Source organism: Salvelinus namaycush, chromosome 30, assembly GCF_016432855.1.
Source record: "Salvelinus namaycush isolate Seneca chromosome 30, SaNama_1.0, whole genome shotgun sequence".
Lineage (NCBI taxonomy): Eukaryota > Metazoa > Chordata > Actinopteri > Salmoniformes > Salmonidae > Salvelinus > Salvelinus namaycush.
In genome coordinates, this window is record NC_052336.1 from 19,890,206 (window position 1) to 20,178,563 (window position 288,358).

At 44.7% G+C, this 288,358-nt stretch overlaps 5 protein-coding genes and 1 non-coding gene across 13 annotated transcripts; 2 read left to right on the forward strand and 4 right to left on the reverse strand.

Moving 5' to 3' along the window:
- Positions 1-979: 979 nt before the first annotated feature.
- Positions 980-84,980, reverse strand: LOC120024851 (CD276 antigen-like). Of its 3 annotated transcripts, none has more exons than XM_038969173.1 (8): positions 84,736-84,980; positions 75,590-75,686; positions 64,226-64,576; positions 59,618-59,914; positions 29,931-30,065; positions 24,188-24,241; positions 16,714-16,752; positions 980-3,786 (listed from the first exon to the last, which is right to left on the reverse strand). In XM_038969173.1, exons 2-7 carry the CDS (start codon positions 75,633-75,635, stop codon positions 16,730-16,732), a joined length of 906 nt encoding a protein of 301 aa, XP_038825101.1. In that variant the 5' UTR covers positions 75,636-75,686; positions 84,736-84,980; the 3' UTR covers positions 980-3,786; positions 16,714-16,729. The 3 variants fall into 3 exon arrangements, with proteins under 3 accessions (XP_038825101.1, XP_038825099.1, XP_038825100.1); XM_038969171.1 differs by having other exon boundaries at positions 980-3,789; XM_038969172.1 differs by having other exon boundaries at positions 980-3,789; positions 84,937-84,974.
- trnaa-ugc lies at positions 32,406-32,481 on the forward strand. Its single transcript has one exon. It is a non-coding gene; the product is annotated as a tRNA-Ala (tRNA).
- Positions 84,981-85,861: 881 nt separating the features above from the next.
- Positions 85,862-91,487, forward strand: LOC120025220 (ubiquitin-like protein 7). Of its 3 annotated transcripts, none has more exons than XM_038969691.1 (11): positions 85,862-85,893; positions 86,397-86,577; positions 86,665-86,784; positions 86,913-86,995; positions 89,022-89,106; positions 89,206-89,263; positions 89,387-89,520; positions 89,762-89,811; positions 89,894-90,070; positions 90,180-90,302; positions 90,628-91,487. In XM_038969691.1, exons 2-11 carry the CDS (start codon positions 86,406-86,408, stop codon positions 90,766-90,768), a joined length of 1,143 nt encoding a protein of 380 aa, XP_038825619.1. In that variant the 5' UTR covers positions 85,862-85,893; positions 86,397-86,405; the 3' UTR covers positions 90,769-91,487. The 3 variants fall into 3 exon arrangements, with proteins under 3 accessions (XP_038825619.1, XP_038825617.1, XP_038825618.1); XM_038969689.1 differs by lacking the exon at positions 85,862-85,893 and adding an exon at positions 85,960-86,082; XM_038969690.1 differs by lacking the exon at positions 85,862-85,893 and adding an exon at positions 85,960-86,082 and having other exon boundaries at positions 90,183-90,302.
- Positions 91,488-98,528: 7,041 nt separating this feature from the next.
- On the reverse strand, positions 98,529-213,125 carry LOC120024952 (SH2 domain-containing adapter protein F-like). 2 transcript variants are annotated; one of them, XM_038969339.1, is made up of 7 exons: positions 212,482-213,125; positions 190,572-190,713; positions 132,693-132,908; positions 127,517-127,615; positions 107,808-107,988; positions 107,475-107,594; positions 98,529-100,278 (listed from the first exon to the last, which is right to left on the reverse strand). In XM_038969339.1, exons 1-7 carry the CDS (start codon positions 212,884-212,886, stop codon positions 100,092-100,094), a joined length of 1,350 nt encoding a protein of 449 aa, XP_038825267.1. In that variant the 5' UTR covers positions 212,887-213,125; the 3' UTR covers positions 98,529-100,091. The 2 variants fall into 2 exon arrangements, with proteins under 2 accessions (XP_038825267.1, XP_038825268.1); XM_038969340.1 differs by lacking the exon at positions 127,517-127,615 and having other exon boundaries at positions 212,482-213,124.
- Positions 213,126-214,756: 1,631 nt separating this feature from the next.
- LOC120025032 (G2/mitotic-specific cyclin-B1-like) lies at positions 214,757-218,636 on the reverse strand. Of its 2 annotated transcripts, XM_038969464.1 has the most exons (10): positions 218,252-218,635; positions 217,461-217,607; positions 216,935-217,063; positions 216,728-216,835; positions 216,339-216,530; positions 216,012-216,170; positions 215,687-215,923; positions 215,323-215,472; positions 215,029-215,139; positions 214,757-214,937 (listed from the first exon to the last, which is right to left on the reverse strand). In XM_038969464.1, exons 2-10 carry the CDS (start codon positions 217,542-217,544, stop codon positions 214,824-214,826), a joined length of 1,284 nt encoding a protein of 427 aa, XP_038825392.1. In that variant the 5' UTR covers positions 217,545-217,607; positions 218,252-218,635; the 3' UTR covers positions 214,757-214,823. The 2 variants fall into 2 exon arrangements, with proteins under 2 accessions (XP_038825392.1, XP_038825393.1); XM_038969465.1 differs by lacking the exon at positions 215,323-215,472 and having other exon boundaries at positions 218,252-218,636.
- Positions 218,637-252,689: 34,053 nt separating this feature from the next.
- Positions 252,690-268,999, reverse strand: LOC120024854 (ubiquitin-conjugating enzyme E2 Q2-like). 2 transcript variants are annotated; one of them, XM_038969178.1, is made up of 13 exons: positions 268,430-268,999; positions 267,278-267,382; positions 264,815-264,937; positions 263,850-263,906; positions 263,529-263,669; positions 262,657-262,741; positions 262,475-262,535; positions 262,295-262,385; positions 262,147-262,205; positions 261,824-261,872; positions 261,629-261,724; positions 260,529-260,595; positions 252,690-256,055 (listed from the first exon to the last, which is right to left on the reverse strand). In XM_038969178.1, the coding sequence occupies exons 1-13, from the start codon at positions 268,586-268,588 to the stop codon at positions 256,024-256,026; spliced, it is 1,125 nt and encodes a 374-aa protein (XP_038825106.1). In that variant the 5' UTR covers positions 268,589-268,999; the 3' UTR covers positions 252,690-256,023. The 2 variants fall into 2 exon arrangements, with proteins under 2 accessions (XP_038825106.1, XP_038825105.1); XM_038969177.1 differs by having other exon boundaries at positions 263,514-263,669.
- Between the last annotated feature and the right edge of the window lie 19,359 nt (positions 269,000-288,358).

Genomic DNA, 288,358 nt, shown 5'->3' on the forward strand with positions numbered 1-288,358 from the left:
TTCACAGGTGCTTTCAAACTTTTTTTCCTTCCCAGCATGATTACATACTCTTGAGGAATATTTATCTGAGCCTCTATTGAAACGGTTTTGTTCTTCAAGATATCCCGGTCCGGAGGTAAAACACTACGAGGTAAAACACTCCCGTGTGGCTCAGTTGGTAGAGCATGGCGCTTGCAACGCCAGGGTTGTGGGTTCATTCCCCACGGGGGGACCAGGATGAATATGTATGAACTTTCCAATTTGTAAGTCGCTCTGGATAAGAGCGTCTGCTAAATGACTTAAATGTAAAAAAATGTAAATGTACGAAAGAACAAACTTTCCCTTTTGAAAATGGAAACAATAACAGCCTCTCTTCAATGTGAGCGTTCGGTAAACTGTGGAGTACCAATCTATCCCTTGTGTGACCTGATCACCTTTCAAATGACAACAACATTGATCTACTGTGACAGTACAATTCAGGGGGAAACGTTGCAACATAAACATGCTTTCAAACCTTGTTTTCATGTTTTGATTGATGAGCAGCGTTTTCGATTGGGTATTTTTGCCCATCTGTTCCTCAGAGCTGTCAATGTCTTGACAATCCTGACAGTTTTCTCCATGCTGACTTATTTTCTAAAAGATGTAGAGGTCCAAAGGACATTGATGGGTAATGTTTTTCCTTTTAAAGTCCTATTACACTTTTTAATAAATGTACCGCTCTGTCATAAATAATTACCCAGAAAATCAAAAGTATCAAATCAAATTAAATCATAACTATTAAGTCTGTCCAAAAACACAGGATTAAACTATGACTGGATAGTCAACATTGGCTTTTGGAAATGAATCTTCACAAATAGTTGAATGGTGTATTTTTCTCTGTCTAGCAGCGGGTATAACACCCTGGAGCATGGCTGCTACCAGTAGTTCTTCATCTATTATTGACTATATTGCACTTTTTAAGAACCATGTGCTAAAGTTTCAAAGACACTTCTCTCGTCCCTTGGTTACCAACGGCTGTTTATTGATGCTTTCTTTCTCCATACTAAATACACAACTCAACCCCCCTGGCGAGAGGAGAACTATACAGTTTCAAATGTCTGCTGTGAGTTTTTCTCCATTGCTCAACAAACTGTGATATTCAGGTTAACTTTCCACTTATTCCAAACAACATAATAGAACAAACAATCTGGCTACAGACTCCGGACTCTAGAATAGCATTTGACGCAAATGTGTTTACAGAGAGTAATCTTGATTTGAAAGTGTCTCTACAGTACAGGACTCTCTGGGCACAGACATCAGTTCAACATCTAGCTTTGATTTACATTTGGTTGAATGTGAATTCAATGTGAAATCAACAACAAAAAATCACCATTTCATTCTATTTCTGTTAAAAATTGGGTTATGTGAGGACTTTTTGCTAATCGAATTAGTTGTCCACGTTGATACAACGTCATCACTTTGATTATTTCGGTTGAAACAACGTTGGTTCAAGCAGTGTTTGCCCTGTGGGGTAGCTTCTCTGTTGGCACATTCATAGAAACCTACTTCCCAATGAAAAGAGGACATAATCTGACATGATGAGTTATATACTTGAGGACTGGGAATCTGCATCAATATGAAGGGAAGTGGATCATTTATAGGGCTAACAAGCCATTCTGATTGCCAAAAATCACAAAATCTACAGAGTGGAAGTGAAAGTGATTTGAAATTACAGCATTGTGAAATGCGTGACAGTCTTCCAAATGAATGAGGGCTCAGTGTTTGGTCCACTTGTCCCGCTAGAATGATTTTTCAATCTCAAGGTGCAACAACAGTGTCTAAAGAAGCAGTCAGTGACAGGACCAGTCATTGAGTCTGGTGTAGAGTTCATGCTCCATCTCAGCTTGATGGAATTGATGGGAGAAGGCCAAGCTTACAGACATTGAAGTCTGAAGACGTTTGTATGAAATATTTTTAAAAAAATGTATGAGTTTGGATTCAGTTTCCACTGTACGTTACTCATTCTAGCACAGTAATCCCCACATGCCATCTGCCCCCTATTCCTCACCTGTAAGGTTTAGAACTCCTTGCAGACATCCTAAAGTTAGGGAGGCCAGGCAACATAGTATAGACTTTGAAGTAGAAACTGTTTCAAGGCTGGCATTTTCTTTCTTAAATCCCATGACATTTCCTCCCTGCTCCTGAATGAGAGTGACACGGAGAGGGGGCAACCAAATAAACCCTTCCTAGGGGCCGAAGCCACTAATCTATAATTTAATTTCAAGCGGGTGTCTGGGCCATGAGGACACATGGCAAGGTCAAGGGCTACTGTACAGAGAGGGATCGAGAGCGAGAGATGTGGATTTGGAAGCACAGCCTTGGGTTTGATCAACAGCTTCATCCAGCTTAGAGGGAATAGTGATGGGCTTGGGGTGGGGGTTGAGGTGGGGTGGCTTCTCAGAGAAAGCCAGCCTGTCTTTTACACCAACCCAACCGCAGCCACTTATTTCACACACGACAGTAACAAATACTCCTGGAGGAAATTCAATATTCAAAACAACTAAGATTTTTGTGATGAATAAGCATCTGCAAGTCCCTAAGAACATGAGAGCGTAACTGGAAATTTAACACGTCTGGCTAGATCTGCATGTAAATGAAAGATTTGTATTACTTTTCACCATTATTCTTGTTTTCCTCATTATGTAGAGGAGTGTAGTCTGAGATAAATCAGCTCTAATGGAGAAGTGGAGGTATGAATTGTGAGCAGTGTGGCTAATCCCATGAGTAAGGAGATATGTGTAATAATAGAGTGGACCTTGTTCTCCATGAACACACATGCAGTGACCCTGGGAATGGACGCAATAATTACCAGTGACCGCTCGGGAACATTTTCACCATGTCTCTTTAATGCGAATCGGCACTGGGTTATTTTATGGACGGCTTTAGCATTAAACATTTATGGACGGCTTTAGCACATGGACATTTGGCACAAGGACTTGGCACAAGGACTCGAGTACCTGTATACTGTAACAGAACCTATACCCTCACCCACCCACCCTTCCACCCTCCATCTTGAATTCATAAAACATACTACCTTGGCAGTTAAGAGTAGCTGAGAAGAGTCCATGTTCATTAAAAACCTTACATATAAGGCTGCTGTCAGGTCAGTGAGAGAACCAGGGTGTATCCCATGCACCATTTGCAGTTTGCTCGAGCTTAGCTGGCATTCAATTTCAACTCCTCCAAGTTATTGAATATACGAGAGCGGTAGACACTGACAGGTACAAGTTACTCCACGGGCAACCATTAATTAGTGAGTCAAGGAGTAAATGGAGAACTACACAGCTACACTCCATCTCTGGCAGGCAGACAGCTACGGAGACACCGATGGCAGCCTCAGCTGGGTCATCTCTTAAGCTGCTCACTTCCTATTAGAAATGAGATCCTGGGTCTCTCAAACTTCCTACCTCGATACACAGGGAGCCTGTCAAATCCAATGGCGTTCAAGTGGAGTTTCTCTCTAGCATATTGCATAGAAATTAATACGACTCCACATCAGCATTCATATACTGCAGCAGTCTTCGTTAACTGAAAGAGTAGCAGGGGAAGGGAAATGCATAGTGCTGTAATAGGATATGATGGGTTTATGTCTTTTTGAAACCCAGGAGGAAGTGGTCCTGTAGGGATGGGTATGATGGACTCATCATCAGCTCAGTAAGGACTGGACACTGTGTGGGTAGGAGACAGTGGAACCAGTCTCTCCGTCGTTGGATAGGTGTAGTGGGATTAAATACCAGACTCATCGCTGTCTCACCGTCTGCCTCCTCACTTCTGAAAAGAAAAAAAGATTGTGTTAGAGAGAGGGAGGTTTTCAGACCAAAACCTTATGGGGAATTGTGCTATGGAGAAAAAACATTACAGAGACACTTTCTTATTCCAACAGGACAATAGTACGGTTTGTTCCTTTTGATTAGACTGCAACATCTCAGTCTTTATCCAGTGGACCTGTTTTCCATATTACAGCTAACTCTTCTAAACTTTGAAGGAAGTCTGCCCACTCCGGTCCCAATAGACCCCTCCACACAACTGCTAATGCTACCACAGCAAATGAAACTGCTCTCCCTGAATAATTAAACTGGTTGGAAAATTAACTCAGACACACAGGGTTTAATGTCACACAAGAAGCTCTCCTAGTTTAAGATTTTAAAAAGCAATATAGCATGGTATAACCGTAGAGGTTCAGGATAAATATGTAATTATAGTGCATCACCCATAGCTACCTGAAACCTACTGCTCTGGACTTCCAATTGAAAAGAAAATATACAAAAAATATATATAATGTTTAAATTTTTCAGTAAAATAATAATTTAAAGATGTACATGAAAGGAAATATATTAAAACACAAAGTTTGAGGTAGAGGAATACTTTATGCATTATGACATTTTGCAGTAGCCTACATGCTCTGTGTTCCAGAAAGGCTTCATCTCTACTTCCTGTCCAAGCCTGTCATGCTTATAAAGCTCCGTTTGATTCTGATCTGACTCGAAGGACTGAGATTGCAGACCGTCAGCAGATGCAATATTCTCTAGCGTGTGGTGAATACTGTCTTGGTCACTTTGGCTGCTGCCACTGTTTGGAAACCTCTCTATCACTTCTTAATCATTACATCTTGTCCCCTTACTGGATCTGTGGCACGTGAGATACAGTTGAAGTCGGAAGTTTACATACACCTTAGCCAAATACATTTAAACTCCGTTTTTCACAATTCTTGACATTTAATCCTAGTAACAATTCCCTGTCTTAGGTCAATTAGAATCACCACTATATTTTAAGAATGTGAAATGTCGCAGAGAGAATGATTTATTTCAGCTTTTATTTCTTTCATCACATTCCCACTGGGTCAGAAGTTTACATACACTCAATTAGTATTTGGTAGCATTGTCTTTAAATTGTTTAACTTGGGTCAAACGTTTTGAGTAGTCTTCCACAAGCTTCCCACAATAAGTTGGATGAATTTTGGCCGATTCCTCCTGCCAGAGCTGGTGTAACTGAGTCAGGTTTGTAGGCCTCCTTTCTCGCACACGTCTTTTCAGTTCTGCCAACAAATGTTCTATTGGATTTAGGTCAGGGCTTTGTGATGGCCACTCCAATACCTTGACTTTGTTGTCCTTAAGCCATTTTGCCACAACTTTGGAAGTATGCTTGGGGTCATTGTCCATTTGGAAGACCCATTTGATTTAACTTCTTGACTGATGTCTTGAGATGTTGCTTCAATATATCTACATACTTGTCCTTCCTCATGATGCCATCTATTTTGTGAAGTGCACCAGTCCCTCCTGCAGCAAAGCACCCCTACAACATAATGCTGCCACCCCCGTGCTTCACGGTTGGAATGGTGTTCTTTGGCTTGCAAGCCTTCCCCTTTTTCCTCCAAACATAACGATGGTCATTATGGCCAAACAGTTATATTTTTGTTTCATCAGACCAGAGGACATTTCTCCAAAAAGTACAATCTTTGTCCCCATGTGCAGTTGCAAACCGTAGTCTAGCTTTTTTTAATAGTGGTTTTGGAGCAGTGGCTTCTTCCTTGCTGAGCGGCCTTTCAGGTTATGTCGATATAGGACTCGTTTTACTATGGATATAGATAGTTTTGTACCTGTTTCCTCCAGCATCTTCACAAGGTCCTTTGCTGTTGTTCTGGGATTGATTTGCACTTTTCGCGCCAAAGTACGTTCATCTCTAGGAGACAGAATGAGTCTCCTTCCTGAGCGGTAGGACGGCTGCGTGGTCCCATGGTGTTTATACTTGCATACTATTGTTTGTACGGACGAACGTCATACCTTCAGGCGGTTGGAAATTGCTCCCAAGGATGAACCAGACTTGTGGAGGTCTACCATTTTTTTCCCTGAGGTCTTGGCTGATTTCTTTTGATTTTCCCATGGTGTCAAGCAAAGAGGCACTGTGTTTGAAGGTAGGCCTTGAAATACATCCACAGGTACACCTCCAATTGACTCAAATGACGTCAATTCGCCTATCAGAAGCTTCGAAAGCCATGACATCATTTTCTGGAATTTTCCAAGCTGTTTAAAGGCACAGTCGACTTAGTGTATGTAAACTTCTGATCCACTGGAATTGTGATACAGTGAACTATAAGTGAAATAATCTGTCTGTAAACAATTGTTGGAAAAATGACTTGTGTCATGCACAAAGTAGATGTCCTAACCGACTTGCCAAAACTATAGTTTGTTAACAAGAAATTAGTTTCAATGACTAAACCTAAGTGTATGTAAACTTCCGACTTCACAACTGTATCTCTATAAAGTGGAGAAACTGTAAATAAAACAACAGAGACAACTTGATGAATTATATAAGTCAAAAGAAGTCTAACTGAGTCCTGACAGTTTCCTAGAGGTTTCTGTAAACTCGGTGGCTCTGGATATCCATATGTATCAAACAGAAGCAATCCATTTGAAAAGTAACTCCAGTTCCCACTTTCCTAGCCTCCTCTCAGAGGGCAGTGCAGCTTGCCTCCTAATCCATCAAACAAATGAACACAACACAATATTTTCACACCTGCATGCTCTCATCGGATTCAAATCTACTTTTGGATATTCCCAATTTGGAAATGCATGATGTGTGTGTTCAAACAGGGGGTCATTCTAATTGAGTCCAGGATGGCAGCGTTCTGAAATGAATTTCAGAAATGAAAGACCACCCCAGACCTTTACCAAAGAAATGAAACAAATGAAAGACCACCCCAGACCTTTACCAAAGAAATGAAACAAATGAAAGACCACCCCAGACCTTTACCAAAGAAATGAAACAAATGAAAGACCACCCCAGACCTTTACCAAAGAAATGAAACAAATGAAAGACCACCCCAGACCTTTACCAAAGAAATGAAACAACAAATGAAAGACCACCCCAGACCTTTACCAAAGAAATGAAACAAATGAAAGACCACCCCAGACCTTTACCAAAGAAATGAAACAAATGAAAGACCACCCCAGACCTTTACCAAAGAAATGAAACAAATGAAAGACCACCCCAGACCTTTACCAAAGAAATGAAACAAATGAAAGACCACCCCAGACCTTTACCAAAGGCTATAGAGATTGTTTGGCTGTACAGTTGAAGTCGGAAGTTTACATACACCTTAGCCAAATACATTTAAACTCAGTTTTTCACAATTCCTGACATTTAATCCTAGTAAAAATTCCCCGTCTTAGGTCAGTTAGGATCACCACCTTATTTTAAGAATGTGAAATGTCAGAATAATAGTAGAGAGAATGATTTATTACAGATTTTATTTATTTCATCACATTCCCACTGGGTCAGAAGTCTACATACACTCAATTAGTATTTGGTAGCATTGTCATTAAATTGTTTAACTTGGGTCAAACGTTTCGGGTAGCCTTCCACAAGCTTCCCACAATAAGTTGAGTGAATTTTGGCCCATTCCTCCTGCCAGAGCTGGTGTAACTGAGTCAGGTTTGTATGCCTCCTTGCTCGCACAAGCTTTTTCAGTTCTGCCAACAAATTTTCTATAGGATTGAGGTCAGGGCTTTGTGATGCCCACTCCAATACCTTGACTTTGCTGTCCTTAAGCCATTTTGCCACAACTTTGGAAGTATGCTTGTGGTCATTGTCCATTTGGAAGACCCATTTGCGACCAAGCTTTAACCTCTAACACCTCCCAAACCCGGATCCGGGAGCACCCCCATCAGTAGAAAAGCTACTAGCATAGCCTAGCATAGCGTCACAAGTAAATAGTAGCATCTAAATATCATTAAATCACAAGTCCAAGACACCAGATGAAAGATACACATCTTGTGAATCCAGCCATCATTTCTGATTTTTAAAATGTTTTACAGGGAAGACACAATATGTAAATCTATTAGCTAACCACGTTAGCAAAAGACACCACTTTTTTTACTCCACCAGTTTTTTACTCCATCAGTAGCTATCACAAATTCGACCAAATAAAGATATAAATAGCCACTAACCAAGAAACAACTTCATCAGATGACAGTCTGATAACATATTTATTGTATAGCATATGTTTTGTTAGAAAAATGTGCATATTTCAGGTATAAATCATAGTTTACCATTGCAGCCACCATCACAACTCTCACCAAAGCGACTAGAATAACTACAGAGAGCAACGTGTATTACCTAATTACTCATCATAAAACATTTCTTAAAAATACACAGCGTACAGCAATTGAAAGACACAGATCTTGTGAATCCAGACAATATTTCAGATTTTCTATGTGTTTTATAGCGAAAACACAATATAGCGTTATATTAGCATACCACAATAGCAAACATCACAACCGCATTGATTCAAGCCAAACATAGCGATTACGTATAAACCACCAAAAGATATTAATTTTTTCACTAACCTTCTCAGAATTCTTCAGATGACAGTCCTATAACATCATATTACACAATGCATATAGAGTTTGTTCGAAAATGTGCATATTTAGCGGCACAAATCGTGGTTATACAATGAGAAAAGTAGCAAAGCTGCCCAGAAAATGGCAGGAGAAATCTTTGAAGAGGCACCTATTCTAATCAGTAACTATTCCAAAACTTGACTAAAAAATACAGGTTGGACAGCAATTGAAAGACAAATTAGTTCTTAATGCAATCGCTGGTTTACATTTTTAAAATTAACGTTACTTCAAGCATACAGCGTGCGCTAAAGCGAGACCGCACCATAATTCATGGCGGATTTTAAAAAAGTAGATGTCCTAACCGACTTGCCAAAACTATAGTTTGTTAACAAGAAATTAGTTTCAATGACTAAACCTAAGTGTATGTAAACTTCCGACTACAACTGTATATGCGACACACACATACACTAAAAAACCCTCATATCTTCACGTCAGACTCCTGACTGAATAGACTGGGAAGTTAACACAGACGATCCAAACTTCGCTCTATCCATGAGCTCCAGCAGACAGACATCAGGAGGACAGAACCATCCTATCCCACTTCTTCTTAGCAGGTTGAGACGCTGCATGCTGACGGACAGTTTCATTTACAGCCAGTGCAGGGGATTGCACACTAATTTACTCAGGCTATGGGAGACTGTTCCTTTAAAGCAGCAGAGTGCCGGGTTCATTCTAATGAACCACTGTAAATCCACACTGCACTCATTTCAGTACTCATTTGCATTGAAATGGAAGTGCCATATTTCATTCTCTTCCTTGGTAACCTTCCACCACTTATTTATATATTTGGAGAACCCTGTACAGGGAGCCACGGGCACACTGTTTTCAGACATTGACGTAAATGACAACAATCTGAGTCATTATCAGAGAACAACTCCAGGTGGGGGATGCTGACATCAACACAGATGTTTCCAGAAGTCAATATGCAGCCTTTGCAGATTTGGAGAGAACTTAAAACTGACAAGGTAAGACAGGTTTCCCATAAGGCATTATGAAATACACAGAGTCCTTATAAAGATGCTCTACCTAGGTCTTATCTACTTAATTTATTGAACACTTCATTTGTATAATTTGTCTAATTTGTATAAATGCATGTGGTATATGCATTGTAACATTGCTGGTGGCAAGCACACCATGATGAATTATTACAGACATGACAATGATAAATAATACTCGGAGAAAACCATTCCGTCATACCCTCTGAGACGTCACAGTCACAGCTTCAGTGACTGTCACCTCAATGCAGCGTCATACATCACACACACGCCAAATAAATGTCATCTGTACCTTTCCCCATATTTTTATTATGTGGTGTGATTTCCCCTCTCCAATTTCCTCCGAGCCCCCCTGGTGTTAATTATCAGGCTTCTTTCCCCTAGAGCAGCACAGAGCTGTGGAAGTGCATTAATCTTGATTCTCCACTCCAGTACAAAGCCTTGTTTGAAGAGACTCCTGTGGTAAGCCCCAAAGGCAAAGTGATTCAGAGTCAGAAGGAAAGAGGAGAGGGAGAAAAGAGTTGCAGATCGCTCTGTGTTTACACTGGGAAACCTGGCCGCCTGGCAAAGCAGCATGCAAACCATTCATCCCCTTCTTCCTCAGTGTTATAATCATCATCTGTATGATGAATATCAAGCTGTGCGTCTGTGATGACATCAGAAGGGACCATGGGCTATTATGATTTATTGATTTGGTCTGTGGTGGAGTAATGAGGTCACTTTCATGTCATCATCCCATTCCCACTCAGTGGACTGATGGCTGCTGAGTGGACCTGTCGGTGTTCTGGGGACTAACTAGGAGCTCTACAATTAAATGTGACCCCATTCTATGTTCCAAATTTTCTCTCCATCCATGTAATTTAATGGTCTGCTCTCATTGCTGTAGTGTAATTACAAGATTTTCAAAACATGTTCCTTCGTTAAAAATGTAGTATATAGTGAGCCTTGGATCCAGTGCAGCTAGTAAATGGTGGCGAATCAATGTTAGTGAATTCTTTAGACTACTATACTGTTCTGCAGCTGCTGGTCTGCTGCTGGCTGGTCACTCTGCTCCCTCTCATCTAATCTGTCATCCACATCACTGCACAGATACAGACAGAGACAGCAGCACACTCTCAGATAGACACGTCTATCGCCCTCACCAAGGATTTTATCTTTAATTAACACAGGTCAATCCAGATATATCCGCCAACGGAAAGACAGAGATTGTATTATGATTTCCATGACAGGAAGTTGTTTTAAGCCTGTGTCGGGTCGAATAATCATTAATTGCACTGTCATCACTGTGGCTGAGTGACAGAATTCATGAGAGCTCATTCATTTAAACAGTCACAGTGTCTAGGTTGAGGAAGGTGATCCTTTTGAAACCTTCTAGAACTGGAATTCTGAGGGCTTTTAATGGCAAAAAATGTTATGCCCTTGATTTCTTGTAAATCGTTAGTCCTCAGTTCTAGAATAGTTTCTCATTATGAAATCTTGTTCTACAGCATTGAGGCACTAAGCCCAGTTTGTCAACACAGTGATACACATCTTTCAGCTCTGACGCCTTTCATTTGGAGCCATGTATTTTCTCCCTGAGATTTATAACACTGACTCACATAAAAAGACATCTTAGGCTGCGCTTACACAGGCAACCCAATTCTGATCTTTTTTAACTAATTGGTATTTTGACCAATCAGATCAGCTCTGAAAAAGATCTGATGTGAAAAGATCTGATGTGATTGGTCAAAAGACCAATTAGTGAAAAAAAATATAAGAATTGTGCTGACTGTGTAAACGCAGCCTTACCGTCTGCAAATCCAGCATATTTGTGCCTATTCCCATTTGGGTATGCTAACTTCTCTGTATTTACATTTCTGCCTTCTGTAATTCTCTTGATGTTCTCAACACACACCTTTCCTTCTTCTGACAATAGTTTAGCAGTATGTAATTAATTTAGAAGAACAGTGTTCCAACACAATTATACCAGCTCATATTTGAGATTACATTTGTAATAGGTGTAAACAAGTCTGAAGGTGTGTGCTACTGTGTACTGTATGCCAGTGGAGGCCTCTATAAAAGTCCCAACCCCAGTTGGACAACTCATGTGGCCAATGAGAGAAGAGACAAAAGTGCAGGCGCTAGGCTCCCGGCCCTCTGCCCCGGCGGGGTTGATGGAGGACGTGATGAATGCTCTGGAGGAGTGTCTCTCCATCCATGTAATGCAGGGGGATTGGACAGTCATGCCAGGCCAGGGGCGTCAGGACAGCAGCAGTGACCAAAGACCCTGAGCCAGGTATATTAAGTGTTGCTGACAGCCAGGTGACACCAGAGCTCTGTGTTGTGTTGACTGCACACGACTCAGTACCATGTCACCATGATGGAGTGATAAACAGCCTTCAGGATCCATAGACCACCTGAGACGCTCTATACGTAATGTATATATGTGCCGCTGCATGCATACCACAGCCCACCGCACTGAACTGTCAAGGGGCCCCAAGGCAGTGGCTTGTAGGGAGGGAGGAGGGAAGGTGGGTGGGTGGTCTCCATGCTGTGTATTACATACCCAGGCTCTCATCTGCATTATGAGTAATCTATGCTAGTTAATTGAGCCCAGAGGCAGTTGGCTTCAAAGAAGCCTCCTGTATTTTTTTGGTGCAAAATAGAAGAAAAATAGCTCTCAGAGGAGCGGGGCTCTCTGTCGAGAGGCAAACAGAGCAGAACTCCTGCCGTGTTCATTAGCTGTCATTGATCAGTGATTCAGTCCCCACACTCCCGCTGCACACTGATATTACGAGTTTCTTGTCATGAAAATCGTTATTAAGGTAAAAAACAAACAAGTGCAGCCAGCCCAGCAACTTTGGTCCTTATATTTTATTTTTCACTGCACTATTCTGATGCGTATGGCTCCGCGCCAAACCTCTCCAAGCAAAGCTACAAAATACTATGCAGTCAGTGATATTCTGAGCAGCAAAACTATCCATCCTAGACCATCCTCCAATATCAATATGATGCAGTTTTTTCCCCCATCTCTTTATTGGCTTTCCCTCATCATCCAGTAGCTGGTGCTTCTGTACAGTACAGTATTATATGGTTGCAGACTCATTATCCTGATAAATGGCTGAGACAATAAGCTAAATAACGCACATAGCCAACACCTCCCGGGAGAGCTCTAGCCCAGCGTAAGTGTCCTGTCTGACATCATCAACATCAGACGAGCCTCGCCGCGGCGCTGAGACAACAGTAACCTGAGGGGCCGCATCGCCGCCTGGCGCCTGCCCTCTCCCCAGACACACCCAAAGGTCCCACCGACACGCCAGGCGAAGCTTATTCCTCACCTCACGCCAGCTCTCTTGCTCTCGGTGTCTCTCTCTCTCTCTCTCTCTCAACGACGAGCCACGGCACAGCAGCTATACCTTAAATGCTCTAGGAACCATTTCCCATTTTTATATCTCACTTCATTTATTCTCCAAGTTATTTCTTCCTCATTCTTATAGAAAAGAGAAGAGTGGGGCTCCTCAAAGTGATGTGCTGTCTCTGCTCGCTAAAACAGGACAGAGACAGAATAAGCCCTTCGGCCAACACTGTAAAACATAACAATGAGATAGATTCTTAGAATGACAGTCCAGAGTTTAAGGGGATATACAGGGGAAAATTCAAATCAATATTTTAGAGCTCTAGTAGAAAAGAGGGTGGAGAGGGCCATTATCTAGAGCTAATTGTACCTATAGGGCCTGTCCTATTAGACGTATTAATATCTACTCTCTCATTGGAATTCATTTGTGGTACTGGCTGTTGCTGGATGACTAGGCCATATCTGTCTCTCTGCCTCTCCTCTCTCACATTCACACAGGATTTCCTTTATTCTCTTTGTGTCTGGCCTTGACAATGCATCCTCCTTCCATTGGCAGATATAATATCAGGGCATGTGTGCTGCAGCTCCCAGTACAATGGGATTCTGAGGTTCTCTTTGCATGACTCATTTGGAGTAATATGTCCTCCTGATTAACGTGGATCATTAAATTGTGTCAAACGTACACGTTTACACTGCATATCTCACCATGCTATAGCCGATAACAAACGCAATCGAGCTGTCTATTAGCCTTTCAGGTAAAAGCCTACTAGCAGACAAGGTGAGAGTCCTCCACTATGAATGACACTTCCCTCAAGGACACACAGTCCTCTGTGAGGAATTACATGAGATGCTTCACCATTGTTCAATGTTTCAGCGAGCACTCACTACGGCTAATTATTAACCATGGCAACAGCTCTGGATGTGAACACAGTATGGACACGCAAGGTGAGTGAATTGCATACCCAGTGGCCTGCAGTTGTTGTATGAAATATAAGAATAGAAAATAATAATGAATCACATATAAACAAATATTTCAAGAAGGTAAAAGGTTTTATGAAAACAAAATGTCCAATGACACTAAAACAAGATAATCAGATGCACTGAACTTCCGTTATTAAATAAGATATGCTGCACTCTGCATAAATGAGGTAATCGATAAAAAAATGGCCACAGAAATATTAAAATAATTGATCAGTGGTGATTCAGCAGGAGAATATGGTTTACAGGATATTGACCTGCGACAGTGTTAGGACTGAATGTGAAGGTCGGGGCGTAGTAATGTCAGATAACCTCACAGACAGTGGCTCAAATGGCACCCTATTCCCTATATAGTGCACTACTTTTGAGCAGGGCTTATTGGATTCTATAGGAAATAGGGTGCCATTTTGGACTCAGACAGTGACTCTTGGTGCCTCTACTTTATTTGGGGTAGTTAGAGGAAATGAGTTCCTCCACCCTCTATCATCATGGTTGACCATCTCAGCAAATTATATTTTTATGACTTGATCCAATCACTGTACAATAAAAACATACTGTGACCGTATATAGACGCACAATAAAGATATTGATATCACTGTCTTGACACCAAATAACTTTTCTTTGCGTTATTTCAGCAAGAGAAACATCTGTATAATTTGCATAGTAACATAATATGTGTGAGTTGACAAAGTGTGGTGGTGAAATGCAGTGTCAGCTCCTTCACTCCAGCTGGCCCTCGTGATTATTCTCCAAATGTGATGAATATAATTATAGGGAAACTATCCCATCCTCTTATTAACAGATCCATGTCTTGAACCCCTAAACCTGCCCTATGAAATCCAACTATTTTATGGATTGAAGGAAAATAAAGAGGAGGCTCCCACACTGCATTCATTGCTTCCTTTAATGTGACAGGTTCAATCTTAGTCAGGTCACAATTGATGGAAAGCTTCTGAAACGCCTCTAAAAATATCCACGAGCAATATCAAACATGCTCGTCATAATGAAAGAGGAAAATATAGATTTCACAGAAAAAGCTGTGGTGACAAAAATGTGCTTGGCCTTCACGGCTTTAACCTCCCTCTGTCAGCTAGTGAAGCTTCCCTAAAATAGCCACAACACAGTTCCCAACCTGGGCTTCCTGGCCTGGGCAGTCCTTTCCCCCAGGCCTAGGCAGGAAGGGTAGGACCAGGGGAGTGAGGTGGAGCCTGACACAGCCTCCCAATGCTTGGCCTGCCGATGGGCCAGCCCATCCCTCTCTCCAGACAGGCAGCAGACCAGGGGCCACAAAGGCCAGGCTCCAGTCACTGGGTGATGGATGAGGCCTCACAGTCTGCCACTGCATTACTGCTGCTGTCTGTGCATGGTCCATCTGACCCTCACTACAGAGAGACAGACAGACAGATAGATAGATAGACAGAGAGTATACTGCACTGGGCTGTTCTGTTCTGGGAGAGGGAACACACCACACCATCCAGACACTCCATAAGTCTCTCTAGACAGTGTCGTTACACAGCTGCATGGTAGGCAACCATACTGTACATCCTCTTCAGATAGCAAGCTGAATACTAGAGACTGAACGTCAGAGACATTTCTCCAATAGTTAGATAGCTAGCTATTAGTGGCTTGCTTTTTGAGGAGTGTGTATGGCTACATGGCAGGCAGGGTTTGGTAGGTTACTTTCTAAATGTAATCCGTTACAGTTACTATTTACCTGTCCAAAATGATAATCAGTAAAGGACATTTTGGATTACCCAAACTCAGTAGTATAATCTGATTACTTTCAGTTACTTTTGGATTACTTTCCCCTTAAGATACATTACAAGAAGACAAACAGGATCCATCAAATGCATTTGGTGTGTCCTTATAGTGGTCTCTGACTTGTGGTCAGAGAAAAAACTTAAACTTGCGTATTTTCTCAACGCTGAATTGAATGTCATAAAACAGAAAGGTGTCATAATGAAAAAGATAAAATTCTCGCAAACATCCTTTCTGGATTTTAACATAATCCAATAAGTAATCATCTAGTTTTTCAAAAGTATCTGTAATCTGATTACTGTTTAGAGTTTTTTTAATAAAATGTAATCAGATTACATGTAACTGATTACATGTAATCATCAGTTACTCCTCAACCCTGAAGGTAGTGTACTGTACTGTAGGTCGGTGGGCTGAGCCGACAAGCATCATCCCTCTAAATGATTTATGCAGTCAAATTCCTCTCTTTTTTTTTTTACATGTTAAATAAATACCGTGAGCAAAAGATTGGCATAGTCAAATCCACTAAAGGGAGCAAATACACTGTAAGAAACAGATTATAAATAGAGTGACTTGTTGAGGTGACGGAGACTATTATCAACACCTATATGTCTGTCTGGCTGGGAGAGAGAGAGAGAGAGAACGAGCGAGAGAGAGAACGAGAGAGAGAAAGTTGATGCTTCTCACTTTACAACCAGCCTGTCTTTTTTTAACCTCCTCCTGTATTCTTGTGTCACTCCCATCTCCCACAGAGACACACAAACACACCTGGTGCTGGCAGCTTAATGAGTCATCGCTCCAATGATTAAAGGTCTAATGCGGCAGTTTTTTTATCTCAATATCAAATCATAACATGCTGTAATTGAGGAAAATCATGTGTTTGACGGCACCGGGCCTTTAACATTAATTGGGCTTTAAGGGGGGTTAGGAAGGAGCTGGAATATTCAAAACCCACTTCTAATGACATTGCACAGAAATACATTTGTCATAGCAACCAATGACCCAAGACATTCCCAAATTTCTGATTGTCCTTCACAGAATGAATGCAGCCTGAGGCTCATTACAGAAGCAGTTACCCACAGCCTCTGCAGACCTTGGGGCCTCGAGAGCACTTACTGCCTCCTGAAAATGAAATGCGAAGACAACATGACATGACACACAAAAACGCACCCACACGGACACGCACACACACACATGAAGGATGTGTAATGACGTCATCGTATGTGATTCTTACCTGTGTTCTATTGGCTTTAGCTTTTCAGGGGGGTCATGGCTGAAAGACAGAACAACAGAGGAATATGAGCTTCGTAATGCTAGTAAGACAATTAGGATCATAGAACAATACAACATTGTCCAGTAGAACTGTTGGCTATTTGCAGCTGAAAGTGGTTCCCAGTAGCATGAGATGTGAACATGTATGTAGCCAGCCTTCATACCATCTTTGTAATCTGCGTGTAGGGCTGTTGCGATGACTGTATTACCGCCACACACGAGCCATGTGACCGTTGAGTCACAGTAATCTCCTTTTATGCACTCTTGACATGCATTAGTAGTACCCAACTCACTAAAGACCATCAGGTCGCTAATGGCCTGGTACTCAGGGCTGTATTGTCCCTCTAACCACTCTGACATTAATGCAAATGAAATAGAAAATCCCATCAAACACATCATCAAACAGTGTGTTTTTAAAACTCACCTCACTGTGATTGATCAATTTGAAGAAAGAAGTTCAACAACAGGTTGAAACTGAATGAAAAACATGGTCATTGTGGATGTTGTTTCAAAGCCTAACACAATTAAATGGGCAGCGCTTTGTAAGGTGATGATTCATTCAAAACACCCATATGCATATTCAAGTTTATGCATACGCATTGGCCTGTGAGCCCAACACCACCCCCCTAAAAAAAACGAAATTAAAATAATAATTTGCCGTTTCTAGTAATCACCTTTGAGAGTGGACTGCATTATTATGCACACTGGATGGACTGTTTACCTTATGCTACACTCCAAACTTTCTATCCATGAGTCTAGGAGAGAACTTATAGGCCTATGCAATGCGGTTGCTAAATTGATTGTGCAGGGCCGCTAAGCCTTCAATTACAGTGAATTTGTATTTGATTTTGAATAGCCTAGAAATAGGGCCTTTTTTATATTTTCATAATTAAGAGGCTGACACATTACCTTTAGCTACAGCATATCTCACCACCATGCATTCCCCCCCCCCCCCCCCCCCCCTCCTCTCTCTTTCATTACTTACACGCAGAGAGAGGAGCTGTCAACAGTTTAATGAAATAGGTTTCGGTGTGAATACATGTTACTCTCGATGTTCCTGATCAGATTTCACTAGGTATCCCAAATGAAGCACTGGGTAGCTGTAGTAACAGGGTTGGAGAGCCCATGGCATACAGAGTTTGGGTGGAATATCACCTGTCGCGCAGCGAGAGGCTGCATGCTCCTCAAACAGTGATTGATGCATGGAGTGAAATAACCAGAGTAGCCTGAAAAACGAACCAGCAGGAAAGCGGCCTCCATTCACTATTAGAGTGCATATGGATGACCTGTTTTTTTCCCTCTGTCCCTGTTCCTACCCATTTAATAATGGGCCTTTCTAAATCAAAACAAATGTTACATATTAGTAAAGACAAGATTAAATTGAGAATAGTGAACAGCATGTGAAGCCTGAGGAAAGGAACATAGTGCAATATTTCTTTTACTACTTTCACAAACATCAATAGCCTATAGTCAGTCGCATAATGCAGCCCATATTTGTTTTGATTTCTAAGACATTCTAAGGTTTGTATCATTCACAACTAAAGTTGCCAAATAGCTCTAAATCTAGTGTATCTGACCTGTTTCAAATCCCTTTTACGCCCAACATAGCCACTTCATATGCACACTCGCTCTGGAATGGGAAAAATATCCTTTCTATTTTATTCAGCAAAGTGAAATTATATTATTCTTACTATAAAATCATATAATATAAAATAAGGGCACAGGACTTATAAGCATATCTTGTAGCTAAATGAACAAGCCTACAGCCTATGGCATAGATAGGATAACATACAGTAGGCCAACTCATATTCTGTTCTTCTGAAATAAAATGTCTTCATATCATAATGTTTCTTTAGACATGCCTAAAATAAACAACAGATTTATTGTGATGGTATATATTACTTCTCCCCCCCCCCCCCCCCATGTAAAAAAAAAAAAAAAACGTCCTCTCATTGTCAACTGCTTTTATTTTCAGCAAACTTAACATGTGTAAATATTTGTATGAACATAAGATTCATCAACTGAGACATAAACTGAACAAGTTCCACAGACATGTGACTAACAGAAATTGAATAATGTGTCCCTGAACAAAGGGGGGGATCAAAATCAAAAGTAACAGTCAGTATCTGGTGTGGCCACCAGCTGCATTAAGTACTGCAGTGAATCTCTTCCTCATGGACTGCACCAGATTTGCCAGTTCTTGCTGTGAGATGTTATCCCACTCTTCCAACATGGCACCTGCAAGTTCCTGGACATTTCTGGGGGGAATGGCCCTAGCCCTCACATTCCGATCCAACAGGTCCCAGTGTAACGCTCATTTCTTCGACGATAAATGCAAATCCGACCATCACCCCCGACTATCACCCCCTAGCACTTTTTGCCAGTCCTGTCTGGTCCAGAGACGGTGGGTTTGTGCCCATAGGCAACATTGTTGCCGGTGATGTCTGGTAAGGACCTGCCTTACAACAGGCCTACAAGCCCTCAGTCCAGCCTCTCTCAGCCTATTGCGGACAGTCTGAGCACTGATGGAGGAATTGTGCGTTCCTGGTGTAACTCAGTCCCGCAGGTGTGATGTTCGGATGTACCGATCCTGTGCAGGTGTTGTTACACATGGTCTGCCACTGTGAGGACAATCAGCTGTCTGTCCTGTCACCCTGTCGTGCTGTCTTAGGCGTCTCACAGTACGTACAATTTATTGCCCTGGCCACATCTGCAGTCCTCATGCCTCCTTGCAGCATGCCCAAGGCACGTTCACGCAGATGAGCAGGGGCCCTGGGCATCTTTCTTTTTGTGTTTTTCAGAGTCAGTAGAAAGGCCTCTTTAGTGTCCTAAGTTTTCATAACTGTGACTTTAATTGCCTACAGTCTGTAAGCTGTTAGTGTCTTAATGACCGTTCCACAGGTGCATGTTCATTAATTGTTTATGGTTCATTGAACAAGCATGGGAAACAGTGTTTGAACCCTTTACAATGAAGATCTGTGAACTTATTTAGATTTTTACGAATTATCTTTGAAAGACCGAGTCCTGAAAAAGGGACGTTTCTTTTTTTTGCTGAGTTTAGATGTTCCAAAAGCACGCATCAGCGGCTTGGATGCATGGAAGCCTGGAGAAGATAAACGTGTTTATGTTAATTAGCGGTCAAATTACCTTGAGACCAGCATTTTATTGCATGACAATAACCGGCTGACAAAATTTCATGAAGGCCACAGCCCTATTTGTGGGGTTATAGGTCCAAAACATCAGACCACTCTGGAGGCTCTCACATTAGTTTACAGTATTTACCCAACCTTATCATGACTCTCCCTAATGAACGAATGAGGCGGGATAACAATCTAACGGTTGTCTCTCTCTTTAACCCCCAACCCCCTGTCCCTCCCTCTCTCCTCTCATCTCCTGTGTGTGTGTGCACCAACCTTGCTCAGGCTAACAGGAAGCAGAGGGCACAGTGCTTTATTTAATTAGCCACTGCAGCGGAGTGCTCATGTGGAACCGAAGCGTGGCGCGCCCTGGAACACTAAGGGGAGGCAGATCAGGGGAGTGAGATGGATTGACGACACGTCGCCTCCCCCCATGGGGGCTTCACTGGGCTGAAGGGGTACGGGTCACACGACAGGGAAGGGGGGGACAGATGACGTTTGTGTACAGGAATTCATCCTGGGAATGCTTGTTGCTGTCCCCTGAACCCTGCTTGACTAATGGAGAGCCCTGCCCCTGAGTGTACAGTATACCTCTTCTCCCAAAGACACATCCGTCCTGCAAGCTCTTTGCAATTACTTTATCTCAACTTCTGATCAGTGCTACGTGCCGTCAATGGGCCACCATGTTGTTGTGATGCAGAATGCTGCTGTCTGCTTTCATTAGGTCTGACAGCGCTCATTATTCCACATGATTTAGGAGCAGTTATCCCTCCTCTATCTCTCTCATATTGTGACAATGATCTGCTGGCCTTCTCTTCCCGGACCAACAGATAACCCCTGAGAAGAGGCTAAATCCTACTCAGTACGCAAAGCACACGCCATTAACAGTTCAAAGAGGAGAGAGGGAAACCTTCTAGCAACACACTAGCTAACAGTATCTGGCCAAGTAGTACGGTAATATATGAAAAGTCAATGAAATATCCAACATTGTAGGGACAAAATTAGCAGAGTCAGGTGCTGGTCTTCTCATGTGTTTTGATTATAGGAAAGGTCCCACCCACAAATGATGCGTGAAAGTAGAACAGAACATGAACATGCCTGAATATTACAGTCCTCATTCTGATGCAATTGGCTTTTTACACCAAAACCCCATTCTCAGGGTGCAGTTTGATAGTGTTGAAGTAAACTCCCTCTTGAGGAAGGAGTGTACTGTACTATACTAGTGAGGAACACAATCAGAAGCACACGAGTTATGCAGAAGAACACTTAGCCGTAGAGCACAGGGACGTCTGTTAATTAGCTCTCCTGAAGTTCTTCTGTGGCCCACATCCACTAATGAAGGAATCATAACGACTGTATTTACATATCTTTAAGCAGTAATATGTGACACACTGGGACAGCACATGAGAAGAGGAGCACCACAGACTACACTGGCTGCATTGGCTGTGTAAAGAGAGGCCTGTCGGGTTTGACTGTGGCTGGAGAGAGAGGCTGACGCTGGGGAGAGAGGCTGGGGCGAGAGGCTAGGTCTGGGTCGGGGGAGAGAAGTGGGGGTTGGGGATAGAGACTTAGGCTGGGGAGAGAGGGTGGGGCTGGGGAGAGAGGCTGGGACTGGGGATAGAGACTTAGGCTGGGGGGAGAGGCTGGGGCTGGAGAGAGAGGCTGGGGCTAGGGAGAGAGGGTGGGGAGAGAGGCTGGGGCTAGGGAGAGAGGGTGGGGCTGGGGAGAGAGGCTGGGGCTGGGGAGAGAGGCTGGGGAGAGAGGCTGGGGCTGGGGAGAGAGGGTGGGGCTGGGGAGAGAGGCTGGGGCTGGGGAGAGAGGCTGGGGCTGGGGAGAGAGGCTGGGGCTGGGGAGAGAGGCTGGGGCTGGGGAGAGAGGCTGGGGCTGGGGAGAGAGGGTGGGACTGGGGAGAGAGGCTGGGGCTGGGGAGAGATGGTGGGGCTGGGGAGAGAGGCTGGGGCTGGGGAGAGAGGCTGGGACTGGGGAGAGAGGCTGGGGCTGGGGAGAGAGGGTGGGGCTGGGGAGAGAGGCTGGGGCTAGGGAGAGAGGGTGGGGCTGGGGAGAGAGGCTGGAGCTAGGGAGAGAGGGTGGGGTTGGGGAGAGAGGGTGGGTCTGGCTCTCTAGACTCCTCTCACCTTCTCCTCATCAGTAGTACTGAGTAGATAAGTGAGGATTGCAGCTGGACATTTTTCATGACTTTGTGGTTCTCCTAATACCCATGGTCATGGGAATATGACTATTTCATGAAAGGACACAAAACAATGTGCAATGTGTAATCTTGGTTCCCTGAGGAAAGGGAGGGAGATGTAAGCCTAACATGTGAGAGTTTCTCTAGAAATCACGTGGTCATGCCTTTTCCCTTTCGTAATGTGGTTGTTGAACTTTACTTTTCAGGTTTGTCATGGTTGAAGAGATTAAACAGCTATCCCACTGAATTGTGGAGGCTATTATAAACACTGCTATGGGAATACACCAACTCTGATGTGACTGAGTCTGAGGCAGCTGCCCTAGCCGTTTCCTGTGCAGTGTATTAAAATCATCAAGGTATTTAGGTTGATGAGCTATTGCACCTGACGATCTGATGCGATTCAAGCGACTGTCATCCATCTTCCAGCTGTTGCCTTGGAGGATGGGTGACGTGGTCTCACTCCATGGTATCAGCATTATGGAGCATGACACTAGCTTGTCTTCAACCTTGACGGCACCTTGTCTCTGCAAGCCAGGTAGGAGGGTTAATTCACCTCACAAACCGGAGACCATTTTCATTTCTCTCTGCCTCTTTCGGGAGGGTGCTCAAATTGCTCTTTCTGATGTTGTTTCCCTCATGAAAGAACTGGGTCATGACGATGCACACTCTGCCAGTGCCCTGTTTCTAGGGCCTAGGCTAACTCCACAGAGCCCAGGATGCAGAGAGAGCAGAGAGAGCAGAGCAGAGAGACAGACAGACAGGGGCTAGTGGGGCAAAGAGAGAGATTGCAGCCCACTCCAAACAGTGTGCTGCTCTGGGATTACTGCAGCTAACTCTAAACTGCGCATCACGCTCAGATTACAAAACTCATTTCAGAAAAGAGGTGAGGGTTGGGGAGTGGGGAGTATGTGTGTGTGTGTGTGTGTGTACTGTATGTGTATGTGGAAAGAGAGGAGGGGGAATGGGTGATGTTGGCTCTTCCAGCTGCAAGCACATCAAGGATTTCAGGCCAGGCATCTTGTTTGTAAAGCGGTACCCTGCTAGCTAGCTGCTGTAATGCCGGTGAGGGGAACACCTCTCTTTCCAAACGCAGAAGCCCAGGATGAGCCCAGGCTCCTAGTTATCACTGGTTATTGTTCCAATCAGGCTGGCTTTGAAAAGGGAGCCACGCTCTCCTCCGGACAGCTCATTAAGATAACACACTAACGCAGCTCCCCCATCATCCTGCATTTATTAAAGTGGCCTTCATTTCAGCTCCTTTGTCTCACACAGGAACCTCTCCCCTTGTCAGCGCAATTGGAGCCAGATGGCAAAACAAAGCCGCTGTCTGGAGTGTTTTAAAGAGGTACCTCAGACGGCAGAAGAATGAGCCGCTGAGCCCCTCTTCAGCTCACGCCCACCACCGTACGCATGGGCACCACTGCCCGCACAGGTGTGGCTTTCAAGGAAAAGAGAAAGGTGAGGGGGTTGTTGAGGAGTCAGGAGAAAACAGTGGGTTGAGGTGGAGGGTCTTGGAGGTCTTCCTCCTCCTAGCCAGTACTGCACCTGTAGGTATGGGGGCCACTATGAGTTGCTCCTGCCACTGGGCTGCAGAGTTCACTTCGAAACATTCACGAGACATGCATTAGGGAAAGGAGCCATTGTCCACACTGCCCAGAGACCTTCCTTCACCTCTCGGCTTATTAAAATCACATAGCATTAACTGTGGCGTTCACAGGGAGGATAAATAATTCAATCACACTAAAGAAGAAGTCAAATGAATAACTTTAAAGACATTAACGCAGGAGGGAGAGTCGTTCAGACCTGTGCCTGGTATGCACCATGGCCTTGACTCAGAGCACAGAACTTGCTCTGCTAGCTAATTAAACAATTAATTCAGGACACAATATTAAGTAGTATCACACAATTGTGCTGAAAAACGTGCTCACTGCCCAAACATCAGTACTGCATTTATACATTGCACCGGAAGAAGCAGAAATCCATTCCCTGTAAGTTCTTTGCAATTCAATTAAAAATGGAATTAGAATGGGGTATGCATTGAGGAGTAATTAGCCTGTAAGTGCATGGTGTAAAAATGTGGTGATGGTTGTTCCAGATGTGCCTTGGCTGACCTGTCTTAGACTGCTCCTCTTCCTGCAGTTCTTTGGCCTCTTCAAGCTCCTTGGCTGTGGAGAGAGAAGAGAAGCCATCAGACCATTAAACACACAGAAAACACGCAGGCACGCAACAGCACGCACACAATGCACTGTTCCTCTGGATTTCATAAGGCAGCAGCTCATTTAAACCTACGGTGTGCTCATGCTTCACGGCTCAGTCGGAGGCTGAGGCTGCATGTGGCACTGGACCACAGCTGCCCCCCCTGGCCTGGCCCACTCACAAAGACAGTAATCACATTAAGCTATGGCCACTGGCCCTCCTCTCTGGAAACATACTGTCAACTGGGCCAGGCTGACAGAACCCACAGTGATGGGCACACACGTGTGCGTGGGCACACGGAGGCAGTAATAAATGTGCTCACGCACACACACACACACACATACACACAAGCACACCTACACACACGCACGCACACTCCAAAAATAGACCAGGAACAGAGGAACCAGAGGACGGCTGATTTCCTGACACCATCCTCAGCTCCATTGTGTTAGAGAGAATCTGCATTTAGTGTCAGATACTTACTGCATGCCCAGATTCAACTGATCATTGGACCAAATTAAACGTGAATGCAACAATATTGTTTCTGAGTTTTTTTGTATGTCTGCTGCAATTTACAAGACTGACAGAGAGAGAAAATCCTTGCAAAATAACCAAAAAAATTGCAGCAGTAAAAAGATTGGTATGTTTCATTTAAAATATATATGCTGCTTCTATTGTAGTGTCCAGTCCTTCATACATCACACTATTCCATTTCCGTTCCACATTCCTTCAAGTCTATTTTGGATTCGCATTTTGAAAACACCACACTCAGACAGTATGTGTATGCCCACAGGTTATAATTTCTCAGAGTGATTCATTCAAATCTCCAGCTTTTCAAGTGAGTTGTTTTCCCCCTTTCTTCGCATGGCATACCTACCTATTTCTGGATCCCTCCTCAGAATGATTATCTGGGAGGATTTCACAGGAATCCATTTGAGAAGGTCACATATTTGAGCAGCTGTCCTCCTCTAAATTCTGGTGCCAAAAGGACATTTAGTTTAAACAAACATTCACTAGAAACCTTTACGGCATTTGTGTTTTTTATGATGAAGACAGAGGGAATAGATTCACCGACCTCCTCTCTCTCTTTCTCTCTCTGTCTGTCTGTCTCCTTTTACCTCAGCACTATGACATCACTCTATAGCTCTAAAAGTTGGTTAGAAAATATGAATAATGAATGTGGAGTGTAAATGTTCTGTGAGAGACCTTGAGTCGCCTCTCCTCAGTTAACAGCCAACACTTCCTGTCCTGATGCAACAACCTCTGACACTATGGGAAGAACAGCCTCCAGGGACACTTCTACAGTACCAGGATGAACCAGGCATTTTAGAGATGCCTCTATGTCAAAGTCAAAATGGTGGCTGCCATCCACAGAGTTTGAGTGAAATCTGCTCTGGCAAGGGGAAGCGGCCATCATAAAACTCTGAGATGGATTTCAGAGTTTAGGTCCAATATTAGAAGGTTATTTAAGTGATTAGTTACATCCCAAATGCATGCAGGGATAAAAACAAGTGAGTGCAGCAGCTGGATGAAGCACCTGGAAGATCACTCCAGGGGAGTGATCTGAATCATCCATGTCCCCACGATGACCTTCATCTATCACAGAGGGCCATTCGTCCCATGTCACCTCCACATAACACACTCCACATAACACACTCCGAGGGTACGTCTGATTAAATCACACGCTCATTTAAATGTAAAATGAGCTTCAGGAATATGGTACACTGGTTCATTTACAGCATATGTTGGACATGTATGGTATACACATTCATTACGGAAGGAAGGAAGGAAGGAAGGAAGGAAGGAAGGAAGGAAGGAAGGAAGGAAGGAAGGAAGGAAGGAAGGAAGGAAGGAAGGAAGGAAGGAAGGAAGGAAGGAAGGAAGGAAGGAAGGAAGGAAGGAAGGAAGGAAGGAAGGAAGGAAGGAAGGAAAAAGGGAAGCAAGGAAAAAAAGAAGTAAGGAAGAAAGATGTGTACTGCAACAAATACTAGTATAAATTGAGCTTTCATCTCCCAGACTCCAATCCCACTTGCTGCTCTGCCCGGTTAGGATACACATCCACTGCTCCATATACATTATGACAGGGAAGAAAAATGGCTTACTCTGTTTTGGACTAGTTTTGACCCCTCTACCCTCACTACCCAGAGTTTCAGAGGAGAGCGTCAACTTCAATCTGGCTAAACCCAAGAACACCATTAAAAGATAAGACAGCCTCAATTAGGTTGCACTTTCCTGCTTCCTGCAGTTCCAACAGCTGTGAATGTGCACTTCAACACATCTCCACATCTGTATTCATACGGTATCAATTTATCTGGGTGTGCGAGTCTGCGTGCTACGTGAAGAAGTCAATGTATGTTACTCTTCAACTCGGCAAACAGGGATCCTGAAGAACTTGGAAACATCCACAGACAGGGAACAGAATGAGACTTAACCTCTCATTTAGCTGAGTGGTGCACCGCCAGTTAATCAACCCTCTCTCTCTACTACTACTGGAGTAGTAGCCTGCTCCTCCTGGTTACTGGAGAACAGGTCTGCGACCCCACAAGACCTTTTGCTCATGGTATGGAATCAGTTTTTCCCCTAGGATTCTTTTCAGCAGCTCGGTGGGGGGGGGGGGGGCAGAAAAATATATATATTATACTTTTATTTGTATGTTTTATATTTTGCAGTATATATGAAATTAATATAAGGGAAACACTGGGAATGTATTGTAATACTCTCTCTCCCTCTCCCTCTCCCTCTCCCTCTCCCTCTCTCTTTCCGTTTCATTTTGATTTCATATGTTCCATCGAGCTATAATTATTCTTGCCTGTGCGTGTGTGTCAGTTCCAGATATATTTTTAAACCCCAGGGACCAGTGCAGACACTGGCTGACCTTTATTTAAATGTCTCCTCCACTCGGAGTACATCTCATTACAGCCAGGCCACCGGCTCCCCACCATACATCTCGGCTCAAAACTTTAGTTCTCTCAGTCAGTCCCTACTCTGCCTGCAAGCCGTCCCCAGCTATTCAGTAGCGCTAATGATCAGACTCTTCTAAATTAACTTCCTGCAGAAAGACGGGGTCACAGCATCCCTCCACAGCAGCAGATAATCATATATACATACAAACACTGTCTGGGAGTTAAGATTCTGAACCAGCTGTCCAAGACACTGGCACCTCATGTTAACATGTCATCCCTGGTAACCACCACTCTCCTCCCGCTGTCATCCCTGGTAACCACCACTCTCCTCCCTCTGTCATCCCTGGTAACCACCACTCCCCCCCCCCTCTGTCATCACTGGTAACCACCACTCTCCTCCCGCTGTCATCGCTGGTAACCACCACTCTCCTCCCTCTGTCATCCCTGGTAACCACCACTCCCCCCCCCCCTCTGTCATCCCTGGTAACCACCACTCTCCTCCCCCCTCTGTCATCCCTGGTAACCACCACTCTCCTCCCGCTGTCATCCCTGGTAACCACCACTCTCCTCCCTCTGTCATCCCTGGTAACCACCACCCTCCTCCCGCTGTCATCACTGGTAACCACCACTCTCCTCCTGCTGTCATCCCTGGTAACCACCACCCTCCTCCCGCTGTCATCACTGGTAACCACCACTCTCCTCCCGCTGTCATCCCTGGTAACCACCACTCTCCTCCCTCTGTCATCCCTGGTAACCACCACCCTCCTCCCTCTGTCATCACTGGTAACCACCACTCTCTTCCAACTGTCATCCCTGGTAACCACCACTCTCCTCCTGCTGTCATCCCTGGAATCCACCACTCTCCTCCTGCTGTCATCCCTGGTAACCACCACCCTCCTCCCTCTGTCATCCCTGGTAACCACCACTCTCCTCCTGCTGTCATCCCTGGTAACCACCACTCTCCTCCCTCTGTCATCCCTGGTAACCACCACCCTCCTCCCGCTGTCATCACTGGTAACCACCACTCTCTTCCCGCTGCCATCCCTGGTAACCACCACTCTCCTCCTGCTGTCATCCCTGGTAACCACCACCCTCCTCCCGCTGTCATCACTGGTAACCACCACTCTCCTCCCGCTGTCATCCCTGGTAACCACCACTCTCCTCCCTCTGTCATCCCTGGTAACCACCACCCTCCTCCCTCTGTCATCACTGGTAACCACCACTCTCTTCCAACTGTCATCCCTGGTAACCACCACTCTCCTCCTGCTGTCATCCCTGGAATCCACCACTCTCCTCCTGCTGTCATCCCTGGTAAGCACCACTCTCCTCCCTCTGTCATCACTGGTAACCATAACTCTTCTCCCGCTGTCATCCCTGGTAACCACCACCCTCCTCCCTCTGTCATCCCTGGTAACCACCACTCTCCTCCCGCTGTCATCTCTGGTAACCCCCACTCTCCTCCCACTGTCATCCCTGGTAACCACCAGCTTCCTCCCACTGTCATCCCTGGTAACCACCACTCTCCTCCTGCTGTCATCCCTGGTAACCACCACCCTCCTCCCGCTGTCATCCCTGGTAACCACCATTCTCCTCCCGCTGTCATCCCTGGTAACCACCACTCTCCTCCTGCTGTCATCCCTGGTAACCACCACTCTCCTCCCTCTGTCATCCCTGGTGACCACCACTCTCCTCCCTCTGTCATCCCTGGTAACCACCACCCTCTTCCCTCTGTCATCACTGGTAACCACCACTCTCTTCCCGCTGTCATCCCTGGTAACCACCACCCTCCTCCCGCTGTCATCCCTGGTAACCACCACTCTCCTCCTGCTGTCATCCCTGGTAACCACCACTCTCCTCCCTCTGTCATCCCTGGTGACCACCACTCTCCTCCCTCTGTCATCCCTGGTAACCACCACCCTCCTCCCTCTGTCATCCCATGTAACCACCAGCCTCCTCCCGCTGTCATCCCTGGTAACCACCACTCTCCTCCCACTGTCATCCCTGGTAACCACCACCCTCCTCCTGCTGTCATCCCTGGTAACCACCACTCTCCTCCCGCTGTGTCTTCCACATAATCTGGCTCCAGTCATCTGCAGGCCTACTCTGTGAGGGTTTGGGGAAATCATTGGGACAGCCATTTTGCATTTGAACTAGTGTCCTCAGAAGGGTCTGAAAACAGGACGGGTCGTGTACATTATTCACCTCAATCAACTCTACACACAAAAGAACAATAAAAAAACACACCTCTATAATAATCTCTATTTTAATGTCCAGCGGTACTATATCATCAATGTTTCTCTCTCACTTTCATCACTTTCGGCTCTAATAACGTTTTCTCTAATCTTTATACTGTTATGCTTATGCAAAGACGAAAGAAAGCACCCAATCACACCCTTCTTTAACCTTGGAAGATTCATATGGGATTTTGGAAGTTGTTTCTTAAGAGGTGCCCAACGATCAACATTGAAATGGGTGTTCAAGTGTAGTCTCTGCATGTGTTTATGGAACGGCTCAGTGTGTTCTTGTGAAAAGTGTTGTTCAGAAAGACAACAGAGTGGAGCTGTTGAGACAGACTGCAGAGTTGAGTGGGTCTGCTTGATCCTCCTCACAGACAGACAGACAGACAGACAGACAGACAGACAGACAGACAGACAGACAGACAGACAGACAGACAGACAGACAGACAGACAGACAAAGAGAGAGAGAGAGAGAGACAGAGAGAGAGACAGAGAGAGAGAGACAGACAGACAGGTACCTGCTCTGTCCTCCTCACAGCTCTCCTTGATCTTCCTACGGCAGACTGCAGCCAGGGCGATGAGCAGACCCAGCAGACACACAGCCAGGCCCACCGTCACCCACAGAGCCACCGGGGGAAACACCATGTTCTGACCTGGGAGAGGGGGAGCGAGAGAGCGAGAAAGGGGGAGGGAGGAAGATACAGAAAAGGAGACAGATACAGTTAGTAGAGAGCAGGGCACTCAACATGGTCATCACCATGACTACCCCATCATCCCCACCTCTATGGCTGCCTATCACCATTCCCATAACCATCATCTCACCATCATACAGTTGAAGTCAGAAGATTACATGCACAGGTTGGAGTCATTAAAACAAATTTTTCAACCACTCCACAAATGTCTTGTTAACAAACTATAGTTTTGGCAAGTTGGTTAGGACATCTACTTGGTGCATGACACATAATTTTTCCAACAATTGGTTACAGACAGATTATTTCACTTATAATTCACTGTATCACAATTACAGTGGGTCAGAAGTTTACATACACTAAAGTTGACTGTGCCTTTAAACAGCTTGGAAAATTCCAGAAAATGATGTCATGGCTTTAGAAGCTTCTGATAGGCTAATTGACATCATTTGAGTCCATTGGAGGTGTACCTGTGGATGTATTTCAAGGTCTACCTTCAAACTCAGTGCCTCTTCGCTTGACATCATGGGAAAATCAAAAGAAATCAGCCAAGACCACGTTCATCTGTACAAACAATAGTACGCAAGTATAAACATCATGGGACCACGAAGCCGTCATACCGCTCAGGAAGGAGACACATTCTGTCTCCTAGAGATGAACGTACTTTGGTGCGAAAAGTGCAAATCAATCCCAGAACAACAGCAAAGGACCTTGTGAAGATGCTGGAGGAAACAGGCACAAAAGTATCTATATCCATAGTAAAACGAGTCCTATATCGACATAACCTGAAAGGCCGCTCAGCAAGGAAGAAGCCACTGCTCCAAAACCACCATAAAAAAGCCAAACTACGGTTTGCAACTGCACATGGGGACAAAGATTGTACTTTTTGGAGAAATGTCCTCTGGTCTGATGAAGCAAAAAATAGAACTGTTTGGCCATAATGACCATCGTTATGTTTGGAGGAAAAAGGGGGAGGCTTGCAAGCCGAAGAACACCATCCCAACTGTGAAGCATGTAGGTGGCAGCATCATGTTATGGGGGTGCTTTGCTGCAGGAGGGACTGGTGCACTTCACAAAATAGATGGCATGATGAGGCAGGAAAATGATCTGGATATATTGAAGCGGCATCAGTCAAGAAGTTAAAGCTTGGTCGCAAATGGGTCTTCCAAATGGACAATGACCACAAGCATACTTCCAAAGTTGTGGCAAAATGGCTTAAGGACAGCAAAGTCAAGGTATTGGAGTGGCCATCACAAAGCCCTGACTTCAATCCTATAGAACATTTGTGGGTAGAACTGAAAAAGCATGTGCGAGCAAGGAGACCAACAAACCTGACTCAGTTACACCAGCTCTGTCAGGAGGAATGGGCCAAAATTCACCCAACTTATTGTGGGAAGCTTGTGGAAGGCTACTCAAAACGTTTGACCCAAGTTAAACAATTTAAAGACAATGCTACCAAATACTAATTGAGTGTATGTACATTTCTGACCCACTGGGAATGTGATGAAAAAATAAAAGCTGAAATAAATCATTCTCTCTACTATTATTCGGACATTTCACATTCTTAAAATAAAGTGGTGATCCTAACTGACCTAAAAGGGAATTTTTACTAGGATTAAATGTCAGGAATTGTGAAAAACTGAGTTTAAATGTATTTGGCTGAGGTGTATGTAAACTTCCGACTTCAACTGTATGTGCCCTAACCACATCATTATTGTCACCCTATTACAGATTATCATCATCACCCTCCTTATATCATGCTTGTATCATCTGGATGTTAGGGAACATTTACTTTATTTGAAATGAACAAGATGTGGTGATTCATCGAGATCCATTTAACAAACACTTGAGTGTTAAAAACATGGCCAGATGGCAGAGATATCTCAGCAGTTGGAGTACTTTGTGTTGTCTTTTTCTACCCAACAGCCTTGGCACTGCGAAAGAGGATGTGGGCACTAGGTATCCTCACGCCTTCTGCTGCATTCACAATCTGTCATCTGGAGTAATGATGCCCAATGACATCACTCGGTTTTATCCTATTAATCATAAATAGAAATAAAATATGATGTTGTATTTGTATAATTCTGATGCTACACTGCCAGCATTTTTCTGACGGTTGTGAGGATGACTGTCTATCAGACAGCTTAGCACACAATTCACTCTAGAGAGACAATGAAATATCAAAGTGAGAGACAGCTTCTTGACAAGATAAAACCAACAAAAATCTGGCCAGCAAGACAAAGATATTGCAGACATCCGCAAATTTCCCCAGGGCATTCCAATGTAACAGAATAAAGTAGAGAAGGCCCCGTGTGGCTCAGTTGGTAGAGCATGGCGCTTGCAACGCCAGGGTTGTGGGTTCGATTCCCACGGGGGGCCAGTACAAAAAAAAGTATGAATGTATGTACTTGTAAGTCGCTCTGGATAAGAGCGTCTGCTAAATGACTTAAATGTAAATGTTAAATGTAGAGAAGGAAAACAGCTTGAGACACTAAATAGCTTTAAGGCTGGCTATAATACAAACTGGCCTCCTTCAGAGAACCCACTCTGGGAAGATAATTGTAAAAAGTCTCGAAATTGACTAGCGTTGGGATGGAGAAATGACCAAGCATCTGTAAGGACTTGGCACAGGACAGACAGAGAGGACAGAGACACACTATTGCACAGCCAAGATGGAGGTCAATAGGAAGCCTCCTTCCTATTGAGAGAGAGAGAGAGAGGGGACTTCTGCCCATTGCAGTGGATGAGGAGGGCCAGGAATGTGTCATAATGGTAGATGAGACAGGATGCAGAGAAATGGAGAGCTCTAGGGGGGGCAGTTGGGGTGGCATTCTCTGATTAAGACAGAAAAGGTTCATTTCACTGAATTTCACCTCCTATCTGTTTGTTTACCTTTATTTGGCCAAGTAAGTTGAGTGTTTGAATCAAAACATGTTTTGACAGTATGTGGCCATGAGAGCCTTCATACGTATGTGATTATTGGAACACATTATGGGAAGCAAGATTATGCTTAACCACGTAATCATAATTATGATTAACCACTTTACATGGCTATTGTATGATATGCCATGAAGAATCATAGGATATACACAATATATATGTTGGCATATATTTATATATATATGATGCGATCCTGGTGCAATATCCAATCAAAAACAATTGGTTTTCAGAGTGACTGATAATGTTTAATATAAGGGTGTTTGGGCAGACCATAATCATCATTGAAATGTGCTGGATGTGTTACTACAGATTGGCTTCTAATAAACTCTGTTCCAGCCCAAACCGATATCAACAGCAACTTGTCATATAGAGAAAGGAGAAAACCTAGATAGTCCATCTTGTCATTTTGACAAAGCAGTATATAGTTCCTTGGGCCAAACATGAGTGATGGGCTCCACTGTCTCTCTGTAGAGCTCTTTGCTCTGTGCTATTTAAAGAATAACCACTGTAACCGTGTTAATAGCAAATGCAAAGGCCAAATTACAGATGAATACTATGTAGTACCATGCTCTGCTCGCTGTACGCTCTGATTCGTGCATGAAGTGTCCACATAGAGCTATAATAAGACAGAGAAGTAATGAATGTGTGTGGCACTTTGAAGCAGAGCAGAGCTGTGCTCTCAGCTTCTCCCTCTCTCTCACCCCTCCCTCCATTCTCTCAATCCCTAAGGGCAGGCTGATCAAGACAAATGTCGTAGTCGGCTATCATTTCAGCGCTGGGGCCCCAAAGGGCTGCAGGATCATATTTTTCTTTTTCTCTTGTTTGATGATGTGATTTTGTTTTCTTCAGAAAGAGATTTGTCTCTAATGGCTCTGTTTACCTATCGTCTCTTTCCCCTCCACCCATTCCTTCTCTACTGGGGTGAGGATGGAGTGTTTTGGGCTGCCTGTCACATCATTGAACGTCTGGAGACTGCAGAGCTGCAGTAATGGGGCCACAGAGGTGCAACTTCTGGGCTCTGCACTGAACTCAACACATACAGTTTATAGAAGCAAAACACAGGTCTATTTATGTAAACATCACTTTACAGCAATTACAGTGAGATATGACTTGGAGTTTGGACCGGACTACGGCCCTTAAATATTATCAGGCAGGTCGACTTGAGTGTAGGTGTCGAAAGGAAGCCAAACAAAAAGGTAAAAATATATATTTTTATGGGAGTGAATGCAGTATGATTAAACACCACCTAGATATGGACTCTTAATGGAGGGCCTGCATGACCAAAAAATACATTTAACTCCCCATTCATTCTATAAGACACATAGGGGGCCTCACGCAGGCCAAGCTGAAGGTAAAAGCCCAGATTGGCATTCATTTTCCTGGAGCCAGAGTGCTTTAAGTTCAGCCAGTGCCTACGGTGGAATAAAGTGCTCAGTCCTGGCCTGTCGTATCAGATTGTCTCAGTTCTACATCGTCATGACAGACGAAGGATCAAAGCTGCTTTCTCTATCTGCGGGTGTCAGCTGAGTTTTACATTTACACCGGACAAAAAACACCTCCTTAACTGGGACCGAAGGAGAATAATGTCCCCTGACAGACAGACACCCCACCACAGGCTAACAGGAGCCCCAGGGCTCATTCCAGGCAGGCTGGGGAATGAGGAGGAGCATAGAGGGGGTCAATAAGCTGCCTCTTTCATTGTGAGGCTATACCAAAGGCCTGGCAGCCCTGGCCTTCAGAGCTGCTCAGGGCTGGTGTGATGTGAGAGGATCAGGGGACAGACAGTGGTTCAGTGGGGATCACAGGGAGGCAGGGTGGACTGGAGGATAGCCCTAGGGTGGAGGGACACTGAGGCCCAACCCTGCTGGAGGGTCTAGTATCCCCCATGGCCCAGAAGAAGTCAAGGCCACACTGCAGAGAGGAAGAACAGGCATGAGAGAGAGAGAGAGAGAGAGAGAGAGAGAGAGAGAGAGAGAGAGAGAGAGAGAGAGAGAGAGAGAGAGAGAGAGAGAGAGAGAGAGAGAGAGAGAGAGAGAGAGAGAGAGAGAGAGAGAGAGAGAGAGAGAGAGAGAGAGAGAGAGAGAGAGAGAGAGAGAGAGAGAGAGAGAGAGAGAGAGAGAGAGAGAGAGAGAGAGAGAGAGAGAGAGAGAGAGAGAGAGGACCCGTCTGTGCGTTTGGACAGAAAAGAAAGATAGACAGAAAGAGAGTCAGAGAGCGAGCGAGAGCGAGAAACGAGAAAGAGAGAGGTCCACAGGACTGTTAAAAAGGATTCTGCATCTCTACAATGATGAGTGATGAGTCAGTTAAAGGGGCAGGAGAAATTCATTGTGTGATTACACAGTATAACACAAGAGACAATGAAGCCGAGACGAACGCACGTAAAACTCATTGGGACAATAGACGAACGCACGTAAAACTCATTAGGACAATAGCAGCCAGTCAACCTAAATCACATTCACAACCCAGTCTGCTGTGTTCACACCTCTCTGGGAACAACAGCTCTGCAATCACCAATCAACAATCAATCAATCAACAATAAGCTGTCTGGTGATTTAAAGCTTTATTTCCTTCCCTTCGTTTAGCAGTTGTGAGATCTGGGAGGACTGTGATAGGCTGGCATTCATAATAACAACACTGAAGAAAACAAGAGGCCAGAGCAGTGTCAGAGGTCAAGGCTCAGCCAGACTAGAAGACAGACAGAGAGAAGACATGATTTCCTTTTTTCCATTTGGGGGAATAATTTAATTTAATGGCCGACTTTGCGTTTGTTTCAGACTCACACCAATTGTCACACTTCATCACGGTCAGAGAAGGTGATCAAAACATTGCCTCCGCCTACAGCATGAAAGGGCTAGCTGCTAGAGGTAGCGCTGCCTCTCTGCCGCCTGTCCTCTGACTGTCCCCGGGTGCATATCTCACAGAAAGGGAGGACAAGGAGGAGCTCACCTCACCGGGAGAGGAAAAACTTGGCAAACTGAGATGGATGAGCACAGCTTTTTGTCCTGTCAGCATCTTTGCACTGAGCATTCTCCCCCTTTTCTTGCATTTCAATGAATTGCTTTTCGGCTAGATACCACAGAGCTGTCTTATTGGCATGCAGGGAGGGTATAACCGCCTCTCTAGGACAACCCAGCTCACATTTACTTACACAATTTGTCTGACATTATTGCCCTGATTTGATGCGTGGTCTTGAGGAAAACACAAAAATATGATGTGCACGTGGGTGCATTTAAGACAGAATAGTGACTCTGCAGTTATTGGAAGAAAGTTTTCTAACCACATTTTTTTCACAGAGGAACCCATAAAAGCCATCTGGAGGTGGTGGGCGGTGTTTCATGTGTGTCTGTGCACATGTGTATGTGTATGCCTCTGTGCATGTGTGTGTGTTGTTTGTTGTGGGTGTGTGTGACTGGGCTGGGATAGGAATAAGGCCTGCATGCAGTACCATTAGCCCACTCAAAAACTCTAAGCTGTCTTTCATGCACATCAGGAAGTAGCTTGTGACCTTTCTCCTGGGATGGATGCTTGGCTCTAGGTTCCCTGCCTTTACTTCACCATTTAGCACAACGCTGCTGAGAGTTTAGAATAGTGAGTTGCAGTGGGAGGTCACCCGCTCGCCTCAATGAGTTTGACTACTGATGTGATCGATCCAGACGTGAATACCAGTCCAGTAGTTCCTCCGACCCTCCCTGCAGCCTTGCACCTCAATGGTCACGTTCCCTCGAGACAGCCTGGCATCAACATGGAATGGCTGGGTTAGGGGAACAATTGTCTGGTATTGGCTGTACTGAGCTAGACCTAGTCTCCAAGTGTAGGCAAGTCACACATATTGAGACATTGTCCCTATGGTCCTCTAGATTAACTTCTCACTAAGACACTAGTGTCTCACCCTGCATAAAGATTAACCTACAGACAGAGACAGAGCACTCACAATAATGAAAATGTACTTTCATCTCCCATCCGTTTCACTATAATTCAATACAATCTCTTTAAAAAAATCCCCCCAGATACATATCCAAAATGTCTGACTGTGCTATAAAAAATTGCTTACAAATATAAAAAATAGGGCCATAAAGAAATTCCCAATCTTATCTAGTGTCTAGTGAAAACAAACTGTCGGCATCAGAGGTTTTGGTTTAATACTCTCACAGCTAGGAATAGTTTTCAGTGTAACACATCCATATAAATACTGATTTTGGCCGTGCATTTAAACAGTGTGTGGGGAATCTAATCCTCAGGTAAATTCAGTGGGGTGATTTCAAATCTCATTCCAAGCAAGGTTAACACGATTTTCTCATCCTTAGTTTACAGTGTACCAGAATCAGACTGTATACCCAGTATGATGGCTAATTAAGCATGTTAGCATCCTAAGCATGTTTCAGACTGAGGGAGGGAGTGAATGTGTGGCGGGGGAGTTGATAAACACTAACCTAGTATGAGAAGAACTGGGACTGGAACCACAGCGTCTATCCCCCACCTCGACCAGACCTCCATTAAAAACTCCTCTGACGTCTCCTGTAGCCGACAGAGACTCCATCACTTCAGCCCTCCTCTCAGGAGAGACTGGCATTAAGATGTCGGAAGAGGCAGAGTGGACTATCGATTTCTCACCACTTCCATTTCGTTCCTCCTTTGGCCGTAACAGCTGAGACAAACTTTAGGTTGCAATAAACAAGTTTAACAAGTCTTGTTCTCTAAATTTTTAATTAGTTTTTCAAACAAGGGTCTGACTACAAGAGGGCAGAAGATGTGTAGGAGGGAATCACTAGTGACAGCTATCAGCACCTCTGCCGACAATCTGCCGGGCTGATCGTGTCTGATATGAGTGGATAGGCTGAGAGCAAATAGACAAGGCCGCACTGCAGAGAGGAAGAGAAGGCAGGAGAGAGAGAGGGAGTCCATTTGAATGGCTACTGTCAAGTACAGCCCTTATCCTAACTCTATAGCCTCAATGTTTTACGGGAATAAACACTACCAACAGCCCCTCTGATTGGCTCTTTGGGCATGCGAGTTCTTTACCAGGATCTATTTGAAGGTGTGAGAGATAACACGCGATAGAGGTGATACCCCAGAGAATTTCCTCATCATCACAGACTCCACTATCTGAAATAGTATAGCATGAAAGGTTGATGTGTTTACCCCCCGCCACTCAGCAATATAAACATTTGTAGACACCCACAACATTAAAGATGTTCTTGCATCCATCCTAAACCCTCAGTTGAGTGAGTTTGTTCTTTAGTATGCCTTCTCCTCTCTGCAGTATCACTAGGAGAATATATAATGACAGAATTTCTTAAAAAGACATGCCTCTGTATATCTTTGCCTAAGGCTCTCATTATAAAACAAAATTTCTCATTTTGCTCTGCTGCAGTCTTGGTGGTTACTGAAGAGATGAATATTCTCAGAGCACTCAGGAGCAGCTGGCTACGACCCTGCCACTGCCTCTGTATCAGGTCAGCTCTGTCTCCACCAACCACACAGCTGCACATCTCTAGGAAACTGCTACATATTCTCACATTCACTATAAAAATAGTCTTAATAAGAATGATTTAAACGCAACCAAATTTACTTAAATTCAATTTGTATGAGGAGAGAGAGAAAGAGAGAGAGAGAGAGAGAGAGAGAGAGAGAGAGAGAGAGAGAGACAGAGAGAGAGAGAGACAGAGAGAGAGAGAGACAGAGAGACAGAGAGAGAGAGAGACAGAGAGAGAGAGAGAGAGAGAGAGAGAGAGAGAGAGAGAGAGAGAGAGAGAGAGAGAGAGAGAGAGAGAGAGAGAGAGAGACAGAGAGAGACAGAGAGAGAGAGAGAGAGAGAGAGAGAGAGAGAGAGAGAGAGAGAGAGAGAGAGAGAGAGAGAGACAGAGAGAGAGAGAGACAGAGAGAGAGAGAGACAGAGAGAGAGAGAGAGAGAGAGAGAGAGAGAGACAGAGAGAGAGAGAGAGACAGAGAGACAGAGAGACAGAGAGACAGAGAGACAGAGAGAGAGAGAGACAGAGAGACAGAGAGAGAGAGAGAGAGAGAGAGAGAGAGAGAGAGAGAGAGAGAGAGAGAGAGAGAGAGAGAGAGAGAGAGAGAGAGAGAGAGAGAGAGACAGAGAGAGAGAGAGAGAGAGAGAGAGAGAGAGAGAGAGAGAGAGAGAGAGACAGAGAGAGAGAGAGACAGAGAGAGAGAGAGACAGAGAGAGAGAGAGACAGAGACAGAGAGAGAGAGAGACAGAGAGACAGAGAGACAGAGAGACAGAGAGACAGAGAGAGAGAGAGACAGAGAGAGAGAGAGAGAGAGAGAGAGAGAGAGAGAGAGAGAGAGAGAGAGAGAGAGAGAGAGAGAGAGAGAGAGAGAGAGAGAGAGAGAGAGAGAGAGAGACAGAGAGAGAGAGACAGAGAGAGAGAGAGACAGAGAGAGAGAGAGACAGAGAGAGAGAGAGACAGAGAGAGAGAGAGACAGAGAGAGAGAGAGAGAGAGAGACAGAGAGAGAGAGAGACAGAGAGAGAGAGACAGAGAGACAGAGAGAGAGAGAGAGAGAGAGAGAGAGACAGAGAGAGACAGAGAGAGAGACAGAGAGAGAGACAGAGAGAGAGAGAGAGAGTTTGAGTTTGAAATAATCTTTATTGGGTCTGGGAGCCCACCACACAATAAATACTCATACAAAACCACAGTTACACATCAATTAAAAACACAACTCCAACTCCTCCTCCACAGTAACTAAACACAACAGCCTCTGAATACCCCATATACTCAAAAACAGATCAATATTGTTGACAAGTTTATAATAGGCAAACTCAACCCTTAGTCTCGCTGCCACCATTCCCTCCAGCATTCCCACCACATCCACAGACCCTTGTCCCCGAATACTGTTCTTTCGGGTCTTCCATATCGCTAATTTTGCTGCCCCTAACACAAAATTAAGCAACACAACGACACCCTTTTGACTGAACCTGTACTTTGGCCCAAATATATACAGTTGGGAAGAGAAAACCTCTCCCAACGTTGAGAACCAGTCAGTGATCAGGTCAATCATCCCGACCAACCTGGGACACAGTAAAAACAGGTGTGCCAGAGTTTCAGACTCTGCACAGAATGGACACCCCTCCCCAATAGTAGGGTCCAGGTGTACCAGATGCATGTTGGTGGCTATGGCTCCATGTATTATCCTCCATTGGAGGTCAGCTGTCCTCTTATCAATCGGCAGTTTGTATAATGATCGCCAACAGCCTTTTGGGGAAGCACCTGGACCAAGCACACCCGCCCACCTCGTCGATTTTACCCCTTCCAGGGAAGAGGCATGGGACACCTTTACACATATTCTGTACATGGCCTTCTTTCCCACCTTCTTGAAATCCCCCAGCTCCGGGGTATCGAAGGAAAGCAGCATCCCCACGTCCTCCTCAAATGCCCCCACCGCAGCACTAACAATCAGTGCAGGGAACACATAATCCAGACCCTCCTTCCACCGATCAGAATTGGAAATGTCAGTCACATACTGACGATGAAGAACTGGCAAGGAGTCACAGACCTCAGCGACGACCTTCCTCAGTAGGCGAGATGATCGGATCCCCGCTCTTTCTCCCAGCTCCTCCAACGATCTGCTCCTGCTCTGCATCAGATGACCCAGCTTGGTGCACCCGACACCTAACAGGCATGAACGCAGGCTGGCTGAACCCAGAGCACTGGACTGGATGGCAGTGTTATAAAAAAGAGGCTCTTCAAAAAGCCACATCCCTGGTAGCGTGCCGGCCTTACGGGACTTGACCAGAATCCTCCAAGCCTGCATAACAGACTCATAGAATGGAGTCAGGCCATTCAACTCACCCCCCTCCAGCTTTAAGAGGAAAAGGTGCTTGTCTAAGCCCAAACAGCCTGCTCTCCTCATCAGTGCGTAGGCTGTGTCGACCCAGCTAGAACCGTCACTGTACAACAGTCTCTGGGCTGCTTGAAGCCGGAAAGCCATGATCCTAGAGGAAATGTCCACCAGGCCTTGCCCCCCCTCGTGCAGTGGCAGGTACAAAGCTGCAGCTTTGATCCAGTGTTGTCCAGACCAGAAGAAATTGACAAGGGTCCTCTGAAGCTCTTGTATCAGACCCTTTGGTGGCTGCAAAATCATTAGTCTGTGCCACAGGGTAGAGGCAGCAAGATTATTAATTACCAGTACCCTTCCCCTATAAGACAACTGGGGTAGCACCCATTTCCATCTTGACAGTCTGGCACACACTTTCTCCACTACACCCTCCCAGTTCTTTTTCTGAAAGACATCAGAGCCTAGAAAAACACCCAATGTCTTCATCCCATCTCTGCCCCACTGAAGCCCCCCTGGTAACCGTGGAGCGGACCCTATCTGAAGCTGACCTGCCCACAGCGCTTCACTCTTTCCCCAATTGACTCTAGCTGAGGAGGCACCCTCATACACCATTAAAGCGTCTGAGAGAACCTTAACATCCTCAGCCCCTGTAATAAAAACTGTCACATCATCTGCATACGCAGACAGTGCTATCGTGGGACCCTTCATTACACCTGGCACAGAGAAACCAGTAAGCTTCGCTCTTAAAAAACAAAGCATTGGTTCAATCGCCAGACTATATAACTGCCCTGAAATTGGGCATCCCTGCCTGATACCCCTTTGGACAGGGATGGGGCAACTCAAACCACCCCCCACCTTCACCATACACGAGGCCCCAGCATACAGTAAATTCATCCAAGACAAAAAAACATCCCCAAACCCAAAGGCTTTCATCGTTTTGAACAAATACTGGTGGTCCACTCGGTCAAAAGCCTTCTCCTGATCCAAAGAAAGTAAACCCACATTTACATCAGACAGTTTACAAATGTCTAGAACATCTCTTATCAGAAACAAGTTGTCAACAATTGAGCGATCAGGTACACAGTAGGACTGGTCCTTGTGGACCAACAATCCCAGATACTCTTTCAACCTGTTTGAGAGACATTTTGAAACTATTTTATATTCTGCACACAGCAAAGCAACAGGTCTCCAATTTTTTATGAGAGCCAAATCCCCCTTTTTTGGCAACAGTGAAAGCACCGCACGTTGACAGGATACAGGAAGAGAACCCTCATGAAAAGATTCACACACCACTTCATAAAAATCCTCCCCAATAGACCCCCAAAAGTGCTTATAGAACTCAGATGGTGAACCATCAATGCCAGGGGCTCGGCCTGTTGAGAGCTGCATAACTGCTGTGGACAGCTCTTGCAGTGTAATGTCAGAGTCCAATGCGACTCTCTGTTCAGGTCCCAATTTAGGAAGACCATGTAACAACTGTTCAGTACACAGAGAGTCACAATCCTCCGCCTTATAGAGGGCAGAGTAGAAATCCACGGCATGTTGACGCATTTCACTGTCATCCGTGGTAACCTTCCCATCAGGGAGACGAAGGCAGACCATCTGTTTACGTTGTAATTTCGACTGTCCAAGGTTAAAAAAAAAGGCACTAGGAGCATCCATATCCTTGAGGGAAGCGAAACGAGACCTAATCAAGGCACCTTTCACTCTTTCATGCAGAAACGACCTCAGTTCATGTCTCTTGTCCTGTAAGTTCATGACTAGTCCAGGGTCATTCTGAGTGAGCAGCTTCAATTCAATTGATTTGATGTCCTGTTCAAGGGCATTGATAGTCTCTTTAACTTCAATTTGAGACAAAGCAGTATACTGTTGACAAAATACTCGTATTTGGGCCTTCCCAACATCCCACCATTGTCTCAAGGACTCAAAATTCCCTTTTGTAACCCTCCATTTTTCCCAAAACAACAAAAACCTTTCACAAAACTTGACATCATGTAACAATTTAACATTAAAATACCAATAAGGTGATGACCTTCGTGGACAGGACAAGTGAATATCAACAGTTATAATGTGATGATCAGAGAAACCCACAGGAGTAATGGCACACCTTCCAACCCTACTACAGTATTGATCAGATACGTACAACCTATCTAACCTTGCTGCACTGACACGACCTTCATTCACTTTCAACCATGTGTATTGCCTAACTTTTGCATTCCTTACTCTCCACACATCAGAAAGCTCTAACTCAGTTAGTAAGCCAGACAGGAAAGTGGCTGACCGCAGGTGAGGTTCTTCAGCGTTGCGATCAACAGTAAAATCCACAGTACAGTTCCAGTCCCCCCCTACAACCATACACCCCTCTTGGTCACACTGTCTTAAGGTTTCTTTTATTTTATCAAACACAACAAGACGCTCGGTACCCTCATTAGGAGCATAAACATTCAAAAAAACAAACAAAAACCCCATAACATCCACCTTGACCAATAAAACCCGACCCTTGACAATCTCTGTTGTAGATATCACAGTCACCCCTAAACCTGAGGAAAACAAGATGGCCACCCCAGCACTGAAATTAGTACCATGACTGAGTATATGCTGCCCCTCCCACCACATTCCCCAGTCAACCTCATTATCCTCATCACTATGTGTCTCCTGTAGGAAAACTACATTAAGCCTTTTCTGTTTTATTTCTTCTAAAACCCAAGCCCTCTTATTTCTGTCCCTTCCCCCATTAATATTGAGAGAGCCCACCCTTAGTACCTCCATGTAGAAAAGAGAAAGGAAAAGCAGAAGATACCACAGAGAAACCAAAGAGAAAAAAGACACCCTATGAAGCATGATCATCATCATTATTTAAATCTTTTCTTATTAACCTGACCACGTTTCCCACCACCTTTTGCTGCTGTAACAGCAGTAACAAATTTCCTCAAGCGAAACCGCTTCTTCTCACTCAACTGGTCTAACCCCACCGTCTTCTGTAACATCACAGCTGACCTCACAAACTTATCAACATCAAAATATTCTGCCAATTTTACAGATTTCCCAAAAGTCTGATCCAGAAACCCATTTACCTCCTCTAGATCATAAATTGAGTCCTCACCAGCTGCTGTCATATCAGAAGAGATATCCATATCCTTCTCCTGATCCTCCTCAGCTGAGGCCACAGACCACTGACTCCCCTCTACCACATCCCTTTCAACACTCCCCACTTGCACCCCATCACTCGTACCAGGCATCTCCTCCACTACCTGGGAGACTAGCCCCACCTGAACCCCATTACCCGTGGTGGGCATCTCCTCCACTACATGAGAGCCCAGCTCCACATGAACCCCCTCCTGTACCCCATTACTCGTAGTGGGCATTTCCTCTACTACCTGGGAGCCTAACTCCACATGAAACCCCTCCTGTACTCCATTACTCGTAGTGGGCATCTCCTCCACTCCCTTGGAGTCTAGCTCCACATGAACCCCCTCCTGTACTCCATTACTCGTAGTGGGCATCTCCTCCACTACCTGTGAGATTAGCTCCACATGAACCCCCTCCTGTACTCCATTACTCGTAGTGGGCATCTCCTCCACTACCTGTGAGATTAGCTCCACATGAACCCCCTCCTGTACTCCATTACTCGTAGTGGGCATCTCCTCCACTACCTTTGAGATTAACTCCATATGAACCCCCTCCTGTGCCCCAGTACTCGTACTGGGCACCTCCTCACCAGTCTGAGGAACTGGCTCTTCAACACGGATAACTTGTTCCTCGGCAACAGGTGCTTGTGGCTGCTCAACCACTGTCAGCCCACCTCTCCCTACATCAGTGGGCCCAGGCGTTACGATGACCACCTGCGCCCCTCCCTCTGCCTTCTCCCTTTTCGGGCAAGCATGTCGCTTATGGCCAACATCCCCACACTCAAAACACCGTTGACTACCCGTACTAGCATACGCCATATACATTCTATTGTCATACTTGACTTTAAACGATATCTCTAAAGTCTGCTCCGGTGAGTCCAAAAACATAAACACCTGTCGCCGAAACGACATAACCTGTTTCAACGCCGGGTGTTTGCAACCCAACGGAACAACCTTAATTGAGCTTGCAAACTTCCCAAAGCGCAATAACTCGCGCTCCAATAGCTCATTTGGAATAAACGGTGGTACATTTGAAATCGTTACCCTTGTTGACGGAGAAAAAAGCGGGGTAACTTGAATAAACATTCCCTTAAGAAGTACGCCCTGCTCAACCATACGATCAACAAGGCGCTCTTCCTTAAGAAATACCACCACCGCTTTATTCATCCGTGACGCATACGCAACATTATCGTATCCTACCTTCTCTCCTACGGCGACCAGAAACTCCTCCACCGTGACAGTAGCTTCAGTGACACACCTAAAGCCGTGCCGAAGTGACAGGGACGGCATTCCAATTCTGGAAGCCATCCCCGCCAAAATCAAGGTAATTTCGATACGAAAAAACCTAAATACTTAATTCTACCACACAACAAAAAAAATATATATAATAATCTTAATCATGCACAGAAGAAACCAAAGAATGCCACCAAGAAAGAAAAAACCGAAGGAAAGTTCTGAATATCTTACTCTACACAACACACGCACTCACTCAATCAATCATTCAATTCCCAGCATGCACCAAACACTCCCAGCATGCAGAGAGAGAGAGAGAGAGAGAGAGAGAGAGAGAGAGACAGAGAGAGAGAGAGAGACAGAGAGAGACAGAGAGAGAGAGAGAGAGAGACAGACAGACAGACAGACAGACAGACAGACAGACAGACAGACAGACAGACAGAGACAGCCAAACATGCAGTTTGGCTGTGGATGACTTACTGGAGCCTCCTCTCCACTCAGATGGCAGAGTAAGGTGGAGGAGGTCTGTAACCTCCACTTCCACTCAGAACATTACTACACTCACTTCTTCCTTCACCCGACCTTCACTTAAAGAGCATGATGCTCCTGGCTGCTGCATTAGAAGAGACCACAGTATGAATACCAACGTCAAGCTAAATGTATTTTAACACTCTCCAACATTTCAACTTTAAGACTGTATGCCATGAGACTGCCCTGGATTTAAGGGCTCGGACACACCAATAATGTTTGCACTTCTAATTTGCGAACCGAGAGCGCGCCGATTTTACATCATGCAGAATCGTGCAAAAATGTGGTCAGTTAGCCGTCCACCAGCGGGTGGTCTCTAAAACACAGCGTGCCGAACGATTGGCAGATGAACACCAGATCAACATATGGTGCGATGTGTGCAAGCCTTAATGAGGCCTTTTTCTCTGTCATACTGAACAAGAACCAATACTTTAATTCAAGAACAGACATTAGAAGCATACGGCAATATGGCAAATATATGGCAATGTGAAATCTGCTCAACACAAAATCCCATTGACCATTATATTATGACCATGATGGTGAATTATTGATTACTTCATGGTGATAAGTACGCCAATAAAAGAAAGTATTGCAGGGCCATAACAGCCAATCATATTGCTGAGGCTTACAATGTGAGGGCTAATCTTAAATAATGTGCTCCTGCTATTAAAAAATCTATTTTTCAGCACCATTACCACAGTGTCTGATCATTAGGCTACTGTATGGCTTCTGGGAATCAGGGCCCCAGGCCTTTGAAACCACTGGGAGGTGTTTTTGCTCTCTCTCTCTCTCTCTCTCTCTCTCTCTCTCTCTCTCTCTCTCTCTCTCTCTCTCTCTCTCTCTCTCTCTCTCTCTCTCTCTCTCTCTCTCTCTCTCTCTCTCTCTCTCTCTCTCTCTCTCTCTCTCTCTAAATAGAAATTAACTGTGTCTTATGCGATGTTACATCTTAAACACATGCCCTCCAAATCCTTCATTAGCTATATAAATACCACACTGCTCCTTACTGTTTCATTAACTACAAAATATACAAGGATGATCTACTATTACCATACCCAGGGGCGCAACTTTCACTGGGGACGGTGGGGTCATGTCCCCCCCACATTCTGAAATTGCATTTTTGTCCGGCTGGATTTAGGACCGCGGACACCACAGAGTGGGCTAACAGGCTGCATGAAGGCAAAGCTTCTGGAAGGCTGGCTGGCTGGACCAGCACGGGAGAGTTGAGCATAGTTCAGTGTGTATGTGTTGTGCTCTTTCACTGAGTTGTAAAAGCAATCAAAGTAGAAACTGGCTACTCTTTAGTTTGCTGATGTTAGCTGGCAAGGTAACTGCTGTTTAACTTAACAGAAAAAATGTGTGTTTATTCACAGTGCTGAGCTAGTATTTTAACTGACATGTAATATCAGCTAATGTTTCATCCCCTCTCAACTGAGGTGAATGAATTAGCTACGCTAGCTAGTAGTTACCACAGCCAGGTTAGCTTTAGCCTCTAGCTATGTGTCAGATAGCGATATGAGGTGGCTATTATTACTATATAACAGCAGTTGTTTGTATGGAAATGTTTTGTAGCCTTTGTTTCAACAGAAGTAAATTAACTTGGCTAGCTTCGCCAGTTGATGTACCGTTAGAGAGAGCTGGTAAAAAGTTGGCTAACGTTAGCTATTATTTTTGCCTGAATCAGACTAGACCTGAATCACACGATGAAACCATAAGCCAAACGATGTAAGATTGATATACTGAATGTTTTCACTGCAATGTGTGTTTTTATTAGTCAGTATGGCAATGTAACGTCACAGTCTTCACTGTCAAGGTGCACAGTAGAGGTCTGGTGGGACCAATTTTGTCATCCAGCTACCACCCGCATCCGCAGCTTTTCATACCGCACTCCGCCCACACCCGCTGGCTTTCTGTCTGACTCCCACCCGCTACCGCAAGAACTGGTCCCAAACCCAACCGCAGTCCCACAATGTTATTTTAGGCATATGTGACGCAGCTCACATGCCAGCCATGGTCCCAGCAATTTTGCTCCCTATAGGCAATATCAAATGGACAAACATAACTTAGGAAATTGTTTAAATTACCAGAGATTCTCACATGGCCCTTATATTAGGCTATCTGTATTACTGGGCTATATCAACCAATATGATAGATGTAGTTTGTAGAGAGCAGAGTAGGAGAGACTTGCACTTTCTCTTGAGATATTTTTATAGCCTACCTTTTAGGAGTGGGAAGATGGGTGATCAATATCTAGGCCTATTTCTAGGCAATGTAGTAAAGTATTTAGGTAGGACATTTCCTTGGAAAGATAACTGCCCAGTGCTTCTACCTCCCATGCATAGGCTATAGCCTACACTATTTAATTGAGAGCACACGCGCACCTGATCTCGCAGGTATGGCTACAGAACTTGAAGCAGCAAGAATGACGACAGCGACACTTCCTATGTTTTGCATAGGCCTATAGGATATAGCCTACCTTTTAGGAGGACGATTTGCTGGCAGAGACAAATAAATGGGTAATCAATACTTATTGAGAATGAAAAGGCGCAACGCTCGCTCACCGTAGAAGCCTAACCTACGCGCGCGTTGAGCCTTTTCCTTTTCAATGATGATTAACGTTTTTGATTGCACTTCGACTCACGTTAGTTGAGCGCCCTCCACTTCTATCCATTATCAATAGCCTATTTATTTACAGACACTGTAGTAAACTAGTCTAATCATATTTAAATTAATTTCATATTTAAATTGACTGCCACGTGATTCTCCGCCCACGTAGGCAGCCTACTCAATAAGTCCGCACTTGATCTCTCACGCCCAACTAGGAGAGGTAGGCTACTGATGTTGAAGCAGCGAATTGTGTGAGAATAATGCAAAAAACATGTGCTTTTAATACAATAGGTAGGCTAACGCATACAAAGCAATCTGTGGGACAACAAAAATATTTTCATCCCAAAGTCGTCTGTCTGACCGCCCACAGCATGAAAAATGATCTCTGTCGGGACCCGCAGGTCCCGCTGGCATCCTGCAGGAATGCAGCCCTCTAGTGCACAGTCAGTACACAACACTGCTCATCATGTCTTATGGTGACAGGTGTTCCTGCAGGGTCAGACAGCCAGGGAAGACCAGTCTACGGACCTCAGGTGAATTTTGCAGTATATTAACAATATCAGTGAATGATACAACGTTCCATCTTGAGTTGATGGGTAGACCTCCAGTAGCCACAGGACAGCAGCTTAAAGCTACAGTCTGGGACCTGGGAATAATGGTCATTTCAATTATTGAACCATTGATTCTATTCTTGAATAATATAATGTATAAATGTACACCGTGGTAATCATTTGTCGTGCCTCATCTGAGCAGGATCAGACGGTGACAGGGGGCTCAGCAGGGTCAGGCAGCAAGGGAAGACCAGTCTGTGACGGAGCTGAGGTGAATTTTTGCAGATACAGCATTTTATTATCTCTGCGCAGCAAACACTAGACAAGACAGATGCTATTTTAAGGCAGTCTGACAAACCTTCAAAGTTGATGTCCAAACTGTATCAAGGGTTGATAGAGGCTTTTCACGATGACACAAAACATGTAAAACAAAAATGTGAGAAAGACCTGGTAGAAGCTATTGATGATGATGATGACTGGATACATATATGTTAAAATGCCCCGTCATGTTCATATCATCTCAGAATTAAATTACTGCAGTTTAAGACCATCCTGTGAAACTGAATATCATGCACTCAGAAATACATTCCTCTGCTTGAGGTGTAAAACACAAAAGGGGACATATTTGCATATGTTTTGGTCTTGTGAAGGCTGGCTGACTTCTGGCAAAGAGTATGTACTTCTATTTCAGCATGTCTACAGATTCTCCTTTCTCCCTGTTTTTGTTTGCTTGTAAATGTTGATACTGGTGGCTGTTATCTGAAGAAACTGTGTAACGAAGCTGTGTAGCTCAGTTGGTAGAGCATGGTGCTTGCAACACCAGGGTCGTGGGTTTGATTCCCATGGGGAACCAGTATAAAAAATAAAAATGAAGTATGAAAATGTATACACTCACTACTGTAAGTCACTCTGGACAAGAGCATCTGTAAAATGTGAAACATTTATAGTGGCTAAGAAATGTATTGCCATTCATTGGAAGGTTGGTTATCCTCCCACAATGTCAAGTTATCTATCATTTCATTTATTACAAGATTAAGGGTATACTGGGCAACTTTCATAAGGTCTAGATGCCTTATATGGAATACAATCTGACTAAAGGAGTCTGTATTGAAAACATGCCCACGTCTGGGGAGATACCTATTTAGGCAGTCCTGGGGTCTGCCGTCCTGTGGGTTGTCACTCTGGCCTTGGAGTAACACACCAAAACCAATAATGAATGTTTCACTAAGATCCTAAAGCTTAGTGGGGTGTATTAGAATGTGACACTGCAGGGTGGTGGACCCCTAGAGACAGGACGAGGTGACCCAGCTATATTGTTTGCAAGTGGGGTGTATTAGATTGTACTATTGTGCCCATGACATTAATTATATGGAGGATTTGCTGTTTCTGTTTGTTAATGTATATTTGAGGTGTATGTGTATGTGTATTAAAAAAAAAATCAAAAATCCAAACCTTTCTCTTGGGAATTAAAACAAATGAAGGTGGGAACTGGGAAGGAATAAAGACAAATAATAAAGACAATCTAAAGTCTTAGTTTTGCTAGTCTATTGGTTATAGGTGCAACACAATATTTATTATTGAATTACCTTTGATCTAGTTCAGTCTTATTTATCATTTAAACATATTTAATAATGATATCTTACCTAGCTTGATGACTGTGGGCATTTTTGCTTACTTTTTGTTCTAAATAGAGACGGCATATTGGATTGTGTAAAAATTCAGGAAATTAGCTTTAGATGACCAAAAAAATTATGGGGGAGGACCCCCAGACACCCCGCCAGGTTATGTCCCCCCCACTTCTAAAACCAAAGTGGCCCCCCTGACCATACCCCTCAGGTATTTTGAATCAAAAGGAAATGTTTCCATGTCCAAGTTAGTATAGCGTAGCCCTACTATAACTATCACTGCCTCAGTCTCAGGCAATATCATGGTTGCAGACGCATGAAATTATGCATTTGTCTCCTGAAGGTAGAAGTGTATCACCACTGCAGCCAGGACCTTCACCAAGACTACACTGAGTGTACAAAACATGAAGGACACCTGCTCTTTCCATGACAAATACTTACCAGGTGAACACAGGTGAAAGCTATGATCCCTTATTGATGTCACTTGTTAAATCCACTTCAATCAGTGTAGATGAAGGGGAGGAGACAGGTTAAAGAATACTTTTTTAGCCTTCAAACAATTGACATGGATTGTGTATGAGTGCCATTCAGAGGGTGAATGGGCAAGACAAAAGTTTGAAGTGCGTTTGAACGAGGTATGGTAGTAGGTGCCAGGTTTGTGTGAAGAACTACAATACTGCTCTTTTTGTTTTTACACAAAAATGTGTATCAAGAATGGACCACCACCCAAAGCACATTCAGCTAACTTGACACAACTGTGGGAAGCATTGGATATCAACATGGGACAGCATCCCTGTGGAAAGCTTTCGACACCTTGTAGAGTCCATGCCCAAAAGGGGGGGATGCAACTCAATATTAGGAAGGTGTTCCTGATATTTGGTATACTCAGTATATGTGGCCATAATGTTGTATGCGCTTCCATTGGCTGCTGTGATATAATGAACAGAGAGGGCCTCAGTCTTTACCCAGAAGTAGTTTAGCAGGTGTGAACCTGGGGCCCTATAGGGGCCTCTAATCCTCTGACCTTCTTAGTGTGCTCCATTCACTACCAGTCATTTATCTCATCCCCATCTCTATATCCAGCCAGCCAGCCAGGAGTCTAACAGAAGGCACAGCCTTTGGCTAAAGCGCAAAGGACTTGACTTGGTTAGCATTTAGCTCAGTTGGCATAGGGATCAGATATACACTGGTGGCTCTGGAAAGTCTATCAGGAAATTGTGATGCTCTCTGTGTAGGATCATGTAGGATCATGCTGGAGCAGCAGTTTGAAATTCAAATGAAGTTGTATTAGTCCTTAAGCCTTGGGTTTGTTATTTTTTGTTACCATAGATATTAAACTATCTTATTTTGGATTTCAATATCATTTCACTAGAATCGCTTTAATTTTATCTTGCTATTTCTCTCAAAGCCATTTCTGCTACTGATGCCCGTGGTAATGTTTTTAAGGCAAACATAATGTAATTGCATCTTATTTGATAACGAGGGACGTCTACAGTACATGGTTGAGGCCCCAAATAACCACAGACGTAACAGAGCCATTGGAGACGACAGTAACACTAACAACGGCATCAGAAACCTTCACTACAGCAGTAGACTACAGCTTTGCTGCTCATCCCCCAGCAGTACAGTAAGTGGCTGGAAGTAGGCAGACACATACATTATAGATATGACAGGCAGTATAAGTCTGGGTCACTGAGATGTCTTGTGGCGTTGACGGAGAGTTGCACTTACTGCAGACACATCCATGGAGGAGGACCCCCCCCCCCCCCCCCCCCGTCTGATGAAATTAAACACAGTTGATGAAATTAACAATGTGAAAGGATGGATTGAGTTAATTTCCCTGTGGACAGTTTGTCTGTTAATGTGACCTGAAGGAGATCCCGGCCCTCACAGCTTCCCTCTATCCACACCAGTCACATTTGGCTATGTCAAAGATGGCTGCCATGTTCTAATCAATGCTTTCATCACAAATGTAGGAGCATAATATTCGGTTTCGAGAGTTAAAGGGCTGTGATGACTCTGTCCCTGCAGATGAAGGCAGATGACTCAGACTGACTGCAGTACTAAATGTTGAGTCAGGTTGAGTCATTTCAGTCACATTTACAGACAGTAAACAAACTATTTTGAGTGGTTTAAGTCCATGCTGCAGGGAGGTAAGTACAAAGAGTCCTGGGCCAGTAACACACCCCTACAGAGAGACGGCCACACTAGCTCCATGCTTAACTTTCATTAATTTCACACCTTGTAATCAATTACTGGTCTCTAGAGCTATCAGTGAGGCGAGCTACCTTTTCCAGGAACGAGCCCAAGTATCTCAGCGCCTCCTAATTGAAAAGACATATCACCGCTAGACAATACTCTTTGTGTATGGGTGGCCATTGATATTGGGTGGCCATTGATATTTCAAGGTACAAAGCGATTTACGGAGGTTGCAAACATCTTTTGTGGGACAACAATGCATGGTCTTATCTGGTTTAAGAGAGTTTAAGCATAAAATAAATGGATATGAATAATTAAACAACCAAGCCTTTGAAGGTATGCTCAACCGTTTTCTCTGGGCTACTCTCCGCACAATGTCTCTCAAAAGGCTGCACCTAATATGATTTGAAATCGTAAAGCAGAGGCTGACGCCAGGCCTCCAGAAACCAATCCCTCTTACAGGATAAAACAGCAACTGTGTGAAATGTACACTGCAGGCCCCTTGGCTCAACCCCACTGATTTCCAGTCCCCCCTCACTGTGACTCTGGGAGGGAAAATAAAAAATGAGCTTGATCAGTGACAAAATAGGGCTTTTGCACTTTTACTGCAGCCATAAATATAATCTGTCTTGAAGAAGAAAGAAAGCAGGAGAGGAGTGCAGGGCTTAAAGAGACAGGTTCCCTTCAGGCTCTGGGCAGGCATAAAGATGTCACAGTAGTCCACAGTGTGGAAAGGAGAGGAGAGGAGGCCAGGACGTGCCCGATGCCATGCCATGGTGGCCTGGGACTGGGGCCGTGGACACTTATAGAGTCATGTACTGGTGATGGCTCCCCTGTGGTGAGGGGGAGGACAGGACAGGACCACACAGCAGGCCCAAGCCCACACACCCACACAGACTACCAGACAGCCACTCACAGTAGAGGTGTTCAGGCCGCAACGCTCTAACATTGTATTTTCAACTGCAGACATAAAATACATTTTGACATTCAGCCATTGCAAAGACCTTTTATGCCAAAAGGAGACAGTGAAGATGACAACAGTGAACAGGAATAGGAAGGCATAAATCAACACCAACACAATGAGAGGGAGCTCATTTTATCGCAGTGATTGTTGAGATGCTATAAGAGCAATGCAGTGAGCAGGAACTGGCCCGGCCCTAATCCCTCATTCAACCCAACAATCCCTCAGAGCTGCAAACGGCAAGACTGAGAGCATGCCAAATAATACTGTGAAGCCATAATACAGGGATAAAACGTGACAGGAGCAAGTGGCCCCTGTTCATAATCCTGAGAGGAAATAATGTGCTTCCAAAGACTGCCATTGGCCTACCTGAATTTGTTTTAGACTGCTCCCTCCATTACTCCATCTCTCTATTTGGTTGGTGTTGTGCTAGGGTGTTGTCATAAGACAGTGTGTATTCAGGGAGGGATGTAGAGAGAGAGAGAGCGAGAGCGAGAGAGAGAGAGAGAGAGAGAGAGAGAGAGAGAGAGAGAGCGAGAGAGAGAGAGAGAGAGAGAGAGAGAGAGAGAGAGAGAGAGAGAGAGAGAGAGAGAGAGAGAGAGAGAGAGAGAGAGAGAAAAAAAAACCCGTCTGTGCGTTTGGACAATAATTAATACAGTGTTCCATCAGGGGAACTGCCTGCTCGCTTCTCTGCTGACAACGGATTCATTTATACTGCTGTTTTCCTCTTTTTCCAAAGGCTTCGTTAATTGTATTTAAAGTAGCCCTGTAAAAAAGTTGAGTAGAGAGTGTTTTGTTTTTAGCTTGCTTTCGTTTGCTTACTTGTTTTTTTAGGCTTGCGTAAGCTTGGCGAGCAGGGCACTGGCAGGTACCAATTTAGAAGGCAACACATGTCAGGAACAAGCACCCAGAACAGATAATAACACAGTCAGGGAAAAAGGGAAGAGGCTAGCACAAACGTAATGAAGGAAAACACAGCAAAGCTTTATGCTGTCTGCTCCAAATGGAATATATACTGTATATCTATTTTTTTTTACCTTTATTTAACTAGGCAAGTCAGTTAAGAACAAATTCTTGACGGCCTACCCCGGGCCAATTGTGCGCCGCTCTATGGGACTCCCAATCACAGACGCATGTGATACAGCCAGAATTTGAACCAGGGACTGTAGTGACGCCTCTTGCACTGAGAAGCAGTGCATTAGACCGCTGCGCCACTCAGGAGTCCTGAAAGGCTGTGCTAGGACTGCCCATTAGCACCTTTTGTGACACTGTCTCTTCTGCCTATTAAGAGTAATGTTGGAGTGTGCATGGAGCTATTGAGGCGTGGATGTGAGTGGGAAAGGGAGCGAGATGTAAAGTGTGTGTTTGAGAGAGAGGAGGAGAGAGAAACAGGGAGAGAGAGAGATAGAGAGAGAAAGAGAGAAAAACAGGGAGAGACAGTGAGAGAGAGAGATAGAGAGAGAAAGAGAGAGGGGGGGTAGATAGAGGGAGAGACTGAGAGAGAGAGAGAAACATGGAGCGCGCAAGAGAGAGAGAGAGCGAGCGAGAGAGAGAAACAGTGAGGGGGGGGGGGGGGGGGGGGAAACATGGAGAGAGAGCAATGTACTGTAAATCTGGTGGAGTGAGTTGGTCCTTTCGGAGCAGGGGATGAGGCCTCCCATGAAGTTGATGGAGCAAAGCAGATTGGACGAGCTCAGCAGCACAGCTTGGGCGATCTCCCTCTGTCACCCTCTCTGCCTCTGTCTCCCTCACTCCATCCATTTACAATACCTTTACATTTGAGTCATTTAGCAGACTTTCTTATGCAGAGCAACTTAGAGTAAGTGCATTCATCTTAAGATAGCTAGGTGGGACAGCCACATATCTCAGTCATAGTAAGTACATTTTTTTCAGCTAGTAGGGGGAAAAAGTCAAGTTGAGAGTGTTAGTCCCTCCCTCCCTGTCAGTGACTCAATCTCCCTGCCTGCCTGTCAGGCCCTGGTGCCACGGCTCAGAGCTTAGCAAACACTCTCTGCTCTCGTCTCCATCTCATTCTCTGTCATCAGCACAACCCTCACTCCCCCTTTCCCTCTGTCCTCTCTATCTCGATCTTATCCTGCTGCTGGGAGCTGCAAGTGCTGTGCCAGCAGTGGAGTCGGGCGGAGAGACAATGGTGCTCTCATCCGCTGAGCAGAGAGACAGAGGGCCTGGGCAGTGACAGGCTAAAGCCCCCACCGCCACCACAGCCATCTCTCATCTCTCATCTCCCACAGTAGGGATCTAAAGCTCTGCATTCTGCCAGCAGCGGTAAAAATGATATTAGACAGACAGCATGTCCATAAAGCTCAAAGGGCATTATTATTTTTTGAGGATAGCAAAGTGGCCGAGAGGGTGGGCAGGGAGGGGGAGGGGGAGCAGAGGTGGGATTTAGTCTGAGACTGAGCTGCTCAAACTGCCTCTGCTGCTTTCGGCCAGGAGGATGGTAGTATAGCCAAGCAGGCTGGGGAGGCAGAGGAGGAAGAGGAGGGAGAGGAGGCAAAGGAGGGAGAGGAGGCTGAGGAGGGAGAGGAGGCTGAGGTGGCTGAGGAGGGAGAGGAGGCTGAGGAGGGAGAGGAGGCTGAGGAGGGAGAGGAGGCTGAGGTGGCTGAGGAGGGAGAGAGGAGGTTGAGGAGGGAGAGAGGAGGTTGAGGAGGGAGAGGAGGCTGAGGTGGCTGAGGAGGGAGAGGAGGCTGAGGAGGGAGAGAGGAGGCTGAGGAGGGAGAGGAGGCTGAGGAGGGAGAGGAGGCTGAGGAGGGAGAGGAGGCTGAGGAAGGAGATGAGGGAGAGGAGGCTGAGGGGGCAGAGAGGAGGCTGAGGAGGGAGAGGAGGGAGAGGGGGCTGAGGAGGCAGAGAGGAGGGAGAGGAGGCAGAGAGGAGGCTGAGGAGGGAGGCAACCTGCCTGGGTTCATACAAGGGCTGCTGCAGCTGCTGCCTCTTGTCATCGTCCATAGACGCTGGATGCCAGGCATCTCTTTGTGTCTGTTCCAAGTTGGATCCTACAGTATCCTGTTGCTACATCCATCAATATCCTACTACCAACACACATTGTTGTCTCTCTCCCAACAGCTGTTGAACCAACACATGATATGGTCATTTAGGGCTCAAGCCTGACATGACCTCTTCTAACCTGCACTGAGATATTTCAGTTGTAAATGGCAGTATTGTGTATGTAGTATTTAGCCAGGCAGGTGTTGTGTCATGGGGGAGGTACTACTATTGACAGTGGTGCTAATGATGATGGCATGGTTCACAAGCATAACTTCTTAACCCATACCGTCTCAACACATGGCTTCACACGCGCCCCACACACTGTTCCCGTGCAGTTAGGGGTTCATTTTCTCCAAATTAACCTTGTCAAACTATTTCTTTTCCCAGAGGGAGAGTTGTATTACTATTGTAATTTTCAATCAGAGATTGAGGAAAGTGTGACATTTTTATGTGCTTGTTCTCTCTCTCTCTCCCCCTCCCTCCCTCCCTCCCTCCCTCCCTCCCTCCCTCCCTCCCTCCCTCCCTCCCCTATTGGGTGGGGAATAGTCCATTTGGAATCTTAAGCAGATTTCACCCCTCCCTATAATAGGATCCTCAGCCTGCCTCAGTCTGGTGTGCGGTGGGTGCAGTGCTGTGATTATACAGTATATTTACTATATAAACTCTGCTGGGCACACACTCAGAACAGTTCTGCTAGGTCAAAATTAATTACAGAAGTTGTTAAGCATACAGCAGCTGTTGTAAACAAATGCAAATACATTTTCATATCAAACAAGCCCCTTGTATCCCGGCACACCAAAATAAATCTGCCACTTGTTTACTAACAAGTTAGGCCATCATCAAGCTGTGCTGGTTAGAGTAAGATAAATTAATATTCTCCAACTAGCCCCAGAGCGCTCAGATCCTGGCCACTCCATGGCTTTAATCAAAAGCTTTGCAGCTTTGTCTCTGGGTTTGTTCCATCCTTTCTCTCTCTCTCTCTCTCTCTCTCTCTCTCTCTCTCTCTCTCTCTCTCTCTCTCTCTCTCTCTCTCCATCTCTCTCTCTCTCTCTCTCTCTCCATCTCTCTCTCTCTCTCTCTCCATGTCTCAATCTCTCTCTCATCCCTCGGCCTCTCTTTCTTCTTGGCTGGTCTATTCTCTTTCATAGGTTGCCTCTGTTATTCTCCGTAGCCTAGCCTGGTTTTTCTCTAGGATAGCTTCAGAGCGTGGGTAATTCCTTTATTTCCACCGAGCTGAACAGATCACTTTTCGTTATCAGCGGTTTTCTGCGCTCGGCACAAACTGTCTCTCTATGGAGAACAAAGGCTTTCCACTAGTCTAACAGAACAGGTGCTCTGCTGGGTTTCGGGTTGGATGAGGAACAACTGCTCAGTCTGAGAGGAACTCTTCCTTGACACACCGACTGACGAAGATCACAACCATACCTAGTTCTCAGTCCTTTCATACTGCTTCAGATCATCGCTTCTATGTCCATTTCCTCCTCTGCTCTGTCAGGATTCACCTCTATCTTCCCATCACCTCTATAGATCTGGACCACTGAAATAACTCTATGATCTGAACCAGTTCACCGCCTGAGGCAACGTCTAGAATGCCTTAGACAGGCACCTAATCAGCCTTACGTTCTCTATAAAACAGATAGCATATACGCATATCTATGTCCTTTACTAAAACCACAGGATGCAATTGTCTCTAGTAGTTCCACTTTTCTAAAGTCTACTGCAACATGTGAACAGTAATCGTACTGTGAGCTTAACAGCAACACTTGTTTACTCCTTCATGTCATGTCTCTTCCTACTGTGGATTTAGCAACATTGTAATACACCAGAGGCCCTGTCATGACTGTAGAGTGTGGAGCTGTGGAATAGTACATCAGGCTCAGGGCCCTGCCGGCCCCAGCAGCACGGAAACAGCAGTAATTTCCCAGCCCAGCGGAGCAGCACTCACTGACCTGACACACACACACACACACACACACACACACACACACACACACACACACACACACACACACACACACACACACACACACACACACACACACACACACACACACACACACACACACACACTCCCTGACCCGGGCGTAGGGTGACCTCCCCTCCCTAGCTCTGCTCCAGCAGGTCCCGGCCACCTCTTCTTATTTATGAGCCATTTCACACAGCCCTGCTCCCATTTAGAGAGCCAGCCTTGGCCCGTCAGACACACTAAACACTCCACACGCTAAACATCCCGTACACCAGTAAGGCAGCCAGGGGAAATGGGGTCGGGGGCTGGGGATGGGACAAAGAAGACCCCAGTGCCACCACACAAGGCTACCACCCACACAGCCCAGGAAGAGATTACACCACTCACCCAAAAAGAGCAATATAAACATATTGACCCACTTCCTGGTTGGCAGACATTGGCTGTAGCTTCAGTGGAGTGGCAGGCTAGCGCTAGGAGTCTGCTCTGTAGGCTGTACAGCTGCTGCACCACCATCACTTCCACTTAGCTGTAATATTACTGTATATCCTTTATCACCTTCTAGCATTACCAAATATCAGATGAGTAGTTATTTTAGTTTCATAGGAATCATCTGGGAAATAATTACCAACTGATGTGATTTAACGATGTGCGGAAACTGATGGTTAGGCTTATTGGAGCATAATTGAACATTTCATTATTTCCCTTCAGTTCTGTGGAGCTCTGAACAGCTGAATATTCAAGGCATAACATTTGACTGACGGATTGATTTACAAATGCATGCAAGACTTTAATAGGCAGACGTGCTCCTGTGTGACTGAAAACAAGATTATCCTGAACTGGCAACATTAAAACACTGTGGGAAGTCTCTGAATGTTAGCCTGTTTACTTTCCAGAGGCTAGGGCCTTTGTCAGTGAAGACAGACACCAATGGGGAACACAGACACACAGATTCACATAGACACACACATAGACACACACACCTGTGATAGTGACGGAGGCGTGGCCGTCCTCGCCCAATAATGGGTTGGTCAGTCTGCAGCTGTAAGTGCTATTGGGCTCCAGGGTGACAGTCAGGACACTGCGCATGCTGAACAGCCCCTCCTCATTGGCCACCAGGGAGGTGGTGACGTTGTCCGTCAGGTTGTGCCCGCCCCCGTCCTGCCACAGTACGTCAGCCTCAGGGTAGCCACCGTACGCCACGCAGGTCAGCGCCACCTTGTCACCCGGCCGCAGGTTAGAGTCCGGCTCCAGGGTCACCAGAGGCTTGGAATAGGGGGCTGAGGGGGGAGAGAGGGGGAGAGAGGAGGGGACAAGAACAGACACACACAGAATTTTAGCCAAGTCGCCAGAAACGTGGAGTAGGGGGCTGAAGGGGTAGGGGGGAGCAGAGATATACAGAGTTTTAGTCAGATTATCAGCAGTGAGGGACACCCAGGGAACTGTTTGACATGATTCCCATTAAATTGTTAATTACATTTAGGGAGCTTAGCATAACATCAAGCTTAAGATCCCAGAGACATCATCTGCAGCATATCCTGGTGCTCCTCTCTGTCCTCCTTCTTCTCCTCCCTGGATAGAGCCACGGCTCTGAGCCAAGCCGCCTCACAATACAACGCAACCACCACAGCTTGGCCCGGCCCGGATGTGGGGCCTGGGGGAAATAGGCACGGCTCCGAGAATTTGGGACTGCTGTGCTCTGTTCAGGGGTTTGGCAGGAGGGGGCGGGCGGTGAGGAGGTGAGGGGGGTGAATCCTCAGCCTGGAATGAATTCACTGCTCTCCAATCCCCTGAGCTAAAACACAACCAGAGAGGCAGCGGGCAGAGAGAGGAGGCTGTATTCCCTGAGCCAATCATAACACAGCAAACAATGGGGAGGACAGGGAGGGAGAAGAAGGAGATTAAATAACTTCATGCGAGTTGCCTTTTGAAAAGTGGGCTCTCTCGCTCTCTCTCTCAGCACTAAGACGGAATGTCAGCCTGCCACTAACCTCCCTGGCTATCCATTTGACTGACAGGCAGATTTCCACAGAGACCCGTCATTTTCTCAGAGCACTGTGGGAAGGGAGCTCTATGATGTTAACTGTAAATGCCAGCTAAAAATAATACATCTATGAATCGAATGCATGAAAAGGGGCCAATTTGTCACTGTTTGAGCTACTGTGTCATTTTTCCCCCTTTCTCTACCCAGACTAGCCAACCAAGAGGAAAACTGTTGAACGTTAGCACTGCTTAATGCACATACATCCTTAGACAGGAAAGGCCCAATTTAACTGCAAAACATGGAAATTAGTGGTGAGGGAGGGAGGAGTTCACCAACACTGTGTGTGAAGTCATAAAGAATAATTATAAATAAAAGTGCACTCAGTTGTGATGATAGTCCTCTGTTGGAACAACCACCTTCATCACCGAGCTGCTAGTAACAATCAATCTTGTCAAGAACTAATAATCAAAGCCAGTGATTGACCACAACCAGAGGACCACAATCAGGAAGTATCGACCAAACATGTTATTGTGCATCCCTGACGGAACTAAGTGTTTTATGACCAATTTCTGTGTTGTGTTAGGCATCGATCCTAAAGGTCTCGCATGATTATCAAAGAAGGGCCTGTGATGTGTGACCAAATTGCCCTCTAGTGGCCTAATGGGTGGAATTATTTCATAATTGATAAACATGAAAAAAAAAGAAAAAAAAAAGGAAAATCCGGTGTTTCTATGTTAAACGGGTTTGTTATAATTCAGTCTTCTGTGATGGACAGTCGTGGCCAAAAGTTTTGAGAATGACACAAATATTAATTTCCACAAAGTTTGCTGCTTCAGTGTCTTTAGATATTTTTGTCAGATGTTACTATGGAATACTGTAGTATAATTACAAGCATTTCATAAGTGTCAAAGGCTTTAATTGACAATTACATGAAGTTGATGCAAAGAGTCAATATTTGCAGTGTTGACCCTTCTTTTTCAAGACCTCTGCAATCCGCCCTGGCATGCTGTCAATTAACTTCTGGGCCACATCCTGACTGATGGCAGCCCATTCTTGCATAATCAATGCTTGGAGTTTGTCAGAATTTGTGGGGCTTTCTTTGTCCACCCGCCTCTTGAGGATTGACCACAAGTTCTCAATGGGATTAAGAGGTCTGTGGGTTTCCTGGCCATGGACCCAAAATATCTATGTTTTGTTGCCTGGGCCACTTAGTTATCACTTTTGCCTTATGGCAAGGTGCTCCATCATGCTGGAAAAGGCATTGTTCGTCACCAAACTGTTCCTGGATGGTTGGGAGGAGTTGCTCTCGGAGGATGTGTTGGTACCATTCTTTATTCATGGCTGTGTTCTTAGAGCCCACTCCCTTGGCTGAGAAGCAACCCCACACATGAATGGTCTCAGGATGCTTTACTGTTGACATGACACAGGACTGATGGTAGCGTTCACCTTGTCTTCTCCGGAAAAGCTTTTTCCGGATGCCCCAAACAATCAGAAAGGGGATTCATCAGAGAAAATGACTTTACCCCTGTCCTCAGCAGTCCAATCCCTGTACCTTTTGCAGAATATCAGTCTGTCCCTGGTGTTTTTCCTGGAGAGAAGTGGCTTCTTTGCTGCACTTCTTGACACCAGGCCATACTCCAAAAGTCTTCGCCTCACTGTGCGTGCAGATGCACTCACACCTGCCTGCTGCCATTCCTGAGCAAGCTCTGTACTGGTGGTGCCCCGATCCCGCAGCTGAATCAACTTTAGGAGACGGTCCTGGCGCTTGCTGGACTTTCTTGGGCGCCCTGAAGCCTTCTTCACAACAATTGAACCGCTCTCCTTGAAGTTCTTGATGATCCGATAAATTGTTGATTTTGGTGCAATCTTACTGGCAGCAATATCCTTGCCTGTGAAGCCTTTTTTGTGCAAAGCAATGATGCCGGCACGTGTTTCCTTGCAGGTAACCATGGTTGCAGAGGAAGAACAATGATTCCAAGCACCACCCTCATTTTGAAGCTTCCAGTCTGTTATTTGAACTCAATCAGCATGACAGAGTGATCTCCAGCCTAGTCCTCAACAACACTCACACCTGTGTTAACGAGAGAATCACTGACATGATGTCAGCTGGTCCTTTTGTGGCAGGGCTGAAATGCAGTGGAAATGTTTTTGGGGGATTCAGTTAATTTGCATGGCAAAGAGGGACTTTGCAATTAATTGCAATTCATCACTCTTCTTAACATTCTGTAGTATATGCAAATTGCCATCATACAAACTGAGGCAGCAGACTTTGTGAAAATTCATATTTGTGTCATTCTCAAAACTTTTGGCCACGACTGTATATAAAGTGTAATATTGGGATGCAAACTCAAAATGTAATACATTTCAACTCTATATCTGACATGATACAGGTGTCTTCTTTTTTTAAGCCCATAACCATGAGTGAGAGGTGTATACTTTTGTTTCAAAATATATTTGTTTAAGACTGTCAAGAAACACTCTGTGTGACCCTGGTTTATCCCACTGCAGTAAAAGGTTAAAGAGGGGACTCTACTTCCTGTATGTGAAGCCCTTCCGGTGTCTCCTTCTCCTCACCTCCTTCTCAACCGTATTGGAGGAGACAAACCAAGATCCTCATCATCTGACCCTCTTCTCCAATGTGTTTTGAGACAGGATTCGAGGAAAGATGTATCGAGAAAGATGTGGTAGCTGCAGGCCAAGCATAGACTCATATCTCCCTCTCTAACTTTAAGTACCAGTTGTCAGAGCAGGTCACAGATCACTGCACCTGTACATAGCCCATCTGTAAATAGTCCATCCAACTACCTCATCCCCATACTGTTATTTATTTTTTTGCTCCTTTGCAACCCAGTATCTCTACTTGTACATTCATCTTCTGCACATCTATCACTCCAGTGTTTAATTGCTAATGTCACGCCCTGACCATAGTTTGCTTTGTATGTTTATATGTTTTGTTTGGTCAGGGTGTGATCTGAGTGGGCATTCTATGTTGTATGTCTAGTTTGTCTGTTTCTGTGTTTGGCCTGATATGGTTCTCAATCAGAGGCAGGTGTTAGTCGTTGTCTCTGATTGAGAACCATATTTAGGTAGCCTGTTTTGTCTTTTGGTTTGTGGGTGTTTGTCTTCCGTGTCAGTGTTTGTCGCCACACGGTACTGTTTCGTTTGTTCACATCGTTTATTGTTTTGTTTAGTGTTCTGAGTTTAATTAAAAACATCATCATGAACACTTACCACGCTGCGCTTTGGTCCTCCTCTCTTTCTCCCGAAGACGATCGTTACAGCTAAATTGTAATTATTTCGCCACTATAGCCTATTTATTGCCTTATTTGCACACACTGTATATACTTTTATATTGTGTTATTGACTGTATGTTTGTTTATTCCATGTGTAACTCTGTGTTGTTGTTTGTGTTGCACTGCTTTGCTTTATCTTGGCCAGGTCGCAGTTGTAAATGAGAACTTGTTCTCAACTGGCCTACCTGGTTAAATAAAGGTGAAAAAAAAAAATGGAAAAAAAATGGTTCAGCTTTCCCAGTCTGAAGTTGTTATTGTAAAACTTAAAAGAGAATGTGTTCTCAATGACTTACCCGGTTAAATAAAGGACTCACCTGCCACCTGGAGCAGTAGGGCTGCACTACCGTAGGCCTCCACCCTGACGAAGCAGGTGTAGCTACCCTCGTCGGCCACCCGGACCCCCCTCAGGAGGAGCGAGGTGTTGCCCGCGTCCAGTTGGGAGGGGTACAGGCTGGTGCGGTTGGCGTAGCGCTCTCCCTGCTCTGCCAGCTGGTCCTGGCTGGCCCAGTAGCTGTGCACGCTGCGCTTGGTGTCCGTCAGCTGCCAGAAGACACTGAGGTCAGACAGGTTGAAGGGAGAGGCGTGGCTGAAGGAACAGTTGAGGGTGGTGTCCATGCCGTACAGCGCAACCACTGGCAGCTCTGGGACTTGCACTTCTAGGACAGCTAGATAGGAGAGAGAGCAAGTATGTCAATAACAGAAAACATAGACCTGTGTGTTTAGCCGTGTAGTGGAGAGAGATGTCGAAATAAGCTTTAGGGAGATGAATGAACTGCAATAAAGATGTAGCTCCTAAATATCCACTTGGAGACAGTGGTGAGTTAATAATCTAGACAGTGGTCTGTCTGGTGAGAAAGAACGCTCTCCATCTCTCTCCAGAGTGTACTGTCTCCCTCAACACAACACGGGGCTAAGCTGCTCAATGGTGAGTGTGATTTGTTTTGTTTTAAAGCGGAAACCCTCCTTAAGGCATCTGATCTCCACATTGCTTGTCTAGACTGGACTCTTCTCTCCTCTCCTCTCCTCTTCTCTCCTTTCTTTTCCTTTCCTTTCCTTTCCTCTTCTCTTCTCTTCTCTCCTCTCCTCTCCTCCCCTCCCATGTCCTCTCTGCAGCCAAAAGCAGGCTTTGCATAATCATTCTGGCTTAGTAGCCATCTCAGACACCACAGAGAGAGGAGGCTACAGCTAAACCATTCACAATTTATTCCTGTCTCCAGGTCTGATTGTGTGATGAACATCAGGACAGAAAAAGCCATTCCAACCCCTGAAATCCCCCTGAATCTAGTGTGATGTATCCTGTACTCGACTGCTGCTATTCATTATGAGAACCTCTTCTGTACTCATGTCTTTCAGATTTAATAACAATCACACACTTCTGCATGAAATAGTTGTGATTGAGGTGTAACAATTGATTTCCCAATTATCAAACAACAAACAAACAACACTTTCATCCAAGTGCAATCCGTAGATGAGGACGCTCAGTCAAGGCAAAGATATTTTGGTAGACACATAGCCAAACCTCACAGGGGACCACACATTCACCAATATCCCCCTGCTAATCTATAGGCACACTGCCACCTGCTGGATCTTCATGTAACTACAGGCCAGAGGAAAACAGGGCAAAATAGACAATTTGCCAACACCTCAACATCCAAAAATATACCATCCACCACATCCAGAAAACCATGGAAACAGAAGAACAACAAGCCCCAGTAACTAACAAACACAAGAATGTCATTATAGGTGATGCACTACAGTTCCTCCCAACCCCTGTGAAAATCACAAAGCAGCTTTTTAATTTACTGACAACACAGTGGTGGGATGTTTTTCTATAGCCCCATAATGTGACTACACTTCCTCTGCTGTGCCACAGCACAGTCGACAATCCAATCCAGTAATCATGGCATACCATTACAGTAGCAGGGTTTATTGTAAGGCTGTATGGCAGTCTACCAGACTAACGTTCTACTAGTTTGTGTGCGTGTGTGTTTTTGTAGTGCTTTCTGGGTTAATGAATAGGCAACAGGCACTTTGGTAGGACTGGAGCGGAAGTGACGGTCCCCACAGAGGCATGCACACAGAGGAGGGAGGAGACACAGCAATTAGATCACTCCCAGAGCAGACCGGAATGACTCACTCCAATGGGTTCAGAGGAGAGAGAGGAGGGAGAGAGAGGTGAGAGGGAGGTAGGGGGAGAGAATGGGAGAGGGGAGAGATGAGGAGAGAGGGCAGAGAGGGGGAACATGATGGAAGAGAGGGGAGAGGAAGGAGAGTGAGAGGGCAGCTTTGAGCGTGCACTTAAAGATAATATCAGGAAACAAGCCAGGAGGGGAGAGCACTGCAGCCCATAGCTAATCCCCTAACTCAGGACAGGGCCCAAGTCAGGGAAGAGATAAGTACTCAACCCTCTCTCCTTCGATCTCTTTCTCCCACCTTCTCTAACCAGTGACCCTCTTCTTGGTGCCAGTCTGGTGAGTGTCCAGCAGGACATTGGGGCAGCATGTTAACACACTGACAGACATACACAGACAGACCGAGAGCAGCAGGAGAGCACAACGTTTCACATCCACTTCACTGCATCCAAAGGGGAGGGGCTGTTAGCTCTGACGTCATGGAAACTGTGAGTAAGCATCTGATGTCCTATTCCTTCAGAGGTGAAACACGGAGGGGGCAAACTGGTATTGTTTCTGCTTTTTACCTCTAGATATCTCCAACAAACACAACAACATACTGTAGTATTTGTGATAACTCCTTTGGTCTAGGGGGTTGTGGTTGAAAAAGTGTATTGTGAGAGGTGGTGTCTCCCTGTTTGAGGGAGGAGGGCTAAGGGCTCTCCCCGGCCCCTGAGAGGCGATAAAGAGATGCTCAGAGTAGAGAGTGGTGGAGGGAGGGGACAGCAGGGCAGATTTACACCCTGCACTTTGTGTTTATGGGCCCGGCTCTGTTTGAGTGCCTGTGAGAGAGACAGAGCCGTGCACTTTCACAGCCGACATGAAATAAACTCATTAAAGCCCCGTGAGCACTGGCTGGCACTCTTACCTCAGACTCCCTTCCCTCAGAGCGGAGCGCCACGCAGGCAGACACGCAGGCAGGGAGGCAGACAGGGAGGGAGGCAACCACGCAGACAGATACGCAGGCAGAAAGACAGACAGACAGACGGACGGACGGACGGACGGACGGACGGACGGACGGACGGACGGACGGACGGACGGACGGACGGACAGACAGACAGACAGACAGACAGACAGACAGACAGACAGACAGACAGACAGACAGACAGACAGACAGGCAGGCAGGCAGGCAGGCAGGCAGGCAGGCAGGCAGGCAGGCAAGCAGGACGACAGTGGCAGGCAGGGAGAGAGGCAGGCAGGGAGGGAGGCAAGAAGGGAGGAAGAGTCAGGCAGGCAGGGAGGAAGAGGCAGGCAGGGAGAAAGAGGCATGGAGGGAGGCAAACAGGCAGCAGGGAGGGAGGCAGACAGGCAGGCAGACAGGCAGACAGGCAGCAGAGAGGGTGGCAGACAGGCAGGGAGGGAGGCAGACAGGCAGCAGGGAGGGAGGCAGACAGGCAGCAGGGAGGGAGGCAGGCAGGCAGGGAGGCAGACAGGCAGGCAGCAGAGAGGGAGGCAGACAGGCAGGGGAGGCAGTCAGACAGGCATCAGGGAGGGAGGCAGACAGGCAGCAGGGAGGGAGGCAGGCAGGCAGGCAGGCAGGGAGGGAGGGAGGCAGACAGGCAGCAGAGAGGGAGGCAGACAGGCAGCAGAGAGGGAGGCAGACAGGCAGCAGGGAGGGAGGCAGACAGGCAGGCAGGGAGGCAGGCAGGCAGGCAGGGAGGGAGGCAGACAGGGAGGGAGGCAGACAGGCGGGGAGGGAGGCAGACAGGCAGCAGGGAGGGAGAGGCAGGCTGCAGGGAGGGAGGGAGGCAGGCAGGCAGGCAGGCAGGCAGCGAGGGAGGGAGGGAGGGAGGGAGGGAGGGAGGGAGGGAGGGAGGGAGGGCAAGCTAGCAATGGCCCTGTCGAATATTTACATCGCTCACTCCCCTCATCCCCTCCGCTCCCGTAATCCCTGGGCTGTCTCTTCAACCCCTTCCTCAACTCAACAAAACAGTGATGCTGTCACTGGGCCCTGTCTAGCCTAGTGCTAAACTCACCAGTACAGATGCAGACTTAAGAGTAGTGATGGGGGTGGGGGGAATCTATACAGATTCATATCAGGATAGTAGTGTTTTCAGCACTTTTATTTCAAAACTATTTTTCACATGGCTCTCTCTCATCCCTCTGCAGCAGACATATGGTGAGCAAAATGTTTGGACCATGGAATTATAATAAAATCACAGTATTGAATCGCAATACATATAGAATTGTGAGAGTCGCAATACATTTTGTATCGGCAGCTAAGTATCGAGATAATATCGTATCGTGAGGTCCCCGGCAATTCCCAGCCCTACTCGAGAGCCACCCTGAACTTGTGAGCTTAGATGAATGGTTCGCTGCACGGATATCCCTGCTAGTACAGATTAGCCCCAGCTAGTGCTAAGCTAATATATACAGATGAGTGGAGCAGAGGGGCTGAGGGGCCTGCTGAGTGTGAAGCAGCATGGCAGGCAGCAGGCTGACAGGGGCTGGGAGGAGAACCACAGGCTTCATACATAGGCAGCTGACAAGGTGACACAACACGGCTCTTGGTAAACAAATTCCTTAGCCACAGCGGCAGTGACATCTCACCTCCGTCCTCCAGACGCACCCATGCACACACGCACGCACACACACAACCAGGCAAATGCAGGCACACACATACACACGCACCCATGCACACACACACACACACACACACACACACACACACACACACACACACACACACACACACACACACACACACACACACACACACACACACACACACACACACACACACACACACACACACACACACACACACACACACATCCACAAGCAGAGGGCATTGTTATTCAGCTCAGTCCTGGCTCCTGACAGCTCCACAGCACTGTGAGAGCCAGTCTGAGACACAGGGCATTCTGACACTACAATATCCACTGTCATAGTACTGCTACACAACAGACAGGTCCCAATCACCGTGTTCAGTGACACCCACACACACAAACACCTACACGCAGGCACACACAAACACATTAACATCTCACTCTGCTTGCGATCACTAAAGTTGAATTCACTCAGTTCAATAGAATGTACCCCCGTATCCACATCTAGGAGAATGCAACACATAGCCTACACATTCAGTGTTGATGTTCCATTGCCATTCAGCTGACCCTGGTCAGTGGGACACAACCCTAAACAGAAATACCTAAACCTGTAATAACCGGATCCCTTTAATAACCTGGGCTGTTAAACACAAGGACTTCAATAAGACCACAGCTTCCATCTCCCTCCAGCTCCTGAAGCAATAACCCACACTGTTCAATAACCCTGGTTCATAACTGCTTCTCCAATAACAAACACAGAATAGAACTCGGCTTCAAATGAACTGTGCTTAATAACAGTGAGCATCACCCACTAGGCCAATAGGCACCCTACACACAGGTTAAATTACCCCTGCTCGATAACAGACGGCAGAGCTACCAGTAGTACTGTTCATTAGAAGACGTTAGGTACACATGTTCAGAGATATGGTAAAGCCCCTTTGTCGAACACGGCATAAAGGAACAGCCATGATAAGAGTGCACAGACATACATACACTGGAAGGCAAATTGCGGCGGTAATATTGACTTAACTAAGTAAACACACACAGGCAGTGTAGTTAGTGTTCTGACTGGCTAAGTAGTGAGCTGCTTCAAAAGCTGTGGCAATAATGCCCCCATCGGGTGGTCAAAAGTACTGCAGCTCCAGACATGTTGGTCTTTGCACGAATGACCCACCTGAATATCTAACGAACAGGAAGTTCACAGATGCTTAGTGGCCTTTCACAACAGCTATTCTTTCAGTCAATGTCGTTGTTCAAACACGCCAACTAAAGCCTTTCTTCAAAGCGTTTCCAAGCCCAAAACCTTTCGAATACGTCCAGGGGAACACAAAAGCAACATCTGGAATACATTGAGAGATGTAGTGGTAGTTTAGACATGGTCAGCTTAACACTGCTGGGAATTTTCCCTCACGACACATAGAGAATCGATTCTAAATCTGATCCTTTCCTCCCCTCCTGAAAGAGAGACACAAAATGGAGGGGATTATGTAGGTCTCTGAGCCTTGAATAATGGGGTCACTCATGACATTTACCAATTTAACACTGTCTCTCCATATCTGGGCTACAGTCATCATAGAGTGAAAGCCATCTCTGTCTGTGAGAGATATATGAGGTGCAGACAGCTAGTGGAGCAGACAGGAGCTCAGGTTGCTTATTTTCAGCAACGTAATAAATCAAGATGCACCACACTTCCTTTCTCCTGACTCTGTCTGTCTATCTCTCTTTCTCCCTCTCTCTCCCGCTCTCATTTGTTGTTTATGCTCTCTCCATCTTCTTCTCTCCACAAACATGGCGGGCGGGTGCTTTATCAGGGGGAGCTGGTCTCATATCCCGTCAATAAGCTGTTAATGGGCTCTGACAGGCAGATAATGGTGGGCCAGTTGCAGAGGAGCTGCCTGGGAGATAAGGACAAGCCTAACCTTCCTCCACCACCTGCCTGAGAGAGAAGAGAGAGAACACAACCTGGGATGAGTATGAGGAGCGAGCCATAGGAGCAAATCCATCCCAGCAGGAGGGGGGGGTGAGGTGGATTTGAGTTTGTGCAGCTTAATCCAAATGACTGGGGTTAAGGTGAGCCTATACGCTATGCATACGATTACAGAAAAGCCAAGCTAAGTTGATCAAACTGTATTATTGTAGAGGTGGCAAAGGTTTGGGTTCTAATCCCTCAGATAGACAAGTGTTTGACACCTGCTGGCCCTGGTAATAACCAAAGCCATGTCTGGGAGGGTAGAGCCCTTGCTCAAATCTCAGGCTGCAATTCTGTTCTGCCTTATGAAGGGGTCAGGGAGCAGTGGATGTCTGCATTAATGCTGAGGGTTAAGGGGTTATTAAAGGGTCAGGGGCTGGGGCTATGTGTCTGGATGGTACCTTGAGCCCGTCTCCTCCTGAGACACAGTGACCTCACTCAGGACCCTGTAACCATGGCAACACCTGGCCCAGCCTCTCCGGAGACACAGTGACCTCAGTCAGGGCCCCGTAACCGTGGCAACACCCGACCCTGCTTCTCCTGAGACATAGTGACCTCACTCAGGGCCCTGTAACTGTGGAAGCACCCGGTAACCGTGGAAACAACCTGTAGGTAAGTGTCTCCTCTCTCTGTATGTCAGGCAGGGAAGCTTCTTCCTCAGCACCAAGCAATGATGCTGCTTTCCAGGCACAGATCAGAGCGGTGGTGGTGGGTCGTTACCCGCATCAATGTTTAAGCAATCCCACAAGACAGCTTTTTTAGGACTTGTTCAAATAATCATGAGGTGCTTGATGGGTAATGCACTCTGTTTAAATGGCTAGGCTATAGTGCAGAGTGAGCGGGGAGAGAGAGGGAGGGGCCAGAAGCTCAGTGCAGTAGCCAACCTGCTAGTAGACTGACTGGGCATTATGTATGCATCGCAGAGAAAGCAATCTTTGTCGAGCCTGTCCTCGATTGTTTTTAAAAGGATACTTCACTGGCCACAATCAAATTAGTAAGAACATCACTGATACGGGGTAATAACCCTAAATTGAATTTCTGTGCGGGCCAAAACGTCCTCTCTCTACAGAATCAATTGCTGTGAAGAGAAAAGGAGGACAGGGAGAGGGCATTCCTAGTTAGCAGACCTCAAAGGGTACACCAGAGATGCGGGCGTGAGCTATTTACACGCTTCAGGGCCTTGCCATAATGTCTGCCGCTCTCTGACTGCCACACTAGATGTGATCTATTCAATTATGCTAATTAATTAGAACTACCTCCCAGCTCTCGTCATTAAAACTGAATCCAGGTCAGCTTGCCATTTTTGCATTTGCATGAATACAATTTCCCTTTTAACGTGGAGATGCTAAGAGCGGGCAGGTGGGCGCAACCAGCAGCAAATGGCAGAGGCCTGGCAGGCTGGTGGCAGTGCTGACAGAACAGAGAGCATGACAACAAGCAATTAGCCAGACAGCATCCTGTTAATGCTTCTGCTTTACACTACTGGCTCTACTGCCTCTCAGCTGCTAATGCTGCTTATGGAGCCTGGATGCTAAGCCTACTTACTGTGCTGGTGTTGCTGCTGTTGCTTGCCTGTTAACTTAGAGCAACCCCACTGAGAGTACTGCTACTAGTCTAGTGCATTAAAAGTACATGGAGTATACCAAACATTAGGGACACCTTGTTTCCCAATTCGTCGTGGCATGGACTCTACAAGGTGTTGAAAGTGTTCCACAGGGATGCTGGCCTATGTTGACGCCAATGCTTCCCACAGTTGTATCAAGTTGTCTGGATGTCCTTTGAGTGGTGGACTATTATTGATACACACGGGAAACTGTTGAGCGTGAAAAACCCAGCAGCATTGCAGTTCTTGACACAACCCGGTGCGCCTGGTACCTACTACCATACTCCGTTCAAATGCACTTTTGTGTCTTGCCCCTTTACCCTCTGAATGACACACATACACAATCCATGTCTCAAATGTCTCAAGACTTAAAAATCCTTCTTTAACCTGTCTCCTCCCCTTCATCTACACTGATTGAAGTGGATTAAACAAGTGGCATCAGTAAGGGATCATAGCTTTCACCTGGATTCATCTGGTCAGTTTATGTAATGTACAGTTGAAGTCAGAAGTTTACATACACCTTAGCCAAATACATTTAAACTCAGGTTTTCACAATTCCTGACATTTAATCCTAGTAGAAATTCCCAGTCTTAGGTCAGTTAGGATCACCACCTTATTTTAAGAATGTGAAATGTCAGAATAATAGTAGAGAGAATGATTTATTACAGCTTTTATTTCTTTCATCACATTCCCAGTGGGTCAGAAGTCTACATACACTCAATAAGTATTTGGTAGCATTGCCTTTAAATTGTTTAACTTGGGTCAAACGTTTCGAGTAGCCTTCCACAAGCTTCACACAATAAGTTGGGTGCATTTTGGCCCATTCCTCCTGACAGAGCTGGTGTAACTGAGTCGGGTTTGTATGCCTCCTTGCTTGCACAAGCTTTTTCAGTTCTGCCCACAAATTTTCTATTGGATTGAGGTCAGGGCTTTCTGATGGCCACTCCAATACCTTGACTTTGTTGTCCTTAAGCCATTTTGCCACATCTTTGGAAGTATGCTTGGGGTCATTGTCCATTTGGAAGACCCATTTGCGACCAAGCTTTAACTTCCTGACTGATGTCTTGAGATGTTGCTTCAATATATCCACATCAATTCCCCTGCCTCATGATGCCATCTATTTTGTGAAGTGCACCAGTCCCTCCTGCAGCAAAGCACCCCCACAACATGATGCTGCTACCCCTGTGCTTCACGGTTGGGATGGTTTTCTTCGGTTTGCAAGCCTCCCACTTTTTCCTCCAAACATAACGATGGTCACTATGGCCAAACAGTTATATTTTTGTTTCATCAGACCAGAGGACATTTCTCCATAAAGTATGATCTTTGTCCCCATGTGCAGTTGCAAACCGTAGTCTGGCTTTTTTATGCGGTTTTGGAGCAGTGGCTTCTTCCTTGCTGAGCGGCCTTTCAGGTTATGTCGATATAGGACTCGTTTTACTGTGGATATAGATACTTTTGTACCTGTTTCCTCCAGCATCTTCACAAGGTCCTTTGCTGTTGTTCTGGGATTGATTTGCACTTTTCGCACCAAAGTATGTTCATCTCTAGGAGACAGAACGCGTCTCCTTCCTGAGCGGTATGACGGCTGTGTGGTCCCATGGTGTTTATACTTCCGTACTATTGTTTGTACAGATGAACGTGGTACCTTCAGGCATTTGGAAGTTGCTCCCAAGGATGAACCAGACTTTTTTCTGAGGTCTTGACTGATTTCTTTTGATTTTCCCATGATGTCAAGCAAAGAGGCACTGAGTTTGAAGGTAGGCCTTGAAATACATCCACAGATACACCTCCAATTGACTCAAATGATGTCAATTAGCCTATCAGAAGCTTCTGAAGCCATGACATCATTTTCTGGAATTTTCCAAGCTGTTTAAGGGCACAGTCAACTTAGTGTATGTAAACTTCTGACCCACTGGAATTGTGATACAGTGAATTATAAGTGAAATTATCTGTCTGTAAACAATTGCTGGAAAAATGACTTGTGTCATGCACAAAGTAGATGTCCTAACTGACTTGCCAAAACTATAGTTAGTTAACAAGAAATTTGTGGAGTGGTGTATGTAAACTTACGACTTCAACTGTATACTCAGTGTATATGGATACTGAAACAAAGAAACCTGTCACAACCACAGAGTCCCTCTGCAGAAGACCTGACAACAGCTGTGCTAAGCAACATTTTCTTATTTTACAATGTTACACACCAACAGTTTAGACGGGGACTCTACCTCTGTACTCTACTAGAGGTTGTCTTGGGAGAGTGCAGCGGCAATGTGGCAGCCTCAGAGTGTAATCCTGTGTGGAGATAGGGGTATTTAATGGTGCAGCACAGGAGTGACACTGATACGGTTATTTAATGGCGGAGTAGAGGAGAGACACTGTAGAAGACAAGTGGGATTAGCAAGGGCCTATAATCCTAATCAGAGACCTACTGGAGACAACAGGCCCAGAGGACCCCAGGTCTCACACGCACACATACAGACACACACACACCAGCACATACACACGTGCACACCCACTCACTATCTCCACATGACAATTTGTCTCTATCGACAGACTTCAAAGCACATGACTTAGAGTATGAATTAAAACATGCTGTACAGTGTTACCTAATACTGTAAATCCTTAATTCAACAGTAAACTCCAGTAAGTAAATAAAGGATAATCATATATTGTGTGAGGTAAAAACATTATTAACTACAACTTAAAGAGCTACACAGAATCAGTCCGAGACGCCTCCCTCCCTCCGTCCCAGCAGCCGCCAAAGCCAGTAATGAGCAGGCCAGAAAGCCATGAAGACTGGAACAGTACTAGGCCCTAATGAAGCCCTGCTCCTAGCTCTCTCACTCTCAGAGTCTCTGTCTGACTGCTGGCTCCAGCACACTGCCCTGAGCACTACAACAACCCTGCTGCCTAGTGCCCAGGCTACACCAACCACAACTCCCCCTTCTTACTGGAACATGAGAGGCTGACTCCCCCACCACACTCTCTGACTCACTGGAGAAAAACGACACTCTCTGCAAGTCTCTTCTCAGGCAGGACCTCACCCTACTAACTACCCCAGGGCCCCATTTTAGCTCTGGCTAGAGAAGTACAAACCCAACCAATTTTCCTGTCCAAATATAACTTTCTCCTCAGTCATAACTTTCTAAATGTTCCCATTCTGTAAAGTTTTCATTGTCTTTACTTTTTGCACTGTTAAGAATATTAGTTTGGAGAGTAAGCCTCATTTGAGCTGTGGTTCTGTCTTCCTTGTCATTTCTCTGAAGGGAATGACTAAAAACCCTGTTAAAGCGTATTGTTTAGATGGCGATGGAATTACACTTGGTGGTAGCTTTGATCTCTGGGTAATGGTGGGCCGTGGAGGGGGATAGGTGGACACCACCCACCGAGAGCTTGCACAGCAAGCAGCGTGGGCAGCAGGAGGGACAGCATGGTCTTCCTGGGGGTCTCGGTAGCGCGGGTCAGCCTCGGTCAGACACAGCACTGTGGAAACAAACACAGAGACATGATCCGATTCGCTCTGGCCCAATTAATTTAAATACAACATTTCAGACAAGAAATCATCCAAAGAAAGACAGGGGAGTGCAAACAGCTACTGCTCATGTGAACTAAATATAATGTCAACATTAAACCAGCGTGTTTGCTGTGGGAAATCCTGCAAGAGAGGGAGAAAGAGAGAGAGAGAGACTGAGAGAGAGAGATAGAAAGAGAAATAAGAGAGAGAGAGAGAGAGAGAGAGAGGGGGGAGAGTGAGAGAGAGAGAGTGTGAGAGAGAGAGAGAGAGAGAGAGAGAGAGAGAGAGAGAGAGAGAGAGAGAGAGAGAGAGAGAGAGAGAGAGAGAGAGAGAGAGAGAGAGAGAGAGAGAGAGAGAGAGAGAGAGAGAGAGAGAAAGGTGGAGAGAAAGAGAGAGAGAGAGCTAGATTATGACCTGTTGCCACAAGAAAGGTGCAACCAGTGAAGGACAAACACCATTGTAAATACAACCCATATTTATGTTTCTCTTCTGTACTTTAACTATTTGCACATAATCTGACATTTGAAATGTCTTTATTATTTTGGAACTTTTGTGAGTGTAATGTTTACTGTTAATTTGCATTGTTTATTTCACTTTTGTTTATTATCTACTTCACTTGCTTTGGCAATGTTAACACGTTTCCCATGCCAATAAAGCCCTTAAATTGAAATTGAATTACTAGAGAGGGAGTGATAGGCAGAGATATAGAGTGAGGGAAGAGAGTGAGCGAGAGAGAGGTAGAGAGAGAGAGGGAGAGAGAGTAGGGGGAAAAGAGCTAGAGGGCTGTACACAGTACAAGGCATTTCTTTCAGGCCATTAGAACTGAGTGAAGGGAACTTCCATTCTGACAGGAAACAGCCCAGTCAATCGCCTAGTGGCCTCAGGACGCCCACCCGTGGGAAAACTTTAGATGTAGTGAACTCTTTTGACTCCTACCACACAAAACTGTCTCCTGTCTGCCACCACTCTCTCGGTGGGAGACTGCAGAGACACTGTGTGTGTGTGTGTGTGTGTGTGTGTGTGTGTGTGTGTGTGTGTGTGTGTGTGTGTGTGTGTGTGTGTGTGTGTGTGTGTGTGTGTGTGTGTGTGTGTGTGTGTGTGTGTGTGTGTGTGTGTCAGGGTTTCCGTTAGCCGGTAATAGCCGGCTTTTGGCCTCTTTTTTTTTTTAAAGCCCGAAAAATAAAATTGGCACCGGCCAATTCTCCCGGAGAAAACAAAAAATCCCGTTGCGAAATAATGCTTTTTAGCCTATTCATTGATGTAAATACCAGTTGATGTAAATACATTTGACCGGTCATGCTTCTATGGGTTCATTTGCATAATTTTGTGGAATTAAATCGTTATGTATCTTATTTATCACACGCGCACAGCATACCTATACATGTATGAAAAAGGCCACGATTAAAAAGAGCTAGTAATTTTATTTCTCAACTGGTAATTGAAGCGCGATTCCCAATCGCCATTCAAATGCATAGGCAACGGAAGGCAGGCTTCGTCAGCGCGTCACACACCACTTTGCAATGAGTTGGAGGTAGTATGCATTTTGAAAACATATAGTTACTTAATTGTTTGAAACTTTAACGTTTTACTACTTATTATGAGGCCTGTTTTACCTTGCTTCAAAGTAGCCTAGGCAACTATTGTATAAAGACTTCGTTCCATATGCCATTGAAACCAGTAGCCTATTTCCCTCATGTTCTATTGGTTATCAACTTTCTTTCATCGTCCGGTAGCCAAGAACACATTCGCGGGTAGCCTACTGCCTTGTGCGTATTGCTGAGTTAATAATGTCAAGAAATGATGTATTTCTTTCTGGACAAACTGACCAATAGAATAGGTCAACTTTTCTACTATGGGGATAGTAGATTGACATATGCTCATAGGTAAGCGCATCCATAAGGCTGGGGGAAGCTTTCCCTAAGTAAATTTAATTCAATTGCCAAAATGATATATGCTAATTAGCCTACTCCTGTCTACATAAATAAATAAAATCATTCAAAATTGGTAACTAAAGCATGATTTCGCCACAGAAGATCATTAGCTTCCCCTAGCCGTAAATAAGTTGTAGATTACTTTTAAATCACATTGCCTACAGTCGGGAAGGAAAGGCATCACAGTTTGGAATGCAAATGGCTATTGCTGTAAAGAGAACACAATGAAAATACTCTAATTTGTCTTTTCATAATTTCTCTTTTCACTACTTAATAATTATGATAATTAAGGATCGGACCCTTTTTTTCAATTTTTGCCTAAAATGACATGACCCAAATCTAACTGCCTGTAGCTCAGGACCTGAAGCAAGGATATGCATATTCTTGATACCATTTGAAAGGAAACACTTTGAAGTTTGTGGAAATGTAAAATTATTGTTGGAGAATATAACACATTAGATCTAGTAAAAGATAATACAAACAAAAAAACACGTGCTGTCTTTTTTTATGTATCATCTTTGAAATGCAAGAGAAAGGCCATCATAATATTGCAGTTTAGGCGCAATTTACATTTTGTCCACTAGATAGCAGCAGTGTGTGTGCAAAGTTTCAGATTGATCCAATGAAGTGTTGCAATAGTCTGCCCAAATGTGCCGAATTGATACATGTTCAAGTACATAACTATAGAGAACATACAACAATTATATGGTAATACAAAATGTAAGTTTACACACTCCCAGGAATGTCATACATGATGGATCATTAGCTTATACACTAACTTTCACACATTTAGATGGCCAGATGGGCCAGAGACAGCAGGGGTTCAAACTGTAGAACCCAGTTCCTACATTTGAATATAAAACTTAATTTTATCAAACAAAACTATGCTACATTTTATCTCTGGGACCCTCAGGATGACAAATCAGAGCAAGATTACTGAATGTAGGTACATTATTTTCCTTTGAGGTGAATGTATCAAACCATTTGCCGTGATAAAAGTTTTTTGTTGTTGTGCAATACAATAGCATGGTATTTTTTCACTGTAATAGCTACTGCAAATTGGACAGTGCAGTTAGATTAACAATAATTTGAGCTCTCTACCCATATAAGACATGTCTATGTCCTGGGACATGTTCTTGTTACTTACAATGTCATGCTAATCACATTAGCGCATGTTGGTATAGGGACACCGATCCCGTAGTTAACATTTTGTTTTTGGACAGAAGAAGAAGAAGAAACGTATCTGATATAGCCTATAGCCCACGCCTCTACGCTATACGCGCTCAGCCATGAGTGACAGGCCTTTTTTGCAAACAGTGATTGAGTTATATTATTAGCCTAAATTATGACTATCCAATCTACTCATCACATTCCGAACAGTAAGCTATCTTACATAAGTTTGCATGGAATGCTTTATTATAAAGGGGAATTTTTATGGTGAAAATTTGCTTCCCCAAACATGAAACTCATGCGCCGTCTATGCATAGGCTTGTGATTTGGCGGATCGTTGTTGGCTGAGGAAAAGTACATGTGGATAGTAATTCTAACATCTTCAAAGTGTGCGATATAAGGACACACGTCATTGCATCCTCGACTTGTAAGTTCTGTTAAGATAAAATTTCGTAATCTAAATGTGATTTCTGTCATTCTGAGCACCGTGGGTGGACGCCCTAATCAGGTTACGCACCCAATGCATATGGGTCAGGTAAATGTCTCAAATGTCCAGTAAATTAAAATGCTGCAGGTCAAATGTTCGGCGCCACGTTTTCATAATGGAAACCCTGGATTGTGTGTGTGTGTGTGTGTGTGTGTGTGTGTGTACACTACCCATGACCCACATAAAATTGGGTAAGTAAAATGAGAATAAACACTATAAAATGACAGCAGGGGCACAACAATCATGTGAATATAAACGTTTTGGGGATACTATACATAGACAGGAGGGGTAGACACTGTCCAACTAGTGAAATGCTCCTATATAACCCCTGAAAGTACATGCAATATTAAAATAAAATACTAAAACTATCCAGTATAATATAATAGCACAGACCTAAAAGACTGGATGATACTGATTATGATTAAAATAATACTGTCTACAAGAATACTGTCTACAATGTAATTATGTGTATAGTTATTCTATTGCATATTGTGCCAGGAAAACAGAGATCTGTTTCCGCACTGTTACTGTACTCCTCATTTCCCTTTGGCATACAGTATATCCTGTACTGTATTCTCCCTCAACACTCATGTCCTCTCCTGTCCACTATTCTCACTCCCTCCCTTCCTGAATCCTAACACAGCTAGCATACCCTACTGACGACCCCCAGAGAGAGAGAGGCTGTGAGGGGAGGATAAGGACTATAATGGGTAATGCCAACTGGGGTCAACATGACGGCATGGTATCAGGTGGCTTGTGGGTAGGCTAGGCAGGCTACAACATAAGCAGACAGCACAAAAGGGAGTGGTACACTAAGAGGTATGGTTAACGCAGTCTTCAGCTATGGTGACCAGATTGGTCTGTTCACAGAAATGAAAAGTAGAAGCCTCTGACACTCACTTCGGTTTGTACTGCTATTAACAACGTTACTGAGATAGAACAAAACAAATCCCCACCAAATACTCAATCATAACCAACGTAAACATAGCCTACTTCTTACAGTTAGAGAGCTAAATGTGTTTGTAATAAATTAATTACAAACAGTTTCCAACTATCCAGGTTTGTACATTGCCAAATGAGTCACATCAACACTGCAATGGTCATCAGCTTCCTTCCTTGGCTTAGATGAAAACCTATGATGAAAGACTTTCCATGAAGTGTCCAGATGAGCTCAGCAGAAAGAAAGGATGTGGGTAGAAAGGTAACTTCCACACAAAGCTACTTCCATAATAGGACTGTTCCCTGGACCCTGGCTGTCCGTCAGTCTATCTGTCTGTCTCCCTCTGGTCTGGACAGCTGTCCAGCAGGCAGCAGCAGCCAGCCTGCCCATAATTAATTTAGCACGCTAGGACTAGGGACTAGGGAGCTCGCGATCTAGAAATATTTGTCCTGCTCACTGGCTTCAAGTTATTCATGGCAAGGCTGATGCATTGTATGTGTCATAACATACCCGCATGGCATTCATAGAAAACATTACAACATAGACAGATGACATACCTAAGAGTTCTTCATAGTCACAAGTCAGATTTCCTGACACATTGTTAAGTTCCTGTTTAATTCAGTTTCACATAGCTCAGCCAATATGAACTCAGATATTCTTGAGTATGACTGGTACGCAGTGCGAAAGCCACTGTCTGTCGAGGCTGTCTCTGTCCCTTGTGGACAGACAGGACAGCAGGAAGCATTCCCATTTTTTGTATTGAATTACTCAACGTTATTTCCCTTCCCCCTGTCTACTTTCTCCACCAGGACTGGTAAATCCCCTTTTTCCTCTCTCCCTGCGCTACCCAGCTTATTTTGTCCAGCTTAATGTCAGAGGTCAGATCAAACTCATTTGACCACACCTGCAGCCTTAGACAGGCATAAGGCAGGAATTACTTCAGTACACTAACGAGTACAATGATCTGTACTCTGTCTTCACTCAGCAGATCCATTTACATTTGTTGTGGATTTATAGGTTGTGGTATCACATACACAAATGGTATTACCTAAACGTAAGGTGTTTGCTGGAAAAGTCTGATATTGCTAATGCTTTTCCCTCCATTTTAAGTATGAAGTATTTCTCTTGTCTTTCCCCAAAGCCGGTTATAATTTCCTCTCTAGCCAGCTTAGTATCAAAGGCTATTGTATCCCTCCAGGATGCTGTACCTGCCAAGAAAGCCCAGCTGCTCTGCTCTGACAGTCATATGATAGGCATCATCAGACCAGTGGTTCTGAAGCCCAGTCCTCCAATGCAGTATGGAGCTCAGAATAATAACATAACATAAACAGCAGCTGACACCATGAAACTAACTCTACCCTCAAGGAGAAATAAAAAGCAAAGCCTTATATAAAAGTTGAGACATTGAGATATGGGTAAAGAAATTATAATTGCATTGTAACCCTCTGTAAAACAACAATGACATTACATCGGCTTATTGAATTCACTTTTATTTGATAAAACCGAGTCTAAGTGGGAGAAAAGTGACAAAGTAAAAGTACAAATTGTTGCTGCAGGGAAATGAATGATAGGGTAGGTACTGTATGTCATTGTTTGGGAGTCACCGAAAGTCGTAGACAACCAGGCAGATTGTGTCATTCTTGGTGGTGGTTACCTGTCATATTCTAGAACAGGGGTTCCCAAAGCTTTTCACTCAGGGAGGCCTCCCTTCCAGCATTGGGGAACGCCGCTAGTTGTTCTAGACATTTCTAACAAGTTATAAATAGCTCTCTAAGGTCTGCAATGACTGACATGATAAGGAGTAAGTTGAAAGGAGTAAGTTGCTGATTGAGGAGTAAGTTGAAAGCCGGACTAAGTTCATTAAACGCCCCACAGTTTAAGAACCTCTGTTCTAGAAGACCTTATCATACTTTATAATCACCCAGGTTGTTTGCTCTATGTTGCCCTGGGCCTGAACATTCCCCCCTCCCATCTCTGTGATGGGGTAATGCTGCTGTGTGTTCCAAGTTCCAATCACAGCGGTTTCAACAAATAGGAGACCACCCACTGGGCACAGATGTCAATTCAACGTCTATTCCACGTTGGTTCAACACAATTTCATTGAAATGACGTGGAAACAAAGTTGATTCAACCTGTGTCTTCCCAGTGGGCAGTCTATTGTCTAAAAACAAGACAATCATGTTATTATCAAGCTTTACAGACTATAATTAAGTTTAGAGCAGTGGAGGCTCCTCAGAGGAGGAAGGGGAGGTCCATCCTACTCAGTGAATTTCAGATAAATAAAAATAGTGAAACATTTAAAAAATATATATTTTTAGATAAAACTATAGTAAATATATTCAAGTTACCAAATAACTCATTAAAACACACTGTTTTGCAATGAAGGTCTACAATAGCCTCAACAGCACTCCCAGGGGTAGCGCCATGGTGTAGCCGAAGGACAGCTATTTTCGTTCTACTCTGGGTACATTGACTTCATTACAAAACCTAGGAGGCTTAAGGTTCTCAACACCTTCCATAGACTTACACTGTAATTATGGCAACTTGTGGAGGATGCCCTCCAACCTATCAGAGCTCTTGCAGCATAAACTGACATGTTGTCTACTCAATCAAAGGATCAGAGAATAAATCTATTACTGAAAGCATAAGCTACCGCTAGCTAGCACTGCAGTGCAAAAAATGTGGTGAGTAGTTGACTCAAAGAGAGAGATAAAGACAATAGTTGAACAGTTTTGAACAAATTAATTTCTTCAAAAATTAAGGAGAAGCATCAGAGAGAAAGTGAGAGACGGAAGCAAGCAGAACGAAATGGGGATAAACCTACCTGAATTTGTCCAATAAAACTTGTTTGCAACTGTTTGGACTAATGGTTACACCATAGATCAACTAGATGCAGGCAAGATTGTGCAAGGCGGTATTGAAAGTGTCACTGTCACCTTGATTACTCTAATTTGTCTCTCGACCTGTGCACCTACGTTATAAACTTTCATTCATAGGCTAGGTTGTAGCAACCTCACAATGGGTATAGGGAAATGTGAATATAACCTCTCTTGGGTAGGGGGCAGTATTTTGACATCCGGATGAAAAGCCTGCCCAAAGTAAACTGCCTGTTACTGGGATACCCTTATTATTAGGAACCTGGTTGCAGTTCCTATGGCTTCCACTAGATGTCAACAATCTTTAGAAATTGTTTCATGTTTTTCTTTTGAGAAATTAAGAAGTAGTCCTATTCATTGTAAGTGTCACTCCAGGTGGACTCTACTGTTTTGTTGTGCGTGAACAGGAGCGCACTCCACGTTGTTTTTATCTGGTATTAGAAACAGTTCATTCCGTCTTAAATTTTATCGATTATTTACGTTTTAGGGTACCTGAGGTTGGATTAGGAACGTTGTTTGAAATGTTTGGACCAAGTTTACAGGTAAGATACTTTGATACTTTTAGATACTTTGTAGGCATGTTGGGCGAGTTGAAACCGGTGTATTTCAGAATCAAACGCGCCAAATAAATGGACATTTTTGGGACATAAAGAAGGACATTATCGAACAAAAGGACCATTTGTGCTGTTTCTGGGACATTTTGGAGTGCCGACAGAAGAAGATCTTCAAAGGTAAGGCATTAATTATATCGCTATTTCTGACTTTTGTGTCGCACCTGCCTGGTTGAAAAATGATTTTCATGTGTTTGTATGTGGGACGCTGTCCTCAGATAATCACATGGTGTGCTTTCGCCGTAAAGCCTTTTTGAAATCTGACACAGCGGCTGGATTAACAAGAAGTTAAGCTTTATTTTGATGTATAACACATATATTTTCAAGAATGTTAAATATTTGAATTTAGTATTTTTGAATTTCGCGCTCTGTAATTTCACCGGATGTTGGCCAGGTGGGACGCTACCGTCCTGCCCATAAGAAGATAATGTAGTAGCCTAAACTTATCGATGTTACATTGAGCTGATTGAATGGAAGATTAATGACAGTCATCCAGTATTCTGTAATAGAAATAAGGCCATACTCATAAAAAAAGAATTGTCCTCCCTAATCTTAAACAGCAGCGACCGCCACTGGTTTGGAGTACTTATGGACAGCTATAAGTTGACTGAATGGTTGTTCCAATTTATTGTGGGGGGGGGGGGGGGGTGTCTAGCTAAGTTCTTTGGTAAAATGTGATAAACAAAAACCGCCATTGGGACATTAACTTACTGAGACTTACATCGAAGTTACTTAACAGTGTATTTATTGTTAATGAGTTTCTTAAACGAGTCTATTGTCTTTTGTTCGAATAAGATGCAGTAGTAGCCGTATATCCAATCATGCGGCGTTTCTGCTTCATTCACTCCAGCTGTTGCTAACATCTGCAAGCACAACGAAATGTTCGTGTCTCATTCTCAAAATCAACAGAAAATCGAAACGACGCGTTATTACATGGTTACTATACCACGTTTCATGTAATTTTCTTTGACTAATGTAAATAAAAAAATTGGTAAAAACTTACCATGTTTGGGGAACGCAACTTATGAATCACCAACCATCCAGCGTCAGTGATTTGTTACACAAAATCACATATGATCTTATTCTGTTTAGTTTTGTATACCCTCTTTTGGATTTTCTGACAAAATAAGCGCTAATAGTGTTCCCTTGAACCCTTTTGACTTGAGAAAGTAATAGTTCGGCTACAGGAATTGAAAAACCTTACATTCAGGAGGATTCATTCGATTCTAAGAAACCACTCCCATACGGTGCTTTGTCCAGTATGATGTCACGCGTACGAGAAAAGTGTTTGACCCCCGACCCCCGGGTAATGTTAACCCTTTATTTTTTATTTTATGATTGAATCTTTCTTTAACCCTTTATGTTGAAGGCAAGCATACGGTATATTAAACAAATGTGGTGCTCGTCAATTTACATATTCTATCATGTTTTGTACATTTCAAAATCTTCATACACAACTTTATAATTTTGAATATACTAAGACTAATAATAATACGTGTAATACGTTGATTACGCATTTTTGTCTGATGAAGGGTCATATGCTTTGATGAAAATAACAAACTGAATAGGCAGTGGTGTTGTGTGAACTAGATGCCATTGTTAAACTGGACGTTTGCAATAAATGTCATTAAAACAAAGAGAGTTGGTTTTACACTTACACTGCTAACCATGTGTATGTGACCAATACAATTTGATTTGATTTTGATTTGATGGGCTCTGCTGAACTCAGCTGTGTGAGAAATAATCCTGTATCCAAATAATGAACTCTTCTGCACCTAAATGAATAACACAATCTTGCATCTGAATCCTGTCTGACTCCTGATGCTTCGCACCCCCCTGACAAGACCTTGGGGTCCAATACCTTACAAATTGTTATTTTCGTTTTCAATATCACATTTAATTGTTAGTTCCTAACAACAAGGACATTTTTTATTTCAAATTATGTTTTGATAAAAGTCAAAAGTTTTTTATACGTCCAGTTTTTTTTTTTTTTTATCATGGGGGCAAAATGACTCCAGCTGGTAATAATCATATAAAATATGTTGGTAGTTTGAGGGTTAAAATAATTTGATAATGACACAGAAAAGTTGGAAAGTAGGCTGCGGCCCAATAACTGACCAAATGTGCAACAAGGGGTGTCGAGTATCTTGCTGTAGAAAAGGTATAGTAATTTGGTTAGAATTGCTACATCTACGTTGCAGTTGTTACATTTTGCTTCAGCAAGGACCGTGATAGCAAATAAATGATACATTATTACCAGCACGTATATTCCATTACTTCCGCCTTGGTCAACGTGATTGTGGACCACGTGACTAAACACGGACTAAACATCGTTTCAAAAAAGCAAGTCGTGAGTCTGCAGTACAATTTTGCATTGAGTTTCATGTGTCATTGGTGGACTTAATACGTTTTAGTTGCTGCCATACAAACGTTATTTTTGAAAACGTCCTCTTAACGGTCTTTACTTGCTAAAAATGTTAATGCCTAATGTTAGTGGCATTATAGCTAGCCTGCTAGCTTAGTGGCTAATAGCTAACGGTAACGTTAGCTGTGCATATCAGAAGATTAGACATCTAACGTTACTTTTCCAAACTTTAGATAGTTTTAGATTCGTGAATGTGGTGCTGTTACCAATGTAGATTGTCGTAACTTGTTCCTGTCTAGCAACAGCTCATGATGTCGGAGTGGCACCTGTCATTGAAGCTGGTGGATCAGCCCAAATCCACCTTCCACTTCCCTGAGACGATGCCTGGAGACGTGTCTCCCGGCGGGTACAGAGTCTCTACTCTGAAACAGCTCGTTGCAGCACAGCTCCCGGATTCCCTACCGGATCCCGAACTCATAGGTTTGCATAACATAAGTGAACAACTCACATGTTAGCTAACTTATTTACGATTTGTGTCTAAAGTGTTTTATTTATTTAATATGTCAGAGCTGGTACACTGTGGTCGCAAGTTGAAGGATGACCTGACTTTAGACTCCTGTGGGATCCAGCCTGGATCCACCCTGCACATCCTCAAAAGGACCTGGCCTGAACCAGACATCAATCCAGGTGGGTTTTGGAAGACTAACTCTAACCCTCTTAGAAGTGCCATGTCACTAGACATTTCCATTTATAAGGTTACTTCTACAAAGAACCATAGTAATGTATCTCTCCTGTCTTTCTTTCTTTGTCTGTAGAGCCAGTGAACAGGACGACTGCAGCCAGGGAGTTCCGTGTGCTGCAGGCAGCCCTCCACTCCAACTCCACCTACAGAGACTCGGTAATAACATTGTTATAGTGTTGAGAATGAAAATGTAGAAGGATGTCTTTATCAGAAATCCTATTATATCAGTTACAGTGGGGTCCAAAATTATTGACAACCTTTATAAAGATTAGCAATAATGAATGTATAAAATACACTGAACAAAAATATAAACACAACATGTAAAGTGTTGGTCCCGTGTGTCATGAGCTGAAATATTTGAGCCCAGAAATGTTCCATACGCACAAAAAGCTTATTCCTCTCAAATTTTGTGCACACATTTGTTTACATCCCTGTTAGTGAGCATTTCTCCTTTGCCAATATAATCCGTCCTCCTGACAGGTGTGGCATATCAAGAAGCTGATTAAACAGCATGACCATAACACAGGTGCACCTTGTGCGGTGGACAATAAAAGCCCACTCTAAAATGTGCAGTTTTATCACACAACACAATCCCACAGATGTCTCAAGTTTTGAGGGAGCATGCAATTGGCATACTGACTGCAGGTATGTCCACCAGAACTGTTGCTATAGAATTTAATGTTGATTTCTCTACCATCAACCGCCTCAATGTCTTTTTAGAGAATTTGGCAGTATGTCCAACTGGCCTCACAACTGCAGACATGTGTATGGCGTTATGTGGGCAGGCAGTTTGTCAACATTGTGAACAGAGTGCCCCATGGTGGCGTTGGGTTATGCTATGGGTAGGCATTCGCTACGGACAACAAACACAATTGCATTTTATCGATGGCAATTTGAATGCACAGAGATACCGTGATGAGATCCTGAGGCCCATTGTCGTGCCAATAATCCGCCACCATCACGTCATGTTTCAGCATGATAATGCACGGCCCCATGTCGGAAGGATCTGTACAAAATTCCTGAAAGCTGAAAATGTCCCAGTTCTTCCATGGCCTGCATACTCACCAGACATGTCACTCATCGAGCATGTTTGGGATACTCTCGATCGACGTGTACGACAGCATGTTCCAGTTCCCGCCAATATCCAGCAACTTCGCACAGCCATTGAAGAGGAGTGGGACAACATTCCACAGGCCTGATCAACTCTGTGTCACGCTGTATGAGGCAAATGGTGGTCACACCAGATACTGACTGGTTTTCTGAGCCAAGCCCCTACCTTTTTTTAAGGTATCTGAGACCGACATAAACATATCTGTATTCCCAGTCATATGAAATCCATAGATTAGAGCCTAATGCATTTATTTCAATTATCTGATTTCCTTATATGAACTGTAACTCAGTAAAATCTTTGAAATTGTTGGGTTTATATTTTTGTTCAGTATAAATAATTCAAATCCTGAGCTATATTTTATGCTCAAAAGAATGGGAAAGTTATATTATTTTATTCTAATACAATTGGTCAAAGAAAGATACTTTGTTTAATTAGTAGTACTTTTTTTCTCAAAAAGGTAGTGGCGGGAAAAAAATGACACCCCTAAAAATGATTATAAATGAAGTAGTCAAAGGTGTAGTATTTGGTCCCATATTCTTAGCTCACAATGACTATATCAAGCTTGTGACTATACAAATGTGTTGGATGCATTTGCAGTTTGTTTTGGTTGTGTTTCAGATTATTTTGTGCCCAATTGAAATGAATGGTAAATGTATTGTGTCATCGTGGAGTCATTTTTTAGTTGTAAATAAGAATAGAATATGTTTCTAAACACTTGTACATTAATGTGAGTTATACCAGGATTACGGATAATCCTGAATGAATTGTGAATAATTATGACAAAGTTACATAGGGTCAAAGATCCTACCTCCAAAACATGCTAACCTCTCACCATTACCAATAACAGGGGAGGTTAGCATGTCTTGGGGGTAAGATCTTTGACTCTGTAAATCTCACTCATCATTATTCATGACTGTTACTTGTTAAATAAAAATATATTTATCTGGGCAATTAGTATAAAAAATAGAATTTCACAATTTTTATTTAGCATACACTAGCTCAGTATTTTAATTATTTATTTTATACAGTCATTTCGAACCCCACTGTATATAACTTAATTTGCTTCCCCAGGTGTTTAAGATGCTGACTAATAAGGAGTCTCTAGATCAGATCATTGTGGCCACGCCAGGGCTGAGATCTGACCCGGTAGCGCTAGGCAAGTACTGATAAGCCCTGCCCGTTATGACATAACCTCCTTGGTGACATGGTTAGGATGATGTTATGTCTTACAATGCTATTCTTCTGAATCTTGCAGGAGTGCTCCAAGACAAAGATCTATTCGTGCAATTCACAGACCCTAACATGCTGGATGTGTAAGTGTTTTTGTTCCACATACTGTAGAATGACCTTGTCATGCCATGTTGTGAATGAGTAACTATACTGTGGATTTGTGACATTAGGGATAATACAAAAGTATTAAACGTTTTGCCTTGTAGGTTGATCAGTTCTCACCCAGCCCTGGTCAATGCCATCATCCTGGTCCTCCACTCAGTGGCTGGCAGCATACCTGCTCAGTCCAGCGCCGGATCCTCCCGCAACATCTCCTCCAACTCCTACAGTGACATGCCAGGTGAGCATCACACTGGTGGACACTACAGGGTCGTGTTCAATTTTTCAATAGAAAAATGGTTTGCAACGGAAAACAAAATCTCTGTTCTTATTGGACAAGATTCAAGTAGCACCTCCCTGTTTCATTCTTTTTAAAAACGTTTAGTCCCTACTGAACACGACCCAGTGATGGCCACATCGGTCTGTCACTCACCACCACTAAGACTGGAACATGTATGACGTTTGCATTGTCTTGTCTGCAGGAGGGTTTATGTTTGAGGGCATGTCTGATGACGATGAAGATTTCCAATCGGTGAGTCAATCTAGCTGGATTGAGATTTAAAATGTAAATATAGATGGAGTATAGCTAACACCATTGCTATTTGTGTAACTAGGGCAATCAGGCAGGACCATCCAACCGAACCGGGGGCCCAGCAGGAATGCGGCCTATGTCCCTTGGCCATAGTGGAGCTACAGGCCCTCGACCCATAACACAGAGTGAGCTGGCCACTGCCCTGGCCCTGGCCAGTACTCCTGAGAGCAGTGCTGTTACTCCCACTGCAGGGGCTCAGGTAAAGAATGGCCCATCATCCTCCCTCAACACACAAACACACTCCTCTACCAGTGACACAGAGCAGACACTTGCCCTTCTAACTGTGTGCCCTTTGTTCTGTGTTGCAGCAGGACACCTCATCTGGAGTGCCTCCCACGCCAGCAGGGACTCCTGTCAGCAATGACCTTTTCAGCCAGGCACTGCAGCAGGCTCTGCAGGCCTCCAGCATGTCCAGCATGTCCTCTCTGCAGGTCAGTCTCTTCTCCTTTCCTCATCTCCTCTCTACTCTCTCATTCTCTCATTTCCCTCTCCTCCTTTCCTCTCACTCTCTCCTCTCACTGTGCTACATGAGCCGTGAGGACAGACCAGATCCACAGGTCTCGACCTTTAAAGGACAACACTGTGGATAGAAGCTGTGCTCTTAATCATACTGCCTGGAGCAATGGCACTCGCTGCGCTTCTATTTGGTCTCTCTCTAGCTGGAGTAATGACGGCCTAAGCTTCAATGTTTCTGACTGTGTGTTTTGGTCTGTTTGCCAGTAGTTTTAAGGCTAGCTTTGTTCTACTGTCTTATAGGGGCGTTGGCAGTCCCAGCTGCAGCAGCTGAGAGACATGGGGATCCAGGATGAGGAGCTGATGTTACGGGCGCTGCAGGCTACAGACGGGGACATCCAGTCAGCACTGGAGCTCATCTTCGCTGGAGGGCCAGGACTCTGAGCCAAGCCAGGGCCCTGAGAGAGGAGAGTGCAGGGGGAAACGTCTCTACACAGACCCAAGCTGATGGCTCTGGTCATTCTGCCATTGGGCTGTGATATGGACACTTACATGGACACAATGTTTCAGACATGAAGACCTCATTACTACTCCTCTACCCTTTCATACACAGCCTAAATGGAACAACCTTTAAATGAGTAGGTCAGATTCAGGGGTAGATAAGGTACATGTTTATCTTTATTACAAGTCAAAAACAAAAAGAAGAAATGTTTTGCCAGCCATTTAAAGGAGGTTTGGTGCTAGCCCCTGAAGGCTTGAAACTCATCGCTGTGTTAATATATACATAATCAAAGAGGGCTGTGTTCTACCAGAAATCTTCATTTTGTTTCAGACACTAGCATTGACTCAGATCTGCTATAAAATATGCATTGGAAGAAAGCAGTGTTGAGATTACCCCTTGAGTCTAATTGTGATTCATACAGTTGTACACTAGGTGGCAATGTATAACCACTTACCATAGTTCCTTTGCGATTCCATTCAATAGAGAAATCAGGAGTAGAAATTTGACAAATATGGCTAGCTAATGTTTGAACTGATTCTCAAACTGGTTCAGTTGGGCTGCCAGATCAATAAACACATACATAATGTAATAGTTGTTTGAGAGTAAATGTAAATACCAGTATTAGCCTATTTTTGTGGTTTGATAAAAATATACGCTCATCCAACATGTATGAGATTTATTACACTTTTACTCTTTTAACAGCTGACATTATGCACACATTGTACTGCAGAAGGATAACCTTGTATCCATTCTAAGTACCATCCATTCAGATGTTATTGTGTCTGAGCTGAACACGGTCGTTACGAGCAAATGGCTTTTCTCAATATTCAAATGGGCTTGCTCTTTAAACAACCAGACCCATTTTGTGTGCTGCTTTGTCTCATTGTCTCCCATTGGGGTGCTGTGGAAGAAGAGGACAAATTGTGTGCCCCCTCACACTACCATTCTCAATCTTCAGTAATTGCCCTGCTTAGTTTTATAACTGCGTCTTGTTGAATGTGGCTGCTCAATCAGTGAATGGCCCTTTCATGAGCACAGCACCCAAACAGTGCTTTGTGTCTTTCTGTCCCCATTACCATTTTATATGCAGGCTGTGCACACCTGCAGGCAATTTCCCTGTGAATATCTCCTACAGAGTTTCAAAGTGAGTTCTCTCACTGGACTCTTCAGAACTTCTTCAAATTATGTTGAGTCTTCAATTGGTTAATACGACGTTTGATTGCCTTTCAAGCTAATTTAAATAAATAATGATGCACCATAGCAATTGACTTACTGTAGGCTTATTAGACAATATATTGGTCTTCTTTGTTTGATAGATCACGTTAAAAGCATTACAGCAATGGTAGAGGAATTGTGATTATTAAACAGAAACTGTTTATTCTGCTGGTCGTTGTCATGTCAGACCTATCCTCTAAGCTGCAGCATCACATCCTCAAACCTCCAACAATATACTGTCACAACATCCAGGGAAGTTGCCATGGAGACTCATTTATCTGATTCAGATGGGGATATGTAATCACATTGCACATCTTCACATATTGCTGTCATTGCACTACATTTAGGTTACACACATTCTTTCTCTTTATTTTCTCCACTCGGCACGATGAAACGCCTTCCTCGTCTGCCCCCTAACATCAAAATGGAGGTGAAAGAAGGTGCTGTCCAGACAGATCTGTTCAGTCACACTATACACCTGTGGCTGTATAGTGACCTCTCTCCCTTCTGTCCATGCAGACAGGCTTGTGTGGGACCTAGGGGGGATGAGGGTGCAAATAGGGTGTTATTTGTGGATGAAGGCATTGTCTTGGCTGGGTAGGAAACGGCACTTAATCGGGTGAGTCACTAATGTTTGACTAAAACAGTAGAGGGACAGAATAAATGCAGGGAAATAGGGGAGGACAGTCATTCCTCCCATCCTTTCTCTCCCCATTACCTCTGTCCCCCAGAGTCTTAGGTCATTATAGCTCCTCTTCTCTCATGTATTCTGCTGCTCTGTGAATGCCTGACTATATGCAGACTGCAGACACAGCGACTCAACCCAGGTTCATAGCTGGTTCACATGGCCCTGAGAAGAAAATTACCTTTCATGAGTACAGCAGCTCCAAGCTCTGCACCACTCTGCTCCAGCTCTCTTTCATCTAAACCACTGTTACGACAACATAGTTGGTTGGAAGAAGCTGTAATTCAAAAAGGAGGACAATAAATTACATAGAGCCTGGTGGCTGGGTGTTTCTGAGTATAGTGGCTTTGCTCTGCAGCAGACAGAACTATCCACATTATCCAACACAACATTGACCTGTAGATTCAGGGGATGGATTAGGACAGTCCTACTTAACTATACTGTATGACTACACAGTGGAAAACTCTTTGCAGCCATAATAGACCATTTAAAGCAGAGTAAAAGCTAAGTTAATCTAACTGCCAGAGACAGCAGAATAATAACAGGTTTCACTTTGGGTCACCTCCTCACACGTGTCAGAAGGGAATTGGAGGAGAGTTGCTTTATTGTCTCCCCATTTTCTTTTTGTCTTTTTAAATGATGCAGTTTATGTGTTATTAGCATCAAGTCTGTTTACCTGAGATTGCTTTCTGCCAGGCATGACTGGGCTGAATATGAAATTAGTTGGTGATGGACAAGGGCCATTTTTTCTATCCGTCTGTGGAATGGATGCATTCATTGCTGCTTTCAAGCCATGTCTTTCAGGCCTGTGGGTGCTCTTCTGTCCACCAAAGGACGCTTTGATGCATTTCCTCTCAGGTGTTTTAACCCTTGGTGGGTGTCTAATCCCTGGGAGAGGGTGATATCGCAGCAGTGGGAGAATGGTTAGAAATGATACATCTCTCCAGAGCAGCTGAATGGACCGCCATGAAGATGCTGTGAGGTAGAGAACGAGAAGAGTGTCTGAATAAGATTTAAACGTTAATCTAAACAAAACAGCAATACCCTGAGTCACCTTGGGTGGATTCTCAGGAGAGTATACTAACACACTCCTGTTCAGGTATCAACTAACTAGTTCATTGCAAGTTTATGTCAACCTTGTGTGGAAAATATTTCTCCACATTTTCACAAAAGAGGTGGAAGTGGATCACACATTCCCTGCCTTATCCTTATTGCTTTTGGTTGTCCGTGGTAACATCCATCTGTCTGTCCTCTGTCTCTTCATACAAGCTGTATGTAATAGAAAACACTGCAGACTTTATAGGCCAGCTTGGCTCCATTGTGAGGCTCTGAAAGGATGTTTACACATTGATCTAGCCCCACCTAACAACAGGAGGCAACAGGAGAAGAGCTGGGCAGAGGAGCATGCTAACTAACCTTTTCAGGAGCAGAAAGAGCATCAAAGCCACGTGGTCAGAATCCCCAGGCTGTCTGGTCTGCTTGTTAAAGCCTCGCTGTGCGCTTGTGTTTAAATGAAGGATTCTCTAGCACCATCACCATCAAAGCCCAGGGTGTGTTCTCTGTAATCTCAACTGCTGTTCTCTGTCTCTCAGAGCTCTCCTGTAGTTGTTTATTAATTCATGAATTAAGTATGCTCTAGAAAGACACTAGAGACCGACTCAGACCATGTTTGGCTTATACAGCAATTAATACATTTCCTCTGTACAGATCTTGGGTTAGTTAAATAAGTCACTATAATATCATGGCCGGACAGTGTGCAGTGAGAACTGGGTTGAGATTGTGTGGTGGAGCAGTTGACCATTCATTACTAGGTTGACGTCAGTGCCTTTATCCTCTTTTACTATTCTTGCAATACCCCGTCTTTGAATCAACCAACAGAGAGTAGCTCTATGGCACTTACCATTGAATAGACCCTTACCATGGTAACTGGTAATCACAACGGTATGGAGTTATTTACCAAACATCTTTTGGATTATCATTTTTTTGTAACATGTTTGTTGCAGCATCAAGAAAGAGCCAACAGACAGAGGGTTTGGACTCATAAACTCTACTTTATTTAGGTTGAAACTTGATGCCTCTATGTCCCCATACAATACATTCAGTATATAAATTTGGCGATGAGGGACTGTACAGATATGTTATAGTAGTGCATACATACATGGGAAGAAGATGTACACAAAAGCACTAAAACCACTTGACCTCAGAGTGGCTAGAGAGAACAGAGTACGTCAATGGCTGATGGCAATGCGCACACACAACACAACACTTCTCTGAGGGTGAGAGGACTATTTCAGGTTCCCACAGAGACATAACAAAGTGAAGAGTGAGTCTGCTGATTGAGACAAAGCCCCTTCTTTGCCTTCCAGAGTCCCCTCCCTTCCTCCCTCCTTCTAGCCAGGTGAGGGGTCTTCCTCTGGGCAGTGGACAACGTACGTGGGACCTTGCCTACAGTAGCATGCATCTGTCAGCAACACTGAATAAAGATCCTCCTCTTCTTTATGTTTCATCTCTACCACACAGGAACATTCTTAAGACATATAGTGCATTCGGAAAGTATTTAGACCCCTCGACTTTTCCCACATTTTGTTACGTTACAGCCTTATTCTAAACTGGATTACATCCCGCCCATCAATCTACACACCATACCCCATAATGACAAAGCAAAAACAAGTTGACATTTTTGCAAATGTATATATATATAAAACATATCACAGTTACATAAATATTCAGACCCTTTACTCAGTACTTTGTTGAAACACCTTTGGCAGCAATTACAGCCTCGAGTCTTCTTGTGTATGACGCTACAAGCTTGGCACACCGGTATTTTGGGAGTTTCTCCCATTCTTCTCTGCAGATCCTCTCAAGCCCTGTCAAGTTGGATGGGGAGTGTCACTGCACAGCTATTTTCAGGTTTCTCCAGAGATGTTCGAGGACATTCAGAGACTTGTTCTCCCATCTACACAGAGGAACTCTGGAGCTCTGTCAGAGTGACCATCAGGTTCTTGGGGACCTTCAATGCTGCATACATTGTTTGGTACCCTTCCCCAGATCTGTGCCTCAACACAATCCCTTCTTCGGAGCTCTACAGACAATTCTTTAGTCCTCATGGCTTGTTTCTTTCTCTGACATGCACTAACAACTGTTGGACCTTATATAGACAGGTGTGTGCCTTTCCAAATCATGTCCAATCAATTGAATTTACCACAGGTGAAGTTGTAGAAACATCTCAAGAATAATCAATGGAAACAGAATGCACCTGAGCTCAATTTTGAGTCTCATAGCAAAAGGGTCTGAATACTTATGTAAATGAGGTATCATTTTTTAAATTATAAATAAAACTGTTTTCGCTTTGTCATTATGGGGTATTGTGTGTAGATTGATGTGTAAAAAAATATTTAATACATTTTAAAATAAGGCTGAAACAAACAAGGGAAGGGGTCTGAATACTTTCAGAATGCACCGTACATATGTACACACACATATATTTATACACACACACACACACACACACACACACATATATATATATAGTACCAGTCAAAAGTTTGGACACACCTACTCATTCAAGGGTTTTTCTTTATTTTGACTATTTTCTACATTGTAGAATAATAGTGAAAAACATCAAAACTATGAAATAAAACATTTGGAATCATGTACTAACCCAAAAAATACATATATTTTATATTTGAGATTCTTCAAAGTAGCCACCCTTTGCCTTGATGACAGCTTTGCACACTCTTGGCATTCTCTCATCCAGCTTCATGAGGTAGTCACCTGGAATACATCTCAATTAACAGGTGTGCCTTGTTAAAATTGTATTTGTGGAATGTATTTCCTTCTTAATGCATTTGAGCCAATCAGTTGTGTTGTGACAAGGTAGAGGTGGTATACAGAAGATAGCCTTATTTGGTAAAAGCCCAAGTCCATATTATGGCAAGAACAGCTCAAATAAGCAAAGAGAAATGAAAGTCCATCATTACTTCAAGACATGAAGGTCAAGAACTTTACACGTTTCTTCAAGTGCAGTCTCAAAAACCATCAAGCGCTATGATGAAACAGGCTCTCATGAGGACCGCCACAGGAAAGGAAGATCCAGAGTTACCTCTAATGAAGTTATCCTCTGCAGCAGAGGTAACTGCACCTCAGATTGTAGACCAAATAAAAGCTTCACAGAGTTCAAGTAACAGACACATCTCAACATCAACTGTTCAGAAGCGACTTTGTGAATCAGGCCTTCATGGTCGAATTTCTGCAAAGAAACCACTACTAAAGGACACCAATAAGAAGAAGAGACTTGCTTGGGCAAAGAAACACAAGCAATGGATATTAGACCGGTGGAAATCTGTCTAAATTTGAGATTTTTGGTTCCATCCGCCGTGTCTTTGTGAGACGCAGAGTAGGTGAACGGATGATATCTGCATGTGTGGATTCCCACTGTGAAGTATGGAGGATGTGTTTTGGTGTGGGGATGCTTTGCTGGTGACCCTGTCAGTGATTTATTTAGAATTCAAGGCACACAACCAGCATGTCTACCACAGCATTCTGCAGCGATATGCCATTCCATCTGGTTTGTGCTTAGTGGGACGATCATTTGTTTTTCAATAGAACAATGACCCATCTCCAGGCTGTGTAAGGGCTATTTGACCAAGAACAAGAGTGATGGAGTGCCGAATCACCCGACCTCAACCCAATTAAGATGGTTTGGGATGAGTTGGACCGCAGAGTGAAGGAAAAGCAGCCAACAAATGCTCAGCATATGTGGGAACTCCTTCAAGGCTGTTGGAAAAGCATTCCTCATGAAGCTAGTTGAGAGAATGCCAAGAGTGTGCAAAGCTGTCATCAAGGCAAAGGGTGGCTACTTTGAAGAATCTAAAATCTATTTTGATTTGTTTGACACTTTTTTGGTTCCTACATGATTCCATATGTGTTATTTCATAGTTTTGATATCTTCACTATTATTCTACAATAAAGAAAAACACTTGAATGAGTAGGTGTGTCCAAACTTTTGACTGGTAGTATATATATACATAATCATGTAGGATATATATATATATATATATATATATATATATATATATATATATATATATATATATATATGAGCACAATTTCCCTCCATTACATACAATGGCCCTCTCTGGCAACATCAGTTACATCATGAAGGTGTGGGATAGTCTAATCTTGACACTGACAGACAAATTCCTAAACCTGTCATGAAGAGTCATATACTGTATGCCAGTGGTTCCCAACCATGGGTACTAGGATCCCTAGGGGTACTTGGCCTATCCACAGGGGGTACTTTAGAAGACTCATGAGACCATAGGTCTCTGGTAAAATGCACATGGGGGGGTATAGTACTTCAGGGGTACTCCGGGCAGAGCAAAATTCAGTTGCTGGTTCATTATCTGAAAAAGGTTGGGAACCACTGCTGCTGTATGCAACCCTACTTTACTTGTTCCTTTAACTTACCTACAGAATCAATTCACCTCCAGCAAATGCTTGTATAATTCTCTTAATTCTTTGGAAATGCCAATTGGAAAACAGCCTTAGATTTCCACATCTGCAATGAGGCCACCTACTGGCTATGGGATTGCATAGCATGCTTCAGCACTCTCCTTATTAACAATAAGATTAAAGGACACGTCAGTCCCTCTAGTTCAGGGGAGAACTCCAAGAACAAAGAGAGGCTTCAAGCACTGTCTCTAACCTCAAGGTCTGTACCTGAATAAGACAGGGTTGTGTGGGTAGAGAGGATAGAACACAGAGACAATGGAGGAAATCAAGAGTAAACTGAATAAGAAACCAATTTTGAGATGTGTGTATTAAATAATTCGAACAAATAGAGGGGTTATGACAGACTGGAGGTCAGAGTTCATTTAGGAAAATTGAGTCCTCAGATTGGTCCATGTGGCTTCTACAGTCTTTATGTGAGGCTTGACAATCCCATTGGTCACGAGACACCATTACTCATCAGTGTCTCAGTCAGGCCACCAGAGTCAGGCCACAGAGGCAGTTGGACACATGAAGCAGAACTGACTAAAACACAAAGCGAAGCACCACAGTATATGAGACCAGGCCCGGGGTATGCAAGCTCTGGCCAAACACGATCACATGGCAGAGAATAGTGAGGGCCGGATGCCACGAGGCAGGCCTTCACAGAGTAGAAGAGTAACACATCTGTAATAAGAAGAATTACCCCAGAATAAATTACAGTCACAGAACAATCGTTGAAAGAAGCAGAACTCTAGAAATCAGCGGATCTAATCCGACTGATTCAACCCATGCATTATAAGGCATTAACCAAACATTTGTTACTGACATCACACAATTTCATAGTGACAATACATACAAATGCTGATCTGTAAAATGTAGTTTAAAAAAAAAAGAACCAAAAACATGTGACTGGTTTATGCAAAAACATATTCTTAAACCATAGATGCAATTTGTTGGGAATCAGAGTTGCATGGTGGGGGTTGTATCAATATCTACAATCCCATTGTACCTATTGATCTGCAGATTCACGAATGAAATTGATTTTCTGAGGTAGACAATGCAGGCATATTCCATTCTACCCATGCAAAGATATTCTACGATGGGGGATTGGGAAGGTAATTTGGCCCATTTTGAGACTAGTTGCCCATCTCTGGCTCATTTAGCCAATGGTGCTACTGCTGTGTAACATAGTGATCCATCTATCAGTCTGCTGACTGTCAAACCAGAGCTGTACTTACACTGTCCTACCAATGGGACACCCGTGGTGATGGATATCAGAAATACAGTCCCGGGAATAGACAGAGACGTCAGTCTGTAGACCGTACAGCACTTAAACACTAAACTGTTGTTGCACTGATGAGGAAAGTATTCACACAGGGCATGTTTATTGAGTTTGCCAGCCAGTGCCCATATATAACCCAACTCCAATACATGAATGTGCCTTTCCTGCTTCCTTTATAAGGACATTACAATCTTTAGGTTCCCCTCACTAAACATACATTACACTTTCAGCATAACATGGAGCCAAATCCAATATGAACAGGTCTTGTGTGGAGGAGATTGGTACAGAGTGGTACTGTTGAGGAAGCAGCTGTGGGATCAGTGAAACAATGCTTGTCAGCAGATGATGTTTCAGTCAATGACGCAATGATAATGTTGTAGAAAATACAAACAAAAAGTTAATAGCAGGTCTGGGATCAGGTAGGTGATGACCGGTGAGCTGCATTATCCTCATCATCCCTGCCTCCTCCACCAACTTGAACTCTGTCCTTCAGACCAATCAAACAGAAGGAAATAGGCAGAGCGACAGGGTTTCCCAGGGGAGGTGGCAGAAGAGGGCATCTGACCCCTGTGTCACTATAGGACGTGTCACTATAGTGTCCTGATGGCCACGGGGTAGAGCAGGGACATGTGCTCGGCCCCCTTGATGGGCAGCTTGCGGCTGGAGTAGAAGTGGATGATCTCTGGGACACTGTCGAAGGGACAGCTGTTCTGACCCAGGATGTACTTGTTCTCCTTCGTCCTCGACAGCTTCATGTGCATGAAGCCCTGGCTGCTCCTAGAGGGAGAGAGAAAACAATATCAGCTCGAAACATTGAGTGCTTTATCTCCCAGCGGTACAGTGACAGATCATTCCCAGGTGATGCAGTACAATTGGGTTTAGAACCCAAGTCACATACTGTACACACTCCTATATACTGTAAGTAGAGAGTGCTACTAGTCTAATGAGCAGCCAGGAAGAATCACTTAGGCTACACCAGTTAATAAATGCAGAGCAAATGAAAAGCTCCCGAGGCTGTGCTCCCTACAGTATTTCTAGGGCTGAGCCGGAGCCTTGGATCTGTGTGCTTTACAGCTCTTAAGTAATCTCCTGCTCTGGAGCCTTGTCTTAATGAGAAATGTGGCTGTATAAAAAACATTATGCTGCAGTGGACAGAAGCTGCAGGGAGGATGGCAGTGACACGGGCCTTTTATCACATACAAGGAGAGGGAGAGGAAGGAGAGAGAGAGAGAAGAGATAGAGAGGGGGGGAGAGAGAGAGAGAGAGAGAGAGAAGAGATAGAGAGATAGAAGAGAGAGAGAGAGAGAGAGAGAAGAGATAGAGAGATAGAAGAGAGAGAGAGAGAGGAAGGGGGACATGGTGAGGTAGAGGGGGAGAAAGAGAGAGAGAGGAAGAGGGAGATAGTGAGGAAGAGGGGGAGAGGGGTGAAAGAGAGAGAGCGAGGTAGAGGGGGAGAAGGGCTAGAGGAAAAGTCCTCAGTAGACCATTTATCAGAAACCTTTTTTGCGACAAGTAGCCAAACACACAGCATCAGGTTAGTGTCAAGCACTGAGCACACATTGACTCATGGTCCCAGAGAATGTTTTCTCTTCTGTTTGCATTGTGCAATGCCCAAGATACTGCAGAATCAGCTCACCCGGAGGACTTACACAGTTAGAAAAAGTATATATATACACAATATGTAGCAGAGCAGGTGTCACCTCTCCTGTCAACAGAAATAAAACTGGAATAACAGCCAGACAGTGATGGACTGCAATGACTTCCTGTTCCCATAAGCGGGGAATGGCATTCAAAGATGGAAATATGTTTTCTAAGCCATTCTGTCTGTCTGTGTGTGTGTGTGTGTGTGTGTGTGTGTGTGTGTGTGTGTGTGTGTGTGTGTGTGTGTGTGTGTGTGTGTGTGTGTGTGTGTGCGTGTGTGTGTGTGTGTCCATTATCAGCAGAAAGCACAAATTGCTGGGCATCTTATAATTGCATTTGAAAAGCCTGAAGCCATATTATCTCACCAAGACACCAACAGAAGCAAAGCCATGGAGAGAACACCAACATTAGGATCAAGGAGAAACTTAACAGGTTCAATTAAGGGACAATAAACATTAAAAATGACATTTCTCAAAACATCAGAGGAAAATACTTATTGTAAGTGAAATCTTTCATCAGTTCATGAACCAAGAAATAAAACCCTAGTGTGACACGGTGAAACTAGTAAGGACCAATGCAGATGAAGGACAGTCAAAAATAATTCTCTCATGTTGTCTCTAACACACTGCTGCTGTAAGACTGGCAAGTCACAGCCTTGACATGTATAGTTGCTGCACTAAAAGTATGGTTAGAGAGGGGGAGATAGAAGGAGAGAGGAGTCGGAGAGGGGGAGACAGAGACCGTAAAAGAAACGAGGGAGATTGAGAGCATCTAGCGTGAGGAGAGGTGGATGATCGTTTTATAAGAGAGCTGAGGGAGAGGACTGCAGGGTTTCTCTGCTGCTATAATAGTGAAGTAAATACAGCCAGCTTCAGCCTCCTCCATCACTGAGCCTGATCAGCCAGCCAGCTCCTCCAGTTGAATACGTCTCTGTCATTACTAGGATGTTCATCAAATCAAAGTTTATTGGTTGGAGTAGATGAGGACAGATATCTCTAGTCACACAGCCTGTTCACCGCCTACATCCCAATATTACACCCTGTTCCCTATTTAGGGCTTAGGCCAAAAGTAGTGCACTATATAGGGAATTGGGGTGCCTATTTGGGATGTAGTCACTGTGTTGCTGCTTCTTAAGCTGGTCCAGGAGAGGAGAGGCCACTCTGAAGGTAAAGTGTGTTTGATTCATCAACAGCTTGAGGAGACAGGCCTTGGGTTACACGAGCACACCACTTAAAAAGCTAAACACATCAATAGGAACATTTTAGAAATCCCCCTAAGATTTCCTTCCTCGTCAGCGTTTAGCTACGCTTATCGCGTTTCAGCTCCGTGGAGACTCAGAGACAACGGCGCAACAGACCACTACTCACTGCTGTCTGATAACAGAAATGTAGGGCTATTTTTGACAAGACTGGGCCTTTTGTGTTTGTTATCGCATCCTATTTAGTTGTGCACTTTTTTATTGTCTAATCGGGATTCATTTCACTCTGGAGGTCTGGTGTCCTGTTCACCGGGGCCTATGACTTTCACTTGAACCTGCTCATCCTCACAGCAGAGAAATAGGCTGACAGCCGTCATCGTTTATCTCTACTTCTCTACATATATTAGACTGCACCATGAATGATGCTTCAACACAATAAATCCATGGCATTAGAGAAGCTAAACTCACCCAACAGAAGATAATGATCCAGAAAGAAAGCCTTGACCTTAAGAAGCATTGTGGGACAGGAAATGTCCTGAATAGCCATTATTCCGGTTTAATACGTACTGCGGCAGCCACAAACAGAGCGTGTCTGACTGGAAGGATCACTAACATGATCAGGACATGACCACACCTGTTCCTCGTGGTTTAGAGGGACTTTACAAACAAGAATGTGGTTGGTGCTGCTCATTATAGGTCAACTAGACCGTAAGAAACACAAAGCTGTGTTGTTGTTGTGTTTCATTTGGGAACCATTCCAGTTGTGGTAATATCCAAGAAGAAAACATGCATTAATAAAATGCATTGAACTGTGCACTGAACTGAACTGCACCACACACTCCTTAACAAACTAGAAGAGCCCTCACTGGGAGAGCCCTGTGTCTCTCACAAGAAAGACAAAGAGAGGACACTTTTCTGAGACACGTTTGCCTCTCCTGACATGAGTTCAACTGCCAACGCTGAGAGCTTTAGTTGTTCTTTCTACAACTCCAAGGCTTTCTAGTTACCCATGTGTTATAGCATCAACACATTTTGTTGCATAAATCTTTGTTTTCCTCTTTCAACGGTTTATTTTCTACCTCAGTCAGCCCGTAAAAGCGGCTGTGTAAAACCCCTCCCTAGGGGGAGGAGGGAGAGCTACGCCACTCAGAGACCAGTGAAAGGCTAAATGTGTTTTATGCACCTAAAAGAGCACTCATCTTCAGAGAGAGGGAGGAGAGACAAAGACAAGGTACCCTGTATCCCTGTCAAAAGGCTCTGGAGACTCACGGTTAGTGAAAGTCTGGGCCTTCATCAATGATGCAAAGCCCAAACGTGCCGCCGATTTGGCCTCATGAATATTTCAGCAGCTCCAGACATGGAGTATCTAAACACAGGGTCTCTAGCCTCTGCCACAGAGGTTTCAGCATCTGCCAACATATCTGGCCTACACATTGGGTCTCAAGCCTCTGCCACAGAGGTTTCTAGGAAGCAGGAGGCTCCAACATGAGCAGACTGAACTCTGTGTCACCCTCTGTGTCACCCCCTCCCCACTGCCGGCTCCATGAATCAACCCGCTGATTGTTTACTGGGTTGATCTGAATGACCCTACAGCCTCCTCTGCTTCCTACCAGTACTGCACAACAAACACAGTCACGCTGGCAGGACACAGGCACATGATCCACCACACACACCAGAGAGCTGTTTAGAAATATCTGCCTTCCTGCCTTTGCCCTCTGCCCTGGGTGGATGACATCTCCACTGACATGTGCAGGAGGTCCAACAAAGAGAGTGTTGTAAACACCCTTTTACACAACTATGATTTATGGTTCACAAGCACAAAGACCAATTAATTCCATCACTCCTTTCTGGAACTGACACAATTAGTCCCATTATTGGTGGACATTGGTGGTCCAAGACACACTCAGAAGTCCATGTGTTTGAACTTTGAACTCAGAGTCAATATGACTTTCTTCCACTGTGACTGGCCATGGAGGCAGCCGGACTGACAGGGTCAGAGGTTCAGTGCTGCTGGCTGAAAGGTCACAGTGCGTGGGCTCTGACTGAGAAGGACAGCTCCTACTGGAGATCAACACTGCTCTCCTCCACCCCCTCAGACACAGCATGGGACGTGTCATAGTGGCCTCCCAAGTGGCGCAGCAGTCTAAGGCACTGCATCTCAGTGCAAGAGGCATCACTACAGTCCCTGGTTCGAATCTGGACTGTATCATATCCGGCTGTGATTGGGAGTCTCATAGGGCGGTGCACATTTGGCCCAGCATCATCCGGGTTTGGCCGTCATTGTAAATAAGAATTTGTTCTTAACTGACTTGCCTAGTTAAATAAAGTTTCCCCAAACAACCCCAGCCCTGTCTGTCCAATAAGGCCTACCAGCCTACTGCACCAGACAGTCCAGCCAATGGCCCAGCACTGTCTGTCCAATCAAGCCCACCAGTCTAATTCCCTGTGTGTCCCCCCAGGCAGGCCAGAGCAGAGTCCCAGAGCTCTGGTAATGAAATGAGCAGTCAGTCAGTGTGAGGGGCAGTGGAGCAGCTCTGGACAGCATCATCTCCTCCTGCCAGCAGAGATGAGCCTAAAGCCGACTGATGAGGAGCGTCCTCAGAACCAGCAACGGTTTCCCCCCCTGCTGCAATGTATCTAATCTATCATTGACTTTATCAACAGATGTGTGCTTTATTGTGAATAAGCAACAAAAAAAAGCCTACAACAAGAGAGCACAAATGTCAGTTTGTATCTGAAGAAAGGTGACAATAATACTGTAGAACTGTCTTCCATGGCCATAACTCAAGCAGTTATCCTCTCTGCAGCCCATATCAGATGCACTTTCTCTGCCCCTGTGGTGAAATGGTTTTCTCAGCCAGGTATTGCTGTGTCCTGATGAAATGGCAGCCCGCTGACACTCATCAGTTGGCTGGCTCCCTGCGGTGGTGTGAGCCCTCAGAGCCTCTGAGTCGATGGCATGTGACTGTCTTGCGGAGGTGAGTGCCAGCTGTGCAGCGAGACCCTTTAAACTACCCTCCAACCAAATGTTCGACCAGACTAAACCAATCAGGGCCTGTCACCTGGACTCTCCGCTGGCCAGGAGACAGGTCACAGTCAGGGGGCAGAGGTCAGCCATGGGGGCATTATGAATTCAATTCTGGGCAAGTCAGCGAATCAGAGCACCAGAGAGGTAACCTGGTGGAGGTGGGAGGGGAGGAAGGGGAGTGCATCATGTAGGAAGGACAGGGTTCTTAAAGGTGATGTGCATAACCATACTGAAGAGACAGTCAGCAGGTAGGTAGGAAGTGAGGAAGACTCCTGGAGGCAGAATAATGGTGCTGTACTGTGTGTTGAACTGGTACTCTATCTATAGAACTCTACTCTATGATAACCCGTGAACACCCTCAGTGAAGTGTGTGTAAAATTGTATATAGTGCCTTCAGAAAGTATTCATGCCCCTTGACTTATTCCACATTTTGTCGTGTTACCTCCTAAATTCAAAATGGATTAAGTAGATTTTTTTCTCACCCATCTACACACAGTAACCCATAATGACAAAGTCAAAAAAAAAAAAAAAAAATGAAATGTTTGCAAATGTATTGAAAATTAAATAACAAATTTACATAAAGTCAATACTTTGTAGAAGCACCTTCCATCTTTCCACATATTTTCAATGGGATTCAAGTCTGGGCTTTGGCTGGGTCACTCAAGGACTTTTACATTCTTGTTCTGAAGCCATTCCAGCGTTGCTTTGGCTGTATGCTTGGGGTCATTGTCCTGTTGGAACTTCACTCTTTGCCCCAGTCTAAGGTCATTTGCACTCTGAAGCAGGTTCTCATCAAGGATTTTACTGTATTTGGCTCCATTCATTGTTCCCTCTATCATTACCAGTCTCCCAGTCTCTGCCGCTGAATCGCATCCACATAGCATGATGCTGCCACCACCATGCTTCACAGTAGGGATGAGGTTAGACAGGTGATGTGCTGTGCCTGGTTTTCTCCAGACATAGTGCTTTGCATTCAGGCCTAAGCGTCAGCATTTGTGGGTTTGATTACAGGCTCAAAATGGCCAGAAACAAAGAACTTTCTTCTGAAACTCATCAGTCTATTCTTGTTCTGAGAAATGAAGGCTATTCCATGCGAAAAATTGCAAAGAAACTGAAGTACTCGTACAACACTGTGTACTACTTCCTTCACAGAACAGCGCAAACTGACTCTAACCAGAATTGGAAAGAGGAGTGGGAGGCCCCGGTGCACAACTGAGCAAGAGGACAAGTACATTAGTGTGTCTAGTTTGAGAAACAGACGCCTCACAAGTCCTCAACTGGCAGCTTCATTAAATAGTACCCGCAAAACACCAGTCTCAACGTCAACAGTGAAGAGGCGACTCCGGGATGCTGGCCTTCTAGGCAGAGTTGCAAAGAAAAAGCCATATCTCAGACTGGCCAATAAAAATAAAAGATTAAGATGGGCAAAAGAACAGACACTGAACAGAGGAATGCTGCCTAGAAGGCCAGCATCCCGGAGTCGTCTCTTCACTGTTGACGTTGAGACTGGTGTTTTGCGGGTGCTATTTAATGAAGCTGCCAGTTGAGAAAAACAAGGACATTTCTAAGTGACCCCAAACTTTTGAACGGTAGTGTATGCCTCATCACAATTCGATCACGGCGATCTACGGACAGCTCTGACATGCACTGTCAACTGTGGGACCTTATATAGACAGGTGTGTTTCCTTCTAAATTATGTCCAAACCATTGAATTGGCCACAGGTGGACTCCAATCAAGTTGTAGTGACAGCTCAAGGATGATCAAAGGAAATTGGATGCACCTGAGCTCAATTTGCAGTGTCAGCACAGGGGTATGAATACTTCTGTAAATGAGATAGTTCTGTATTTAATTTTCAATAAGTTTGCAAACCTTTTTAAAGCATGTTTTCACTGTTAATATGGGGTATTATGTGGATTAAATCTAAATGGATTAAATCTATACAACAAATGTTGAATTCAGGCTGTAACAACAAAATGTGGAATAAGTCAGAAGGCACTGCAGGTACTGGGTGCTGTATATTCTCCAGTGTGTGAGAGGGTGGTGTGTCATCAACTGTGCACTGCTTATTTGTGTGTAGTGGACAGTATGTATGGGAAGGGTCTTACTTGAGTGAGAGGGAGAAGTCATTCTTGCTGGTCTCACTGTTCCTCACCAGGTAGCTGGCCTCCTTACACAGCCTCAGCAGAGACTCCGCATCCGTCCTGCTGATCGCTCCATGGTACCAGCTACAGGGCGGAGAGAAGAGGGAGGATAAAACAGAGCTTCAAATGGAGAAAGTGTCTGTTATCTAACGTCAATAGATAATCAATTATCTCCACACAGCTCTACCTCAGAAGCACCAACACATAAATACCAAATCCCTAGAAAGAATCACAGGAATAGAATTACTAGTCATTATAATTCTGTGGATAGAAAGACAGTAGGGGAGGGTGACTTACAATTGGCTCTCCAGGGACAAGGAGGGGTCAATGCGTTCCCCCAGAGCAGCACTGCAGTGGTCCAGAGAGCTCATCTTGGTGTTGACCAGACAGCAACTGGAGTGGATGCGGGGTGGCGGACGCCCTCCTCTAGCCTCCTTGGGGGGCGACATTCTGGACTTCTCCGCCCCTTCAAACTGGACTGTAAATGAAGGAGAGACCCACAGCCAGATATGAGTATCACAATACAACAGCATCTCAATAGAGGCCTTCCTTGCGACATGTCAAACATCAGCCTTGGAACATTGAACACCCCGCCTCGTTTTTTGTAAAAAGCTAAGGGACGGGCCTCGAGTAATGTAACCACTCAAATTCATAGAGCTATGGATGCAAGTACAGACCATCCATGACATCAAAATGATAGTTTTAACAATGTTTTGAGGCTATTCAGTGTTTGCCTACATTTATATTGTTTACAAAATTAGTAAAAACAAGCTGATATTTTGGAGTCTGATGAGGTATGACAGTTGAACTCAGCTCATGAGACATTTACAAGTTATATACTTCAAGAATCAATACTTCAAGAATCAATGGAGATATATATATATATATATATCATTACTTTATACGTCCAAAATGCTTTAACACACTGACCATTGAAGTCCATCTTGTGTTTCCTGTACTCATCAATTATAAGCAATTAAACTAAAGTGGCGTTGAGTTCAGAGAAGCAAGTGTTCTAAATTTCAGGCATATCTGTGAAAAACAGAGCTGCTGTGACTTATTATTCATGATTCCTCCTGGTCTTTCCCGGCTTGTATGTGCTGTGCTGTTGTGAAACGTGTTAATGAGAGGAGACAACCATGCCTCAGTGTTTAAAACGCACACACCACCACCCTGTACAACACATCCCTCTCAAGGACCTTCGCAGAGCGAGACAGAAATCAATCCAGCCACACTGTGTACACAATGCCAGACGGGAGGGAAAACACAACATGTACAAACTAGTCCAGGCTAATCACTGAGCCAGGCCTTGAAAAGTGCCAAGGTCACTAACTGTAGAATAGACAGGCTCCCTTGGAGGTGATCCATCGAAATCGTGACACGACCCTGACTAATGCTAGAGGTCAGAGAGTTGCTTTTAGACCAATCAGAAACAAGCTACTCAATCTCCCTATTTACACAGTCTGATGTGAGATCAGAGCGTGGGAGGGGACCAGGAGTAGAAGTTGAAACCTCCGAACTTCCTGGTTGTGGTGAGCGGTTAGAGGTCAGAGACAGTGACACAGGAGAGAGGGGGTGGGGGTGGGGGGGGGGGGGGGGGGTGTTTTACTCCACAGCTCATTCCTGTAGTTGATGTCACACCATCCTTTGGAAAGAGACCCATTTCCAGTTGCCTTGGCCTTGCTACCCCCCAGCAGTAAACTGAGGTCACCCTTCAACATCAAAACACATTACCAGAGTCTGTCACTGCCAGAATGCTGAAGACCGCTTTAGAGCTTCAAGAGGAGTGGAGCAACATCAAACGTTGAGCCTCTGATGGAAGCAGTTCATTTAGCATACTCTTAGTTGTGATTGCATGCCCCCCGCCACCACTCATCTCAAGGGCTAATCTCACTCCAGGCCTGGCTTTAATTTCACTGAGTGGACATAGGCTCCAGACAGACAGACAAGAGCCACTGGAATCACAACATGTCGATGAGGAGGAATGTGCTTGTCTAGTCTAGACCACACCTCCAGTCAAAGGATAGCGTTTCACTTTCTGTAAAGCTATTGTAACATTGAGAGTCCTTATAGTCCTTCCACCATTATACACTGAACAAAAGTATAAAAAGAAACATGTAAAGTGTTGGTCCCATGTTTCATGAGCTGAAATAAAAGATCCCATAAATGTTCTATACACACAAAAAGCTTATATCTCTCAAATTTTGTGCACAAATGTGTTTATGTCACTGTTAGTGAGCATTTATCCTTTGCCAAGATAATCTAACCACCCGACAGGTGTGGCATATCAAGAAGCGGAATGATCAGCATGATCATTACACAGGTGCACCTTGTGCTGGGGACAATAAAAGGCCACTCTAACACAATGCCACAGATGTCTCAAGTTGAGGGAGCATGCAATTTGCATGTTGACTGCAAGAATGTCCACCAGAGCTGTTTCCAGGGAATAGAATGTTAATTTCTCTACTATAAGCAGCTTCCAACGTCGTTTTAGAGAATTTGGCAGTACATCCAACCGGCCTCACAACCGCAGACCACATGTAACCATGCCAGTCTAGGACCTCCACATCTGGCTTCTTCACCTGCGGGATCGTCTGAGACCAGCCACCCGGACAGCTGATGAAACTGTGGGTTTGCACAACCAAAGAATTTCTGCACAAACTGTCAGAAACCGTCGCAGAGAAGCTCATCCCGTCGTCCTCACCAGGGTCTTGACCTGACTGCAGTTCGGAGGCATAACCGACTTCAGTGTACAAATGCTCATTCGATGGCCAATGGCACGCTTCACGGCTGAATCCCGGTTTCAACTGTACCAGGCAGATGGCAGACATTTTGCTGATGTCAACGTTGTGAACAGAGTGCCCCATGGAAGCAGGTATGATATGGGCAGGTATAAGCTACTAACAACAAACACAATTGCATTTTATTGATGGCAATTTGAATGCACAGAGATACCGTGACGAGATCCTGAGGCATATCTGTATTCCCATTCATGTGAAATCCATAGATTAGTGCCTAAGGAATTTATTTCAATTGACTGATTTCCTCATATGAACTGTAACGCAGTAAAATCTTTGAAATTGTTGCATGATGCATTTATATTTTTGTTCAATGTATAATTACTCTTAAGTGTATTAATACACGTAAATGTCTTCCAGAAAACAACTTAATGTAAATGCCTGACATGCACAACTAGAAGCATTTAACTGTCTTCCTGATGCTAAGCTACATACTGAACAGCAGAAACCTATTCTGAGCATCCCTGAAGCATGCACAGCATGTGCTTACCACTGGCAAAGCTCAAGCATATATGATCATGTTGTTCCACCACTGACCACCAGGGGCTCCCCTTAACCTAATTTCTATTGTTCATGTGAATGACATATCGGTACTTCTAATAAACTAAGGCTGCGTATACACAGGCAGCCCAATTCTGATGTTTTTCCGAATTAATTGCCAAAAAATCTGACTGGTCAAAATACCAATTAGTAGCAACAAAACTAAAAAATCTGAATTGGACTGCCTGTGTAAACACAGCCTTAGTGAAACATTGCTCTAAAACTCAAACCAGTTCAATGGCTTGGTTATACAGAATGATAAGTGTTTTTGCACTCTACACTTTTTTTGCACTGATACATAATTGAGTCTGAAGATGACACACATTGTATAGTATAAATGAGGCCAAATTATTTGTTTTACTACTCTCCGTTGTTCCATGAAAGTCAAATATGGAGGATATATTCTCACACAAATGTCATCCGTTTCTGTAAACGGTACAAGTAGCTATCTTTGTATATGTTTAAGGTATATGTGTATGTGTGTGAGATAGTGTTTCCATGGAGACTGACCGGGTGGGAAAAGATGCGTGTTTGCAGCGTCCCACACCATGTCAGCCAAGACACAGCCAATCTGCAGCTCTGCAGCAAACCTTCCCCTGAGTATGTGTTTGCGTGTGTTTCTGTGCAATAATGTCAGAGAAATAGCAGGAGAGGGACTGCTGTAGTCTATATATTTTGTTTCCTCTTTAATTAATAAAACCCTATCTCTATAAAACAATGTCCCCTGTATCTCTGAACCAGTGGAGACTACTGAGGGGAGGATGGCTCATAATAAATGGCCGGAACAGAGCAAATGGAACGGCATCAAATACCTGGAAACAAGGTATTTGTTTGGTATATCAGCCTTTACCACGAGCCGGTCTTTCCAATTAAGGTGCCACCAACCTCCTGTGCTCTGAACGTATATGTGTATGTTGGTGTTGGCTATGTGAGTGTGTCAGTGTGTGTTGTGAATGTGAGAGTATTATGAGTTGATCAGAACACGAGGAGTTCCCATGTGAGGAAACCTCTGTGACTTTCGGTGAGCTATCTGTCATCACCGTGGCAGACAGAACATGTTCTGATGCTATCAGCTATCACATACCAGTACATGACATTGGCAAATGTCTGTCTACATTCCAGGTCTACGCCTATGAAGGAATATGAACCAACACTAAACTCTGTTATTAATGGTTTGATCGTGATAGTTTGGACTGACGTTCACCTGAGCCCTAGTCAGAGCTCTCAAATCCCACTTTAATTATGCATTATACTTTAATTCCTAGACACTCAAAACCCCTCAATTAAACTCTGATTGACATCTACAGTAACATCAGATCCACAAGGAACCATCTCAATGTGATTACATAATTGTTATTCTCTTGCTTTCGACTCCTCCACCTAGGCAGAGTGAATGGCTATCCTCAGCGGTGTTCACCACTTTACTGTCAGAACAGGCCCTTTTCAGAGGCAATGCACATAGCTTCAAAGAAGCATTACTAAGGAGTGAACCACTAACAACAAAAAAAGCAACCATTTTATTTGTTTGAGTGTGAAGAGCCCGTGTCTTCTATGATTGCCAACCATCTCCCCCACAATAGCTGGAGCTGCAGTGGTATTATAGTTTGGCTGATTCCTGGTGATACTCGGCCCAAACTCATTCCCTTTCATTCTCCACCGCTCACACTCAAGACGGACAAGAGGAGATTGAAGAGAGGATTGGCACACAGATAATGAGCCCTGTGGGGCAGTTAGAGTGACTTACAAACACGCCATTCTGTGTGTGCGTCTGTCTGCCAGCCTGTCTAAACTACCTGTATTGTGGCGTGTAAAGCAGAGCAAATGGAATCTCGGTATCAGATTGAACTGTCAGTCAGACGGTGATGGATGGTTGAAGGGCCCACCCTCTCCAGCCTTCCACCTATCTCTACAGCCTCCCAACAAAACAACAGGCTGCAGGGATGGAGGGAGGGGGATGGAGGTAGAGAGGAAGGGAGATGGAGAGAGGGAGCTGATTGGCTGGGACTTAGATAAACGCAGGCCACAAAGGTCAAAGGGACATCTGGAGGACCAGAACATGCCCAGAGCAGAGCAGAGCAGAGGAGGGGGGGGGGGGGACAAAGGAATTCAGCAAGCTGAAAAACACTCACTACTACCACCCACCTTCCACACAGCACATTTACTTATTAAGCCAGCAAATTAATTCTCATTTACTAATGGTACTTCCGTCAAAAGAGTGAGTTCACTGGTCAGTGGGGAAAGCTTGAGAGCTACTACTGTATTACAGGCTTACAATTAAGAATTCCAGCTTGACGTGTGAAATGATTAACAGGTCTGAAGGCTCATTGAAATGCATGACACATTGTGAGCATCAAACCATGAAACCATACACTGCCATGGGAGAGAACGAGCAGCTTGTAAAACCACTGCTTTCTGTTGACATCCAGAGAATATTGTGCTTGGGGAAGTCGAATAGGATCGGTTGAAAGGATTATATAGAAACACATTTGCTGAGCCCAATGGTCTTATTCTCTGATGAGTTCAACATCAAGGCACGTTATTTTTCTATCAAATTCCAAAACGTGTTCTGACGAGTTTTCCAAAGACAAAGGAACAATCCTCCAAAGGCTTAAATGCCTGCAGATTCCTTGAACAAAAATGAAATATTTTAATTACATTGTTTGTATTCTAGTGAGACAGAGGGAAGAGAAGGTAAGAGAATGGCCTGAACGCCCAGACAATCAATTCACATCAGAAAACAAAGGCAAAAGCTCTTCATTACATCCAGACAAAGGAATCGGTCTTCTATTTATATGCAGATGTAATATCTGTACTGTCACGGTTGTCAGGCAATATTTAAATATGATAATGATGTTGAACTGGTGAGACAGGTTCTGTTCGGCTGTACCGGGCGCTGTTCCATCCAGGTCCATATCACACAGCTAATCATAATGGCCCTGGTAACACTTGTAGCCTGGAGACCTGGCTAGGGCCAGGAGGAGCAATGGCTTTTGCCCCTAACAGTTCAAGGATCAGATTAATCACCCTACCCCCAACTTTAACCATTAGGAGGAACGTCAAAACATCTGACCCTGTAGCAGAGGTTAGAAACAACTTCTACCTACTCTTACTATCTCCTCCTGTTTGAGTGGAGACTTGACTGTAGCCAGAGGCGACAGGAGGTGAGCGGCATGCACCTGTACTCACAGGAAGGTCAGAGAGCCCCCCACCCCTAGTCTCTATATCCAACATCTGACCCCTGTGATGTAGTGGGAGTTCAGACAGAGAGAGGATCCTCTTTCAGCCAGACGCCACACTAAAACCCACTCATATCCCATGCATGGGGGAAGTGCAGCCATTCCCAAGGCATTATAGGGCATAAATCATCCATCCGCCTGTCCTCACCCTCAGAACACAGCCAGCTCATCTTACTGGCTCGCTGTCTGGTGATGGAGGGAGGATGGCTCATTGTAATGGCTGGAATGGAATGGATAGAACAGTTTGAAGGACATTAAACACATTTCCAATTTAAACCCCAGCCTCCACTGGTCTCTCTACAGTAGTACACCCCCTCTACACTACCAGGGGAGTACAGAGCCTCAACCTGGGTATTAGTTCTGCTACACATGGCCCCTCTCCTCTCTCTCCCTGGATAATTAGTTACTGATTGTAGAGCTGTGGAAAAGCTGCAAACATCGGCAAACACACGGAGGCTTCTTAATTTGAAATGGACCAAGTCTCTATTATTCGAATCACAAGCAAGTCTCAAGTCACAAGGTCCAAGTCTCAAGTCACAAGGTCCAAGTCTCAAGTCACAAGTCTCAAGGTCCAAGTCTCAAGGTCCAAGTCTCAAGGTCCAAGTCTCAAGGTCCAAGTCTCAAGGTCCAAGTCTCAAGGTCCAAGTCTCAAGGTCCAAGTCTCAAGTCTCGAATCAAGTCCAAGTTGTGCATTCTAAGAGGAAGTCAAGTTGAGACACGTTTTTTTAAAGTCAAGTTAAAAATGTATCTATAAATGCAATGATTGCAAATCTTTGTCTATTTATTGACCAGACAGCCCTTTTTATAATTTTGTCTACAACACAATTAGATGATGTAATTGTAAAATAGGGATCTTGTAGCAGTCGTCAGGGCGTGACATCGGCAGAAGGCAAGGCAGGTTGATGTGCTCAGTGTAGATTTATTTACAGGTCTCAGTGATCCAATGGTGAAAGCACCATATCATACAACATGTACAAGTAGATTTACCAAATATACACAGCCCAAAAGAAATAGCTTCTGTATGAGGCATAAACTGTCCTATCTGAACGGACATAGGTAGCGGGCAAGACTGTACAGCCTCCCCTTGAGAAACCACATTGAATCCATCTAACAGGAGCTGAAACAGGTACACTACCATTCAAAAGTTTGGGGTCACTGAGAAATGTCCTTGTTTTTGAAAGAAAAGCAAATTTTTTTGTCCATTAAAATAACATCAAATTGGTCAGAAATACAGTGTAGATATTGTTAATGTGGTAAATTACTATTGTAGCTGGAAGTGGCTTATTTTTTTCTTTGCAACTCTACCTAGAAGGCCAGCATCCCAGAGTCGCCTCTTCACTGTTGACGTTGAGACTGGTGTTTTGCTGGTACTATTTAATGAAGCTGCCAATTGAGGACTTGTGAGGCGTCTGTTTCTCAAACTAGACACTCTAATGTACTTGTCCTTTTGCTCAGTTGTGTACCAGTGCCTCCCACTTCTCTTTCTATTCTGGTTAGAGCCAGTTTCCACTGTTCTGTAAAGGGAGTAGTACACAGCATTGTACGAGATCTTCAGTTTCTTGGCAATTTCTCGCATGGAATAGCCTTCATTTCTCAGAACAAGAATAGACTGACGAGTTTCAGATGAAAGTACTTTTTTTTCTAGCCATTTTGAGCCTGTAATCAAACCCACAAATGCTGATGCTCCAGATACTCAACTGGTCTAAAGAAGGCCAGTTTTATTGCTTCTTTGATCAGAACAACAGTTTTCAGCTGTGCTAACATAATTGCAAAAGGGTTTTCAATTAGCCTTTTAAAATGATAAACTTGGATTAGCTAACACAACGTGCCAGTGGAACACAGGAGTGATGGTTGCTGATAATGGGCCTCTGTACGCCTATGTAGATATTTCATTAGAAATCAGCCGTTTCCAGCTACAATAGTCATTTACAACATTAACAATGTCTACACTGTATTTCTGATCAATTTGATGTTATTTTAATGGACCAAAAAAAAATGTTTTTCTTTCAAAAACAAGGACATTTCTAGTGTACATACTGTACAAGCACTTGACCACTCCCAGGACCATACAATTACCCAATTGGCAATTACAGCCAATAAACTAGCTCTCCAATGTAAAAGGCAATTTCCACATCCATTGTTACATTTGTTTTAATCAGACTTAATGACTATTAATTTCAAAACCATTCATACATGGAACAATCGTTTATCTTATTCAACGTACTGACTACATAGCATGGCGAGCAGGCCAAGTAGCCTTTTCTATGCGCACTGGGACTCGCTCCTATTACGCACAACCAGAATGACAGAGACATAGGACACAGACACACGGAACTCGGGCGTAACCCGGGAAATATGAACAAAGGAAGACATACATTAAACAGAACTTCTACCTCAGGAGTCTTGCGAACGTTCCTGTGCACAATAAAGGTAAGAGGGTAAGAAGTGGTAGGCTAAATTAAAATGGATTGTATCAAACATAAAACAGAAATGCCTAAGTGTAGCAATAAACGGTATGGGACGGAATGATGAAACGCTAGCAAACATTGTAGGATTATATACGGAAAATAGATTTAGCGCATTTAAACGTGTGAAAGCAAGAAAACAAAGACTCTCTGGCAGGCGTATGGAGAGCTCAAGTGGTGTGTCCTCGCCACAGTAATAATTCCTTTTAACAAATTACAAATGCAAGCTTCATAAGTAAATTATCAATTTCAAGCAATTTTGACATACTAAATGGCTAGTAGGCCTATACTAGTAGGTCTAATTGTTGCCTGATGCTGGCGAGCTAACAAAGTAAACAGTCCATATTCTTGATCACCAAACTATTTTTGGAGCTGCATATTTATTTATTATGGCAATCCTCTCCCAACAATTTGCTGTTTGCGCTGTACCCGATCCTATAGCTGTACAGCAAATCAACAATCTGTTCAATAGTGCACCCGACTTGTGTTGATTGATAGTTTGCTGGTCCAATCAGAGGGTCAAGTGTGCGTTTCACTAGCCAATCTGTTGCATTTTTTTTTGTTTGTTGCAAGGGTGATGCTGCGGCTACTGTCTCTTGCTGCATGGAGCATAATCCGTGGAGACTCTGACACAAAATGAGTAACAAAACGTTACAAAACCTGGCCAGATCATTTCAAGTCATCAGTCTCAAGTCAAAGACGAGTCCCGAGTCCAAGTCATGTGACTCAAGTCCAGAACTTTGAAATAGGGTTATTATTTGGTCACAGAGCATTATAAGAACAAGGTCAGACACTTTGTGCTACATGGATGTTCTCACCAAAATAAACAGTAGTAAACTTTGTGATTTGAATGGGTTCTTAATCAAGGGTTTGAGAATATGATCTATAAAGAGCAGCGGGCAGGGGGAAGCTTGCCTTGGAACAGTTATGACTATGTTGACAGTAGCATTAGTGGTCACCTACACTTCCAATTACCCATTCAGAAGGCAATTCTGCGCCATTAAAAGCAATGAGTCTTTGTCCACACAATCTGGACTAGTGCTAGTGATTTTCTGCCATATGTAATCCAGATGGAAAAGGGCAGTTATTACAGAGATAATGTGAGCCGTCAAACTGATTTAAAGATACTGTAGAGCTGATCAATCACTTCCTCCTCACTCGATGAGATCACACTCTTTTCATAGGTTGTCATAGTGAATGGAATGTTGTCTTACAACTGTATGGTATGTTGTCGCCCGCGCAATTTGTCATTTCTCAACTTTAACAGACAATGACAGTTCACCAGTACAGTAGCCTATCAGGGAACAGGATGAAGAGGACGAGCAATGGAAATTAGATATGGTTATGGATATGGCGAGAGAGAGAGGCAAGGGGACATTGTTGATGAGGGGCGCTGGATGAGGCTCTCTGATGGTGGTGGGATGAACAGACAGGACAGGGACAACAAAACCCACCATGGTGGTGCTGGTCACAGGCAGTGTGCCCAGGGGAGTGCTGGGCTGGCTGGGGGGGCAGAGCGGGGGGTGACTCCACCCCCTCCAGCAGGGCCAGGGGAGGACTGTGGTTGAGCTGGCCGACAGGCGGGGGCCACGGCAGATCCTTGATCACTTTAATCTCTACTGCAGGCAGCCCAGGTCACCAGGACGGGAGCAAGAGGGAAGGAGTGGAAGAGAGAGAGGTAGAGGCAGAGAGATAGAGAAGAGAGAAAACGCGAGAGAGAGGCAGAGAAAGATAAAGAGAGACAGATGAGGGGAAAAGAGGAAAACAGAAGAGGGCAGAGTAAGAGAAATGCAGGACAGTAGCATCCCATGCAGGTACAGGTCAGGTTAGTATAGCACAGCAAAGTCAATGGAACAGCAGGGAAAACCAGGAGACAGCAGGACTGAAAAGGAAGGAATATTACTTTACCTGAGAGAGACAGACTTCTCCACTTTGCCTCTACGTGTTTCTTTGACGTTTACAAGGAGTCAACCAGGGGAATTTTCAACTGCAGGTCAGAGTCATTAATTACGCTCTGGGTTTCGCAGGGAAAGTGGCTGAAGAGAGCTACTAATGAGGGTTTTAAAACAGAATCAAAGACCTGAGTGGACCTGAGCATGACTTGGCTAGTGTGAAAAGCCTCACGGACAACACAAGCTCTGGTATAGCTCATAACGGAGTTACAAAATCTGAAACTGCCTCCACAATAAGATAAAGGGCAATATACAAGATTCTCTCCTTGAGCCAGACACAGTGGAATGCATTGTAATGGTGGGGGGCACCCGGCAGACCTAGCCCGTCAGTAATGTATCGTTCATGTCCAGATGGGAGTATTAGCAGAGTAAATCGAGTGCTGGTGCGCCGGCCCATCTTTCACTAGGAATTGTCCACTTGTTTAATAGCACAGGAGGTTCCCTATCCACCAGGGAGCTGCTGGGCTGTTTGCTGCAGTGGCTAATAAAGAAACATGGTGCACCGGAAAACAGGACTGGCTTTGCAGGAGGGAGATCTACAGCCATGAATGACATGTTGCCTGTCAAGTCTCATCGTTCTCTGGATAAACGAATAGAGTCCTGATGTTATGTTTCATCATTGAATTGCCCTCATAAAATAGTAGTAGCAGTAAGATGCATTGTTGAAAGTAGAAAAGAACACACCACAGAATGGCTAGCTCAAATACATTCCGGTCTAACCATTGTCTGAAAAACAATGACATTCTACCCCTATTCCAAGGAATTCTTTACTATCCTCATGCCAAGTAAGCCATTCATTTAGAATCACCCACCTCAGGCGATGGAGTGACTGCTACTTCCACTACTGATGAAAAAAGAAAAGCTGGGAGTTTGTTGACTGTCGCCTGGATGTCGCCAGGTTTTATAGGCTGCGAAACTAGCTTTTCTTCTGTGAGTTGAACAGACACATTATGGGCTTGTCCATGTTCTGGCCTGCAGGAAATAGCTGGGGTGCAGAACACGCTAATGAGGAGGGGGGAATCAGCTCAGCAGATGAAGAGGGAAAACAGAGAATATTTAGTTGGACAAGCAATTAAAGACCTCAGCCTTAGTGCCGTGATAGCAGGCTGAGAGTAATGTGGCTGCAGGACTATTGATATGATAAGGGCTCATATGAGGATGGAGTCCTCGCTATGAATGGCGTTCTCGGAATGAAGTGTCCTCACTTTAATGGTGTCCTCACGAAGGATGGTGTCCTTTCCTCATTATGACAGCCAATAGCGGAGAGAGTTATCCCTGGTTCTCAGACAAAGGCAAATGAGACAGAGGTATAGGGTTTGGACAGAGGTCAGAGCTCTAGCAGCTAATATAATAACTTCCTGCCTTGGGATGCCTCACCACTGAGCGATTAAAAGTCTAATTCTCATTTCATATTCCAGGTTAGCATGTAATTGTTTTGGGAGTAGCAGGCGTTGCAGTGTTACACAGCCTTGCTCTGAGGATGAAAAGCCAATTCTTACAGGTCGGTCTCAGCTCAGCTCTGCTCAGATGCACAGTGCAATAACGAGGTGAACGGTCACACAGCCACTTCTAAAAGAAAGGTAAACTGATTCAAGTGGCAGAAGTACAGTGGCAGTCTTCAAACCTCCGGGTGTCTGATTTTTCCCCTATAACCTGTTTCAATTTGCTGTCAGCCCAAGGGCCTTTTCTGAATACATTTTGGCTTGGATGTTATGTTGCGGCACAGATGAGTGCATCTTAAGGCCTCGACGCGCTGCTCTGAGACACAGTGTGAAGTGACCTGCCTGGGACTGGGGAGCAATGGGGGCCAATTCTTCATCCTAATTTTTCAGGCTGAGGTGATAAGAGCGGCTGAAACACAGAGGAGACATTTTTTAGTTTGATCTCTGGAGCCTCTGTCCCCAGCCTATCCAAGTCACACATACTGTGCAGTACTGTGTGCCAGATAGAACGGTCTGTGTGTGTGTATGACTGGGCTAGCACATACAGGCGTCAGGTCCTTTAGTTGGCACTGCCTCACCAGTGACATGTCCCAACAGTGATCCATGTGTTTTGCTTTGGGAAGAGGTGAATCATGGGTAGAAGGTTGTTCTCTTACTCAGTATGACATCCCGTGGGACTCAGTGACAGTGGAGGTGCCTTGAGCATTAGGAGGAAGACACAGAGCCCAGCTCACCCCATTCTACCAAACCCCCTGGGGTTTACTCTGCCCTACACGGTCTCTCAGAGTCTCGTCAGAGTCTCTCTCTACAACTATCCAGTCCATTCTACCAAACCCCCTGGGGTTTACTCTGCCCTACACGGTCTCTCAGAGTCTCGTCAGAGTCTCTCTCTACAACTATACAGTCCATTCTACCAAACCCCCCTGGGGTTTACTCTGCCCTACACGGTCTCGCAGAGTCTCGTCAGAGTCTCTCTCTACAACTATACAGTCCATTCTGCCAAACCCCCTGGGGTTTACTCTGCCCTACACGGTCTCTCAGAGTCTCGTCAGAGTCTCTCTCTACAACTATCCAGTCCATTCTACCAAACCCCCTGGGGTTTACTCTGCCCTACACGGTCTCTCAGAGTCTCTCTCTACAACTATCCAGTCCATTCTACCAAACCCCCTGGGGTTTACTCTGCCCTACACGGTCTCTCAGAGTCTCTCTCTACAACTATCCAGTCCATTCTACCAAACCCCCCTGGGGTTTACTCTGCCCTACACGGTCTCTCAGAGTCTCGTCAGAGTCTCTCTCTACAACTATACAGTCCATTCTGCCAAACCCCCTGGGGTTTACATTTTACATTTACATTTAAGTCATTTAGCAGACGCTCGTATCCAGAGCGACTTACAAGTACATACATTCATACTTTTTTTGTACTGGTCCCCCATGGGAATCGAACCCACAACCCTGGCGTTGCAAGCGCCATGCTCTACCAACTGAGCCACACGGGACCACAACCCCCTGGGGTTTACTCTGCCCTACACGGTCTCTCAGAGTCTCGTCAGAGTCTCTCTCTACAACTATACAGTCCATTCTGCCAAACCCCCTGGGGTTTACTCTGCTCTACACGGTCTCTCAGAGTCTCTCTCTACAACTATCCAGTCCATTCTACCAAACCCCCTGGGGTTTACTCTGCCCTACACGGTCTCTCAGAGTCTCTCTCTACAACTATCCAGTCCATTCTACCAACGTTCAGGACCTTATCTCTCAGTCAGGATGAATGTTGATGTCTCCAGGGCATATTGGATGGAAGTACTCACTGTAGTGTTTTTGCTGACTTTAATGTAGTATTCACTTTATTTAACTCTAAATACTACAGTATACAGTTCACTATAGTATAAATACTGTAGTAAAATAACTGTGGTATATACTAAAGCAATTAATGTAGTGTTTTTGCATATTGTTGTAAACTGTAGTATTTACTGTGGTGTTTTTGTTTTATTATCTTTGACTTAGAAGTGGAAGCTTTCTGCTTGAGGGAACCTACTGAGCAAATGTTCCATAACCTGTAGGTAGGTAGTACTGAGGTCTGAATGAATAGTTCAAGCGTCTGCTCTTTTCTGTAACCTGTAGGGAACACAATATACGGTCTATACTTGGCATGTACGTTTCTCACTTATTAGAGGCACAAATTGGGATATGGGGAGGGGAATGAGCAAGGTACATGCAAATTAAACACTGTAGTATGTAGTAAGTATCCTTGCGGGATGGCTCATAGGAGCAGGAGCGTGAGGCAACTTGATGTACAAGTACACCCCCTGGACGGGACACTAGTCTATATCGCAGGGCCTTACCCCCAATCTATCTCCTTAATGCTGAGTGTCAAGCAGAGACGCATCGGGTCCCATTTTTAAAGTCTTTGGTATCACTCGGCCAGGGATCAAAATCCCAACCTTCCAATCTCAGGGCAGACACTAACCACAAGGCCACTGAATTGCAGTATATACTATAGTTTAAAAAAACGGTAGTGTTTTGCAGACTGTAGTGTTTTTGTGAACATTACTATAGTATTGGCTACAGTGTTTTTTTTGCAGAGAATGCTATAGTACTACAGTTTACTACAACATTCTATGTTAAGTACCACAGATGATTGAGGGATACTACAGTATACTACAGTTTGTTATAGAATGCTATAGTAAGTACTGTAGTATCTTATAGCCTAGTAAACTAGTATTTTTTCATGTGGGTGTGCACAGGTGTTAAATTGTGCCGGGTCCTGCCGGGCCCGAGACCAGGCACTATGATCCAAATGAGAGCTGAGAACCGGTACCTTTCGCTAGCCTATTTGAATTATCAAACGAAAAACTGTTGTCTACGTTTAATTTTCCACAGCCAACAACACGAGTAGGCTAAGCAACAGCAAACTCAGACAACCCCATAGTAGAATAGTTTACCTATTCAATTGTTCAGCCTGTCGCATTCAATGCGAGAAAATAATATTCCTCTCAAGGCGCATTCAAATTGCGAGTATATGCCCAGTCACTGTAGCCTACAACGTTCTAAATGAAGTCGCGGGGAAAAAACACTTATTTGAAAGCAGTCGATGGCCACTGTTAAAAGAGGAGGATCGCTGAGCTTTCTAGTGTTACTACTCTTTATTTCTCAAATCCAATAAATGAATGAAATACACACATTTTGAACCAGAGTTTTGAGCAGATAGATGGTTTATGCGCGTTAGCGGGCACCTATGGCATTGAATGCATAGAGAAGGGTGGGGCTAAATGTAACACGGGTCATGTGTAATAGGTAGGCCTACACTATATTCATAGTACGTCAACCTTGTTTGGCTGAGTGACAGTAGAATGTTTTTTTGGGTGGACATTCAAGTCATAATGTTGCTATAACTAGCAACAAGATAGCCTAATGTTTAGACTTTAGAGTTTGATCTAGCTAATGATTAGCCGAATGGGGTAAATGAGCAACCCCCAGCCTATTTATTTATAGCCGGTGGGCTGCATCAGGTGATCATTATTTCTAAATAACATACCTGCCTGTTCATATGGACTAATAAAGTTATATTGGGCTCATTTCTGGAGGGGAAATGATAGTCAGCATCATTTTATTTTCATTCATTTTGGAGTAGGATGTCCTTTTATGTCTCACAGTCATTTCCCCCCAAATATTGATCCATCCGCGACCTGTAATATGTGCTTTTGTCAGTATATATTGAGGCTAGTATATTATACTCAACAAAAATAAACAACATGCAACAATTTCAATTTTTTTGCTGAGTTACGGTTCATTTAGGGAAATCAGTCAATTGAAATAAATTCATTAGGCCACACAATTGGTCCAGCGCCGTCCGGGCTTGGCCGGGGTAGGCAGTCATTGGAAATAATATTTTTTTCCTAAACTGACTTGTCTAGTTAAATGAAACATAAATAAAATGAAACATAAATAAAATAAAAAGTATATATTATATCCCCCCCACCCTCTGAACTAGGGACCCTTCACCACCCAAATACCAATTTAACCACGGGGTATGCCATACACACAGGTCATCATGACTACTGCATGAACAGGACTTGTCGACAGAAGGATATCTCGACATGACTGGTGTTTAAGAAGTATTTCACCAATACCTCATCCGTCTATTACATAAGCTTTGCCCATGCCGGTACACAAAACATTCTGTTGACACAGAGAAAGAGAGAGAGCTTTTTAGGAGGGAAGTTATCTTGTTGGGCCCAATCCCATTCTAAATCCACAAAGCTTCAAACATCCAATTGACTGAACATTGGCCAGAGCCAGGACTTGTTGGATTCTCAGAATATAACGGTGATGACAGGAACAGGAAGACACAATGACATAGCTTCCTGTGACATCCTGCCCTGACAGCTCTGTGGAGTGTGGATTTCCGGCAATTCTGGTACTGTGTCAAGTGGAGTGTTCGGTCTTGTGCCAGTTTTGACTGGTGATAAAGAGAGTGAGAGAGAGAGAGCCCGAGAAATACATTCCATAAAAGCTCTAGACTATTATTATTAATATATATTTTTTTTTAACATCTCTACAAGAGGTATTTGTTTACCTTGTCCTTTTAATTAGGCAGCACTACTTCATCATCAGCCACATAAATCACTGGCCCACTTGTGCCATTTCATTTAGTTCTGCTTAATTAGCCCTGCTAAATGCTTGCATATTCAAAATAAGTTGGTAGATTACAATATTTATGGCGTTTATTAGGAGTTGGAGGATAGCTCAGAAGAACAAAAATTGCTTTTGCAGATGCTCTCATATCACCATCACCAGAAGCTAGTAGTTCATGGCTCATTGTGGAAGAAACCAACAAATATACGCTGTATCCATCAAATCAGCATCTCTGTATACCTCTCTCCCAACACTTGTCTGTTGTGAAGAAGAGAATCTGTTCCTATTAAATATGAAAGTGGAGGTACGCGAGCGAGTGATGGAGGGGAGATGACAGCGTGCCTGTTCTGCTTAGACTCAGCTGGACATCCAGCGGGGCTCCCAGGGGAGAGCAGAGCTACGGTCAGGTTGGAAGAGCGCCCGCTCTGTGCAGGAGGAGAGGAGGTGGGGGTTAGGGGTGGGTGGCCAATGTGTGTGTGAGTGAAAGATAACAGGCAGCGGGCTGCGCGTTCAAAGGCAGCGAAGCCATTTGAGGCTCATGAAAGAGGCCTGTCAGGGAAGTTATCAGCCGTGGAGCAGCGGAGGGGAAGCCAGACCGGGGGGGGGTGAAGCACTGTGGGGTGACAAGCCATCATAGGGGACAAATCTTTCACAGAGAGAGAGACAGAACCATGGGGCCAGGGCATGGACCAGGCTCACCAACCACTCCGTTAACTCCTCTTTAAACAAACTGCAGCAATACTACTGGAACGAAACTGATTCAATGATTTACTTAAGAATAGAAGAGCTTTCTCTGGGTCATTAAGTCCTTGAAGAGTCATTAAAAACCCATAAAGCGGTGTGTGTTGCTCCTCAGAACCTGACTTAGGGCTCTGACAGCATCTCCTGTTATCTCGCCTGCAGTAAGTGCAGTGGGTTAGGCTGGCTAGCAGCCAACCTCATGGTGTTTAACAGGCAGCAACTGGGCCTACGGATTAAGTAACACTGGCTCTCTAGCCAGACACAATGAGGCACTACTCAGATTTCCAATGGCTGCCTGTTCAATGTCTGGGTGTATTAGTGTGTGTGGTGTGGATATTGAACATGGACACACACACACACACACACACCCACCCGCGCACACACACACACTCAACGCACAAAATACACCACCACACATACCAACCCCTATCACACAGAGGCTCTCTTCATATGGTCAAATTTTAATGGATCTTCCTCACTCCTCAGGTCTCATCCATCACAAAGTCCATGCCTGAGTGGGAAGGGGGGGGCAGCGAGGATGAGTGATTAACCGAACGGCATGTACACAACGTCCCAACAAGGGAGGGAATTTACATTCCATTGCATATCTGCCAAGAGATAACCCAACAGAGAATAATAAGCGAGGACCTGTAAAACCAACAACATGTACTGTATGTGTATATGCACTAGGCAGGGAGGCAGGGAGGCAGGCAGCCCCACACGGCAGGGACAGCTAAGGAGAGGAGGTGGTTTACATGCAGGCGGTATTACAGTTCTGTCCCTTATACAGCTCTAATGAAGACAAACAGCGCTTTATTCAAATGGCATTACAGCGTTCAGCTAGGGAGAGATAAGGGTAGCTACATTATGGTGCTTGTTTAATACCTCTTATACACCCACTCTGCACTATTTATGGGGGTGCATTTTTCTTCATTAACCGTTACTATTTTGCGTGCCGACACTTTAATTCCGCAAACAAACGTCTAAATATAAACAGAATCTATGTGGCATCTTCAAGCGGCTGAAAACCACAGAGGAAATCTGAAGAGTGAACAATATCATTATTCATCTATTGAAATGGGGGTTTAAAATGCAAACAATTTAACTTCACCAACAGAATATGAAACACATCATATACACAATATCTGAAGCTAGGTGGAAAGTACCTTCCTAACACACCCAATGGTGACAGACAAGTCATTAAGGTGACAGCCAGAAGAAAGGGACTGTCCATCATCCTGACCCTTGGCCTGGGTCGATGATCTGTCCTGAGTGATCTGAGACTTCTGGCTGAGGTACCGGCTCATTCAAACCCCCCATCTCTATCTGCAGTCGCCAGGGTCGCACAACGATGACACACTTCTTACAGTGCTCTGACAATGATGATCTAATCTTCAAACAGCCAGGATATAGAAGATAACGCGGAAGACCTAGGTCTACCAGAGCTGTCACCTTTAAGACCTAGGTCTACCAGAGCTGTCACCTTTAAGACCTAGGTCTACCAGAGCTGTCACCTTTAATACCTAGGTCTACCAGAGCTGTCACCTTTAAGACCTAGGTCTACCAGAGCTGTCACCTTTAAGACCTAGGTCTATAGACAGTGTTAGAGCTGAGGCCCTTTTTATATGAAGTTCTTGAAATGTCTGAGCTTTTTGATGATGAAGATGTCTAGAACAGAGCCAGTTCACAGCCAGGTCTTCACACAAGCTGAGAGAAAGGGAGCGGGTTCTTCTTTCAGAAAGCATTGTTTTATGACAGATCGTGAGAGAAGTCTCTCTCCACCAAACACTGGGATGTCATTATGGGCTGAATGGAACAGAAAAAGGTTGAAGACAGGCAATAAATCAAAGCACTTCTCCAACCCCAGTCTTCCTCTTTGAAGGATAACTTCAGCGCTCTAACCTCTGTTCTCCCACAGCAGACATCACTTTGACATCCCGAGCAAATGAAATGAATCACCATCAAATGAAATAATGTGAGAGGAGTGTTTGTAAATAGCATCCTAAACAAACTCGTCTTAGTGCTGGATGAAAGACAAAATAATGAGGGGAAAATAAATGAATGAAAGAAACCAACATCCGTTTTTCCTGACAGCTGAAAGACACCAGCAGTATGAAACAGAGAAACGTAGAAAAAGTAAATATGGACAGATAGAAACAGAGGGACAGAGACCAGCCCGGGTGTTGTGTGTTAGTGGTACCTGTGAGTGATTTAGAGGTGTTGTCCTTCCTTGACTCTGGTTCTGATCCACTGCCACTTACAGAGCCCTTGTAGCTAATGCAGTCAGAACAGAGCAGAGCTGTTCAAAGAATACACAAAAGGAGGAAGAGGTAAAGAAAAAAACCTTTAAAGGATTTTTTTTATATTTGGTATAGTATAGTTTCAAATCGAGGAAAGGTGTTGGTTTTTCCTCTGCTCTTTTTGTTTGTTTGTGTTTGTCTTCCAAAACCAGAGTTTGTCCTGGAACGGCCCTGTTCAGTTATGGCTGTGTTTGCTATGCTGGAGCTCTCTAAACCACAGTTGACATTCAGTAACATTGAGACAGACAGACAGACAGATGCAGACATACAGTTGAAGTCGTAAGTTGACATAAACCTTAGCCAAATACATTTAAACTTAGTTTTTCACAATTCCTGACATTTAATGTAAAAAAATTCAAAATTCCCTGTTTTAGGTCAGTTAGGATCACCACTTTATTTGAAGAATGTGAAATGTCAGAATAATAGTAGAGAATGATTTATTTCAGCTTTTATTTCTTTCATCACATTCCCAGGTGGTCAGAAGTTTACATACACTAAATTAGTATTTGGTAGCATTGCCTTTAAATTGTTTGACATGGGTCAAACGTTTTGAGTAGCCTTCCACAAGCTTCCCACAATAAGTTTGTTGAATTTTGGCCCATTCCTCCTGACAGAGCTGGTGTAACTGAGTCAGGTTTGTAGGCCTCCTTGCTCACACGTTTTTTTAGTTCTGCCCACAAATTTTCTATAGGATTGTGGTCAGGGCTTTCTGATGGCCACTCCAATACCTTGACTTTGTTTTCCTTAAGCCATTTTGCCACAACTTTGGAAGTATGCTTGGGGTCATTGTTCATTTGGAAGACCCATTTGCAACCAAGCTTTAACTTCTTGACTGATATATTAAGATGTTGCTTCAATATATTGGGGCGGCAGATAGCCTAGTGGTTAGAGCATTGGACTAGTAACCGGAAGGTTGCAAGATCGAATCCCCGAGCTGACAAGGTCGTTCTGCCCCTGAACAAGGCACCCACTGTTCCAAGGCCGTCATTCAAAATAAGAATTTGTTCTAAACTGACTTGCTAGTTAAATAAAGGTCAAATGTAAAATAAATAAATAAAATAAATATCCACATAACTTTCCTACCTTATAATGCCATCTATTTTGTGAAGAGCACCAGTCCCTCCTGCAGCAAAGCACCCCCACAACATGATGCTGCCACCCCTTCACAGTTGGGATGGTGTTCTTCGGTTTGCAAGCCTCCCCATTTTTCCTCCAAACATAATGATGGCCATTATGGCCAAACAGTTCTATTTTCATTTCATCAGACCAGAGGACATTTCTTCAAAAAGTACGATCTTTGTCCCCATGTGCAGTTGCAAACCGTAGTCTGGCTTTTTTATGGCGGTTTTGGAGCGGTGGTTTCTTCCTTGCTGAGCGGTCTTTCAGGTTATGTCAATATAGGACTCGTTTTACTGTGGATATAGATACTTTTGTACCTGTTTCCTCCAGCATCTTCACAAGGTCCTTTGCTGTTGTTCTGGGATTGATTTGCACTTTTCACACCAAAGTACGTTCATCTCTAGGAGACAGAACGCATCTCCTTCCTGAGCGGTATGATGGCTGCGTGGTCCCATGGTGTTTATACTTGAGTACTATTGTTTGTACAGATGAACATGGTACCTTCAGGCGTTTGAAAATTGCTCCCAAGGATGAACCAGACTTGTTGAGGTCTACAATGTTTTTTATGAGGTCTTGGCTGATTTCTTTTGATTTTCCCATGATGTCAAGCAAAGAGTCACTAAGTTTGAAGGTAGGCCTTGAAATACATCCACAGGTACACGTCCAATTGACTCAAATGATGTCAATTAGCCTATCAGAAGCTTCGGAAGCCATTACATAATTTTCTGTGATTTTCCAAGCTGTTTAAGGGCACAGTCAACTTAGTGTATGTAAACTTCTGACCCACTGGAATTGTGATACAGTGAATTATAAGTGAAATAATCTGTCTGTAAACAATTGTTGGAAAAACTACTTGTGTCATGCACAAAGTAGATGTCCTAACTGACTTGCCAAAACGATTGTTCGTTAACAAGAAAATTGTGGAGTGGTGTATGTAAACTTCTGACTTGAACTGTACATGCACACATACACTACATGACCAAAGGTATGTGGACACCAGCTCGTCGAACATCACATTCCAAAATCATGGGCATTAATATGGAGTTGGTCCCCCCTTTGCTGCTGTAACAGCCTCAACTCTTCTGGGAAGGCTATCCACTAGATGTTGGAACATTGCTGCGGGGACTTGCTTCCATTCAGCCACAAGAGCATTCGTGAGGTCGGGTACTGATGTTGGGCGGTTAGGCCTGGCTCACAGTCGGCATTCCAATTCATCCCAAAGGTGTTCGATGGGATTGAGGTCAGGGCTCTGTGCAGGCCAGTCAAGTTCTTCCACACCGATCTCGACAAACCACTTCTGTATGGACCTTGCTTTGTGTGCGGGAGCATTGCCATGCTGAATCAGGAAAGTGCCTTCCCCAAAACCACAGAATTGTCTAGAATGTCATTATATGCTGTAGCGTTAAGATTGCTCTTCACTGGAACCTTACCGTTGGCAAAATGCATTCGGGCAGGAAGCCTTATCATAGCATCCACCAAACGCAGATTCCTCCGTCGGACTGCCAGATGGTGAAGCGTGATTCATCACTCCAGAGAGCGCATTTCCACTGCGCCGACGCTTGGCACTGCACATGGTGATCTTAGGTGATCTTCAAGAAGGCCATTATATTGCCAATGTTTGGCTATGGAGATTGCATAGCTGTGTGCTCAATTTTATACACCTGTCAGCAATGGGTGTGGATGAAATAGCCAAATCCACTGATTTGAAGGAGTGTCCACATACCTTTGTATACAGTGGGGCAAAAAAGTATTTAGTCAGCCACCAATTGTGCAAGTTTTCCCACTTAAAAAGATGAGAGAGGCCTGTAATTTTCATCATAGGTACACTTCAACTATGACAGACGAAATGAGAAGAAAAAAAATCTAGAAAATCACATTGTAGGATTTTTTATGAATTTATTTGCAAATTATGGTGGAAAATAAGTATTTGGTCACCTACAAACAAGCAAGATTTCTGGCTCTCACAGACCTGTAACTTCTTTAAGAGGCTCCTCTGTCCTCCACTCGTTACCTGTATTAACGGCACCTGTTTGAACTTGTTATCAGTATAAAAGACACCTGTCCACAACCTCAAACAGTCACACTCCAAACTCCACTATGGCCAAGACCAAAGAGATGTCAAAGGACACCAGAAACCAAATTGTAGACCTGCACCAGGCTGGGAAGACTGAATCTGCAATAGGTAAGCAGCTTGGTTTGAAGAAATCAACTGTGGGAGCAATTATTAGGAAATGGAAGACATACAAGACCACTGATAATCTCCCTCGATCTGGGGCTCCACGCAAGATCTCACCCCGTGGGGTCAAAATGATCACAAGAACGGTAAGCAAAAATCCCAGAACCACACGGGGGGACCGAGTGAATGACCTGCAGAGAGCTGGGACCAAAGTAACAAAGCCTACCATCAGTAACACACTATGCCGCCAGGGACTCAAATCCTGCAGTGCCAGACGTGTCCCCCTGCTTAAGCCGGTACATGTCCAGGCCCGTCTGAAGTTTGCTAGAGAGCATTTGGGTGATCCAGAAGAAGATTGGGAGAATGTCATATGGTCAGATGAAACCAAAATATGACTTTTTGGTAAAAACTCAACTCGTCGTGTTTGGAGGACAAAGAATGCTGAGTTGCATCCAAAGAACACCATACCTACTGTGAAGCATGCGGGTGGAAACATCATGCTTTGGGTCTGTTTTTCTGCAAAGGGACCAGGACGACTGATCCGTGTAAAGGACAGGGGCCATGTATCGTGAGATTTTGAGTGAAAACCTCCCTCCATCAGCAAGGGCATTGAAGATGAAACGTGGCTGGGTCTTTCAGCATGACAATGATCCCAAACACACCGCCCGGGCAACGAAGGAGTGGCTTCGTAAGACGCATTTCAAGGTCCTGGAGTGGCCTAGCCAGTCTCCAGATCTCAACCCCATAGAAAATCTTTGGAGGGAGTTGAAAGTCCGTGTTGCCCAGCAACAGCCCCAAAACATCACTGCTCTAGAGGAGATCTGCATGGAGGAATGGGCCAAAAAAACAGCAACAGTGTGTGAAAACCTTGTGAAGACTTACAGAAAACGTTTGACCTCTGTCATTGCCAACAAAGGGTATATAACAAAGTATTGAGAAACTTTTGTTATTGACCAAATACTTATTTTCCACCATAATTTGCAAATAAATTCATTAAAAATCATACATTGTGATTTTCTGGATTTTTTTTGTCTGTCATAGTTGAAGTGTACCTATGATGAAAATTACAGGCCTCTCTCATATTTTTAAGTGGGAGAACTTGCACAATTGGTGGCTGACTAAATACTTTTTTGCCCCACTGTATGTAGTGTATACTATATATGAATGCATGAGAACACACAAACACAGTCATGCTCCCTTAACTACCATACACCATAGGTCTCTCCCACAGGTTGACGTTTATTGTTATGAATCTTCCCCTGGAACTGACTGATTTCCGCTAGATGGGACAGCTGCAAAGTCAAAATTGGATATATCGTAAAAATGTCTGAAAACTAAAATTTGCTTTTTGGTCTTAATCAAAATGTCCAGTTGGCAGTGTGGTTAAGGTTAGGGTTATGTTTAAAATCAGATGGTATGACTTTGGTCACTAGCTGGTACAGCCACACTCTGCAGAGCTGCCTCCAGGGCAAGATTCATGACAATAAATGCCCAAGGCTAGACAGACAACCAGAAAAAGGCCCCACTCAGCAGACCAGACACCTGCAAATTAACTTACTGTTATGCTTCACGAGAGGGAAGGAAATGAAAATGAATAATGCCTTTCTGAAGATTATAAGATACCGGAAACCACGAAAGAAGCAGTAATCACATTGGTTAGTGCTGGAAAAGGGTACCAGGGCAATTAGTGGGATGGAGAGGGACAGCAGAACAGACAGAGTGACAGTAATGTAGGGGATGTAGAGCAGGAGGAGAGGAGTGTTACATACGTGCTCTCGTACCTGCGAAAGCCTTGGAGATGCGCTCTTTCTTCCACTCCCAGGGCTGGTCGTACTCCTCCGGGGGCCTCTCGTCATCCTGCGGCAGCCGACTCTCTCTGGGGCAGCGGGGACGCTCGCCGTCCGAGTCCCCTCCGTTCTCCGCTGGCTCGTAGGGCGTGTCGTACAGGGGCAGAGACCTCAGTGACCCCTCCTTAGGCCCCCTGCCACCGCGGATCTCTGGCAAAGGAGAAGAGGGAGAGGAGGGGTAAGATATAACAGACTGTCAATGTGGGTAAAACGATACGAAGGGACTGTATGTGAATATTTATGTGAACAATCCAAACAACATAGAAAGAAGACCAGCTATTATCAGCAGGTTCACTTCCAAAATATAATTTTCTCTACAAACAACACTAAGACAGCCATGATCCAACGTAGGCTAAAGGCAGTGAGATCCAGCTGTCTCTTTACGTACAATTGAAGTCGGAAGTTTACATACACTTAGGTTGGAGTCATTAAAACTCATTTTTCAACCACTCAACAGATTTCTTGTTAACAAACTATAGTTTCGGCAAGTTGGTTAGGACATCTACTTTGTGCATGACACAAGTAATTTGTCCAACAATTGTTTACAGACAGATTATTTCACTTATAATTCACTGTATCACAATTCCAGTGGGTCAGAAGTTTACATACACTAAGTTGACTGCGCCTTTAAACAGCTTGGAAAATTCCAGAAAATTATGTCATGGCTTTCGAAGCTTCTGATAGGCTAATTGACATCATTTGAGTCAATTCGAGGTGTACCTGTGGATGTATTTCAAGGCCTACCTTCAAAGTCAGTGCTTCTTTGCTTGACATCATGGGAAAATCAAAAGAAATCAGCCAAGACTTCATAAAAAACATTGTAGACCTCCACAATTCTGGTTCATCCTTGGGAGCAATTTCCAAACGCCTGAAGGTATCACGTTCATCTGTACAAACAATAGAACGCAAGTATAAAAACCATGGGACCACGTAGCCATCATACCGCTCAGGAAGGAGATGCGTTCTGTCTCCTAGAGATGAACGTACTTTGGTGCAAAAAGTGCGAATCAATCCCAGAACAACAGCAAAGGACCTTGTGAAGATGCTGGAGGAAACAGGGACAAAAGTATCTCTATCCACAGTAAAACGAGTCCTATATTGACATAACCTGAAAGACCGCTCAGCAAGGAAGAAGCCACTGCTCCAAAACCGGCATAAAAAAAGCCAGACTACGGTTTGCAACTGCACATGGGGACAAAGATCGTACTTTTTGGAGAAATGTCCTCTGGTCTGATGAAACAAAAACTGTTTGGACATAATGACCATCGTTATGTTTGGAAGAAAAAGGGGGAGGCTTGCAAACCAAAGAAAACCATCCCAACCGTGAAGAACGGGGGTGGCAGCATCATGTTTTGGGGATGCTTTGCTGCAGGAGGGACTGGTGCTCTTCACAAAATAGATGGCATCATGAGGCAGGAAAATTATGTGGATATATTGAAGCAACATCAGTCAGGAAGTTAAAGCTTGGTCGCAAATGGGTCTTCCAAATGGACAATGATCCCAAGCATACTTCCAAAGTTGTGGCAAAATGGCTTAAGGACCGCAAAGTCAAGGTATTGGAGTGGCCATCAGAAAGCCCTGACCTCAATCCTATAGAACATTTATGGGCAGAACTGAAAAAGCGTGTGCGAGCAAGGAAGCCTACAAACCTGACACAGTTAAACCAGCTCTGTCAGGAGGAATGGGCCAAAATTCACCCAATTTATTGTGGGAAGCTTGTGGAAGGCTACCCGAAACATGTGACCCAAGTTAAACAATTTAAAGGCAATGCTACCAAATACTAATTGAGTGTATGTTAACTTCTGACCACCTGGGAATGAAATAGAATCTGAAATAAATCATTCTCTATTATTCTGACATTTCACATTCTTAAAATAAAGTGGTGATCCTAACTGACCTAAGACAGGGATTTTTTACTAGGATTAAATGTCAGGAATTGTGCAAAACTGAGTTTAAATGTATTTGGCTAAGGTGTATGTAAACTTCCGACTTCAACTGTACCTAACCCCTGAGACTCAGGAGAGAGAGAGGAACCAAACATGGGACACCAACAGGCATGTTAATTATTGCTGTGTGGATCCTAATCAAACTCTATACCTGCTAATAGTGATTAGCGTAGCCAAGCAGCACACACACACACGTTATCAGGAAACACAGCTACAGATACCTGTGTGTGATGGAGTCAGGTCTATAGGCTTCTGTGATTAACAGTCTGTGTATGTTGATCCCCCTCTGGCTTCATAATGTTAAAGCTCCAGTCTCAGACTATGACCCATAGTGACTAGCAGTAGCTCCAGGTTTAGAGCTATAGGAGGGTTAGCAGGGCATCCTGGGTGCATGTTGGGAGCTGGGTGTAATGAAAGCCTGCTCTAGCTGATGATGAGCTGACGAGGAGAGAAAGAGAGAGGAGAGGAGCCTGGGGGGCCTGAGCACCTGTGTGTGTGTAAGGCATAGCCTGCCTGCCTGCCTGGCTGGCTGTCTGCATGCAGAACAGCGTCATCATCACTACAGCTAAACAGCCTCGCCTGGGGTCCCACACACCACGGAACAGAACGACAGGAGAATGCCCTTCCCCATCTCCACCTATATCTCCCTCACCCTCTTAGTTCCACTCCATTTCCTCTCTGTATCTCTCCCTCGCTCTCTGAGACATATATGAATGACATAAGGCAGGGTATAAATGCAAATTATATGCAGTGCTGTATAGTGTTCCCACCTATCCAGTGAGTGAAGAGAGCAACCCATCATGAGAGAATTCTCCCTCCTCTCTCTTACCCCCCCCCCCCTCATCCAATCTCCATGTCTTTCCACTAGTATGACGCCGTTAGCAACCAGCTCCCTTCCTCCTGGGCCGTATGAAGCTGTTAGCAGCAAACTCCACCATAGAGTAACGCAATGTGAGGAGAATGAAATATTATGCCACACCACTGCATAATTGCCTTGCAGCCCAGGGGAGCTCTTGCGGAAAAATGAGAGAAGCATGGAGCCTAATGGGGCTACCCGGTGAGGGTTGCCAGAAATCTCCAATGTAATCATGCGCTAGGCAAACTCTCACCCTCTTTGATCTCAGTTAAAAGTCTTGGCATTGTGAGATCCTAGAGCGATGAGTGCCCACCTCCTGCCAGAAGAATCAACAGTGGTAGGGAGGAAAGTGGGAAGGAGAAGTGGCTGCCGGAGGACTGAGGGAGGATGGGGGGGTGTAATGTTTAGGGGTTTGGTGGGGAGTAAATCTTGCTTGAAGGACCCTTTAATTGGGAGCGTGCTGCCTTGGATAAACTGCCAAAGGGGTATTACGACTCCCCACCAGGCCAATGAACAAGGCTTACGACTACTCTGTGTGGGGTTGGGGGGGGGGGGGGGGGGCTGCGGCGGCAACCGGCGGGAGCCTTCTGACACGTTGCCTCAGTGCTTTCCCAGCAGGACTGCATCCCTCCCTCCCACCTCCCTCTCGCCTTCCTTCTTTTCCTCTCCCCCCTCCCTTCATCCCTCCCTCCATCCTTGTTGAGGCATGCTTTGTGAGCTGGGTGGGGTAACATCTGTCTGTGTAGATTACCGTGATTAGCTTGATGGTGGAGCGGAGCTACAAGTTGTTACGCAGCTGGAGCATAGCTTCCTCTGCCCTCTGACATCACTTCCTCTGCTCAGGGTCAGGGGTCACCCACCACACCCCCACTCCCCTTCTCCTCCGCGGATGTGAGAGTTCCTTTCCAGATGGCACCTCCTCCTGACCTCCTGTCGGTTCGAGACCACTCTCACTACTAGGTAGTCCAGAATTGACCGTTGACACCCTACATTCACCCAGTAGTAGACTGACTAAACTAGAGGACAAGCTGCTGTGTAGCAGACTCACTAAGGAGAACAGAGGACACATCTAACTCAGGGAGATTAATAACCATGCACTGCTGACTGCACAGACAACTAAACACTAAGGTCAAAAGGTTGGCTAAATGCCTCAACTCAGGTTCAGAGCTAGTGACAGAGATGGAGCGAGAGAGGGGAGAGAGGGAGGGGGTGAGAATGCAGAATCTTCCTTCCTTTCTCTATCGTCTCTGGTTCGTGAAATAAAGGGATTCATTCTATTGGAAAGAGATCAAGATATTGCTTGCCATAAATCCAGCGAGGCTCCTGTTCAACTTACTGAAGGAGGAGCCCTCTGGGCATATTAGCATGGCTGTACGTGGGGAACGGGTGGGAGCTGGTGGGAGTGGGGACGCTGCTCTGGATTAAATCAAAGCTATTATCTTAAACCAGCCTGGCAGCCAGGAAACCTGACCCATCACCTCCCCCTTCCCTCCACTCTCTCTCCAACCTGAGACCGTGAATACATTAGACAGGAGAGGATCTTAGAAGTTAGCTAGCTACAACAGCATCTCTCTGTCTCTCTCTTGATCAAAGAACCAGGGCATCATGTCATCACATAAAAAAGGAAAGAGCAAACAGCCAATAGTCAGTCTCTGGCTGACTACTGCCTGGACCGCCCACTCCTATAGCTCCAGAGAGGATTTGCTGTTATGAAGCGCTTGGAAGGGCACAATCTATAACAGTCTATCTGGACTTGATTGAGGGGATCTTCTCTGCACTAGTGAGGGATTACATGTGATTGACTTTACACCCCTGGAAAACAATGGAGTGGAAGTACCCAGGCTTCTCTCAGGATTTAGTCTTTCGGCTCCTCCGAAGAATCATTCATAAAGAAGTCTGATAGTACATTGCCTAGATTAGGTTGTATGGTGTACTACACACTAGTTACATAGCACAGTGTATTCATCGCTGTATTTGTCTGATATTCCAGAGCAAGCCGATACTATTCAGTATGCACGGTGATACTAGTATTGTTAGGTCAGCAGACAGTCTTCACTAAGCAAGATTCTGCTGTCCCCCATTGAAGAGCCTAGTCAAGATGATGGTCCCGTGTGGCTCAGTTGGTAGAGCATGGCGCTTGCAACGCCAGGGTTGTGGGTTCAATTCCCACGGGGGGACCAGGGTTCAATTCCCACGGGGGGACCAGGATGAATATGTATGAACTTTCCAATTTGTAAGTCGCTCTGGATAAGAGCGTCTGCTAAATGACTTAAATGTAAATGAAAGTGGTACCAGAGTAACAGACATATTGCATCCAACTCGGGTTGTTTTAAAGCAAGATGTACGGAGCCGGGAGGAAACTGCTTTCTCTTCCCAACAAGCCATTGTTTCAGTCAAGTCTTGGCGTTCAGCTGCTTATGAATGTGAAGGAAGGATATTGAAGACTGGCCACCTGTAACACAGCATGCAGTCGAGCTTGTTTAGTGACAAGGAGACAGCGAGCGAGAGGTTGATGGAAAAAAAGCTCCCGTGCCAAGCCGTGTATCCATCCAACCGTAGCTAGCGGATTTTCTACAGCGTTTCATTTCACTTTTTCATATCGACGTGGCCTAGCTGTGAATGCTGAGCAGTTTTTCATATCGACGTGGCCTAGCTGTGAATGCTGAGCAGTTTTTCATATCGACGTGGCCTAGCTGTGAATGCTGAGCAGTTTTTCATATCGACGTGGCCTAGCTGTGAATGCTGAGCAGTTTTTCATATCGACGTGGCCTAGCTGTGAATGCTGAGCAGTTTTTCATATCGACGTGGCCTAGCTGTGAATGCTGAGCAGTTTTTCATATCGACGTGGCCTAGCTGTGAATGCTGAGCAGTTTTTCATATCGACGTGGCCTAGCTGTGAATGCTGAGCAGTTTTTCATATCGACGTGGCCTAGCTGTGAATGCTGAGCAGTTTTTCATATCGACGTGGCCTAGCTGTGAATGCTGAGCAGTTTTTCATATCGACGTGGCCTAGCTGTGAATGCTGAGCAGTTTTTCATATCGACGTGGCCTAGCTGTGAATGCTGAGCAGTTTTTCATATCGACGTGGCCTAGCTGTGAATGCTGAGCAGTTTTTCATATCGACGTGGCCTAGCTGTGAATGCTGAGCAGTTTTTCATATCGACGTGGCCTAGCTGTGAATGCTGAGCAGTTTTTCATATCGACGTGGCCTAGCTGTGAATGCTGAGCAGTTTTTCATATCGACGTGGCCTAGCTGTGAATGCTGAGCAGTTTTTCATATCGACGTGGCCTAGCTGTGAATGCTGAGCAGTTTTTCATATCGACGTGGCCTAGCTGTGAATGCTGAGCAGTTTTTCATATCGACGTGGCCTAGCTGTGAATGCTGAGCAGTTTTTCATATCGACGTGGCCTAGCTGTGAATGCTGAGCAGTTTTTCATATCGACGTGGCCTAGCTGTGAATGCTGAGCAGTTTTTCATATCGACGTGGCCTAGCTGTGAATGCTGAGCAGTTTTTCATATCGACGTGGCCTAGCTGTGAATGCTGAGCAGTTTTTCATATCGACGTGGCCTAGCTGTGAATGCTGAGCAGTTTTTCATATCGACGTGGCCTAGCTGTGAATGCTGAGCAGTTTTTCATATCGACGTGGCCTAGCTGTGAATGCTGAGCAGTTTTTCATATCGACGTGGCCTAGCTGTGAATGCTGAGCAGTTTTTCATATCGACGTGGCCTAGCTGTGAATGCTGAGCAGTTTTTCATATCGACGTGGCCTAGCTGTGAATGCTGAGCAGAGTAGCAGACTATCAAGTGCTGGCATTGGCACCGAGGGCTTTGAGTTATCTGCGGTCACCCAGAGGTATTGCGTGTCAGGCTGAGAGCTGGCTGACAATTGGAGGTGTATGCTCCCTGACCCATGTCGGCACACTGCAGCGATGCGCCTGGCTTAGTCTGCTGTGAGCAGGGCTGTGAGAGCTACGAGGTCTCACTGCCTTTTGTTCCCCAGACCCCATAGAGAATAGACACATAATGGAGTCAGTCTGGATGGAATGGAACCTGAGACTGGAATGATATGGAGGGAACACGGGCAGGGTGGTACAAGGGTTCAGTTGAAGAGGCAATGCATTATAACGCTTATAGGTTACACCAATTTGACTACAATTTCATATCTCTCATGATGTAGAATTACTGCAAATGATACATTGTCTTCGTCATACCGTGGTATACGGTCTGATATACCGGTCAGCCAAATCAATAGGGCTCGACCACCCAGTTTATAATGTCTACTATCACATTCCAGAGGTGGAGTTGGAGGGGTGGAGGTAATGACAGGAGAAGCAGCTGGACCAGCTCATATCTCCATGAGTCTCTCCACAAGGCTAGTTTTTAATGTGCTCAGCGAAATCAGACATGTCACAAATGAGCACGACTTGAACTTCAATCAACTTGCAACAGCCAACTACATAATATTCCATATCATATTGTGTGAGTTAGTGCATTACCTCTGTAGCCAGCCCCTCTCTGTTTTAAAGGATCTCTATAGGTAGGTGGTCCCCTTCTCTACACTCCACTGCCCTTGGGATACAATAGGAACACTTGCTAGACGTGTAATCAGTACAAAAGAAAGGGAGTGGAATTGGAGTCGAAATGTGTGTGTGTGTGTGTGTGTCTCTGTCAGTCAATGTGTGTGTGTGTCTCTCTGTCAGTCTCTCAGTCAATGTGTGTGTGTGTGTGTGTGTGTGTGTGTGTGTGTGTGTGTGTGTGTGTGTGTGTGTGTGTGTGTCTCCGTCGGTCTCTAAGTCAATGTGTGTGTGTCTCTGTCGGTCTCTTAGTCTGTGTGTGTGTGTGTGTCTGTCGGTCTCTCAGTCAATGTGTGTGTGTGTGTGTGTGTGTGTGTCCGTCGGTCTCTCAGTCATTGTGTGTGTGTGTCTCTGTCGGTCTCTCAGTCAGTGTGTGTGTGTCTCTGTCGGTCTCTCAGTCAATGTGTGTGTGTCTCTGTCGGTCTCTCAGTCAGTGTGTGTGTGTGTCTGTCGGTCTCTCAGTCAATGTGTGTGTGTGTGAGTCTCCGTCGGTCTCTCAGTCAATGTGTGTGTGTCTCTGTCGGTCTCTCAGTCAATGTGTGTGTGTCTCTGTCGGTCTCTCAGTCAATGTGTGTGTGTGTGTGTGTGTGTGTCTCTGTCGGTCTCTCAGTCAGTGTGTGTGTGTGTGTGTCTTCGTCGGTCTCTCAGTCAATGTGTTTGTGTCTCTGTCGGTCTCTTAGTGTGTGTGTGTGTGTGTGTGTGTGTGTCTGTCGGTCTCTCAGTCAATGTGTGTGTGTGTGTGTGTGTGTGTGTGTGTCTCCGTCGGTCTCTCAGTCAATGTGTGTGTGTGTCTCTCTGTCAGTCAATGTGTGTGTGTGTGTGTCGGTCTCTCAGTCAATGTGTGTGTGTGTGTGTGTGTGTGTGTCTCTGCCGGTCTCTCAGTCAATGTGTGTGTGTGTGTGTGTGTGTGTGTCTCCATCGGTCTCTCAGTCAATGTGTGTGTGTCTCTCTCTGTCAGTCAATGTGTGTGTGTGTGTGTCGGTCTCTCAGTCAATGTGTGTGTGTGTGTGTGTGTGTGTGTGTGTGTCTCTGTCGGTCTCTCAGTCAATGTGTGTGTGTGTCTCTCTGTCGGTCTCTCAGTCAGTGCGTGTGTGTGTGTGTCTCTCTGTCAGTCAATGTGTGTGTGTGTGTGTGTGTGTGTCTCTGTCGGTCTCTCAGTCAGTGTGTGTGTGTGTGTGTGTGTGTGTGTGTGTGTGTGTGTGTGTGTGTGTCTGTTGGTCTCTCAGTCTCCGTCGGTCTCTCAGTCAGTGTGTGTGTGTGTGTGTGTGTGTGTCTCTCTGTCAATGTGTGTGTGTGTGTGTGTGTGTGTGTGTGTGTGTGTGTGTGTGTGTGTGTGTGTGTGTGTGTCGGTCTCTCAGTCAATGTGTGTGTCTCTCCTGCCACACAGCTAGTGCGTCTCCTTTATCTGCCTCCTGCAGAAGGAACAAAAGCAGCCATGCTGTCTGTCCTCCCTCTGCTCCTCACTCACATCGTGCCAAGCTTGTGGTGGGTAGCCTACTCACAGAGCCCCTGCCAGCGCCTCAGACATACTTTTGGGAAGGCTGGAGTCAGAATGAACCAAGTGTCCTATTCATTGGCGGCCTGGAGAGGAGTGAGTATTTTGGGTCTTGCTGCTCTTTCGTTGTACTGTGTGCTTCCTTGTAAACATACCTTGCTGCAACTGGAAGCCGTGGCCACTCGTGTTTCAGCAGAAATATTATGGAATCTTCACTTGGCAATGACAGTTGTGGACAGAGAACTGCTTAGCTAGAGAGTCATCTGCTTACTCACAGATAGGATATAGGCATTCAGAATGATGACACATTATGTCTATAATGGAACATATGGCTTAACCACAGCTGGTACCATACCATGATCCTAATAGGGTGCTGGTGAGGAAAGAGAAATCATACCATGATCCTAATAGGGTGCTGGTAAGAAAGAGAAATCATACCATGATCCTAACAGGGTGCTGGTGAGAAAGAGAAATCATACCATGATCCTAATAGGGTGCTGGTGGGGTAAGTGAAATCATACCATGATCCTAATAGGGTGCTGGTGTGAAAATCATACCATGATCCTAATAGGGTGCTTGTGAGAAAATCATACCATGATCCTAATAGGGTGCTTGTGAGAAAGAGAAATCATACCATGATCCTAATAGGGTGCTGGTGGGGTAAGTGAAATCATACCATGATCCTAATAGGGTGCTGGTGAGAAAATCATACCATGATCCTAATAGGGTGCTGGTGAGAAAATCATACCATGATCCTAATAGGGTGCTTGTGAGAAAGAGAAATCATACCATGATCCTAATAGGGTGCTGGTGGGGTAAGTGAAATCATACCATGATCCTAATAGGGTGCTGGTGAGAAAGAGAAATCATACCATGATCCTAATAGGGTGCTGGTGAGAAAATCATACCATGATCCTAATAGGGTGCTGGTGAGAAAATCATACCATGATCCTAATAGGGTGCTGGTGAGAAAATCATACCATGATCCTAATAGGGTGCTGGTGAGAAAATCATACCATGATCCTAATAGGGTGCTGGTGAGAAAATCATAGGGTGCTTGTGAGAAAGAGAAATCATACCATGATCCTAATAGGGTGCTGGTGGGGTAAGTGAAATCATACCATGATCCTAATAGGGTGCTGGTGAGAAAATCATACCATGATCCTAATAGGGTGCTTGTGAGAAAGAGAAATCATACCATGATCCTAATAGGGTGCTTGTGAGAAATCATACCATGATCCTAACAGGGTGCTGGTCAGAAAGAGAAATCATACCATGATCCTAACAGGGTGCTGGTGAGAAAGTAAAATCATACCATGATCCTAATAGGGTGCTGGTGAGAAAATCATACCATGATCCTAATAGGGTGCTGGTGAAGAAAGAGAAATCATACCATGATCATAACAGGGTGCTGGTGAGAAGGAGAAATCATACCATGATCCTAACAGGGTGCTGATGGAGAAAAATAAATCATACCATGATCCTAACAGGGTGCTGGTGAGAAAGAGAAATCATACCATGATCCTAATAGGGTGCTGGTGAGAAAGAGAAATCATACCATGATCCTAACAGGGTGCTGATGGAGAAAAATAAATCATACCATGATCCTAACAGGGTGCTGGTGAGAAAGAGAAATCATACCATGATCCTAACAGGGTGCTGGTGAGAAAGAGAAATCATACCATGATCCTAATAGGGTGCTGGTGAGAAAGAGAAATCATACCATGACCCTAATAGGGTGCTTGTGAGAAAGAGAAATCATACCATGATCCTAACCAGGGTGCTGTTGCGAAAGAGAAATCATACCATAATCCTAATAGGGTGCTGGTGGGGAAAGTGAAATCATACCATGGTCATTTGAGTGTGGGTTAAATTAAGAATAGCACCGGCAATCACAAATAATATCCTCTCTTTTTTTGCGAGTGTGTGTTTATTTTCTTCTTCCCAGGCGGCCAGAGGGAAGGTAAGAGATGCTGAGGAGGAGATGTCTTCTCCCTGAACACACTGACATGTACATGGATTCACTACCTCAGACAGCCACTGACAGAGATGGGAAAGCTGGCCTGGAGACACAGAGAGCAAGAGAGAGCAAGAGAGAGCAAGAGAGAGCGAGAGAGAGCGAGAGAGAGCGAGAGAGAGCGAGAGAGAGCGAGAGAGAGCGAGAGAGAGCGAGAGAGAGCGAGAGAGAGCGAGAGAGAGCGAGAGAGAGCGAGAGAGAGCGAGAGAGAGCGAGAGCGAGCGCGAGCGCGAGAGAGAGCGAGCGAGAGCGAGCGCGAGAGAGAGCGAGCGAGAGCGAGCGCGAGCGAGAGCGAGCGCGAGAGAGAGCGAGCGCGAGAGAGAGCGAGCGCGAGAGAGAGCGAGCGCGAGAGAGAGCGAGCGCGAGAGAGAGCGAGCGCGAGAGAGAGCGAGCGCGAGAGAGAGCGAGCGCGAGAGAGAGCGAGCGCGAGCGAGAGCGAGCGCGAGAGAGAGCGAGCGCGAGAGAGAGCGAGCGCGAGAGAGAGCGAGCGCGAGAGAGAGCGAGCGCGAGAGAGAGCGAGCGCGAGAGAGAGCGAGCGCGAGAGAGAGCGAGCGCGAGCGAGAGCGAGCGCGAGAGAGAGCGAGCGCGAGCGAGAGCGAGCGCGAGAGAGAGCGAGCGCGAGAGAGAGCGAGCGCGAGCGAGAGCGAGCGCGAGAGAGAGCGAGCGCGAGAGAGAGCGAGCGCGAGAGAGAGCGAGCGCGAGAGAGAGCGAGCGCGAGAGAGAGCGAGCGCGAGAGAGAGCGAGCGCGAGCGCGAGAGCGAGCGCGAGAGAGAGCGAGCGCGAGAGAGAGCGAGCGCGAGAGAGAGCGAGCGCGAGAGCGAGCGCGAGCGCGAGAGCGAGCGCGAGAGAGAGCGAGCGCGAGAGAGAGCGAGCGCGAGAGAGAGAGCGAGCGCGAGAGAGAGAGCGAGCGCGAGAGAGAGAGCGAGCGCGAGAGCGAGAGCGCGAGAGCGAGCGAGAGCGAGCGAGAGCGCGAGAGCGAGCGAGAGCGCGAGAGCGAGCGAGAGCGCGAGAGCGAGCGAGAGCGAGCGAGAGCGCGAGAGCGAGCGAGAGCGAGAGAGCGAGAGAGCGAGAGAGCGCGAGAGAGCGCGAGAGAGCGCGAGAGAATAACAGTGAAAACAGTAAAGGACTCAATGTTCCAGCAGTACATGAGCAGCCGTCACCTGAAGGCTCAACACAATGAAACACACACTGATGAAACACACACTGATGAAAACAAAGGCAGAATGACTTTAGTTTTTAAAGCAATATCAGGCTACTTACTGTCTCTTCTACTAAGTTGGCCCAAAGACAAACATCTCTCCCAGCGCATACAACGGAGTGTTTATTGAGGTAAAAGTGAAGTTCCTTTCATCTCCTAAAGTACAAGCCATACTATATCATCCTACAAAGACATGAAAACAGCAACTCTAAATCCCTAAAGAAACGTTATTTGTTTTCCTCCACAGGAATAGAAAACACATTGTATTTATATACTTTACCCCCAAACTGTTAATTCACCAAATACATCAGAGGACAAATATAACCCAGGAGGGTTCACACAGCACTGACTGTCCAACGTAACACACTACTGCAATCTGCTGCACTGTTTCTCATCTAAAATCCTAACATCACAATCCATCCAGCAGCACCAGAAACCACAGTCAGGTCAAATCCCCAACACAATACAGATAAGCCCAAATGAAGCATCCAATTACAATAAAATTATTGTTAGGCTTATTACAAAGCAACGGCACCAATCAGTAATTAGCTCGATCTGGGGTTAAGCATGGGATGATGTAGTGAATGTCAGAAGTACAGCGCTGCATTGTGGGGAAGACAAAACAGAACAGCACTACTGATGCTTCCCTGGCCTGTTTAACAGTCCGTCCCTAGCCTCCTTTATACAAATGACTGTCCAGTCTCCGGCCACAGCACGGACAGCAACATTGATTCCTACACGGGGCACAGCAGCGATTACAGCTCGTTAGGACTGCGGTGAAGGCTCATTAACATGAGATGGATGGGATCCTGGGCTTGGAAAGGTGCCCTGTTTAGTCAACCTACATCAGGGTTCCCCAACTGGTGTCCCGCAGGCCATGGTTTTATTTGTCCCCCAACATGTTTTCTGAGCAATAATATATATTTTTACATTGCTGGACATAAAGGTCTAAAAACAGCAGGAATTCAGCTCCAAGTGATTTTCATTTTGGAAATCTGTTCCTAAGTATTCCCACGGATAATAGAGAGACACATACGATCGTATACAAATGTAAGCAGTTTGAAATTATTATGTTTTAGTCAAATATTATATCTGTTTGGGATTATTATGGTCAATTTCCAGTCTACAAATTATTTTGTAATTATTTTCGGGCCCCCCGACCAGCCGCTCAACAAAAAAAATTGCCTTCCGGCTACCTGACATTCACACCCACAGGCATACAACCGCCAGATAGACTGTACTGTACATCACGATATGGACAAAACAGCAGCAGGAACAGTGGTACCCTGACTTGTATTTTTCATCGGGTTCATTTGCTTGCCTCCTCCACATCAAAAGGGATTACATTTTGATGTCAGTGAAATGTTAAGAAGCATTGAGGCGGGTTTACAGGGATGGAGAAACCAGGACTTATAGAGTCAGTGTCAACCAGTCTGAGCTGAGCTCTGAGGCAGCCTGCCTGCCACCACACTTTGTGGGCTCTATGATTGCTGGAGTCATTTTGTAAAATTCTCCATTCTGAGTAGCTGCAGGGGCTGCCTGCCACTCTCTCTGTGTCTATTGTTCCTGAGCTGAGATAAGACTGGCTCAGGATTAGAGGAGAGTGCACCCAGAGTTCAGCTCCTGTGAGAAGGCTGGGGTGGGACCAAGGAGCAGAGTGGAAGAGAGTAGAGGAGGAGAGGAGCAGAGGAGTAGCCGTGACTAAGAGCAGTGTGAAGGCCAGATGTTTTGCTTGCTAATCTTGCCCTGTGATCGGCCAGTGGAGGACGGGCCGGATGATGACACGTGGACGTTGCGGTGATGAATAGCCACTCGCCGCCCCCCCCCCCCTGCTGGGGGTCAACAGCCCATTAGTGGTGACGGCTGGGTTTCAAGCAACAGACAGTCAGCCCCCCCCCCCCACAAAATAGAGAAACAGTGTGAGTGGGTAGGTGAGGGGGGGGCCTCTTCTAGCCCCAATCTCTAATGACTTCCTTTGACAATCATCTGCATCGTTCATAGCCAAATTAACCCAAAACCCAGCTGGACTCTAAATAGGAGTCTCTCTCTCTCCTCGTCTCTGGCTGTGGCCAGGAAATGGCTATTCTTTAGCAATTGGCAAATGAAATATCTTTCTCCTTATTGTGCGTTAATCCGATAATCTCTGCCTCCAGCACAACAAAGCAGGCAGCAGCGGAGAAATCTGTTGGAGATTAAGCTTCATCACCTCGGTACTGTGGCGAGCAGACAGACAGAGAGACAGACAGAGTATTGTCCTCCTCAGGCTGCCCGTCTCTCATTAGTGTAGAACCGTAAACGCTGCCACTCTTTACACTCTCACAATCACACACCTGCTGCTAGTACCCGTGGCAACAGGAGGAACGGAACCATGCCACCACCTTTCTCGTGACAACAGAATAACACTGACCTCCAGTCAGCTCTAATAATAGGTACCTCAGATATAATGGCCCATACACATCACATGAGGAACTGAAAACAGACCACTGCCACGCCGCCATTCATGCCATTTCTGAATGCTATTTCTCGGGCTATCACACTCATTATCCACAATAACACGAGGACCGAATTGTAACAAATCAGAAAAGTAACACCAGTGTCTTGCTCATTAGGCCACACCGTTGCAAAAAGTTTTCATGTTCGTAACAGAAAACGAAAGAGAGCATTTCTGTTCGTTTCACAGCTTTTTCTTCCGTTTTACCTACTGAACACAGCCCACTCCAACATTTAGGTCCACAATGAACCATCAGTGAAGTAGAAAACAGGAGCAGCAGAACCCTGGAGCCAGATATAAACACAATGCATGGTATTGATCCCTCCCATTTATTGGAAAAGGCTTTTAGTAAACAACCAGTCAACAGTGAGACCTGTTTACCAATACATCCCCTGTAGATAGATATAGGACATTGACGCCCTCAGGGGAACATGCATTAACAGAGCTCTCTGACAATACAAATAGTTACACAGCCAGCCATTCAGCCAATGACCTCACTCTAGGCTGAGTGGACCTTCAGCAGGTCATTTACATACTGTGGAGGTGGATTAACACGGTAAGCTTCTTGCTGTGTTTCCATCATGATGTGATCTCCTTTGCTCTTCCCTTCGGCGGTATCAAACAAAACATGACCGCCAACAACAGATGAAACAGTAGGATACAACTGTGACAGTCTTTCTGGAGGTAGAGAAAGTGAAACATTCTCTGTGTGTTCAGCAAGTCCTGTTCGACTCACACATAACCCCTGATACTCTTCTTATGGTTCTGTATCGGTCTGTTCTAGATTATAGCTTTGGCACCTCTCCATCAACAGTGGACGATACCGCCTTCATCTTTATAACTGATGCATAACACGCTGCCAGTCAAATGCCTCTCCTTCCATGTTGTTATTTTGGCTGCTGACAAGGGGCCTGTCTTTTAACTGGACCCAGTGGTGGTGGTGGTGTTGTCCCCTTCTGCTCCCATTAGATCAGGCCTGCCCTGGGGAGAGGATAGGGGAGGTTGGGGAGCCAGGGCCCAGCTACTCATCTCACCCCAGCCTGATTGCACCTGACAGAGGAGAAATTCTCAACCAGAACTACAGTACACAGGTGATTCACTGGTCTGGTACATTTGTACCACCAAACACTCAGACAATCAGAGAAGGCACATAAGCGTGGTCCCAGAATAAACCAAGTAAGATAAAACAAGTAAGATAAAGACATTGTAATCACAGAGGATAAGAAGCTACAAGAAAATAACTGATGTTGATAATAATCAGAGAGCTTTAGGGCTTTTAGATTGCGTGGGGGAAATACATTCATCAGTTACTGTTGTGCAACTCCCTCCTGAGGAGCAAACCAAACAATTAAAAAGGAGGAATGGGTTTTTCTTTTGAAAAGTAGTGAAAGCAATTCAGGACTCCTGACAGTCACTAATGAATTAATAAGATTTTATTGTTGTTCTCCGTGGTGAGAGACTAGAACACAGTGACTCAGTTTGTTTGTAAATCAGCTTGGGAATGGAGATTGAGAAGTGACGGTAGACTACACTCTGAATCCAAAAAAGAGCCGACAACATTGAGTAGACAACATGTCAGTCAAGTTCATAAAGGATGTCTACCCTCAGATGAACCTCCTCCCACTTACATATTCACGCTATTTGCATATTGTTGGAATGAGAACATAAAAGAGAGCTCATTTTCCCTAATGAGGAGACCACAAAGCAATAGTCAAGAAGAGTAAACAAAATGCTAATCGCTCCCGAGGGTTCTCTTTGCACAGAATGGGCTCTTCTTGTAAACAAAAGTCATCAACCAACAAATACAAGGCAAGTCCTGTAAATATGAACATTTGACATATACCCAATGAGATAGTATAGGCTAGACCTAACCCTTCACTATACTGTTTAAGTTGGTGTGACATAATGCATGTTTGTATAGTTCAATATACATTATAAGTGCAGGAGCAGTCCAGAGGTAGTTGATTGATTGGCTTGAGTACTGTACAGTCCAAATGACAGGGATTATAGCTAAAGATCTGTCTTATTCCTCTGTGACCAGGATTCAAATCACTTCTTGTCACTGCTGCCGTGCCAATCTGAGCCCCAAATGGAAAATTTGTTAGCATTAGCATATTTAATTCAGCAGCCCATTACGTCATAGCTCTGCTTGGAAATGGGATAAAGCAGAGCAGGTTTAAAATCACGAAGGCACTGTTAATCCTTAGCATATTTGTTTTTTATCCATTTTGTGATAGGATCTAATGTCAAAAAGCACAACATTAACATGATTCTAGTATCATAGAAATCCTACCAAGCTAACAGAGTGTAGAAGCCATTGTATTGTAACAGTCTGCCTGCCAGACTATGTTAAACCCCATGTGTTTTACGATGCCTCTCTGCCTAGCTGGCTGGGCACCATGGCTGCGGCTGCAGCCTGCCACGTGGGCTTTGTCCTCCACACTACAGCAGGAGGCTTGAGCTCTGCATGGAGGAGAGCTCTGCCATTCATCAGCCACCACACCATTGACTTTTATAGCCTAGCTCCCCAAAAAACACCTTAGTTGAAAGTATGGGCCATTTGGGTCGGGTCGACTCTGTTCTGTTCTGCTGGCACGTTGTTTTGGACAGGCCGTGTCACTCGCCACACTAATTAACATCAGCCACATCCATTACCATCAGGCCTCTGAGTCACAGGGTGTTGAAACATCTTCCCCCTTAGAGGACCAATGAATCACAAACCAATAAAACAGAAACCCTATCAATAAACATGAACGATGCTGAGTGAATAACCTCCGTGTCATCCATTACTTACAATGCGGAAAAACACTGACGGAGACGGGACGCAATCGATGTGGAGACGTAACGTCAACGATATCATGGAGGTTGTTAGTGATGCCATTCACGTGTAGGATCAGGTAACTAACGGGTCAGGACCCGTTCGTGAACAGTATTTCCATTCACCTCATTGGAAGTCATCCTACTTCTGTATGCCGTCAGTAACACACACTTCCCTAACCGGTCTCTCTCAGCCACTGCAGCTGTCACTGGGGTAAATATATGAATCTGTTAGAAAACTAACTCTCTGGAGAACGCTGACCTTACAAACTGAATCAGAATCGATCGTCTCATTGCGGTGTAAACCTGTCATTGAGACTGAACATGCAGAGTAGTCAGGGAGGAGAGCAGTAGTTGGAGCTGATCAGGAATGGACTGGAACTGCAGTCAACAATGACGCAGAGACAATTCACAAGACTTTGGGAAAAGAGATGGTAAACTGACAGGAGTTATGTACCCAACCAGGTCTCTCTCTCTCCCACTGTATAGACTGCTTGTAGCAGCAGTACAATCATCCTGCATGTGGTTTGGCCCACTCCTTCACTTCAACAGGAATGTCTCCATCTGTGCCAAACTGCTTTTCACAAAATGTAGATACAAGCAGAACCAAAAGAAAGACAGGATGAATAGAGTTTAGGTTGAGAGAGTACGGTGGTTGAGTAAGGGAATGCACATTTTGATTGAAGCCGTCTGCTGCCTACGTCATGATACGAACAGCATACCACATGCCATGATACTACACACCCATCATATTATTTCATAATAAAGTAACCCTAAATACACACACACACACACACACACACACACACACACATACACACACACACCTCAAATGATAAACCCTTCCATTAGAGAGTTCTAAAATACCATGCCATTGCCCTGTTGTCCTGACCTCAGAGGCAGGCTGTATCTGCTACTCGCCTGGTATTCAGTGAATGAGAGGAGTGGCAGATGGAGGGGGTGTTTTGGATTCCTCACCAGTAGGTCTGGGCATCTATTCTCAGCTGGCCAAGGTCCCGGTCAAGCAACCCCAGTACAACCACACACACAGTTGGAAAGGCAAACGCACATGCAATCACACACACTTGCACAATCTTGGTGCAGACACACACACGCCCTCCTCATTTCTCCACCCACAGTGTGCCAGGGGTGGGCTGACAAGACCCATCCCGCTCAGAGCTGCTTACTAACACATTCTTCTACCTGACGTCTCCCTCCCTCACTCATACTCTCTCGTTCATCTATTTTCTTCGGGGGATGCAATGAATTCCATACTGGTGAGGTGCCAAAATATCTAACATTCCTAAATCAGAGCAGAGTGGTATGTACAGTTGTGTTTCTAACTATTGACCCGTGTAATCCTAACTATGTTCTCTCATTCATAAATGTATAAACCACATTTCAGTGCGAGAAGGCCTCAAGTAGCTGAGAGGAAATTATTTTTGATAGAAATACAAGTAGTAACAGAACACAGTACTAAGGAAGCTCTGTGTGCCTGGAAGCATGTGCTTTTGAATCATGGCGAGTATGTATGACAGTGAATGTGCTTACTAGAGTGCAGTTTTCACATGAAGGCTGTGGTGTGTGTGTGTGTGTGTGTGTGTGTGTGTGTGTGTGTGTGTGTGTGTGTGTGTGTGTGTGTGTGTGTGTGGTGTGTGTGAGAGAGAGTGTAGAGTTGGCTGGGCCTCCAGTCCTGTGGGTGTGTAGATGAAAGACTCCACTGACTTATTGCACTTCCTGCTGAGACACAGATTCCTGTCAGGAAGGGGAGGAGCTAAACTCTCATGAATCCCAACTCAGATTCTCTCTCTCTGTATTCCAACAAAACCCCTGTCAAAGAAAATGGTGTCTTGCACCTGAGTGCACAGAGGAACTTTTTGTGAAACAGGTTAAACCTTTTACATAGTGTACCACCGGCGTTAAATCTTAGAGGAGGTGCAGAGTGCCCTTGCCATCTGATTATCACGCTCCTTGTGTAATGACATTTTCCTCTCCTGTTGTCTGAATTCCTGTGGACACACGGCAAAGGATGTGGCCCCACCAAACACAGTCGTAGCTGCTGAATGATGGCTGACCTTTCTCCAGGCAATATGTGAGACATGAAGCCTCAGGATAGATGAAAGGGAAGGGCTAGAGTGGCAAATATCCCTGGAAGTATTGATGATTAGGCCAGCCAGGGCTTCTCCTGAACAATAGCATGGATCAAAAGATGTGTGGTTCAGGTCGGGGTCTATTCTTCTCTCTACATAAAGCGTGTTTTGTTCTTTTAAAAGAGTCTGGTCGGAATGGCTGTCTCGTTGGATTCCCGCTGCACATTAATAACCTTCAATAGCTATTCAGGGTCCATTTGAACAGAGCGAAGACTGAATTTCTGCCGTCCCCTCTGGGTGAAGCACTGATACACTCACATGGGCCATGTAATACTGATACACTCACATGGGCCATGTAATGCAAACAGGGCAATTCAATTATGGCAAAGGCATTTTATCACTCTGAACGAAGAGGGTGGCTCGGTTTAAAAGGCAAATTTATCACCATCAAGGACTGTCCTGTGACAATGGGGGAATTAGGTATCCTGACTGTTTCCAAGAGGTGACACATCACAGCTTCCTAGAAACATGAGTCATGAAGCTGATTAGAAACTCCCTCAAGGAGTCATGCATCATAAAATAACAGGGATTACTTCTACTTTTTACTTTCCTCATTGAGCAGGACCAAGAGGGTTAGCAATGACCTCCACATCATCGTAGATCATGTGGTCTCATGACTGAAAGACGGAGAAGTCTATCTACATTTCCTTTTCAATCCAGCTCTAAGAATCGTTTCAGATTCATCACAACCGTTCGGTCAACGTACAAAGACACAAAAAAGGAACAATCGGTGTTTTGTCTACACTCCAGATTCAATTTGTACTGTTGGAGACAGTACCAGTAGACAGAAGCACGGGAGAAGAGAGAAAGAGAGTCACAGAGAGAAAGGGGAGGGAGGGAGGGTTAGAGAAAGAGTCACAGAGAGAAAGGGAGGGCGGGAGAGAGAGGGAGAAGGAGAGACAGCAGCCTTCCATATTGAGCAGTCCTCTGCCAATTGACCCACTGGCTCCCATTCTGGACTGTGACCCTCCGCTGCTCTCAACAGTACACAGGCACACAGGGTGATCTTGGGTAATTTGGTTGCTTGTTTGGATAATCCATCATCTGCCACACTGTGGGCTCTCAAACCAAACACCAAACCAAACCATATGAGGACAGATTACAATGAAGCTGATTCAAAACAGACAGAAATAACAGAAGAACATTCATCTGCGAGAAAACAATTAGATGAACACAGAAGGTTTAGAGTCTTAGCTACAAGACACTTAATGATAACTAGGCCTCATACATTCTGTAATAGCTGTAATGTTTAATAAAGTCATAAGTGAGCTGCTGTTATGAGACTGGGCTGTCTGCTTAATAGGCTTCTTTAACCATGTCATTACATCAGTATAGGACATGTGTATCGGTGTGATCCAACAGCTCTCTCTCTCTTTATGCTGTATGTGGAGGCCAATAACACTCCGTCTCTTTTACAAGAAGCATGTCACATAGTTAAAGAAGGGAAGTCTATATGAAGATCTCTCTCTCTCTCTGGTACAACTCTTTACAACCTGCCGTCACTCAGTGAGTCAGTCAGCCGCTGCTAATTTCACACCCTGCTAAAGTGCCAATTAAATGTGTATAACATTATCGCTAAATATAGAAGGTGCACTCACTGGAGCTGCTCTTCTTCCATCTGATAAAAATGACAATTACGCTTGTGGGTTTCCTGTGACAAGAAGACATGGCTGCCTGCCAGGATGGAATCACCAGTGAAGGGAGTGATACCCTGGTATTGTTAGCTGCTTTCACTGATGTCCCTATCCTTCACTTCAATTCCCAGTTATTAACTGGGACATGTCCTCTCCCACAGGGTTTATGGAGCAGTATGGAACGCGCACGCACACGTCCAATGCAACCTCACTAAAATAATATTTGGGAACACGCTGCAGAATTGCAGGAAGTCAAACATTGGCAGGGGAGTTCAAAATGTGACACGGTAGTGTGAGAGTGAAGTGGTACGCTGCAGTATCACTTCTGAAACAGAGAGCGCTTTGATCCCATCATTTCCACTGGGCCTAGCTATACATATCCTGTTTGCCCACCCATCCATTACGGACCGTAGACAATTAACACAGCCTGTCCCTTCAAATCATCAAACACTACCTTCATCCTTTGACAACATAGCAACGGCTTCAAACTTCTACTGATGATCAGGAGAAAAACCAGAGGAATTAGTCAGAGCAGTTTAATGGAACTAAGTATGTACAATGAGTTTAGAATAGATATGTTTGCTCAATAAAAAGGGTAGCTAAGCCACCTGGCCAAACCCAGTCCTTTGTATCTTCTATTGCAAAGGTCAACTCAGCGAGCTCACCACAGAAGAGCATCGATGATTATCATAACATGTGAAAATCCATCTCAAACTTCCCCCTCTGCAATTCAGTGGTCATAGATCATGAATCATACATTTGATTTGTTGCTTGTTTATGCCCGGGGTCAGTTATACCAGTCACATGGGAAGCGTCACCTTTTGAGTTATTGGATTTTTTAAGTGACCTTTAGGAATTCAGGAAATAACGTTCGGATTCAGAATAACCTTGTGGGAGTGCAAATGAAAGCAAGGACTGAATGATCAAGGATAGGAGGGGGTCTGTGTGAGAGGGAGAGAGGCTAAAGGTAAGAGCAAACGTACACCAGACAGCTAGCCTTTCATCTTCCATCCTCCCAAGACTACGTGATGGGACCCATTTCACACACAGACAGAGGGCCAAAGAGGTGAAGCACACACTTCCAGTTCATAACGCTATACATGAGGTCCTCCCTACTTCTCCTCTATTGTGTTCCACTCTATACACTCTGTGGCTGAGAGCACTCTTTTCCTGGAAAGTGTGCTTTCAAAGAAGGCTTTGAAGTGTTCTTGAAAGTCGCCATGAGAGGGCAGGGGAGGTACAGTATTGTCTAAAAGAAGGAAGTGATCTGTCCCAGTCACAGGTCAGTGCTGTGAATAAGCCTGGAGATGATGACAGCACAGGGGCTGAGGGGTGAGTAATTGGGAAGGAGAGTGGAGGGAGGACGGTGTTGCCGGGCCGCCTGGCTGAGTACCACAGTACAGCCATCAAGACCAGTCATGGAGAAAACCATGTAGCCACAACCTCAGTCTAATGACAACGACGTCTTAATATGTCTAGAGAAATTGTGGTAATTTTTTATAACAGCTGCATCTAAAAACTTATTAAATTTACATTTTTCAGAAAGTTTGATGTGTTTGAGTGATGATTGAGTTGAGGACTTGGCTAGCGCTGTAGGCTACTTCAGGGACTAATTTAACACCGCTTGGACCAGCGCAGAACGAGCATCTGCAGAATAATGCTAACGCAATCCCCTGAATGCTGCAGTGCAAATTGCTGTAATGAAGCTATTTGATTACCGAGACAAGCATTGCTGAATAAACAGGAAAAACAACTCGTAGTGCTTCATGAGCCATCTGTGGAGGTGCTTTGGCAAAGAGTGCCGCAGTGTTTACAACACTGATGGCAGGAGGGACACAGAGGATGTCTACTGGAGTGGAATAACGTGCTGCTCCAACATCCCCCTATCTTACAACGTCATTAACTTCATGTAAATGCACAGTAGGGGTGGGAGTTTGACAATATTTTAAAAAAGCAGATACTGGATTAAGGCTAGATACTGGATTCATATACATTCCAAGACAGAGATTTGCTTTAACCTGTTGCTCCTAATCCCTTGCTTGTCCATAAACACTGTAAAAAGAGCTACACCTATTTTTTTTTATTTAACCTTTATTTAACTAGGCAAGTCAGTTAAGAGACAAATTCTTATTTACAATGACGGCCTTCCCCGGCCAAACCCGAACCCGAACGACACTGGGCTAATTGTGCGCTGCCCTTTGGGACTCCCAATCACGTTCGATTGTGATACAGCCTGGAATCGAACCAGGGTCTGTAGTGACGCCTCTAGCACTGAGATGCAGTGCCTTAGGTCTTTATGGGCTCCCGAGTGGCACAGCGGTCTAACACAACGGACTTCAGGTACGAGACGCCAATCACGTCATCTAGTTAGGGAACAAATCAAATTGTATTTGTCACATGCGCCGAGTACAACAGGTGTAGACCTTACAGTGAAATGCTTATTTACAAGCCTTTCACCAACACTATAGTTGTGAGAGAGTTCACCTACACCTCTGTAGAGAAAAGGAGCCTGTCCAGACACATTAGTTAGGTATAATATATCTGCTGCAGTGTGCTGGATCATGTCCTCTGTGTGTAGATAGATACTTCCCAGCAGGCAGCTGAAACGCTGCTAATGCTTGTAAAAATAAACAGACTTCCTCAGCATGAAACAAAGCCAAGGTTTCTTCTTAAGACAGGAAGCAAAAAGAAGCAAAAATCCCCAAACTTCTGACATGTCTGAAATACACACTCACACAGCACACACGACAGAGGTAGATTCGTGACTCCAGAACTCCAACAGATAATTTGATAATTCAACAGAGAAAGCAGCCTTCATCTAGCCAATCAAGTTGAAAACCTTGGGATGACAAGATACAAGAAAAGCTGAAGTACACATTGAAAAAAGCCCATGTCCTGCTGGGTTTGGGGAATTTGCAGAGCGAGAAGAAAATAGGACTGAAAAGCTGGCCCACTTACAGCCCGTCTTCCAATAAGCTATGTTTGAACAGAGGCCAAGGGAGCCTTAAAAGTGTATTATAATTTCCTTTACGGTGGGTGAATGCAGTTCATACACTAAGTTCAGATTGATGTAAAGGACATAGGTGTGAGACGTGTGTAACTTGTAATATTGGGAAATCGAGGCAGCCCCTTTTCCTTGAGCTCTGACAATGACACAGGATATGCCAGGCATTCACAGGAGTTATGGCGTTGAGTTTGACATCTGAGGGAGAAAAATTGTCAGCCAATTTAGCCCGCTAGCAGGAAGCAATCCACATTGTTGCGCTGAAAGGAGAAAGGGCCCTGTCTGACTGACATTTCGTGCAGAAAGAATGACAGCCTTGGGACCAAACATGAACAGCTAAAACTACGCGAGTATTTTTCCATCTGTATAAGTAGCATGAGTACGAGTCATAGAGCGATACACGTGATCAAAATGATGAATGCAATAAATTCCCTCTATTATATTAGCTACTATTGTTCTCGGTAATACTACAGATATGCTAATTTTCATGCAGTGAATTACTTGAATGACGAAATCAGCACCAGAGTCATGCTCTCCAGACATGTCATAATGACTTGTCTCCTGACATTCATTAAGTGACAGGCTAATTTTCCTCCTCCTCAATTGGGCCTAATTGACCGCTTTCAAAAGCCAAGCTAGTTCCTCTATTAGAACAAAGCAGATGGCTAATTGCATCAGAAATGAAAAATGTGTGTGTGTGTGTGTGTGTGGGGGGGGGGGGGGCTCTGTTGATTGCGGTAATGGACTTGGGCAGCTTGTCTCACCCAAGCTGCCATCCCAGTCAGACTGATGGAAACCAGACTGCTGGTCACTCAAGCCCTCTTATCTCCCTATCTCACTCCTAATGATCCTACTGCACACATTACACCATTCTGTCCAACACTGAAGAATTCTGTTCATTCACTAAGAAATCGGAGGACCGATGCGGTTCTGTGTGATGCTAAGAGAGGAAATGAGTGACAATCAAAACGCAATGCAAAATCAAAGGCACCCTTCGGTTAAGTTTATTGCAGTTGCATTTTTCTGTGTTAGAATTCTGAGGGGAATATCACTTATTTGGCTGTCATCGCTTAGTCTATCTGCAGTTTCAGTAGACTGATTGTTCCCATGGGTCTGTAGAAGAGGCTGACTAGGAGACCAGCAGGAGGGCTAGTGTCCACACTCCACAGGGCAGGTCTCTGCTAGGTTAAACATCTGACTGGTGCCTGTAGGCTTCTTATTCACATGCCAGGCCAGGGACTGAGGGTGAGCTCCTGCTCCCCATGCCACCTGCAGTTCTCTGGGAGCAGACAAGCTGCTCTCCCCTCCCAGCACGTCCTAATCAGAGTAGATGAGCATCATAGAGAGGAGAGGACTGGCACTGACTACACACACACACACACACACACCATTCATTGTCCTTTAAACTAGAATAGAACACCATGAGAGCCATGAGAAATTAGAACCCACTGACAAAGTCCCTCTCAAGCCATTTTGGGCAGAGGACTTTACTTCAATGGGCACAGTGCTGGTAGTATGCTTTGAGTAGTCCAACATGAACACATCCATAGACTCTGTTGATCTCCTGTTTTAAATAGCCATAAATAAATGTTATTGGTGTGAATTCAACAATCAAAATGCACTGGTAGAGTTTGTGGGTTAGGTGAATTATATTGCATCCTGGTTGGAGACCTAGACTTTCCCTTCAAAATAGTTAATAGTTCTGCTTTACAAGCCAACAAAAGAGAATGTGAATATTCCCGTTGTGAGAAAGATTGAGCAAAACCAGTGAGGCTGACTGAGGCCAGCATAGCCTACCATTTCCCCAAATGAGTCTGCTTTTATCTGTCAGCTTCATGGTGTTTAAATAGTGATTACGTCCAGAGACCCAACTCTGTGACATCTTAGACAATCCTCACCCAGATGATGTTAAAACCCACTAATTCTTTGTTTTGCTAGCAGGGGCCAAGGGCCATTTCTTCTCTCCCCTCCACACGAGTGCAAGCTCCAAGACAGCAGAAACTCAGTCTCTTTCATTTCAACTCATCTCGACTCTCCGTTTTGTTGTGAATCCTATTGTTCATTCAGAGCACCTGGCCACACTCATAAAGCGTATTAAAATGTAATTTTCACTGTAATAAAATACGAAACATTTTAATTAAATGTCAATTCACTAGATAGGTGCGTGTCATTAGAATGTTAAGTAGCTGGGGTTCCGTTGCTTCTCTCAGACACGACAATTGGAGTTTAATTTAATTGACCTGGGGTTGATGCTGCGGAAGGATGGAGGGATGACCAGGGCAATGACAGTACCTTCCTTCCACTGCACACTTCTCTCTGTCCATGGCCTCTTAACATCCCACTTCAATTACCCCTCTGAGGCTGGGCCTACAGAGTATTAATCTCCAGCAGAAATACGTTTCTGCTCTATACATTTCTAAATACAGCCACGTGTCGTGCAAAGTTTAGAGGGGATTCAGAAGACGAGTGTAGATTGGTGTTATATGGAGGCCCTAGACTGCGATTTGTAGCATTACACTGTCAGTTCCATGTTGCATTTTGTGGCAAAGCCAGTGAAAATATGAATTATCAGTCAGTTGAGGGTTGTGCTGTTTTCTTTGCTTCATGACCGATATGTTTTCCCTGACATATGTCCCGGGAAGCAGAGCTGATGACATGCTATGGTTATCCCTCTAGTGGTGTGGGGGCTGTGCTTTGGCAAAGGGGGTATCGTCGGACGGGGCCACAGTGTCTCCCGACCCCTCCTGTCTCAGCCTCCAGTATTTATGCTGCAATAGTTTGTGTCGGGGTGCTAGGGCCAGTCTGTTATATCTGGAGTATTTCTCCTGTCTTATCCGGTGTCCTGTGTGAATTTAAGTATTCTCTCTCTAATTCTCTCTCTCTTTCGAAGGACCTGAGCCCTAGGACCATGCCTCAGGACTACCTGGCCTGATGACTCCTTGCTGTCCCCAGTCCACCTGGTCGTGCTGCTGCTCCAGTTTCAACTGTTCTGCCTGCGGCTATGGAACCCTGACCTGTTCACCGGACGTGCTACCTGTCCCAGACCTGCTGTTTTCAACTCTCTAGAAACAGCAGAAGCGGTAGAGATACTCTCTGAATGATCGGCTATGAAAAGCCAACTGACATTTTGCTGAGTTGCTGACCTGTTGCACCCTCTACAACCACTGTGATTATTATTATTTGACCCTGCTGGTCATCTATGAACATTTGAACATCTTGGCCATGTTCTGTTATAATCTCCACCCGGTACAGCCAGAAGAGGACTGGCCACCCCTCATAGCCTGGTTCCTCTCTAAGTTACTTCCTAGGTTCTGGCCTTTTTAGGGAGTTTTTACTAGCCACCGTGCTTCTACACCTGCATTGCTTGCTGTTTGGGGTTTTAGGCTGGGTTTCTGTACAGCACTTTGTAACATGTAAGAAGGGCTTTATAAATACATTTGATTGATTGATTAAGTTGACCTTACAAGCAATTTACCAGAGCTGGCAAGGTCAGACGTTCCCCTGATATGAAGCTATTGTTCCTATAGGCCTCACTCTGGAGCAGATCTCCTGTGTTGGTTTGCGGTCATTGCCAGCTGCTGCATTGGAGAGTTTGATCAATATTTTGTTTGTGTTGACACGTGATAGACAGCGTACCTCTCACAGTTGGAGAGTGCTGTGAGCTCAGGTTAGATACGTTTCAGAGAAAACAGGAAGACATCAACACCAAAGACTCTGCAATGTAGCTCCCTAAGAGTCTGTCACAGTAGGGATGGTTTCAGGCAGGAAAAACTAGTTTCACTCTCCCTCTCTGCGTGTAAATGTACCTAGCAGTACACACAGAGATATGTGAGAAAAAGTAGGTAATCATTAACAAGAGAGACCAAAAAGAATTTTGTAACCCTTTTTCAACGGTTACAATGCTTCCTTGTTCACGCAATGACCATGACATGTAAAGCTACAAAAGGACTACTATCTAAATTGTGTTTATCAATCTCAAGCAAAGCAATCACATACAGCTTCCCTTCAAGACAAACACACAGAAATAAAACATGAACATGTAAGGTCAGGTGACTGCAGTTCAACAGAGAAGACTATGTATATACAGTTGAAGTGAGGGGAGCTGCTGCCTGGCCAAGCAGCTGACATAAGGATACCATACGTTTGGCCAGGTAAGGTAGGGAAGTGCAGACCATGTGCTCTCTCTCACACAAAGCAGCAGGAATGAGTGTGTGTGTGTGTGTGTGTGTGTGTGTGTGTGTGTGTGTGTGTGTGTGTGTGTGTGTGTGTGTGGTAAATAGCTTCGTAATCGCACACTATCTTCTGCTTGTGGGACATACCTTGAGTCTCAACCCTTGTGCTTTATCTGCTTTTGGACATTATCATAGGGAAGCTAGTCCCCATTTTCCCCCAACTTCCTTCAATGTTGATATTTTCGTGAGACAGTGAAACTCAAGGCCAACGGTATTCGGTATAGTCTTACAAGACTGCAATTCAGCCCCATCAGCACACTGTCTGAATCACAATATCTGAGCCTGTTGATCTGAGAGAGACAGACAGCCCTGTCAGGTACTGAGCCCTGTATACTGAGGCAAAGACGGAGAGACAGACAGACAGCCCTGTTAGGCACTGAGCCCTGTATACTGAGGCAAAGACGGAGAGACGGAGAGACAGACAGCCCTGTTAGGCACTGAGCCCTGTGTACTGAGACTGAGGCAAAGAGGGAGAGACAGGGAAAAAAGCTGGGTATCTGCCCACTTGCCCCCATTTCACATCTGAACTACCTTTCTCCACCTCCCTTTCTTTAGGGTACTGCCAACATTTCAGTAAGGCAAGCATTTTCCTCAGAGCTCCATGCAACTCTGATCCAACACTTTGCAGGAGCCGCCTTTAGATGTTAATTATGCATTAACTAGGGATCAAAGACAACTAATAGGCAGATCAGCCTTTTGACTTTGCCAAGGCTCTTATAACCTCGTAGGCCCCCGTTTTCTCCTGAATAAATAATGTCTCTGTTGAATCTCGTGTGCCGTGCTGCTGCCCAGTGTCGTGTGTAGAGACTGATAGGACTGCTGATTGGATTACTGTCTACACTAAAAAGGCACCTGCCCCTCCGGTCTCTGTGGACCTCTCTCAGTCTGCAGCCCTGCAGCCATGCACTAGCTGCAGTACCCACATCCCAGAAGACCTGCCATCAGCTGCTCCCTATTAGTGCACATCAGACAGTGTGTTGGCAGAGATATAGAGCATTGCCTTGGACTCTAAAAGCCAACGTGGATGAAAGGTTATTCTGAGGAGGCTGGATGGATACATCCAATATTGTGGAACAAATGCTTGGTTGTATATCAGTATCAATTAGGTCCATACTTAAAGTGTGTTACAGCATTATGCGTCAAACAGCCAAAACGTTCAGAGTACATGATGTATTGTACAGTGTCCTGAAATGTACTTTAATTGCAACACATGTTGTCTCCACTCACACTAGCTACTTCCATTGATAAATACACAGTATACATACACATCATTAGGGAACCTGGGAAGATGATGTGCACACAAACACATTACAAGAACACATAATGCAGCTCTGACATTTCTATATATACCCAATATTTCACAGGACCACGGTTCAGTGCTCCTGTTGTTTAGGTTTCTACACAAAGGGAGCAATTTATTGCACATTATGTCAGCAGCTACTGTTCACATACAAGAAGTAAAGAAAAGAGTACCTCGCCAAAATCATTGTTTTAAGAACCTGACCTATTTCCTCCACTGGCTTCCCTGTACATTTCGTTTTCTTTCCGCTGGTACATTTCCTTGCTTTCACAGAATGGGGACCTGAATAGAAAATGGGAGTTTTCACCCCGGATCTCCTTTTCAATTAAACTACCGCTTGCCAGAAGAGGTCTAGCGCTTATGTAATCACAAGAACAGGGAAGGTACGTGGCACAGAGAGACAGAGACCGAGAGAGAGACAGACAGACAGCGAGAGGGCGCGAGAGATAAATGGAGAGAGGAATGAAAAGAGAGCGAGTGGGAGGGAGGGAGGGCCGGTCCTTAGATGTGTCTGGCTCTGTCTGACCCTGTGAGTGTGCTTCCTTTATCAGGAAGCCGAGCGGGGCGGGGGCCTCTGCCTCTACCCGCCTGGCCCTTCAGTCTCTATTGACAGGCTCACTGACACAGGGACTCAGCCGCCTCGCCTCACTCACGCCTCCACACAGCCCAGTAATGGTGCCATTCAGCTGGTTAATAAACGCTCTGCCCACCTGACTTCACAGCCTCATGCATTTCAATGGCCACACAGATGGATCCCTTGCAACAGTCACAGTTTCCATCTCCTCACGGCTACGGAGGCCTATGGGGGCCAGGCGGGGAGATGTGAGTGAGATAAATCGGCCACGGCTGGAAAACTCGGACAACACTTTGATAAATATAGGACAATATTGATCTCTCCAGGGAGGCTAGAGTGAAAATACAGAACAAAGGAGAGCCAATAGGCCTGCAAATATACTGCAGTGGCTGAATGTAGACAAACCCTCCTCTTCTTCTACCCCCTCCCATCCCCATCCTCAAAATACACAGCCTCTGCTTAAAATAGTAGGTCATCCAGCCTTATACAGGCTTGAGGCTGAAAGCTGGAGACAAGAGTGGTGGTTTGTTACAGTGTGGAGCATCAGCATTCACGTCCCAGAGAGTCCAATTACAGTACTCTGCAATGTTTTTGCATGTTCCTTAGATTGGTAAGGGACTATAACCTAGACATGTCTGCACTAACAAATACGGGCAACCGTCTTTGTTGAACGCCAAAATAGATGTACATATATCGATATGAAAAACAAGTTCCAGTTACCGCAATGATAAACTGAAAAAAGTAACTGCCCCAACCTAAAATGTCTAAGAAGGGAGTCACGCCTGAACCTTCCAAGAACAGTAGTGCCATAGAACTGAGACATAGACATGTCACTGTGGGTTGGCTGCAGTACAGTGGCTGTCTAATCCCTCCACACATACACACAGACACACAACACATTGTCTCTGCATAATCCCTACCTCCATGAAGAAATATTCTCCCCTGAACGACCACACTGACTGGATCTCTAGTCTAGCGGGAGAGAGAGCAGGAGTGGCTGTTGCCGGAGAGAACAAACTTCTAAGTATTCTGTGTGTTTCAACTAATAGGGAGGTGGTCCAGTACTGCAGATGGGGTGGTGGTGGAGGGAGTGTAACGTTCTGTAAAGGACCTCTCCATTTCCTAGACATGCAGTAATGATAAAATACTTGCTGTATTCTCCTGCAACTCCAAGCTACAGGATTTTGAGACGTGCATAAGTCATTTTCTGCTAATCCTTAGTATACAAGTCCTATCTTTGAAATGGCTTTAAGTGAAGTTATGGAGTAGAAGTTGGGCAGAACTATGAATGACAATTTCACACCGTATCACTACTCATCAAATCCCCTTCCCACCCAAACCCTCCCAAAGTCCTCCCCCACAGAGCTGCTACCAGCCCTATCCTGACGTGGCTGTAACCTCCTAGCCAATCTCCCAGCGTGCTTACTCACACTGAACAGCACAATGGTGTTAATGTCCTGGCCAATGGTGTTTATGTTCTTTATTATTTTAATAATTTACAGGCTCTCTGAGGAGCACTGCTAACATGGGCTGAGAGCTCAGTGTCATGCTAATGACTCTGCAGTAGTAGACTAGCACACACTCTGATCACACACACACACTACTCAGACCAGGAAATAACCCACTTGGGGCAATCAGACAGCTTACTGTGTTTGGGCCTGGCTGTAGTCTATAGAATGGGTTATTTATGAGGAGGAGCTGTGAGCCTCGAGTGGATCAGACCCGGGGCCCTTCAGCGGACCCCTCGGGGTTCTGCAGCCTGACTGACATCCTCTCTCCAGACCCCATCTCAACATGGATCAATGCACCACCGTGGCTCTGTGAGCTGCTGAATGTACTCTGGTATGTTAGGGACAGGACTGGAGATGAGGTAGGACAATGTACATTAAAGGAGTCTACACAGAATAAGCAAACAGGGCCAATGAAGCGAAGCGCTGTGTTGCAATGTCGTTTTTCGTCACAATAGGGACGGCTCCTTGTAAAACACTGTTATTCGAAGCAGTTTTTTTCTACCTGGAAATTGAGACCCGACGCATCATTCCTTGCGAAGACTGAGGGGCAGTATTGAGTGAGTTTTGAAACAGAAGTCCCGCCCCTTTGTCTACATGACATATTTTCTGGTATCCCTTGTGGTATAAACACAGAAGAGATGGATGTTCTGCTACACTGGTGAGACACAGGAGACCCTTAGAGGAGGTTGTATTCGGACAAACACGCAAAAGACAACATCTGGAGGGAGACATCACAACATTTGAACACCGAAACTAATATCAGAGAAACATGGAGAAAAGGGTGAAGGAGACGACGAGTGGGGCAGCTGCTGGTGTGTGTGTTCCACCGACACCAATAATATGCCAGATACGGTATGTACTCGTCATGCAGCCGAGTACTTTTGTACAGTGTGTGTGTGTGTGATCCTATGTTTACAGGTGTAGTTAGAACATGTGAAATTTGCTCTTTTCTGGATGGGAGAAGTTGTGAGTGGGACATATTCAGTTCATGTGTTGTTATCATGATTAGCAGGGTTAGTTCAAACATCTGAAAACAGACATTGTGGTGTGTGTTTAAAATAAATATAGAGATTTAACCCAGATTTTACCAGGTAAGTTGACTGAGAACACATTTTCATTTACAGCAACGACCTGGGGAACAGTTACAGGGGAGAGGAGGGGGGATGAATGAGCCAATTGTAAATTGGGGATAATTAGGTGGCCATGTTATGAGGGCCAGATTGGGAATTTAGCCAGGAGACCGGGGTTAACACCCCTACTCTTACGATAAGTGCCATGGGATCCTTAGTGACCACAGAGAGTCAGGACACCCGTTTAACGTCCCATCTGAAAGACGGCACCCTACACAGGGCAGTCCCCAATCACTGCCCCGGGGAATTGGGATATTTTGGGGGGCCAGAGGAAAGGGTGCCTCCTACTGGCCCTCCAACACCACTTCCAGCAGCATCTGGTCTCCCATCCAGGGACTGACCAGGACCAACTCTGCTTAACTTCAGAAGCAAGCCAGCAGTCGGATGCTGTATGTGCTAATTAGATGGAGATGTTTATGAAATCAGTTATTTTGAGTAAGCACTTTAACTCAAAAGGAGCCCATGGAGATATTTCAAAATGTATTGCAATGTATTCGCCATCTGCTTGTAGGTGTTGGGTGGGGTTTGGACAGCCCAGAGACAGATCTGAGCCCTGAAGGCTCATCTACAGGTGGCTCAATGCCTGGCCCGTCTTACCAAAACCCAACACACCGTCCAGGCTCACCCATGCTCTCTGCCCTGCAACTCCATCCACCACCATCTCCCAAACCCAGGTCCAATGGCTGGAAGAGGAAGATTGCTGAGGATTCTCTGGACACTGACATTATGCAGCGGGTGGATGACTTACATGCTGACCAGACCGGACACGTCACGTGCGCGAGCGTTGCAAAATAAATTTAGAAATCCATGTTATTCAATTATTGCACCCACACTGCCCGAGCACGCCAACGAGCGTCAACGATGCCAAGGGCTAAAATAGAAGTCATTCCTATTTTTGACGCAGATCGCGCTGCAAGTCCTGCCTCTCCCATCTCCTCATTGGTTTATAGAAGCAGGTACCCACGTGCCATCTCCTCATTGGTTATACCCACGTGGGTGATTGAAAGACAAACTGTTTTGTCGGTTGTCGTGGTAATACTATGAAAGTGTAGATGCCAATCACCATATAAGTTCAAAGATGAAAAAGCCTGGAAGGAGGAGAGATGACTAGAAACCATGAGATTCTCATTTCAAAATTGTCCAAGTTCAACTTTTCCCCCGATGCCTTGAGATGGATGAAATCATACCTTGAAGGCAGAACTCAGTGTGTCAGAGTGAGCAATGAGCTGTTGCCCACTCTTAGCTATGATGTGGGCGTGCCCCAAGGGTCAATACTGGGGCCCCTCCTGTTCAGCCTGTACATTAATGATCTGCCTTCTGTCTGTACTGGGTCTGAAGTTCAAATGTATGCAGATGATACAGTGATATATGTGCATGCAAAGAGCAAACAACAAGCTGCACAAGAACTCACTACTGTAATGGTCCAGGTTACAAAGTGGCTCAGTGACTCGTGTTTGCATCTCAATGTGAAAAAAAACAGTTTGCATGTTCTTCACAAAGAGGGCAACATATGCTACTGAGCCAGATGTCTATGTGTCAGGGGAGAAGCTCCAGGTGGTATCTGATTTTAAGTACCTTGGCATAATACTTGATTCCAACCTCTCTTTTAAAAAGCATGTGAAAAAGGTAATTCAGATAACCAAATTCAACCTAGCTAATTTCCGATTTATACGAAATTGTTTGACTACAGAGATAGCAAAACTGTACTTCAAATCTATGATACTCCCCCACTTAACATACTGCTTGACTAGCTGGGCCCAAGCTTGCTGTACAACATTAAAACCTATTCCGTCTGACTACAAACAGGCTCTCAAAGTGCTTGATAGGAAGCCCAATAGCCATCATCACTGTTACATCCTCAGAAAGCATGAGCTCCTGAGTTGGGGAAATCTTGTGCAATACACCGACGCATGTCTTGTATTCAAGATCCTAAATGGCCTGGCTTCCCCTCCACTCAGTATTTTTGTTAAACAGAAAACCCAAACATATGACAGCAGATCCACAAGGTCTGCCATGAGAGGTGACTGTATAGTTCCCTTAAGGAAAAGCACCTTTAGTAAATCCGCTTTCTCTGTGAGAGCTTCCCATGTCTGGAATACACTGCCATCAGACACACATAACTGCACCACATATCACACTTTCACAAAATGCATGAAGACATGGCTAAAGGTCAATCAGATTTGTGAACATAATCCCTAGCTGTGTATTGCCGCTTTCCATGTTGTCTGTTGTCTGTAGCTTGTGAGGTGTGGAAACACTTTGTTGCTTTTATGAATTCTGTCTTACTGCTTTTTGTTCTATGTTGCTCTGTCTGTATGCTAAGTCTTGCTTGTCCTATGTTGCTCTGTCTGTATGCTAAGTCTTGCTTGTCCTATGTTGCTCTGTCTGTATGCGATGTCTTGCTTGTCCTATGTTGCTCTGCGTGTGCTCACTGCTCAATGATTGTTTATATTGTAATTGTTTTTAATAACCTGCCCATGGACTGCGGTTGAAAATTAGCCGGCTGGCTAAAACCGGTACTTTTACTGAAACGTTGATTAAATGTGCACTGTCCCTGTAAAAATAAAATAAACTCAACGATTCGGGTTGACCGTTTTATGTGTGGATTAATTGTCGAAGTAGAGGACCTTGTGCATTTCAAGTAAAATAACAACTCAATGTTTATATCCCAGGACAAATTAGCTAGCAACAGCAAGCTAGCTAAATAGAACAAATTATCTAGCAAGTGCAAGCTAACTAGCTAAATGCTTTTCGACCTGTCCCCAAATTAATGTCATTGGTTCAGAGTTTGTTTTGATATTTTAACCTGCGTGTCGTGACCGCGTTTGGTGGAGGGGGACAAAATAAATGTGCGCATGATGGCGCACGCGCGCAGCCGGTTTGGGTTCCGTGTTAGAGAAACAGCAGGAGTTAAAAACAGCAGCTGTATCCAGCAAAGGCTGTCTATGACATCATGGTACCATGGACAGTGTCTAGTCCTGCTGATCAATGTCTCCTGTTTGTCAGTGACATGATGATGTACTTTCACAGGACCATCGATCAGTGCTCTGTCCACTCTCCAGTGAGTCCTCTCCACAGAGCCCTGTCTCACCCCAAATTGGGTTCCCCAGCAAGCACTCTGGCCTTGGTAGCAGCAGCTGGACTACAATGAGTTGGGAGCCAAACTTGCTCACGACTATGAACCCATGTCGATCATGGTGAAGCCAATTTTGCCACGGAAGAATAAGCAACAAAATCCTCCTTCATGACATAACAGATAGCGTGGCATACTTCCGTAACGATGGCACAAACTGTCAAGATTCCTAGCTTCTAACTTACAGCGATACTTTGCGGTGTCTGCCACTCGCCAAAAACCGAAGGGTCACAGACAGCCTTCCTGCAGCAGTTAGAGGCGAGCTGTGAGTTCTCTCGAGCGAGATGTGAGGGGCAAGCCATTGAAGCAAGTCGTCAAATCTGGCAACAGACATCCGAAAGTATTGAAAATGTCTGTTCTCGTCAATGCTTCACATACGTTGGACAAGACACGTGTATTCTCCATTGTCCCACTCTTGTAGTGTTCAGTGGATGAACTTGCCATTTTCTCAGCTTTTTAAAATTCTCCTTCTGAGTGGTAAGAGCAGGTCAAGCATTGCTGTTCAAACTCTAGCAATTGCAATTCATAAAGAGACATGTTTGCTTCTGCTTCTGTTGCATAAAAGTAGCGTCTTAAAGAATAGAACACCAGACTGACATGTAGCCAGCTAGCTAGCTAGCTAGTATTTGTAAACAGGAATTGAACACTGGATACAGAAGTTCAAATGTCGTTGCTAGCTAGAGTCAAAAAGAGAGCCTCGGCCCCTCTTGCTTGGTAAGCTATTCTGGCTCCCCAAGAGGATATACACTACACAAGACGGACTTCCTCTCTGGGTGTAATGAAATTAAAAGAGTCTGCTGGCCGGAAAAACAAACTCCACCCACGAACATGCACTCGCATAGATCTACGCACGTAAACCATGTACCCACCCACCCGCCCAACTGCCGAAAGTGAGCCGGTTCTTGGCCAGATGCTGTAATCGTACTTGCAAAAGCATATGAAAGAGGAGCGGAGGCCCAGCCAAACTTCAATCTCTTCCCCAGTCTGAACACACTAATCACATTAGCTCTCCCTCCTGTTTCACTAGCGCTTTAAAAGGGAGCTTTAACTACCACCCTCCCTCCTCTATAAACCACAACAGATGCTGACAGATTGTCCTCAGCCTCTCAGTTGCCCCCCTGATTATGTCACCCCCTTCAAGTTTCCTCTGATAAGTGTCCACAACTTCTGAGAAGTGCAATACGCAATAACAGACACATTCATAAACTCAGATAAACTTGAAGGAATGTTCTGTCATCTTATCCAGTGTGAGGACTTGGTTGACTGTGTCTGTGTCTTCCCTCTCCCACTCCTCCTGTCTCTCTTCCCAAGCTGGGGAGCAACCTGGGGACAAGCAGGCGGAGAGAAGGGAAGGGGACTCTAGGCCAAGTCTCCATGTCTCTGTGTGAGGGGCGGTGGTGGATGATGGGAGAAGAGGGCTTCATGCAGGCGGACAGTCTGTTCTGAACAGGCCAGCTGTTGGCTCCAGCTCCCCTCCACGCTGCCTCTACTCTGCCCACTGAGTGACCAGGCCTGGGGTACCAGAGGAGGGCTACTGCTCCATCCTTACAGCACACATGACCAACAAAGGCTTCTTTATGGGGGCTCCATTCAGGAGGTAACTCATTCACTTCAGATCACCACAGTGACCATACGCTCCAGCCAGGCTGGGGCTCTGGCAGTGGCCATCCTGAATTCTAACTCCCGATCGGACCACACAGTCCGGCTCCCTGGGGTGACCCCAGCGAGGGAATGTTCCTAGTGAGGGAATACCTGAACATTTTTATTTTCCATTGCAAAATGGTTTTCTACAGTTCTAATGAACACGACCCTGGTTGCAGCCCTGGCAGCCTGCAGGTGAGCTGCGAGCCCCTGGGAGGTGTTGATGAAGTTGGTGGTGTTGCAAAGCCAGGTGACAGTAGTGACATGTGGGCCTGCTGATGGAGTACTGGGGGACCTGGGAGGCTGGGTGCACACTGACTGCTGCAGCCCAGACATCTGTGGCCCTACGTGGGGTAGCTAAGGGGGGGGGTGCCTCTCGGCACAGAGTGCAGGTGCAGCCGACAGGCAGACATGGCTTAAGAATGTGTGGACCTCTGGACATTAGCATTCACTTTTATAATTGTCTATTTAACTAAATGTTTTACTCTCTAGTGACTCAAACCACTTTGAATCCCCCCCCCCCCCCAAAAAAAAATAATTATGTTTAGAATAGAATCGTTGAATAGAAAAGGTTTTTTAAATTAACCTTCACTTCAAACTGTAATAAAAAGACTAGTCAAGCAGAGTCAGTGTATGAGCTGCTATCACTACCAGTGATATACAGAAGACTGGATCATTAAAGGATAAAGTGGCACTGCATTGAGTAAACAAGTGAGTCAATCATTAATGACTTAATGATTACCTATTTATTACACTTCTTATGAACAGAAAGTTCTTTATCTTTACCAGGCACCCATACTATAGGAGAACCAGATAGTACTCTGTACTGTAGCAATGGCCAACATCTCACAGAGCCAAGGGAAAGGCTGGCAACACATACATGCGTGGCAGCATACCGCAACACACTGCCAGCACAATGCCTACATATCATTTGAATATGAAAACAAAAACAGACTGCCAACACATGCAGAAACACATACAGTATATTAATGCACACAAGCGTAAAGTCCTACTGCACCCCCTTACCAGTCAGTAGTCTATCCACTGCCTGCCTGTCTGTCCATCGTAAAGCAGTCAGTCATAGGCGTGAGACTTCTCTGCCATCACTGAGAGCACATAGTGGAGATGTCCCCAGTTCAGCTGCTGTGATATTTAACGTCCAGCCTTCACTTGTGTTCCTATCTATTCCCCAGAGTTTTGTGTGCTTGCCAAGACGGCTACTGTCTGCTCCCCTTCGCACACGGCCACATATAATCCAGTCTGACAGTGCTGCTCAACGCAACTACCCTCCGACGTTAATGCAGAGCAGAATGGCCTCATGTTCGTCCGACTATTCATTGTGTGTGTGTGTGTGTGTGTGTGTGTGTGTGTGTGTGTGTGTGTGTGTGTGTGTGTGTGTGTGTGTGTGTGTGTGGTGCGCGCAGTCCTGCTCGCTCAGCTGCCAGTTTAAGTGGCGAGGTCCCATGTCCCTTCACTCGATGACTCACCCAATAGATACTGTGCCTCTCTGATTTCACACGGCCAAACACACACGATGACATCAAACTGAACCATGTTCTCAACCAATGTGGAGTTCTCACATCTACAGGAGGGTGGTAGACAGTATTGTTTGTTTATCATGTCTGTGTTCTCTCTCTCTCAAAAATCAATACAGTCTCTGTTTTTAGAAGGCCTGTCAGAAGGTATTATCTACCTGAGTCTGGAAGGCTCCCCAGCACCACGGTGGTCTGGGTCTGACGCCAGCCCCCTGGGGTGGGGGTACAGGGAGAGCAGAGGATCCAAAAGACAGAGAGCTGATTTCCCCCTAGGAGCCTTCACTCAGTCACTAACCCCCAGACTCTCTCCATCCACCCCACTCAGGGAGGGAGACAGCCATCCCCGTCTACCATGACAGTCCAGTCACCAGCCATCCCCGTCACTATCAGATGAGAACAGCAGGAGATGGACACAGACCGACAGACACCTACTCATGACCTGCTCCCTCCCAACAGAAACAATATGGCCAGTGACATTTCCCTTGTTTGACCGATGTGTGGCCAGTGTTGGCTGTGGCCTAGAACAGGTTCATCCAGGGCAGGTCGCTCTGTGAGGTCCACAGCCCACCTCCAGGAGGCTGACACTGGGCTCCAGTCTGGGCCAGGCATCCTTAATCACTTTAACCAGAAAGTCAATACTGTGCATGAGTCAATTACCCAGAGAGGGGCCTGGAACCACGTGACCTGGGAGTCTCTCCTCCCTCCCTTATCCAGACAACCAATCTCTTGGACAGTCAAATCATATGCAGTTTATTAGATTCCAACCAGCAGGAGATCCTTACATTAATAGAGGCATTCATAACTTATGCTGCTCCCCATGGCTGTGTCTCACTCTCCAACCTTCATGTGTCTCTTTCTCTCAATACTAGCAATGTAAAAGAAACACACACCGGCGCACAGTACGGGCAAATACAATGTTTGCATGGCTTGATAAAAACAGAGGAGAGTGGTTGCAGTTTTTCCCCCTCCCTCCTCCCTGTTCTGGTCTAGTGGTGACAGAGTGTTGGTCCCCTCTCTCCCTCCCTCTGCTCCTGTCCCCTAATGACCTGCTCCGTCACACCACATACAATTAACAGTCGCTATGCAGAAAGCAATTACAGATCAGCCCCACCAGCCAGGCCCGGGCAGCCTGCGCCTCACCACGCCGCATCGCCCGGCATGCAGGCTAACTCCACAGCTATTGATTGATAAGATGTTCGGCAAACACGGCAGAATGACTACTTCCTGGTCTCATTCTTGCTGGCATCAAAAGTTTAAAAAGTATTAATAGGAGACAGAATGTGATCAGACCACCATCTCATTTTCCTCCAAATAACTTATATAGAATTTTCACGTGGACGGGGATATTGGAAATTTAATCAAAGCTTACTGGATGACAATTTGTTCTTAACTAAGATAAAATAATTCATAGGTACAGCAGATCCCCTTGTTGTATGGGACAGGTTTAAATGTACGTTTAGAGGCCATTCAATACAATACCCACCATTTAAAACAAAAGCAATTTAGGTCAAAAAAGATAAGACTAATAAACCTCAATTACCTCGACTAAACGGTGCCCCCGCACATTGACTCTGTACTGATACCCCCTGTATATAGCCTCCACATTGACTCTGTACCGGTACCCCCTGTATATAGCCTCCACATGGACTCTGTACCGGTACCCCCTGTATATAGCCTCCACATTGACTCTGTACCGGTACCCCCTGTATATAGCCTCCACATTGACTCTGTACCGGTACCCCCTGTATATAGCCTCCACATGGACTCTGTACCGGTACCCCCTGTATATAGCCTCCACATTGACTCTGTACCGGTACCCCCTGTATATAGCCTCCACATGGACTCTGTACCGGTACCCTCTGTATATAGCCTCCACATTGACTCTGTACCGGTACCCCCTGTATATAGCCTCCACATTGACTCTGTACCGGTACCCCCTGTATATAGCCTCCACATTGACTCTGTACCAGTACCCCCTGTATATAGCCTCCACATTGACTCTGTACCGGTACCCCCTGTATATAGCCTCCACATTGACTCTGTACCGGTACCCCCTGTATATAGCCTCCACATTGACTCTGTACCGGTACCCCCTGTATATAGCCTCCACCTCGACTCTGTACCGGTACCCTCTGTATATAGCCTCCACATTGACTCTGTACCGGTACCCCCTGTATATAGCCTCCACATTGACTCTGTACCGGTACCCCCTGTATATAGCCTCCACATTGACTCTGTACCGGTACCCCCTGTATATAGCCTCCACATTGACTCTGTACCGGTACCCCCTGTATATAGCCTCCACATTGACTCTGTACCGGTACACCCTGTATATAGCCCCCGCACATTGACTCTGTACCGGTACCCCCTGTATATAGCCTCCACATTGACTCTGTACCGGTACCCCCTGTATATAGCCTCCACATTGACTCTGTACCGGTACCCCCTGTATATAGCCTCCACATTGACTCTGTACCGGTACCCCCTGTATATAGCCTCCACATTGACTCTGTACCGGTACCCCCTGTATATAGCCTCCACATTGACTCTGTACCGGTACCCCCTGTATATAGCCTCCACATTGACTCTGTACCGGTACCCCCTGTATATAGCCTCCACATTGACTCTGTACCGGTACACCCTGTATATAGCCTCGCTTGTTATTTTACTGCTGCTGTTTAATTATTTGTTACTTTTATTTGCAATTTTTTACTTATCTATTTTTTACTTAAAACTTATTTTTATTGTTGGTTAATGGCTTGTAAGTCAGCATTTCACTCTTTAGGTCCTGTTGTATTTGGCGCATGTGACAAATACAATTAGATTTGATATGAATGAGGAAATAACAGTGCAGGTAGGTGGTAATGGAAACTGTACTAGAGGTCGACCGATTATGATTTCTCAATGCTGATACCGATTATTGGAGGACCAAAAAACCCTGATACCGATTAATCGGCCGATTTTTATATATATATTTGTAATAATGACAATTACAACAATACTGAATGAACAATGAACACTTTTATTTTAACTTAATATAATACATCAATAAAATCAATATAGTCTCAAATAAATAATGAAACATGTTCAATTTGGTTTAAATAATGCAAAAACAAAGTGTTGGAGAAGAAAGTAAAAGTGCAATATGTGCCATGTAAGAAAGCTAACGTTTAAGTTCCTTGCTCAGAACATGAGAACATATGAAAGCTGGTGGTTCCTTTTAAAATGAGTCTTCAATATTCCCAGGTAAGAAGTTTTAGGTTGTAGTTATTATAGGACTATTTCTCTCTATACCATTTGTATTTCATATACCTTTGACTATTGGATGTTTTAATAGGTACTTTAGTATTGCCAGCCTAATCTCAGGAGTTGATAGGCTTGAAGTCATAAACAGCGCAATGCTTGAAGCATTGTAAAGAGCTGCTGGCAAATGCAGTAAAGGGCTGTTTGAATGAATGCTTACGAGCCTGCTGCTGCCTACCACCGCTCAGTCAGACTGCTCTATCATATCATAGACTTAATTATAATATAATAACACACAGAAATACGAGCCTTAGGTGATTAATATGGTCAAATCCGGAAACTATCATTTCGAAAACAAAACATTTATTCTTTCAGTGAAATACGGAACCGTTCTGTATTTTATCTAACGGGTGGCAAGTCTAAATATTGCTGTTACATTGCACAACATTCAATGGTATGTCATAATTACGTAAAATTCTGGCAAATTAGTTCGCAACGAGCCAGGCGGCCCAAACCGTTGCATATACCCTGACTCTGCGTGCAATGAACGCAAGAGAAGTGACAATTTCCCTAGTTTAATATTGCCTGCTAACATGAATTTCTTGTAACTAAATATGCAGGTTTAAAAATATATACTTTTGTGTACTGATTTTAAGAAAGGCATTGCTGTTTATGGTTAGGTACATTCGTACAACGATTGTACTTTTTTCGCAAATGCGCTTTTGTTATATTATCCCCCCGTTTGGCAAAGTTGACTGTCTTTGTTAAGAAGAAATTGTCTTCACACAGTTCGCAACGAGTCAGGCGGCCCAAACTGCTGCATATACCCTGACTCTGTTGCACAGAACGCAAGAGAAGTGACACAATTTCTCTAGTTAAAAGAAATTCATGTTAGCAGGCAATATTAACCAAATATGCAGGTTTAAAAATATATACTTGTGTATTGATTTTAAGAAAGGCGTTGATGTTTATGGTTAGGTACACATTGGTGCAACGACAGTGCTTTATTCGCGAATGCGCTTGTTAAATCACCCGTTTGGCGAAGTAGGCTGTGATTCAATGATAAATTAACAGGCATCACATCGATTATATGCAACGCAGGACAAGCTAGATAAACTAGTAATATCATCAACCATGTGTAGTTAACTAGTGATTATGTTAAGATTGATTGTTTTTTTATAAGATAAGTTTAATGCTAGCTAGCACCTTACCTTGGCTCCTTGCTGCCCTCGCATAACAGGTAGTCAGCCTGCCACGCAGTCTCCTTGTGGAGTGCAATGTAATCGGCCATGGTCGGTGTCCAAAAATGCCGATTACCGATTTATGAAAACTTGAAATCGTCCCTAATTATTCGGCCATTTTGATTAATCGGTCAACCTCTACTAGAGGCACAAAATAGGTTAGAGGAAAAATAAAAAGGATTGGAGGAACTTATTCAAGAACGATCAAGTGTAATTATTACAAAAATAAAGCGAATTGGATGGAAAATTTTGGAAAATGCACTACAATTTCCTGTGTGAAGGCCAACTTACGGAGGAGGAACATCTTGAGGCAATTAAATGTTTTCAGTCTGGAAAAACACCAGTGGTTGAAGGTATACCAGTAGAGGTATATCAGACCTTTTTAGATGTACTCAAAGATCAATTTTTAGCATGTTTTAATTACTCCTATAAAAAATTATAGACTTTCAGGTCATCAACAAGGTCTGATTTCATTACTACTGAAGCAGGACCCATGTCATAAGTATAAAGATCCAGTCCATTTAAAAAACTAGAGGCCTCTTACACTTCAATGTTGTGATGCGAAATGCATAGCATAAATAAAAAAGATTTTACCAGATATTGTTTATTCTGATCAGACAGGTTTTTTACATGGACGATATACAGTTGAAGTCGGAAGTTTACATACACTTAGTTTGGAGTCATTAAAACTCATTTTTCAACCACTCCACAAATTTCTTGTTAACAAACTATAGTTTTGGGAAGTCGGTTATTACATCTACAAATTTTTCCACAATTGTTTACAGACAGATTATTTCACTTAATCACAATTCCAGTGGGTCAGAAGTTTACATACACTAAATTGACTGTGCCTTTAAACAGCTTGGAAAATTCCAGAAAATTATGTCATGGCTTTCGAAGCTTCTGATAGGCTAATTGACATAATTTGAGTCAATTCGAGGTGTACCTGTGGATGTATTTCAAGGCCTACCTTCAAACTCAGTGCCTCTTTACTTGACCTCATTGGTAAATCAAAAGAAATCAGCCAAGACCTCAGGAAAAGAATTGTAGACCTCCACAAGTCGGGTTCATCCTTGGGAGCAATTTCCAAACCCCTGAAGGTACAACGTTCAGCCATACAAAAAATAGTACGTACTTTTTGGAGAAATGTCCTCTGGTTTGATTAAACAAAAATAGAACTGTTGGCCATAATGACCATAGTTATGTTTGGAGGAAAAAGGGGGAGGCTTGCAAGCCGAAGAACACCATCCCAACCGTGAAGCACAGTGGTGGCAGCATCATGTTGTGGGGGTGCTTTGCTGCAGGAGGGACTGGTGCACTTCACAAAATAGTGAACATCATGAGGAAGGAAAATTATGTGGATATATTGAAGCTACATCTCAATATATCAGTCAGGAAGTTAAAGCTTGGTTGCAAATGGGTCTTCCAAAATAACAATGACCCCAAGCATACTTCCAAAGTTGTGGCAAAATGGCTTAAGGACAACAAAGTCAAGATATTGGAGTGGCCATCAGAAAGCCAAGACCTCAATCCTATAGAAAATTTGTGGGCAGAACTGAAAAACCATGTTCGAGCAAGGAGGCCTACAAACCTGACCCAGTTACACCAGCTATGTCAGGAGGAATGGGCCAAAAATTCACCCAACTAATTGTGGGAAGCTTGTGTGGGAAGCTTAAACAATTTAAAGGCAATGCTACCAAATACTAATTGAGTGTATGTAAACTTCTGACCCACTGGGAATGTGATGAAATAAATAAAAGCTGAAATAAATCACTCTATTATTCTGACATTTCACATTCTTAAAATAAAGTGGTGATCCTAACTGACCTAAGACAGGGAATTTTTACTAGGATTAAATGTCAGGAATTGTGAAAAACTGAGTTTAAATGTATTTGGCTGAGGCGTATGTAAACGTCCGACTTCAACTGTATATGTAACATGTGTGTATATGTAGCAGAAAAGCTGGAAAAACTAAAAAGAATGTGTCCTCCGAAGATAAAAACACAGCGGGATCAGGACACAGAGAGATGGAGAAGACTGGTAGAGAGAGAGAGACTGAACCAAACCCCACGGCATCCACACACTAACAGTGGGGATACACTCAACTGAGTTTTCATTAAGCCTTCAGAAGTCAGTCAAACTTTCCACCGTTTAATTATTTCTGATGGAAAACGCAACGAGGGGACAAAGGCCATGAATTACTAATACACACACTGTGTATGATGCTATGAGTCACTGCCTATTGCCCATCATCTCCTAGTCATTGAAATATACACCTCCAGTAGAGTTGTGATCTCCTCTGTACTCATACAGTAGGCAGTAGTACAGTAGTAGTGAGCTGATTCATTAGCTAGCAGAATGCTAAGCATAGTCGCTTCAGGAGAACAGAGATATGAGACCAATGAGACACGCACATATTCATATAATGTGTGCGTGTCATTTATGTTCAATGAGTGGTACTGTCAGCAATAGACTGTTACATATTTGTGTGTGTATGTTGTGACGGCCCTGAATTTGTCTGAACCGTCTCAGTGCTTCTCCTTCCAATAGGGCGCTTCCCCTTTAATTCCCTATTAAATAGCCAGCATCAGCTGCACAAAAGTGGGGTTGTGATGGAGACGTGAATGAGGATGTGTTCAACCCTCAGTTCCGAAGCTTCTTTACTCCGTTTCTTTTGTTGTATTTAAAAGTGTGCTTTGTAGCCTTGTCGCAAATTTAACCAGGATCGGATCCACTCATTGCTTCCTTTGGACTACACAGATCTGTTGGCAGATTGGATTGTCTGACTGACTGATTGACTACAACTATTTTGCATATGGTAATTCATTTGTTTTAGTGTGATGTATACCGTGATTATTTATGTGGTCAGTTGTAGTTGAAGACTACTGAGATTTGATACTCTTTCTGGTTGTGTGGTAAAAGAGTTTGATATTTTGATTGTATGATTGAAACTGGGTTTACGCTACACTTTTATGAACCGACAAACATTGCATGACCAAGGTCAGTTCCCTGAACTCCTTTACCGGGCTGGACTCTTTTAGGCCCAAGGTATGGGACTTTTCTTGCGGAACCAGAGCTTATTGTTTGTTATATTATGTGTGTGATCATTTATGTTGGCAATACAACCCACGCAAAATAACACATTTGTTTTGAAGTTATTTCCAATGTTTTAAGGGTTTATGAAAAGTGGAATGTCCATCCTGACTTTTACATGAGTCCTTTGTATTGGTGTAGACTTGACGGACCAGACGGGACTCATTCCCTTCCAAACAAAAAGGAGAAATCAATATTTTCTCTAGGCACAACCTACCTGGCACCCCTGCAAACAATAACCTCAAGTCAAAACCGTTAATGTGTGTGTGTGTGTGTGTGTGTGTGTGTGTGTGTGTGTGTGTGTGTGTGTGTGTGTGTGTGTGTGTGTGTGTGTGTATGTGTTATTGCTCATTGTAGAGATGCCTATAGAGAACAGAGAAGGGTAAATGTTTAAATCTAGTTGTGTTTTCCTTGAGAGAGAAGGTCAGAGAGGAAAACAGAGAGAAGGTCAATAAATGTCATAGATACATTTGCTCTGGGAGGGAGAAGAGGCCTCTAGGGTTATTTTACAAGACAACAAGACTTGTATAAAGAAGTCATTCTATCACAGCAAGCCTATCACTCTCTGGCTCCTGTACAGAGTGAGTGTGTTTGTGAGAGGAGAGAGAGCGAGATGGGGTGGGGGTGGAAAGATATAGAGAGAGAGAAAAGGAAGAGAGTGAGCAAGAGAGAACAGGAGAAAAGGAGATAGAGAGAAAGAGGGATTGGGGGAGAGAGATGGAGAGTGAAGAATAGAGAGAAAAGGGAATTTGGGGGAGAGAGAAGGAGAGGAGAAGGATAGAGAGAAAGAGAGGGATTGAGAGAGCGAGGGAGAGGAGAAGGAGTTAGAGAGGTGATTCAGGGTTATGATGACAACTTCATCAGTGTGTTTGGCCCTCAGACCCACCTCATCCAGCCCTGCTGTTAGACTGCTGTCTCTGCTGCATTACGCACAGACAGGCAGGCACGCACGCAGGCAAGCACGCAGGCAGGCCAACTCCTTTAGGACCACTCTTCTCCTCTCCACTACAGTTCACTCAGGATACTCTCCACCACTCCAGCCCTGAGGCCCATCACACACACTGGGGGTCCCCAGAGCACAAAGGAACAACGGGCATTCTGGGTGAAGTGAGGGGATCAAATTTGGGTTATGATAGTCAAAAGCAGCGTCTTGGGCTTAAATGGATCCAGGGATGATATTGATCCTATGTCTTGCTTTTAGAGTGCCTATTGCAGACTGAGCTGCAGTAAACGTTACAGTAATGGTATAGTTCTGCCATAACGCTGGCAGAGAGCCCAGCACACTCTCAGATGTCTGGGAGAGAGCACGGTTCTGCATTACCTCCGTCTGTCTGTCGCTCTCATGGTGCTCAACAGCTGTAGCTCTCTCTAGCCCTCTCCAACACAGTCACACCTAATAGAGTTTGCTCTCACACCAGAATGCCAACAGCCCTGATTTCCTGTGTGCATATGCAGCTCGACCACCACCACCGCAGAAACACAGCTCTCCATTCAAACCAACCAGCTCCTTCACTCAGCAGCTCAGCCTGCCAGATCTGATCAAACCACCCCATCAAGTTAAACTATCAGACTGCGATGACTGTGGGCCCGTCAGTATGACAGAATGGGGAAATTGATACTTGACACATCAAATGACCTGCAGCTTCTCTTTCAGACTGTTTGGTCTTTTAAAGCATGACTGAATAAAGTCACATTGTCTGTGAGGCAGACAGGCAGGCAGGGCAGACAGACAGGCAGATCAGTTGAGCTAACAGAGAGGAGAGGAGACAGTAAATAGCGGGTGTAAATCCTGCCGGTGGCCGTCCTCTCCTCTGCAGTGGCCCTGACAGGGATGAATGGAGCCATTCATTTTAGAGAAGAAATTAATGCCTTAAAATACCATCACCCTGCACTGGAGTTGCAACCCGTCCCACCTAGCACTGTCTCTGCCCACCCAGGCATGACGGATGGTCGCCCAGCCTGCCAACCCAACCATCCATCCCTGGCACCTGACACAGTCTGCCTGCCTCACCAACACAGCGGGGCCTTTTTTATATTTTTTGTTAATTATTTTATGTAACCTTTATTTAACTGTGGCAATTGGTTACCCACCACTTCCTCTACTCGCATCCTGGTATTACAGCTCAGCCAGCCCCAGTGTGTGAGTGTGTGTGTGTCCTAACAGGCCAGTGTAAATTCACAGTGTCACCAGCACCTAGTCAGGGAGAGATGCTGCTTTTACGCCCGATGGACAGGGATTGAAGGGGAGGAGAGGATGGATGGGGAAGGTAGGGCCTGTAACCAGCCCTCTGTGGTTTGGGGCTGTGGTAGAGAGAGGCCACATGGTGCTAGGCTGGTGAGGGGGCATGGCTCTGGTAGGAGTGGCAAAGCATGGCTTGCAGAAGTCATATGTGGCTTAACTCTCCCCAGCAGTAAGTGAATCCAGACACAGTACTCCAAACTAATACGGCGACCGTATTACCACCACACTAGCGGTCACGAGCCATGACCACAGTCAAATCCAGGTGGCCATTTAGTCACGGTAACTAGGTTTCTTCAAGCTCAGATGCTGCTGGTCATTAGTAGCCTACCAAACTTGCTCACTGCCTGGTACTCAGCACTCTATTGTCCCTCTAACATCAATGCAAATGTTGCTTTTAAAATAGCTTTTAAAAGGTTTTTTGATGCGAGTGGTTGTATTAATTTGGGCTCTATCGCTTCCCACAACTGTCCCAGACTATGTTTGGAATAATTAATCTCACACAGAAGGACAAGTTGACCAATAGAATAGATACATTTTTATATTATGATGGGGGATAGTAGATTGACATAGGCTTGTACTTTGCTGTTCGTTAGACCTAGTTCTCCTAACATCATCAATATGAATTCAATAACAAGGACGCGCGCAGTTGGTCCCCGATGTGTCTGTCTTCACTTGTAGCCTACTTCAGAGCTGAGACGCTGGTGAGAAGGACCCGATCACGTGACAGGCATTGGTGAATAAGAATGGATATCTGAGAGAGCCATGTGAGTAAGAGGTGCTTCGGAGCAAGGCTATTAGCAGCCGGAATAAGGGAATTATAATTATTATATTCAGCCCAAGGGCACAATGGCCACTGGCCGCAGAAGGCATGGATTCTTTTAGGGGGCATTACAGCCACACAAGGGGGATGCCGCCGGGAAATTCAAGGCATTATCAATTGTTGGTCAAATTATGAATGAGAGACTGATGAAGGGTGTGCAGCCTGCACATTAAACAAAGCAGAGCTCATGCCTTACTTTTTTCAAATCATTATTAAAGTCTCATCATGCAGCCTTAGAAAGTATTAAAAATCAAAATATATAGCCCAACGTTTGTATCACAACTGTTTCCTTGTTAACCGCTCAACATAGAATAGCCGCACGTGCGCACTCCCTCATAAATCGTTTGGAGAAAATATCCTTTCTATTTTGATTCAGCTTTGTCCAATTGTATTCTTCATACTATAAAATAATGCCACGGAATTCTAAGCAAAATCGTATCTGCTAAATGAACTAGTGTAGCCCACAGCCATATGGCATAGCCAGATCAGGGCCTAAAATAAGGACAACTCAGAGTATACTATTCTGTTCTTCTCAAATAGACTACATTTTCTTCATATCATGTTTCTTTAGACCTGTCTAAAATAAATGATGGATTTATTGTGATGGTGTAGGCTATATTACATGGCTTTATTAGACTTCTTAAACTAAACATGTTCCAAAGGTCTGCATTAGTGGCTTGGACGCTATGCGTGGAAGCCAGAAGATGCTAAACGTGTTTATGTTAATTAACAATCAATTACCATGAGACCAGCAGTTATTTTCTTGACAATCACCGGCTGACAAAATTTAATGACAGTCACAGCCCTAGTCCAAACCAACAGATCCACTCTAGGAAACGTGGAGCTTGTGGTAATCCAAGATGTCGCTGTTGAAGGATTGATCATTGGCTCAAGTTGCTTATGTATAAAAATGAATCAGGATCTAATCCACAGAACCTGACGGAAACCTACACCCTTCATTACCAAGAGACTACCACTATAATTTCATCTCTCCAACTATGGTATCAGGATTCAACGTAAATGCCATGGTGGATATTAAATGAGTGGACGGCCGTGTATAAAATCATAGAACAGCACATTGAGCCAGCGACAGTAAGTAAGTGGGTGGGGCTGGGGGGTTAACGGCTTGCCTGCCAGCGCGAGACCTCTCATCTCATCAATAAGTCGTCAGTCCTTCTGCCTGGACGCCGCTCTGCCCCCCACCTCCCGCCTCCCACGCTTCCTGTTCCCTGGCCTTACTAAATTACCCCTCAGCACCAAGGCCATAGAACGGTGGACTACACAGACACAGCAGCATTAACCCTTTCTACACTACAGGTCTAGTCTGAAACCAGGAAGAAAGAAAGCCTTTTATTGGTGACAGCTGTGTACTTTGTACCAGGGCCTCTGTACCGGCAAGACAATTATCCTGACAAGCTCTCAACATTTTGCATGAAACCCATAAAAAGACAGCAATGTCAAACTCTGGAGGAGAGGATCATGTCAAAATAAACACCATGAAATCAGAAAACAAGGATAAGCTCAAATCCCCATTTCCATACAATCAGAACACATCATAGTGCAAAGCTGAGAAAATCCCCCTTTCAAGAGTTCAGCACTGTCTGTACATGTCCAGGATATACCTCAAGTTTCAGCTCGGAGCAAAACCAGCTTACCGGCAAAGAAATGTGCCGACACATGTACTAGCCTGGCTCTCATAACCCTGAGTCAGTTTCCCCCCATATGAAAAAGTTATTGGAAACCACTCTACATAGCGCTCTTCCTTTCTCTCCCCTGTAAGAGGCCCAATAAATAAAGCCACAGGTAGGGATGTACTGTGGGGAAACACCCAGCAATGTGCAGGTATCCCAATCTGACATATAGCCATGCCAGCAATATCTCTGGCTGTAAAACAACCTCCTCCATAGAGCTGAGTGGGTAGTAGTGAGCCACGCCATAGTGTGTGTGTGTGGTGAGTAATTGGATTAATATCCCACAGTAGGAACCACAACACATCTGGTTGTCATGGGATGCTCTAGTGCCAGCATTAGGAAACTTTTCCCAGCAGCACTGAGTGAGTGATTTGAGCATGTTCCAGTTGGAGCTTTATGAGCAGTAGGTGAAAGCAGGTACTGCAGATCCTCTCCCATGAGTCAGCTAGGATGGTGGAAAAAGCCAAGGTTTCTGCTGTACTCATGGGTTAATGTCCACTAGATAACTAGGTGGGTATGACTGGGAAGTGAGGATGAAATGATCCGGAAAGACACACTGTACAGTGAGGCTGCTTTGGTTGTCACAGTGTGTTGTAAATTCACCACAGAGACTCAAACTATTCCACACCTGCGGGAACAGTTCTGTCATGGTCCTTAGGCCCAGGGGCTTGTTTTCCCCTCACCTGAGGTGATGTGGCTTGGCCCTGTAGCAGCCCAGGGTTCAGGGTGGTGGTGGGTACTGGACACGGCTGCCTGTGTTTGCTCATCACAGCCCAGTCATGCCGGTTGTTTGCACAACGCCTCCCACACACTGTGGGAAAAATCTCATATGGCTGCCGGATTGGGCTGGGAAGGATGGGCCCCTGTGTGTGAGAGTGTGTGTGTGAGTGTGTGTGTCCACACACTCAGGGAGTGTCACGTCTATTACTGGAGTCGTTGAGAAATGGCCTGAAGAGTACAGCCCTGCAGTATACACACAGCCCTCTCTGTCTGCATGGCCCTGACTGCAAGTCTCAACAAATACAACAATATAACAGAGAGGAAAGGAGAGAGGAAAGGAGAGAGGAAAGGAGAGGAAAAGAGAATCCGCAAAATTTGATTATTCCGTCTTCCGGCAGCCCCATCTGTAATTAGCTGGTGGTGGTGCACGTGAAGAATGGCCCAGCTGATAGCTTAGAACGTGTGTGTGTGTGTGTGTGTGTGTGTGTGTGTGTGTGTGTGTGTGTGTGTGTGTGTGTGTGTGTGTGTGTGCACATGCGTGGGACTGTGGGGTCTGCTGCACGGCTTGCCCATACACTCACACACGAGCACACACGAGCACACGCACAAGCACACACATGTGATACACAGTATCTCTGCAGACTTCCGCAGGCCCTGCTGTAAGCCAAGCCAGTAAAAACAGAGAGGATTATGGATCAGACTTTACAGGTTAGTAAGTCATGACAAGCACCTCCAGCAGGTTCATAAATCAGATGGGGAGACTCCAGGGAAAGGGCTGGATTACACCTTACACAAACACACACACCTCTGTCAGCGTAACCGTTAGGAAAATGCCTGTGTAATAACCTACGCTTTATCCTAGGCCACACATCATACATTTCACACTGTGTATGTGTCGCACAAGTCAAACAAAAGGATTATGGCATTACAAATCCAGCAAACAGCTATTTCTTATTAGCCCACTTCAGAATTAGTCATCACCATTTAACCCAAAACCCATGAAATCACAAACTAAAGACAATCTACGAAAACAAGGACTGTAATAATGTACACTCCCTCCTACAGGGGTTATAACAAACAATCACTTGAGGCAAACAACAAATGTCTTTGCTCAGTGTTTAGTGCTACGCAATTATCAATCTGATTCCTAAATGCTAAACAATCAACAACTCACGAGGCCATTAAATGAACAAAACATTTTGTCCCGCCGTCTGTTGAAGACAATAGAGGTTAAAACTACTTATCCTGCAGCAGAAGTATAGCCATTTAAAATATAGAAGACAAAGTTGAAATGAAAGCAGAGTTAAGTTAGCAATACAATGTAAAGGGCTTAGAGTTATCGAAGTATGTTTCTGCAGACACACTGAGCACAGAAACCAGGGCACAAGCTAGCATCAGAGGTGGCATGGAAACATTCAAACCACTACACGCTCATGGCCGCAATGGTCTTCCTGGTGCGACAGTTTCCTGTCCTCGTGGTTATAAGAAGGAATCGAAAAAGAACATTCAGAACGGTCTAGTGTTGGGCAAACACACCATAACATACACACACTAGTATCTCAAAGCGAAGAAGACTAACAGGCATAGTTGGAGATGGCAGAGTTTGTCCGTGCAGGAAATGATGAATCTGATGGTGAACTCAATGAGGCATACAAAAGCCGTTCTGAATGGATGAGAATGGATGTACACATGAAGACCAGAACTGCAGAAAACAACCAAGTGGTATCTACAACCCCAGGGAGAAGACGACTATACAGACTGGCTGCTTTGTGTCTTGGGTTGATGTGTATCCTACAAGCTACTCTCAATATCACCCTGCGTCTCCTCTACACAGACTCTTCAGAGACTAGCTACATCAACATGACCAACGTAAAAGACCAGTTACAGGTTGAGAGAGATGGTCTTCAGACAGAGCTCCCTGTACTGGAGTTGAACAAGCCTGGGATGGAGGCGTTTTAAATGTAGTTTGTACTACATCTCTACTGAGAAGAGAAACTGGGAGGAGAGCAGACAGGACTTTCTGAGGAGAGGAGCAGACCTAGTGATCATAAACGGCAAAGAGGAACAGGTATTTGTAAACGGATTCTGGGAAGTCTGGATTGGTCTGACAGACAGAGATGAAGAAGGGGTCTGGAATTGGGTGGATGGCACAGCGCTTACCACTGGGCAAGTCGACAGCCTAATAGTCATCTAGGACGGGACGAGGACTGCGCTGAGCAATGGTCACGTCCTTCTTCTGTAGAAAAAAGCTAGCATGATGCACCATGCAGCGGAGTGCATTTCTGGTCCTGTGAGAAATCGGCCTAGACCTAACTAAAACTTCAAACCCAACTAAAGTTAAACTCAAGTCAACTACTCTCGAACAGGATGTCATTAACAAAGACATCAGTGCTAGTGCTTAGTTACGCAAATGAATATTGCTAATTAATTGTGCTTAAACATGCTCTGTGGATTTCAGTTACGGTATTGTTTATGTTCTCTTTCTCCATTTGTAGTAATTGTGTGTCAAAACTGTCATTTTCAAGTTGAATTAATAAACTATATAACTCTGAGATGTATCTCAGCTAAACTTTTCTTCAAAAGTTTGTTCCTGTGAGTCTGTGTGGCTGTGAGTCTGGTGCGTGAAGAGACTCCGGGTTTGAGTGGTACAAACAAATTCAATCTATGGAGAAACCAAAGACTGCATTGAGGCTGGAGTCGACAAGCAGAGAGAGGGGAGGGGGGGGGGGGGCAATAAACCAATATTAATAGAAATCAGTCTGATTTATCAATGATCCAGTGCCTCTAATTAATTAGATACACATTTTATATGAAACTACGATTCACACGCCTCTGAAGGTTTAAACATTACAGTCGCTTTTCTGTAGCGGTAAGCCCAATGCTCTTCAACAGTCTATATACATGTGGTCGGTGTGAATTAAAAACGGGCTCTGTCGGAAAACCATAAATAGGAGAGCTAGGAGAGTTGTTGATTTGAGTATTACAGCCAGTCGATGCACATCAGTGAGGTCCAGTAGCAGTGGACTGAGACGACAGAGAGAAAGTCAGGCTCTGATGTTAACAATGCAGAGGGTAACACTGCCGGGGAAAACCTATTTCAGCCTGGACCAGGAGAGAGAGAGAGAGAGAGAGAGAGGGAGGGGAGAATTTCTGACCAGGCCTCACTCCAGTAAATCCCTCCACTGCCATACTGCAGAGATCTGGGCAGTGGCTCGTCTCCCTCTCCTTCTTTCTCTCCCGCCACAGAATTGTAGGACGCTAGCCTGACAAATACGCTCAACACTGCCAGTGCCAGAGCCTTGGCAGGACATTGGTCAATCAGGGGGAATATAGTAATTACACTGTCCATAGACAGAATACAAAGAATGGGGCCAATACAGCCATTTCAACCATCCAGTGTAATCCTGTGTGTGTGTGTAAATCAAAGTGTACTATTTGACACTTGCTTGATGAAACAATCAGAGTGAATCCGTCCTTCAGTGCTCTGCTAGTTTACTGTAGTTATCAACAGGATGGCAGAAGTGGGCTGAATAAATCCAGAACACAGAACCATTTCAAATGCTCCCTGACAGCTCAGTCAAAACAACAGCAAAACTAGAACTGGCAAACAACCGAATAAACCACAAGGAATATGAGTCTCTGAACACAGCAGAAATAGACATGGCCATCAGTAAAACTGTATGACCCTTACAGACAGGGAGCTTTATTAATCGTGGAGGATATTTTCTGATGAGTGAGAAAATGTAAATGTTGGACTAGTAAATGCATGTCAAAAGGATCTCCAATCTGATGCAGATCTGACGACGTACACAGACATGAGTTACACACCGAGGACATTCATACAGATATCTACAGATGTAAAGTTCATTCGTGCTGTGTTGTTATGTCTTACAATGTGATTGCTTGATTACTGATTGCTCGCAATCCACATTCCTATCAACATTGTTGATTGGAAATAAAAGGTTTCCAATTCAAATGCAACAAAAATAAGGGCTTTATAGAAGAAGCCTGGCAGGGTTATGACCCGGTTTCATTACGGCCCTCTAAGCTTCATCCACATGGGTAGGAAAGACCATAAACCAGAAGTCTCTGGTCACATTAAACCTTACTATTCAGCAGTGAGAAAAGGTCAGGGTTGAAGGTCAAACCAGTGAAACTGATGAAGATGAGAGGTTGTCAGGAGGGCCATTAAGTCCTAGCTTGTCGTCAAGGTATGGAGCAGAAGAGAGGAGGGATGGCCACAGTAAAGTGGTTCTGCCATTACACTGGGGAGAGAGGGCGGGTGAGGGGACGGGGAGGAAGATGGAACGCAACATGAGAGGTCAGGACCTTCTAATCTCTTATAAAAACGCCTTGTCTTCTGAGCCTTGACATCCCTAATGGAACAGACCACTTGGTGACTGGTCCAAAGCTCCAGAATGTTCAGTGAGGGAATATGCTAACCGCAAGATTCTCCTTTAAATATCTTGGAATTCTGTGCTTGTTTTCTTCATTCTTTGTTGATGTTGCTCTGTCTTTGCACACTGCATAATCATGTTCATTTTGACAAAGTTGTGGTGAGTAGGGTTTTTGCTGAATCCTAGCGTTAGCAGAGCTATTGTTGTCTCAAATCCATGTCTTCTTTCAGAGCAGTACGGTTGTCACCGAACATGACTAGCTCAAAGAAAAAATACCTCTAAAATACATCTAAAGGCCTGTCTTTCCTGAACATGTATTTACTGTGGAGGTTGTTTTCACATTACCTACCTGCTAGTAGAATGTATTCTGTCTATTTAAGAGCAAAACAACTGCTTTCAATTGTATTTCTGATACCCAGCTCTCCACAAAATAATGTTGTGGTCTACCGCATCTGTCATGTAGCATGCCATCTTGGCCATCTGACCAAGTTAATTAGTGGCAAGCCAACAAACATAAGGTCAAGTGACATATGGTCAAGTGACATGCTAATTAATTGTCAACAAAGAAGCAGCTTCCATATGCAGACATGATGAAGGCTAAGATGCATTACTAGACATGTAACATGTAATTCCACAGAGAGGCTGAGGTTGAATGGAAGTCTAATCCAAGATACCAGACAGTTGACCAACAAATACGGTCTGGTAGCAGTCATATTAAACGCCACACTAAACCCAAACAGAGATGTCAGTTAGCGTGAGTTAGTAAGAGGTAGCGGGTAGCATTGCTTTGCACTGCTTAGATTTTTTTTTAACTTTGCTCTGCTCTGCCTAGCATGTTACCTCAGAGTGTGACGCCTCTGCCCTCGGGCTCAGCTGGCTCTGGCTGACGGCACCCGGTCAGGGTGCTCCAATTACAAAGCCACAAGTCCTCAACGGCTGATCGGGGGATACACGAGTCCCATCTCCCAAACGTCTGGAAAGACGAATGAAGGTGGCAACTGATAACTGACGAAATTGTATGCACTCACTACTCACTCTGGACAAGAGCGTCTGCTAAATGACTAAAATGTCAAATGTAATGTGCCGAGGTTTGAAGAGCCCAGGGGAGAACAGAGTACTGATCTACCTGCCATCATCTTCTGGGCCTCATAGGGCTCCATGTAGCCATCGTTCTCTGTGCTGGCCTGGGTCACCTTCTCTGTGGTGGCCTGGGTCCCCCCTTCCTGCTCCGCATCAAACGGGTCTGCATAGTCATCCAGGATAATGAGCTGGAGAGAAAGAGAGGGAGGGAGTGTGGAAGGGTGGGGATGAGAGTAGGTGAGAAAAGATTAGAATACATTTAACTGCTCTGTTTAAAACCACAACACATTCCGGAGCCCAGGGAGTTACATTTTCTCCTCGTCTCCTGCCTCTGCAATGTAACTGGAACCTTAGGAGAGGAGTGGAGGTGACCGTATTAGTGATAGTACCCGTCTGGGCTCTGCAGGAACATGTGATCTCCACACGTCACAACACCCAGACAAGAGATTGAGAGAGAGAGAGACATAAATAACAGTCTCTTCCGCCGTGTGTCTCAGTTCCACCATCTCCTCTTTAGACTTAGTGCTCCCATCTACATCCAATTATACCGTGGCACTCTGACAGTGCCGGCTTTTCAAAGAGCGGGGAGAAAAAGAGGACAGCCCACAATTGGTAAACTGTCTTAAAGAGAAACAATTCTGCAGATGTACAGGGATTTGGCAGCGAGCCATGGCTAATTGCAGTCCTGCTCTCTTTACTAAGAATTTCTTGCAGAAGCTGGCAATTAAGTGGACATCCTGTCCTGAGCCCCAGAAATACAGCCAACTCTTAGGGTATCAAAATGACTGTCCACACACAGTTTCAGCATCTCTTGCCAGGGCAATTTCCTGAGGCCCAAGAAAAAACTTCACATACAGAATTCTCTCCCAGATAACAAAGTAAATATTTCAAGTTCTCTTCCTTCTGCCATGTTGGACAGGGACTCCAAAGAGAGAGGCAGACCAAAGGGGGTTTGGACCAGAGAGGTGTTGGACTGACTACTACCAGTACCAGGAGGTGAACATACATTGGCTATCTTCAGTTGGGACTCTTCAGAATCAATAGTGGTGCCAATCCGTTCACCCAGCGGGCAGACAGACGGACTGGAGGAGTGGGGGGGGCTGGGTCCAAAAACTGAGAAACAACTAAATTGAGACCTACCCTGACTAAGTCAACACACACACACACACACACACAAAATGTGCAGACAAGCATACTGTACATTTGCAAGCACACACAGGACACATTTGCACAGACAATCACACACATGCAGTCAAGCACACACACACGCAGTCAAGCACACACACGCACTAACAGGAAAGGAGTCGATTGGCACTACACCCCATGAGTCATACATTAGCAGGAAGGGGTTGGTTTTCATTCTAAATAAGCTCTTCAGTCATCTAGTGGACAGAGCTGGGCAATCCTAGGGTGAACTAGACTAATGCATGCCATGGCTGTACCGCCAAAAAACCAACTGTCCTTAAACACAACCACAGCCCTTCCTCCACACCCTTCTCAGAAATACAGCCTGCAGGGGAAGACACCTGCCAAGCCTCCCAGGTGGGGACTTTAAGGGGAATTGAGGAATCCAGTACAGTACGATCCATATCTAAAGCATTTCCCCAACTCCAGGTTTTGACAACACCTGGGAAAGCACCGTCCTTCCCCTTCTGATCCAGTTTTGATTTTACTGAACAAGATACGATATACAAAACTGAAACCTTTCAAAGTGCAACGCATTAAAGAGTGAAAAGTTCACCTTGGATGATGCAACGCTGCGTAGGGTAAGAGGAGCGGATGATTTATAGGAGGAAGGCGGCATATGCTCCAACAGATCACCTACACAAATCAGTAGATTAGTCACTAGACAGGTTTAAAAAAGACCCTTAAATGTGTGTCATACTGGCTAAAGTGTGGTATACACCAATGGCCTGCCTCCTGCTTTTCCATCCGTTTTCGGGACATAACATAAGTAGGACTAGTTTGCCACAGCGTAATTATGGGTTCCTCCTCTGTTTTTCTTCTGTGATATTAAGAGGAAATGCATCCAATGTTTTTCTACCACAAATATAATACATCTCCCGCACAACTTCAATTCAGCCAGTCAGGTTACAGATGTTCCTGTCCCTGACACTGAAGTATTCAACGGTTACAAATGGCATGTTTCCGTCACATGGAGTATCTTTATCCACTTCACACTATATACCACCTTCGGTCTGTGTCCATATGAATACAGTAGCACAGCCCAAACCAGATACTAAGTAATCCTGACCAAAACAGGGGAGAGTGTACTTACAGCCAGCCCAGTCTGAATGAACACATTCCATGTGGGAGAGAGCAAGAGAGAGAACCTCAGTGCATTAAGCTGCCTCTGTAGGGCAGGCAGCAGTGTATGCCAGGAGCCGTCTGTTTGTCCACGTGTAAAACCAAGCAGAGAAAGCCTGGTTTAGTAATTAAAGTAAACTATGCCTTATGACTGGCATGCCTTCAACCCCATACTTACTATACCTCAGTGTATATGGAAGTAGATATTCAACGACTCATGTCAGTGCCCTCCTCAGAGGGCACGATACCTGTCAGTAGGACAGTTCTACTCTACGTCCTCATTCTACACCTTTCCCTTGTTAGTGTACTGCCACAAAGCTGTAGCTAGCTTAACGACGGATGGCCGCCGTGCCCACAAACATTATATTGGATTGTGTGGTCCTGTCATCAAACAGCAGGGACCAAAAAAGATTTATGTATTAAACGAAGTGGAAAAGAACATTGCAATCAAGCCAGACATACTGTATATTTAGCCCTGTGACTGGTCTTATTCGCTCAAATCATTTTTCAGTGAGCCGATGAAAGCTCTTTTTAGCACGTGGTAATGTTGCTGCTGCTGAGGGAGAGAGGAGAGCCATTCTGCTTGTCCTCTGGAGCCTGAAGCTGAGGTTGATACTGAGGCTGGTTCTGGATGGCAGCGTCCTGCCTCCCACCACCTCTCCTTATCCCTTAGTACTAGCTACCCCACCAGATTTTCATATTTTAGAACTATTTTTTCCCCAGAGATTTTAATTTGTGTCGACAGCGATTTCTCTGCCTAAGATGCCAAGAAACAGCCTTAAAAAAAACATAGAAAAGAAGCAATGGAATGGGCACACTACATTCCATTTGATATTTCTCCACATCAATCTTACAGTTCCATATCCATTATTCAGTAAAAATGTATTTAGGGGAAACAAGCAAACAACTCAGTGCAAATGAAAGTAAAAGTTGGCAGTTACCACACTACTTGGGTGTTGACTTTGCCTGCCTTGGGCCACATCTAAAAAGTATTTGGGAGGAGGGGTTCAATTAGTCTGAGTGTTTTTGGGAGTTACCCCTTCTCTGTAATGGTCCCGCCACACTGCACTAATGCTACCCAGCTGGAGGAGTAAGGGAACATGGAGAGAGGGGACCATCAGAGACGAGGCTCTGCCTGCCTGCCTGCTTCCCGGGGCCTCCCTGCCTACCAGTTTCCCTGCCTGCCTCTCTGCCAGCCCGCCCGCCTCCAACCCTCCCTGGCGGCCTGCTTGCCTGGGGACCCACCATCTGTCTGCTGGCATGTCAGGGTATGTCAGGACCACAGTCAAGCCACCACATGAAAGTCAAATTCACCCACAGTGAGTGCAATACTGCAGTGCTTCTATATAGAGTTCTATACTGTATGTGAGCTTTTCTAAGCAGAGATGTAAGCTGTGAGTAACCTAACAAAGCAACCTTGTAGACTTATGACATCTCGCCCCCCCTGGAAGCAGTCAGGGCATATCACTACACTGCAGCAGCACAGACAGAACATACTTAATGACTCCCAGCCTGGTGTCGTGCTGAGCTACCAGGTTCACCAGGTCTTACACCTGCAGCTGCTTAGATAGCCAGTCAGTCATAGTAGGAGAAATAGCCCCACACTGCTTAAAATACATTGCAGCTCTCAAGGAATGAAATCTATTTCGAATCAGTGTGAGCCTAGTGAGAGCATTATCTTAGGAGAGAGAGTGTAACAGGCACCTGCCACTTGGCATTCCACACAGTTAGCAGAGAGAGAGCTTCTAGGATTACAATTCAATTGGGCTGCAGTCCTCCATTATTTATTTATTTAACCAGGTAGGCCAGTTGAGAACAAGTTCTCATTTACAACTGCGACCTGGCCAAGATAAAGCAAAGCAGTGCGACAAAAACAACACAGAGTTGCACATGGGAAGAAGAAAAAAAAGTACAGTCAATAACACAATAGAACAATCTGTATACAGTGTGTGCAAATGAAGTAAGGAGGTAAGGCAATAAATATGCCAATAGTGGCGAAGTAATTACAATTTAGCAATTTACACTGGAGTGAGATATGCGCAGATGAGGATGTGCAAGTAGAAATACTGGTGTGCAAAAGAGCAGAAAAACAAAAACAAATATAGGGATGAGGTAGGTAGTTGGATGGGCTATTTACAGATGGGCTGTGTACAGCTGCAGCGATCGGTAAGCTGCTCTGACAGCTGACGCTTAAGTTAGTGAGGGAGAAGTCTCCAACTTCAGGGATTTTTGAAATTCGTTCCAGTCATTGGCAGCAGAGAACTGGAAGGACAGGCGGCCAAAGTAGGTGTTGACTTTGGGGATGATCAGTGAAATATACCTGCTGAAGCGCGTGCTACGGGTGGGTGTTGCTATGGTGACCATTGAGCTGAGATAAGGTGGAGCTTTACCTAGCAAAGACTTATAGATGACATTGAGCCAGTGGATTTGGCGACTATTATGTAGCGAGGACCATCCAACGAGAGCATACAGGTCGCAGTGGTGGGTAGTATATGGGGCTTTGGTGACAAAATGGATGGCACTGTGATAGACTGCATCCAATTTGCTGAGTAGAGTGTTGGAGGCTATTTTGTAAATGACATCGCCGAAGTCAAGGATCGGTAGGATAGTCAGTTTTACGAGGGTATGTTTGGCAGCATGAGTGAAGGAGGCTTTCTTGCGAAATAGGAAGCCGATTCTAGATTTAACTTTGGATTGGAGATGCTTAATGTGAGTCTAGAAGGAGAGTTTACAGTCTAGCCAGACACCCAGGTATTTAAAGTTGTACACATATTCTAAGTCAGAAGCATCCAGAGTAGTGATGCTAGTCGGGTGGGCGGGTGCGGTCAGCAATCGGTTGAAGAGCATGCATTTCGTTTTACTTGCATTTAAGAGCAGTTGGAGGCCACGGAAGGAGTGTTGTATGGCGTTGAAGCTCGTTTGGAGGTTTGTTAACACAGTGTCCAAAGAAGGGCCAGATGTATACAGAATGGTGTCGTCTGCGTAGAGGTGGATCAAAGAATCTCCCGCAGCAAGAGCAACATCATTGATATATACAGAGAAAAGAGTCGGCCCGAGAATTGAACCCTGTGGCACCCCCATAGAGATTGCCAGAGGTCCGGACAACAGGCCCTCCGATTTGACACACTGAACTCTATCTGAGAAGTAGTTAGTGAACCAGGCGAGGCAGTCATTAGAGAAACCAAAGCTGTTGAGTCTGCTGATAAGAATACGGTGATTGACAGAGTCGAAAGTCTTGGCCAGGTTGATGAAGACGGCTGCACAGTACGGTCTTTTATCGATGGCGGTTATGATATCATTTAGGACCTTGAGCGTGGCTGAGGTGCACCCATGACCAGCACGAGAACCAGATTTTATAGCGGAGAAGGTACGGTGGGATTTGAAACGGTCGGTGATCTGTTTGTTCACTTGGCTTTCGAAGACTTTAGAAAGGCAGGGCAGGATGGATATAGGTCTGTAACAGTTTGGGTCTAGAGTGTCTCCCCCTTTGAAGAGGGGGATGACCGCGGCCGCTTTCCAATCTTTAGGAATCTCAGACGATACGAAAGAGAGGTTGAACAAACTAGTAATAGGGGTTGCAACAATGGCGGCCGATAATTTTATGAAGAGTGGGTACAGATTATCTAGCCCAGCTGATTTGTAGTGATCCAGATTTTGCAGCTCTTTCAAAACATCAGCTGTCTGGATTTGGGTGAAGGAGAAGCCTGGGCCAGTTGCTGTGGGGATAGAGAGCTGTTGGCCGGGGTTGGGGTAACCAGGTGCAAAGCATGGCCAGCCGTAGAGAAATGCTTATTGAAATTCTCGATTATCGTGGATTTATCAGTGGTGACAGTGTTTCCTAGTTTCAGTGCAGTAGGCAGCTGGTAGGAGGTAATCTTATTCTCCATGGACTTTACAATGTCCCAAAACTTTTGGGAATTAGTGCTGCAGGATGCACATTTCTGTTTGAAAAAGCTAGCGTTTGCTTTCCTAACTGACTGTGCGTATTGGTTCCTGACTTCCCTGAAAAGTTGCATATCGCGGGGACTATTCAAAGCTAGTGCAGTACGCCACAGGGTGTTTTTGTGCTGGTCAAGGGCTGTCAAGTCTGAAGTGAACCAAGGGCTATATCTGTTCTTAGTTCTACATTTTTTAAAAGGGGCATGCTTATTTAAGATGGTGAGGAAAGCACTTTAAAGAACAACCAGGCATCCTCTACTGACAGGATGAGGTCAATATCCTTCCAGGATAACCGGACCAGGTCGATTAGAAAGGCCTGCTCGCAGAAGTGTTTGACAGTGATGAGGGGTGGTCGTTTGACCGCGGACCCATAACGGACGCAGGCAATGAGGCAGCGATCGCTGAGATCCTGGTTGAAAACAGCAGAGGTGTATTTGGAGGGCAGGTTGGTTAGGATGATATCTATGAGGGTGCCCATGTTTATGGATTTGGGGTTGCACCTGGTAGGTTCCTTGATCATTTGTGTGAGATTGAGGGCATCTAGCTTAGATTGTAGGACGTCAGAACTAGGAAAATAGACCAATATTCTTTCTCCCACACCATCACATGCAGACCAAGTGGATCTAACAGGCAATTATCATATAGAGCATCTGGGGCCATAAAAGGGAGAACATTAAAGTCTTAGTTTGTGGTCATCGTATAGGATGATAGGGTTTTGGCAGTATGCTGCACCAATGTATAGCTTCCCCCCCACATCCAAACTCTATTGAGTTAACTATGCCATTCCGTCATTGACATTTCATAAGCAAAATCCAACTCCTCGCTATAAACACTAAAAAACAAATAATAACAAAAGTAAACTACCTTTGGATGCATCAGATAGTCATGTGTGTGCGTGCGTGTCTAATATGACAGCCAGCGCCGCTGCCAGCCATCTGAGTAGCCACCTGAAGGACCGGTGACAGTCATGTAATGTGGCGACGTTACACGGAAATGTGACAAATGTCACAGCTGGTCGAGAAAGGATGAGGGATGTCAGAGCTACTGGGGGCTGAAGCCTCCCCCACCTCCCCCCCTACCAGACCACCACAAGAGTCGACATTCTAGAGAAGGAGGGGGGAGGAGGAGGGGGAGAAAAGGGACTGGCATTTGTGATTTATGTCTCCACGCCACAGAGGATTTGAGCCACTGATAACCTAATACAACTCAGGGCTTAGCTGCTTGATTGAATTAGGGCGTTTCAAAGGGCTCTTTTTTGCTGCCATAACTCTTTTGTTCTTAAGTTTGAAAACATGATATCAGAACTGCAGAACTGTTTACGCTCCAGCATATGTTTACACTCCTGTTTAGACAAATATTAATTTAAAAAGGGAAATTTAACAACAGATAACATCACACTGCCTATTGCTGAATGCTGACTGCTCCAACTTATCTTCAACTAGAAATACAGGATACATGCACTCAGCTCAGTTCCAGTCATCTGAAGCTAACAGCTTGGCATCAAACATTGCCACAAGGCAATTTACTAAAGCAGAACCAATTGCAACCTCTGTTGTTGACACAATACAGCCACTATCAATAAGATACTTGTATGATTCACAGATGGGAGAGGAAATCTGGTTAGGACTCAATGGAACCTGATTGAGAAGCATGATTCCACCTGGGGGCTATATTCCTCTCAAACGAGTGAAAAGACTGTATAGATGGAGCTTTCCCACAATCTAGACGTTAATGAAACTTTATTACGACATCTCCTAATAGACCAGGGTTGTTGACCTGAGAATCAGCATGTGGCTCTATGGGCCTCAACAAGGACGTGGCAACGCCAGCCCTGAATGCCTACTTAAGAGCCAGGGAAGATAGCTGCTAGCTAATCAAATGGATGTTTTCCATGAGCGCCCATTGTTTTCAATCAGTCACAAGCAATAGAAGCTAGAGCAACGCTAAGTGGAGGAGAGTACTTCTCATAAGTAAAGCGAAATCATGTTTGTCTTCTTGCAGCTGAATTAATTTGTCAGCTTTGCTTTTAGCCTTATTAAAGCACTCTCAAACTGAATGTTCCGAGGTTAAAGCATGTTGCTCGATTAGGAAAGACTGAAAAAAAGAGACAAATATTAATGGCTAGAGAAGACCTGTAGAGAAACAATTTAGAGAAAAGCACACAAAGCGTTCAAGAACCTATTCTGCTGTTCAGATTATAGATAATTAGTACATGTGGTGACACTGGGTACAAAAGAAAACATATTTAGACCTCAATTCTCCGCAACATCGCCCAAACATGCATTTCCCCAGTCATAGATGACTTGCTTTAAAGGGAGAGGAGGATTTAGGAAAGAGTGCAGCACATGCTACTTCAACCAGCATGCTCCCTGTGGCGAGGGGATCCGTTCCAGCATCTCCCTTCTTTGCACTCCAATGTGTTCAGCCATCATTCTCGCGTGTCTCTCCGTCTTTCCCCCAGTCAGACATCTGTGTTGTTCAAAGCACAGCTCACACTTTTTCATGTTAACCTATTTATTAGGTCTCGTTAAAGATTCAGACCACATAAAGCAGGCTTCTGTAGATCTCTGGGCTGCTGCACATGTGGGGTGGCTTTTCACACGCCAGCCGGGAAAAGCCCGCTCTTTTGGCACATGGAGAAGTGGTTTAGTGCGTCATTGATCATATACTTTGCATGGGAACACTTCCAGACGCACGGACAGTGACACTGATACCCTGCAACACGGGTCAGTGTCACAGCGAGAAAAACATCAGAGCTGCATTATAAAAATGGGAGAAAAGAGAACAGCACTTGATACTTCTCCTTGAGATAAAAGAGGTACATCGCACCGCTGTAGGTTATGCAGCAGGCAGGGCTATTCAGACCTCACAGGAGTCATGTTTTCCCACACACAGGAAGGACAGCCACACTACAGTCACACTGTAAATCATATTGATCATCAGCGGAGGGATGATGCGCTCATGATAATATAATTATACTGAAGATTTGTACTTTCATGGCATGTCACGCTGATGATCCCTTCAGAAAAAACAGGATTTTCCTGCTATGAACAATGCATTCTACATTTGTGAGGATGTTTTACCAATGCAGTTGAAAGTTAGTGACAAAAGAATGTTACACTGACAGTCTGCCACAGTATCAGCTTTATGTTTTTTCTCTTTATCCCTGAAGTGAGAGTCAAGGTCGCAAGTCGTTTCTCTGACAAATGGCATGTGGGTCCTCAAAATGTTACCAGGGAGCTGCTGCACAAACTTCTTCTGTATTCGTTTTTTTTTAAAGCACTTTCTATTCTCATTCCAAGGTTCTAGAAACCCGAGTGACACAAAGCCAAGAGGCACGCGGCATGAACAGGAAAGCACTTTGGACAGCAGAGCAGCAGGCTACTCACTTGAGGCTGAGCCTTAAAAATAATAATAAATAAATGACCCATTTTCATTTCATTTGAGCTTACTGGGCCTGAACAGGTGCTTCTCTACTTTGAATGTAATATCACCTAACGTCAGGCCAGAAACCCAAGCACAATGCTTCACCATCCTCCTAGTCTCACAGGAATACCTGCTGTACTCTACCTTTTCTGTACGATCCCCTATTTTATTCCCTTTTTTAGCCGATCATCCCTTTCTATGAAAGAATGTCTCTTTTCAACTCTTTCAGTTCTCTGTGCATTCAAGTGTGACTAAGTCTCACCTTCTCCCCAGAGAGCCCTTATAGCACACGGAGGACATCGGCTGGAGGGTGGCTGGCCCACATTCAGGCACTCTTCATATTCAACAGATATTCAAGATTAACACTTGAGGATACGCTTGACAAAATCCAATTTCCTTTCTCTGCTCTCTTTCCCTCTGAAATAGATTTATGACTCTTTGAATTTAAGGAAGAGGGAGTAGTGGTTAAGTTGTGTGGAGGAATGGGCCCGTTGTTGGTCCACTAGAGGCATAAAAGGCTGAGGCACACACACACACTTACAGTAGTTTTGTTTGCAAGAAACAGCCTTTGGTAAATTGTGGTTTGCTATGCTAGGGAAGGACAGGAGAAAAATGACATAACTACAAAAAGTAACGCTTGACATAAAAACAACAATGTGAATCCAGTGGGCATGACCTTTTGATTTGGGTGTGTGATTTATATAGAGTAGGGAAAACAAAACGAGGCAGGCCCAGGAGCCAGCTGTACATAAACAAAGCAGGGAAGTTTGATGTGACGAGGATGACTTGATTGCGGTCGGAAGCGACGTGGCCTCAGATAGCCTTTGTGTGGTGAGCGTGTACAGAGAACGCGGCACGTCAAACCCAACAGCTCGGAGACGGTCAATAGAACTTGCAGGCAGGCAGGGTGGAGTCTGTCACCCTGCCATCGCTACGGGGCTTTCCACCTCCCATAGCAGGAGAGGGGAGAGAGGGAAGGAGTCTTTACACGGACTTCACTGCAGCCTGACCTGACTAGGAGGTCCCTAACAGAACACGACACCACAGCTTTGTATTGACAGTACAATGTCACAATCACAAACCCCTTGCCAGTACAGTTTTCTCAAGCTGCAACATGAGGAAATATTAACCCTGCCTGGTTATATTGTAGCACAGATGCGAGAGCAGAGTCAACATTCCCAGACTGTTTGAGAGTGGCGAGCTAGCGGAGACTTGCCCAGCCCCAGTCAAAAGGGAATGTCACCAAGTTGTAAACACTTCCCGTCAGGAAGGGAGCACTTCCTTAATCCTGGAGCAACCCTCTTGTTCCTTATTTTCCACCAAACAAAAGCAGACAGTCAGTGGACTGGTTGCTTTACCTTTGGTCCAATCACTGCACCAAGCAATTTATATGGTGGCTGAACTAGATTAGGCCTACACCTAGAGACAGAGTAATAAAACAATGTTACATGTCAAACAGTAGTAACTATAGGATATTACGGATGGGAAAACAGCAGGGCAAACTCTCTAACCTTACCCCTAACAAGATCTGTGTCCTACGAAGCCCAGGAGAGACATCAGTGCCCATCCAGTCTATAATGAGAGGTTTGGCTAGACCCCACTGGCAGATACACACACACACACACACACACTCCAGCCTCAGCACCTGTCTGTGAGCACAGGTCATAGGTCAGCTCCACTGTGAAGGGCACAGACCTTAAAGAGCTCCACTCTACCTCCCGGATAGTAAATAGAGAAACAGTGCAGCTTAACTTCCCTCTACACTACATCTAAAACACCATGGGATAATGTCTATGCTCTACACACAGAAAACCCAGCATAGGTCAAATATGGCCAACTACATGGGAAGATCAGCAGTGTTTGGTGTACTCGGAGTTAAGGTTAAGGGCCGCCCTACTGTTAGCCACCAGTGGGGCAGTTAAAGATACCAGTGCTTCACACAGGCTTTCTGTACGTGCCCTAGATGGAATGAAACCGCAGGGCTCAATTTGGTTCCTTTAAAATCAGTGTCTGACGTTGTGCTCACCAACCAGGGCTTCCCTTACAGGCTCTACTACACTGCGTCATTAAACAAAACAGTGCCATGTGTCCACAGACAACTCTCCTGACTACAGTGGCCAATAACTGCCTGCATACAGGGCCAGGCATTATGTGACCTGTTGGGTTCACATGAACCATGCAGGTTATACAGCTGAAAACCTAGAGAAATACACAGTGGAACAGCTACAGTTACCCTCTTTAGGAAAACAAGAGAAGGGGAATGTCTTAATGCAGGGAGCCTAGTGGTTAGAGCGTTGGGCCAGTAACCAAAATGTTGTTAAATATTTTGCTCTGCCCCTGAACAAGGCAGTTAACCCACTATTCCCCGGCAGGCCGTCATTGTAAATAAGAATTTGTTCTTAACTGACTTTCCTAGTTAAATTTAAAAAAAAATTTGTGGGGGGGGGGTGTAATTCATTAAAACTTTGCCATTGTATTAAATTGGTTAACATGTCATCCCGTCTCAACAAGATGTTTTATTGTGACTTACAACAGATAGGTGCAGTGAAATGTGTTGTTTTACAGGGTTAGCCATAGAAGTACTGGAACAAATTAGGGTTAAGTTCCTGGCTCAAGGGAACGTCGACAGATTTTTCACCTTGTGAGCTTGGCTATTCGAACCAGCGACTTCTTGGTTACTGGCCCAACGCTCTAACCGCTAAAAGCAGGTGAAGACTGCTAAAAGCAGGTGAAGATTGTAAACCTCTAGTCATACACCATATGCTACTCAGTATTTTGAGAATTAGGTATGCTATGCATCATTCAGCTTTCAAAAACAGTCAATTCATGTCGTTATAAAGTTGTATAAACCTCTACAAACAGTCCACATCAGTATCAATGCATAATCTCTTTCCTAACCAGATCAACATTTCACAACTGAGTTTGTCCTCATGTGATTCCTCCATGTGATCCTGTCGTGTAGTCATCTTCCCATGCGGAATGACATCATCCTGGTGGGTTGAGGTGGGGTGTAATTAAAGTTAGCTGTGTTGGCCCAGCACCAGCAGAGCTCTAGGTTCCTTCCTCTTAAAGAACTCTTCCAGGATTCCTGCCTGGGTCATAAGAATTTAGAAAGCATATCCTAACTAACTGATTCCCTGTGCAACTGTTAAGGACAGAATATGATACACCCATAAAACACCACAGAAGGGTATTGTTGTTCGGAGAGAAAAAAAACATGGCTGCCTAGTCCACCTGGAAATGCATGATCTGTTGCTGGAATACAATAGTGGCAGTTGCCAAGGCAGCTGGGATACCTTGAAGAGTTCAACAAATGGATGGCCCTTTTGGACACTTCAGAAAACAATAACATGATGGATAACTACCCAACAGTCCTCTAACTGGACTACAAGGAGATGCTGCGCCAAAGCAATCATCTTAGACCAGGCTCAGCTGTAATTGTGGGGCAGCGTATCCATAGCAACCAACAACTCGTTTAAAAAAAAATCAATTATCATAATGTGGAAAGTATTCATTTTCTTGTGAAACATACCCAGTAAACATAACAATAAATGTTTTATTGATAATCTTTTTTTTCCTTCTTTTTTTTACCCCCTTTTCTCCCCAATTTTCGTGGTATCCAATCGCTAGTAATTACTATCTTGTCTCATCACTACAACTCCCGTACGGGCTCGGGAGAGACGAAGGTCGAAAGCCATGCGTCCTCCGAAGCACAACCCAACCAAGCCGCACTGCTTCTTAACACAGCGCGCCTCCAACCCGGAAGCCAGCCGCACCAATGTGTCGGAGGAAACACCGTGCACCTGGCCCCCTTGGTTAGCGCGCACTGCGCCCGGCCCGCCACAGGAGTCGCTGGAGCGCGATGAGACAAGGATATCCCTACCGGCCAAACCCTCCCTAACCCGGACGACGCTAGGCCAATTGTGCGTCGCCCCATGGACGACGTGAATTATTGATCATCTTTAATGAAAAATCGAAATGTTGTCCCCCACTACGGACCTAACTAGCTTTCAAGTCCACATAGTATCGCTATCTAGGCTCTCTGGTCATCATGAACTCATACTTTTTTTTAAATGGTATAGTTATTTGTGTTCTTAAAACTCTGTCGAGCGTTAAAAGTAAAGGGTCGGCATGTTTTAACTTCTACTGTACTATGTGCCCTCTAGTCTGTTTGACTGGACCATAGTCCATGTGTACCAGAAATATCCCTTTAAGAATAAAAGAGAACATTTAACCTCACATGGGTATTACATCTGGAAATTACTTTCACAGAGAAGACAATTAAGCAGCAATACAACCCCTTTCAGGTTTGACACTTAGAAAGCAATTCCTTTCAGACTTCTTCCTTGGCGATACAGTGTAAGTAAACAGGCGTGTGTTTGTGTGGAGGTGGGAGTGGGAGGAGAAGTGCACTTCCTGTAATGCTCTGACATTCAGCTAAAGCCAGCTATCAGAACCTGTCAGCTTCCATCTGATAGTAAAACAGGTATGAGACTGCTCATACGTCTAGAGACACCCACGCATCACATGATGGATTCTGGTACCCATCCAGGAGGTCAGATGCCCAGATAGTGTTTACGTCTGACATTTCTCCTATCACTACAAGGACAGAGAGGAGCAGAGTATAAAACAGAACAAAGAGCTAACAGCATTCCCTGAAGAGAGGAATGCCAGAGTCAAGGCTTTAAAGCAAGGCTTTGAGATAGTGAGGGAATGAAGATGAGGAAAGTTCAGAACACCAAGCACTGCTAATCTACAGGCCAGTCAAACAGCCTTGATTTACCCACATACACACACAGCTGCTGGAGGGAACACACACAAATTCAATCAGACCATCAAACATCAAAGCAGATTAGCACAGATAGCGAAAGACAAAGGGATGCGCGGTAAAGCCGCAGCATGTTTATTCCATGGGAAATTAAAGAGCGTTGGTTCAAACCCCCACGCGCTGTTGAGACGCTACTCGTAAGCTAATTACACACAACTGTCCCTTCAAGAACTCGGCTAAAGAACACCTGATTGGCTCACAGCGCCTGCTCCGATTCCATTATCTGAGATGTGATCTGGGCTGGGGAGAGTTGGGGAGGTTCAGGCAGCTGAGATGTGATCTGGGCTGGGGAGCGTTGGGGAGGTTCAGGAAGCTGAGATGTGATCTGGGCTGGGGAGAGTTGGGGAGGTTCAGGAAGCTGAGATGTGATCTGGGCTGGGGAGAGTTGGGGAGGCTCAGGCAGCTGAGATGTGATCTGGGCTGGGGAGAGTTGGGGAGGCTCACGCAGCTGAGATGTGATCTGGGCTGGGGAGAGTTGGGGAGGTTCAGGAAGCTGAGATGTGATCTGGGCTGGGGAGCGTTGGGGAGGTTCAGGCAGCTGAGATGTGATCTGGGCTGGGGAGAGTTGGGGAGGTTCAGGAAGCTGAGATGTGATCTGGGCTGGGGAGAGTTGGGGAGGCTCAGGCAGCTGAGATGTGATCTGGGCTGGGGAGAGTTGGGGAGGCTCAGGCAGCTGAGATGTGATCTGGGCTGGGGAGAGTTGGGGAGGCTCAGGCAGCTGAGATGTGATCTGGGCTGGGGAAGAGTTGGGGAGGCTCAGGCAGCTGAGATGTGATCTGGGGAAGAGTTGGGGAGGTTCAGGAAGCTGAGATGTGATCTGGGCTGGGGAGCGTTGGGGAGGTTCAGGCAGCTGAGATGTGATCTGGGCTGGGGAGAGTTGGGGAGCCTCAGGAAGCTGAGATGTGATCTGGGCTGGGGAGAGTTGGGGAGCCTCAGGAAGCTGAGATGTGATCTGGGCTGGGGAGAGTTGGGGAGCCTCAGGAAGCTGAGATGTGATCTGGGCTGGGGAGCGTTGGGGAGGGTCAGGCAGCTGAGATGTGATCTGGGCTGGGGAGCATTGGGGAGGTTCAGGCAGCTGAGATGTGATCTGGGCTGGGGAGCGTTGGGGAGGTTCAGGCAGCTGAGATGTGATCTGGGCTGGGGAGAGTTGGGGAGGTTCAGGCAGCTGAGATGTGATCTGGGCTGGGGAGTGTTGGGGAGGTTCAGGAAGCTGAGATGTGATCTGGGCTGGGGAGTGTTGGGGAGGTTCAGGAAGCTGAGATGTGATCTGGGCTGGGGAGAGTTGGGGAGCCTCAGGAAGCTGAAATGTGATCTGGGCTGGGGAGAGTTGGGGAGGTTCAGGAAGCTGAGATGTGATCTGGGCTGGGGAGAGTTGGGGAGGTTCAGGCAGCTGAGATGTGATCTGGGCTGGGGAGCGTTGGGGAGGCTCAGGCAGCTGAGATGTGATCTGGGCTGGGGAGCGTTGGGGAGGTTCAGGCAGCTGAGATGTGATCTGGGCTGGGGAGCGTTGGGAAGGTTCAGGCAGCTGAGATGTGATCTGGGCTGGGGAGGTTCAGGCAGCTGATGCCCACTTGTAGCAGTCATCATTCCAACACGCTCAAATATACATGTAGAGAAACGCCATGCGTATGCAGGGCAAGACAAAGCATAGAAATGAAAGAATGAGTAAAAATGGGATTTTGAGATGAACAACCGAGATTGGCAATTGAATAGGAATAGGTCTCAAGGACAGGAATAAAAAATGTAAACGACAAAACAAATAAGCCATGGTCTCCCTGGCCACTAATGCATCACTTGACTTTATGAACCGCTGAGTCAAAGGCTGTTGAAAAGTACATGGAAGTAAAAGGAAATAACCACGCAATAAATCTGTCAAATCTAATGTATCAGCTGGCTGTGGGACAGCTGCCTTTATTGTGTTTATGATCCTATACTGCATGAATCTACACATAGTGTACGGAAACTGGCTTATGGACTCAGAGGCCCCATTCACTCAACAGCTTCCGTGGGCCATGGTGGGAACTATAACGTGGCTAAAACACTGCTGCATAGGGTCTCAAGGCCAGAGCAACCCTGGTGTCTAGGACAGTTTATGAATTCATAAAGCCACACAGCAATATATTTAGCAACATGATTTTACAAGGGAGACTGTTATGCACTATTATTTTTGTTTACACATTTCATAAGCTGTGCCTGGCATCACTTTCATGTGTCCTTGAGAAGTAAGTTAGTGCCGAGTCGAGTAGGCGAGACCATGCCAGGGGGAAGAGCGATGATGAGAGCATTTAATTAGCTGGATAATAACAGATCATCTCCCTCTACCATGAAGGTCTTGTCGTTATAAAACAGGAAAACACGTAAAAAAATAAACAATCACACTGGTGCTCTTACCTGTGGCTGGCTCCTACGTGCTCGTCGTCATAAAAGAAAGTCCATAGTAGAGCGCATCGGAATGGACATAATGGGGCAGGCCTAAGTCTCATGTAATCACCATACATTGATGAACTAAGGCTTTCACCCCCCCACACATACACACAATTTGAACTGAATGAAAAAACTTTGGAGGGTTGAGATTAGACAAAACACTAGACGGTATAGACTCTGCTATTGGCAGCACAAGCATTAGATAAGCAGTTATATAATTAGCATCCACTAGTCAAGTAATTAAAACATCAATGGTGCTGGGTCTGTAACAAGATAGTGGTGTGGTCCTCTCTTCCTAGCTCTCGCTCCTCCTATAGTCAGCATTCAACACTTCACTCCAGCCAGTACAATTGAATAGCCTTTTAAGTTCCTGTATAGTGTCCATAAAGTGATTGTGAGGTCTACTATAGATCATGTTCAGTGGAAGAAATGTAATTAAGATCAGAATCCTAGCATTCTGTGATATGTTGTAGGCCTAAACTAAGAATAATACATGCCTTGATATGCCACTATGTTACAAACTGTGAAATATCTTAATAAATAACAGCTCATGTCAGAACAAGGCTGTTTGGAAATGCAGCATTATCATAAGATGAACTGCCTGACACTCAAGGCCTGTCTACACCACCCCTCTGTATCTGAACAGAGAACACATACCGTTTACCATTTTACCAGCTGAAAATCATATGTTCTCACAGTAAGGGTGCAGCAAGGATTTTACACATCTGGGTTGTTTGTAGGGGGCAATTCCACGGTAACAGAGTGATGCTGAGACTCCAATTTTTCACTTTGAAATGTATATCAAACAAAAACCTTTGGTTGCAAAGTTACACAAAACATACAACTCTATGCACAAGGACTACTTTGAACAATTAACAGAACATTTTACAAAAACACATTTACTTGAAGAACAGTGCAGTTAAAGTCTGGTAACAGTGACGCTTTGTTTTGTTACCAAGAGATGAAGAACAGTCATATCATCAGCTGCAATTTGACAAGGGCAGAGGTTGGTGCTATTATAATAGAAAATACTCACCATCAAAACTGACGCAAAATTATGTTGACCGTCTTCAAAAAACTTGTGTAGTACATACAGCGTAATACCTGATAAGCCTAGTTGCTTCTACAGGTAGTTCTACTGGAAAAGGAATAGGCTATTCCACATGTCGTTTCATAACCATCACACTTGGGGTCTCCCACTCTCACTACACCAACGTCAGGGTCTAGACAATAGATCCTTCTGGAACAGTACATGACAACATTACCTTGGCCTGTCTGTCGGAAAAGCCAGCATGTGTAAGGTTGAAAGCCTGTGTTGCCTAGTGAATAAACTCTCATGGGGACTGTCTGCTCTCTTTATTACTTAGCCCCCCCCCCCCCCCCTCACATTTCACCACAGTACTAAACAAAAATCCAGTCTTCTGAATCAGAATACCTCTAACTCACATGGATGTGATACAATTTCAGCATATCATCATGTTCATGTTTGACAGTGCAACATTTTTAAACCATGTTACAGAACAATCTGCCTGGCTGCCAGCTCCTCCAACATGTGCCCAGTACAAAAAGGGGGGAGACAGAAGCAACAGTATTTTCCTGCTTGAGAATGCCTCCCCTAATTTACAACCAAGATCAAAATAAACTCCAATTAACAGGAGACAGCAGTAATCCGTTTAATTAGCCAACAGCAGTCAGTTGCTGTGAGGAAACAGTCTTCAGTTTCCTGTTATTTTAATTTGGTCAGCTCTGGAACATTATTTATCATAAAATACAAAAAACCCTGCATTGTTGAATGTGATGACAACTGCATACGAGAAACTACTTTCAGAAATTAAAAGACCATTTGTGAGTACACAAATCACTGTACAATTATTATATGGAGGTTTTTCAAGCTTGCCAATTGCCATGTTCCTTTGCTGTACGGCACTGCTTACTGGGAAATTTTATGACCACTAGTTGAACTGAAACAAAAAAGCTCCTATGGAACAGCAGGCAGGCACCATAAACACTGAACAGACCACACCTTACAACAGGAAGTGTGGAGAGAGGAAGTAACCTGTTTAAGGGACTAAGGAATTTCATAACAGAATTGTAAATGTGCAGCACTACTTTGCATACTTGCATAAGGTTTTGGCTGTGCTCTAACTAAACTACTATGATATTGTCTGACGTAGTAAGCTTGAGTAAACAAACACCTGGCAACAGGTGATTAGTTAGTGCTTCAGAACAGTGAGTAGCAGACTGAGTTATGCAGCATGGGTGTTGGCAATGTTGAGAAATACTTCTGCACTTTTTCTCTCACACACAAACTTGTGCTTTTCCTGGGTCCTCCTCCCCTGCTTGCGCTGGAGGGAGAGGCATGTACATTCATAAACAGAATCACACTCTTACTTAACCTCACTGGCATTGAATGTCTCAGGTTTCTTCCAATTAACCAGTGTGTTCCTAAAAAGCAGTAGGCTTCAAGGCACGTGGTGTACACTGACTGACTGCATAAGAATTCTTCCCATCCGTCTCTGGTCCACACATTATTTCTGTTGATGACAGGGACAAGAGTAGACTAGGGTAGAGATGACAGAGTTGTAAAAGTGTAGATTTTGCTTGGTGAGCAGAGTTGAATGAACCTGGTCTGGATTATTTGAAAACGTGCACTTGGGCACCTTCACACAGGCCCAGTTCAAAGGTGAAAGAGAACAGTGAAATATACACTGTGTACTTCTGGCGGTTTCAACGATCCATTCCCTGTTTGAATAAGTCCCCACATGATGGAACATGTACATCTGATCTGTACACACTTCCTGGAAGCTGAAAATGCCCCAGTTCTTCTATGGCCTGCATATTCTCCAGACATGTCACCGATTCAGTGTATTTGGGATGCTCTGGATGGACAGCATGTTCCAGTTCCCGTAACTTCGCACTGCTATTGAAGAGTAGGGCAACATTCCACAATCAACAGCCTGATCATCTCCATACGTTGGAGATAAATTGTACTGCATGAGGTAAAAATGGTTGTCACACCGGACACTGACAGGTTATGATCCACACCCCTACCTTTTTTTGTGACCAACAGATGCATACTCCCAGTCCAGTGAAATCCATAGATTAGGGCCCAATTTATTTATTTCAATTTACGGATTTCCTTACACGAACTGTAACTCAGTAAAATCTTTGAAATTGTTGAATGTTTCGTTCATATTTTTGTTCAGTGTACTTGATGTAGGCTCTTTTGTTTAGGGTAAATAAAATAAATGGTTATAGCCAATTTGTACACCCATTTTAATGGCACTGGAATGTTTAGTTAAAGGGATTTTATGCCATTGGAATGTTTTTTCATACTGGAAGCAGAGACATTGTAAATAAGAATGTGTTCTTAATTGACTTGCCTAGTAAAATAAAAATGGGATCCACGTGTTCATCTGACTGGGGAAGATGATGATTAAGGGCTTCTTTGCCAACATCCAGAACGATCCCTTCACAGAAAGGTTAGAGTTTAAAATATTGTAATAAACTTCATACTTGAAGACAGCATGCATCTTCCTTTCACCTACGTACATGCAGGCTACTACACTTCTTCATCCAATGTAATCAAATGCTCAGTAAAGATGTTCATGTATTGTGCAGCTGCTGTCTGTCAAACTGACCCAGCCATTGATAAACACCTGAAAGAACTACACAGAACAAAAATACATCTAAAAGTGTTGGTCCCATGTTTCATGAGCTGAAATAAAGGATCCCAAAAATTCTGAATACGAACAAAACAGATTTTGTACACAAATGTACTTTATATCCCTTAGTGAGTACTTCTCCTTTGCCAAGACAATCCATCCACCTGACAGGTGTGACTTGTCAAGAACCTGATTAAACGGCATGATCATTACACAGGTGCGACTTGTGCTGTGGACAATAGAAGGGCACTCTAAAATGTGTAGTTTTTTTGTCACACAACCCAATGCCACAGATGTCTCAAGTTGAGGGAGCGTGTAATTGGCATTCTGACTGCAGCAATGTCCACCAGAGCGGTTGCCAGAGAATTTAAATGTTCCTTTCTTTACCATAAGCCGCATCCAACGTTATTTTAGAGAATCTGGTATGTCCAACCAGTCTCACAACTGAACACCGCATCGTGTGGGTGAGCGGTTTGCTAATGTCAACGTTGTGAACAGAATGCCCTATGGTGGTCGCTGGGGTTATGGTATGGGCAGGCATAAGCGACTGACAACGAACACAATTGCATTTTATCAATGGCAATTTGAATGCACCGAGATACCATGAGGAGATCCTGAGGCCCATTGTTGTGCCATTCATCCACCCACCATCACCTCATGTTTCAGCATGATGATGCACAACCCCATGTCACAAAGAGCTGTACACATTTCCTGGAAGCGTAAAATACTCATACATGTCACCCATTGAGCACGTTTGGGATGCTCTGGATTGACGTGTATGACAGTGTTTGTGTTCCAGTTCCCGCCAATATCCAGCAACTTCACACAGCCATTGAAGAGGAGTGGGACAACAATCAACAGCCTGATCAACTGGAAGGAAATGTGTTGCGCTGCAAATGGTGGTCACACCAGATACTTACTGGTTTTCTGATCCATGCCCCTGTTTTTAAAAATATATCTGTATTCCCAGTCATGTGAAATCCATAGATTAGGGACAAATTAATGTAATTCAATTGACCGATGAACTCAGTAAAATCTTTCATTGTTGCATGTCGCACTTATATTTTTGTTCAGTGTAGTCCTGCCGGTTTCAATTACCCATTCCCTGTTTGAGTAAGTCCTCACATGACGGAACATGATCTGATCCACCACTTTCAATGGTAACCAATGCGTTTGAATAGTGAAAATGTAAATGCCCACATCACATAACTATTGAACCATCTCTTTAAATTAAACCTAGGTGGATAGATTGTCATTTAGACTTGTTCAAAGTTGTGTAGGCTATGATGGAACATAGGCTACAATTTTACTGGTGTTGGATATTGGAGAGGTAGGCTAAAGGCAAAAATACATGTTAAAAAACGTACCTTTTCTTTATTCTCATTTTCAGGAGGCGGTGACGTGGGAGATTTAACGTTCCCAACAGCAACAGCTTGGGCAACGATACCGCTGCCCGGAGCAGAGTTGCATTTCTCGATTGTTTCCACCTTTATAAGCCGGTGCTTTGGTGACACATACTTTATGTCCGGCGACCCCCCACAGCCCAGACCCGTTCCAAACGAAATATTTCCTCCCGTGTACGGATCTTCGAAGTCCAGTTCCTTTTGTAGTTTGTAAGCAGCAAGAATGTCCGGCTGTGCGGGGCTTGGATGTTGGTAGCCAGGCGTACCAGTCACAGCGGCGTGACAATGTCTGTAGTCCGGTTTCGGGGGCGCCGGAGGTGGTGCTTTGGTAGTTTTGAATCCTAGGTGTTCCCTGAACCATCTGGCCATGCTGCCAGTGCATTGCTCACAAGTCTATTTAAATATTTCGTTGCACCTTCCCTAACAATAACCTCCTACTCTTTTCCTGAGCGTTGTATTTCTATAGGTCACCTCGACTGGCTTCTGAAATACTTCTACAGCTCCTACTCTGTCGGTGGATACTGCGCTGACCAAGAGAACAGACACATGCACTTTCTGAGCTCCCGCAACTCTGACACTTTCGCTCTGACAGCAGAGCGCTCTTGGCTGTGGCGAGTCCTCTCCGCGACGCAACATGGGAGAGCGCTTTTGCAAGCGCGGGATACGTTTCCCTGTCCTCGTACATGAGAACATTCACTGCCACCTACCGGACTGATGTTAATTTAGCCTACTAAATGCTTGGTTTTACTTGTAACATCCGTGAGGTCGTGACATTGTCCTTGTTTGTTTCTTAATATGCTGCAGCTGTTGTAGTGGATAACTTAGTCAAAAGCCCGAGCCACTAACATGTGGGATTACAAATGTTTAAAAACGCGTGCAAAACTGCTATTTAGTGGTAGATCTTGGTTGGGTGTTTTGCCCATTTAAAAGCAGAGAAGAAAAATCCATACAGGCAGACCTGATTACTGTAGCATATAATTGTTCCAAGGTGCAAACAGTGAGCATACCAAGAACTCCATACCAGTGCATTCCTACTTCCTGGTCACCTGTGTGCCTAGACGTGTGAAAAGTGACAGTGACCCATCATACAGTGCCAACTAGTGTACAAATGAAGTGCAACACAATGACAAACTGTAGACTACAACCACAAGGCCAAACATTTTCCTTCAATGATTAATGTGGATGAGAATCATGTGAAGTACAGGGAGGCTGCCTTCAGTACCATGGGAATTCCTTGTCCCTCTTCATCCCCATTGGATCAAGTGCCCAGGTGCATGCAAGACCAAGGATTGTTCAATTACAGTACAGTTGGACTGAAGGGTAAAATGCCCTACTCATGCAAACTGCTTTCATCTAGACTGCCTTCATCTCCAGATGGCCATTGAAGCCTGATCTGATTGCATTGCAAATTACCAGTGAGGAGAAAGAGGTTAGTGCAAGCACTACAGTCTCGCCACAAATCCATCCCCTACAGCAAAGTTCATCTAGACTAGAGCATTGCGCTATGCTCCCAAACAGAGGGGAAATTCTGTAATTAATATAGTCTGTAAGAACCAGTATTTAATGAAAACTGAAACTCTTAAACTATCACACTGTTTGGAAATTGCATTGTGTGTACTCGTCTGAAACTGCATCGCTAAAGGATCACTGCCACTACCTCACTTTCCAACCAAGGTGGAGGAATTGAGGAGCAGACTGAAGTATAGGGGCAATTCAGCATTACTTGGAGGACAATGGAATGAATGGAATTGCATCACCACAAAACAGGCAGAGAGATCGCTTTCTAAGTCTAAGGTCCCCATCAGAGGGACCTTGAGATCATGTGGTAAACTAATTGACTTTACAATCAGAGAGCAGACAAGTCTCATTTCCTTTAGATGGCGACGCATCACAGCAACAGCCCACATTAGCAGAAGGAGTGTTTTTTTTATGAAGCAATATTTAATAACTCCACACCCCCAGGCAAGGACCACAATGTGCAGCTAGGAGTTTAACCCTGAAAAGGCCCCTGGGAGAGGCATGCACTGAAGATAGATTTTCATATTTTCCCATTTGCTGAAATCTTTCCATACACTTTGAAGGCGGGTGGAGTAATTTCTTTTATCCCATCCGTTTCACTTTGATCACTCATTTTTAGTTAAACACCCCCCATGCATGGGTCTGGTGTGGATGCCAATGTGGTGGTTACCATGACAACATCACATACATTAATCTTGCTTTTTAAAATCAAGACAAGCCATTGAAAACTAAAGATTTATTTAAAACTGGTTTATAAAGTGCTAAAAACATGAGGTAAATCATTTGTGTCAACAGTGAGAGTTGGCCAGTTTGTTAATGTAGGCGTAAGCCCTGGTAGATGTCAGCTCTGGGAGACAGCTGACCCTGAGTAGCTTGACGTTGTCATACTTCTGCTTGATTGACTGGAGGAGAAAAAAAGGGTTTCAGTTAAACATTGCCGTGTGGCCCTTCAGTACATCGCTGGGCTAGAAGTCATCTAAAGGCTGGGCTCACCAACTGTTTCATGCTGCCATCACTCAAGCGCGCCAGCATCTTGGCAATGCATTGCATCACAGGTAGCAGAGAGACCTCTGTGTAGCCTGTGTAGTGCTGTAGGGCTGGGGTCTACGGAGCAAACGTTAAGTATCAATTCAGTGACAACAGAACAGTGTTGAAGTTGACACATATCACTCCGTAACTGTACCTTTATCAGGAATCCTAACCCAAAGAAATCTAATGATTATGGGTTAGAAGTGTGTAGTTTCATACACTTCACATAAGTCAAAATATTCATTGCTCATAACGGACCCATTCATATCCAGCAGAATCATGAAGGATCCTGGATGATAAAGCAAGAGCTGCTGCAGCGGTCAGGGATGGTGGATAGTGAACTGAGGCATAGTCCAGAAGGGTCAGCTCCAGCAGGTAATTAGCCAGCCCATGACCAACAGGCTGAAGCTGGAAGATAAATGTACTGGCATGAAATATCATTTGTTTCCATGTGGCTCTGAACCAATGGTCACTTATATAGCTGGTCAGCAAGTACAATTAAGGAATAAACAAAAAGATTGTCAGCACAGGAAGTAGGAATGCACAGCATGAAGCAAATTGGGTGAGTTCGCTTCAGGAGAGCTAAACAATGTGTATTAGATTTTCAAATTCAAAAACTCACCTTCCCAACCTTGGCGGCTCTCCTTAGAAAGTGAACTGGTGGTGGTCGTCCCAGTTCATAGTTCAAGGCTTTCAGAATGGTAATTTCCATCAAGCGTATCTCAGCACAGGAGTAGGTGAAGTCTGCTGTATGGGCAAAGTCCTTCACCACAGGAGGAGCGATTTCCTCATACTTGGAAGCGATGAGCATCGCAGTGACACCAACCAGTTGCAGAGACTTCTTTGGCACAGGATAGTCCTGAGCAAAAGAGAAAACGATGGATAAAAAAATGAATACGTAAAGTCAAACAAATGTATCCGACCATCAGAGGAAAAACAAGCCATACCTGGAGAAAGCGGTCGATGATCCCAACAGTCATGTAGAGGGTCTCCTGGTGCAGTCTGAACTGCTTCTGGACCTGTACCAGCCAGTCAACTAGAATACTCCGCATGCTCCCAGTCACATCACAACCCTCCAGATAACATGGTTTTATAGCCATGGCAACCTGCCACACATTAAGAGAGGGGTCTGTGGTAAGACACAGGCACTTGACTAATAATGGTTAATGTAGTGAAAAAGGGAAACCGGTGTTGCCTCTGACAACCCAAATAAAATCACATGAAATTGATTTAGGCTCAGAACAAACGAGAGATGGTTGAAATTAGTCCAAAACCTCCAGGTTCCTTAGATGAGCGTAAATGTCCTTCACATAGTCACTGCACAGCGAGGAGTCGCCAAAGTCTGCAGAGTCCACATCTGGGATGTTGAGCAGGTCATGCGAGAAGGCCTGTGGCACATTGAGCCCCTCGTCCCGAGTGGCCTCTTGGCTCGGAGGCTCCTCAGGGGCAGCTGGAATGGGCTTGGCCTAATGAACAACAAGATAGAGAAGTGGATGGAATTCTCTGTGAAGCTGAACTACAGACAACAAGTGCACAACATCCATGAAGAGATGACAACTCAGATTTTAGCATATTGGATTAACATGAGACATTTACATAGAGTAGTGATGCATATCTGACTACACCCAAGCCCGGCTTCAACCTTCTCTCCTTAAAATCTCACCTGTCTGACCAGATCACAGTTGCCAGCCCCAGTGTTCTCCTTTGAAATAACATGGACTCTTTCAGTGGCGCTCTGCTTATGTTGAGCTGGTTTGATGTGAACAGCCGCCTGTTTCTCAGGAAAATAAACCGCAGATAATTATTCAAACATTGCACCAAAAACTGAACCACAACGTAATTAAAATGTATTAATTGAATAAATATTTACATTTGTTTTAATCCCTTTGGCATTGTTCAGTTTGCTTGCTACATTTCCCAAAGGCACCCTGGACCTCAGGCCATATGAGGTGGCAGGTTTTCCTGGTAAGGAAACATTCTCCTCTGACTTGGTCTGGACCTCAATTCAACATTTAAAAGCACATTTGTGAGTTTCAGTCCAACAGTAGCCCATCACGTGGTTTGTTATTAAGTATATTTACAAATATTAAAATAGCAATGTATATTTTGGGTTAAGATGTGGAAGACGAGGCATTCATAATATCCTTCAATACCCAATGGGCATAAATTAAGTGAAATGTCTACTGAACAGAAGGAAATATCCTAGCTCTTGAGAATCTAAGGCCATACACAAGGGATAGAAATATCCCAGTGTGCCTTCACAGTAGCCAAATAAGAATGGTTGATTGACTCAAGATGAGACTGCCACATGACAAATTACAACATTCTTGTACCCCAGTAAAACCAATGACAGTTCACTATTAGCCTAACCATAAATATCAAAGCATCAGTCATACCTTTACATTTGGAATTGCACATTTCTCCTGATTGGTAGGATTGGTCACTTTCACAGGCAATTTGGACCTCAAGTTGTAAGGCATTGAGACAACAGGTTTTGCAGTAATAATGGTCTCTTCTGGCCTTGCTTTTCAGGTTAGGGCCACCTAAAACAGATCTATAGGATATTTATCCTTCTTCAGAACATAAAATACGCTGTACCCGCCCATCAACAAAGTTGATGGAAACCCATAGGCTAATCACTGACCTGGACTCAGGGGTAAACATAACGATATATAGTAAATCTGTCTCCATCCATTTAGTATGATATATTTCATTTGGTATGTATTAAAAATGTGGATGTCCATCTATTTCGTACAATGTAATGTATTTGCAACATGTGTGATGTCACAAATTCCAATTTGTAGGGCTTAACATTAGCTAGGTGGCTAACTAATGTTAGCTAGGCTGAGTTAGATTTAAGGTTAGTTAACATGCTAAGTAGTTGCAAAGTATCTAAATAGCAGTTGCAAAGTTGCCAATTAGCTAAAATGTTAACGTTGTCTGATGAGATTCGAACACGCAACCTTTGGGTTGCTAGACATTCCCACACACCCTCCTTACAATTGCATTAAGTAAGCTTGTTTTATGGAGCCATAACAAAATGTAACATAATAATTTGAGTGTCCCGGATTTACGTTTACTATGGTACGTCAAGTCTATGGCAGCAAACACTAGTAGCAAACTTTGCACTGGCAGTAGCCTACTACAGCCAAATATGTGTATATATAAATCATTGACAGTAGCTTACCTGCGTTATTCTAGAAGCCACAAGGAACAATAACCCGCAAAAGAACAGAGAGCGCTGTGTTTCAACTTCACTGATATTCAATGACATTTACAGCTGCCATGTAGTGAGTTCACAGCAACAGCTGTGTTCAATGACATTGATTAGAAATGGTAGACTCATGCTGCGTTCGTGTACCCATGTGGGAATTTACCACATACGACTGGGAAAGATCCACTTGAACGGCCCTTCAACTGGTAATTACTAGTTGGAAACTCCTCTATAATCCTGATGCCGCGTTTAAGTACTAGTCGGAATGTTCAACTTGCTTACTGGTTGTAGTTATACACGTGCCGTGTTCAACCAGTCAGCAAGTCATAAACTGAGTTTTTCTAGTTCGGACTAGCACATGAACGTGGCATGAGCTCCCACTTCTCCCATATACTGACCTCTGACATTACCTATTAAGGAAATTACCGCGATAATATAATTTTTGGCAGTTAAATGCAAAAACAAAACATTATTTATAAAAGGCAATCTATTAAAAAATATATGTTAACACTCATTTATTTACAAGCATGATAGCTGTACTTTTAGTTTTCTGGTTTATGCAGCTGGTTGGCGTTTCTCAATGAGTTCAAAGCACGCGAAGCACTTATGACTTCACAACTGGTAAATTCCCACCTCCCACTTCTTTCCGAATGCAGCATAAATCTATAATGAAAAAACAATTATCTAGGGCTAGGCTACTTCAACTGCGCTTAGACAAGCAGCCCAATTCTGATCTTTATTCTACTAATTTGTCTTTTGACGTCAGATATTTTTCAGAGCTGATCTGATTGGTCAAATTTGGCAAATTAGTGAAAAAAAGATCAGCCTGTCTAAATGCAGCCTTCTAGCTTTACACACAGGACCAGATGACTGAACGGCATGTAGGACAACTTCCCGTTGCCCCTGACCTCTGGGCCCCCGGGCGCCGACCCATCATAATATAGTGGGCTAGTTTATGAAAATTAGATCATTAATATGATTCACAGTTTCATAGAGTATATTTGAGTATTTCAGAGATATTTTCAGAGACCCCCTATAAATCTTTAAAAACATGTTTTTGATTGCCCTATAATTTCTACCACTGTACTTTTGAATTAGTCATAGGTTCCCTGTAACACTTGAAATGTGTTATGAATGGGTTTGCATTTAGATGGTTTAAAAATGGATCAAAATTCAAATCAATGGTCTTGCAGTATTGATTCATTCTGACACACAGTTTATGCTTTTGTTCTTAAGCTCCTCTGTGAAGCCCCAGTGTTCACACAGATGTGAAGGTAAGTGGTTGGAGAAGTCAGAGGGAGAGGGAGATTACAGTACAGAGCCTGCTTTATGTTGATAGGCTTTATATCTCCTGCTACGAGAACACACAGGCATGCAGGCACACACCCGCACACACACACACACACTGAATATCAGACTGTTTTCCTACCTACAGTACCTTGGGTATTGTCGCTGGCATTTCAGTTTCAAGTCATGCAACAACATACTCTCATTTAGCAAACTGAGCTCTTTGAGAAACATCAATAATTCAAACAGTTATATATCAGGTAAACACTGCAGCCTGCAAATCTCACTCTACCCTCCACTGGTCTGACTGCATTCATACAAACAAGAAATGAGTACTGGGTCAAGTATGGCACTGGCCACCAATATCTACAACTGCTAAGCCTACCCAGAGGCCATGAGGTCTTGACCAGTCTCAGTCAGCTGAGATCTGTAACCAGCTTTAATTATGTAATACAGTAATGTAAGCTGCTTAGCAGATGCTTTTATCCAAAGTAACTTACTGTGCAGTGAGTACTTACATGTGTACTATGTGTTTGTGGCCCCAGTGGGATTTGAACCCATGACGTTTGCATAGCTAGCGCCCCACTCTAAACATCAGTCATGGAGAAGAAGGCAGCGTATGGACAGTCTATATTCTCCAGCTGTCAATATTCTCCATATTCTCCATATTCTCTGTACAAAGTCTGCCTCATCAGTCAAGTCAGGCGACTGAGGCTATGAATATAAACATGATATAAACCTGTGGTTCCAACTTCCAACCTAGCACAGCATACATAGAGAGGTAAGAGTGTCATACGGGTGGCAAGTAGCCTAGTGGTTAAAGCTGTTGGAACAGTAACCGAAAGGTTGCTAGATTGAATCCCCAAGCTGACAAGGTAAAGATCTGTTGTTCTGCCCCTGAACAAGATAGTTAACCCACTGTTCCTAGGCCATCATTGAAAATAAGAATTTGTTCTTAACTGACTTGCCTAATTAAATAAAGGTAAAATAAATTTTAAAATTCTCTTGTCCACTGTTTCCCCAGTAAAGCATCAATATTGCAATGCAGCTCTGCTCTAGTGCAGTTCATGTCTCTTATTTGATCCCGCTGCAGGCGGATAGGTCCCCCACGTCCACTTTCGCTGTTTGATTGCATTGCTTTGTTTGCTATCCCATTCCTGTCAATCACCGTGGAGACCAGAGAAACACAGACCATCACAAGCCAAGGGCAGAGGCAGGTGGCTTCAGCAGTTCATTCAACATCACAGTGGCTGTCACCTGTGGTCACTAGTTCCATAGAGCCACCTAGCAGGTGAGATGAAATGCAGTATTAATGTTTCCTGTTCCGTGAGGGCGGACAGGGATAGATTACTACTCTGATTCATGTGTTGTTCTCTGCCTGGGCCCAGCTGTACATAGGTATGAGGAATGAGATAAGAGTATATTCATATATAGTTTATTATGGAGTCATCTCAGATGTGTTCTATATACAATGAAAACAGGTGGTGCTTGGCTTGACCTCCTTTTTGTGAAAGTCCTTATGTTCCTAATGTGAAATAATGGTATCAAATTGAATTGTCTGTAGCTTGAGTGTTATTCCGCTAGTTAGTCAGTCTTTCTTTGTTCTCAATGTGTACTCTGTTTTCATGGGGCCACATCACAGTGCCAATGCATTATTTTAGGTGGACCGTCTGAGATGCAGACCGTTCTGACCCAATGACTCATGGCAGAGCCCGCGATGTCCGTCTCTCAGTTCTCCTCTCAGCCCTGTTAGTCTTTTATCCCATTTGACCTGATGGCTTATTCACATTTATGAAGGCCAGCTGGTTAATGGGGGACTATATTTAGATACTGCTCTGATTATGGTTATTCATCATGTTTTCACCACTATCTGTGAGGTTCAATATGATCCAGAGGCAACAATGTTCTAATGACAAAATCGTCTCCCATCTTCAATACGGCTCCTCTCTTGAAGATTTGCGTGAGAAATCTCCCCCACAGTCAAATATTATTCCTGAGCCTCTCTGCAATCTAAAATGCTTCAGATGTTTGCTTTTTGAAGTGATAATCCCATATGATAGACCTAAGTAGAACACTAGGACTACCTGCTGGGATGGCCTACTTTTTCTTAGGGGAATTAGGGTGCTTCTCAAACACCCTCTAAAATCATATAGGCCTATCATATGAAAGGAGTACAGATCATAAAACAGTGTTATTTTAAGGTAGAATCCGCAGGGTGACTCACTTAGGGGGGTGGCTCTCCATTTGCTTGTGTGACGTTGTACAGGTTTGACTCTCCCTCTGCGGCAGCTCATCCTCAATAGCATCACTCTAAGTTCTGGTTTTGTCTTATGATCAAAATTGCATCTCATTGGTAGTTGGTGCTGGATAAACAAACAAACAAGCAAACAGGCTCTCTCTCTCTCTCTCTCTCTCTCTCTCTCTCTCTCTCTCTCTCTCTCTCTCTCTCTCTCTCTCTCTCTCTCTCTCTCTCGCTCTCTCGCTCTCTCTCTCGCTCACTCACTCACTCACTCACTCACTCACTCACTCACTCACTCACTCACTCACTCACTTACTCACTCACTCACTCACTCACTCACTCACTCACTCACTCACTCACTCACTCACTCACTCACTCACTCTCAATTCAATTCTAGGGGCTTTATTGGCATGGGAAACACATGTTTACATTGCCAATGCCATTGAAATGGATAAACAAAAGTTCAATAAACAAAACAAAGTGAACAGTAAATATTACACTCACACAAGTACCAAAAGAATAAAGACATTTCAAATGTCATATTATGTTTATATACAGTGTTGTAGCAATGTGCAAATAGTTAAAGTACAGATGGGTTGTATTTAGAATGGTGTTTGTTCTTCACTGGTTGCCCTTTTCTTGTGTCAACAGGTCACAAATCTTGCTGCTGTGATTGCATACTGTGGTATTTCACCCAATAGATATGGGAGTTTATCAAAATTGGATTTGTTTTGAAATTCTTTGTGGGTCTGTGTAATCTGAGGGAAATATGTGTATCTAAAATGGTCATACATTTGGCAGGAGGTTAGGAAGTGCAGCTCAGTTTCCATCTCATTTTGTGGGCAGTGTGCACATAGCCTGTCTTCTCTTGAGAGCCACGTCTGCCTACGGCAACCTTTCTCAATAGCAAGGCTATGCTCACTGGGTCTGCACATCATCAAAGCTTTCCTTCATTTTGTGTCAGTCACAGTGGTCAGGTATTCTGCCACCGTGTATTCTCTGTCTAAAAGCATTGTAGTTTGCTCAGTTCTTTTAAAATTATTTCCAATGTATCATGTAATTATATATTTTTCTCATGATTTGGTTGGGTCTATTTGTGTTGCTGTCCTGGGGCTCTGTGGGGTCTGTTTGTGTTTGTGAACAGAGCCCCAGGACCAGCTTGCTTAGGGGACTCTTCTCCATGTTTATTTCTCTGTAGGTCATGGCTTTGTTATGGAAGGTTTGGGAATGCTTCCTTTTAGGTGGTTGTAGAATTTAACATCTATTTTCTGGATTTTGATAATTAGCGGGTATCGGCCTAATTTTGCTCTGCATGCATTATTTGGTGTTTTACGTCGTACACTGAGAATATTTTTGTGAATTCTTGGTTGGTGAGCGGACCCCGGACCTCACAACCGTAAAGGGCAATGGGTTCTATAACTGATTCAAGTTTTTTTTTTGCCAGATCATAATTGTCATGTCAAATGTTATGTTCCTTTTGATGGCATCCTTCTTGCCTTGTCACTCAGATCATTCACAGCTTTGTGGAAGTTACCTGTGGCGCTGATGTTCAGGCCGAGCTTTCCGGACGACTGCTTCATCTGACCACTTTTTTATAGACCGAGTCACTGGTGCTTCCTGCTTTAAAATTTGCTTGTAAGCAGGAATCAGGAGGATAGAGTTGTGGTCGGATTTACCAAATGGAGGGCGAGGGAGAGTTTTGTACGCGTCTCTGTGTGTGGAGTACAGGTGATCTAGAATTATTTTCCCTCCGGTTGCACATTTAACATGTTGATGGAAATTTGGTGGAACTAATTTAAGTTTCCCTGCATTAAAGTCTCCGGCCACTAGGAGCGCCGCCTCTGGGTGAGTGGTTTCCTGTTTGCTTATTTCCTTATACAGCTGACTGAATGCGGTCTTAGTGCCAGCATCTGTCTGTGGTGGTAAATAAACAGCCACGAAAAGTATAGCTGAAAACTCTCTAGGCAAGTAGTGGCCTGCAATTTATCACAATATACTCTACTTCAGGCGAGCAAAATCTAGAGACTTCCTTAGATTTCGTGCACCAGCTGTTGTTTACAAATATGCACAGACCGCCCCGCTTCATCTTACCGGAGTGTGCTGTTCTATCTTGCCGGTGCAGCGTGTATCCCGCTAGCTGAATATGCATGTCGTCATTCAGCCACGATTCCGTGAAGCATAGGATATTACAGTTTTTGATGTCCCGTTGGTAGGATATTCGTGATCGTACCTCATCTAGTTTATTGTCCAATGATTGCACGTTGGCGCGTTGTATTGACAGTGATGGCAGCTTTCCCAGCTTTCCCACCATGTTCCGGGATTCTTCCGATGGCATTGAGGAGTACACCACATCAGTCACTGGCTTTATCAATAAGTGCATTGAGGACGTCGTCCCCAAAGTGACTGTATGTACATACCCCTGTACATACATACCCCAACCAGAAGCCATGGATTACAGGCAACATTCGCACTGAGCTAAAGGGTAGAGCTTTCAAGGTGCGGGACTCTAACCCGGAAGCTTACAAGAAATCCTGCTATGCCCTGTGACGAACCATCAAACAGGCAAAGCGTCAATACAGGGCTAAGATTTAATCATACTACACCGGCTCCGACGCTCGTCTTATGTGGCAGGGCTTGCAAACTATTACAGACTACAAAGGGAAGCACAGCCGCGAGCTGCCCAGTGACACGAGCCTACCAGATGAGCTAAATCACTTCTACGCTCGCTTCGAGGCAAGCAACACTGAGGCATGCATGAGAGCATCAGCTGTTCCGGACGACTGTGTGATCACGCTCTCCGTAGCCGACGTGAGTAAGACCTTTAAACAGGTCAACATACACAAGGCTGCGGGGCCAGACGGATTACCAGGACGTGTGCTCCGGGCATGTAGTGACCAACTGACAGGTGTATTCACTGACATTTTCAACATGTCCCTTATTGAGCCTGTAATACCAACATGTTTCAAGCAGACCACAATAGTCCCTGTGCCCAAGAACACTAAGGCAACCTGCCTAAATGACTACAGACCCGTAGCACTCACGTCCGTAGCCATGAAGTGCTTTGAAAGGTTGGTAATGGCTCACATCAATACCATTATCCCAGAAACCCTAGACCCTAAACACAACTCCAACACCATCATTAAGTTTGCAGACGACAGTGGTAGGCCTGATCACCGACAACGACGAGACAGCCTATAGGGAGGAAGTCAGAGACCTGGCCGGGTGGTGCCAGAATAACAACCTATCCCTCAACGTAACCAAGACTAAGGACATTATTGTGGACTACAGGAAAAGGAGGACCGAGCACGCCCCCATTCTCATCGATGGGGCTGTAGTGGAGCAGGTTGAGAGCTTCAAGTTCCTTGGTGTCCACATCACCAACAAACTAGAATGGTCCAAACACACCAAGACAGTCATGAAGAGGGCACGACAAAGCCTATTCCCCCTCAGGAAACTAAAAAGATTTGGCATGGGTCATGAGATCCTCAAAGTTTCTACAGCTGCAACATCGAGAGCATCCTGACTGGTCTCTGACTGCAAGACACTACAGAGGGTAGTCCATACGGCCCAGTACATCACTGGGGCTAAGCTGCCTGCCATCCATGACCTCTACACCAGGTGGTGGAAGGCCCTAAAAATTGAGGAAGGCCCTAAAAATTGTCAAAGACCCCAGCCACCCCAGTCATAGACTGTTCTCTCTACTACCGCATGGCAAGCGGTACCGGAGTGCCAAGTCTAGGACACAAAGGCTTCTCAACAGTTTTTACCCCCAAGCCATAAGACTCCTGAACAGGTAATCAAATGGCAACCCGGACTATTTGCATTGTGTGCCCCCCCTCCCAACCCCTCTTTTTACGCTGCTGCTACTCTCTGTTTATCATATATGCATAGTCACTTTAACTATACATTCATGTACATACTACCTCAATTGGGCCGACCAACCAGTGCTCCCGCACATTGGCTAACCGGGCTATCTGCTTTGTGTCCCACCCACCAACCTCTCTTTTTACACTACTGCTACTCTCGTTCATCATATATGCATAGTCACTTTAACGATACCTACATGTACATACTACCTCAATCAGCGTGTCACCCACTGTATGTAGCCTCGCTATTTTTATAGCCTCGCTACTGTATAAAGCCTGTCTTTTTACTGTTGTTTTATTTCTTTACCTACCTATTGTTCACCTAATACCTTTTTTGCACTATTGGTTAGATCCTGTAAGTAAGCATTTCACTGTATTCAGTGCACGTGACAAATAAACTTTGATTTGATTTGAGGTATGTATCGTTTTTTTGTGTGCTCTAGGGCAACGGTATCTAGATGGAATTTGTATTTGTGGTCCTGGCAACTGGACCTTTTTTGGAACACTATTATTTTTGTCTTGCTGAGATTTACTGTCAGGGCCCAGGTCTGACAGAATCTGTGCAGAAGATCTAGGTGCTGCTGTAGGCCCTCTTTGTTTGGGGACAGAAGCACCAGATCATCAGCAAACAGTAAACATTTGACTTCAGATTCTAGTAGGGTGAGGCCAGGTGCTGCAGACTTTTCTAGTGCTCTTTTCTAATGCCCTTGTGGTTTATCCACACATCTCCGTTTTGGATAGATAACTCTTCGTATGGTTGTTTGTTTAGTGTGTTCCAATTTTTCCAGAATTTATTAGATTCTATGGATTCTTCAATTACATTGAGCTGATTTCTGATGTGCTGTTCCATCTTTTTCCGTAGTGTATTTCTGTATTGTTTTAGTGATTCACCATAGTGAAGGCGAAACTCAGGTTTTCTGGGTCTCTATGTTTTTAGTTGAATAGGTTTCTCAATTTCTTTCTTAGGTTTTTGCATTCTTCATCAAACCGTTTGTCATTGTTATACATTTTCTCAGATTTGATTGGGAAGCTGAAAGGTCAAATATTCTGTTTAGGCTTTCTACTGCCAAGTTTACACATTCACTATTACAGTGAAATGTTTTGTCCAGGACGTTGTCTAAAAGGGATTGAATTTGTTGTTGCCTAATTGTTTTTTGGTAGGTTTCTACACTACTTTCCTTCCATCTATAGCATTTCTTAATATTGTGCAGTTCCTTTGACTTTGATGCCTCATGATTGAATATTGATCTGTACAGGTAGACTGTGATTTTGCTGTGATCTGATAGGGGTGTTAGTGGGCTGACTGAACGCGCTCTCTCTCTTACCCTCTTTACATATCAGATGACAGCAGCAGTGTCACAGTAAAACTTCAGTCTAGTCAATTATTTAGAAGATGTCTCCCTATTGACTGATCATCGTGCCACTAGATGTGTGCCAGGCCTCTATTCTCCCAGGCACATGGAACACAGAGGATGACGTGTTACCTATTGAACCCTCCTAAATATGTCACCCATTTCCACAGGATTCAGACAGCAGACATATCTCCCTGTCAGTAGTTTCTCAGCTGTGTGGTTTACAGGCTGGCAAAAAAAATGAAGCATTGGGAAATGTGGTATCTGTATTTCTGAAGAGCTGAGATGAAAAGAACAGGGGTCCATTTGAATATAACCTGCTCCATGAAGACCACGGCTCTTAGATGTACACATAGCATCTATCTTTGGAGAGAGAACATTGACCTGGCTTGAGTGACCTGAGTGTAACTCCTGGTCGATGCTACCATGTGTCTGTGTATTTCTGTGGGAGCTCCTGATGCAGCTGTTATCGTGATGGTTCAAAGCCCTGCCTCCCCACTCAGCCTGACAGAGTCAATAGCCACTGACAAATGAAAGTTTACAGGCAGCTCAGATCTCTCTCTTTCTTCTGTTTTGTTCCGCCTCCTTGCCCGTCCTCTAATGTACAGCTGGTATGCATCACCATATTTACACACCATACGGGGGTCACAGCTCTGCTCATCTCTTTGAACCTGCTAATGGACTAGCTAGCTCTGCATAATCTCCATCACTTGTTTTTTACTCTCTCTCTCCCGTGATCATATCAACAAAATTATCATTATGTCGGTCATGCCCCACCTTGAGCACAATTTAATATATTCAGAAACGTAATTATCAAAGTCAAAATTGCCGTTGGGTTGGTTAGATTCATATTGATTGTCTTGCAAGACAGACACTGTGATGAAGTGAATCACCCTCTTCCCCTCTTCCCCTCTTCCTCTTCATTCTCTTTCAGCTTCATTTGCTGTAATGCATGTTTATGATTGCAACAGTCCCTGACAGACAGTCCAGGTAAACTGAACTGTGTTTTTTGAACGATCAGGTCAAATCGTCAGTCTTTACCGCCAGTCTGTGCAGACTCACAGCAGAGTTACAGCACTACTAGCCTATCTGAGATGTTAGCTATGTTCTGAGGGATGCAGGAAAAGGATTTAGTGTAGTGGATGCTCTTATGGAAAGCCGTAGAGGGCCACTATGGAGTGTCTCAGGGGGCCTTTCTAGGAAATGGGCTCCAGCTTTTGCAGTTTTGGGGCAATAGAAAATGAGAAATGTGACCCTGTTGTTTTGTCTCAGTTGTATCGCTGTTATTGTCATGCTAATGCATCTGCAGTGTCTCTGCACGTGCCACGGCGGACTGGGCTGATTGGGGTCTTCAAACGGTGTGGATATCAAAAGCCATTAAAAGAGAGAGTGCAGTACTTTCCATTCCCTTGAGACTGAGATCTTTTCACCCTAATGTCAACCTATTTCCTTCCCTGAGTATGCTTCTGTTGGAATGGAGGCTGGATTGAGGAATGGAGTATTCATGACTGCTGAGACATAGCGACAATCCCCATCCAGCCCCTCCAATCTGTCCCCACGTGGGTGTGAAACTGACAGGATGATGGCAGAGCCAGTGATAAGCAGACATGGAGAAAGGAGCATCAGAACTGACACAAGTTTGGAAGGCTTTCAAGCCCCTTTAGAATTAAGTTAGCTTTTGGGTTGAGACCAAATCCTCTACCTAACCAATATCTGACAAATGATGTTAACATTATGTGGGGGGAAAAACATTTGTTTTTTGAAATGTTTGTGACTGTTGGGTGGCCACTGGGGGTTAGGGATCGCTTACTCTGGTCTGTGATCTTATTAATTATATATCGACTTCTTACTTGTGTTTTAATGTCCTGGTTGACCAATTCTCAGCAATCTTTAGTATACTATCAATACCTTGTCTTTTAATTGCATATTGATTCAGTGCATTTAATGAGGCTGTTAGTCTTGATTATTTTAGGCAAAACCCCCAGTTAGACTGAAAGTAGCCGATTGCAATCTTCATTTTCCTTCCAAAGTAAATTATAAAATTGATAACCCTCCTGGTAGAGAAATATTATTGGAGTCTATCTGGGATCTATCCCTCTGTCCAAAGTTCTAGAGAATTATGTGTTGAAATTTCATGTGATACCGAGGCTTCTTGGGTACCTCTACCACATATCCAGACAGCCCAGTAGTATTCAACAGGCCTCACCTCTGGGAAATTATCAAGGCAACATGCTTCTCATCCCAGTTTTGTGTTCCAAGGAAGAAACAAATAAAATAAAAAAGAGAATTCTGAGACCCCATCTAAAGACTAAGAGAGACAGCGAGTGCTCACTAATCACCCAGCCGTGAATGATAAATAAGTCATTTCCTTGCGGGTTTGTCAACGCACGGGAGCGGATCCCTGAGACTCCATAGAAGTGTTGTTTTTGGAGAGAAGATTAGTTGCTGAGGATGATGGATGTGTGAAGTGTGATCCGGGAGATGGGGGGGATGTCGGGGATGTCCGGGCCGCTCCGTGGCTGATGCCTCGCCACTAGCGACCATAACGACAGGCTCATTACACACACAGCACAGGCTAAACTTTTTATCTTATGACTTGCACAGCAGATAGGTGATTTCACTAGTCCTGCTCAATTTACCACCAACTATCACAGGCCACCCATTAGATAGAAACATCCAGGTTTGAAAATGCATTAAAAATTAAAGTGGAAAAATCATGTAGCTTCCTGAACCTGTATATCTGATGGCATGTCATGTGTAGAATGCCAAGTAGGATGTTTGCCAAGTGTGCAGTAGATAAGTGTTTTAAACCATACAATTTTATGCTTCACTGAACGCACTCAGTGAAATGGGCTCCAATGATGTTGCGTTGCAAAAGCCAGCATTTACAGCAGTTTATACAGATGCGCAAAAGAAGAGTAGCCACTGGTATGGTAACACTGAGAATGAACGTGTCTTGCTGTAAAACAGTGTACTGCTTATGCAGTGAGGAAACCTACCCTGTCAATTAATCTCTGGCAACTTCGGAACCTCTCAGAGGATTTTTTTTTTTAGGACTATCGACTTTACTTCCCAGAATTGCTAGAGAGTCTTTGGAACAGAGAGTGGAAACCTGTTATGTGGTGGAGTAAAGGCATTATTTCTGTGAAACTTTGAGATGAACCAGGCACCTTTTCTTGATGACTGAAATCCAGAGGCAGTGACCTGTGTCTAACTGCTGACCCTCACCGACCGGAGAGTATTTCCTCAGCAGGCTATTAGATCTCAGGTTCAGACAGACAGACAGACAGACAGACAGACAGACAGACAGACAGACAGACAGACAGACAGACAGACAGACAGACAGACAGACAGACAGACAGACAGACAGACAGACAGACAGACAGACAGACAGACAGACAGACAGACAGACAGACAGACAGACAGACAGACAGACAGACAGACAGACAGACAGACAGACAGACAGACAGACAGACAGACAGACAGACAGACAGACAGACAGACAGACAGACAGACAGACAGACAGACAGACAGACAGACAGACAGACAGACAGACAGACAGACAAACAAAGCTTTGAGGCAGTGAGCTTCAGTGCTGGATGGAACCAAAACAATCCCAACAACACCTAAAAGCAATCACAATACACTCCTAGAAGAAAAGGTTCAAAAGAAGTTCTTTGGCTGTCCCCAAATGAGAACCCTTTTTGGGTTCCAGGTAGAACCCTCTGAGTAAAGGGTTCTACCTGGAACCAAAAAGGGTTCTGCCTGGAAACAAAAATGATTATTCAAAGGGTTCTCCAATGAGGACAGCCGAATAACCCTTTTAATTTCAAGATAGCACCTTTTTATCTAAGAGTGTACATGACAAAGGGTAACGAGGATATGGCAAAGAGCATAGCCGACTACACCAGTTGATTGGTAAAAAGTTGTTGACAATCTGCGTAAAACCTTTTTCAATACTGTTTATGTGTGGGTGCCCATTGCCTGAAAACACATGAACACACATTTTTTCCTCTTTCCTCACTGCAAACTAGGTCTAGTTTTACTGGGGAATAGCCACCTCAGCCATAACTTGCAGCATTTATTAGACGTGAGCAGTAAAGACCACAGAGCTCCAGGCAGTTCCCCCCTATTGACTGAGCTTTGCCTCAGACTCACATTTCTCTCTGAATACTTACTAGGAGCTGCTGTAATTCTAGGCCTGTTACACCCACCTGAATATTTTCTATGTCAGCACTCTGAGTTCCATAGTTAAGGTTTACAATTGTACCCATTTTTCTCTTACAAGTCCTTTTGCATAGAGGAGACCAAGCATAGAACGTGTCAGAAGCCGTGTATAAAATGAACCTGTAGAGAATCCTTTCATGTAACTACATCACGTATTCCACCTATTATAGCTAATTACAGCAGCAGACATTCTGGATTTTACTAAAGGTAATACTCAGCTTCAGTTCAAGGACTGTGTGCGACTTTACATACATAGTATATGAGGAAAAGAGCAAGATGAAGACCACAAATGTGTGTTGACTGGCTTGACCTTCACACAGGACAGTTAGACAGACCGTTACACAGAGAGAAGGACAAAAACATGTCCTCTTCCCCCAGGAACGAATCTATGTGACAGACAGTTCCCCATACTGTAGTTCAGTGAGACCACTGTCTGACACTCCACTATTAAACACTAAAACAGTCCGAGAGAGAGAGAGACACAGACATACAGACAATCCAGCCCCAACTAACCCCATGATTATGTCCATGTAGTATGCCCTCTATAGGGAGCATAGACCCTTTACTTTACTCACTCAATAGAATCCTCCACTGCCTTTGAGAACAGAGCCAACCTGCTGTCCTGAGGACACAGCCCCCGTCCTCTCTGAGTGAGCACAATTAGCACTCAGTGAAAAGAATTATCCCCAAGGGAGCTATCCATGCACAATATATTTAATTGAACTAGATGATATAAGGGGATAAATTAAACGTTAGTAATACTGAGCTTCCCGGAAAAAGAGTTCAATCATACACTATTATAAAGGCACAGTCGTTTGCTTTTGAACATTCATCAGATAATGGGTCCAGGCATCGGGGACAGAGTGGGGAATTATACGGCCACTCTCTCTGACAATGGCCTGTGTGTCTGTCTGCATGTTAATGAACTCTCTTTCTCTATGTGTCAGACTGTACCTGGTCCGCTGCGCTTCCTTCAGCCCAGCCTGCTCTCTCTACTCTACTGACAGACCATCACAAAGGTCATGACCTTTCCAGACAGGGCAATGGCATGTTGTTTCACTGCTACACTGTGAGTTCACCGCACTGCACCTGCTAGGAGCGCACAGACCCACATGAACAGACACACACACACACACACACACACACACACACACACACAGACACACATACACACACACAGATTTGCTCACAGGTGCACGCATGGAAACACGTCCACACATTTTCACACTTGAATACACTCGGCATTGAATACACTCGGCCTGCTGCCATGGCCACCACCCTGCTTCAACCTCTCTCTCCCTGTGAGCTCCTCATGCTTTCTTAGTCTCACACCACTAGCCCTCACCACTCCAGCTACACAGCTGTCTGATGGACCCACTGTACCCATATTAACACCTACACTCCTCTCAACGCAGTATCACATTTCTGTGTGTGTGTGTGTGTGTGTGTGTCTATATATATGTGTGTGTGTGTGTGTGTGTGTGTGTGTGTGTGTGTGTGTGTGTGTGTGTGTGTGTGTGTGTGTGTGTGTGTGTGTGTGTGTGTGTGTGTGTGTGTGTGAAAGAGAGAGAGAGACCCAGTCCACTGCAGTTAGAGGTGCTGAAGCAGGGAGAGTGTACGTGCCCTAACAATAATAAGATATAGATATTTTTAAGCCACTTAAGGTTTATTTTTAGAGCTCTGCTACTAGATCAATAGTCTCGCTTTGGTATTATTTACAGTACCAGTCAAAAGTTTGGACACACCATTCAAGGGTTTTTCTTTATTTTGACTATTTTCTACATTGTAGAATAATAGTGAAGACATCAAAACTATGAAATAACACATATCGAATCATGTAGTAACCAAAAAAGTGTTAAACAGTAGCTAGATTTTAGATTCTTCAAAGTAGCCAACCTTTGCCTTGATGACAGCTTTGCACTCTTGGCATTCTCTCAACCAGCTTCATGAGGTAGTCACCTGGAATGCTTGAAGAAGTTCCCACATATGCTGAGCACTTGTTGGCTGCTTTTCCTTCACTCTTTGGTTCAACTCATCCCAAACCATCTCAACTGGGTTGAGGTCATGTGATTGTGGAGGCCAGGTCATCTGATGCAAGACTCCATCACTCTCCTTCTTGGTCAAATAGCCATTACACAGCCTGGAGGTGTGTTTTGGGTCATTGTGCTGTTGAAAAACAAATGATAGTCCCACTAAGCGCAAACCAGATGGGATGGCGTATTGCCGTAGAATGCTGTGGTAGCCATACTGGTTAAGTGTGCCTTGAATTCTAAATAAATCACAGACAGTGTCACCAGCAAAGCACCCCCACACCATCACACCTCCTCCATGCTTCACGGTGGGAACCACACATGCAGATATCATCCGTTCACCTACTCTGTGTCTCACAAAGACACGGTGGTTGGAACCACATTTAAAAAAATCAAAATGTAAATAATGAAACATTAAAAAAGTTATCCTTTTTAGATAAAACTATACTAAATATAATCACGTCACCAAATAATTGATTAAAACACACTGTTTTACAATGAAGGTCTACAGTAGTCTCAACAGCACTCTGTAGGGTAGCACCATGGCATAGCCGGAGGACAAATAGTTTCCATCCTCCTCTGGGTACATGACTTCAATACAAACCTAGGAGGCTCATGGTTCTCAATACCGTCCATAGACTTACACAGTAATTATGACAACTTCTGGAGGACAACCTTCAACCTATTAGAGCTCTTGTAGTATGAACTGACATGTTGTCGACCCAATCAAAGGATCAGAGAATGAATCTAGTACTGAAAGCATAAGCTACATATGGCTAGCACAGCAGTGCATAACATGTGGTAAATAGTTGACTCAAGAGAGAGAAAGACAATAGCTGAACAGTTTTGAACAAATTCATTTCTTCAAAAATTAAGGAGAAACAATAGAGAACCAGAGAAAACTAGCTATATTTTGTGCTATGTTAGAGGAGGAGGAGGAGATTGCATAGATGTGAGAAGGAATCATACAATGAGAAAAGTGATCATGCTGTTTGTATGTGGCTGCTATGAAAGTGAACTTGCATGTGATCAGGGGTGTATTGATTTAGCTATGGTATATTAATTCCACTGATTCTGTTGAAAAACTTTTCTTAAAATGGAAGCAAATTGAAAGAAACTCGGATAAACATACCTGAATTTGTCCAATAGAAACTTGTTTGCAGAGCCTCCCGAGTGGCGCAGTGGTCTAAGGCACTGCAACGCAGTTGCTAGCTGTGCCACTAGAGATCCTGGTTCAAGCTGGCTGCGACCGAGAGACCCATGGGGCGGTGCACAATTGGCCAAGCATTGTCCGGGTTAGGGGAGGGTTTGGCCAGCAAGGATGTCCTTGTCCCATCGTGCTCTAGCGACTCCTTTGGCGGGCCGGGCGCATGCTCGCTGACACGGTCACGAGGTGTACAGTGTTTCCTATGACACATTGGTGTGGCTGGCTTCTGGGTTAAGCGGGCAGTGTGGCTTGGTTGGGTTGTTTTTCAGGGGACACATGGCTCTTGACCTTCGGGCTCTCCCGAGTCCGTACAGGAGTTGCAGCAATGAGACAAGACTGTAACTACCAATTGGATACCACGAAATTGGGGAGAAAAAAAAAGATTATATATATTTTTTAATAAACTTGTTTTCAACTGTTGGACTAATGATTACACCTTAGACCAGCTAGATGTGTGCAAGGTGTTATTGAATGTTTCACTGTCACCTTGATTACTCACATTTTTCTCTCGACCTGTGCACCTACGTTGTAAACTGTTATTCATAGGCTAGGTTGTAGCAACCTCATGATGGGTATAGGGTTTAGTAGCCTAAACCTATCGATTTTACATTGAGCTGGGTGAATGGAATATGAATGACAGTCATCCATTGTGCTGTAACAGAAATAAGGCCATGCTCATTAAAAGAATCCCGCCCTCCCTCATCTTAAACGACACCAACCGCCACTGGCTCAAATACAGGAAATAGATGGCTGAAAAAGACAGATCCTCAGGTGGGCGGGGCATGCGCATTGCTACGCAAGCACAAACACGCACAATTAGCGCACGCACACACACAGACCAAAAGATGTGGAGTGAGATACCACAGTAGCATTGTGTCTTTGATTTCATCACCTCCAGAGCCCTGCCAAAGCCCCGCTGCGTCTCACACTGCTGTCCCCCCACCTTTCCCCACCCTGTCACAGGCGAGAGGAATACAAATGCCCCCGTCCCTGAAGCACAGCCCAGACCCCCTCCCACAGCCCACACCGCCTCCTGCTTCCCGACCTCCACCCGCCTCCCTCCATCCCTGACTGCTCACTGCTCTCTTCCAAGGACAGGCAAAGACATCCCCTTTGGTGAGAGGAGAGTGATTTCCACCAACACAGACTTGACGGAGCACTTCAGCTCAGAGGGCGGATGGTGGTGGTGGAGGGGTTGTGTGATTGAGACTTAAATGCATATGTTTGACTCCCCCCATTGCACCACAGAGACACTTCATACTGAAAGCTATCCATATTGGCCATTCTGCGTTAGTGACTTCTGTCAGACACTCTAAGGTCTAAAGAACACATAAGCCAATGGGGATGGGAGACAGTTGTCACAACAGCCATGTTGTCCAGGCTAAAGAGTGGAGAACAGATGGGCCTAGTGTCAGCTTGTAAACAGTATGGATGGATCATGGAGACAATGGGAATCACTGTCAATGTGTGTGCATGTGTTGAGATTTTAATCAACATTTATGAATTTCGTTTGGTTGTAAGATGTTAAAGTGTGTGTGTGTGTGTATCTATGCATGCTTGCCTCTGTCTGGGTGCGTCAGACAGCCAGGTATTCCTGGACAGGGGCACGTATGGGCTTTATGACCCTTGTCTATGAAGTGATTTGGCTGCAGAAGGACAAAGCTGAGAGAGGTGATTAAAAAGCTGAATGGAATGTCACACCTAATGGATACAGAGAGGGAGTCACAGGAAATAGAAAAAGAGGGAGAGGGAAAAAAGAGAGAGGAAAATGAGAAAACGGGAACAGAACAGAGCTAGTATAAAGAGGTGATGGAGTGTGTGTGTGTGCTCGTGCGTGTGGTGAAATTGGTGTATGAGTGAGTAAATACCTTGGTTCCCCCAATTCCAGGTGTAATTACCAGACCTGGTGATGGGAGGTAAGTGAAGCTGACACAAGCCTCCTGCTCTGTAACACCCTGCCTCATACCTCACAGACCACCACACTACAATAGACAGCCAAGGACACAGGGCTTTATATGCCTCCTCATTTCAACAGACAATACAACAGAAAATAGATATTTGAGGAGGATGTCTTTAAGCAAAGCGAGTGACAATGTTAACAGTTTCATAAGCTCGAAAGGAGACACTGACATTAGATTCACACTGCGTTTGAGTGGTATGTATTGTAAGTATGAGACATCACAGGGAGGGCATTAGAGACATGTCTAGTTTGGTATCTCTCTCACCCAAGACCACGTGGGCTAGCTGGTCCCTCTGTGTGACTCCTCATTGTCTTGCCTGCTCATGATAGTTCCGGTCTGTGGCATTTGAAATGTGGTGTGCAGAGTGGTGTCTAAATGCAGGCAGACATGTTTTATTGCATGACCTTCCCCACAGACATTCCCATCTTCCCTCCTATATCACTGTTTCCTCACCCCCTCTCTCCCTCACCCCCTCCCCTCCCTCTGCTTAGACAACTCTGAGGCGCTGCTGGTTGGAGGTTTGCAGAAACGCGCACGAGCGCGCGCACACACACACACACACACACACACACAGAGTCAGAAGAGCAGTCTGGACCTCTCTGTGTCCTGGGGGAAGGGGGGTATGAAAGAGAGCCGAGGTGGGAGGCACAGCCAGTGGAGCCAGGAGGAAAATAAACATACTATATTCCCTTACTATGAAAAATACACGGAATAAATACTGAAATACATGACTGCAGACTGTTTGAACCTGACAGGTGTGTCAATGGAGAAAGATTAGATTCTGGCTAAACCCTTCATATGAGGCATATCCCTCTGTTTGAACTGGTCTCTCATTGGTCTCTGTAACCAGAGAGGGAAGAATCACAGGGGGTCTGGCACCAGGGCTGAGCTAGACACACAGCTTGTATGTCTCAGATCTGGTGTTGGCAACTGCACCCTTAGAAAAAAGGGTTCCAAAAGGGTTCTGCGGCTGTCTCCATAGCAGAACCCTTTTTGGTTCCAGGTAGAACTATTTTGGGAACCCAAAAGGGTTCTACCTGGAACCAAAAGGGGTCTTCAAAGGGTTATCCTAAAGGGACAGCAGAAGAACCCTTATTTTATCAGGTAAGTTGACTGAGAACACACTCATTTACAGCAACAACTTGGGGAATAATTACAGGGGAGAGAAGGGGGGATGAATTAGCTAATTATAAGGTGGGGATGATTAGGTGTTCATGATGGTAGGAGGGCCTGACTGGGAATTACTTAACTTTACTGACTTTATTGTCCCCATGGGGACATTTTGTTGCAGTGTCATGTACACCTTTAAAGTGGCATTTAAATAACAACACAAATTGACAATACAACTTTCATAACAGTTACATACCAATAAAAAGAGACTAGCCTGCTGGCCTTACTGGGTCGATAGGAACATTAGCCCGAGCTATTTAGGAGGGATATCACACCTGGCACAAATTATTGTCGATTAGCCAGGACAGCAGTGTTAACACCCCTACTCTTACAATAAGTGCCATGGGAGCTTTAGTGACCACAGAGTCAGGACACCCGTCTAACATCCCATCCGAAAGACGGCACCCTACACAGGGCAATGTCCCACTGGGGCATTTTCATTTTTTTTTTAGACCAGAGGAAAGAGTGCCTCCTTCTGGCCCTCCAACACCACTTACGGCAGCATTTGGTTTTCCATCCAGGGACCGACCAGAACCAACGCTGCTTAGCTTCAGAGGCCAGCCAGCAGTGGGATGCCGGGTGGTATGCTGCTGGGTAGCACATTTTTTCTAAGAGTGTGGCTCTGTGTCCTTGTTTCTTCTCTGTGAAGGAGACAAGTCTTACAGAATGTATTAGGCAGGTGGAGGAACAGCAACTGCACCTGCATGTACAGCATGTCAATGCAGACACCACCTACCTGGTGTTTCACTGTGGGCTGTTACATATAGGTGGATGTTCTGCATGTTGAGTAGACCCATTCAATGCACCTAACCTATTCCAACCTCCATCCTCCAACATCTTCCATTCTTTCAAGCAAACACCGGAACAATGCAAATAATATATTTTGTGTTGATCTGGTTAACATGCTAATAGTACCTGTATGAAATATAACCAGTGTAACAGCATATCAGCTAAAAAAAAGGGGTCAAGAGTTGATTTAGTTGAAAGAATTGAAGGTTTTCGTCATTCAGTGTCCACTTATCCTAATAGTTTTAACCATCTTATTCTCCAGAACGTCAGCATTTCTACCCAGGCAGGCACACCCATCCATTCCCAACAGGTCAGCAGATTGCCATTTTATAATCAATTTAGACTTTGGACCATGGAGAGTTGGATGTTCTGTAGCAAAGTGATTCCCAAAGTGACTGTTACCATTATACTGCAAGGAGGGCAATCAATTTTATCATCCTCCTGGCTACTGGGAGATGGTGGCTCTGAAAGTTACGACTGAGAGGTAGCTTCCTGCTTTTTCCCCTGTGTGCCGTGCAACTACCTCCCCTTGTCCCCACACGGATCTCCATTACGGATCCACGCCCTTGACTGCTTCAGTCTCATTACGAGCCACTCCAGACAGCCATCAAATCTTCAGGTCCGTGGCCCATACTAACCCCAATATGCCTTATCTGACTCCTGCTCTTCTGGTGAGGAAATGGAAATGTCATTATCCTCACAGGCTGCTCTGAGAGATTGTTATTGCGTCATGTCACACAACAACGCGGGGCAAGGGGGAGATATGAACAGAACAGAGGCTCAGCTTCCACTTAAAACCTTTCTCAACACAGAGGCCAAGTGGATCAGTGGAAATAAAGCAGGGATAATGGATGCAGAGAAGGACATACAGTATGAATTAAACACAAAACGCTACATTTCCCCATTACAACAAGACAAGTGATGCAGTCATTTCTGAAGACTGACCAACATCAAATGGAAGCAGGGCATACAAAGGACTTTCATTGCATTGATTCAGTCCAGTGGAATAATGGCCAAGCCATTGGACAACGAGTGATGTAATGCATGCTTTGGCAGGGCCTATCAATAATGATATAAATTCATCACAGCCTTCTGTACCCTTCTGTAGCCTTCCTTTTTTATTAGCAATCTCATAAATGTGACTCTTTGAAATTGGCAATTGACTAAACAGTCAGGGCATCAGGTTTTTAATCTGGCGTAAAAGCCCATTCAGAACATATAAATCAGCTTGCATGCATGATGTCATAAGCAACATCAGAGGACAGCGTCACTCTTCTTCAAGTGCAGTGTAATTAGCTCTGCCTACGTATTCTCAGATTAATAAGGTAGCAATTATCTGGGGTTCGATAATCTGACACCCTTGTTAAATGACATATACAGGTATGCTACCTTCTGTCTCCTTTAATCACTGGGCCCCAAAGTCATCTCACCATCCCAAAGACAGAGGTCCCCCCTCTCTATAGGCCTGTCTCCCTCTCCCTCTCTACCTGAGGGAGGACGCATAGCAGTGGTCACTCCTCTGCACCAGGAGATGGAGAGCTTGCTGTTAATCATCAATCTTTACCTACCACACATTCCCACACACACATACATTATATATATATATATATATATATATATATATATATATATATATATATATACACTGCTCAAAAAAATAAAGGGAACACTTAAACAACACAATGTAACTCCAAGTCAATCACACTTCTGTGAAATCAAACTGTCCACTTAGGAAGCAACACTGATTGACAATAAATTTCACATGCTGTTGTGCAAATGGAATAGACAAAAGGTGTAAATTATAGGCAATTAGCAAGACACCCCCAATAAAGGAGTGGTTCTGCAGGTGGTGACCACAGACCACTTCTCAGTTCCTATGCTTCCTGGCTGATGTTTTGGTCACTTTTGAATGCTGGCGGTGCTTTCACTCTAGTGGTAGCATGAGACGGAGTCTACAACCCACACAAGTGGCTCAGGTGGTGCAGCTCATCCAGGATGGCACATCAATGCGAGCTGTGGCAAGAAGGTTTGCTGTGTCTGTCAGCGTAGTGTCCAGAGCATGGAGGCGCTACCAGGAGACAGGCCAGTACATCAGGAGACGTGGAGGAGGCCGTAGGAGGGCAACAACCCAGCAGCAGGACCGCTACCTCCGCCTTTGTGCAAGGAGGAGCAGGTGGAGCACTGCCAGAGCCCTGCAAAATGACCTCCAGCAGGCCACAAATGTGCATGTGTCTGCTCAAACGGTCAGAAACAGACTCCATGAGGGTGGTATGAGGGCCCGATGTCCACAGGTGGGGGTTGTGCTTACAGCCCAACACCGCGCAGGACGTTTGGCATTTGCCAGAGAACACCAAGATTGGCAAATTCGCCACTGGCGCCCTGTGCTCTTCACAGATGAAAGCAGGTTCACACTGAGCACATGAGCACATGTGACAGACGTGACAGAGTCTGGAGACGCCGTGGAGAACGTTCTGCTGCCTGCAACATCCTCCAGCATGACCGGTTTGGCGGTGGGTCAGTCATGGTGTGGGGTGGCATTTCTTTGGGGGGCCGCACAGCCCTCCATGTGCTCGCCAGAGGTAGCCTGACTGCCATTAGGTACCGAGATGAGATCCTCAGACCCCTTGTGAGACCATATGCTGGTGCGGTTGGCCCTGGGTTCCTCCTAATGCAAGACAATGCTAGCCCTCATGTGGCTGGAGTGTGTCAGCAGTTCCTGCAAGAGGAAGGCATTGATGCTATGGACTGGCCCGCCCGTTCCCCAGACCTGAATCCAATTGGGCACATCTGGGACATCATGTCTCGCTCCATCCACCAACGCCACGTTGCACCACAGACTGTCCAGGAGTTGGCGGATGCTTTAGTCCAGGTCTGGGAGGAGATCCCTCAGGAGACCATCCGCCACCTCATCAGGAGCATGCCCAGGCGTTGTATGGAGGTCATACAGGCACGTGGAGGCCACACACACTACTGAGCCTCATTTTGACTTGTTTTAAGGACATTACATCAAAGTTGGATCAGCCTGTAGTGTGGTTTTCCACTTTAATTTTGAGTGTGACTCCAAATCCAGTGTAACGGCTGTCGAAGTCGTTCTCCTCCTCAGACGAGGAGGAGCATGGATCGGACCAACACGCAGAGTGGAAAGTGGTCATATTTTAATGAACATAAACTGAACACTTAACGTACAAAAACAACAAACGTGACAAAACCGAAAACAGTCCTGTGTGGTACGAACACTGACACGAGATACAAACACCCACAAAACCACGTGAATCCCAGGCTGCCTAAGTATGATTCTCAATCAGGGACAACGATTGACAGCTGTCTCTGATTGAGAATCATACCCGGCCGAACACAAACATCCCAACATAGAAAATAACACATCGACAACCCACCCCAACTCACGCCCTGACCAACTAAATAAATACAAGAAAAAGGAAAAACAGGTCAGGAACGTGACATCCAGACCTCCATGGGTTGATAAATTTGATTTCCATTGATCATTTTTGTGTGATTTTGTTGTCAGCACATTCAACTATGTAAAGAAAAAAGTATTTAATAAGAATATTTCATTCATTCAGATCTAGGATGTGTTATTTTAGTGTTCCCTTTATTTTTTTGAGCAGTGTATATAAAATGCAACACTGGGAGATTGGTCTACACAACACAAACAGTTTCCTTTTCTCACTCTCTCACAAAAGCATACATGATACACTCCATGTAACTTGCTTGCACAGGCACATACACTCACTTCTCACATGAAGAACCCATGTTAGTTGTTAGCGTGTGAGGCCAGGCCACACAAACAACCACTAATAGATCTTTTCACACACACTCCCACCCGTTTTCCTGTGCGTGCAACCGTCGCTGGTGGGACTATGTCCAGTCATCACTCTTTCTCAGACATGCTCCCTGTGTTTGGCCAATCAGAGCTGCCCATCGTCTCGTCAGGAGGTCTGAGCCAGTGTGTGTGTGTGGGCGTGAGTCCCGTGGCCCTAATTTATTCAAAAACCTTTCTCTCCACTGAACACACACACATGCAAACACTGAAACCTGAAATATAGCTAATTGAAAGTCCTTATGCTTTGTTCTATCTGACCACAAATCCATGTTTAATTTTTTCTCCCATACTCCACAATGTAAATTCTGAAACAAAATGTCTCTCTGAAAGAGACCTGCTCGAGGTATTTAAAGATCAATCATAAAACGCCCTCCAGCTTCCCATTACAGAGAAGGTCATTTATGACTGACAGGATAGTGCGTATCGCTAGTTTGTCTGTTTGATGCTCAGTGAATTGAACATGACAAACCTGAGTGATGCCCAGAATGAGTCTGTTTTCAGTTTGTAGATTTTTTATTTTTATTAGTATTACTTTAGTGCCTTCTTGCAAACAGGATGCATGTTTTAGAATATTTTAGTTCCGTACAGACTTCCTTCTTTTCACTCTGTCAGTTAGGTTGGTATTGTGGAGTAACTACAATGTTGTTGATCCATCCTCCGTTTTCCCCTCTCACAGCCATTAAACTCTGTAACTTCTTTTAAAATCACCATTGACCTCATTGTGAAATCCCTGAGCAGTTTCCTTCCTTTCCGGCAACATGGTTACAACGGACACCTGTATCTTTGTAGTGACTGGGTGCATTGATACACCATCCAAAGTGTAATTATTAACTTCACCATGTGCAAAGGGATATTCAGTGTCTGATTTTTGTCATTTTTACCCATCTACCAATAGGTGCCCGTCTTTGCGAGGCATTGGCTACATTGGCTCTCTGTCAGTGGTGACACTGTCATGCTAGGTGGTGTAATCCTCCTATCTCTACAGGCCAGATCACTGAATTAATAGTACTCTCTGAGCATTACACTGGAACCTCTTCCACAAATGAGGTTTAACAAAGTCCCCTCTGTAATTGTGTACGCATTCCCCACTTCACCACTCTTCCCAGTCACCATCAGCATAACTGCTGCGCACCGGAGGTGCCCTCTTGCCCCCATCACTGCCACAGCGCATCCCAGGCCCACCCTGTCCCCCACCCACTTGAAATCAAATACACTTAATGGGGAGATTAAATAATATGGCTGTAATCGAACCTGGAGCAGGATACATTTATCTCCGTTCACCGCGTATCCTCACATATCAGGTCTGCAGGATTGTGTAAGCATGGTTAATAATCAGTATCATCTAGATAGAGCTATAGAGCTGCTTTCACTGTCTGTGCCTCCCACTACCATTCATTCCTGTGTGTGTGTCTGTCCCCCAGTCCAGACACGCACGCACGCACGCACACACACACATCCATCCACTGATGGCCCGAACGGGTCATGACAGGAAATGGAGTGCATGGCCGGTGGATCAGGTTCTCTATGTGATGGAGGAGAGAGAGGGAGAGCTGCAGAGTAGAAGCTCAGAGGTGCTCCACTCACCACAACCCAGCTCTACTTTCAGGGGGACATATGCTGCGTCCAGAGGGCAACCTCAAGGTGAAAGAGCTGACAGCTAACTGCAATTACGACACTATGTATACAGTAAAGTCATGGCTGAAAACAGCATCAGAGAGAACTCCATATCCGGATGGGATTACAGCACGTTTTAAAGAGAGTTACTACAGTGCTTTACTATGTCTGCTAACTGGTTTTCTATACCTCTGTTATACATGTTCAGCCAGTCACCTCTGTACCTCTCTGTCTACACCAGTCATTCAGCATGGTGGTGTCAGTGGCCCTCTCTCTTCATCTTCGCAGCACATTAATACATTATCAATTAATAACGTGGAAATCCATTAGAACAGACTTTGCATATAGATAGCCTACTTAACAAGGAACTGGTCATTAACACAACTTGCAGGGGGGAGTGGCGAGTCATTCGACTGGCTTTCATCCTGCCCTTCCTTCTTCCCGCCACGCCAAGAGGGAGGCCATGGTGGCAGCGGGATGGTGGGCACACACAAGTCTGAGGGATGCTGTCCACACACCCCTCACGTCGCCCGCTTTGAGCACCAGATACCCAGCAGGCCTGGGTATCCAGCAGGCCATCCAGATAAATCATTGATCATGGAGTAGTCAGAGTGGGCACGGCCCAGGATGTGAGACATCAACAATCAAGCCATAGTGGGCAACAAGCTGGATCTGTCAGGTGGTCATTTAAAAAATATATAATGATAATGTTTTATTGTTACACATCGCTCAAGGGCACATCGACAGGTTTTTCACCTTGTCGGCTCAGGTACTCGAAACAGTGACCTTTTGGTTACTGGCCCAACGCTCTAACCACTAGACGCCCTGCCGCCTTGTCTGGTTCTGTCTGTATGGATGTCAAAGATCAAACCACAGACTGACACAGACTGACATAGACCCAGTGGGTCCAGTGAACCACTGCATTCTGAGGTATAGATGAGGCTACATGCTGTATCCACCAATAAGAGCACTTTGCTTTGTGTCCAAACAGGCAGGCAGGCGAGAGAGAGGAGAGGCCAGCTCTGACACTAAATCACCTCAGCACCCACAGGGCTCTGTCGGAAGACAGATGAACTGCCAATCCCTGGCCGGCAGAGGCAGGAATTAGCCCGCACTCAGCTAATTATATGAATCACTATGAGCGGGTCATTAAATATGGGATAAATCAAACATCATGTGCGTTACTGTGTCATCCATCAGGCCCCTGCCATCCCCTCTCCCTTCAGCAGGGTGGAACTCAGGCAGATCCATCAGCCCAATCCATGGGAAACCATAGATCTTCCCATCTCACAACAATGGGGGAGGACGGGTTTTATAAGATGGCAGGGATGCCCTTAGTTCGTAGAGTTTGATACATTGTGAGTTAATCAGTAAATAATGGCCAGTGGCAGGCATTGAATGGATGTAGCTGGCTCACTCACTCATACACTTTCCAAACTGCTGTAGCAGCCTACTTAAAATCTCCAGCTGTCGAGTGCATCTCTTTGACATTAGCTAACTGGGTTGTCATGGAAACAGTGGCTTGTTAGGGATGTTAATGCTCAGAAACCTGCTGGTTTTAACACCAAGGGGTGTTCTATATGGCTCTATCTATTCATCCCATTACATCCACCACCTACTGAAAGTAGAATCCTGAAAATAGAGTAACCGGGGACAGCAATTATGAAGATAAGATGGGATATAACTGTATAATAGATGACACATTGCAAAATAAGCCATGCAATGTGTCTCACCACAAATCTCTTCAGCATCTGTGATACATTCACCACAGGACACAAAGAACCTTAAATAAAGGTCACTGTGGCGTAAAGCTAACGCGTCTACTCCATCGCACATGTTACCGGACTGCCTTGGATGATTTCGCCATCTCTTTGATAGCATGACTTGTAGGCGGATTCTACAGCCCAGTGACTTGAAAATGTGTCATGACTGACAGATGGATTCGTGAGGATCAGGCACACATGCATCAGAGTCATATATCATGCATCTATGGCTCTGACATGCATGACTTCTGTCCTGTCGCTTTTCCCCTGAAGGCCATGCAAGGCTGCTGGTGAAGATGCATTTTCAGTCAGTGAGATGTGAAGGTGTGAAAATAGCACATTCGTGTAACAGCAGGCTAATTCAAGGTGCTCTAACAGTGAAACACGTTCTCACTCGTCATCCAGTACAATGTGCGTTTAGAATGCCTCCACCATTACAACTTCAATCAACAAGACATTCCAAAAGCCACTTCCAAAATATCACTCAACAAGTAACAACTCCAACAGCTGTCTTTGGGAGAGGGTGGAGCAAAGGTTATGGTAGATGTGAGGATGTGCAGTGCAGATTATCTTTCTGAGAAGGAAGGAGAGAGGATGGAGAGATTGCCTGCAGTGTTTCTACCCCTCCTCCCTGACTGTTTTTAGGATGGATGGCTGCCTAGCTCCCCTCCCTGGATGGCCCCCATCGTGAAAGGCGAGGTGGAGGGCCTTCTTAATGGGATTGCTCTTGTTCGGGGAGCGACACTCTATCGACTGCTTTCACCAGCGAAGGAGGACCCCCTTTGTGAACCGAATGAACTCTGAGATTGATGACTCCTGGCTCTAGGAAGTTGGCCCAACCTCATCTCCTTCTATCTCGCCCAAGGCTTCAAAGCACAAGTCTATTTAGGGGCATAATTCATATGTATTTGAAAATGAAGTGTCTCTGCTGGGTTGTCGGAAAAACAATATAATGCGAACATATTTCATGCTCAACTAACACAGCCTGGAGAATCTCTATCTTGTGGTGCAGGAGGAAACACAAGGTAATGTATGTCTTCTCTCTGTGTTGTGGGCATATTGCATTACCAGGCACTGAAACCACGATAATATTGGATATGGAAAATACTAAGAATGCCTTATGTGTCTACAGTCTGTACAATAACAAATGGTACAGCAGAAACGTTCAGCATATCTGTCTCTCGCTGTAGCATTCTGGCTGTGAGAAATGATAACAGGCTTAATTGAAAGACTGTCAAACTGCTTTTTCTGCCGGCCAGTGTGACGGAATGGGAGGAATAGAATGGGGCCTTTATCTGCAGGTAACAGAGGTTGTCCGACATTCTGTAATACAACATGTATCCTCCTCAGGAAGTTCCTGCAGACAATGTCAAGATGCTTATCACAGGCAACCTGCTGATGGCACACAGGCTTATCTCTCCAGAGTGCTGTTACCCTCTGGCTTCAGCCAGACAGACAATGATCCTTTAAAAAGTAATCTCACTGCGGAGAGGAGAGAGAGTAAGAAAGATAACTCTGCTTTGTTTTACTTTGTCCTTTCCTTTACAGTGCTGTGATGTATCGCTCGGTGTCCAATACACGTGTGACATTCATCCCCGGTCAACAGTTATGTGACATAGCCTTATGTCCATACTGTAACACTTTGTATTTTGTTATATTACTTCCTAGATATAAAACAACTGTATCTGAATATAAATGGTGGTTTCTATATAATATGATCCAGGAAATCCAGGCTGTCCAGTAGTTAGTATTCATTGCAAAGAACACCTTTGTGCCAATAACACCTGCCTCATGTGTCACAATACTCATTAATTCCTGTCAAAATGTCCATCTTCTTTTCACTGTAATCCACTCATTTAAAGATCATTCATCTTTGTAAGTGATGGAGAATACTGCACTCCTATTTTTTTATACCTTCTTCCCTCTGGTGGTGTTACAGAGGCAATTTAACCAATATAGCCACCCCATTCATCAGCCCTGGAAGTGCACCTCACTGCAGGCAATCTGTCAGGAGACCTGAACATCTCTCCTGCTCCTCATCTCTCTCCTGCTGATCCTCAAAATAGAGGAAGGGAGAAGAAAATGACCCCATGGGCTCCATCTACCTCTACTCTCCCTCCAACCTCCTATGTTACCTCCACCTGGTAGAACCATCAAGCAGCCCAGGGTCCAGATGCTGTGCTTCATTAGGGAAGTACAGGGAGGGTGCTACCTTAGGACCAGGCTGGTCCCTCAATTTACTTCTTCAAAAACCGTATCATCATCACTAAACATGGATAGAAAAGTTTATAAAAAAAAGACAAAAACAACATGAAATAACTGTTCCTTAGAAAAAATGGCACACAATTCTAGTGTTAATCTGGAAGGAAAGGGTTTCGTTACTGCTTGTCTCTTACAAATTATCACGACAAGGCGCTTTGTGTGAGAGAATAGGAGACCGTATCTCCAGTTAAAATCAATGTCAGGACGATAAGTCAGTTCCATCGCCCTGCTCTGTAGTTTAGGCACATTAAGAAGCACAATACGATAGATGGTCTGTTTCTGTGAGATCATTGCTTTCCTCATTGATCTGCTAGTGCAATTGTAGCCTGAGTCCAGGCAGGGCACTGATTCATCATAGCCAACGTAAATAAACTTCACTCACCACTAGTTGAATTCTGATCTCTCATACATACAATGGTGCGGCCAGTAACTTACAGTGCTCAGGGATAATAATAATATATATTTTTTAAATCATTTAGCAGACACTCTTATTTCCAGAGCATCTTACAGTAATGAATTCATATATTTTCATACTAATCCCCCACGGGAATCGAAACCACAACCCTGGCATTGCAAGCAACATGCGCTACCAACTGAGCCACACAGGATACATTAGATTTATATTGTGCTTCCTCTAAATCCCAAAGATATGTTGGACCCAAACCTAAAGGGATGTACGTTATTACTGTCCATTAGTTTGTTCTGTCTGATGGGGACTTTCTGCTACAATGTCCACCCCACAATATTGAGTAAGCTTCTAGAATGAATCATAACCCCCTATAATGGATATCCATTTAGTTTAGGGTCCATGTAAGCCTGTGCAGGGAGGCACATCATCACTGTGACAAACTGCTTTCTATCTCTGATCTGACATGCAAGACCACCTCAGAGAAACCAAATATCACCCAAGATGATGGTGCGGTCATCTGGGTAACTACAGCAGTGTTAACAATCTTTGATATTTTGGTTAATTGTATTTCAGATCTTTCTGGAAATGTTGCATGGTCTTGAGGTGAAACATGTGCATTGCTAGACAGTTAAAACAAGCAAGTAGTTCATCATTAGTAAGATACTTTGCATTCTGTTCTGTGGAAGGGAAGTGGAAAGAGAATGGACCAATATGTCTCTGGCTGGATACATTCCCTGAAAGGGTTAACTGGTCGGTGATGATAACTTTGAAACTTCCAGAAGACAGAGTGAAATGCAGGCGGATGCACCGTTAACATTTACCAAAGACTTCAAGCCGGAAAGAATTGGATTTCCAGGCTGGCCTTTTACTGTAAAATATGCATCCTATCTCCTGATTGTGACTCTGTGGCCGTCTGAAAGGCAGACCGTGAATACATTTGAAGTAAATTTATGAAAAGCAACATGGAAAACGCTTGTGAAGGTCATTCTCACCGTGGCGCTGCCTGCAATTACATGCCCCTAAAATGCTGATTTGGATACTTGTAATGAAATAAAATGAGCTCTCTTCCTTTGTAGTGTGAAAGCATGTAATATGAATATACATCTCATACATTGTGTAGCATTGCCTCTCATCACTGAAAATAAGCAGCCCGCTGTGTTCTCCAGTCCAAATCATCACCATTATAGAGAATATAAACAGCCTACACTGTTTGAGAGAGAGAGAAAGGACATGCTTTACAATTCAATTGAAATTCAACATTGTGTCCCAGGCATCTGTCCAATATTCTCCTGGGATTTATTTGCAAGCCCTTGAGGGGGTCTGTCATCAGTGGTGCATTGAGACATTCAGGCGCTAGGACAGTGCTCCTGGTGACAGAAAGAAGCAGAGACCACCCCCCCGGTTAGGTCAGGCTGACCTGACTTTAAATGTATTTAAACATAATCTGATCTGTTTTCTCATGACAAATGTACCAGACTAAACATGAGTTTATGCCATCCAATGCGACGATTCAAGAGCTTGTCCCTAGAAATACAATATGCATTCTGCACATAGATATACATAGGAATGCATCATCTTTGTCTATCAACTAGCAGTATTACAAGACACTAATATACAGTATACATCTCTAGGCTGTGAATGATTATAGATGTCCACCTTGCAGGGACTTTGGTATTCAGAGAATAAAGACAAATGACCAAATAATCTCTGATAAAGTTTACTTCAATTCAGGGTACAATTAAATTCCACGTTCATTGCCATTGGCCATCTTAAACTCAACACTTGTCTCGTTTTCTCCTCCATCCCCATTTTATGTGACAGAGATGGTTAAGTCAAGAAATGTTACATTTGTTTTATAGATACCTCAGGCTTTTGCACTAGAACATGTTTCCAGTTAACTGGGGCAGTATGATCTGTGGGGATGATCGTGACACCTGTCTGTGTCTGGTTGATGCTCAGCTCTTCCACTGCAGCAGCAGGTCACTCAGGGCCACCGTGATTGGCTCCTTGACCCTGTTGCTTCACCTCAGAGGTTATTACAACTGGCCTTTGTCTGCTTTTCTCCCCAATTTACTCTAACAGGGAGACATTCTTGCATACCACAAGACCACTGCAAATTAGTGCACAATATTCTGTAGCAGGTTCATAGTTCATCAAACCAGACACATCACACTTGATTGTGTTGCTACCATGCTGTGTTGTCTTATGTATCTCTTTATGTATTGTTGTGGTGTCTCTCTTGTCATGCTGTGTGTTTTGTCCTATATTTCTATTTTTAATCCCAGCCCCCATCCCCGCAGGAGGCCTTTTGCCAGACCGTCATTGTAAATAAGAATTTGTTCTTAATGTTCTTAACTGACTTGCCTAGTTAAAGGCTCAATACAAATAAAATATTAGCATGGGCATGATACTAGGAGAAGAATGTGTTATGATTAATGCTCAACACAGGCAGCTTCTGAAGTCAAAGAACCTGTGAAGGCATCTCTTTCCAGACTCTATTTAGAGGAACATGTTGACAGCACAATCTGTAAAGTTAGGATGCTGAACAGCGAGTAGACTAGAGTTATCAGAGAACATGTAAAAGTATGTCAGATTAAATCCTCACTATGGCTTTGATGTAGTCCCTGACTCTGGGTGATGCTTGTGTATTTGGCTGATGGAAGGCTGCTGGTGCATGTCGAGTTCTGATAGCCAGAAGCTTAACAGTCGTTGTCCATCAATCAAGTTCAGCTGATTCTGTGTGCAAAGCAAACTGCAGCTTGTACTAGGATCTGGCCTTGGGTTGAAGGAAAAGCCAGCATGATCCCAGTCTCAGTATGGCCTCCGTAGAGGTAATCACTGTGACACACTCTCCTTCCACCCCCCCGAAGCCATCCTCGCTGTCACTCTCCAGACTGGCATGTCAGACCTGGAGCCGGGCGGGCAGTCAGGAGACAGGCTGAGGAGCCACAGATTATGGCCAGCGCCAGGTAATGAGGTTTGCTCCCCTGCAGCCAGAGGTCAGTCAGCCAAGACTTCAGATCAACAAAAAAATGACTGAAATAAAAATACATTTCAATAATAGGCAATTAGCCTTGCTAGGGGAACCGTGGAGCTCCACTTCCCGCCGGTCTCGCTCTCTTTCCTCCCTCATCCTTTCAGTCAGAGAACTGCTTGCCCTGCATACAAATTATCCAGAAATATGATTAAAGCGATGAATGTTTTACAATGGAAAATGTAGTTTCATTGTCTTTGGCGTGCTCCGAGATCGTTTAGGGTAGACGTTTAAAGTGAGCGGTGCCTCTGTTTGACTGGGTCCACTCTACCTTGTGATTGGCCAGTGGACTTCAAAAGGCTTTCCAAATGCACAATGTCTGTACTTGGTTTGAGTGGTTTATAACCATAACTGTTCATGCAGGGATGAGAACAGCGACCAGTTTAGAGGGATTTGAAGGAGGACATGTTGTTTGACTGTCTGATGAGAAAAGGAACTGTGTTTTTACTATGACTACAGCAATGCTCCCTGTAATAACCCAGGGATTAATTTGGCTTTTACATCAGACTTAATAGGATTGGGATTGCTCAAACCCTGCCAACTCACTCCACCACTGTGGCTCCAAAGTATTGATGAGGGAATATGAGGCGACCAGACTTGACTTGTGATAGTCATGGCAAAATATCAATTGCTCCAAATGTATCATATGGATAAAATACAGAGCCAAAACATTTCTGCAGCATTAAAGTTCCAAGAACAGTGGCCTCCATTCTTAAATGGAAAAAAAGTTTGGAACCACAGAGACTCTTCCTAGAGCTGGCCGCCCGGCTAAACTGAGCATTTGGCGGAGAAGGGCCTTGGTCAGGGAGGTGACCAAGAACCCGTTGGTCACGAACAGAGCTCGAGAGTTCCTCTATTTTCCAAATGCACTGTTTCAATACATTTGTAACAATGTTCCAGCACCATCTAGTGGCAATCTGCTGCACCGAGAGAAAAAAAAACTATTTGTATGGATTTTCTGCACAAAATATTCCTGGTATGTTTTGAAGAAGTCAAACCAACATCTATTGAAGTGGTATCACCATACTAGCCATTCAAGCCCAACTCAGTGTTCCAGATCCAGTGTGATTGCATTGCTCTTCCATTAGCAAAAACATTGCTTTTAGAACTTAAAACACTCAGGAAGCCATTCCCCTCTGCCCTTTTGGTTCGCACTAGAGAACAGCCAAATCTGAATCTCATGCCAAAGGCAAAAGCTGCATCTTTATGTATAGGACACTTGTCACCATCTGCTGGTCAAAATGACAACTGTCCACTACAAGGGCATATTTATCACCATTCATGTTTTCAGTCTTAAGCAGAGGGTCCTATATAAAATACTTATACAGCTCTGTATCACATCTCAAATAGTACACAGGAGTATTTAATAAAATTCTTTATTCATAAACTTGATGCAAGTTTACAAATTACTGTACATGGTCAAAATAACCCTTGCAGTGAAAAAAATGAAATAAAACCAAAGCATGCGAACAGTGCATAACTTTATAACCCGCTCAATCGCCAATCACAAAATGAAGCCAGAAAAGGAGCCAATAATTAGTTTCAGGTCTAAAAACCAAAATCTCCCAAAGCACTGGGTTGTTAGACAACTGGTCTGGATCTGTAATTCACCGCACAACTGACATTAGAACAGACATGGGGCCTTCCACGGAGTTAACAGCCCATTTGACGTCTGCTCTGATGACACAGGGACTTCAACAGTAAGAGTTGGAGTCCTGCTCTGGACAGAATAGTAGGTCATTTCTTTCCGATCTCATACTTTAACACACGGGTGGGACGCCCATAAGTGTTGGAGACAGCCTTTTTGCAATTGTTATCCTTTAGAACTAACCTGATCTGGTGAGTGTCAGTCCTACATGAATCGATAAAAAAGGAATCCGTTCCCAGAGATGGGGTTTACAGAGACCACATCTACCGACCTGTGAAAACTAATATAGATGATCCAACCTGATAAACCAAAACTGTCCAGTACACACACACACACCTTAGTCCCTAGAGGGAAAGTACTTGAGATATCTACATGCAAAAGACTACAAAACCAGGAGGTACAGGATCACAATGAAGATGTCCTAGACTAGAAAAACAAAGACCCAAGACAATGAGGTTAAATGAGCTTAAATGGGTGAGGTAAAGCATTGGTTCACCTTTCAGTGTCACAAAATTGATGAGGGATTGAATGAGAGATATAGGCCATATATCAAGAAAGTGCAAACATGCCCCTCCCACATCACTCCACCAGTCACTACTTTAAAGATATTCAGACAAGCCAAATGGAGAGTGCGCAGGCCAATGGTTACTGTAATTATAGGAGGGGAAAACAATTTGGAAGTAAACAATAGTAACAAAAAAATAAATAATTGCATCGTGACATTTGTGAAGCAATCCCTTGCTAAGTCAAGTGTGCAGTAGCCATGTATTCCTGAGTTCGCTTCTTCAGAGAACACAGGGAGGGAGTTTCTAGACAGGGCATGTTCACGATGGGTCAGCCATGTGGGAAAGCTGTGGCACACTTGGTACCAATACCTAACGGCTATGACAACGATCAACGGTTATCCATGGGTAGTAGACATATTTGGTAATGAAGTCAGTCACCATAGTCGGGTGAATAGTAATAAACCTCTAAATGAGTCTTCAGTGCCACCATTTTGAGAGAACGTGATGCATTGTGTTATACAGGTGGGGTGGCTTACATTACAAAAAATACTAATAATGGGCATCTAATGTATAATTAAGCTCCCATTATTAGTATTTTTCACAAGGGTGACATAGTTCTGGATGAGGTTAGTGTGTTGGGCTGACCAACAGCATTGAACAAAAAAAAATAGGAATATTTACTAGGAACAAGTTGGTTCCTATGCTGGTTTTTGTGACAGATTTCTAACAAAGTGGATAACACCCACACACAAAAAATACCCATTAATGTGTGTAATAACATTAAATTAAATGCGTCACACAATATTCTGCATATTATTCATATAGCTAAGACTTGGCATGCTCCAGGTTTGACAGTGCTGAGGATGGTCATGAGTTAGGGGTTCATGACCCCACTGAAAAGGTTCCTTACATCACTGACATCCAAGATCATGAGGTGGTCAGGTCATAAGTGAATAATCAGATACAAAATAAGGTACTAGAGAGGGGAGGCAAAGGATGGAAATCACTGGTGCTCAGTCTTTTGTTGAAGGCATTACTACACACACCTTATAGTCAGACCTGAAAATATTTCTTTCAAATCAACAAATATTTTATTATTGAGCATGTGGTATGAAGTGAAGTCCACTGCAGCAATGAGATGCATGGATGGGCGATCTGAGTGTGTGAACAAGCTAGTTAGACCATGGATTCAAATGAAGCAGGGGACTGCGCTGAGCCGTTTTCAAATTATTGCGTGTACATATAACTTCCTAACGATTGTATGCATAGCCTCACTGAAAGGTGCATCAAGTCTGTGTCACCGGGGAAATTAGCCAGCATATCTGGAATGCCCAAAAAGCACCACTGTCGCATTGCGTAAAAGGAATGGTGTCACTTTTGAACATATCAAACCACTAACAAAAAAATGCAAGTATTTCAATTTATACAGGAAAACAAAAAACAATAGTAGTCATTATGCTTACATAAAAACATGGTTTAAACGTGTTCCTTTTAACTTCTGCAAGAGTATCCATGAAGCAAATGGTTTGTTATCCTACGTCTGAAAATACACCTTGATTGATGCCCCTGCTATAGCCACGGGTATACTAACGCAGTCTCGGCCCGCTCGAACCCCAAGACCCACACAAGGTTACGTTAAAAACAATGAAATCAATTCTCAGAAATACAACTTTACAAGTTTTACATGTGGAGTTAAATTCAACTACATTATAGTGATTAAATCCAACCTGCCTTTGCTAAGCCTGGTCATATTTCCGAAAGCAGCCTGAGAGGGCTGGGTGGTGGAGGAGGCGGCCTACACCTCTTGTGCTCAACAGGATATCCTCCATTAAGCTGTCTCAGTCCCACTTTGGTAAGGGGTCTATAGCTCTCCTCTCCATTCAGGGCCTTTGGCTTTTGTAGACCAGGCATTTTTAAGGAAATAAGCCTCAGGAGGACATGTTATTCCAGAAGGAGGAATCTTAGCAATATACAGATACACAAGCAGACATGAGAGGCCATCAATGGGGAGTGAGGTGGTGCTCATTCCCACTACCAGTGTTTTATTGTCCATCCCAGCCTCCAATGTCACCGGTCATTCTCTGTTCCAGTCTGTGGCCGGAGAATCTCAGCCCCAGTCACGTAACAGACAGCTTCAGTCACTAGCAAAAGCCATGCCTCAACCTTGACCAGAAATCACAGGCTCTTCTTTGCTTGCCCAGAGTAGGATTTAAGGGAGTTGCACAAGATATGGAGTTCATTCAATGCTCAAGGGATCAGGGGTGAGATTGTAACAAAGGAAGCGATTGCACAAATGAGAGAAAGATAAATAGCGAGAGGGTGGATCCCCTATTGAGAAGTGGATAAGGTCAGTGAGGTGGTTGGTCAGTGAGGGGGTTTTAACCATTGGTTGGTTCTCATGATAACAGAATGGGTGGAACTGGCTGGGGAACAAACTCCCAATGAAAACAACTCCAGTTAGAGGGAAAAGAAAAGTATGGGGAGGGAAAGGGGTTGACCCTAAGACATGTGGTCCCAGTGGAGGCATGGCAACAGTCCTCTTACCCATCCTCCTTAGGGGGAGTGTACCAGCCTATAAGGATCAGACAAGAGACAGTGCACTCAGTTATACTGGACAAAACAGTCAGTTCATCCTAGACAGTAGGAATGAGCAAAGAGTTAGCTGTATTTTATCTTGACCTAAGAACAATCACTATAGCTGCCATATGAAACCCTCTTGGCGCTTGTAATACACTACCAAAAGTATGTGGACACCTGCTCGTTGAACGTATCATTCCAAAATATTGAGCATTAATATGAAGTTGGTCCCCTCTTTGCTACGATAACAGCCTTCACTCTTCTGGGAAGGCTTTCCACTAGATGTTGGAACATTACTGTGGGGACTTGCTTCCATTCAGCCACAAAAGCATTAGTGAGATCGGGCACTGATGTTGGCCGATTAGGCCTGGCTCGCAGTCGGCGTTCCAATTCATCCCAAAGGTGTTCGATGGGGTTGAGGTCAGTGCTCGGTGAAGGCCAGTCAAGTTCTTTCACACCAATCTCGACCAACCATTTCTGTATGGACCTCACTTTATACACAGGGGCATTGTCATGCTGAAACAGTAAAGGGCTTTACCCAAACTGTTGACACAAATTTGAAAGCACAGAATTGTCTAGAATGTCATTGTATGCTATATCGTTAAGATTTCCCTTCACTGCAACTAAAGGGGCCTAGCCCAAAACATGAAAAACAGACAGACCATTATTCCTCCACCAAACTTAAGTTGGCACTATGCATTCCTGCAGGCAAGAGTTCTTCTGGCATCCGCCAAACCCAGATTCGTCCGTTGGACTGCCAGATGGTGAAGTGTGATTTATCACTCCAGAGAACGCATTTCCACTGCTCCAGAGTCCAATTGTGGTGAGCTTTACACCATGCCAGTCGACGCTTGGCACTGCACATGGTGACCTTAGGATTGTGTGTGGGTGCTCGGCTATGGTAATCCATTTCATGAAGCTCCCGACGAACAGTTCTTATGCCAACGTTGCTTCCAAAGACAGTTTGGAACTCGATAGTGTGTTGCAACCGAGGAAAGACGTTACGCGCTTCAGCACTCGGTGGTCCCGTTCTGTGAGCTTGTGTAGCATACCACTTGGCAGCTGAGCCGTTGTTGCTGCTAGATGTTTCCACTTCAAAATAACAGCACATACAGTTGACTATGGCAGCTATAACAGGGGAGAAATTTCACAAACTGGCATCCTGTAACGGTGCAATGTTGAAAGTCACAAATCTCTCCATTAACAATGTTTGTCTATTGTGATTGCATGGCTGTGTGCTTGATTTTACACACCTGTCAGCAACGGGTGTGGCTGAACTAGCCGAATCAACTAATTTGAAGGGGTGTCAACATACTTTGGTGTGTGATATATATATATATATATACACACTGCTCAAAAAAATAAAGGGAACACTTAAACAACACAATGTAACTCCAAGTCAATCACACTTCTGTGAAATCACTGTCCACTTAGGAAACAACACTGATTGACAATAAATTTCACATGCTGTTATGCAAATGGAATAGACAACAGGTGGAAATTATAGGCAATTAGCAAGACACCCCCAATAAAGGAGTGGCTCTGCAGGTGGTGACCACAGACCACTTCTCAATACCTATGCTTCCTGGCTGATGTTTTGGTCACTTCTGAATGCTGGCGGTGCTTTCACTCTAGTGGTAGCAAGAGACGGAGTCTACAACCCACACAAGTGGCTCAGGTAGTGCAGCTCATCCAGGATGGCACATCAATGCGAGCTGTGGCAAGAAGGTTTGCTGTGTCTGTCAGCGTAGTGTCCAGAGCATGGAGGCGCTACCAGGAGACAGGCCAGTACATCAGGAGACGTGGAGGAGGCCGTAGGAGGGCAACAACCCAGCAGCAGGACCGCTACCTCCGCCTTTGTGCAAGGAGGAGCACTGCCAGAGCCCTGCAAAATGACCTCCAGCAGGCCACAAATGTGCATGTGTCTGCTCAAACGGTCAGAAACAGACTCCATGAGGGTGGTATGAGGGCCCGGCGTCCACAGGTGGGGGTTGTGCTTACAGCCCAACACCGTGCAGGACGTTTGGCATTTGCCAGAGAACACCAAGATTGTCAAATTCGCCACTGGCGCCCTGTGCTCTTCACAGATGAAAGCAGGTTCACACTTAGCACGTGACAGTCTGGAGACGCCGTGGAGAACGTTCTGCTGCCTGCAACATCCTCCAGCATGACCGGTTTGGCGGTGGGTCAGTCATGGTGTGGGGTGGCATTTCTTTGGGGGGCCGCACAGCCCTCCATGTGCTCGCCAGAGGTAGCCTGACTGCCATTAGGTACCGAGATGAGATCCTCAGACCCCTTGTGAGACCATATGCTGGTGCGGTTGGCCCTGGGTTCCTCCTAATGCAAGACAATGCTAGCCCTCATGTGGCTGGAGTGTGTCAGCAGTTCCTGCAAGAGGAAGGCATTGATGCTATGGACTGGCCCGCCCGTTCCCCAGACCTGAATCCAATTGAGCACATCTGGGACATCATGTCCCGCTCCATCCACCAACGCCACGTTGCACCACAGACTGTCCAAGAGTTGGCGGATGCTTTAGTCCAGGTCTGGAAGGAGATCCCTCAGGAGACCATCCGCCACCTCATCAGGAGCATGCCCAGGCGTTGTAGGGAGGTCATACAGGCACGTGGAGGCCACACACACTACTGAGCCTCATTTTGACTTGTTTTAAGGACACTACATCAAAGTTGGATCAGCCTGTAGTGTGATTTTCCACTTTAATTTTGAGTGTGACTCCAAATCCAGACCTCCATGGGTTGATAAATTTGATTTCCATTGATAATGTGCGATTTTGTTGTCAGCACATTCAACTATGTAAAGAAAAAGGTATTTAATAAGAATATTTCATTCATTCAGATCTAGGATGTGTTATTTTAGTGTTCCCTTTATTTTTTTGAGCAGTGTATATACACATACAGTTGAAGTCGGAAGTTTACATACACCTTGGCCAAGTACATTTAAACTCAGTTTCACAATTCCTGACATTTAATCTTAGTAAAAATTCCGTTTTAGGTCAGTTAGGATCACCACTTTATTTTAAGAATGTAAAATGTCAGAATAATAGTAGAAAATGATTTATTTCAGCTTTCATTTCTTTCATCACATTCCCAGTGGGTCAGAAGTTTACATACTCAATTAGTATTCGGTAGCATTGCTTTTAAATTATTTAACTAGGATCAAATGTTTTGGGTAGCCTTCCACAAGCTTCCCACAATAAATTGGGTGAGGTCAGGGCTTTGTGATGGCCACTCCAATACCTTGACTTTGTCCTTAAGCCATAACTTTGGAAGTATGCTTGGGGTCATTGTCCATTTGGAAGACCCATTTGCGACCAAGCTTTAACTTCCTGACTGATGTCTTGAGATGTTGCTTCAATATATCCACATAATTTTCCTACCTCATGATGCCATCTATTTTGTTAAGGGCACCAGTCCCTCCTGCAGCAAAGCACACAGACAACATGATGCTGCCACCCCCGTGCTTCACGGTTGGGATGGTTTTCTTCAGCTTGCAAGCCTCACCCTTTTTCCTCCAAACATAACGATGCTCACTATGGCCAAACAGTTTTTTTTTGTTTCATCAGACCAGAGGACATTTCTCCATAAAATATGATCTTTGTTTGCAGTTGCAAACCGTAGTCTGGCTTTTTTATGGCGGTTTTGTAGCAGCGGCTTCTTCCTTTCTGAGCGGCATTTCAGGTTATGTCGAAATAGGTCTCATTTTACTGTGGATATAGATACTTTTGTACCCGTTTCCTCCATCATCTTCACAAGGTCCATTGCTGTTGTTCTGGGATTGATTTGCACTTTTCGCACCAAAGTACAGTCATCTCTAGGAGACAGAACGCGTCTCCTTTCTGAGCAGTATGACGGCTGTGTGGTCCCATGGTGTTTACACTTGCGTACTATTGTTTGTACAGATGAAAGTGGTACCTTCAGGCGTTTGGAAATTGCTCCCAAGGATAAACCAGACTTGTGGAGGTCTACAATGTTTTTTCTGAGGTCTTGGGTGATTTCTTTTGATTTTCCCATGATGTCAAGCAAAGAGGCACTGAGTTTGAAGGTAGGCCTTGAAATACATCCACAGGTACACCTCCAATTGACTCCAATTATGTCAATTAGCCTATCAGAAGCTTCTAAAGCCATTACATAAGCTTCTGGAATTTTCAAAGCTGTTTACAGGCACAGTCAACTTAGTGTATGTAAACTTCTGACCCACTGGAATTGTGATATAAGTGAAATAATCTGTCTGTAAACAATTGCTGGAAAAATGACTTGTGTCATGCACAAAGTAGATGTCCTAACCGACTTGCCAAAACTATAGTTTGTTAACAAGAAATTTGTGGAGTGGTGTATGTAAACTTCCGACTTCAACTGCACATAATTTCACAACCACTGACTGATGTATGGTGGGATGTAATCTCAAGGTCAAATATGATACAAGATGTGTAAGTGGAGATGGTAACACTCACCGTTCTTTTCATGGATCTGGACCAGGGATTTGTATGACTGCTGTGCTCTGGCAAGATTGTATTGGTTCTGAAACAAAAACAGCGCATATATTGAACTTGTGCTTATGAATGCCCCAAGAAGTGTAAAGGTTAATTAATTAATATATATATATATATATATATATATATATATATATATATATATATATATATATATATATATATATAGGGGAGACACTGGACTAAGCACCATCACGTACAAGTTAATTAGTTTGGTGAAGTCTGACCGCACGGTGGAGACCTTTCTATCAGCTTCCCCCAAAGAATTTTGCCGCTTGTACTGACATCATGCTGCGTTTGCGCCCACCGCAGTTAACCATTAATTGCAAGGTAATAAATAGCGTGTCGAACTGTGGGGAAAATCTGAGGTGCCGGAAGCTGGGTCTATTTTGTCCGATGCGGGTTTATTAAAATTCAGCATCAGAGGAACTGGCTCTTAAGGCCAGAGTCCTATCAACCCAGTGACAGAAACATTGATATTCTTATGTTTTTGATTAATAGGTACATTTCTGGCATTCTATTAACCATTTCACCTACCCAACTTACGTAACCTCAGGACAAATATGATAAACACTTTCATTAGACAGGATTTGACAATATAGCTAAGTATCAAGACTTTCTTTGGTGTACATAGTTAGATCCTAACTTTTAAAGAACTCAGAGATTATCAAGCAAGAGGGCCCAAGATTCCTTGAAACTACAGCTTGTCTATAAATATCCCTGTCATTTGGTTTGATCCAAAGTCTGCTGGGATCCCAGAGCCAGATTAGTGTGACTGTGCTGATAGAAGAGGGAGAGAAATGACAGTATGAAGTGGACTCGTGTGAAGCGTCAGCATTAAGAGATCAGCAGCATCGCACTGTCCCAGCGACGCTAAATAACAATGTCCTTTTTAAATGAAGTGCTGATACGTCATTTCCATAGAGCAGCTTGGACCAGCTGGCCACAAACACCAGGGAGCTCACCCCTTTATCCATGTCAGAACACAGTGTCAATACACCCTGTAGTATGCATCATGTTAACACATTTCAAAGCTCTCTGGCCCCTTAAACAATGCTTACCTTATTGGCTCCAAACTGCACTCTGGCTTTTCCCTTGACTAAAGTGGCGTTGATCTGCATGATTACGGACTCTATGGAATAGGCACTGCTCCAGCCCTGAAATCAAGTGGCGATACATCGTCAATGCACTAGCATTTACCTCCACTGTGAAATAACAGTGAACAAGTTAACTGACATTGAGGCATAAAAACATACCTGTTTTGTGAGAAGCTCCATGCACAGGGCACCCCCTCCAAGAACATAACTTAGAAGACAGCAGGTGAAAGGAAAACATTAGAATATGTAGACATTAAGTGATCAAAAGACCACAATACATCTCTTATCCACAAGCACAGACGATCTCCTTTTAGATAAACTGTCACTTCTGACATTCAGCTTTTCATTGGCTGTTGACAATTAGTCTAGACCACAAGATCCTGCCCTTCCTTCACGGTTAAGTGAGGGGAGCAACTCAGTCACAGCGGAAACGCTGCAGAAAAACAAAACCATTCCACTCATACGCAGTGAACTGAACTCACCCTCCAGACAGCACAGGAGAAGCCACCCGTACAAACGGTGGATCAAAGGGGAAATTATCCTGCAGGTAGAGCACAAAATAGCATTAAAATGAGAACACCCAAAACTACCAAACTGTCTCTGCTTTCTAGTATCAGCATTGGTACTTACTTTATATGAGAAGTTGAGCAGAATGTAATCCATTCCCTCCTTTTCCTTTAAAACCTGCAGGTCACTGTGCAGGGGACTATCTGGATCTACACTGTTGAGCAAATAGAGCGCATCATAATACGTCAGTCACATGCTAGAATTATACAGTACTGTCAACTCCTATGGTAAAGAGTTACTTACGTCCTCAGCTTGATGTGCCATTCATACAGGCTGTCATTGACCAGCTCCACTGAATAGATACCTGGAAGAGAATGCATAAGTAAGCATAGGTAAGTGACATCCTGAATCAAACTGTCATGTTTGTATTATTTTTTGCACCATATCCGAAGAGCTTTCTAGTGCTGCTGCAGTGAAGTACGTACCCATCTTGTAACTCTGGGACCGGTATATCTCCCGGAGCTCCTTCATGAGGCGGTCTGAGGCCTGCACTGAACCAGACACTGCACCCTGCAACACACACAGGGTAATACACCGATACCCAAACATGCAGCACATTCAATGATAATAATGCACATAGACTCCGCGACAATTAAATCAAATGTTTACAGGCTCAGTTCAAATATGCTAATAGCTCTGCATTTAGATAAAACGTCTACAAACTCCTATAAATGAACAGTTATTGATCAGCATAGAGACAAAATGCTTCAGAACTAACTGGCAGTATACAGTTCGCTACAATATATGGGGAGAAGATCACAGGTTCCATAGCAATGCTCTCATCTGTGATAATGATAGATTTGAAGAGCTGAGCCATTGAATGCAGTAGGGACTGTGGAGGATGAGAGCAGAGTATCTAATGTATAAGTCTCTCAGAGCTGCTCACACCTTAGGGGAAACGGCTGTATTCCAAAGCAACAATTAAGAAAGCTATGTGTAAATGTTAGATAATATGATTACTATCAGAATGACTAATTACTGTAATTCAGCCTACGCAATCCATGTTGATTATGTCATTGTTACAAATTGGAGTCCTAAACAGCATAATCTGGGTGTACTGCATTGGTAAGAAATTCCATCAGTAAAACACTGATCAAAAAACAAATGGAAAAAACATGCATTCAGAACCACCTGAAACTGGTTAGATGCATGCATATTGGCTATATCATAAAGGGTCACTCTAGACATCCCAGTGTAACAGTGCTGGGTCCAGTAAACTGTTCTAGACTGACGACAGACATTCCCCATGCATCCCCCAAAAGCGTATAAAATGTCACCTTACCGAATGAGCACTTACGTTCAAGTGGTCCTGCCTCTGGTTCTTGCGGATCTTCTCCAGGATGGCCAGGTTCTCCTTCTCGATGCCGTCATCCTCAGACTTTTTCCCATCCACTGGCTCCTCCTCTTTCATCTCATAGTGGTCCAGGTCTTCAATGTCCTGCTGGCACCACACACAACGACAAGAGCACTAGAAGACATGTTTTCCTTCAAGTTAACACTTGCAAATATGTGTGATTGGTATTGACTATCTAGTCGAGCTTGACATCCAGCATAGCTCAGCTCATATCAGCATGGTAATGTGCAGTGCTATATGGAATAACATTTATTTGAAAAGGACCTCTCCCATTTCCTCTTCTTCCTCCTCTTCGGACGTGACCTCGTCTGTGACCCCATGCTAAAGAAAAAACAACAGAGAAAGATGAGTTCATAGTTCAATCTCATTCCTAACATGCCACGTCTGTAGTCTGGTAACAAAAAACTCAAGAGATATTTGTAGGAATGTTCTGAAATGTGCAAAACCAGTAAGCGAGTTTCTGGGTAGACAGAAACAACATTCCTCGTCTTGCATAGCACAACAGTGCCCCCCGTCCTTTCTTTCAGCCCAAGAATCAATGTTTTTGTTTAAAGCACAGCTGTACAGGCTGCTACTGCTTAACATTCATCCTCTGCTTCAGTCATTCTAATTCCTCAAGTAGACTATATGAGGCTAAGGTTGTGTCTTCATTGGTTGAGGTAAAATATGCTAGCACCTCCCACTGACCCCGAGCACAGGAAGAGTCTATTGATTCCATCTACTGGACTTTGCACTAATCATGAATGTCTGTGCTGATGGACGGTTTCAGAACAGTATTAGGGTCTTCATGCAGGTTTTTAAACCCTTTCATTAGCTAAGTGTCTTCAATCTCCTTGGTAAAACTAAACAAAGGGATTAGGCACAGGACTCACTTTAGGTGTGTGAAAGGAGATGAAAAAGCCTCTAGATGCTTATTTTTTATTTTAAAATATTTTTATTTAAATAGGAAAGTCAGATTCAAATTCTTAATTACAATGACGGCCTGCTCCGGTCAAATCCGGACGACTCTGGGCCAATTGTGCGCCGCCCTATGGGACTCCCAATCACGGCCGGATGTGATACAGCCTGGATTCGAACCAGGTACTATAGTGACGCCTCTTGCACTGAGCCTTAGACCGCTGCGCCACTCAGGAGACCCCTACTTCAATGCCATCCAATGGAAAATATATAGGCCTAGTAGTACTTGAAAACCAGAAAACATATTTTGAGCGGTCATTAGCCGTCCTTACCTTTCGGTCTTGTCCTACAGGGCCGGCAGGGAGGGGCTGGTCCAGCATCTCTACATCTGGGTGCTGGGGCAGGTTGTACAGCCGACAGAGGTCACAGATGAGCCGCTTTAGCTGCTGCAGGAGCTGGGGGACCGAGGGACAGTACCAGCAGGGCCAGTTAGAGGTAGGGAGGACAGGCAGCACTAGATAACACAGCACAGACATGTCTCAGATACACTGCTGTGAAAAAGGATATTTTTTACAACAAATGCTATCAGATCTTCAACCAAAACCTAATATTAGATAAAGGGAACCTGAGCAAACAAATAAGAAACTAATTTCATTTATTTAACAAACAAAGTTATGCAACACCCAATGCCTCTGCGTGAAAGAGTCATTTCCCCCTTATGCTTAACTGGTTGTGCCACCTTTAGCTGCAACCAAACGCTTCCTGTAGTCGTTGTTGATCAGTCTCTCACATCGCTGTGGAGGAATTTTCACCCACTCCTCCATGCAAAACTGATTTAACTTAGCGACATGTGGGTTTTCGAGCATGAACTGCTCGTTTCAGGACATGCCATAACATCTCAAAATCGGGTTCAGATTTGGACTTTGACTAGGCCGTTCCAAAACGTAGTGCTTTTCAGCCATTCTGATGTAGACTTGATTGTGTTTTTTTGATCATTGTCTTGCTGCATGAACCAGCAGCACTTCAGCTTAAGCTCAGACAGCCTGATATTCTCCTGTAGAATTTGCTGATACAGAGCAAAATTCATGGTTCCTTCAATGATTACAAGTCATCCAGGTCCTGATGCAGCAAAGTATCCCCAAACCAACACACTACCACCACACTTGACCATTGGTATGAGGTTCTTACTGTGGAATGCAGTGTCTGGTTTTCACCATAAAAATAAAGTCTACATCAGAATGGCTGAATAGCAACAAATTGTCCATTTTGGAATGGCCTAGTCAAAGTCCAGACCTAAACCCACAAAGGTCACTGAGTTAAAGCAGTTCTACATGAAAGAGTGGGTCAAAATTTGATGTGAGAGACTGATCAACTGCTTCCTGTAGTTGTTGGTTGCAGTCATTGCAGGTGGAACAACCAGGTACTTTTGGTAAGGGGAAAATGAAATGTTCCATTGGATGTGGAATAACTTTATTAAATAATTATAACATGTTTTTTTATTTGTACACTCAACTTCCCTTGATCTTATTTTAGGTTTTGGTTGAAGATCTGATAACATTCAGTGTAAGAAAATATGCAAAAACAGAACATTAGAAAGGGGGCAAATACTTTTTCACTGCATTGTACCTCCACCACGGCACACCCTCAGAGACAACATGAAAGGTAAGATTGTGTCAGGGAATGTCAGACACCTTAGCAACAGTAACAGTGCAGAAATGTGTACCTCTGCAAGCTTCTCAGTATTGCTATAGAAGAAGCGTATTCTACTGAATGTAGGCCTGGTCCATACATGGTGAAAATGTTGTATAATGCATGGTGCAACAGAGAAAATCTAATCACCACAGATAACTTTAATAAGAGTACAATAAAATGCAGATCTGGTGGGCTACAAACAGAGCATGCAGTGTTAGTAAGTAGGCTAAGTCAAAGAATGTAGCTACATAAGCAAGATATAGCCTACAGAGAGCTCAGTGTTTCCCCTTGGATTTCTTTCAGCAGCAGCAAAAGATAGGGGGGGAGGGTGAGGGCTTGCTCTGTGCTGGGGGAGCCTGGGGGCTTGCGCCCAGACTGGTAAATATTTTCTTAACTCTTTCTTGAACTGCACTGTTGGTTAAGGGCTTCTAAGTAAGCATTTCACAGTAAGGTCAACAGGTGTTGTATTCAGTGCAGGTAACAAATTATTTGCTCTCAAATATTCACATGACAAGGCCTTTTGGCCTGCTGAAACTGTCACTGTGGCAGTGTGCCTGTCAAAAAGACCCATCCCTCTGATTCTCCATCAGAGGCACTCTCACCAAACATGACAGAGGGCTGTCCTATGATGTTTGAGTGACATGAGGGTGACTTCAAAAACCTCCGCTGTCTAACAGCTAGAACTAAGACAAGAGGAAACAGGCAGAGAACAGCCCTGAATTGGTCTGACATTCATCTCCCTTTAACCTCCAATACCGGTTGGAACAGCAGTATGAAATAGGGGAGTTGAGTGACAGCTAGGCTATCAGAAATGCTTTACCCAACAACACCAAAACAGGTATGGTTAATTAGTCATTTGAAGAGATGTGATAGTTTGAAAAACAACCTGTTTTTAATTGCTCCGCATAACACTTAGTTGAAGTTGATTTGATTAATATTCATGTCGTATAATATGGTTGTTTTAGTTTGGATATGAGCATCTGGTAAACAACAAAATTGTAAACAAATACTTCAAATATATTTATCATTATTTGAACACTGGGAAATCTCCTTCCTAAGCATCCACATACTAGATCAAAGGCTGGAATTGAAATGGATCTTACCAGGGTGCTGCCCTTTCTGACATCCTCCAGGCGTTCCAACACTTGTGTCAGGCTCGGGTCATCAGAGTCCACAAACCAGATTGGAGGTGTGATGGGGTACGACTCCTGTAAGACATGGGTTTCAATGAGGATGAGAGAAGCAAACAAATAAATCAGCATTATATGGCTGAGAAATATGATAATTATTTGGATCAATAACATTGACGTGTCAATCATAAATCTGGGAAATCTCAAGTCATTTTAAACAGAAAAAATAAATATCTGATTACTACTTTACATTACCTGAAACTAAATTAATGTGTTGTGTGATGGTGGCCATTTCACATTCCTTGTAGAATGTTAACTAGCCAAATAACGTTAAGAGCACTGAATTCAATCAGTATGCTGGTCAAACGAATGTAGCAAATTGGAAAATACAAACCAATAGCATACAGCTAGCAGATCACGGTCTGTTGACAAGACCAGAAGCTGTTTATTTGACAAGTGATGCTTTTGAATCATGATACCTAGCAATTATTTACTGACGTCATTGGTATAGCTAACTTAGTACTTACTGTGTTGATCATGACCATGAAGCATGCAAATATAACAACCACTACGTTAGCTAGCTTGTTTGACAATCAACTAACGTCAGAAAATGCGGAAGTGTAGCTAGCTAACATTAAAAATGTTCATCAGTGACGCAGAAAGCGTGCCTAGTCTAGGCCCTACCATAATGTCATGCCAGTTTTTAGAATAACAATTTGGCTAAAATCAGACTTGCTTGTATCTCAGTATTTTGGCTAGCGACGTTGGCTACGTAACCTACAATAGTATTATGCAAGTATTTTTACTCATACTAAGTCACTATAATAGAAACAAAAGTCAGCTACCGTTAGCTAGCTTGCTAACATGCAAATATTTAGACTCCTACTAGAAGTAGAAACAAAAGTCACAGACATTGCATGGCTAAAGAAGCTAAATGATAGCTGACTAACGTTCGACTGGCCACAATTTGCTGAGTGTTTCTTTAACTATCTGTCCGTTCGCCTGTCCCGCACCGCCAGGCAAAATAACTGCGTGTTCTAAGCTAACCTACTGTAACTAGTTACCGCGGTTACTTGGCTAGCCAACTAACGTCAAATAGACATGTCGCCTCGTTTCCCTACTTACCGTAATGTTGCAATGTATAATCAACAGTTTTTCTCCAGTCACATTAAACTGACAGTTTAACTCATCCGGCTTCCAGTCAATAATTCGGAAGCGTTCGTGGTTTGGATCAAAAATGGACTCCAGAAACTTCAGTTCGGCCTTCAGCCCCGAAACCGACATCTTCCACGCATCTCCGGCTGGGCCGCTGGGGATGGGTGAAGTCGGGACTAAAACTGCAGTCGAGTCCCAAATCAAGCCTTTTAAAACAACGTAATGTCAAAGCGCCTTCAACACAGGTTAGCTAGCTGAATAACAACGCCTTGATTATTCGTCCGTTGTCTTTCCGTTTAGCTAGTATTGTTGTTGATGTTAGCCTTCTGATAGTACAATTTTAAGACCATACAATGTGACTTGGTTGAGTATTTACAGTTCTTTCAATTAGTTGCGTATTTGTTTCGCCGGTCAACAAACTGATCATGACGATGCCCGCAAAATGTAAAAACCAAGGCAGGCACTGTGTGTGTCGTTGATCCCCGGCGCTCAATTGTGATTTCTTCTGGGGTTTAAAGATGGCGTTTTCCCGAGCCTGCAGAATCCCAGCATCCAGTGCGTGCTCAGTTGAGGGGCGGAGGTTAGAACACCAACATATAGAAATATATAAATCACTTAGACAACTTTGAAACATTTTGTCACAGCAGTCTTTCTGTGTGGTGACTGAGTGAAGTAAACCGTCCTTACCTGGAGCATATTGTTACTAAAATTGTAAACGTGTAGCTGGCCAAAGGTAGTCCTTTTCCAGGTGGAAGTTTAGGCCAATAAAACCATATTTATAATTTAATTGATGACAAGGCAAACCCATGGAAAACTAATCTAATTGGATTGGCTTGCTGATGAGAGAGCTGTCTGACTTTTTAGGGGGTCTTTAATTCACCTTTAGCCATCATTTTAGTTGAAGACTGACTTGTTGAGAACACACCCCAGCTGTCTGTCCTACATTATTGTAGCTATGCCCTTGCACCAGAAGATGTCAGTGTACTACTCTTTTTTTAGTTAAATGTTTTTTAACAAAAAAACTGAACTCAAACAGTAGCTTCTCAACTTAACAAAGCATCATGATGTGATGATGATCATTACACAGCACTCTCTGCATTGTAATTCTCCATTTAGTCACACCAACTCCTCATGACACCAACTCCTCACTTAAATGGACAGTGAAAGAATGATGAACCAGGACTTAATTATTGGGTGGTAGTCTGATCATCAGCTAATTATGTCTTACAGTCAATATAATAGTAAATGTGCTTGTGACAGGCGCAAGTTCACAAGCTATATGATATGTGAATTGTCTACTGAAGATTTGGATGGGGCGGCAGGTAGCCTAGCGGTTAATGAGCATTTGGCCAGTAACTGAAAGGTCGCTGGTTGGATTCCCCAAGCCAACTAGGTGAAAAATCATTCAATGTGCCCTTGAGCAAGGCACTTAACCCTAATTGATGCTGTAAGTTGCTCTGGATAAGAGTGTCTGCTAAATTACTACATTTATTTTTCTTCTAATGGATGGAATCTTTGGAACTATCACGATGCAGCGAGCCCCTCTCAGTTCATCTAAGAATGGCAGCTGTGTGGGGAGATGAGGCTGAACAGAGGGGGGTCCAGTCAGAGGAGAGGAAGATGAAAAAGGCCTCAAATTCAACTGGACAACCAGAATGGGATTCATTGAGCATGCCAACCGTTAAAAGTAAACAATCAAGGCAATCCCTGAGGAGTAAGCCTGTTACCGAGAGATGAGTGAGTGCAGCTGACTGAACGAGGAGAATGCAGTGCTGTCAGCTCCAATCACACCGTCACAAGGCCTGCCCTGCAGCTCAAGAGAAAGAAACTTCCCTGTGGCCCTTCTTCAAACCCCAAACAACTACCCAGGCAGAAATTGTGAGTACATGAGCACTGCAGTGCAGGACACAAGCAACAGTCATGAGCAGACTAAACCTCTGAGATCTGTTACATTTAGACCAAGGTGATTTCCACATAACCCAACTCTGTTTTTGGTTTATTTCATTTAATAAAATTTTAATTTAAATTCAGAAAATCATTGAAAGTTGTTGAAATTATATAGGCTAGATGGGCGGTTCACTTTTCAGCAGCAAATTACATTGAGTGTACAAAACATTAGGAACACCTTCCTAATATTGAGTTGCTCCTGGCAACCATTACCATACCCCGTTCAAAGACACTTAAATCTTTTGTCTTGCCCATTCACGCTCTGAATGGCACACATACGCAATCCATGTCTCAATTGTCTCAAGGCTTAAAAATCCTTCTTTAACCTGTCTCCTCCCCTTCATCTACAATGATTGAAGTGGATTTAATAAGTGAAATCAATAAGGAATCATAGCTGGATTCAAGTGTTCTTAATGTTTTGTACACTCAGTGTACGTCAGCATTCATTTTGCCACTACCAAACTAGAGTATATTGGCCACCAGATGGTAGTAGACACCAACATTATATTCCATAAACCTCAAATTTACCAATTGTATTTTTCAAGATGCTGTAATAGGAAAGGCAAATGGCCATCACTAGAGAAGGAGCAGGCTCTCTGACAAATACCTGCCAAATCACATGCACAGGAAGCCTACAAAACTAAGACATTCCACACTGCTTTAGTCATTAGCAGCTTAAGGGGACGATGACAAGTCCTCTTTTTCTCTCCAGAGGGGCAGGAGTGGATGGAGGTGACCCTGAGAAGAGGCTGTCTGAATTGTTGTTCTCCACATGCCACTATCCCCAGCCTGGTGTGGCTCCTCTTCTGTCTGGAGTCAGTGCTCATTGACACCATGATCCATCTTTATCCTCAGATGCAGATTGGGATTTAGGGAGATTGCATTTTTAGAAATAGCTACAACCTCGTGTCTGCCGGTGAGGGATGACTGTGTGATTGGGGTTATGGCAACACTGCAGTTGCATCATTCACATAAATAGTGGCTTCAATGCATGCAAGCATTATTAAATACATCTGTCACTGTAGCACCTCCCATGTGTGCTCTGAACTGGTGCTGCATCACTTGTCACCCATGGTCATTGAGAATCATAGGCTTCGGTTGTGTGCGAGTGTGCTGACATACTGGCTTGTGCTGACATACTGTTAGTGGTCCAAACACTTAAAAGACACCCTAGCCCCTCATCCCTCAAATTAAGTGGACACTTCTGATGACGTATCATGACGTCTGACGAGTATACACTTGCAGGGCAAGTTTTTAAATGGACCGCCCTTGCCCGGAAATTCATCACTCGTTCATCCCGCGATGATTGTGTTTTCAGCCACTGCTAGCTTGTGGGTGCTTTATATGCACTACAGTCAATTATGATTGCATAATATTAACTATATAATTATTAATATACGCCTACTGTATGATAGCTAGCGAATTAATTAGCTAACTAACGTTAGCCTGCCTAGCTGGATTTTCTGAAGAAGGAAAATGTTTTATTTCTACAATTTCCAAAAGATAACCAAACAAAAACATCATTACTTTTACGGGACGTGTTTGTGCCGTCATGTGCATTAGTAGCACAATTAAACTATACATTCGTTTTAACTTAACCTGTATGTTGACTTCTCCGTTGATATTGTTTTAAAGTTTTGGCGGACTTTTCTTAGCGGATGAACAATTGTCACAAATTGAATTATGGGGAGTTTCAGGCCCCGGAGTGAACATAATTGTACACTTGCAAAGTCGACTAAAAACAAGGGCTTACGTTGCAAACTTCCCTTGCTTGGCTAATCATTTGGACCGCCCTCCAAGATGGCGACGGGGATTCCCACAAGGGCATAAGGCGAGGATAAGTGGACGAGGGTGTGTCTCTTAAGTGTTTGAACCGCTGCCACTGTATGTCCATTAGTGACTTTGTGTGTAATGTATTTACAAAGTTGCTTCCATCCATAGAGAACCATCAACCCTATCGTAAATATGTTACAGCTTAGCCATATCGTGTCCAAAATCACACTCCCTGAATCACTGGGCAGATTGAATTGCTCTTGATTAATTTGGAGAGGGACTGAATGGGTTTGGAGTGGATGTGGCTGGCAGGGGATGAATAATTAGCATGAATACACTTGGTCCCATTCTTACATTTCATTACCTACTACTCCCATGGTGCTGTCCTATTGATTGGAATAGCAATTTTTGAATTGACCATTACACTTTTGTGATTAACATCTCTCAGCTGTTAACCTTTCTAACACTTCGTACCTGTGCATTTACCCAATCATGGTAAGACTTTTGATTGTGTTGACATTAGGTAACCAGTGGGTAAGTCTGGATCCAAAAGCCACATAAGGCCACAATTCTTATACCACAGAACACCAAGTAGGGACAACAGAAGGTATGTAAAGGTTGCCTGAACTCCACGACCCATCTGGCAGGTCAATCAGGAGGCTCTGCAAAGGCCACGGTTCCAGCTCTGTGCACAGGGTCATTTCTTTTTGTGGCTTTGGGCAGGGAATGGAGCTGGTAGTGGTCCTTGGCGTGTGTGTACATGTTTTCCTACATTATCAGGACCAGAATGTCCTGACAAGTCACCAGAATGTCCTGAAAAGGTAGAAAAACAAGAATTTGTTAAAATTATATTTTAGACTTAAAGGTTAAGGTTAGGTTTAGGGGTTAGGGGAAAATAGGATTTTGAATGGGAATTCATTTTTATTCCCCAAAAAGTCCAGATAATTCACATAAGAAAGCTGTGTGTTTGTGTTTGTGTGTGTGTGTGTGTGTGTGTGTGTGTGTGTGTGTGTGTGTGTGTGGTGTGTGTGGTGTGTGTGTGTGTGTGTGTGTGTGTGTGTGTGTGTGTGTGTGTGTGTGTGTGTGTGTGAGCGAGAGATGAATGGGCTGAAGAGGTGAGGATATTGGTCAGATAATAATTCATTTTGAGCAGGTCTCAGAATTATACATGGGTTTATCGGTCAGTTGAAGAAAGGGTTTGTACAGTATTTTCCTTTAGTTTCATCTATATTCACAAAAATAGTATTGATGCATTTCAAGAGAATCTCAGATTTAATATTGCAGGTAGATTTGGGGTTTTATCAATTTTATAGTTTGCATAATTTCTAACCCCCCTTATTTTTTTGTATTTGCCCAACCCTACCACCCTTCCCTGATTGGAGTAAACTAATGAACAGGAATTTGCTATTTTCTCAATACATCCCTCCGTTTTACTGTAATTTCTTACGAGGGTCTTGAACCTCCCTATTTGTAACATTACTGATATTGCCCTAAAAATAAATACATTACCCAAGAGTATAAGGATATTTCCCATTGACTGATAGTGGTTTTTCAGATCCCCTAACAATACAGTTTTTAGGTCCATCTGAACCCTGATATTATGACACAATATACAGTAAGTACTGCAAGGCATCATTGATGTCGGAAAAGGTTACACAAATATGTATTCTTTTGGTGGTATTTAAGGTCGTCACATTTATCACTTTATATGAGTGAGAACGGAGCTAAAGTCACTCCTCGTGACATTTTAAGGATTGGCCCAGACCCCAATAACAGTACCATCGACCGAGAGAATAATACCAAGTATTATTAACCACAAAAACTAAATGATGATCCTGACCTTATCCTCTTTTAGAGAAACGGCAATTGTTATACACTGAGTATAACACCACCCAGCCTATACTAAAATACAGCTTTTATGATAGCAATATATATCCCTCTCTTGAGCACACCGTAATTGCATTTGACCACCATGAAACCACTGAACCATTCATTGTTACAATAAACTCAGCAAAAAAAGAAACGTCCCTTTTTCAGGACCCTGTCTTTCAAAGATAATTCGTAAAAATACAAATGACTTCACAGATCTTCATTGTAAAGGGTTTAAACACTGTTTCCCAAGCTTGTTCAATGAACCATAAACAATGCATGAACATGCACCTGTGGAACAGTCGTTAAGACACTAACAGCTTACAGACGGTAGGCAATTAAGGTCACAGTTATGAAAACTTAGGACACTAAAGAGGCCTTTCTACTGACTCTGAAAAACACCAAAAGAAAGATGCCCAGGGTCCCTGCTCATCTGCGTGAACGTGCCTTAGGCATGCTGCAAGAAGGCATGAGGACTGCAGGGCAATAAATTGCAATGTTCGTACTGTGAGACGCCTAAGACGGCGCTACAGGAAGACAGGACAGCTGATTGTCCTCGCAGTGGCAGACCACATGTAACAACACCTGCACAGGATCGGTACATCCGAACATCACACCTGCGGGACAGGTACAGGATGGCAACAACCACTGCCCGAGTAACACCAGGAATGCACAATCCCTCCATTAGTGCTCAGACTGTCCGCAATAGGCTGAGAGAGGCTGGACTGAGGGCTTGTAGGCCTGTTGTAAGGCAGGTCCTCACCAGACATCACCGGCAACAACGTCGCCTATGGGCACAAACCCACCGTTGCTGGACCAGACAGGACTGGCAAAAAGTGCTCTTCACTGACGAGTCACGGTTTTGTCTCACCAGGGGTGATGGTCGGATTCGCGTTTATCGTCGAAGGAATGAGAGTTACACCGAGGCCTGTACTATGGAGCGGGATCGATTTGGAGGTGGAGGGTCCGTCATGGTCTGGGGCGGTGTGTCACAACATCATCGGACTGAGCTTGTTGTCATTGCAGGCAATCTCAACGCTGTGCGTTACAGGGAAGACATCCTCCTTCCTCATGTGGTACCCTTCCTGCAGGCTCATCTTGACATGACCCTCCAGCATGACAATGCCACCAGCCATATTGCTCGTTCTGTGCGTGATTCCCTGCAAGACAGGAATGTCAGTGTTCTGCCATGGCCAGCGAAGAGCCCGGATCTCACGTCCGGGACCTGTTGGATAGGAAGGTGAGGGCTAGGGCCATTCCCCCAGAAATGTCCGGGAACTTGCAGGTGCCTTGGTGGAAGAGTGGGGTAACATCTCACAGCAAGAACTGGCAAATCTGGTGCAGTCCATGAGGAGGAGATGCACTGCAGTACTTAATGCAGCTGGTGGCCACACCAGATACTGACTGTTACTTTTGATTTTGACCCCCCCCCCACCCCCCTTTGTTCAGGGACATATTAAATTTCTGTTAGTCACATGTCTGTGGAACTTGTTCAGTTTATGTCTGTTGTTGAATCTTATGTTCATACAAATATTTACACATGTTAAGTTTGTGAAAATAAACGCAGTTGACAGTGAGAGGACATTTCTTTTTTTGCTGAGTTTATATGTATGACTGTGTTGGTTTATATGCTGTTCATGTATTATTTTCCCTGTGGTGTTTAACATAAAGCTCTCATCTCTTTCCCAACAAGAGCAGATCTCCAGATCAGCACATACTTTTTAGGCAATTCGAGCCAGCAGAAAATATAAAAATATCTTGTGACATCGTCAAAGTGCAGATTAAAAAAAAAAAGATTTCTTTCTTTATGATTGAGGAGCTGACGTGTAGTTTGTCAAAGGGTGTGCGTGGTGTGCTCTTATAAAGTGGCAGATTGGTGTTGTCTCTGGTGATTTATACTGGACTTCTGTCCTCTGTGTGTACCGGAGGAGAGAGAAGTTAATTAAAACACAGACTCTCGTCTCCTCATTTCAGCCTGGACAGGCCGAGCAAATCACAACCCCAGCATTTACCGTCTTTATTTTTTTTTTACGACAAAGCCCAGCACTGCTTGCTTTAAAAAAAAAATGGTTATTGAGGGTCTGCGATTCCTGCTTAGGTCTTTTCCTCACCACCAGCCTATAAGAGACGGATGAAAACACAGTTAGTGCTGGCCTACTCTTTTTGGTACCACAAAATCCCTTCATTTGTGTGTAGTAATTAAAATGATGTTTTTGAAGTAGGTGCCAGCATCGTTCTTGATAAACAGCTAATGACCTGGCTCAGTCTCAGTAAGTGGAATTAATAACATGGAAAAACTTCCCTGTTCATCCATTTGGCACATTGAGTCTACAGTGCAACCCTCAGGGTACTGTATTGATTGCCATTTGTCTACCATGGCCCACTTTCATCAACAGGATCTGCCACATCTAAAGGATTAAAGATCATCATTCAGACAAAAAATCTGTTCTATCACACAAAGTTAAACTCCTGTGGGGAAAGATATGATTTCTCATCACCGGAGGTGTTTCGAGGTCTGACTGTGGATCACAAAGGCTATTCCTCAAACTTCAGTCTTAATTACTGTGGCCTGTCCTGATGACTGCATATTCTAGAGCAGTTTGTCACAGGAGGCAGCCCATTTCCCAACAACAAGGAAGCGCAATATCCCCTTTTCTTTGGGGGAACAGTGAGAATACATCTCCCAGGGAGAGACCAAGAGAGAGCAAGCAGCGGCATCCAGGACACACGGCACAAGGAGCCCACGCCCCTGCTGTATCCCAGGCTTGGCGTGGTGCTGCTGCCTGCACTGTGCATCAGCCTGGTGATAGAGATGGCAGCTCATTTACAGAGAGGCTCTCAATCTCTCACTCTCAGTACGGGAGGACCACCAGGCATCGCTGTCTGGCTTCATTAGGGCTATACATCACCATTCAATAAGATTGATAGAAATGAACTAGCAAGATGTAGAGAGAAGGCATGCAGCCTCTCATATTGGCAGAATGGACACAGCCTGTCTTGCTGTCATGTTACTCTGCAAGAAACCTGACCTTGAACGAGTTTTTTTCTCAGTAAATGCGATTATATGTGAGTACAGCAATGCAGGCTGTAAGAGAAAGGGAAAGGGGGATACCTAGTCAGTTGTACAACTGAATGCCTTCAACTGAAATGTGTCTTCCACATTTAACCCATCTCCTCTGACATGTACGTCTTCGGTGCCCGGGGAACAGTGGGTTAACTGCCTTAGCCTCTGTTGTATATCTTGTGCCAGGGACTTCAAATTATTTTGAAATATAGTTTAACACGACCCAGAACTGTCAGGATTTCAGACACCTTTTTTACAATGAGAATGTCTTTCACCTACCCCTGTAAATACAGAACCAGTCTTTGTTCCTGAGATCTGACATGCCCTGACATAGTAGACTCCTGAGGGTGTTAGTTCTACTTTGACTACATTCTAACACTAACTGTCCCCCTGTGGAGTGTGGAACTCCAGATGACCTGCTGCTTGTCCATGCAACGACAACTTACCTCTTGTACCTTGTATGTTTTTATATTTATTTAGCCAGAATAGTCCACTCAGTAACAATTGCCACTGTTTTTGTGATACTCCACAGGGAGTATCACAATGTCCCCTTATACTCAAAGCACAAAGTATCTCACTCAAAATCCACTCAGAGTCAAATCAAATTGATTTATAACGCCCTTCTTACATCAGCTGATATCTCAAAGTGCTGTACAGAAACCCAGCCTAAAACCCCAAACAGCAAGCAATGCAGGTGTAGAAGCACAGTGGCTAGGAAAAACTCCCTAGAAAGGCCAGAACCTAGGAAGAAACCTAGAGAGGAACCAGGCTATGAGGGGTGGCCAGTCTTCTTCTGGCTGTGCCGGGTGGAGATTAGAACAGAACATGGCCAAGATGTTCAAATGTTCATAGATGACCAGCAGGGTCAAATAATAATAATCACAGTGGTTGTCGAGGGTGCAACAGGTCAGCACCTCAGGAGTAAATGTCAGTTGGCTTTTCATAGCCGATCATTCAGAGTCCCTTGGAGGGCCCTGTGTGATGAGCTCTCCAGAACTGGATGAGAGAGGCTTGTGAGAGAGCAGTGGTCATAGAGGAGCTCAACCACCTATCCATTATCATCAGGCTTTCAGCATGTCTCAGGAAAACACCCAGATCACTTGGCCAACAGTGACAGATATAGAGCCAGCTGTAACGGCACTGTACCCGACCTTCTGAACCAGGATCCACTTCACCTGATACCTAATGGTGCCAGAGGGGATGGCTGCCATTTTACGGGCTCCTAACCAACTGTGCTATTTTTTTTCTTTTTTTCGCATTGTTTGTAACTTGTTTTGTACATGATGTTGCTGCTGCTGTCTCTTATGACCGAAAAGAGCTTCTGGACATCAGAACAGCGATTACTCACCTCGAACTGGACAAAGATTTTTTCTTTAACGAGTCTGATTCGAAGGATATACTGCTTTCTCGAGACCAGGACTAAATCCCCGTCATTCGCTTGAAGAAAAGATGGAAAGCTAAGCTAAGGACCCTGGGACTAAATACCTCCCTCTGCAACTGGATCCTGGACTTCCTGACAGGCAAACCCCCAGGTGGTAAGAGTAGGCAACAACATATGCCATGCTGACCCTCAACAATGGGGCCCCTCAGGAGGGCCGTGCTCAGTCCCCTTCTGTACTCCCTGTTCACCCACAACTGCATGGTCAAACACAACTCCAACACCATCATTAAGTTTGCTGACGACACAAAAGTGGTAGGCCTGATCACTGACAACGATGAGACAGCCTATAGGGAGGAGGTCAGAGACCTGGCGGTGTGGTGCCAGGACAACAACCTCTCCCTTAATGTGAGCAAGACAAAGGAGCTGATCATGGACTACAGGAAAAGGTGGGCAGAACAGGTCCCCATTAACATTGACGGGGCTGTAGTGCAGCCGGTTGAGAGTTTCAAGTTCCTTGGTGTCCACATCACCAACAAACTATCATGGTCCAAACACACAAAGACAGTCGTGAAGGGGGCACGACAACACCTTTTCCCCCTCACAAGACTGAAAAGATTTGGCATGGGTCCCCAGATCCTCAAAAAGTTATACTGCTGCACCATCGAGAGCATCCTGACCGGTTGCATCACCGCCTGGTATGGCAACTGCTCAGCATCTGTCCGTAAGGCGCTTCAGAATGTAGTGCATATGGCCCAGTACATCACTGGGGCCAAGCTTCCTGCCATCCAAGACCTATATATTAGCCGTGTCAGAGGAAGGGCCAAAATAAATTCAAAGACCAGTCACCCAAGTCATAGACTGTTCTCTCTGCTATCGCACGGCAAGCGGTACCGGAGCACTAAGGCTAGGACCAAAAGGCTCCTTAACAGCTTCTACCATCGAGCCATAAGACTGCTGAACAATTAATCAAATGGCCACCCAGACAATTTACGTTGACCCCCCCCCAGTGGAAATAGTTAAAAAGTTTAATTGCAACGGCATTTCTTCTTTCTCTACAATGTGAAACAACAACAAAGAGTGGCCATCTTTGCCCTTCTCTGTCTGGAAGCACTAAATAGGAAAGGAGGATACCTAATCAGAGAGGTGCGGGGGGCTGCCATAATCGACATCCACGTCTTCGGCGCCCGGGACTTGGAGGAGATAGTAAGTTATGCCTTCTGTCTACATAAGTAATTGTTCATTGACCTGAATCCCCCTTTTTCTTCTTATTGGGTAAGTAAACACGGGTTAGACCTAGCTACCATATAATGAATGGCTACAAAGAGAAAAGCTACATCCCAACTATTCAAAGTCATCGCAGGCAACAAAATACATAAGAAATAAAGTACTATGCTATCTATCTATGAGGTTATTGCAGTGATTTGGCACTGAGAATATCATCCTCGTAGCATTGAAATGGTAAATAACTTTTTAAAGAGATGACTCAAGCTGCTGATAAGCATTGCAACAAAAAAATACAATTAGAGTAAAAACCCACTAATCATTCCAAGTATCACCCGGTCAGCTTAAGTGCTTCCTCAAATGGCCCCCCAGAGGACCGTTACTCTGTTAAAGTACATAACCAAAGACTATGTCACCTTGAACTGCAGTGGCACTACAGCTGTTGCCAACCGCCAGGCACCTCTTCAGAGCAGCAGTTAGACTGTTTTATGCATGCTGAACATTTCAGGGGTGAAGGAGAGCTGTTGGTGAGCTAGCTAGCTTATAGCTCTGGTAAGCCAGCTTTTATTTGTACATGGTAAATAAAAACAGATCAGTAATCTGTATGGTGAGTCCATCAGTAGGCTACATAAAGATGATAACCCCTATGAAGAACTAGAGAACAAAAATGTATGTACATATTATTGTTATCCAACCTGATACAATGTCAGAGAATAAATATTAGGAGTATAAACACTGGTTAAAACATGCATAATGCATTTTTCATGGCGCCACCACCAGTGTAATGGATAAATGGACTGTGTTCTGCAGCTCTAATTGGATAAGGGTTATCTAAGGATCAGCATTGTTTAATGGGCTCTCTCTGCTGCTCCTGATCCTCTATCTCTAACCAAGTAAACTACTGCCTAATCAGATTCCCGCCAAAGTCCATTTACTCTCTTGCCGGGCAGTGGCAACTGGGCCCGGCTATAGGGATAGGCTGCTGCTGGATAGGAGTGCACAGAGAGGAGTGTGGACGGTGTTGCCAATCTATCAGTTATAATGCTAATGCAGTTTTACAGGGCCAGGCAGAGGACCCGACAGCCTGACAATAGGGGAAGGAGGCCCAGCCTAAATCAATTAGCTAAGAGCACAAATATAATCTAAATCATAGCCTGCCCCAGCTAGGCCTCAGGCAGTAGACCTGCAAATGAAAAGAGCAGGCAGCTTACTCAGGCCTGGCCAGAGAGTTATGACTGGAGCGCTGACATTTAAACACACAGACACTTTTACACCAACTCACAACAGCAGAGACGAGAGAGCAAGACAGGAGCCAACCCTGAGATCAAACTTCATGTAAACCTTTCCCTCTGTCAATCAAGGTGTTGTTAAAGTCTGCTGCAGTACAGCTTAATAGGGATAGTAAGAAGTAATAAAAAAGCAGGAGATTGACGAGAGGTGTTGCTGCAGTACTGTATTTTGCAAAGCTAAGCCTTACTTTTCATTATACATCAAGATCATCAGTGTTTCACCCTTCTGAAAAAAGATTGCAGTCCAAAATATCACAGTCGACTGCAGTTACTGCACTTTAACTGCAGTTTCAAAACTGTAAGGAACGTGTTCTTCGGAAGTGCAATCCCCTGTGTTGCAGTCCAAATGAATGTATCATTAGGCCTGCACAAAGAGTCATGCTAACATTTCATGCTCACTTTTGTTTTGGATTTCCATTTCCAAGTGAACAGCCTTGCTGACAAATATTCGATAGAAAGCCATTGACTTGAACCAAAAATCAATTACTTTTTTCAAAAGAAAGTTGTGTGAGTATTTGTTAGTTAGTGTTAGTGTGCTATTGCATTGACGTGAGAGTGAGAGAGTGTCTAAGGGTGTCGGGATGGTGTTGAGGGCCTTGTAACAGGGACAGCAGGAACATATGGTGACTGTGCTGGGAAACAATATGTGGCAGATAGTATTTTCCACCTATAATTCAGATCTCAGTGGAGGGTGTGAGGAGGAGAGGCCAGTCCTGGGGGCATCACTCCACCATCTGGATCCGAGAGAGCTGTGTGACACATCCAATTTACCTCTACTGCGTAGCAGTATGACCCTGCTCCACCTCTCCACCCAGCACACAGGCAGGGCCAAGGACTATGGAACACGGACGCTGTCAAAAAGGACAAGACGGACTCGTCAGTTTGGCCCCGAAAAATCCTCAAAGTGGAACAGAGAAGATTTATTGACCTGAGGCCACAAGTCTCTCACTGGAGAACATTCAGCAGTGTTACTGCAGAGGATTCATGGTTATGGCCTCTCACTGTCCTCTCATTGTATAGAATCCATACAGCATGTGCTCTGATATGTATTGCTTACTGTATGTTTTTTTTGTACTCTGGTACTTTGCTTATTTTGGAATGATTGAATGCCTCAGTCACTGTGGTTCATCCTAAGACCCAAGTTATTCATTGTTACCTTACAGTACCTTCTCATTGCCGCATTTTTGTTAATGGAAACTTTTGTCTTTAGTTGGGTAACCACAACATGGATAAAAACAGAGTCAAGCCATCAGGTATTTCATAACATTATTATTTTGAGTAAAGTCTGGCCAAATGGCTCCATTGCTTCCAGACGGACCCTTGTTATTTACATTAGACAACCACATAGACTTGGATGTCCTCCAGATCAGCAAACCATCAGGTAATTCACCTCTTGATTGGCAGGAGGACATAGCAGGTTAAGAGATGACAGGAATCTAACACATTATGACCCCAACCAAGGAGACTGCTACTGAAGCCCTGGCCCATCTCTCTGGTCAAGAGCCAACACTGGACTGTTTGTATTCCGTGTCACAGCCAGATCAATGAGCACAGGATAAAATATTATAACTTTCAAGGAATCAGAGAACATTAAAAACAGATTTTATGGAGGAAATGTGTCCAACCTATAATGAATTGAGGCTGGCAGAATTAGTATTCATTGAGGCAAATGTCTCCATATTGGAAAAATAAATGGATGCTAATGCAATAAAAAAGGACTTGATAAAGAAAAAACGGAATCAACCCCGAGCTGAATTAAATGGGGAGGTGAATCAAAGCAATAAATTGAGGTACATGGACATGTACCATATACAATTAAATATAAAGAGAATGACTTCCACCTGCACTTGAGAGTAAACAGCCAACATTAGCATAAAGCCTTGGAATAATGAGAAACGAGAAGGAGAAACTCACCATAATTCTGTTTCATTTGTTGTTGTTGTTGACTGTGGTTGTTTAGGGGAAAACCAAACTGTAGACCTTACAGTGAAATGCTTACTTACGAGCCCCTAACCGACAGTGTGTCACGTTCCTGACCTGTTTTCCTTTGTCATGTATTTGTTTTAGTTGGTCAGGGCGTGAGTTGGGTGGGTTGGTCTAGGTTTGATTTTCTATGTTGGGATTTTGTGTTCGGCCTGGTATGATTCTCAATCAGAGACAGCTGTGAATCGTTGTCCCTGATTGAGAATCATACTAAGGCAGCCAGGGTTTCACGTGTGTTTTGTGGGTGTTTGTTCCTGTGTCAGTGTTTGGGCCACACAGGACTGTTTCAGGTTAGTCACGTTTGTTGGGTTTTGTAATTTGTAGTGTTTGTTGTTTTTCCATTAAAACATGAATACTTACCACTCCGCATCTTGGTCCGATCCATGCTCCTCCTCGTCTGAGGAGGAGAACGACTACGACAGCCGTTACAGAAACACCCACCAAAACAGGACCAAGCGGATTGGAGAAGGAAGGCAAGAACAACAGCAATGGAAAGAAGAGGAATGGACATGGGAGGAAATCCTAGACGGGAGAGGACCCTGGGCAAAGGTTGGAGAGAATCGCCGCTCTCGGGAGGAGAAGGAGGCAGCCACAGCCCAGGAGCGGTGGATTGAGGAGGCAGCACGTAAGAGAGGCTGGAAGCCCGAGAGGCTCACCCAAAAATGTCTTGGGGGGCGGCTAAAGGGGAGTGTGGCGAAGCCGGGTTGGATACCCGAGCCAACTCCCCGGGCTTACCGTGGAGTGAGAGGGCGTCGTACTGGTCAGACACCGTGTTATGCGGTGGAGCGCACGGTGTCCCCAGTACGCGTGCTTAGCCCAGTGCGGGCTATTCCACCTTGCCGCACTGGGAGGGCTAGGTTGGGCATCGAGCCGGGTGCCATGAAGCCGGCCCAACGTATCTGGCCTCCAGTACGTCTCCTCGGGCCGGCGTACATGGCACCAGCCTTACAGGTGGTGTCCCCGGTTCGCCTGCATAGCCCAGTGCGGGCTATTCCACCTCGCCGCACTGGCAGGGCTACGGGGACCATTCAACCTGGTAGGGTTGGGGAGGCTCGGTGCTCAAGAGCGCGTGTACTCCTTCACGGTCCGGTATATCCGGCGCCACCTTCCCACCCCAGCCCAGTACCATCAGTGCCAACACCACGCACCAGGCTTCCAGTGCGTTTCCAGAGCCCTGTTCCTCCTCCACGCACTCTCCCTGTGGTGCGTGTCTCCAGCCCAGTGCCTCCAGTTCCGGCACCACGCACCAAGCCTCCTGTGCGTCCTCAGAGCCCTGTACGCACTGTTCCTTCTCCCCGCACTCGCCCTGAGGTGCGTGCCCTCAGCCCGGTACCACCAGTGCCGGTACCACGCACCAGGCCTATAGTGCGCATCGAGAGTCCAGTGTGCCCTGTTCCTGCTCCCCGCACTAGCCTTGAGGTGCGTGTCTCCAGTCCGGTACCACCAGTTCCGGCACCACGCACCAGGCCTACTGTGCGCCTCAGCGGGTCAGAGCTGCCTGCCTGCCCAGCGCCGTCTGAGCCATCCGTCTGCCCAGCGCCGTCTGAGCCATCCGTCTGCCCAGCGCCGTCTGAGCCATCCGTCTGCCCAGCGCCGTCTGAGCCATCCGTCTGCCCAGCGCCGTCTGAGCCATCCGTCTGCCCAGCGCCATCTGAGCCATCCGTCTGCCCAGCGCCGTCTGAGCCATCTGTCTGCCTAGCGCCATCTGACCCATCTGTCTGCCCAGCGCCATCTGAGCCATCCGTCTGCCACGAGCCATTAGAGCCGCCCGTCTGTCCCGAGCCATTAGAGCCGCCCGTCTGTCAGGAGCCGCTAGAGCCGTCCGTCAGTCAGGAGCTGCCAGAGACGCCAGCCAGTCAGGAGCTGCCAGAGACGCCAGCCAGTCAGGAGCTGCCAGAGACGCCAGCCAGTCAGGAGCTGCCAGAGACGCCAGCCAGTCAGGAGCTGCCAGAGACGCCAGCCAGTCAGGAGCTGCCAGAGACGCCAGCCAGTCAGGAGCTGCCAGAGACGCCAGCCAGTCAGGAGCTGCCAGAGACGCCAGCCAGTCAGGAGCTGCCAGAGACGCCAGCCAGTCAGGAGCTGCCAGAGCCGCCAGCCAGTCAGGACCAGCCAGAGCCGTCCAGCCAGGACCAGCCAGAGCCGTCCAGCCAGGACCAGCCAGAGCCGTCCAGCCAGGACCAGCCAGAGCCGTCCAGCCAGGACCAGCCAGAGCCGTCCAGCCAGGACCAGCCAGAGCCGTCCAGCCAGCCAGGATCCGCCAGAGCCTTCCGCCAGCCAGGATCCGCCAGAGCCTTCCGCCAGCCAGGATCCGCCAGAGCCTTCCGCCAGCCAGGATCCGCCAGAGCCTTCCGCCAGCCAGGATCCGCCAGAGCCTTCCGCCAGCCAGGATCCGCCAGAGCCTTCCGCCAGCCAGGATCCGCCAGAGCCTTCCGCCAGCCAGGATCCGCCAGAGCCTTCCGCCAGCCAGGACCCGCCAGAGTCATCCAGCCAGGATCCGTCCCTCAGTCCGGAGCTGCCCCTTATCCTGGTGCTGCCCCTTATCCTGGTGCTGCCCCTTAATCCGGTGCTGCCCCTTAGTCAGGTGCTACCCCTCGGTCAGGTGCTACCCCTCGGTCAGGTGCTACCCCTCAGTCAGGTGCTACCCCTCAGTCTGTTACTGCCCTTTGGAATAGTGGGATTGACATGGAGGGTGAATATTGGGAGGAGGCCACGGAAGCGGGGGTTGACTATGGTGGGGTGGGGACCACGACCAGCGCCAGAGCCGCCACCGTGGACAGACGCCCACCCAGACCCTCCCCTAGACTTTGTGCTGGTGCGCCCGGAGTTCGCACCTTAAGGGGGGGGTTCTGTCACGTTCCTGACCTGTTTTCCTTTGTCATGTATTTGTTTTAGTTGGTCAGGGCGTGAGTTGGGTGGGTTGGTCTAGGTTTGATTTTCTATGTTGGGATTTTGTGTTCGGCCTGGTATGATTCTCAATCAGAGACAGCTGTGAATCGTTGTCCCTGATTGAGAATCATACTAAGGCAGCCAGGGTTTCACGTATGTTTTGTGGGTGTTTGTTCCTGTGTCAGTGTTTGGGCCACACAGGACTGTTTCAGGTTAGTCACGTTTGTTGGGTTTTGTAATTTGTAGTGTTTGTTGTTTTTCCATTAAAACATGAATACTTACCACTCCGCATCTTGGTCCGATCCATGCTCCTCCTCGTCTGAGGAGGAGAACGACTACGACAGCCGTTACACAGTGCAGTTTCAGATCAGAATAAGAGATAAAAGTAACAAGTAATTAAAAAGCAGCAGTAAAAAATAACAATATATACAGGGGGGTGCCGGTACAGAGTCAATGTGTGGGGGCACCGGTTAGTTGAAGTAGTATGTACATGTAGGTAGAGTTAATTAAAGTGACTATGCATATAGTGGCAGTGGTGTGGAGGGGGGGGGGGGGGGGGGGGGGAAATGCGAGTAGTATGGGTAGCCATTTGACTAGATGTTCAGGAGTCTTATGGTTTGGGGGTGGAAGCTGTTTAGAAGCATCTTGGACCTAGACTTGGAGCTCCGGTACCGCTTGCTGTGTGGTAGCAGAGAGAACAGTCTAAGACTAGGGTGGCTGGAGTCTTTGACAATTTTTAGGGCCTTCCTCTGACACCGCCTGGCAGGAAGCTTGGCCCCAGTGATGTACTGGGCCGTTCGCACTACCCTCTGTAGTGCCTTGCGGTCGGAGGCAGAGCAGTTGACATACCAAGCAGTGATGCAACCAGTCAGGATGCTCTCGATGGCGCAGGTGTAGAACCTTTTGAGGATTTTGAGGACCCATGCCAAATCTTTTCAGTTTCGTGAGGGGGAATAGGTTTGGTTGTGCCCGCTTGTTAGTTTTTTGGTCATGTGGACACCAAGGAACTTGAAACTCTCAACCTGCTCCACTGCAGCCCTGTCGATGAGAATGGGGGTATGCTCGATCCTCTTTTTCCTGTAGTCCACAATCATCTCCTTTGTATTGATCATGTTGAGGGAGAGGTTGTTGTCCTGGCACCACACGGCCAGGTCTCTGACCTCCTCCCTATAGGCTTTCTCGTCGTTTTCAGTGGTCAGGCTGTTGTGTCATCGGCAAATTTAATGATGGTGTTGGAGTTGTGCCTGGCCATGTAGTCATGAGTGAACACAGAGTACAGGAGGCGCTGAGCACGCACTCCTGAGGGGCCCCTGTGTTGAGGATCAGCGTGGTGGGTGTGTTGTTACCTACCCTTACCACCTGGGGGCGGCCCGTCAGGAAGTCCAGGATCCAGTTGCAGAGGGAGGTGTTTAGTCCCAGGGTCCTTAGCTTATTGATGAGCTTTGAGGGCACTATGGTGTTGAACGCTCAGCTGTAGTCAATGAATAGCATTCTCACATAAGGGTTTCTTTTGTCCAGGTGGGAAAGGGCAGTGTGGAGTGCAACAGAGACGGCATCATCTGTGGATCTGTTGGGGCGGTATGCAAATTGGAGTGGGTCTAGGGTTTCTGGGATGATGGTGTTGATGTGAGCCATGACCAGCCTTTCAAAGCACTTCATGGTTACAGATGTGAGTGCTATGGTTGGTAGTCATTTAGGCAGGTTACCTTAGTGTTCTTGGGTACAAGCACTATGGTGGTCTGCTTGAAACATGTTGGTATTACAGACTCGGACAGGGAGAGGTTGAAAATGTCAGTGAAGACACTTGGTCAGTGCATGCTCGCAGTTGGTCAGTGCATGTTCGCAGTACACATCCTGGTTATCCGTCTGGCCCTGCGGCCTTGTGAATGTTGAACTGTCTAAAGGTCTTACTCACATCGGCTGCGGAGAGCGTGATCACACAGTCTTCCGGTACAGCTGGTGCACTCATGCCTGTTTCAGTGTTATTTGCCTCGAAGCGAACATAGAAGTAGTTTAGCTTGTCCGGTATGCTCCTGTCACTGGGCAGCTCTCGGCTGTGCTTCCCTTTGTAGTCTGTAATGGTTTGCAGGCCCTGCCACATCCGACGAGCGTCAGAGCTGGTGTAGTGCGACTCGATCTTAGTCCTGTATTGACGCTTTGCCGGTTTGATGGTTCATCGGAGGGCATAACAGGATTAGTTATAAGCTTCCGGGTTAGAGTCCTGCTCCTTGAAAGCGGCAGCTCTAGGCTTTAGCTCAGTGCGGATGCTACCTGTAATCCATGGCTTCTGGTTGGGGTATGTATGTACGGTCACTGTGGGGACGACATCATCGATGCACTTATTGATGAAGCCAATGACAGATGTGGTGTACTCCTCAATGCCATTGGAGGAATCCCGGAATATATTCCAGTCTGTGCTAGCAAAACAGTCCTGTAGCTTAGCATCTGCTTCATCTGACCACTTTGTTATTGATCTAGTCACTGGT

What these genes read in the sequence shown, in the direction of transcription:
- LOC120024851 (XM_038969173.1), bottom strand. Translation starts at nt 75,635, where the DNA reads ATGCTGTCCCTCCTGCTGCCCACGCTGCTTGCTGTGCAAGCTCTCG. An exon ending in GCTTGCTGTGCAAGCTCTCG is followed by an intron (nt 64,577 to 75,589) that starts GTGGGTGGTGTC and finishes TCTCCTATCTAG; the next exon opens with CTGTCCTAGAAGTGCAAGTC. An exon ending in CTGTGAGGAGGACAGAGCAG is followed by an intron (nt 24,242 to 29,930) that starts GTACCTGTCTGT and finishes CTCTCTCCACAG; the next exon opens with CCAAGGAGCTTGAAGAGGCC.
- LOC120025220 (XM_038969689.1), top strand. Translation starts at nt 85,975, where the DNA reads ATGATACATTATTACCAGCACGTATATTCCATTACTTCCGCCTTGGTC. An exon ending in TCGTTTCAAAAAAGCAAGTC is followed by an intron (nt 86,083 to 86,396) that starts GTGAGTCTGCAG and finishes GTTCCTGTCTAG; the next exon opens with CAACAGCTCATGATGTCGGA. An exon ending in GACCCTAACATGCTGGATGT is followed by an intron (nt 89,264 to 89,386) that starts GTAAGTGTTTTT and finishes TTTGCCTTGTAG; the next exon opens with GTTGATCAGTTCTCACCCAG.
- LOC120024952 (XM_038969339.1), bottom strand. Translation starts at nt 212,886, where the DNA reads ATGGCCAGATGGTTCAGGGAACACCTAGGATTCAAAACTACCAAAGCA. An exon ending in TTGTCCCTGGAGAGCCAATT is followed by an intron (nt 107,595 to 107,807) that starts GTAAGTCACCCT and finishes TCCGCCCTGTAG; the next exon opens with CTGGTACCATGGAGCGATCA. An exon ending in GACTTCTCCCTCTCACTCAA is followed by an intron (nt 100,279 to 107,474) that starts GTAAGACCCTTC and finishes CTCTCCCTCTAG; the next exon opens with GAGCAGCCAGGGCTTCATGC.
- LOC120025032 (XM_038969464.1), bottom strand. Translation starts at nt 217,544, where the DNA reads ATGCCTTACAACTTGAGGTCCAAATTGCCTGTGAAAGTGACCAATCCT. An exon ending in TCATCGACCGCTTTCTCCAG is followed by an intron (nt 215,924 to 216,011) that starts GTATGGCTTGTT and finishes TCTTTTGCTCAG; the next exon opens with GACTATCCTGTGCCAAAGAA. An exon ending in GAGCCGCCAAGGTTGGGAAG is followed by an intron (nt 215,473 to 215,686) that starts GTGAGTTTTTGA and finishes TTTATCTTCCAG; the next exon opens with CTTCAGCCTGTTGGTCATGG.
- LOC120024854 (XM_038969177.1), bottom strand. Translation starts at nt 268,588, where the DNA reads ATGTCGGTTTCGGGGCTGAAGGCCGAACTGAAGTTTCTGGAGTCCATT. An exon ending in AAGAAGAGGAAATGGGAGAG is followed by an intron (nt 263,670 to 263,849) that starts GTCCTTTTCAAA and finishes TGGTGCCAGCAG; the next exon opens with GACATTGAAGACCTGGACCA. An exon ending in GTCCCAGAGTTACAAGATGG is followed by an intron (nt 262,536 to 262,656) that starts GTACGTACTTCA and finishes ATTCTCTTCCAG; the next exon opens with GTATCTATTCAGTGGAGCTG.